The 250,435-nt window shown below is 43.8% G+C and overlaps 13 protein-coding genes, 1 long non-coding RNA gene and 2 pseudogenes across 28 annotated transcripts; 8 read left to right on the top strand and 8 right to left on the bottom strand.

Moving 5' to 3' along the window:
- Positions 1-7,251: 7,251 nt before the first annotated feature.
- Positions 7,252-13,835, bottom strand: LOC129812904 (protein TMED8-like). 3 transcript variants are annotated; one of them, XM_055864879.1, is made up of 6 exons: positions 12,675-13,835; positions 12,222-12,324; positions 11,905-12,001; positions 11,737-11,833; positions 11,206-11,517; positions 7,514-11,068 (listed from the first exon to the last, which is right to left on the bottom strand). In XM_055864879.1, exons 3-6 carry the CDS (start codon positions 11,947-11,949, stop codon positions 10,851-10,853), a joined length of 672 nt encoding a protein of 223 aa, XP_055720854.1. In that variant the 5' UTR covers positions 11,950-12,001; positions 12,222-12,324; positions 12,675-13,835; the 3' UTR covers positions 7,514-10,850. The 3 variants fall into 3 exon arrangements, with proteins under 3 accessions (XP_055720856.1, XP_055720854.1, XP_055720855.1); XM_055864881.1 differs by lacking the exons at positions 7,514-11,068; positions 12,675-13,835 and adding an exon at positions 7,252-7,323 and having other exon boundaries at positions 12,222-12,666; XM_055864880.1 differs by lacking the exon at positions 12,675-13,835 and having other exon boundaries at positions 11,206-11,499; positions 12,222-12,663.
- Positions 13,836-14,512: 677 nt separating this feature from the next.
- On the bottom strand, positions 14,513-35,858 carry LOC129812902 (autophagy-related protein 2 homolog B-like). Of its 3 annotated transcripts, none has more exons than XM_055864872.1 (43): positions 35,473-35,858; positions 34,430-34,838; positions 34,155-34,317; positions 33,846-33,998; positions 33,644-33,746; positions 33,336-33,498; positions 33,068-33,247; positions 32,855-32,951; positions 32,591-32,755; positions 32,304-32,455; positions 32,095-32,206; positions 31,758-32,001; positions 31,505-31,667; positions 31,242-31,334; positions 30,814-31,002; positions 30,410-30,683; positions 30,200-30,308; positions 29,885-30,092; positions 29,619-29,761; positions 29,275-29,438; positions 28,862-29,037; positions 28,590-28,740; positions 28,257-28,450; positions 28,024-28,104; positions 27,794-27,900; positions 25,216-25,308; positions 25,059-25,129; positions 24,879-24,955; positions 24,613-24,783; positions 24,187-24,319; positions 23,895-24,094; positions 23,561-23,790; positions 23,264-23,381; positions 22,975-23,166; positions 22,765-22,866; positions 22,514-22,592; positions 22,157-22,376; positions 20,842-20,911; positions 20,626-20,708; positions 20,333-20,454; positions 18,857-19,011; positions 18,572-18,721; positions 14,513-18,431 (listed from the first exon to the last, which is right to left on the bottom strand). In XM_055864872.1, the coding sequence occupies exons 2-43, from the start codon at positions 34,589-34,591 to the stop codon at positions 18,201-18,203; spliced, it is 6,243 nt and encodes a 2,080-aa protein (XP_055720847.1). In that variant the 5' UTR covers positions 34,592-34,838; positions 35,473-35,858; the 3' UTR covers positions 14,513-18,200. The 3 variants fall into 3 exon arrangements, with proteins under 3 accessions (XP_055720847.1, XP_055720846.1, XP_055720848.1); XM_055864871.1 differs by having other exon boundaries at positions 35,482-35,858; XM_055864873.1 differs by lacking the exon at positions 35,473-35,858 and adding an exon at positions 35,233-35,431.
- Positions 35,859-36,003: 145 nt separating this feature from the next.
- On the top strand, positions 36,004-41,239 carry LOC129812907 (GSK3-beta interaction protein-like; annotated as a pseudogene).
- A 141-nt stretch (positions 41,240-41,380) lies between these two features.
- On the bottom strand, positions 41,381-48,723 carry LOC129812908 (uncharacterized). 3 transcript variants are annotated; one of them, XR_008753088.1, is made up of 4 exons: positions 43,622-48,723; positions 43,379-43,521; positions 42,912-43,004; positions 41,381-42,681 (listed from the first exon to the last, which is right to left on the bottom strand). It is a non-coding gene; the product is annotated as an uncharacterized LOC129812908 (long non-coding RNA). The 3 variants fall into 3 exon arrangements; XR_008753089.1 differs by having other exon boundaries at positions 46,636-48,723; XR_008753087.1 differs by having other exon boundaries at positions 43,379-48,723.
- A 12,043-nt stretch (positions 48,724-60,766) lies between these two features.
- LOC129812905 (iron-sulfur cluster assembly 2 homolog, mitochondrial-like) lies at positions 60,767-66,347 on the top strand. The gene is made up of 4 exons (XM_055864882.1): positions 60,767-60,930; positions 63,995-64,169; positions 64,392-64,507; positions 65,737-66,347. Exons 1-4 carry the CDS (start codon positions 60,782-60,784, stop codon positions 65,921-65,923), a joined length of 627 nt encoding a protein of 208 aa, XP_055720857.1. The 5' UTR covers positions 60,767-60,781; the 3' UTR covers positions 65,924-66,347.
- A 5,969-nt stretch (positions 66,348-72,316) lies between these two features.
- LOC129812903 (echinoderm microtubule-associated protein-like 5) lies at positions 72,317-131,846 on the bottom strand. 4 transcript variants are annotated; one of them, XM_055864878.1, is made up of 44 exons: positions 131,331-131,846; positions 112,931-113,090; positions 109,993-110,091; positions 109,489-109,557; positions 102,983-103,168; positions 101,310-101,445; positions 100,464-100,665; positions 90,756-90,893; positions 90,284-90,540; positions 89,728-89,940; positions 89,465-89,632; positions 88,718-88,824; positions 88,456-88,574; positions 88,130-88,316; positions 87,761-87,866; positions 87,248-87,341; positions 85,462-85,562; positions 85,167-85,360; positions 84,782-84,893; positions 84,455-84,582; positions 83,491-83,632; positions 83,220-83,372; positions 82,568-82,699; positions 82,222-82,310; positions 81,679-81,855; positions 81,028-81,229; positions 80,729-80,855; positions 80,337-80,351; positions 79,840-79,848; positions 79,559-79,637; positions 79,079-79,208; positions 78,806-78,904; positions 78,352-78,372; positions 77,283-77,456; positions 76,919-77,127; positions 76,337-76,494; positions 76,028-76,142; positions 75,724-75,912; positions 75,399-75,571; positions 75,101-75,263; positions 74,889-74,992; positions 74,091-74,244; positions 73,490-73,590; positions 72,317-73,279 (listed from the first exon to the last, which is right to left on the bottom strand). In XM_055864878.1, the coding sequence occupies exons 1-44, from the start codon at positions 131,525-131,527 to the stop codon at positions 73,243-73,245; spliced, it is 5,925 nt and encodes a 1,974-aa protein (XP_055720853.1). In that variant the 5' UTR covers positions 131,528-131,846; the 3' UTR covers positions 72,317-73,242. The 4 variants fall into 4 exon arrangements, with proteins under 4 accessions (XP_055720853.1, XP_055720850.1, XP_055720851.1 ...); XM_055864875.1 differs by lacking the exons at positions 72,317-73,279; positions 73,490-73,590; positions 74,091-74,244; ... (9 more) ...; positions 78,806-78,904; positions 79,079-79,208 and having other exon boundaries at positions 79,840-79,965; XM_055864876.1 differs by lacking the exons at positions 72,317-73,279; positions 73,490-73,590; positions 74,091-74,244; ... (9 more) ...; positions 78,806-78,904; positions 79,079-79,208 and having other exon boundaries at positions 79,598-79,684; positions 79,840-79,965.
- A 680-nt stretch (positions 131,847-132,526) lies between these two features.
- On the top strand, positions 132,527-145,487 carry LOC129812898 (tetratricopeptide repeat protein 8-like). Its single transcript, XM_055864868.1, has 13 exons — positions 132,527-132,879; positions 133,494-133,614; positions 133,802-133,865; positions 134,055-134,304; positions 134,435-134,479; positions 134,701-134,786; positions 134,882-134,969; positions 135,685-135,795; positions 136,046-136,185; positions 136,361-136,535; positions 136,732-136,854; positions 137,149-137,232; positions 137,386-145,487. The coding sequence occupies exons 1-13, from the start codon at positions 132,766-132,768 to the stop codon at positions 137,500-137,502; spliced, it is 1,518 nt and encodes a 505-aa protein (XP_055720843.1). The 5' UTR covers positions 132,527-132,765; the 3' UTR covers positions 137,503-145,487.
- Positions 143,136-145,573, bottom strand: LOC129812901 (C-type lectin domain family 4 member K-like). Its single transcript, XM_055864870.1, has 6 exons — positions 145,307-145,573; positions 145,003-145,119; positions 144,638-144,901; positions 144,253-144,416; positions 143,613-143,752; positions 143,136-143,419 (listed from the first exon to the last, which is right to left on the bottom strand). Exons 1-6 carry the CDS (start codon positions 145,431-145,433, stop codon positions 143,236-143,238), a joined length of 996 nt encoding a protein of 331 aa, XP_055720845.1. The 5' UTR covers positions 145,434-145,573; the 3' UTR covers positions 143,136-143,235.
- Positions 145,574-145,679: 106 nt separating this feature from the next.
- Positions 145,680-147,834, bottom strand: LOC129812899 (asialoglycoprotein receptor 1-like). Its single transcript, XM_055864869.1, has 6 exons — positions 147,663-147,834; positions 147,210-147,326; positions 146,761-147,024; positions 146,513-146,676; positions 146,157-146,296; positions 145,680-145,963 (listed from the first exon to the last, which is right to left on the bottom strand). Exons 1-6 carry the CDS (start codon positions 147,817-147,819, stop codon positions 145,780-145,782), a joined length of 1,026 nt encoding a protein of 341 aa, XP_055720844.1. The 5' UTR covers positions 147,820-147,834; the 3' UTR covers positions 145,680-145,779.
- Positions 147,835-157,889: 10,055 nt separating this feature from the next.
- On the top strand, positions 157,890-166,321 carry LOC129813350 (serine/threonine-protein kinase Nek9-like; annotated as a pseudogene).
- Positions 166,322-166,988: 667 nt separating this feature from the next.
- Positions 166,989-170,099, bottom strand: zc2hc1c (zinc finger, C2HC-type containing 1C). 2 transcript variants are annotated; one of them, XM_055864861.1, is made up of 3 exons: positions 169,778-170,099; positions 167,998-169,601; positions 166,989-167,886 (listed from the first exon to the last, which is right to left on the bottom strand). In XM_055864861.1, exons 1-3 carry the CDS (start codon positions 169,830-169,832, stop codon positions 167,656-167,658), a joined length of 1,890 nt encoding a protein of 629 aa, XP_055720836.1. In that variant the 5' UTR covers positions 169,833-170,099; the 3' UTR covers positions 166,989-167,655. The 2 variants fall into 2 exon arrangements, with proteins under 2 accessions (XP_055720836.1, XP_055720835.1); XM_055864860.1 differs by having other exon boundaries at positions 167,998-170,099.
- acyp1 (acylphosphatase 1, erythrocyte (common) type) lies at positions 170,029-171,483 on the top strand. Of its 2 annotated transcripts, none has more exons than XM_055864866.1 (3): positions 170,029-170,117; positions 170,581-170,670; positions 171,046-171,483. In XM_055864866.1, exons 2-3 carry the CDS (start codon positions 170,590-170,592, stop codon positions 171,262-171,264), a joined length of 300 nt encoding a protein of 99 aa, XP_055720841.1. In that variant the 5' UTR covers positions 170,029-170,117; positions 170,581-170,589; the 3' UTR covers positions 171,265-171,483. The 2 variants fall into 2 exon arrangements, with proteins under 2 accessions (XP_055720841.1, XP_055720842.1); XM_055864867.1 differs by having other exon boundaries at positions 170,032-170,117; positions 170,585-170,670.
- Positions 171,484-171,638: 155 nt separating this feature from the next.
- Positions 171,639-189,920, top strand: mlh3 (mutL homolog 3 (E. coli)). 4 transcript variants are annotated; one of them, XM_055864856.1, is made up of 12 exons: positions 171,639-174,627; positions 174,815-174,916; positions 175,034-175,110; positions 175,289-175,393; positions 182,154-182,238; positions 182,328-182,384; positions 182,561-182,669; positions 182,874-183,033; positions 183,127-183,150; positions 183,272-183,350; positions 183,440-183,588; positions 184,007-189,920. In XM_055864856.1, the coding sequence occupies exons 1-12, from the start codon at positions 171,927-171,929 to the stop codon at positions 184,076-184,078; spliced, it is 3,720 nt and encodes a 1,239-aa protein (XP_055720831.1). In that variant the 5' UTR covers positions 171,639-171,926; the 3' UTR covers positions 184,079-189,920. The 4 variants fall into 4 exon arrangements, with proteins under 4 accessions (XP_055720831.1, XP_055720830.1, XP_055720832.1 ...); XM_055864855.1 differs by having other exon boundaries at positions 182,316-182,384; XM_055864857.1 differs by lacking the exon at positions 183,127-183,150 and having other exon boundaries at positions 182,316-182,384.
- Positions 183,798-198,260, bottom strand: LOC129812896 (transmembrane emp24 domain-containing protein 10-like). The gene is made up of 5 exons (XM_055864862.1): positions 197,995-198,260; positions 196,633-196,753; positions 188,115-188,188; positions 184,837-184,963; positions 183,798-184,640 (listed from the first exon to the last, which is right to left on the bottom strand). Exons 1-5 carry the CDS (start codon positions 198,169-198,171, stop codon positions 184,519-184,521), a joined length of 621 nt encoding a protein of 206 aa, XP_055720837.1. The 5' UTR covers positions 198,172-198,260; the 3' UTR covers positions 183,798-184,518.
- Positions 198,261-199,146: 886 nt separating this feature from the next.
- Positions 199,147-202,116, top strand: LOC129812890 (protein c-Fos-like). Its single transcript, XM_055864853.1, has 4 exons — positions 199,147-199,407; positions 200,126-200,353; positions 200,668-200,775; positions 200,888-202,116. The coding sequence occupies exons 1-4, from the start codon at positions 199,267-199,269 to the stop codon at positions 201,554-201,556; spliced, it is 1,146 nt and encodes a 381-aa protein (XP_055720828.1). The 5' UTR covers positions 199,147-199,266; the 3' UTR covers positions 201,557-202,116.
- An 84-nt stretch (positions 202,117-202,200) lies between these two features.
- Positions 202,201-227,253, top strand: jdp2a (Jun dimerization protein 2a). Its single transcript, XM_055864854.1, has 4 exons — positions 202,201-202,801; positions 213,111-213,328; positions 226,223-226,327; positions 226,413-227,253. Exons 1-4 carry the CDS (start codon positions 202,714-202,716, stop codon positions 226,593-226,595), a joined length of 594 nt encoding a protein of 197 aa, XP_055720829.1. The 5' UTR covers positions 202,201-202,713; the 3' UTR covers positions 226,596-227,253.
- Positions 227,254-250,435: the final 23,182 nt, after the last annotated feature.

The following is a 250,435-nucleotide window of genomic DNA, read 5'->3' as shown; positions in this document are numbered from 1 at the left end:
GCTCGTCTGGAGGTTAGTTAACACAGTATCCAAAGAAGAGCCAGATGTATACAGAATGGTGTCATCTGTGTAGAGGTGGATCAGAGAATCACCAGCAGCGAGAGCGACATCATTGATGTATACAGAGAAGAGAGTCGGCCCGAGAATTGAACCCTGTGGCACCCCCATAGAGACTGCAAGAGGTCCGGACAACAGTTCCTCCGATTTGACACACTCTGAGCTCTGTCTGAGAAGTAGTTGGTGAACTAGGTGAGGCACTCATTTGAGAAACCAAGGCTGTTGAGTCTGCCAATAAGAATGATAACAGTGGCTAAATTCCAGAGGTGATAAGCCATTAAGAGGAGTTACTATGAGTATGATGTAAGGAGGACAAATGTATAAGTAGCTTGTGCTAAGACTGGAAGGGAGTTACTTCATGATTTGACTCGGCTTTTGTTATATTGATTAATAAAAGTCTATTTGAACTCACATGCTCCGGTATTTGTGAAATATGATTGACCAAATATTTCCACAACAGGGTAAAGTGACTATGCATAGATAATAAACAGTGAGTAGCAGCAGTGTAAAAAAGGGGGTCAATGCAAACAGTCTGGGTAGCCATTTCATGAACTGTTAAGCAGTCTTATGACTTGGGGGTAGAAGCTGTTAAGGAGCCTTTTGGACCTAGACACTCCGGGGCCATACGCACTACCTTCTGTAGCGCCTTGCGGTCAGATGCTGAGCAGTTGCCATACCAAGCGGAGATGCAACCAGTCAGGATGCTCTCGATGGTGCAGCTGTAGAACTTTTTGAGGATCTGAAGATCCATGCCAAATCTTTTCCGTCTCCTGGGGGGGAATAAGCATTGTCGTGCCCTCTTCACGACTGTGTTGATGTGTTTGGACCATGATAGTTTGTTGGTGATGTGGACACCAAGGAACTTGAAGCTCTCAAACCCTTGATATCCGCTTGCTTTATAATGCTTTATAATCGTTCTTTAAAACTAATTTCCTCACAATCTTAAATAAGCATGCCCCTTTCAAAAAATGTAGAACTAAGAACAGATATAGCCCTTGGTTCACTCCAGACTTGACTGCCCTCGACCAGCACAAAAACATCCTGTGGCGGACTGCACTAACATCGAATAGCCCCCGCGATATGCAACTTTTCAGGGAAGTCAGGAACCAATCAAAGGCTAGCTTTTTCTAACAGAAATTTTCATCCTGTAGCTCTAACTCCAAAATGTTTTGGGACACTGTAGAGTCCATGGAGAATAAGAGCACCTCCTCCCAGCTGCCCACTGCACTGAGGCTAGGTAACACTGTCACCCCCGAAAAATCCACGATAATCGAGAATTTCAATAAGCATTTCTCTACGGCTGGCCATGCTTTCCTCCTGGCTACCCCAACCCCGTCCAACAGCTCCGCACCCCCCCGCAGCTACTTGCCCAAGCCTCCCAGCTTCTCCTTCACCCAAATCCAGATAGCAGGTGTTCTGAAAGAGCTGCAAAACCTGGACCCGTACAAATCTGCTGGGCTAGATAATCTGGACCCTCTCTTTCTAAAATTATCTGCCTCCATTGTTGCAACCCCTATTACCAGTCTGTTCAACCTCTCGTATCATCCAAGATCCCTAAAGATTGGAAAGCTGCCGCGGTCATCCCCCTCTTCAAAGAGGGTGACACTCTAGACCCAAACTGTTATAGACCTATATCCATCCTGCCCTGCCTTTCTAAAGTCTTTGGAAGCCAAGTTAATAAACAGATCACTGAACATTTCGAATCCCACCGCACCTTCTCCGCTGTGCAATCTGGTTTCCGAGCTGGTCACGGGTGCACCTCAGCCACACTCAAGGTCCTAAACGATATCATAACCACCATCGATAAAAGACAATACTGTGCAACCGTCTTCATCGGCCTGGCCAAGGCTTTCGACTCTGTCAATTACCGTATCCTTATCGGGAGACTCAACAGCCTTGGTTTCTCAAATGACTGCCTTGCCTGGTTCACCAACTACATCTCAGACAGAGCTCAGTGTGTCAAATCAGAGGGCCTGTTGTCCGGACCTCTAGCAGTCTCTATGGGGGTACCACAGGGTTCAATTCTCGGGCCAACTCTTTTCTCTATATATATCAACAATGTCGCTCTGGCTGCGGGTGATTCCCTGATCCACCTCTACGCAGGCAACACCATTCTGTATACATCTGGCCCTTCTTTGGACACTCTGTTAACTATCCTCCAAACGAGCTTCAATGCCATACAACACTCCTTCCCTGGCCTCCAACTGCTCTTAAACGCTAGTAAAACCAAATGCATGCTTTTCAACCGTCGCTGCCCGCACCCGCCCGCCTGACTAGCATCACTACTCTGGACTCATATTAAACATCTCCAATCCCAAATTAAATGTAGAATCGGCTTATTATTTTGCAACAAAGCCTCATTCACTTACACCGCCAAACATACCCTCGTAAAACTGACTATCCTACCGATCCTCGACTTTGGCGATGTCATTTACAAAATAGCCTCCAATACTCTACTCAGCAAACTGGATGCAGTCTTTCAGTGCCATCCGTTTTGTCACCAGAGCCCCTTATATAACCCCCCACTGCGACCTGTATGCTCTAGTCGGCTGGCCCTCACTACATATTCCTCACCAGACCCACTGGCTCCAGGTCATCTATAAGTCTATGCTAGGTAAAGCTCTGCCTTATCTCAGTTCACTGATCACAACAACAACAGCCACTCGTAGCACGTGCTCCAGCAGGTATATCTCACTGGTCATTCGAAAAGCCAACACCTACTTTGGCCGCCTTTCCTTACAGTTTTCTGTTGCCAATGACTGGAACGAATTGCAAAAATCGCTGAAGCTGGAGCCTTATATTTCCCTCACTTACTTTAAATATCAGCTATCTGAGCACTTTTCTGCTCTTTTGCACACCAGTATTTCTACTTGCACATCATCATCATCTGCTCATCTATCACTCCAGTGTTAATTTGCTAAACTGTAATTACTTTGCTACTATGGCCTTTTTATTGCCTTACCTCCTCACGCCATTTGCACACACTGTATATAGACTTTATTTTTTTCTATTGTGTTATTGACTGTACGCTTGTTTATTCCATGTGTAACTCTGTGTTGTTGTTTGTGTCGCACTGCTGTGCTTTATCTTGGCCAGGTCGCAGTTGTAAATGAGAACTTGTTCTCAACTAGCTTACCTGGTTAAATAAAGATGAAATAAAAAAAGAAAAAAATATTAGACAAAATTACATTGGATGACCAAGGATATTATTTCTATTCTACAAAACTACTAAATATATGCTTTCAGTTGAGGGTTATGTCGCACTCAGGTTAACACACCAATGTGTTCACATAGAGCCAGACATTAGTTTAATCAATATATATAGAACCAGTCAAAAGTTTGGACAAACTTACTCATTCCAGGGTTTTTCTTAATTTTTTTTACTATTTTCTACATTTTAGAACAATAGTGAAGATGTAACAGGGTTGGTTATGTTTCCACTTGCCTCTAAAGAAATGTGTTTTTAATGTTCAAGCAATTTTATTAGTTTAGTTCAACTCTGATGACAATAAGGTGTGATGTGATTGGCCCCGCTTGCAGATAGGGGGAGACCGCGAACATCAGGTCTTCCCAGTATGAAAATGTGATGCAAGTGGTAGGTCACGTTCTGAATACTGTTTTCTATTTTCTATTTTACAATGTGTACAAGTTTGCTGTACGTTACTGATTTATACATGTATGGGTATATGGTACCTGTTAGGGATTGAGTGGCTTTCTGGGATGTGCTTTGGCATATGATTGCTGTAAATAAGTGTGTTAGCTAGCATACACCGATGTCATGGTCACATAAGCCACTGCAAACACAGTTGTCTTCATGCTACAGATTTTGCCATCGACAGCCATCAATACTGTTAAGCCCTGCACAACTAACGTGCTGTTTCCCATTTAACAGAAATAAATGATGCTCAACTGGGACCACTGGCCAAAGTGATTTATTTTGAGAAAACACAACGCATGGAGAGTACATTATACATCTGTTACAAAGACATGACAACTATGAAACACATGGAATTGTGTAGTAACCAAAAAAAGTGTTAAACAAATCTAAATCTATTTTATATGAGATTCTTCAAATTAGCCACCCTTCACCTTGATAGCTTTGAACACTCTTGACATGCTCTCAATGTAACAGTCCTGACCTGTTTTATGTTGTTTTTTATGTGTTTATGGTCAGGGCATGTGTTTTGGGTGGGCAGTCTATGTTATCTGTTTCTATGTTGGTTATGGGTTGCCTGGTATGGCTCTTAATTAGAGGCAGGTGGTTTGCGTTTTCCTCTAATTAAGAGTCATATTTAGGTAGGGCATTCTCACTGTTTGTTGGTGGGTGATTGTCTCCTGTGATGTCTTCGTCGTTGTCGATGTGTTTTCACTTACGGGACTGTTTGGCTGTTCGTGTGTTTCGATGTAACGTTCCTGTCCGTGAGTTTACGTTTGTGATGTGAGTTTATGTTCAGGTTCCGTTCTACGTCGTTTTGTTATTTTGTAGTTTTGAAAGTGTTTTGTTTTGTTTCGTGGCTGTCAATTTATAATAAAGATGGCATATTTCCCTGAACCCGCATTTTGGTCAGAAGATCCTTCTCTCCTCACCTCATCTGAGGATGAGGAAAGCGACAGCCTTAACAGAATCACCCACCACGCTAAGACCAAGCGGTATGGGAATGCTCGACGGAGCAACAAGAACTTCTGGACTTGGGAGGAGATCCTGGACGGTAGAGGACCTTGGGCTCAACCAGGGGAATATCGCCGTCCAAAGGAGGAGTTGGAAGCAGCGAAGGCTGAGAGGCGCTGGTATGAGGAGGCAGCGCGACGACGCGGTTGGGAGCCCGTGAGTCAGACCAAAAAATTTCTTGGGGGGGGGCACACGAGGAGTGTGGCAAAGCCGGGTAGGATACCCGAGCCAACTCCCCGTGCTTACCGTGGAGGTAGAAGGCGTCGTACTGGTAAGACACCGTGTTATGCGGTAAAGCGCACGGTGTCCCCAGTACGCGTGCTTAGCCCAGTGCGGGCTATTCCACCTTGCCGCACTGGGAGGGCTAGGTTGGGCATCGAGCCGAGTGCCATGAAGCCGGCCCAACGTATCTGGTCTCCAGTACGTCTCCTCGGGCCGGTGTACATGGCACCAGCCTTACAGGTGGTGTCCCCGGTTCGCCTGCATAGCCCAGTGCGGGCTATTCCACCTCGCCGCACTGGCAGGGCTACGGGGTCCATTCAACCTGGTAGGGTTGGGGAGGCTCGGTGCTCAAGAGCACGTGTCCTCCTTCACGGTCCGGTAGACCCGGTGCCACCTCCATGTACCAGTCCTCCGGTGGCAGCCCCCCGTACCAGGCTGTCTCTCCGGGTTCTCTCTCCTGCTGTTTCCTCCTCTCCAGCGCAGCCAGTGCCTAGACCACGCACCAGGCTGTCTCTCCTTCTCCTCCCTACAGAGCCATCCGTCTCCCCAGCGCCATCTGAGCCATCCGTCTCCCCAGCGCCATCTGAGCCATCCGTCTCCCCAGCGCCATCTGAGCCATCCGTCTCCCCAGCGCCATCTGAGCCATCCGTCTCCCCAGCGCCATCTGAGCCATCCGTCTCCCCAGCGCCATCTGAGCCATCCGTCTCCCCAGCGCCATCTGAGCCATCCGTCTCCCCAGCGCCATCTGAGTCATCCGTCTGCCAGGAGCCTGCAAAGCCGCCCGTCTGCCATGAGCCTGCAAAGCCGCCCGTCTGCCATGAGCCTACAGAGCCATCCGCCAGACAGGAACCGCTAGAGCCGTCAGCCAGACAGGAGCCGCTAGAGCCGCCCGCCAGACAGGATCTGCCAGAGCCGCCCGCCAGACAGGATCTGCCAGAGCCGCCCGCCAGACAGGATCTGCCAGAGCCGCCAACCAGACAGGATCTGCCAGAGCCGCCAACCAGACAGGATCTGCCAGAGCCGCCAGCGAGCCATGAGCAGCCAGAGCCGTCAGAGAGCCATGAGCAGCCAGAGCCGTCAGAGAGCCATGAGCAGCCAGAGCCGTCAGAGAGCCATGAGCAGCCAGAGCCGTCAGAGAGCCATGAGAAGCCAGAGCCGTCAGAGAGCCATGAGCAGCCAGAGCCGTCAGAGAGCCATGAGCGTCGAGAGCCGTCAGCCTGCCATGAGCGTCGAGAGCCGTCAGTCTGCCATGAGCGTCGAGAGCCGTCAGCCTGCCATGAGCGTAGAGAGCCGTCAGCCTGTCATGAGCGTAGAGAGCCGTCAGTCTGCCATGAGCGTCGAGAGCCGTCAGCCTGCATGGACCTGCCAGAGCCGTCCAGTCAGGACCTGCCAGAGCCGTCCAAACAGGACCTGCCAGAGTCCTTCAGCCGGGATCTGCCCCTTGTCCCGGTGCTGCCCCTTGTCCCGGTGCTGCCCCTTGTCCCGGTGCTGCCCCTTGTCCCGGTGCTGCCCCTTGTCCCGGTGCTGCCCCTTGTCCCGGTGCTGCCCCTTGTCCCGGTGCTACCCCTTGTCCCGGTGCTGCCCCTTGTCCCGGTGCTGCCCCTTGTTCCGGTGCTGGCCGTTTATTTAGGGGAAGGTAGTGTTAGGGTGTTCATTAGAAGGGGTAGACAGAAGAGGGGAGTGACTATGGTGGTGTGGGGACAGCGTCCTGAGCCGGAACCACCACCGTGGTCAACTGCCCACCCGGACCCTCCCCTGGACTTTGTGCTGGTGCGCCCGGCGTTCGCACCTTGAGGGGGGGGTTCTGTAACAGTCCTGACCTGTTTTATGTTGTTTTTTATGTGTTTATGGTCAGGGCATGTGTTTTGGGTGGGCAGTCTATGTTATCTGTTTCTATGTTGGTTATGGGTTGCCTGGTATGGCTCTTAATTAGAGGCAGGTGGTTTGCGTTTTCCTCTAATTAAGAGTCATATTTAGGTAGGGCATTCTCACTGTTTGTTGGTGGGTGATTGTCTCCTGTGATGTCTTCGTCGTTGTCGATGTGTTTTCACTTACGGGACTGTTTGGCTGTTCGTGTGTTTCGATGTAACGTTCCTGTCCGTGAGTTTACGTTTGTGATGTGAGTTTATGTTCAGGTTCCGTTCTACGTCGTTTTGTTATTTTGTAGTTTTGAAAGTGTTTTGTTTTGTTTCGTGGCTGTCAATTTATAATAAAGATGGCATATTTCCCTGAACCCGCATTTTGGTCAGAAGATCCTTCTCTCCTCACCTCATCTGAGGATGAGGAAAGCGACAGCCTTAACACTCAACCAGTTTCACCAGTCTTGAAAGCGATCCCACATATGCTGAGCACTTGTTGGCTGCTTTTCCTTCACTCTGCAGTTAAAGAAAAACCCTTGAATGAGTAAGTGTGCCCAAACTTTTGACTAGTACTGTATATATGACCCAAAAATCCTTGATTGATCTTGAAAGATAATCATTGGCTGAGACCAAGCTCTCTATACTTTAACTACTTAATGGGAACATAAAGTAAATGAGCTGTAGAAAATATTTTTAAAAACCATCATGCAATGCAAATGAGAATCTTCTTTATTGTGATTTATTTTTAAAAGGAAAGCTTATAAGAAACAGAACTGAATGCAGTACAAAGCACAGCAATCATGGGACACTTATTTTCAGTTCCTTATATTTTAACAGCACAATTCATATGATACAGTACCTTTGGAAACATGCACAACACAGATGGATGAGGTACAAACATTATTTTTTGGAACCTCGTATGGGCGGCTATAATCAATTGAGAACATGATTAGGTGCATACAGAGCTACAACACAAAGACACACACAATATAAATGATCTTCTTTTACAGAGATCTGTGCATAAAATTGTACTTTAAAGGGACGATCCAAATCATACTTTTATACTTAACAAAAAATAAACTCAACATCTAACGTGTTGGTGCCATGTTTCATGAGCTGAAATAAAAGATTTCAGACATTTTCCATACTCACAAAAAGCTTATTTCTCTCAAATGTTGTGCACAAATTGGTTTACATCCCTGTTAGTGAGCATTTCTCCTTTGCCAAGATAATCCATCCACCTGACAGGTGTGGCATATCAAAGAAACTTATTAAACAGCATGATCATTACACAGGTGCACCTTGTGCTGGGGACAAGAATAGGCCACTAAAATTTGCAGTCACTCAACACAATGCCACAAACGTCTCAAGTTGAAGGAGCGTGCAATTAGCATGCTGACTGCAGGAATGTCCAAGAGAGCTGTTGCCAGATAATTTAATATTAATTTCTCTACCATAACCTGTCTCCAATGTCGCTTTAGAGAATTTGGCAGTACATCCAACCGGCCTCACAACCGCAGACCACATGTAACCACGCCCTCAGGCAGCTTCACCTATGGGATTGTCTGGGGGGGGGTCCTGAGGAGTATTTGTCTGTAATAAAGTCCTTTTATGTGTAATAACTCATTCTGAATGGCTGGGCCTGGCTCCCCATTGGGTGGACCTGGCTACCAAGTGGGTGGGCCTATGCCCTGCCCAGTTATGTGAAATCCATAGATTAGAGCCCAATTAATGTATTTCAACTGACTGATTTCCTTATATGAACTGTAACTTAGTAAAATCTTTTAAATTGTTGCATGTTGCGTTTATATTTTTGTTCAGTATGGAAATATATTGAATCTGTTAGTATTTACAATATTCTCATGCTATTGTCCACAAAGACCAACGCCTGACAACCAGCAAACTAAATAGGGACTTGGCAATGTAAATATTGAACCAATATTACATAAGAGCTTTTTGTGATAGGGGATGGCTTTTATTTGTGTCATAAAGACAGATGGTGACCATTTGCTTTATCATTGGACTCGGAGCAACATTCAATATTCTTTCATTGACAATCACTCATTCCAATCACAGTATGCAAAAAAAACTATTGAATTGTTGTGCAGAATATTTGTTCAACTGCATTTGGATTATCATACAATTCAAGTTAAAATAATAACAATTTAAAGGCAAAAAAGTGACATACATGAAGCAAATTATAAAACAAATGACAGTTCTTTGGAGCACCTCTCCTGATTAAGCTTTCCACCTAGCAATCATCTTTCTATCAGTGTTCCCTGATCGCTGCCACCAAAGAAATGTTGTGTCTGATTAATATACAGTACCAGTCAAAAGTTTGGACACACCTACTCATTCCATGGTTTTTCTTTATTTTTACTATTTCCAACATTATATAATAATAGTGAGGACATCAACACTATGAAATACCACATATGGAATAATGTAGTAACCCAAAAAGTGTTTAAAAAAAAACTAAATATATTTTAGATTTGAGATTCTTAAAAGTAGCCACCCTTTGCCTTGACAGCTTTGCACACTCTTGGCATTCTCTCAACCAGCTTCATGAGGTCTCCTGGAATGCATTTCAATTAACAGGTGCGCCTTGTTAAAAGTTCACTTGTAGAATGTATTTCCTTCTTCATGCGTTTGAGCCAATCAGTTGTGTTTTGACAAGGTAGGGGTGGTATACAGAAGATAGTCCTATTTGGTGAAAGACCAAGTCCATATTATGGCAAGACCAGCCCAAATAAGCAAAGAGAAACGACAGTCCATCATTACTTTAAGACATGAAGGTCAATCAATGCGAAATATTTCAAGAAATTTGAACGTTTCTTCAAGTGCAGTCGTAAAAACAAGGGCTATGATGAAACTGGCTCTCATGAGGACCACCACAAGAAAGGAAGACCCAGTTACCTCTGCTGCAGAGGATAATTTCTTTAGAGTTACTAGACTCAGAAATTGCAGCCTAAATAAATGCTTCACAGAGTTCAAGTAACAGACACATCTAAACATCAACTGTTCAGAGGAGACTGTGTAAATCAGGCCTTCATGGTCAAATTGCTGCAAAAAAACTACTACTAAAGGACACCAATAATAAGAAGAGACTTGCTTGGGCCAAGAAACACGAGCAATGGACATTAGACCAGTGGAAATCTGTCCATATTTGAGATTTTTGGTTCCAACCACCGTGTCTTTGTGAGACGCAGAGTAGGTGAACGGATGATCTCCGCATGTGTGATTCCCACCGTGAAACATGAGGAGCTGTGAGGGTGCTTTGCTGGTGACACTCTCAACGATTTATTTAGAATTCAAAGCACACTTAACCAGCATGGCTACCACAGCATTCTGCAGCGATACGCCATCCCATCTGGTTTACGCTTAGTGGGACAATCATTTGTTTTTCAACTGGACAATGACCCAACACACCTCCAGGCTGTGTAAGGGCTATTTGACCAAGGACAGTGATGGAGTGCTGCATCAGATGACCTAGCCTCCACAATCACCCAACCTCAACCCAATTGAGATCATTTGGAATGAGTTGGACCACAGAGGGAAGGAAAAGCAGCCAACAAGTGCTCAGCATATGTGGGAACTCCTTCAAGACTGTTGGAAAAGCATTCCAGGTGTAGAGTCTTTCTACAATGTAGAAAATTGTAAAAATAAAGAAAAACCCTTGAATGAGTAGGTGTGTCCAAACTTTTGACTGGTACTGTACATAAACTATATATAGAATATATATCTTTAAAATATGGTCAATTTGCCTTAACTCACTGCACATAACTTTTAAACAGAACATGGCACAAACACAAGGCTACGTCAAATCTTTCTCTATAATCACAGTAAAACATATGAGCAAAATGTCCCACTTCATAATTCTCTGGTCCTCTTAGATTTTAAGTGTAGACTAGGAGCGAGCAACATCTGCTGATTGTGATGAAAAATCTATGCACTTATAATTAACGATAACATGTTCTATGGAATCAAAAATGTAATTCTAGTAAGTCATACAGTCATATGCAATAGCTGACGGTTACAGTTCCTCAGGCACTGTAATACACTCTGTAGTACAGAGTCTTATTTCGCCATAGTGAGTATGAGTTATTAAACTTCAGAAGGTAAGTGCCTTCTCCTGGATACTCGTGACTGCCACCTTGCACTGCAATGTGACTGTCCAGACGATACACAGGTAAGATTTCCCCTATGTTGGAGTTGGCCAATGATTTAGAACCCTTCTCAACATCCCCTGTGTTGATAAGTCCTGCATGAGACAACACATATGGCCTTCAAGACAATTACAACCTCAACTAATTTAAAGAGAAGATATAAAATTGATTATTTCGTATTAAATTAGTTTGGAACAAAAATTTCAAACCAAAAGAGGAGGTACCTACTGACCTTCTAGCTGATTTTCCTCCTCTTCATCATCACTGGACTCACTGATGTGGACCGTGATGGCCTGGCTGGTGACAGGGGTCCAGTCAAAGTAGATTCCAAAGGCTATGTCATTGCTATCTGTGGCAAACTCCCAGCACACCTGCTTTCCCTCAGGAACGGTGGGCACATGCACTGTCATAATGTTTCCTCGTTTCACTGTCACCACACTGTCCTTCTCCAGTCGCAGCTTGGCCTTAAGCTCCTTCATCGCCATGGAGGTCCACGTGGAGGGAGGCTTCAGCGGTGGCATTTGGGCTAGAGCACAACCACAGACTATATGTGAGGACAACATGGGAACCAAACATGAGCAGTGTTCAAAAATGTGTGATATATTTACTCAATTTGAGATCCTTTGTCAAATAGACATTTTTCAGCATGCTCATTATTTTATTAATATGTTGCAATACAGACATCAGACTCCAGTACATGGATGAAAGCTATGAGTTATCTTTAGTGGCAGTGGGTGTTAAACCCTTGACTAAATTGTCTCACCTTTTCTCTCTCCAGGGTTCTGGCTATTCCCACTGCTGTTGCTCTCCTCAACATCTCCCCCCATGGCCTGCTGCCCGGCAGGAGACTGTTGTTTAACCTGAAAACACACAAGTGCTTGCAGTATTTTCATTTCATTGCCATGTACTTTTTATGTGGCATGCTATTTACCTCAGCTGGCTGTCTGGATCCCTCTGTGTCATTGGTTCCATCCATATCAGGGTGACTTATGGGGTGGTTGGAGTTAGAGAGGCCTCTGCTCTGGCGCCTGTACATAGACAGTATGACCATTCTAACTTCTAAACACAATTCAGCATACAATACAATTGTGCTATGTAAGGCATACATAAACCAGGCAATGCATTACAACTATACAAAATTGTTATGCATTATTTAAATTGTATTTAGTTATAGCATATTGCAGGAATTAAATACTGTAGCTATACAGCAAAATATCAAAGTAGGTCTAGCAAGAACAAGTGAGTAACCTGTCTAGCGGATTGGTCTCCGACGTTATCCAAGGGAAAGAGAACACCGATAACACTGTCAATCTTGATTGACTCTCCGAAGTAGACTCCAATTTATCTCTCTCTAAAATGAATGCATAAACACCGTTCAATCTCGCTCTAAATAGCGTACTGTATTAAGTCCCCCACCCCCTCTCTCTGTCCCTCCCCTTTACAAACACACACGCGCACGCACAAGCATGAATGCCGCGTTCAAAACAACTTGGAACTCGGAAATCTCCGACTACAGTGTATCCAAGACAACTGGAAATCATTGAAAAACGAGCTGGGGAAAATCGTTTTGAGCCGTCATCTAACTCGGAATTCCAACTCGGACCTCTTTCGAGCTTCGACCTGAAGATCAATGTCGTCATTATTTGACCTCGTATTTTTCACAGTTTCAAGTTCTTGAACACACCATAAAGCGCAGTTTACCATCATATTAGAAGACACTGTCAATCTGTCTGGAAGGCATTCAGATCCTGTATCATGAAAGAAAACGAATAGACACCAGAATACATTTTTACCAACGTAAAAACGATCAGACACCAGAATTTTTTTTTTTACCAACGTAAAACGTTTTTTTGGGGGGGCGGGGGTGTATTGTTGTTGAATTGATAGATATTGCTGCATTGTTGGAGCTAGAAACATAAGCATTTCGCTGCACCGTGGTGTTACGTCTGCATTGCTTATTGTTTGGGGTTTAGGCTGGGGTTCTGTATAGCACTTCGTGACATCTGCTGATGTAAATAGGGCTTGATAAATACATTCGATTGATTTTGCGTACGCAACCAATAAAATGATTTGATTTAGTCAGCGAACTTCAAAGTCCGATTGGTGCGCGCGCGGTTACAAAGTAACATTCCTAGATAGCCTCCAGGTGACAAAATTGCAATAGATTTGAAACCAATTTCATTGCTGCAGCTAGATGATAAAATGTAACAGCTCAAGATACATTGAGTTGGGACAGACTGCTACTAGCAAGCTGATGTCCCCGCTGAGCAATCACTGCACCCACTGGCCATTCTGAGCTGGACGTACGCTTGCTAACGTTAGCTATAGTTAGCTAGCCAGTTGAACTAGTCGTAAGATCCTCTGCCACTCTTGGAATCGATGCATCTCGACATAATCTTGTAACTCATCAACAAATTATAAATAAAATAAAAAACTACCAGAGATTATGATAAAGACACTCGCACATCTGAGCTATATTTTTTGCAGGTGCATGGTAATAGGTGAATAAGAATAGAAATAAGAAGAAACCCGCACACTGCTCTTTAATACGCCTTACGTATCGACCCCAAGGCTTTTGTGAGTAAAAAAGAAAAATTTGCACCCTTACGTAGACACCCACATCCGTTCAATGCATCGAATGGTGTTGGAGTCGAAGGAAAATAAGTAAGCGTTACCAAATATAACAATGTTCATTTCATAAATATTCTAATAAAGTGTGTATATAAAACGTATTAAACACGTATGTAAAACCACAATGAGGACATCGACCCATCAAGCAAGTTTTCATAAATCATTGGAAACGTCAGAGTAATCTGAAATGGGGGCATTATGTTCACATTTACAACATAACAATACATAGGCATTTCATCATTAAGACCTCAGCCACAGTCATCTATCAGACTCCCATCCAGAGCAACACACATAAGCAACCAGGGTCAACGCGACAGATCTCCCACAAGATCGAAAACGGGGACCGGAACCAGCGATCCATCAGCCACCGGCCCAAGCTCCCCCCCACAGTTCACCAAGAGCTGCCCCTCAATCATCCGAGACCCCCCCCAGAGAAAAAAAATATTCCATTCCCCACCCCCCAATGCACCAGCAACTGAACAAAAGAGAAAGACAAAGGAAACCAGAAAACTATGCAAAAAACAAAGATATCAATGACAACGAAAATAATAACAGCAAGGCCAACTGAATATGTTTGAGTGTATGTATGGCACTATTTACCTTTGTGCATGTGCATTTTATTGTGTGTGTATATGCACGAGTACAAACACCTGCAAGGCATCAGCCTCAGGCAAACGTATTAGATGTAAAAACACTGCCCCTCAGTGTCATTCAAACGTACTTTTTGTTATGTTTTATTTTTACTTTATTTTTTATACTTTTATCTTTGACCGTCATTCTATCCCCCGCCCTGTAACTCCACTCACATCCCAACCCTTTATCTTGTCAAAGGAGAAATGCTCATTAACAGAAATGTAAACAAATTTGTTCACAACATTTGAGAGAAATAAGATTTTTCTGCATATGGAAAATGTTTGGGATCTTTTATTTCAGCTCATGAAACCAACACTTCACATGTTGTGTTTATATTTTTGTTCAGTATAAATCCAATATTTTTTTCAAATTAGACATATACATATTGCCCCTTACAAAATGATCTGTAAGTTGGGTCGCAATAAACGTTTGGTCCATTCTACTCAGGAGCACTTCTATTTTCCAAATCCACAGAGTTTACACCCCAAGGAGTGTTACTGCTCAATTTGCACCCTTTAAAGAGTTTTTGATATTGGACATATACATATTGCACCGTACAAAATTATTTGTTTCCAAATCCACAGTGGTTACACTCAGGGGGGAGTGGCTGCCCATTTGACGGCCCTTATATAGAGCAGCCCATCAACTTAAATCCAATCGTTTTTGTCATATTGGACATACATATCGCGCCATACAAAATGATCTACTCACTAGAGTCCATTGCATTCAAAACAGATGAGTTTGAACGAAAAAGTTTGCGTGGGGCCCCTCGACACTGTATGGTACAAATATAGCACTGTAAGGGAAAAAACTATTGTGTCCATAAAACTACGGTCCAGTCTGCACTTTTGTACTGTCACTAACTCTCCGCTGACTGACTAATTCAGGAATATACCTGAACTATTTTAGCTTACTCTTTGTTTGCTTCCAGTGTGAAATAAAACGCCATTCCAAACCAGACTTGCCTTATAATGGAGATGCCAAATTCCGACTATTAGCAGGTGATTAGGTGAGAAACAATGTAATCAGTAGACGTATGTCACGAATTTCAAATGTGTCTATTTAATAAGCTGTGATAGTATTGGGCATGACAATGTACTATTGTAAGGTTACGTTGTATTAATATCTGCACAAGTACGGTATGTGAGTAGTACAACAAATGTACAAACTGGCGCTACACTTGTTTCCTATTTTTTATGCTCCATTCATGAACATTATTATAAAGGAGATAACGTTTGGCCACAAAATCTTTGGTTTTCTTCTCAAAAGGCAAAATATTTCAGTGGACATTAGTTTATTTCCCTTTTAAGAATATTTCATGCTTTAAATACAAATTGTGAAGATCAACTGTACACTTATGTACAATAAACAATATTCTCTATTATCACATGCATTACAATTCCCATTACAGTTAAACATTTTTGTTGTGAACTACTGTCCAAAACAACTCAGGGGTTCAGAGCAAATGTAAAGGCTGCAGTATCACATGAGCTATCCCCAAAATAAGCCAAAAACACTAGTCCAATATTTCAAACATGGGCATGATATTTAAGACCAGACAGCACAAGCCAACTTAGGCAAATGTATAGTGAAATAAAGTTTCACACTGACATTTGAATTTTTTTTAAATTGAGAAGCAGTCTACTTCGCACATTAAAGAACTTGCTACACAGGCAATTATACCATACGACTGCAGCCTGCAATTCTCTTATAAATGTATTTCGAAGACAACAGCCATAAAATCATGAAAAAGTCTAACACCCCCCATTGTACTGGTAACAAGTGACCTTCACATCACTTGTAATTAAAAGTGCAGATGATCTATACATTTTACCGCAACACATTCCACAATGCTGAGACTCTTTTAGGATGCTCTCTGCAAGAAATGTTACATAGAATGCTATAAAGCTCACACATACATATCCACATATGCTAAACCTTATAAAATGTTAGGGGGCATACACTTCAATAGCTTACAACATCTCTGGTCGAGATATAGTGTTATTTGACACCAAGTAGGATAAGATCATGTTGAATATGACAAACTACAGACTTGCTGTTTTGACGATTGTTAAAAAAAGATTCAATGAAATGCTGAGCTTCCAGACACCACTCCTTATCTCTGTCCCTTTTAAGGACATGGTATATTAATTTTCCTCACTGTTACCGTTATGGAAAGATTCTCAACATTCAAAACTATCCAGTCCTATCCTCAAAGCTAAGGTAATAAATTATGATCCACAGTAGGGAGGGACATAAGACAGTGACCTCTATGACTCTACATTAACTGCTCCTACGAGTCCCTCTATCTAACATATGGTATTACAACAGTATATTACCATGAAGGCACTGCGGGGGAAAATGTGCTAGGAAGTTAATACAAGCTGATTCACACGAGTTCAAACTGCAACAAGTCTACGAGATGAATTGTGTTTTATTTACACCAGCGCTGACTTTTCAGCGCCACTACATTTTGGCAATATACTCCATCCTGTATATAGCCATGTTATTTTCTACTCCCTATACAGTGTCTCTGGAACGTATTCAGACCACTTGACTTTTTCCACATTTTGTTACATTACAGCCTTATTCTAAAATGGATTAAATACATTTTTTTCCATCAGCAATCTACGCACAATACCCCATAATGACAAAGCGAAAACAGGTTGCTAGAGATTTTAGCAAATTTAGAATAAAAAAACAAACAGAAATACCTTATTTACATAAGTATTCAGACCCTTTGCTATGAGACTCAAAGATGAGTTCAGGTGCATCCTGTTTCCTTTATGGTAGAGTGGCCAGATGGAAGCCACTCTTCAGTAAAAGGCACATGACAGCCCGCTTAGAGTTTGCCAAAAGGCACCTAAAGGACTCTCAGACCGTGAGAAACAAGATTCCCTGGTCTGATGAAACCAAGATTGAATGCCAAGCGTCATGTCTGGAGGAAACCTGGCACCATCCCTACGGTGAAGCATGGGGGTGGCAGCATCATGCTGTGGGGATGTTTTTCAGCGGCTGGGACTGGGAGACTAGGCAGGATCGAAGGAAAGATGAACGGAGCAAAGTACAGAGAGATCATTGACGAAAACCTGCTCCACAGTACTCAGGACCTCAGACACAGCCAAGACAACACAGGAGCGGCTTCTGGACAAGTCTTTAAATGTCCTTGAGTGGCCCAGCCAGAGACTTGAACCCGATCGAACTTCTCTGGAGACCTGAAAATAGCTGTGCAGCAACGCTCCCCATCCAACCTGACAGAGTTTGAGAGGATCTGCAGAGAAGAATGCGAGAAACTCCCCAAATACAGGAGTGCGAAGCTTGTAGCGTCATACCCAAGACTCAATACTGTAATCACTGCCAAAGGTGCTTCAACAAAGTACTGAGTAAAGGGTCTGAATACTTATGTAAATGTGATATTTCCGGTTTTATATTTAATAAATTAGCAGACATTTCTAAAAACCTGTTTTTGCTTTGTCATTATGGGTTATTGTGCATAGATTGATGAGAAGGAAAAAAAACAATTTAATACATTTTAGAATAAGGCTGTAAAGTTAAAAAAAATTGGAAAAAGTCAAGGGTTCTGAATACTTTCTGAAGGCACTGTATATAGCCATGTTATTTTTACTCTTTATTTTTATTTGTTATTTACTGTGTATTTATTCCTCGCATCACTATTTCGATTTTATTTTTTATCTTATCTTTAACTCGGCATTGTTGGAAAAGTACCCGTAAGTAAGCATTTCACTGTTAGTCTACTATGCCGGTTGTCTATGAAGCATGTGACAAATAAAATGTGATTCGATTTTTTGCATCCAAAATTAAATCTGCAGAGTCAGTTTCTTCCAGCTTGTAAGACTCAAAAGGCCTTGCAACAGCTGAGACGGAGTGTGTTCTCTGAAAAAAAATACACCGCCCTCTGATTCCGCACAATCATCTCTTCAGTTATTGGACAGCAGTCGGCAATCACTCCTCCCCTTGCCGCCATTTCTGTGATTCCTCCTGGCGTGCGTCTGGGTGAATCTGGTTCCTCATGCCCCCCAGTACGTTGGAGGTGGCCTCGGTGGCCATGATGAGAGGCTTGACCACAGCTGGGGGGAGCTGTCTAAGGACCCCACCCACTGCCCCGGTCATCCCACGCTGCTCGTGCTCCCGTGTGGCCGTGTCATAGATGGTCAGAGCAGTGTCCGTGATTCCCTGTTGGGACACACACATTGAACATGATTTATAACAGACCTGATAAGTAACTTCATTCTGTACTCAATCTTGTAGTGTGTTACACTTTAAGCAGCACTACAAGTAGATGAGATGCAAATTGCTTGCATCTTGCAATTTACCTCTTTTACAACACTGTAAGCGTTGGCTACTCCTTCTCTTAGATCAACTGGCTGATGAGCAAATCGGTAATGAGAGAACCGTTTTATTCTCTTCATTTCCCTCTCATCGGATCCTGGAGATACCATGTCATAGGCAGTCTCTGCTGCTGCCTGAAGAGCAAAAATAAAACAAATTGTTTTGCATTACATTATGGAGCCTGACAAACTGGTAACACAGAAGTTGAGATGCAGGACAGTTACAACCTACATTGGAAATATTCTATCTGAACCAGGGTGTGTTTTTACCTGGATAGTCCGCACCATGCGGTTGGTAAGCTCCAGAGCAGCCATAGCTGTGGAGGTGCCAAAGGAAGCAGTACCCCGCTGCAATCCACGTACAACCCGACCATCCTTCCGGTACTGCTCTATCGGGAGCCACACCAGATCCCTAAATCCCTGGACTGAACAGGCGGAACATTTTATTTGGTCAATACAAAAAAGGCCCATAAGATCAGGATTTCTGACTTTAATTTAGTTTATTAATACATTAAAAATACATACTGAACAAAAATATAAACGCAAATGTAAAAGATTTTACACTTCAAGTGTTACAGTTCATATAAGGAAAATCAGTCAATTGAAAAAATTCATTAGGCCCTAATCTATGGATTTCACATGACTGGGAATGCAGATAGGCATCCCTTGGTCACAGATACCGTAAAAATAGTAGGAGAGTGGATCACAAAACCAGTTAGTATCTGGTGTGACCACTATTTGCATCATGCAGCGCGACATCTTCGCATAGAGTTGATCAGGCTGTTGATTGTGGTCTCTTGAATTGTGTACAGATCCTTGAGACATGGGACAGTGCATTATCCTGCTGAAACATGAGGTGATGGTGGTGGATGAATGGCATGACAATGGGCCTTAGGATCTAGTCACGGTATCTCTGTGCATTCAAATTGCCATTGACAAAATGCAACTGTGTTTGTTGTCCGTAGTAAATGCCTGCCCATACCATAACCCCACCACCCCAATGGGGCACTCTGTTCACACGTTGTCTGCGGTTGTGAGGCCGGTTGGACGTACTGCTAAATTTTCTAAAACGACGTTAGAGGCGGTTTATGGTAAAGAAATTAACATTCAATTCTCTGGCAACAGCTCTGGTGGACATTCCTGCAGTCAGCATGCCAATTTCATGCTCCCTCAACTTGAGACATCTGTGGCATTGTGTAGTGCAACAAAACTGCACATTTAAGAGTGGCCTTTTATTGTCCCCGCACTTGTGTAATGATCATGGTGTTTAAATCAGCTTCTCCTTCTATGCCACACCTATCAGGTGGATGGATTATCTTGGCAAAGGAGAAATGCTCACTAACAGGGGTATAAACAAATTTGTACACAACATTTGAGAGAAATAAGCTTTTTGTGCATATGGAACATTTCTGGGATTTTTTATTTCAGCTCATGAAACATGGGATCAACACTTTACATGTTGCATTTATATTTTTGTTCTGTGTAAGCATAACAATAGTATTTTTTATGTTGATCCAAAAGCTTACAGACTAATTTCCTGTGTGGCGCAATTGGCCAAAAGCATGACCTTTGTCACAGTATCTTGTGTGGTGCTGGAAGGCTTAGACAGAATCTTTTTACAAAGATCCAGTTAATCATTTAAGGAAGTCCTTGCAAATTAAACCACATGCAACATGCTGTCTGATTAATAGGTGAAGACATTAGTGCCTCAAAACCAGTTTATCAACATACACATGTCCTACTTACCCAACTGTACCAGCGAGTGGATAGGTCCCACTCCACCCAACAGTCCTGGCAGCTGGTTCTTCTTGATGTCGTTCAGCCACTCATTTATTGCATAGGAAAAGAGCTTATCCACTCCCAACAGTCTGGAAGAAAACCAATAATGTCCTCACAGTTACTGCATACTGTATTATTCATACTATACATAGAGTGCTTGTGTGTCATCATTTAACATAACGAATGACCCAATTAAGTGTTGGTAGGTCCAATCATAACGAATCATACTAATTTGAGGGGACTGTACTGATTAAACCTACCCTTGTCTGTAGCATAACCGCCTTAGTTTCAACTCAGAGCAATTCAGCTGTGTCAACCCAATCACAATACCAGCAAATGTTCCCTGTAACAGAGGAACAGCGTAGGAAACATGAGCAAAATGTGCTACTGTGAGGCCTGTCAACACTGGAATCACTTAACACAAAACTGAATGTGTTGGTATGCAATGTTTTTAAGAGACTGTTAAAACAACATACCTGCTCCATTGAAACATGTTTCCCATGGTAATCCAGACGAATGGGAACTTCAGAAGTAAACCGAAACTCTCTGAGGGAAATCAAACAAATGAAAACAAATATTTCATAATTTGCTAACAACATCAATAAACACAATGTGCACCTGCTCGTCTCATTCCAAAATCATGGGCATTAATATGGAATTGGTCTCCCCTTTGCTGCTATAAAAGCCTCCACTCTTCTGGGAAGGCTTTCCACTAGATGTTGGAACATTGCTGCGGGGACATGCTTCTATTAATTTCTTTATGCACCTTGCCTTGCTGAAACAGGAAAGGGCCTTCCCCAAACAGTTGCCACAAAGTTGGAAGCACAGAATCGTCTAGAATGTCATTGTATGCTGTAGCATTAAGATTTTCCTTCACTGGAACTAAAGAGCCTGAACCATGAAAAACATCCCCGGACCATTATTCCTCATCCACCAAACTTTACAGTTGGCACTATGCATTGGGGCAGGTAGCGTTCTCCACGCATCCGTGCTTCTACACCTGCATTGCTTGCTGTTTGGGGTTTTAGGCTGGGTTTCTGTACAGCACTTTGAGATATCAGCTGATGTACGAAGGGCTATATAAATACATTTGATTTGATTTGATCCGCCAAACCCAGATTGGTTCTGTCGGACAGCCAGATGGTGAAGCGTGATTCATCACTCCAGAGAACACGAGTCCAATGGCGGCGAGCTTTACACCACTCCAGCCGACGCTTGGCATTGCATATGGCGATCTTAGGCTTGTGTGTGGCTGCTGCTCATCCATGGAAACCCATTTCATGAAGCTCCCGACGAACAGTTCTTGTGCTGACGTTGCTTCCAGAGGCAGTTTGGAACTTGGTAGTGAGTGTTGCAACCGAAGACAGACGATTTATACGCGCTTCAGCACTCTGCGGTCCCGTTCGGGGAGCTTGTGTGGCCTACCACTTCGCCGCTGAGCCGTTGTTGCTCCTAGATGTTTCCACTTCACAATAACATACCTTACAGTTGACCGGGGCAGCTCTAGCAGGGCAGAAATTGAAGAACTGAAGAAGAAGAACTATGACTTTCAATGTGGCACCGTCATAGGATGCCTATGACGGTGCCACATTGAAAGTCACAGTTCTTCAGTAAGGCCAGTCTACTGCCAATGCTTGTCTATGGCAATTGCATGGCTGGGTGCTCGATTTTATACACCCGTCAGCAACGGATGTGGCTGAAATAGCTGAATCCACTAATTTGAAGGGCTGTCCACATACTTTTGTATATATAGTGTACCTGTCCACCTCTACACATAGTGTGGACACCTACCTGAAGAAGATGGGCTGGTCAGTGAAGGATGATGCAGTGGCAGCCTCAGCTTCCCCAGAGTCGCTGTTACTGGGCAGGGTGAGGCCGTTGAGACTGAGGCTGGAGCGGCTCTGGGCAGGCACAGAGATGATGGGGGCAGGGTCCTGGCTCCCACCTCCATTCTTAGTGAAGCTGCACGAGACCTCTGGGGCAGACGGCTTCTTCATTGAAACACACAGTGCTGCAGGCCAACAAATGCATCATTGAGGGTCAACATTTTGCTCAGCGACAAATCATGAAATAAAACACGTGATGAAAATGCTATTCAATAGGCTACATATTTCATACAATAGTAGCCTATAGCCAAGGATCTTTTACCTTCTTGATCAGGTGGAGAGAACATCTCAACTTCAGCAGCAAGGCTAGCAAAGAAGTCTTTCAAGAAAAACAATGCATCCTACATGAAAATAAAAAGCCTGTGTCATTTCAAAGGGATCAATATTAAAACTGAAACGTGTTAAATGAGAGCATGTGAATGCCTACCAATTTCCATGGCTTGAAATCTTTTGCAAACCTCAGAAGGATGTATGATTAACTAGAAAAAAACAGCACGTTTTTCTCTGGCTCACCTGATCGATGTTGAGGCGAAGGGGCATGAGTGAGACTCTCAGACAGCACTCCTGGGGTGCTTGACCCGTCTCTGGACACATGTGCAGAGCCCGAACTGTCAGCTGCAAGAAAACAAAAAACATTCAGCCTCAACATGCCTTATCCACTACCATGTCTTTGATGTGACCACAGTCACATGGACATTACTCTAGATGCCCAGTATCCCTCACCATGTTGGAGTGGGCCGTGCGGGGCATCTCCTTGCTGGAGTAGAGGTACAGGAACTTGTTCATCTGGGAGGTGGCCAGTCTGTCTCTGATCTCCAGGTCCTGGACGATGAGAACCTGCCGGGACACAGGCTGGTCCGCCGCCGACCCAGAGGCCACCGGGACCTGGGGGTATACCTCATGTTGGAACCGCACCTGAGAAAAGAGCAAGATGTCCTAAACTTTAGCTTCAGACTCATAGGCAACATGTTGTATAGTTACAGGAGAGGGGGGTTGTGTCATGTTCTCTTACTTTGCTGAGCTGGATCTCCATCAGGACGTCAGGGTTCCTGCCCCGCCCTCCCCCGGCCCGTCCTCCACCCCTGCCCTGTCTGACTGGGGTCTGGGAGGGGGAGCTGTGTGGGGTACACCTTCAACATAACCCAAACATTAACAGATGACACTTGATCATCTGTTGCACCTTTTGACCATTACATCCATTTCTTTCTCTAGCCATCCTGACATTTCACACAATCTCAGTTCAATCACATCTCCCAGTATTGTTGTTGTAATAAAGAACAGTTGAACAGTCCAAAGCACACACACTCACCCCCAACTTCTAGCTGGAGAGGAGGTGAATGTGGAGCTCCCAAAGTCCTTCCCCCCGTACAGGTGCCAGATGACAGAGATCTCCCTGATGAGGTAGCGCAGCTCTGGGACAGGGAAGTTCAGGGCTCCTCTGCTGGAGTCGCTGCTGTCCAGGGGCAGGCCAAAGTGGTCGTCTTTGATCTCAATGGAGTCTGGGATTAACTTGTTCACCACGGGCTCCTCGTCCCGATCCTGAGACAAACACACCCATCACACCAATGCAATGGAGTGACACTTAAAATGTACAAGTTATTCAACATGCTGAGTAAGTAAGTGTATGAGATGCATGCTCTTACGTCTGCTCTGGAGCCCGGGGTCTCTAGAATACAGAAGTCGTCGGTCTCTGGGACCAGGCTAGGGGCAGGGGTGATGAGGGGTGAGTGGAGCGTAGGGTAAGTGGGACTCAGCTCTTGTGGCAGATTTCCGCTCTCGTCCGGGAAAAGGAAGAGGTCAGAGCGAGGCTGGTCGAGGTCATGATTCTGCTCCTCATGAATTCCTGTGGGGGAGAGTAATGACAACGTAAAATCACACAGACAACTACTATGCATGTAGTAAATGTCAAGTCATTTTAGTTGTATGTAGTCTCACCATTGTGTTGCAAGGCCAGGCTGTGCTGGTTGTCTGTCTCTTCCATGGCCTCACTCATCAGGTCCTGCAGCATCTGCTGCTCAGCGTCGGGGAGCGGAGGAGCCTGGGAAGGGGGCCGGCTTGAAGCCTCCGACTGACCAAACAAGGACATGAACACCATTTTAACTCAGCAGACAGTCCATTGCCTCACAACAGTATTTACACCAGTATAAATTCTACACAGTCCAAACTGGTCTACTCTCAAGGCAATAGTTTGATATACTGTAATTGTAATGGCTATGTTGAGTCATAAATAAGCCTCCCAATTTACAAATACAACAAATTTTCCACTGCCCAGTCACTGCTCTTCACTCTCAAGGCAACAGCTTGATATAGCGTAATGGCTATGATAAATCATACATGTATCTGAGGGGTATAAATGCTGACCTTGGCTCTATGCTTGGAACAGGTGCTTTTGGCCTCCGGCCCAGGAGGGGTCACTAGGTCTCCATAGCTGGCCACATACTGGATGAGGTTCATCAGAGCAGCACAGGAGTCTGAACACGTTCTGATGTGGATGACGTCACTGGAGCAGCGCAGCTCAAATCTGGGCTCAGTCTGTCAAAAGACACAGTGAGAAGACTGGATCAACGGTGCCGTCTTGCTGTTGGAAAGACTTTTCTCATAGATCAACAGAGGTTGTCAGCTCTTACCAATTCTCCGTCCACTCCAGGTTTGACAGCAGTGATCCTCAGCTCTAATGTTCCCATGTCTACCACCTGCACATAGTCTGGGAGATAAAGCACATGGGTTACTGGTCCAATCAAATCTGTTTAAATGGAGAATACGTTAAAGCATCTTTGAATAACAAATTTTACCAGAGTTTGTCTCACCTCGCATTAGATTTACAGAGACGGCATTGCTCTTGTCAGAGAGGAACAAAGCTGCTTCATCCAAAATGATCCTAGAACCAGCACAAAATACATACTGAAACACAAACGTTCAACTTCTGATTTCCTGTCAATGACACGTCCAGTGCTGCAACTGTACCTGAGAGTGGAGGATGAGTGGTCTAAGGAGACACTGCTGGAGATGCTGAATGTCTCCACTACCAACAGAGACCTGAGTGGCAGGTACAGGGGTCTGCAGAGAGGATATACACCATGTTAAAATACAATCATCCAGATCAGGTATTCCTAAACTGGGGTATGCGCAATGCCGTCGGGGGTACGCCAAATACAAATGTGTTTCACATTTTGATTTTTTAAAATAAAATAACAAAAATCTTTTTTTCCCTTCACATTTTCAAACAGTACATTTATATTTTCCAACGGGGCTATAAAGTTGGGTGAGTTTTTCCCCCCCTCACCTGACTAGCCTCGATTCACTGCCAAAAATAAAATTACACCATCTTGTGTTCAGCAAAAAAACACAATGTTAAATACAGGTAGCCTAGTCAAATACTTAACATCCAATCACATTAACCGTTACTCTCTCGCGGGAAACCTTCACTCTTGCACAGACATTTAGAAACATGACAATTCAAAAAATAAGCCACAGGAGTTTTTTTGAGTGAGAATAAAGACTACTTTCAAGTAGTAAAACACGTATAAAAGCAACAGATACCATTAATAAGAAGGGCATTTTATATGGTGAGCTACAGAGTGGCTAGGACAGGCAAGCCCCATACTATTGTGGAGGACTTAATTCTTTCTGCAGCCGCAGATATGGCTGGAACAATGCTGGGGGAAAAGGCCCAAAAAACTAGACAGACAATGCTTTCATAAAACAACACTGTTTCACGACACATCAGTGAAATGGCAGGAGATGTTTTGAAACAATTACTACTTTGCATACAAGCCAGTGAATTATATGCATTACAGCTGGATGAGTCAACAGACGTGGCGGGCCTGGCACAGCTCCTGGTATATGTCCGTTACGTTTATGGGGGGTCAATTAAGGGAGACAACCTCTTCTGCAAACCACTGGAAACCAGAACAACATGAGAGGATATTTTTAAAGTACTGGACAGCTTTGTGACATCAAATGGACTTTGGTGGTCAAGATGTGTTGGTATCTGTACTGATGGTGCAAAAGACATGACAGGGAGACATAGTGGAGTGGTAACGCACATGCAAGCAGTTGCTCCCGACGCCACTTGGGTACACTGCAGCATCCACCGAGAGGCTCTTGCTGCCAAGGGAATGCCTGACAGCTTGAAAGATGTTTTGGACACTACAGTGAAAATGGTTAACTTGGTTAAAGCAAGGCCCCTGAACTATTGTGCATTTTCTGCATCATGCAATGATATGGGCAGCGACCATGTAACGCTTTTACAACATACAGAAGTGAGCTGGTTATCAAGGGGCAAAGTATTGACCCATTTTTTTTTTTTTTAATTGAGAGACGAGCTTAATGTTTTCTTTACTGACCATAATTTTCACTTGTCTGACTGCTTGCATGATGACGAGTTTCTCACATGACTGGTCTATCTGGATGATGTTTCTTCTCGCCTGAATGATCTGAATCTAGGATTACACTTTCCATCAGTGTATGATTTTTTTTGTGTGCAAATTAACTCAAGCTTACGGACAATATCAAATGTAATATAGCGAAGCACCTGAGTGAGCTGGGTGCATCATTACGAAGGTACTTCCCCGAAACGGATGACACAAACAACTGGATTCGTTATCCCTTTCATGCCCTGCCTCCAGCCAATTACCGATATATGAACAAGAGAGCATCATCGAAAATGCAACAAGCAGTTCTGTGAAAATGTTATTTAATCAGAAGCCACTGCCAGATTTCTGGATTGGGCAGCGCTCAGAGTTTCTTGCAATAGCAAATCAAGCTGTTAAGACACTGATGCCCTTTGCAATTTCGTACCTATGCGAGAGTGGATTCTCTGCCCTCACTAGCATGAAAACGAAATACAGGTACAGACTGTGTGGAAAATGATTTAAGACACAGATCTCTCCAATACAACCCAACATTGCAGAGTTATGTGCATCCTTTCAAGCACACCCTTCTCATTAACCTGTGGTGAGTTATTCACAATTGTTGATGAACAAATAAGGTTCTATATGTAAGATGGTTAAATAAAGAGCAAAATGATTGATTATTATTATATTGTGCCCTGGTCCTATAAAAGCTCTTTGTCACTTCCCACGAGCCGGGTTGTGACAAGAACTCACTCTTTCTTATGTTTAATAAATGTACCGTATAGTGTGTGTGTGGCAGGCTTACAATGATGGCAAAAAACATTTGAGAGTGCGCTGACCCTGGTGCTAGAGCGGTACGCAGCTGGAGATTTAATGTTTGAAGGGGTACGGGACTATAAAACGTTTGGGAACCACTGATCCAGATACACAGCCAAGTTAGGTTACAAACGTGACGCATCTACACTGTAGTGTAGTCCACTGTTTCCTCAACTCCAGTCCTCCAGTACCCCCAACAGAACACATTTTTATTGTAGCCCTGGACAAGCACAACTGATTCAACTTACCAACTAATCATCAAGCCCTAAATAAGTTGAATGAGTTATGTTAAGCTGGGGAAACAACAAAAACGTGTGCTTTGGGGGTACTCGAGGACTGGAGTTGGGAAACACTGGTCTAGTCAACAGCACCTGTAGTCCAATGAGCAGCTCCACAGGTGCAGATGAAGGGTGGTGACTGAGGCAGGTGGGATGTAACCCAACACAGGCTCATCAGACACATTCAGGAAGTCCACAATCTGTTACACACAACAAAGAAACACTGATCAGACAAGAGTATGGTTCATTCTATCCAAGGGATGCTTAATGTTGTGGCCTCAGACCGTACACAAACACCTTGGATAGATAGGTGTTGTGTTTACCTGGTCATACCAGCCCAGTTTTGGGGGAACCACTCGGTGCTGGAGTGTGGTCCCTCTCACTCCCACTGCAACCAGGAACTCCTGCAGAGGAAACGCATACTAACAGTGAGCACATATCTCCCCGTCTGTCAAAAATGACATGGCTTTTCTTTCTCAAGCAACAGACTAGTGTTTGAAACACTGGCACAAGTTAATGCACACCAATAGTAGAAATGTAAATGAGGTGTACCTACCTTGACATTGCGCTCCATGTTCTGGGAGGAGATCTTGACGGCGACAGACAGCATGCTGTGGTCCTCCAGGCCGATGCCCTCGGAAGGGGACGCCCTATCAGTCTCAGAGGGGTAGATGGCTGGCTCCAGCCAATGAGGACGCATCCTGCAGGGCAGCTTGATGTCGGACACTGGGGTGTCTCCTTCCACCAGACCTAGGTAGAGATATAAACCCATACAATGTAACAGACACAGTGGCATCCCCATGAACAATGGCATATTGACTCATTTGCAGAGGGGATCTATGAAGCTCCACCTCAAATGTGTGCCCAGGCTTAATGTCTCCAGTCTTACCTTGGTGATAGAGACAGATGTTGCTGGTGTGGAAGCAGATGTAGTGCCTGTCTTTGTAGCCTTCGTACTGTGTAACACTGAACAGGACCCCATTCTTCACCTCCAACCAGAACTCTCCATGTCGGTTATTTAAAATAGTCTTATCCTCCTGCTGGAAAATAAAAATACAAATTGGGGGACCAGTCAGTCAAACAGTCTCAGAGAATACCCAGCTGTTTAAATGCAATGTAACTGAGAAATGACAGATCATTGTAAATGTAACTCAGGGTTACCTTAGCGCTGGTCTGCAGAGCCACCAGGCCGTGGTTGACAGTGAGGATTACAGAGAACACGCTCTGTGAGGTCTTGCTCTGGGCCTTGGGCTTCTTCTTCCTGCGAGATCTGAAGCACTGCTCAGAGGCAGGGGAGTAGTGGTGCATGGTCTCCTCCTCTGATCCACTGTCCTCCTCTACAAGCACAGGACACCACAGTCATATGGGTTGGGAAAGTTGCAGTTCATTTGATATGAAGGAATAACATTTTAACCATTACATTTCAGTACTTTTTTTTACCTGGTACATTAGTACATCTCAATAATATTAATGCACAGAACAGAGTGCACTACAGACTTGCAGCAGCGTATGAAAACCATGAACGAGGTTGAGATGCAGCAGATGTTGGTTGAACTATGTAGGGAGAGTCTCACCCTCAGGGCCAGTGGAGCGGAACGGGCTGAAGCTGTCCTTGGTGTAGTGTGCAGCGTTGATCAGCTGGCTGGCAACAGACAGCCCTACTCCATACGGCATGTTCTCCACTGTCTCCACAGGCGAGGGAGCGTTGGGCTCCCATAACAGCAGGTCATTGTTTATCCTGCAAGAGAGGGGGAGTTGATTATAGACATAGTAAAATGATCATAATTATAGTGAATAGTAAATAGTCAAAGTAATAGCTGTGGTAGAAGCAGTGGAAGATGTAGTAGTTACTGTGATACTATAGTTTTCGCATTCCTAGAACATTTGATTCGTTTCCCCAGTTTTTTGTGCACAGTACCTGTTATGCAGTTTCTCATAAAAGGCCTTGTTGGGTAATGATAATTGCACATTTGGCAAGCACAACTCTAGGATAAAGCGGGAATTGCTCATGGTTTTCTCCTGGAACTCTGTCATTTCAGCCACATCACCAGGAATGACCATCTAAAGGAGAGGGGAAGAAATGTCAATAATTCAAGTTGCCTTAATTACCAGTCATAACTAAATGTTGATCAATCAGTCCTAATTATGTTCAAATTAGCGTTTCAATAATAAATGTGCTCCTACCTCCTCATTCTCATACATGACCCGGCGTGAGGAGAAGGGGGAGGGTTCAGGCTTCCCAAAATCACAGACATCCTTCAGTGAGTGGGCACCTCCCCCCTCCTCCTCCTCTTCCTCCTCTGGGGAGTGGCTTTCGGCCCCCTCGTCCTCCTCCGCAGTCACACGCTCCAGGATGGAGTGGACAGCGGTGGGGTTGACTTTCAGCACCACTCTGGAGGGGCAGGGGAGGGTTAGTAAGGAGAGTTTCACAACATCTAAGAGACAAGGTGTAGGTATGACATGAAGCAGTACAGTACTACACGGACTGGTGTACAGTACCTGGGCCAGTCAAACTTCCCACTGTCAGAGGTGGTCATGTCTCCATCCATGGTGTGGGAGACCCTGAGGAACCTGGCTGCAGGCTGGTCCTCCTGTTCCTGGAACTTCCCTGTGCGAATGGATGAAAAATGAATACAGAAATTATATATATCAAAAGTGGTTCTGGTTTTGAGGCTAACCTGTTCGTTAGCAGCTGGGTGACATACATACCGACTAGCTCTCTGAAGGTGAGCTCCATCTTGGTCTGCTCTGGGGAGCTGCCGCCTGTGAACTCTGTCTTCACCTCCAGGTCCTCCAGCTCCAGGTACAGAACCTCCTTCTGCAGTGACTTCTTAAACCAGGGGCCTCTCTCCTGGTCCGAACGCAGGTCTGGGATGGGGAAGCGCACCACCAGGCTCAACACAGGAGCATTGACTCTTATCGACACGTGGGTGTTGGCTGGAGTACGGCTGTCATCAAGGAAGACCTCTGTAAAGGCCTTGTGCTATGGGGTGGATGAAAAAATTTGAGGTGATTTACTTTTTCATAGTTATTGCAATAATAGGCAGCTTCCTTAAACACATGGTAAAATCGCTGCTATGACTGTGTAAAGATGGTATTAAGACGGTCCTCACCAAGCTGATGTGTTTATTATAGGACGTGTACATGTGAGAGGCCATCATCTCTGTGGTGACCAGTTTCTGTGGCTGTAGCAGAGAGTTGAGGCGGTCCACGATGCTGATGTCCAGTTCAGAGCGGACCGCCCCCAGCTCCACCTGGAAGTCAGCCTTCCTGGGCATGGTGCTCAGACGCACCTGTCCACCCTGGAGGAAAGCATGTAAGGGGGTACTGTATCAGGCACTGTGCAGGATTTGCTACGTACTGTACATTGTGGGCCGAATACTAACTTGAGATGCACACAAATCTCAGTTTGACATTAATGCATGACTGATGCAGAATTAAGTTGAAGTTACTTGAGAGTATGGCAAGTTGGGTTGCAGAACTGGGAATCTAATTACGGTGCATTCACTGCAGATTTGAACCTCCCTAAGATTGCTCTTACCTGCGGCCCTCTGCGTTCAGACAGTTTGTAGAGCAGGTGGAGGCAGGTGGCAGATGGTGCCTCAGTGGTGACAGGGGTATCAAATGTCAGGAGCTGAGGTGGGACAGACCGAGAAAACATCAACATCTCTACAAGCACATGCCATCTATGCCTAGATCCAAAAATAGAATTAAACATCTGTTATGTTATGATATCTGTTATGCCCATGTGTTGTGATCTGATTACTGGGACACTGTGGATGTTGTTGGTGGGGAGGCCTTTACCTCTGTGTACTGGACCCCTCTTAGGGACACACCCCTTTGGGCCTCAGAGGGGAAGAGACACTCCAGCAGCTCCATCTGGCCCAGGGACACGTCTGTGCTGAAGCTGTGCAGGCTGGAGCCCTGACAAAGCTCATATGTCACCTTCATCCCCTGAGCCACAAACCTGGAGAGATAGAGGACACATATGACATGGGATTGAGTCAGTCAGGTTACTAAGATGGCAGGGAAGTGCAAAATATGTCAATATGATCACCTGAGGTGGTCATAGGGGCAGGCATCGTCAAACGCTGTGCGTAACTGGATGAACCCTGCTGGGGGGAGCTGGTCGGAGCAGACAACCCTGAAAAAGTCAGCAGCCATGGGGGCCAGGGGGCTGGGGGCAGCATCTGGTGGGGGCAAGGGGTCGATGTGGAGAACACAAACAGCCAGGCTCCCCAGTGTCAGCCTGAAGACCAGCTCCGGCCTGGACTCATCACCATGGGCTTTGGTTGGGTGGGCTGAAACACAGTACAAAATGAGTGAATTACTGACTTGTAAACACTCTGCTCAGTTTATTCCAAATGGTAGTGACAGTGTATCCCGGTTCTTACAGGTCTGCCTCAGCAGCTTGTGTTGGAGTGGTGAGTCCCGCATCAGGAAAGGGCTTTCTTGGGTCTGTTTCTCCCTCTGTCTGGGCACATCAAGGTAATCGTCCCAGAGGTTCTTAGAGGACAAAGGAACAAAGCATTACACTATGTTACAATAACCATGTCATTAGATCAGGTTAAGATGCTTTTACTCTTAGTCCAGTGAGACGTACCGTGGCATTGCCAGAGGGAGACTCTCCTGGAGAGGGGGAGTAGTTACTGTTGAGTGACAGGTCCAGGTCCACAGTGGGCGGTTCCCCCAGTGGGGGGAGGGATGACAGACTGTGAGACATGTCCATGTCAGCCATGGAGAAGAAGACATCCTCTGCTCCAACAAGAAAGAAACTAGATCAAACAATTGTTCATGATATTTAGATATAAGCCTACAATAACTATCAAAAAGCTCAATACAAGTCATCAGGTTATTAAACATTGGTTGGAGGTAACAATTCATCTGAACCTCGGCTGGACACAGTTCTGGTGGTCTGGCTCTCGAAAAGGTCAGGGTCTTCCCCGGCCATCATTGAGTCCTTCTTCAGGCAGCGGTTTAGCTCCATGTGGAGCCGATACTCATCCTCCTGCTGCATGGGACGGTTCCTCTTGTCCTTCCCCCACTCCGGCCCACCTTCGGACACAAAAGCAGAGGCTTATAGTGTTTCACTCAACAACCTCTGAGGCAGCTCCTTTTAAGATATCATCATTAAATTGCAATCATTAAACCCACCTGAGCCTGAAAAAACTCCAAACATGTCCAGGAGTAGGTGAACTTGCCGTGGAGATAGCAGCACGATCATTGTACTGATCTGTCCATCAACATCCAACTGAAAAACAAAAATACCCTTTCAAAGACCAAGACAATAGACATTCTGTGCATTTCAGTATGTCCAAGTTTCACAGATACTGTGCCATTTCAATCATGTGAGAATGCTGACCCAACCTTTGCTCCAGGCATGGTTTGGTTCTGTTTCAGGACAAGCGACAGATCGATTCTGCCACTAAGGTGACCAATCTGCATGGGTTCAAAGGGTGTTGCAGAAGAAATAGGCTCTGTGAACTGGGGGTGTGGCTCACAGATTATTCTGGGGTTCCAGCTGGGGGATAGCTTGGCCTCTGTCTCCTAAGGGGGTGCAGAAAAGGGAAGAGCGAGTGAGTATCAGTTATCTGTGCTTAAAACTACACAGGAGATTATTTGGGTGTAGACTCACTGCTGGGATGGGTGAGGATTTGAAGCCAGCTCTGGCCGCCTCTGAAAACTCGTCCCAGAAGACGGTGACTCCCTCCAGTTGCAGGTTTTTATGTGCAAACGTGGTGGGCTGGTGCACATTCACACTGGAGCTCTCCTCGCCCGTCTCATCACAATAAACAATCCTGAACAACACAAAACAGATAAGGATTTAAGAGCTCATGTAAAGAGTGGAAAGCTCTGTAAACTGCTCAATAAAATCAGGAATACCTAAGTAAAAGTTATTGGACACTACTTCAATGTGCAAGTAGTTGTTATAACATAACTTACTTGTTGATTCGCATCTCAAGAGCGATTCCTGTTTTGGAATTTTCTGGAACATGTTCTATTCTGAGAACCGTGTCCAAAAAAGTCACCTTGACTCTTCTCAGAACTACAGAAATGAAAGTAGAAATCATAATCAACCCTATTGATTCCTGGGAAAAAAGCCCAATCAAGTGTTGACTTATTGTACAGTAATTTTGTACTGCACCTGTTTCTATGGTCTCTGCAAACTTCTCCAATCCCTCTAGTGGCTGAAAGCTTTCCCCCAAGTCATCCGTTAGTCTCTGGCTCAGACACTCTTTGGCAAGCTGCATGCTGCTCGTCATGAAGCTGGACCAGTACATGGGTTCCATACCTGATGCTAGGGGCACACAGGAAGAAACAGTCATGGTCAACATGATTTATTCAATTTGTAGTCGATGTGGAATCGTTAGCTAGTTAGCTGTGTGCGCACTAGTAGCAGGCAGCCATAGTACAATGATGCTGAAGAAACAAACAAATGGAGGTGTCCTCTTACCCATGCGTGGTCTGGGTCTGAACACCATCTCCAGTCCCTTGACCTCGAGGGCACAGTTCTCCTGCAGCAGGGACGCCCATGGTACGGTCAGAGAGATGGTCTGGATGAAGCCCTCTATTACCTCGAAGGGAGCATCCACTGACTCCAAGATCTCATTCAAAGACTGAAGGGGAAGAAATAGCGCTCAGGCAAAGGTATACTTAAAGTATTTATGTCAATACAAATCCAATTATGCCATTACTATTATTTGTTTACACAACAATGGTTGAACTTACCCACTTGTCCAACGGCACTTGTGCCAGGGATCCAGTGCCTTGATAGAGGTCTAAGCTAAGCTGATCTAAACTCAGTTTCTCTTGTAGGAAATTGCCCAAATACCGATGCAAAAGGTATCTGCATGCCCGCTTCTTTATAGACTCAGAAAATGGCCAAGGCATGTTGGTCTGATAATTGTGGTGGCTGCCAAATGGCTGTTGAATTCAGTATTCAACAAATATGGATAAAAAGGATGTTGGAGAACTATATATTAATCATATTTTTTTTTAAGCATTGGTAGTATCGGTCTTGTCATCCTGGCAATTTCAAATCAGGAAAATGTCAGCTTAAACATCCTATACATACAGGGAGAATTCTATGGTTTCTATGGAGATATGTGGCGATAATTCCAACTTCAGTTTGCTGTACCTATCAATGAAAAGGAACATAAGATTGAAACTCAACTTCACATTTGAACACCACACTAGATAACAAGTTAAGACTTCAGTACCAGTACCATAGCAATATTGTTTTCACTCCTAGGAAGAGAAGTAGACAGTATTACTGTTGGTAGCTGCATGTTAGTGACACCACCCTGACTTCCAAGCGTCGGGCTAATATCTATAAAGAATGGGTGACAATATCTATCTAGCATCACATCATTGTTTGCTCAAACCGGGTGTCTAACGTTACTCGCTTGATAATCCTGTCCATAACGTTAACTTAAAGGATCCGGCGAAATATGATAGGTTTTAATGGTTTGACAATACTGCTAGGTTATTTTAGTTTGATTACAAATATGTAGGTAGTATGACAAGCTTACCAGGGTATGTCGATAGCTATAAAATTAAATCCCCACATAATCGACTTGTTTTTCGTCTGGGGTTGTTAGCTAGCTAATGTTAGCACGACCAAGCTAGCATGAACCTCTTGAACATCTTGGACTAGAACTAGAGTTTGTCTGCCACGCTCTTTTGAATATAGCTCAACTGACATGGCACGACAGTATGTTATGTGTCATATAATGAGTTCTATATAGCAATTTGATGGCATAATAGCTTACGTTTCTCACCTTCTGCATTAATTGTTTACAAACACGTTCATGACACTGCACCATTGAGGGAGTTCGATAACGTGAACCGGTCTATGGCCCGTGATGTGACCGGGCAAAACCGGTGAGTGAGGGGCGAACTCTCAAATCGAACAGTAATCTGCGCCGCTCATCCATGTTGTCAACAAGGCAGCATGATGCATCGTTAACAAACACACATGTATTTTCCATAAAATATGTTCTAATTTTCAAACGAGATAAATAATTTTGATCAAAATCAATCACTTTTGTATTTGAAAACACATAATCCTACTATTACTCCACGTGATTAACCTACGTCACTTTTGTTTTGAGCAGTCTTCGCCGTCGGCCAGAACGAGGCACCTGGCTCCAAAACAGATGCAATCAAGGCTAACCTGCTTCACCCGGGGTATGTCCGGGGCATTAATATAACTCCCCCTTGACGCTTTCCACGCTACGCTGTACGTAAGAAGACAGGGCGACGTACACAACCGCACTCCACCCCTTCTGCGAAAATCTACTAAAAGTGTTTACTGCGCATATGCTCCCAGCAAAGCTTTTTCCTCCACAAGCCATTCCACTTGAACTTTTTCTTTTGACTTCTGATCTGAATATTGCCATGTTCAAAGTCAAGGTGTAGAAATAATTGCAAAGAAGTAATTATCAAAAATATTTTACAACAGTGGTGTTGACCAGAAGTCATTAAGGGCAAAAGATTTTGAGAACTGGAAATGTGAAATCTTCATGAACAAAACTCTTTGTTGATCACACGGAAGTACAGTATTAAAAAATAAAAAAAGACCCGCGGAGCGATGTGAGTAAGGCAGCTAGAATTATTTTCATTGTTTAAAAATATAAATTACATTTCCTGATAAGTTTAAGTATAATCATGATTGTTTATTGGAAATACAAATCTTTCTATAAAGAGAACCTATAGCCACATACATTGGCTGCTATTGGCGATAAGTTAGCTAGCAAGCTAACATGGTGATGGACTGCAGTGGGACTGTCTTGTCACAGAATGAGAAGTGGTACGGTAGTGATGGAAAACCGAGGCTTTCTGAAGAAGGCTTCGGCGCTTTCAACAAATTGTGCCGAAAACGGTGAATTACTCAGTTTCGTTATCTGTTCACAATGCATTAGTAACAACATATTTTCATAACTCCGTGGCGTAGCGATAAATCGTTGGCTTTGCTACCCTATAATCAGTTGGAATACCTGCGTCATACTTCCCTTTTTTGCCTTCCAAGTTTACTACACTGAACAAAAATATAAAACGCAACAAGATAATCCATCCATTTGACAGGTGTGGCATATCAAGATGATTAAACAGCATTATAATTACACAGGTGCACCTTGTGCTGGGGACAATAAAAGGACACTTTAAAATGTGCAGTTTTGTCGCAGAACACAATTTTTTGTGGGAGCGAGCAATTGGCATGCAGACTGCAGGAATGTCCGCGAGAGAATTGAATGTTAATTTCTCTTCCATAAACTGCTTCCAATGTCATTTTAGAGAATATTTGGCAGTATATCTAACCAGCCTCACAACTGCAGACCACGTGTAAACACCTCGGCCCAGAACCCCAAACTCAGCTTCTTCACCTGCGAGATTGTAACGGGGTGCTGAGGAGTAATTCTGTCTGTTTATAAAGTTATTTTGTGGGGAATAACTCATTCTGATTGGCTGGGCCTGACTGCCAAGCGGGCGGGCCGATGCCTTCCAAGGCCCACCCATGGCTGCACCCCTGCCCAGTCATGTGGAATTCACAGATTAGGGCCTAATGAATTAATTTCAATTGACTGATTTCCTTATATGAACTGTAACTCAGTAAAATCTGTGAAATCGTTGCATGTTGCGTTTTATATTTTTGTTCAGTGTGTATATATAAAAAAAATGAATCTATGGCATTTAAGATGCTTAAGACAAAAGCTTATACTAAATAAAACAAATGATTTAAACAGTGCAGAAAGTGTGGTTTCACATTTTAAAACATTTGAAAGTGTGTCTTCAGCCTCACCCTCACATCCCTGAATGTTCTCTGCTCCCTACCTGCTAAGCTATCAGTCAGGGTAACGCCTCGATCACACCGACAGCATCATTGCTTTTGGTACACCAGAAGTACATTTATTTCCAATGGAACGCTGCGTTTGCCTTGCAGCATGGCGTTGGAGAGGCAGGTGCCATGCGTTCTGTGTGGTGCATACATTGGATTTATCGAGCGTATGCGTCAAACTGTATGTGCAGAAGTTGAATGTTGTACTTTTGTTACACACAGAGATGCTGCATACCATTTTGCACAATAACGCCGAATGTGGGATCGAGGTGTAAACTACTTATTGGCAGACTACACTCATAAGGTGTATTGGCACAAACTACTGTACGAGGTAGTAAAAAAGGTTAAACCTTTATTATGAAATACTAACTATATTTGTAAGTACATTGTCCAGTAGAGGTCAGTGTTTGAAAGTAGTTTGGAATCGAAGAAAGCACCAGAACCACAGTGAAATCAGTGGGATCTCACATTTTGCAACACATGGTTGCAAACGCAGCATTCCGTTGGAAATGAATGTACTCCTGGTTTACCAAAACGCTGTCGGCGTGATCGAGGTGTTAGCTGCTTAGTGATTTTAACTCATGCTTCAGCTCCGATATCAAACGTAAAATCACTAGTAAACAGTAACTATGGTATGAGATGCTAGTCATACTCTGACTGGTTTCAGTAGTTATCACATGATTCATGAATGAATTCCAAACCATCACAACACACCATCCTTTAAATTAAATGTTATTTGTCACATGAGCCGAATACAACAGTGAAATGCTTACTTACAAGTCCTTAACCAACAATGCAGTTAAGAAAAATAAGTGTGGGGGGGGGGTAGTCCGGGTAGCCATTTGATTAGCTGTTCAGGAGTCTTATGGCTTGGGGGTAGAAGCTGTTAAGAAGCCTTTTGGACCTAGACTTGTCACTCCGGTACCATTTGCCGTGTGGTAGCAGAGAGAACAGTCTATGACTAGGGTGGCTGGAGTCTTTGGCAATTTCTAGGGCCTTTCTCTGACACCGCATGGTATAGAGGTCCTGGATGGCAGGAAGCTTGGCCCCAGTGATGTACTGGGCCGTACGCACTACCCTCTGTAGTTCCTTGCAGTCGGAGGCCAAGCAGTTGCCATACCAGGCGGTGATGCAACCAGTCAGGATGCTCTCGATGGTACAGGTGTAGAACTTTCTGAGGACCCATGCCAAAGCTCTACTGTAATATTGTTTACAGTCAGACTGGGTCCATCCACAAAAATATAAACCCTGGAGTTAGGTGCATTCCGATGTTTGGACCTTTGGACTTGCTTGTACCATGTACCTATCTTACATCTTAGTTTACAAACTCTCCTATGATAACAAAACACATTTATTATATGGTAAAACACTACTTTTTTCTTGTACTTAGCTTGCATTTACTATACTTAATTGTATTACTTATTGCACCTTTAACATATTTTGTATGTGTCTGGTGTAGAGGATGGAGATACACTACCAACTAGAGGACTCACCTGTTTCCTTGTTTGATGAAGACTGTATTAATCACATGAAAGACATGAGGTTGGAAGCAGAGGCGGTGGTCAATGATGTTCTATTCGCCGTGGCTAAAATGTACATGTCCCAAAATCTGGACAGCGTTTTGGATGTGGCCTACATAAACGTGGAAACTAGAGGGAAATCGTTATTGCCTTGAGCTCACTGAAGCCGGAATAAGGGTGAGGGATATTGACTTGATGCTGTGATTCAATTTGTGCTGTTATTCTGTGTAGGCCTATATGATGGACCGCTCTATATTTGACCTTACAGGTGGTTGGCTACGCCTTCGACGAGGTGGATGAGAGCTTGAGCACCCAGTACTATGAGACTGTTTATTCGCTGCTGGACACCCTCAGCCCAGGTTAGAGAAGCCTTTGGGAATGCCTTGCTACAGAGATTGGAGAGGCTGCAGCAAAATGGCCACTAGAAAACACACTGTAGCTAATGCTGTGGAAGTGAAACAAGGGTTGTTAGTACAATTGATGTCCCATCTGAATACAAACAGAAACCTTTCTGGTTAGGTCATGATTTATCGGACATCCATCTGGCTGCTACCACCACCAGGGAAGGCAGAATGATTTTATTCACATGGGGAGCAGGGGGGAAAGGTATTTCAAGGGAGTATGCGAGCACACTCGTTCGCCTAGTCGAACTGAAGCATGCTGCCGCTTTAACATGCTGACCACACCGCTCGCATCGCAAAAATAAATGTACACATACATGTTATCCAGTCATTGCATCCACACTGTGCAGCCAGGCGTTAAAATAGAACTTGGTTCTATTTGTGATGCTTGACAAGCTGCAAGTCCCGCCTCTCCCATCTCATTGGTTTTTAGGAGCATATACACACGTGGGTGACTGAAAGATGAACTGAGGTCCACACTCCAGTCGGTAGTGGTAATGCACCTTTTAAAGTTGGTTGCCAACCGCCATATAAAGTCCAAAGAAGAAGAAGCCTGAAGGGGGAGAGATTACTAGAAACAAACTCGGTTTACCCTTTTATCTGTGGAATTGTCGGAGTAGAGGACCTTGTGCATTTCAGGTAAAATAACAACCCAATGTTTATATCCCAGGACAAATTAGCTAGCAACAGCTAGCTAGCTAAATTGCCATAAATGTTTAATGCTTTTTCAACCAGTCCCCAAATGCATGTAGTTGGTTCAGAGTTCATTTTGATATTTCAACCTGCGTGTCTTGATCGCGTCTGGTGTGGGTGGACAAAATCAATATGTGCGCGGACTGGTCAGCATGCTAGCCCCTTCATCGGTGATTGGTCAACAGTACTACTTCCTAGCAGGAGTGGGAACATGAAGTGTTTGTCATTCAATGAGAGATGACTAGTTTTCAAGCATATTTTTTCATGGCATCAAAGATTTTAGCTAGATGTAAAATTGCGCAACTTAAGACCTGACAAATTTCTTGTTTTATCTTAGATTAATTAAGTCTGATGTTTTTGATTAAGTGTTTCTGTCTGTTGTTGCTACGGCGTCTCTATATGGACAAACAGTAATATCATCGCTTTTTTCTCGTTTCCAAGCAAAGGTCTTTAGGGAGTATGAGAGCACAGACATTGGCTTCGCCTAGCCAAGTTCTGCTCGGAGCAAACTGAACCCATGTATGTGGACGCCTTTAGGCAAACAATTAAAGCACCTGAAGATGACTTGAAGAGGATGGATCATTGATAAACGTAATTGTTTTGGATATGGAACAAACTGCATTTGGTTCCTCAGTAAAAAGCACAATATGAGTCTTTAACTACCGGTTCCTCCTCCTGAGAGTCAACATATTTGAATTATTTCAGATGTCAAAAGATGGAATCATATTCATTATTGTGAAGCTGCTTTAGGATGTTGGCCCATACATCTATGATTAGCCCCAAGTCCTTATCAGTTTCACAGTTCTGGTACTGTTTCAGTTTGTGTTGGGAATATATTCTCATCCCTTGTAAAGTCTAATTTTAAGTTAACTTTGTATCAAACCAGTTTATCCTGTATGTAAAATGTCTCTGGAATTCTTACTTTCATTCTTTATGCTGCTGACCAAGAAAATCTAGTTTCATTCTAGTCTGCAATTCTATTGCATGCACTTGTTGCTTTTCAAATGAGGGATGTCTGTGCATCAGTCTTACCTCGGTGAATGCGTAAAGCCAGTCATCCTATGTAATAAAATTGTATTATCTTAAATGCTGAGGCATGTGTTTGTTATTTGGTTATGCTTTTTAAAAGATAAATGAACCGCTCACAGCATTTTGTCAGACATTTGTTTTTCTGTAATGTTAATCAGATGTGAAAGCAAATTCCCAAGGTAAAACTTTAACACTTAACATGAATTAAATACTTTTATTAGATGAAACAATTTAGAAATCCTGATTTTATAAAATTACAAATCTAGCCATTACTGGTTGACAATACACATCAGTTTCTGGGATCTTTCATTTCTGCTTATGAAACATGGGACCAACACTTTTACATGTTGCATTTATATTTTAGTTCAGTATAGAAATGAATAGACAAATGTATAGATTGTGTCCGGTATATGGGACAAACAATACACAAACGTTTCCCTTTTATCAGACTTGCAGCCGTCTTCAATAGGAATGGGAATATGAGTGATCACCCCATGGACAATTGCTCTACTCGTCTGGCTCTCAACTGCTAAAACGAGAAGCAGGAAGGATGAAAAAGAATATAGGCAACATTTACTTTGAATTAAACCTTTACACTCATGGAAATTGGCCTATATGAATAGGGCTAAATTTAAACGCTTCTTACAGAAGAAATATGATGTGCATATGCATAAGCATGGTAGCAATTGAAAGGGAACAGTTTTGAGATTATGGGGAAATTATTAGACCAAAGTTGAGGATGCAACAGTTCACCAGACACAAGACTGAAACCAAACATTACACTTGATTTTATGTGCATTTTACATTTACTATACTTTCCACCACATTTGTAGGTAACAAATTCTGGAAATACTCATTCAGTAACATAAGAAGATTCCTAGGAAATGTGGGGTAGGTGCAACAAAATAAACTGACAAGGGTTTGAGTGAGAGGACTAACTTGTCTCCCATACGCACAAAAAGCTGGCAGAATGTTTTTTGTTGCACAAGTTACCCAATTAGCTGGAGGGTTGGGGCCAACTTCTTGTCATGTGCGGTGCTCAAGTTCAGAACGGCTGTCAGAAAACCCATACAGTGCTGTGAAGCGCAGAGTTTGAGCTCTGACATCATTTATAGCATGTTACTGTACAGCCACAGCATTCCAATAGCTGCTTATCAGTGCCCAAATCTGAAATGTTCAACCAGTATGGGTACGAATGTGAAGGGCTACAAAACAAATTGGTTGATGATATATATATATTTTGGGGAGGCAGGTAGCCTAGTGGTTAGAACGTTGGGCCAGTAACTGAAAAGTTGCTGGATCGAATCCCCTAACTGTCATTCTGCCCCTGAACAAGGCAGTTAACCCACTGTTCCCTGGTAAAAAAACAACAACAAAAAAACAACAGTATTTACCACTTGAATGTCACATTGACAGCATAGGCCTGTCCTTTATGGAGCTGGCATGGTTGTTTAGGACAAGGGTGGATGTCCACAATCACCACCGTACCAACAGCAGAGGCTGGAGAGAATAGAAAACAGATTGCATTGTCACTATTCGTTATTCTAGTAATGAAACCAAGCCAAAGAGCCACACCTTGTAACATATGTTATTTTGGTAACCTTCCCTTGTGGTAAATGAAAACAGCCTTGCAACAAAGAGGTCACACATCACATGACAAGATAAGACCAAAACATTCACTAAATGAAATAATTTGTCATCAAAATGCCAGCACATAAATCAAAACGTACCACAATCTGCAAATTTCACAGGTTCCGCGCAGGTGAGAGCAATCAGGGAGAACAGATGGAAGCTAAGTGGAAATCCATAGTTTCAATCTGGACCTGAAAGCGGTTACATACAGTGGAAGTCGGAAGTTTACATACACTTACATTGGAGTCATTAAAACTAGTTTTTCAACCACTCCACAAATTTCATGTTAAACTATAGTTTTGGCAAGTCGGTTAGGACATCTACTTTGTGCATGACACAAGTAATTTTTCCAACAATTGTTTACAGACCAGATTATTTCACTTATAATTCACTGTATCACAATTCCAGTGGGTCAGAAGTTTACATACACTAAGTTGACTGTGCCTTTAAACAGCTTGGAAAATTCCAGAAAATTATGTCATGGCTTTAGAAGCTTCTGTTAGGCTAATTTACATAATTTGAGTCAATTGTAGGTGTGTACCTGTGGATGTATTTCAAGGCCTACCTTCAAAATCAGTGCCTCTTTGCTTGACATCATGGGAAAATCAAAAGAAATCAGCCAAGACCTCAGAAAAGAAATTGTTGACCTCCACAAGTCTGATTCATCCTTGGGAGCAATTTCCAAACACCTGAAGGTACCACGATCATCTGTACAAACAATAGAACGCAAGTATAAACACCATGGGACCACGCAGCCGTCATACCGCTCAGGAAGGAGACGCATTCTGTCTCCTAGAGATGAACGTACTTTGGTATGAAAAGTGCAAGTCAATCCCAGAACAACAGCAAAGGAACTTTTGAAGATGCTGGAGGAAACAGGTCCAAAAGTATATATCCACAGTAAGACGAGTACTACATCGACATAACCTGAAAGGCTGCTCAGCAAGCAAGAAGCCACTGCTCCAAAACCGCCATAAAAAAGCCAGACTACGGTTTGCAACCACATGGGGACAAAGATCATACTTTTTGGAGAAATGTCCTCTGGTCTGATGAAACAAAAATAAAACTGGCCATAATAACCATTGTTATGTTTGGAGGAAAAAGGGGAATGCTTGCAAGCCGAAGAACACCATCCCAACCGTGAAGCACGGGGGTGGCAGCATCATGTTGTGGGGGTGCTTTGTTGCAGGAGGGACAGGTGCACTTCACAAAATATTTGCATCATGAGGTAGGAAAATTATGTGGATATATTTAAGCATCTCAAGACATCAGTCAGGAAGTTAAAGCTTGGTTGCAAATGGGTCTTCCAAATGGACAATGACCCCAAGCATACTTCCAAAGTTGTGGCAAAATGGCTTAAGGACAACAAAGTCAAGATATTGGAGTGCTCATCACAAAGCCCTGACCTCAATCCTATAGAAAATGTGTGGGCAGAACTGAAAAAGCGTGTGCGAGCAAGGAGGCCAACAAACCTGACTGTTACACCAGCTCTGTCAGGAGGAATGAGCCAAAATTCACCCAACTTGTTGTGGGAAGCTTGTGGAAGGCTACCCGAAACGTTTGACCCAAGTTTAACAATTTAAATGCAATGCTACCAAATACATCTTACACCCATAACACCGCACTCTACAGGTGGTGAGGGCTTCATTTTCCAGCAAAGCTGCATGTTCATCACAACAGCATGACAAAAGTCTTCACCAAGCCAAAGAGGCTGCAACCTACTTATCAAAACTACAGTAAACCCTCTGAAAGGGTGAAATCACTCGCCACACATTTCTGGGATATTGACTGAGCAAACAGTGGATTCTATGTTTATTCATAAGCGGTAACGTATTCATTTTGTTTTCCAACAACCGCGGAGAGGGCTGTTTAGGTTACTAGCATAGTATTGGGTCTGTTCTAGCCATCATACCTGGCGGTCCTCAATTACGTGAGATGGGGAGAACCGTGTTTCTCTTGGGAAGCCGCGGGGAGAGCGGGCTTCTCTGGGGAAGCAGTGGGGAGAGCGGGCTTCTCTGGGGAAGCCGTGGGGAGAGCGGGCTTCTCTGGGGAAGCCGTGGGGAGAGCGGGCTTCTCTTGGGAAGCCGTGGGGAGAGCGGGCTTCTCTGGGGAAGCAGTGGAGAGGGCGGGCTTCTCTGGGGAAGCAGTGGAGAGGGCGGGCTTCTCTGGGGAAGCAGTGGGGAGAGCGGGCTTCTCTGGGGAAGCCGTGGGGAGAGCGGGCTTCTCTGGGGAAGCCGTGGAGAGGGCGGGTTTCTCTTGGGAAGCCGTGGGGAGAGCGGGCTTCTCTGGGGAAGCAGTGGGGAGAGGGGGGTTCTCTGTGGTCTGTTACCCTGTTTGGTTTTTGTTTTCTGCTGCCAGACAAGTTTGATTTTAATTTGTACATGCTTAAGATGTTTTATTTTAAATGCTCTTGGATGTAAATGTCAGGAAACGATCTCGGGAATCAGTCAGATGTTAAGGCTGTGTCTCGTGGAACTTGAACGGTCTCACGCGCAAAAGGGGCATGATATTTAAGCGTTTGAAATCACTTGGTGCTGACATAATTTTCCTGCAAGAAATGCACATAAAAGCCACTGTGCAGCGGCATCTGAGATCCAACTGGATTTCTCAAGTTTATCAATCACCCAAAGCTAGAGGTGTCGCTATTCTCTTTCGTAAAAACATCCATTTCCAACTCTCCTCCATGTCTACAGACCCACACGGTAGGTATATCATTGTACCAGGGAACATTCATTATTTTCCTGTCAACCTATTGAACGTTTATGGCCCTAACATTGACAACCCACATTTCTTTCCTAATGTTTTTGATTTGCTCCCAGATCTTAGTACCACTAATCGAATAATTGGAAGCGATTTTAATTGTTACCTTGATCCGTATCTTGACAGACTGTCTACAGTCTACACATACTCCTTCTAATATCACTTCTGTCCAGATTCTAAATAATCATATCAAATCCAGGAATCTAGTGGACATCTGGAGACCACAACATCCCACAGACAAAAACAACTCATTCTACTCATGTTCACAAGTCTTATTCTAGAATCGACCACTTTCTAATAGATTCCAAACTGATAACCAATGTGCTTAATTCGAAACACCATAGCATCTTAATAAGTGACCACAGTCCAATTATGTTGTCCCTCAATCTTTCTTTACCAATACTTTATTACAGATGGCGTTTTAACCTCTCCTTGCTCACAGACCAAGCATTCATTGACAGCATGACAGCCAAGTTGATTGAGTTCCTCAAGACTAATGACACAGGAGTGGTATCTGATTCTACACCATGGGAAACTTTTAAAGTGGTTATGAGAGGTCATATTTCATATGAGTCTGCTATTAAAAAAAAGTGAATCGCAGTCGGTTGGAGGAGATAGAAAAAAAAAACTCCCAGCTTTGGAGGAGACATACAGAACTTCACTCTCGCAGGTTGACTACAACAATATTTTGAAATTAAAATATGAATACAATTCTATTCTTGGTTCACAGGTCAGTAACCTCCTACTAATGCTGAGACAAAAACAATTTGAACTAGGGGACAAACCAGAAAGGTTACTGGCTAGACAACTAAAGGGCTCACAGGCAAATAGAGCAATCCGTAACATCCGGTCTAAGGCGGACACTTTGCTGACATACCCTAAAAGGATAAACAACTGATTCAAATAATTTAACTCAGTTACATTAGACCAAAAGCATCTGGATGAATATATCCGCTTTCTTTGATTCCATCAGCCGGCCAAAACTTGATGATAGCGCCAAAAAAGAATTGAACTCAAATTTCACAACAGCGGAAATAATCGAGGCAATAAAAGCTTTCCCACCTGGAAAGGCTGCAGGCTCTCATGGTTTTGGCTGTGAATGTTATAAAACCTTCAGTGAAGCTCTCGCTCCCCTCTTACTCAGGATGATCACGGATTCAACAGAAAATAATATTTTGCCGAAATCATTGTATGAAGCCAATATTTGCCGTCTGTTAAAAAAAAGGCAGAGGCAACAGATCCTGCAAATTATAGACCGATAGCATTGCTTAATTTCGATTTTAAAAAAATGACAAGTGCTTGCTAATAGGTTGAACAAACATGTAACAACCATTATTCCTTGGATCAGACGGTATATCCCCGGCAAGTTCTGTTTTTCTAATGTGCGCAGGCTGCTGAACATTCTTTGTGCAAATCAGGGGAGGGGCTCCAAGGCGGCTGTTATATCGCTATATGCTCAAAAAGCGTTTGACCAAATAGAATGGTCATATGTTTGAAGCACTCACTATATTTGGCGACTCATTTATCACCTAGGTCAAAATGCTCTACGCCTGCCCAACATCCGCTATTCTGACCAACAGCGACACATCCAGTCCCTTTGAACTACATAGATCTGTCCTACAGGGGTACACACTCAGTTCTCTGCTCTTCGCTGTCGCCCTTGAACCCCTGGCGATACAAATAAGGGATCATCCTAATATCCAAGGTCTGAAAGTAGGAAACATAGAAAGCCGCATTTCGTTATATGCAGACGATGTACTTTTATACCTCTCCGACCCAGTAGCCTCTGTCCCTAAACAACTAGACTTAATCAATTAATTTCGCAAACTATCTGGCTATTCAATACATTGGGGAAAAGGGGATCTCATGTGTATCGCAGATAATTTGACAACAAGTGAGCTAGAGAGGATACTATTTAAAGTGCTGCATACCCACTTAACTTACCTGGGTCTAAAAATCCAAAGCTCATCTTCAAGCTAAACTACAGTGAACTGGTTGCAAAGTTAAAACAAAACATAGAGAGCTGGAGAATATTGCCTCTTTCTATGATGGGGCGCACAAATGCCATAGAAACGGTTTCTCCCCCCAGGTTCCTTTATCTATGCCAGAATCTCCCAATTTTTCTTACCTCATAATTTTTTAAGACTTTGGACTGGACAATCTTGTCATTTGTCTAAGGTTACAAAAAACACCGTATTCGTAAAGCCCACTTGCAAAAGCCCAAGGAAAGTGGCGACTTAGGCCTACCCATCTTTAAGCATTACTACTGGGCTGCAAACACCAGGGCATTACCGTACTGGCAACTGGGTTTCCCTGATAAATTGGACACTGTTGCCCCCCTGTGGCTAAATATGGAACTCAAGTCTATCACAAACTCCTCTCTTCCAGTCTTGCTTTTCTCCAAAGCAGAGTTCCATATTCCATACAAACTGACAGGCAACAACTTTGCTTTGAGATATTATTTTAGATCATACTACATGGTGTCAGAAGTAGTTTTAAAATTCACATAAACGTGAAGGACGTACCAAGTAAATCATACATTCAGGCTGTTTCAAAGCAGGGAGGGCACAGTGTTGGAGATAAAACAGCGCATATCATTATTTTGCTAGCTAACGATCAATGACTAAGTTACTGCTAAGCAACATGTTTGCAAGAGGAAGAAGCTGGCGGGATTTCAGGGTTTGCGACTCCAAGTTCAACGGACTCTGGCGCAAACACGGACAGGCCAGTGGCTAGTGCTGACGGATTTCGGGTTTGTATGCACATTCAAAACTGGCCGAAATGGCCCTTTGAAAGGTACAGTGTAGCATCAGGCTTAAACGTGAAAAACGAGGCATTTCAAGTTAATACACTGATCTACTCTATGGGTGATGAAGCTGAGGATATATTAAATGCTTCAACGTTGACCGAGGAAGAGAATCTTAACTACAGTGCCGTTAAAGACTGTTTTGAAACGTATTTTGTAGGGAGACACAACATTATTTTTGAGAGAACTAGGTTTAATATGCGCAAACAGGAGCAGGGTGAAACCACCAACAGTTTTATCACAGCTGTTCACAAACTAGCAGAACACTGTCAGTTTGGCGCGCTAAGGGAAGAGCTGATCCGAGATCGGATTGTAGTCGGAATAAGAAATATCACTTTCTGAAAAGTTACAGTTGAATTCCCAGCTTACCTTGTCCAAAGCGGTAAACCAGGTTAGGCAGAGTGAGACAGTAAAAAGACAGAAGACGATACTGCGCGACAGCAGCTCCTTGCAGAGCGAAGAGAGTGAGGAAATACATGCATTTTCATACAGAGCTAAAAAAAAACAAAAAACGTAGGGAAACACAGAACAGAGCCAGACGTGGAGAAAACAATCACAGACAGCACCAGTAGCTAGTTCAAGTGTTTGTCGCAAATGTGGGAAATCCCCTTTCCACAGATGGAAAGATTGCCCAGCAAAGGATGCGGAATGCAGGAAATGTCACAGGAGAGGACACTTTTCAGCTGTCTGTCGATTAAAGCAAATGCATGAGGTCTCAGAGGAGGTACAGCAGGACAGCATCTTTCTGGGAGACGTAAAGGAAAACAATGCTGGCTGGCATTCAGACATTAAACTCAATGGGGAGGTTGTGTCATTTAAACTAGACACTTGGGCAGCAGTGACAGCTATCCCAACTAGGCTGTATAGCTATAGCAGAGATGGCCCTTTGCTCTTGTTAGGGTTGCGAAAGTTCAACTGAGATAGGAACAATAGTACACCTGAACTTGGTTAAAATAATTGTTTAATTCAAAAGTTAATAAATGGCAAATACAATTTCCGTATATACGGGTTCAATGTTTCATCACGCAGGATAAGACAGAGAACTGATTTGTTTCTGACAAAGATATTATATTATACCCTGACAGAGGTTATTAATTATGCAGTCAGTAGTAGGGAGCCTCCCATAGTCTATACCCCTACCTGTACCAGTGTTACAGCTGTAATATCCCCCATATGCCTTAACCCCCAATGGTGTCCTCTGGGGAGGGACCCCCGGGAACACAAGACTCAGAGTTTTACACAGGGTTAAATTTGGCTTAAACTTTCCAATATACACATCCAACCTTCCCCATTACTTAGGGCAAATGGGTGAGCAGCCAGAATAGGTCTGGCATGTCCACATACGACACAGTCCTTTCTATTAAGTGTTTTGGCAGTGTATCTCTTATAGGCCAACCACATGTTCTCCCTACCCTCATAACCAGTTTCAGTCCCCAATTGGTCACTATCTGAGATGTCTTTCACATTTATTACCTGTACCAGATTGGAGAGCTTAGGTGGTGGTGTGGGACTTGGTCTTGAAGTGGTGGAGGAGGCCGGCTGAACCTGGTCTGTTGGAACTGGTGGTGGTTCTGGCAGTACTGTGATGGTAACATGCCCATCGTATCCTAATCAGACAGCTCAGGACTACAAGAAATCCTGTAAAGCCCCACCCTCTCCCAGAGAAAACATCATCAGCAAGAAGCCAGACACACTTTCACTTCTATGAACAAACACAGGGATGGAATGACGGGAAAAGGAAATCTTCATCCGAGAGATGGCCCCCAGAATTCTGTTAATTCCAGTTCTCCTCTCGGACACTGTGCTTGTTCGACAGTGTCAATGTGTCTTACCCTCCCGCAGTGTGATATGAATCCGGGTAGCTATTTCAGCTAGCTGTTACCAGGAGTCCTTGGTATGGTCCCCCCAACAGGCCTCAGGGACTGGATTGAGTGAGTTCACCTGTAATTCACCTGTAGTGCATAAAATCTTGGACATACAGGTTTGGTTAACAAACAGTTTGTCATTTGTTCTATCTGATTATATATTTAACTTCTATGCCTATTTATTAGCTAGATTCTTTTTTTATTATTAGTTTATTATCCAATAGGCCCCATCCTATCCTAGACCACAAAGTACCCCTCCCCCGTTTGATACCTGGCACTGGCCAGGTAACAACCTTACCTACTCTAAATAATGACTTAGGTAAGATTAGTAAAATATTATTATGTTCTACATTATTGAACTGTCAAGTGACCCATCTACTTTAAAATGTATCTGTGCTGTTTATATATGTTAAACCCTTTATATCCTATCTTTTTTCACAGCCTACCTTGCTCATTTCCTGGCCCCCCTCCCCACTCTGCTCTCAAACCTTCAAGGTCTCAACAGTGCGGGGTAGACCCATCTGTCTGCCTTTTTCTAATAATAGTTCCTTTATGTCTCACTGTTTTGACTTTATCATGGATTTAAAAATAACAACAACATGTCTTATAGTGTCAATCTCTAAAGTCCTTACATAACCTTAATAAACCTATCCCTATCCTATCAATAATTTTAATACTATTTAAATAAGCTCTCTCCCCTCAGGATCACTCCTCTAAGAACTGAAACCTATTACTTTCCTGCCCTATTGGCTTAAAATATATCCTGTTCAAACCTCAATGTATCATATCATCCCATATTTATTATCGATGACAAATGGGATTTTTTCTGTTGTAATACCAAATCAATAATAGCCAATTCAAAACCTTCATAGCCAATGTTTAAAAACAGAATCCTGACTCCTCAGTGGTTCAAACTACAATTATGTTCAAGAGCTATAAACTCCATTATATGATTTACCTCAAAATTAGTATTTCAAATGACCACAAATTCATTATTCTCACTACATCCCCCCGTGAGTGATCAAATCACAGGAAAATGCAATGAAAAACAGGTCAAAAGGTTACACCTACATTCGTGTTCCATACCATATCTAGACATATCAAAAGAACCCTTTATCTTAAAAAAGTCCCTTGTCTAAATAAAACTCAGAAAATAAAACTCCTAATATTATCTTGTCTCTCGGAACACGGAAAACCCCTTAACCCAAACGTTTACCACAAAAACAAAAACTAATAATTATGATAATACCCTCAAATCGTTCGTTTTAAATTTCCCCGATGTTTCATGTAACTCATTCACACAACTGTGATAAACGTGTACTGTCCCTTTAAAAACTCCCAGCCAGCCATACCAGTTTGCGGGCCGGTCATTGTTCACCATAATGAAAACAGATCACGTTTAGACTACGTTTACTTCTTGTTCGAAATCCTTGGTGTTACCTAAACAAAAACCAATAACTTTTAGCCACTTTTGAAAAGTGAAGCAAAGCTATAATGCACGCATTTTCCCTCTAAATGACACAAACAATTTTCTCTGGCATAATTTGATACGACCACACCCGGTGGGGAAAGTACAAATTGTATCCCGTTTCTCTGTAAATCACTGTTAACTAACTGCAACAGGCAATAGTACGGATTCGACAAACCAAACCCAATTTATCACAAAGGTTGGATCTTGAATAGAATATACAACGTCAATCAACATCTCTTAATCAAAATATACTGCAAGAAGTAAAGGAAATAGTGTACCAGAACAATGACCAAATCCATTCGAGTAACGTAATCGTGTATCCCCCTAGTGACGTTATTTTACGTCGTTACAAAACAAACCATCCTGTCTCCAGCAACATACACTGATTAGTAGCCAATACAATACCAAAACTAACTGTCTTATTCATGCCTCTAGGCAAAACATCTACTTACTCCAACTGAGTTTTGCATCAAAACTATCGTATAAGTAAATACCAAAACTAACTGTCTTATTTATGCCTCTAGGCAAAACATCTACTTACTCCAACTGAGTTTTGCATCAAAACTATCGTATAAGTAAAATCAACTTCTCAACTTTCTCTACTCCAAAGTGTAAACGTACCAAAATTGAACCTAAATAAGTTATTAACTGTATTCTCTCTACCCCGAATTGGTTTTAAGTTTTCTGTTATGTGACCAGCATTCAAACAGGCTCCCCGTCGACTGGGAGACCGTTGAGTGCTGCAATACTGCCATCTTCTGTCCATTCTCTGTACAGCTCTCCACCCAGTCTAGCCATATTAGTTTCTTATTATAACTTTTGTTTTATAATTTTTGTTTTTATCTGTTATTACCTAGTTAGACTAGAGTGTCCGTGAAATAATGTGAGATTATAGTATGTGGTTAATGTAACTTAAGTATATATGGTTATGTAATTTATATACATGTCCTCATTTTCCGTTATTATAGTAGCCTGACACAATACATACATAAAAGTTCAATCATAAAGCAAAACAATCATACAGTGTGACTTATCTTATTTCCAACACGTCTTATTTCAATCAGCGAACTTATCTTATATCCAAAAACACTGCCGTTCGGTCATATGCGCATAAAACCCAACTTATCTTATATCCAGCGTAATTGCCGTTCGCTTGTACAGGGAACATGTCTTATACAGTGAATTGCCGTCGAGGGCCCACCTAGACTTATCTTATCTCCAATTCTTCTGCCTTTCCCTGGACTATGTTGCCGTCCACTTTAACATTAAGCGACAATTTATCTTATATCCAACAAACCATGTAACACATAAAAATCTGTGAACCCGGTATATTGCCGTTCAATTATTAGAACTTATTTCCAATATTCCGCCACTCACGGTGGTTAATGTTGCCATTGTCCTCACTCACTTCCCTAATCGTATAGACATTTGAGACAACCCTAGCTTATATACATACACACACACACACAGGCTTTTAATATCACGTCATACACACAGTCATTCCATTGTCATTCTGTTGGCCAATTGAAAATGCATTCGCCATCAAGTAGTACGTAATTAAATAATACGTAGTTAGTTTTATCCTTACTTTCCTGTAGTGAACATATGGTTAAAAAATTTAGTAACTTACACCAGTTAGGTTTTCTCACAAAATAAATTTGGTTAAATCCAATATGTAGAATTTCAGTTTTGAAACAATAGGCTCTGCTTGCCTGTTTTTTAGTAGACCCGGGCTTTTTGTGAGAGGACCCCATCTGGCGACAGTCTAGGCCAAAGGCTGGATGGCTCAATGTCCAGCGAAGTTCCCTCAGTTCACGGTCGGGGTCACCATTTGTTAGGGTTGCGAAAGTTCAACTGAGATAGGAACAATAGTACACCTGAACTTGGTTAAAATAATTGTTTAATTCAAAAGTTAATAAATGGCAAATACAATTTCCGTATATACGGGTTCAATGTTTCATCACGCAGGATAAGACAGAGAACTGATTTGTTTCTGACAAAGATATTATATTATACCCTGACAGAGGTTAGTTCCCACTTCCGAGCCAGCCTGTCAGAGTAGAGACTGGGCGTGGTTTAGACTCACCCAGCCTATCGTTGATGTTGGCGCCTTAAGCAGGTCCTGGCCCCTTAGCGCATATGATGTCCCGACGCTGTTGCTGTGTAGATTACGCTCCTTCACCCCAAAGACTGGGGTCAGACAGTTTTATAACATTGTCTGAGATATCTGCACCTGTATATGTTGTCCACTGTTCTCGCTCAAGGCTAACTACAGCTTCCCAGCTTCTTATCTGAGCTAACTGTTACTTCCAGCACACACACACAGACATCCAGGCGCCCAGACAGTTTGTCAATATCAAATCACATTTGTTATAGTATTCAATCACATATAATATAGTTGCTGATCACGTTTATAGTATTGGGTTATAGTGCATAACTCAGAACCTCACATATGTTTTTCGTGTGTATAGTTGATCTGTTATTGTCTATTCAGCAGTCTCCTGATTCACCCCCCTCCTGTGTCTCTCTAAGATTAGCACAGCCCCGGCCACACAGTACAGCGCCCACACTACTGATACATTTGTTGCATACACACACATATTTCATACACACACACATTTCAGACTGCTTGTTCATGGTTAGGCCCTGAGCACTGGTAAAAGTGAGAACAATGGAAAATGCAGGTTCACAAGAGTCAGCAATTCAAACTTTAATGCATAAGAAGCCCTACTAGCTTATAGTTAGTTAAGCATGTCAAAAAACCTTATAAAAACCCCACACTCTCTACAAACAAAAAACTGTAAGGGCCCAGTAATAAGATTTTACCAGTGGTAGGGCACTTGGTGATTAAACTGGAGAGTAAAGACAAAAGTGCCATCCAGCCTGTCTTCGTCATTGACTCTCTAGCCAGACCGTTGCTGGGGCTGCCAGCAATTGAAGCATTGCAACTTATTGAGAGAGTGAGCGAACTGGAGGACCCAGGTGAGGTTTTCAAAAAGAAATTCCCAAAAGGGTTTTCTGGTCTAGGAAGGATAGAAGGTGACCACAAAATCTGCCTGAAAGAGATGCTGTCCCCTATGCCCTTACCACCCCCCGCCAGGTGCCTATCCCTTTATTGGCCAGAGTAAAGGAAGAGTTGGGGAGGATGGAAGAAATTGGGGCGGTGTCTAAAATAGAGAGTCCCACAGACTGGTGTGCAGGGATTTTATTTATTTCATTTATTTCACCTTTATTTAACCAGGTAGGCAAATTGAGAACACGTTCTCATTTACAATTGCGACCTGGCCAAGATAAAGCAAAGCAGTTCGGCACATACAACAACACATAGTTACACATGGAGTAAAACAAACATACAGTCCCAAAAGCCAATGGGGAAATAAGGATCTGTGTGGACATGACTAAATTGAATGAGGCACTCTGCAGATAGAGACACATCTTACCATCAGTGGAGCAGTCACTGGCTCAGTTGGATGGCTCACAAGTCTTCACAAAGCTGGATGCCCGCTCAGGTTTCTGGCAGATACCGCTGTCATCAGAGAGTAGGGCACTCACAACGTTTATAACACCGTTTGGCCGTTACTGTTTTAATGTTTTGCCATTTGGAACCGCTTCCGGTCCTGAGCATTTCCAAAGACGCATGTCCCAGCTATTGGATGGGCTGAGTGGCGTCATAGTCCACGCGGACGATGTGCTCGTGTGCGGAAGGGACAAAGCAGAACATGATGTAAGGCTCACAGCAGTTCTGACCCGACTCCAGGAGACTGGCCTGACACTCAATGAAAAATGCACTTTTGCACAATCAGAGGTCTTGTTCTTGGGACACAAAATCAGTGCAGCTGGAATTGAGCCGGACCCAGAGAAGATCAGCGCCATCACAGATATGCCCAGACCCCAGAATGTGGCTGAAGTCAGGACCTTCTTAGGCATGGCCACATATGTGGGTAAGTTCCTCCCACAGTTCTCAGATACAACCAAACCTCTGAGAGACTTACTAGCCAAAGAGAATGACTGGTCATGGGGTCACATGCAACAGGTAGCATTTGACAAAATCAAAGGAGATCTGGCCTCACAGAGAGTGCTGGCCCAGTACCGTCCCCACGCTAAGACAAAAGTATCAGCAGATGCATCATCCTTTGGGCTAGGGGCGGTCCTCACACAGATGCAGGACAACATGGAGTGGCGTCCAATAGCATACATCTCCCGAAGCTTATCCGACACAGAGCAAAGATATGCTCAAGTGGAGAAGGAGGCGTTTGCTATCACATGGGCATGTGAAAGGCTCAGCCAAAACCTTATTGGCCTGCAGTTTACGGCAGAGACTGACCACAAACCACTGTTGATTCTGTTAGGGACAAAAGCACTGGACGACTTGCCTCCCAGAGTTCTGCGCTTCCGCCTCAGATTACTGAGGTTCACCTACAAAATGGTGTATGTGCCAGGGAAGGCACTGATCACAGCGGATGCACTCTCCAGGGCCCCAATTAAACGTCCATTATCAGTGGAGGAGCAATGTCTAGAGGGTGAGGTTCAGGTGTCCATTAATGCAATAAGGGACAGTCTACCTGCATCTCAGACCAAACTGCAGCAGATTGCAGAGGAGCAACAACGAGACCACATCTGCCAACAGAGTGCAACAGTGCAAAAGGGGATGGCCCAGGCAGGAGGAACTGCCTCAGCTGCTGAAGCCCTATTGGGTGCACCAAAGTGACTTCCACTGTAATGGAGACCTTCTCATGAAAGGACAACGGATAGTTATCCCAGAGACTCTACAACCAGAAATGCTAGACAGAGTGCATGATGGACACATGGGGATAACCAAATGCAGACTGAGGGCTCAACAGTCAGTGTGGTGGCTTGGTCTGAGTACTCAGATTGCCAAGCTAGTAACCCAGTGTGAGGTCTGTACAAAATGTCAACCTTGTCATCCGTAGCCAATGATGGCAACGGAGCTGCCAAAACGGCCTCTGCAAAAGATAGGGGCAGATATGTTCTATTGGAAAAATAACACTTATCTGCTAGTGGTAGATTACTACTCAAGATACACTGAAATAGCAAAGACACGTATAACCACATCAGCTGGTGTTATCAATGGATTAAAGTCAATTTTTTCCAGGCAAGGGGTCGCTGAGGTCCTGGTTACAGATAACACTCCCCAGTTCTCTGCGAGCTCCTTTTGCAGCAGAATATGACTTCATACATGTGACCAGTAGCCCCTACCATGCACAGAGTAATGGTGAGGCAGAGAGAGCTGTGAAAACAGTCAAGGGACTGCTGAAAAAGAACAAGGATCCATACAGGGCTCTGTTAGCTTACAGAGTTACACCACTGCATCATGGGCCGTCGCCTGCCGAGCTCCTGATGGGCAGGAGGCTGCGTTCCCCATTGCCTGTCTCGCCGGCTCAGCTTAAACCCCGATGGCCTAACAGGAAGGCCTTCGCTGAGAGGGACAAACGGCTGAAACAAACGCAAACTGGAGACTTTAATCGAACACACCGTGCTAAGGAGAGGCCAGAGCTGACCGAAGGTCAATGTGTGTGGATTACAAACTCAAAGACACCAGCAATAGTGGTGAGGAAAGCGGATGCCCCACGCTCCTATGTGGTGGACACAGGCTCAGAAGAGGTACGAAGGAACAAAACACACCTCAGAGCTCTTCCAGATCTACCAGCCACACAGACTGAGGCCACAGAAAATGCACAAAAGAGGGTAAAGGAGAGAGAATGCTCACAGAGCATCCAACTACACAGAGGCCTCTACTAGCCATCTCAAGGAGACCTGGGGTAAAGAGTTAAATATTGCGATCTCAGATGATCTATGGGGAGAAGCCCTGTCAAGAATTCCCTCCTGTTCCATCAATGCCAGATATCATTTGATACAATACAAAGTCGTGCATAGACTTCATTACTCCAAAACCAAATGACATAGAATTTACCCCCAGGTCTCCCCACTGTGACAGGTGTAAAGCCTCAGAGGGTTCCTTAACTCATCTTTTTTGGCTCTGCCCCATACTCAATAATTATTGGAGGAACATCTTTGATTGGTACTCAAAGTTATATGAGAGGGCCTGACCCTGAAGCAGAACTCACTCTCTTTGGCTGTTCAGAGTCAGTTCTAAGATCGTCCTATGAGGAACCACAGGCTCTGATGTTCGGAATGGTGGCTGCTAAAAAAATAATCCCCACAGAATGGAAGTAACCCACACCCGTTGCTTCAGTAGATGGCTAGCAAAAATGATTAACACCATTAACTTGGAAAATATTTGTTTTTTTAGGACCAACTCCTCCAGCAGATATCTCAAGGTTTGGGTTCTGTTTCTGGACAAAGACTGACTGAAAACTGACTAGGATGACTTACTGTTGTTGTGACTCATTGTTGCTCTATTCTTGTCCCATGTCTTGCCTAAGCAATACCAGCAGCTGTATTTTTATTTTATTACTATTTTTTCCCGTGTGTGCTTTTGTTTTGTACAAAATTGCAAAAGAAAATCCTTTAAAATAAAATATATTAAATGTATAAAAAAAAAAGAAAAAAAAGAAGAATGATGGAGGCCACTATGTTCTTGGGTACCTACAATGCTGCAGACATTTTTTGGTACCCTTCTCCAGATCTGCGCCTCGACACAATCCCATCTCTGAGCTCTACGGACAATTCTTTCGACCTAATGGCTTGGTTTTTGCCCTGACATGCACTGCCTACTGTGGGACCTTATATAGACAAGTGTGTGCCTTTCCAAATCATGTCCAATCAATTGAATTTACCACTGGTGGATCCAATCAAGTTAGAGAAACATCAACAAGGATGATCAATGGAAAAAAGGATGCACCTGAGCTCAATTTCAAGTCTCTTAGCAAAGGGTCTGAATACTTATTTACATAAGGTATTTCTGTTTTTAAAAATGTATAAATTTGGCATTGTGTGTAGATTGATGAGCAACATTTTTTTATTTAATCAATGTTAGAATAAGGCTGCAACGTAACAAAATGTTTAAAAAGTCAAGTGGTCTGAATACTTTCCGAAAACACTTCAGAAAGTATTCATACATACAAGTATTCATTTTGTTACGTTACAGCCTTATTCTAACATTGATTAAATAAATAAAAATCCTCAATCTGTGTTACAGCCTGAATTCAAAATTGATTAAATAAAAAACACCCATCTACACCCAATACCTCATAATGACAAAGTGAAAACATGTTTTAGACATTTTTACAAATGTATTGATGTATTGAAAATAAGAATACAGAAATATCTCTGGGATGCTGGCCTTCTAGGCAGAGTTCCTCTGTCCAGTCTCTGTTCTTTTGCCCATCTTAATCTTGTCTTTTTATTGGCCATTCTGAGATATGTCTTTTTCTTTGCAACTCTGCCTAGAAAGCCAGCATCCCAGAGTCGCCTCTTCAATGTTGACATTGAGACCGGTGTTTTGCGGGTACTATTTAAGGAAGCTGCCAGTTGAGGACTTGTAAGGCGTCTGTTTCATAAACTAGACACTAATGTACTTGTCCTCCTGCTCAGTTGTGCACCGGGGCCTCCCACTCCTCTTTCTATTCTGGTTAGAGCCAGTTTGCGCTGTTCTGTGAAGGGAGTAGTACACAACGTTGTACGAGATATTCCGTTTCTTGGCAATTTCTCACCTCATTTCGCAGAACAAGAATAGACTGACGAGTTTCAGAAGAAAGTTCTTTGTTTCTGGCCATTTTGAGCCTGTAATCGAACCCACAAATGCTGAGGCTCCAGATACTCAACTAGTTTAAAGAAGGCCAGTTTTATTGCTTCTTTAATCAGCACAACAGTTTTCAGCTGTGCTAATATAAGTGTAAAAATGTTTTCTAATGATAAATTAGCCTTTTAAAATTATAAACTTGGATTAGCTAACACAACGTGCCATTGGAACACAAGAGTGATGGTTGCTGATAATGGGCCTCTGTACGCCTATGTAGATATTCCATTCAAAATCAGCCGTTTCCAGCTACAACAGTAATTTACAACATTAACAATGTCTACACTGTATTTCTGATCAATTTGATGTTATTTTAATGGACAGAAAATGTGACTCCAAACTTTTGAACGGTATATATATACAGTACCATTAAACGTGTGGACACACCTACTCATTCCAGGATTTTTCTCTATTTTTACTATTTTCTACTGTTAGAATGTTTTGCAATTGCCTGCCATAGCCCCCCCAAATGTAAACATTGGCTGGTTGGGGTCGCGAGAATTTTCAAATATCCAAATGGGGTCGTGTGGACGAAAAAAAAGTTTGGCAACCCCTGGTCTACAGTAACAAATCCATCAATCCAACATTCACTTGTTAACTACCGTTCTATCTTCGTTTGAATATACACCGATATAATAAGTTGTGAAAAATATATATTAGGCGAACAAAACAACTTTTTAATACATACCGCTTGCGTCCTTCAGGCACAGATAGAACAATAAGCCAGATATTTCACCGGATGTATTAATATGAAGCATTCCAGCCAGCATCAGGTTGGCGTTTCCACTCACTACCAAATATGGTGATGAGAGAAAGCCCTAGTTGCCGGCAGTGGGAGAAGATTGAGCGATATGGATTTTGGCCGAAATTCTGCACATTTTCTCATCGATGAAACAGTTTATCACCCCTACAGTTTCTTTGTTGCCAAAACTGGAATCTGTGTTTTGTAGACTACCCTTTGTCAACGTTTCTAAAAAGTGCGTTGTTTAGAAGGAGTGCAAGGGCGAATTTCGTTACTGCACACGCACACTGCGCAGAGTAGGTATTCCCTAACAGAAATATGCAAATAAATGCTAGAACGCGACAATAGGATCTCACTAGCTCGTTCTTGACTCTGCCCACCTCCTTGCTTGTTCTTCCAACGATAATTCATTTTCTCCCATTAGAAACGACAGGCTCTGGTCTATCTTGGGTTACTTATAAAAAAAATCTTTGCTTCAAGTGCAGGCCCACAGACACTCCTTGTCACAGGAAACTGTCGCGAATCTACAAGGTCCGCTGACTGGCGTTGAAAGTAACGAATCAGATATTTTACATATTGCACGGTAGGCGTTTCTTATGACGTCATGACCAAGGGTTTTTCGTCTCTTGATCTGACGCCACAGTTCTCCATGTTCGGGGTGGGCTTTCTAGCTACAGTGTTACGGAAGATGTCATTCGTTCTTCGAGGAGCTATGTTGAGTGCGACAAAGACAAGAGCATGGACCCTTGCTAGGTATACAATAAGCAATTCTATGGGTATTGAAATATAAGAGAATTGTTTAAGAAGGCATTTAAATAACTTAATTCTGTCCATTCCGCGCTCTTAATATTACAGCATTGGTTATCATTTTGGGCCAATCAAGCTTTCGTCATCTAACGTTAGCTACGTAAAAGTTTGATTGCTGTTAATAAAACATTGTCCTATCATCTAATCAGACAAATACTTTGTACTTAGTCAACGTTGTGTGTCTTGATCTAGCTACACATGGGTCGAGCCAGCTCTCATGATCCACTGAGCCTTTATGCATGACCCCAAGGCTGGACCCATCGCTATAGGCTTTGGGAAACAGGTTGGACTCCCAGAGTTGTGCATCGTTCTGGTGGGTGGCGATGGAGAAAAAAAACTTACCACAATACTAACCAACAGACAGGTTGTGTTCCAAAGCTAATGCCTCGATCACACCAACAGTGTTATCGCATTTTGGTACTCCGGAAATACATGAATTTCCAATGGAACGCTGCGTTTGCCTCGCAAGAGCAGTTGCAGTGTGTTCTGTGGTTCCTATGTTGGATGTATCCAAAGTATGTGTAGACGGCTTGACAGAAATGGTAGCAGAAGGTGAATGTTGAACTTCTGATGATGCTGCCTATTATTTTGCTCAAAACTCTATTGGTGTGATCAAGGGGTAACGCCTCGATCACACTGACAGTGTTTTCACATTTTGGTACACCAGAATTACATTAATTTCCAATAGAATGCTGTGTTTGCTTTGTAGTATTGCGTTCTATGTGGTACCTACATTGGATTTATCAACATTGAAAGAGATTTGCGTCATTTCAAATCTGGCATCAGGACAAAATGTGATTCATAGTCACCGAATATAGTTTAAGTATTTTAATTAAACTCAAACAATAAATGGCAAATGCAATTTTTGTATATACGGGTTCATTGGATCTCCGCGCAGGGTAGATCAGAGAACTGTGGAATGTACTCAAAATAGTAGTTTTATACTATGACAAGTTTATTCTCAACTCTTCCAGTTGGCCTATCATAGTAGAGATTTAGCATGGTTCATACTCTTGCTCCTCCTTTGTGGGCCCCCCAACTTGTCCAAGCCCCTTGGCGTTTTCCTTCTCCACATCTGGTTGTTGGGTAGAGCAGCTCCATCTTGTGTCCCCCTCGACCATTCACTGAAACAGTTCCTAATATGGTATTGTCCAGTATTCTAAACTCCTGGTTGGTCTAGAGAGATGCACCCCTCCCCTCTCCAGACTGTCCACAGCTTTTATGGCCTGTGGTGGTCAGTTTTTACATACCCCCTCTGCATTGTGTGTGTAACAAAACATCATTCACCTTCAACCAATCTGCTAACAGCCTATAGTGCATAAACATAAATTCTAACAACATATGCGTCAAACTGTAAGCGTAGAATTTTGCACAGACGCTCTTTTAATTATTTTTTTTAACCTTTATTTAACTAGGCAAGTCAGTTAAGAACATATTCTTATTTGCAATGACAGCCTACCAGGGAACAGTGGGTTAACTGCCTTGTTCAGGGGCAGAACAACAGATTTTTACCTTGTCAGCTCGGGCATTTGATCCAGCAACCTTCCAGTTACTGGCCCAACGCTCTAACCACTAGGCTACCTGCCACCCCTTCCCTGCAGCGAACGCCTCGATCACACCGATAGCGTCTTTGTGAAAAATGGTACGCAGCATCATCTGGATATGTGTGCAACAAAAGTTAAACATTCACCTTCTGCTACCATTTCTGTCATGCATACAGTTTGACGCATAAGGGTTCCATTGGAAATTAATGTACTTCTGGTGTGCCAAAATGCCATGACACTAACGGTGTGATCGAAGCATAAGTAGTAGTAACTAGTAGACTGCACTGCTGTCAGTCTAACGTTAGGCCTTATATGTCTGTAGTATAGGCATAGAGTTGCATTCATTTGTACTTAGTTGGTCAGCATTAACTAGTTGAATAGTTTTTATTTGGATGAAGAAATTGTAACTAACTACGCTATATAATGAGTGGATTTGAGCACATAGCCATGCAGTCTCCATAGACAGATATTGGCAGTAGAATGGCCTTACTGAAGAGCTCAGTGACTTTCAACGTGGTACCGTCATAGGATGCCACCTTTCCAACAAGTCAGTTCGTAAAAATGTTGCCCTGCTAGATCTGCCCAGGTCAACTGTAAGTGCTGTTATTCTGAAGTGGAAACGTCTAAGAGCAACAACAACGGAGCCGCGAAGTGGTAGGCCACACAAGCTCACAGAATGGGAACCCCGAGTGCTGTCCTCTGTTGCAACACTCACTACAGAGTTCCAAACTGCCCTGGAAGCAACATCAGCACAAGAAATGTTCGTCGGGAGCTTCATAAAATGAGCAGCCATGGAAGCGTCGGCTGGAGTGGTGTAAAGCTCACCGCAATTGTACTATGGAGCAGTGGAAACACGTTCTCTGAAGTGATGAATCACGCTTCACCATCTGGCAGTCCAATGGTCAAATCTGGGTTTGGCGGATGCCAGGAGAACGCCCCCTGCCCGAATGGATAATGCCAACTGTAAAGTTTGGTGGAAGAGGAATAATGGTCTCGGGCTGTTTTTCATGATTTGGACTAGGCCCCTTAGTTCCAGTGAAGGGAAATATTAACACTACAGCATACAGTGACATTCTAGATGATTATGTGCTTCCAACTTTATGGAAACAGTTTGGGGAAGGCCCTTTCCTGTCTCAGCATGACAATGCCCCCGTGCACAAAGCAAGGTCCATACAGAAATGGTTTGTCGAGATCGGTGTGGAAGAACTTGACTGGCCTGCACAGAGCCCTGACCGCAACCCTGCCAAACACCTTTGGGATAAATTGGAACCCTGACTGCGAGCCAACATCAGTGCCCGACCTCACTAATGCTCTTGTGACTGAATGGGCATGATTTTAGAATGAGATGTTTGACGAGCAGGTGTACACATACCTTTGGTCATGTGGTGTATATTCAAAGTGAGTGATGTGTATGTCTTGAGCATCTTTGGTACTCTGATTTGACTGAATAATTGTATTTATTTTAGGGGCTCTGCTCCCCTTGTCACCAATGTGGGCCAACCGATATTACTGAGATGTCCCCAAAGGTCACAACCCCTCTACACAGATTTCTATCGATTAAGCAGCACATCAGCCGAAGAGGAACCAGCAGAGTCCAGTCCAGTTGAAGAGAAAGTATACCTCAGTGCATCATGTGTTCAGGTTAGGGCAATTATTCACTCAAATTGCTTACACGTCATGTACAATATATATAATGTAACTTCTCATTTGAAATAATTCCCATATGTGTGGGCTGTAAAGTTCTACTGTTTTTCTCACTCACTTTCCCTTTCATCAACACTGTGGGGGATGATCAAGTGATACAAGGACACTCCACAATGTCAAGGACTGACATAATTACCCTCTTCTCTGTGTGTTGTTAAGAGGCTAGAAGAAATCATGGATAAGGGAGAGTACCTGAGAATACAGGTGGAAGGGGGAGGCTGCTCTGGGTTCCAGTACAAGTTTATCGTTGACAGTACTAGGAACGAGGATGACAGGTATTTGTCATTGATTGATTGTTCCTCTGTAATCATTCAAGAAGAACTCATTATGAATTAACTATTTAATGTGTTGAATGGCATGCAGCAGTAACACAATTATTTGTGCTAACACAATCATTATCTCAAATCAAATCAAATTGTATTGGTCACATACACATGGTTAGCAGATGTTATTGTGAGTGTAGCGAAATGCTTGTGCTTCTAGTTCCAACAGTGCAGCAATATCTAACATGTAATCTACATTTACATTTAAGTCATTTAGCAGACGCTCTTATCCAGAGCGACTTACAAATTGGTGCGTTCACCTTATGACATCCAGTGGAACAGCCACTTTACAATAGTGCATCTAAATCTTTTAAGGGGGGGGGGGGGGGTCAGAAGGATTACTTTATCCTATCCTAGGTATTCCTTAAAGAGGTGGGGTTTCAGGTGTTCCACAACAACTACCTAATTCACACAAGTCTAAGTGAAGGAATGGAATAAGAATATATACATATATGGATGGGCAATGACAGAGTGGCATAGGCAGGATGCAATAGATGGTATAAAATACAGTATATACATATGAGTGATGCAAGGTATGTCAACATTATTAAAGTAGAATTATTAAAGTGGCTAGTGATCCATTTATTAAAGTGGCCAATGATTTCAAGTCTGTATGTAGGCAGCAGCCTCTCTGTGTTAGCGATGGCTGTTTAACAGTCTGATGGCCTTGAAATAGAAGCTCTTTTTCAGTCTCTCGGTCCCAGCTTTGAGTCACCTGTTCTGACCTTGCCTTCTGGATGTTAGTGTGGTGAACAGGCAGGGGCTTGGGTGGTTGTTGTCCTTGATCTTTTTGCCATTCCTGTGACATCGGGTGCTGTTGGTGTCCTGGAAGGCAGATAGTTTGCCCCCGGTGATGCGTTGTGCAGACTGCACTACCCTCTGGAGAGCCTTGCGGTTGTGGGCGGTGCAGTTGCCGTACCAGGCGGTGATACAGCCTGACAGGATGCTCTCAATTGTGCATCTGTAAAAGTTTGTGAGGGTTTTAGGTGACAAGCCAAATTTCTTCAGCGTCCTGAGGTTGAAGAGAAGCTGTTGCGCTTTCTTCACCACACTGTCTGTGGGTTTGTATATCTGATCATTACACTGTGTTACGTGCTATCTCTCTGTCCTCAATCCCTTCGAATGCCCCTTTTTTAATCCATTCTAAACTCTTTCCACTGCACCCCATTTTTTTCTCTCAGGGTGTTTGAGCAGGGAGGGGTAGGGATCATTGTGGACCAAGATAGCCTGGAGTTTGTGAAAGGCTCTACACTGGACTATACTCAGGAGCTGATCCGCTCCTCCTTCCAGATGCTGAAGAACCCCCAGGCAGACCACGGCTGCTCCTGCGGAACCTCCTTCTCAGTCAAGTTAGGAGTCTCGGCCTGAGGCTTTCAGCTCTCAAACCCTCATCCCCTACATCCCTCACTAAGTCATCAAATTATATAGTCAGAGACCGTGTTCTCATGGTTGCATAAGTTATTACACAATTCACAGACGATCCTTGTAGCAACTCAGCAACTAAAAACATTGACAGACTGGTGTATCTTTAGGTACAGTATGCTTGGTTACAAATTAAAGTAAGTGGATGAGAATCTGAGATTTTCTTGGATACGAAGAGATGGATTGGTTTTCAAGTGTTACATTTCACTACAATATAAAAAACTGTCTTATTGATTCATTATACATTTATACTAAATGAAGACTATGCTTTGGAGTGGTTTGAATGCGCAAAAGTGTATCCTGTACCTAGATGTGTTTGTATATGTAAAGAATGGTTTCATATCTCTAACAATAAAACATGTTAAAAGAATGTTACATGGCTTTTTTATTTGGGATCAAATTTATGCTTGTGTATGTAAACTGGTCATAGAGTACCACAGTATGAGTCATAATATCCATAAAACCTAGCGGTCAAACAGGGAAATGGTTCCAATTGTTTTTCCACCATAAATTTTTCCCATAGGGGATTTTAGAAACACTTAAAATAAGGGCTGTGTTTCATGTAGGCTTACCCTCATGACGTTTTGATAACTGTAAATCCCACTAGGACAAGGTTATTTATGAATATATTTACCTGGATTAACTCCGCAAAAATTAAATGCAAATTAGCTGCTAATATGGTTATGATAAAGAACTACAAATGCCATGATCTGGACGAGACTGTCGAATCAAGGCAAAGGTAAGAATCTCTGGATTAACTATCTAATGTTAGTTAAATGTAATAATGAATAAATTGGCAAAATGTCTTTAAATTTACAATTTTGTGAACTATCTTGTGCTAGTTTTAAATTGACACAATACCTGTTAGCAAAAGTGTTAGCTAGAGATGACGTGCAGGACCTTGCAGGGATTTGTAGTTTTGCATGATGCAAATGGTATTCACACCAGATACTGACAGATTTTCTGATCCACACCCCACCTTTTTTTTAAGGTATCTAACCAACAGATTCATATCTATATTCCCTGTCGTGAAATCCATAGATTGGGGCCTAATGAATTCATTTGAATTGACTGATTTCCTTATATTAACTTTAACTCTGTAAATTCTTTGAAATTGTTTCATGTTGTGTTTATGTTTTTGTTTAGTGTATTTACCCATTGAATTGGGAGCTTTCTGATTATGTCATGATGATGATTGAGTAGCTAGGAAGTGTGGACAGTCAATCACAGATATGTCTATCAATCAGCACTAGGTAACTACAGTACAGGAGTTCAAGTTCTCCATCACTGCGACGGATTTCCATCATATGGATTTGTTTATAAATGTTTTCAATGTTTTTATATTAAAAATATTTAAAAAGTTATTGGTCAAACTCACAGGTTAATACATGTACAAAATGATCATCTTTCCCTAAAATCATGATGGTCATGACTTTTTACATGAAAGGGGAAGTTTACTTGGCCCCTCAAACAATCCATCTGAGATCGACAGTTTTAGTCATGGGATTTTGTTGTTGTTGCTTTAACCCCTGCAACTACCATTAGAGCATTGCCATTTTAAATACTCTTCTCTGTTTTGGAACATCAACATTTTTGTGAATGATAAGGGAATTATTTGTTCTGAACAAGCTATCATCTCAACAGTTTATTATTAGCTCACCAAACCGTCAAATGTACATAGCTTAGATCACTGGCTGTATGCAAATAGTTACTGGATTGATATACCTTTTTGGTTGAGTTAGTACCCTCTGCCTGATAAAGAACTTATGTTGTTGTCTATACATTTTCTTTATTAAAATGTGATTTAAGAAACATTTCACAAAAAATATACAAAATAAAATTTACAAACTATATTTACATTGATGTAATGTAAATCAAATATGCAGTAAACATGTCATCTATTTAACATAATTAAAACAAGAGGGAAAACATTCTGCACATTTCATATTTTCAATTTACTCTGTTAGTTATATCATATCTGGTTACAAGAAACATACACTTATATCCTTGTAAAAATAGCCACTCACTTTTAAACACAGTGCCTACAGAAAGTATTCAGACCCCTTAACTTATTCCACATTTTGTTGTGTTCCAGCCAGAATTAAAAATGTATTACATTTATTATTTTCTCACCCATCTACACATAATGACAAAGTGAAAACATGTTTTTAAATGTATTGAAAATTAAATACAGAAATATCTAATTGACATAAGTATTCACACCCCTGAGTCAATACTTTGTAGAAGCACCTTTGGTGGCGATTATATTTTTGAGTCGTCTTTGGTACGTCTGTATCAGCTTTGCACATCTAGATTTGTGGATTTTCTCCCATTCTTCTTTGCAGATTTTCCCAAGCTCTTAAATTAGATGGGGAGCGGCAGTGAACACCAATCTTCAAGTCTTTCCACAGATTTTCAATGGGATTCAAGTGTGGGTTTTGACTATGCCACAAGGACTTTCACATTCTTGTTCTGAAGCCATTCCAGCGTTGCTTTGGCTGTATGCTTGAGGTCATAGTCCTGTTGGAACATAAATCTCTAAGGTTGTTTGCACTCTGAAGCAGGTTCTCATCAAGGATTTGCCTGCATTTGGCTCCATTCATTGTTCCCTCTATCCTTACCAGTCTCCCAGTCGCTGCTACTGAAAAGCATTCCCATAGCATGATGCTGCCACCACTGTTCTTCACGGTAGGGATGGTGCTAGAAGGGTGTTGAGCTGTACCTGGTTTTCTCCAGACATAGTGATTTGCATTCAGACCTAAGAGTTACATTTTTGTATCATCAGACCACATAATATTTTGCCTTATGCTCTCAGTCTTTCACGTGCCTCTTTGTAAACTCCAGGCGCTTGGTCATGTGCCTTTTTTGGCTTCCATCTGGCCACTGTCATAAATCCCAGATTGGTGAAGTGCTGTAGAGACTGCTGTCCTTCTGATGGGTTCTCCCATCTCAGCCAAGGAACTCTGTAGTTCTGTCAGATTGATCATTGGGTTCTTGGTCAAATCAAATCAAAGTTTATTTGTCACGTGCGCTGAATACAACAGGTTACAGTGAAATGCTTACTTGTAAGTACAAGCCCTAACCAACAGTATAATTTTTAAACAAAAAAATAGGTTTAGGTTAACAATAGATAAGTAAATAAATACAAAATAAAAAAAACAGTAAAATGACAGTGAAAATAACAGTAGTGAGGCTATATACAGGTGGTACCGGTACAGAGTCAATGTGCGGGGGCACAAGTTAGTCGGGCTAATTGAGGTAATATGCACATGTAGATATAGTTAAAGTTACTATGCATAGATGATCAACAGAGAGTAGCAGCAGAGTAAAAGAAGGGGTTGGCGGTTGGGGGGGTGGCAGGACACAATGCAAATAGTCCGTATAGTTAATGTGCGGGGGCACCGGTTAGTCGGGCTAATTAATATGTACGTGAATGTATAGTTAAAGTGACTATGCATAGATGATAAACAAAGAGTAGCAGCAGCGTAAAGGGTTGGTGGGGGAAGGTAGCCATTTGATTACCTGTTCAGAAGTCTTATGGCGTGGGGGTAAAAGCTGTTGAGAAGCTTTTGGTCCTAGCAAGCGGCACTCCGATACCGCTTGCCATGTGATAGCAGAGAGAACAGTCTATGACTGGGGTCTTTGAACATTTATAGGGCCTTCCTCTGACACCGCCTGGTATAGAGGTCCTGGATGGCAGACAGCTTAGCCCCAGTGATGTACTGGGATGTACGCACTACCCTCTGTAGTGCCTTGCGGTCGGAGGCCGAGCAGTTGACGTACCAGGCAGTGATGCAACCAGTCAGGATGCTCTCAATGTTGCAGCTGTAGAAACTTTTGAGGATCTGAGGACCCATAACAAATCTTTTCAGTCTCCTGAGGGGGAATAGGTTTTGTCGTGCCCTCTTCGCAAATGTCTTGATGTGTTTGGACCATTCTAGTTTGTTGGTGATGTGGACACCAAGGAACTTGAAGCTCTCAACCTGCTCCACTACAGCCCCGTCGATGAGAATGGGGGCGTGCTCGGTCCTCCTTTTCCTGTAGTCCACAATCATCTTTGTCTTGATTACATTGAGGGATAGGTTGTTATTCTGGTAACACCCGGCCAGGTCTCTGACCTCCTCCTCATAGGCTGTCTTGTCATTGTCGGTAATCAGGCCTACCACTGTTGTGTCGTCTGGAAACTTGATGATGTTGGAGTCGTGCCTGGCCATGCAGTCGTGCCTGGACAGGGAGTATAGGAGGGGACTGAACATGCACCCCTGAGGGGCTCCAGTGTTGAGGATCAGCGTGGCAGATGTGTTGCTACCTACCCTCACCACCTGGGGGCGGCCCGTCAGGAAGTCCAGGATCCAGTTGCAGAGGGAGGTGTTTAGTCCCAGGATCCTTAGCTTAGTGATGAGCTTTGAGGGCACTATGGTGTTGAATGCTGAGCTGTAGTCAATGAATAACATTCTCAAGTAGGTGTTCCTTTTGTCGAGGTGAGAAGGGGCAGTGTGGAGTGTAATAGAGATTGCATCATCTGTTTATCTGTTAGAGCGGTATGCAAATTGAAGTGTGTCTAGGGTTTCTGGGATAATGGTATTAATGTGAGCCATTACCAGCCTTTCAAAGCACTTCATGGCTACGGATGTGAGTGCTATGGATCGGTAGTCATTTGGGCAGGTTACCTTAGTGCTCTTAAACTATAGTGGTCTGCTAGAAGCATGTTGGTATTACAGACTCAAATCAGGGACATGTTGAAAATGTCAGTGAAGACACCTGCCAGTTGATCAGCACAGGCCCGGAGCACACGTCCTGGTAATCCGTCTGGCCCAGCGCCCTTGTGAATGTTGACCTGTTTAATGGTCTTACGTCGGCTACGGACAGCGTGATCACACAGTCGTCCCGGAACAGCTGACGCTCTCGTGCATGTCACAGTGTTGCTTGCCTCGAAGCGAGCATAGAAGTGATTTAGCTCGTCTGGTAGGCTCGTGTCACTGGGCAGCTCGCTGCTGTGCTTCCCTTTGTAATCTGTAATAGTTTGCAGGCCCTGCCACATCCGATGAGCGTAGGAGCCGGTGTAGTACGATTCAATCTTAGTCCTGTATTGGCACTTTGCCTGTTTGATGGTTCGTCAGAGGGCATAGCAGGATTTCTTAAGCTTTTGGGTTAGAGTCCTGCACCTTGAAAGCGGCAGCTCTAACCTTTAGCTCAGTGCGAATGTTGCCTGTAATCTATGGCTTCTGGTTAGGGTATGTACGCACAGTCACTGTGGGGACGACATCCTCGATGCAATTATTGATAAAGCCAGTGACTGATGTGGTGTACTCCTCAATGCCATCGGAAGAATCCCAGAACATATTCCAGTCTGTGCTAGCAAAACAGTCCTGTAGTTCAGCATCTGCTTCATCTGACCACTTTGTTTTGACCGAGTCACTGGTGCTTCCTGCTTTAATTTTTGCTTGTAAGCAGGAATCAGGAGGATATAATTATGGTCAGATTTTTCAAATGGAGGGCGAGGGAGAGCTTTGTATGCGTCTCTGTGTGTGGAGTAAAGGTGGTCTAGAGTTTTTTCCCCCTCTGGTTGCACATGTGACATGCTGGTAGAAATGAGGTAAAACTGATTTAAGTTTCCCTGCATTAAAGTCCCTGACCAAGGTCCTTGGTCACCCCCCTGACCAAGGTCCTTCTTGCCCGGTTGCTCAGTTTGGTCGGACGGCAAGCTCTAAGCATAGTCTGGGTAGTTCCATATTTTTTTTATTTCCCAATGATGGAGACCACTGCGCTCTTGGAAACTTTCAACACCCTAGAAATGGTTTTATATCCTTTCCCAGTTATATGCCTCATCACAATTCTATCTCTGCGCTCTACGGGCAGTTCCTTGAACTTCATGGTAGTTTCTGCTGTGACATGCTCTGTCAACTATGGGACCTTATGTAGACATGTGTTTCTTTCCAAATCAGGTCCAAACAATGGAATTGGCCACAGGTGGAATCCAATCAAGTTGTAGTGACAGCTCAAAGGAATGATCAACGGAAATTGGATGCACCTGAGCTCAATTTGGAGTGTCATAGCAAAGGGGTGTGAATACTTATGTAAATTAGAGATTTCTGTATTACATTTTCAATACAATGCAAAACAAACATGTTTTCACCATCATTATGGGCTATTTTGTGTAGATGGGTGAGAAAAAACATCTATTTAATCAATTTTGAATTCAGATTACTGAAACAAAATGTGGAATAAGTCAAGGGGTAGGAATACTTTCTGAAGGCACTGTATATCAATATGTATGCTCTTAATAATGTAACATAGCAGCACACTGAAAAATGGTGAAAGGAAATATGCAACAGTGCATTGAAACATCCATTAGCCTTTTTTCTTTTCTGAGGAATTTGGTTGGACAGGGAATCAGGTATAGTCTTTCGATAAGCCATACACTCCCATTGCACACATACACAAAGCCTCAAACAAGTATACACACACATGGCATGTTATGAAGGGTTACAGCACAACCTAAAAGATCGCTACAACATGGTCACACACTGCTGGGGGTTTGAGGTTCAACCAGTGGACAACACGGTCACATACACAAATCATTAGGGTAACACAGTGACCAGGTCGGGTGTACAGTGCATAGTATGCTTTGGCATGCTCACATCCAGATTGTAACTGTGGATGTTACATTCAGGAGGAAGGCCACAGGAGTTTAAATCGTTGGTAAAAAAAATAATTTAAACATAAGAAAACAAACTAGAATTAGTCCAAAAAAACCCTCTGAAATTATATAAAACAAACATCAAACCACTCCAAACCTCATCAGTCACTCAAGTAGATTAAGGCTAAGGTAGTTTGTTACACGTCTTTAAAAATGGCATTTTCATCAGTCACATTTACTCGTACTAACTGGCAAAACTGCAATTCAGAACGTTGACACAGAAACACTCCACCAATCCACAATGACCATCAAAACCATGTGCAGGTGATATGAAAGGAAGTTTTACAACTGTGATGTGATGTTTTGGAGGGATATTTTGCAACGGTAGTGACTCAATGTCCTCTACCTCAGGGCTTATGAAAATGAGGCTCACGCAGACGATTGCACCTAGTGTTGAGGCAGTGAGTCATGTTTACTAGCTGCCAGGTGCGTTGTCCGTTTTGACATGCTTGCCCCACAGCGAAGCAGGTTCTTCTCTCTGAATAGCCATGCTGGGAAAAGCCCATGCAGCCCCCTGGACTGGGTTCAGTGGTGGATGGATGATGTGTCACTCCAGTTATGTATCTCAGTGTGGGGCATGGACGCACCTCCAGACAAACAGGCTGCAGAGGACACCAAAAAGGAAGACGCAAAACACACTTATTACTGTAACAGTTAGACAGCAGTCTAATACTAACCTACAGTATTTCATACACCATTACAATGTTTATTTAATTGTTAATTGCTGCAATGAACCAAAAACACTACTAATGACAATGTTGTAAATTGAGACTTTCAGAGGAATATTATACGAATAGAGACAGGGGTTCTACCTTCTATCATCCCCGCCAGCACTAATGACGAAGCGATCCCCACTTGTGAAGCGAATATTAGTCAAGTGGGCCGAGTGGCCCAGAAAGCGTTTATGTTTGGCCTGCAGGGAACAAGAAGTGTGTTAGCAAAATGGCTACCCCAAAATACCGGTAGCTGAGCTAAATTTAGACAATTTAGAATAGATGCATACTGTAGGTTAGGTGGCACTGTAATTATGTCATCCTGGTCAACCACAGGCACAATAACATCACACAGACACATGAATGGTACACATTGAAATAGTGGACGTTCACCAGCAAAATAAATAACTCCATTCAAATCAATGTCGAAAGCTACTATTTTATTTAAGTCAAAGTGAATAATGTAGACTACTGTACAACATGATACAATTAATGAGTAATCATTCAACAAGTATTAGCAGTTATAAAAAATGTGCAGTATTACATTTTTGTAAGTGACGTAAATAAAGAAATATATTCTATAACTGTAAATGTATACATTTCTGCCATCTTGGATTCATAAGGTACAATTCAACCAGAATTCAATATTTTATTTACACAGAGACACAAATCAGCATCATAGAATACAGATTATACTTACAAACTTTTCTGGACATGGAAAGTCAAACAGCTTTACCATTCCAAAGTCATCGCCTGTGACAATGTTCAGGCCAGAGTGGGACACACAGGCACAGGTGACATCTGCTTTGTCAGTGTTACGGGACCAGATCCCCACAACCTCGTCCCCCAGGACACTGACCAGACAGTGAAACATCACACGTTAGACAGGAAGTAACTCCAATGATCATGACGGGCCTTTTCTTAATTTTGAATTTACTCAACTACTGTGTCCTCTTTCCTCAGTCCTCTCTCGCCTCCTTATGAAAAAGGTCAAAGGTAATCGAGGAAAGGCGGCGAGGAGAAGGAACATGGACGAAAATGCGCTTGTATTAAATGAGACTCTACTCACACATCAACAGGCAAATGACGTTTACAGGGAAGGAATCCCAAAATAAATGCAAAGTGAGGATAAGTAGCATACCGTTTTTAAATGTTGCATGTTTTTCTCCTTCGAGAAAACAACTGCTTTAAACGGGGTGTGGCAGATATCAAAACTCTTCCACAAAGAACTCAGGTAGGATACACATGACTGTCCTCGATGAAAGGTGGCTAACGAGGAGGCGAGGACACACTTCCGTTAACCTACTAACCTACTAACTAATTGGCACTCTCTTTGACCACTTGACCAATTATCGGTTTCCAGGTCACAGAGGAGAGGACAAACTTTTGCCCAAATGAGAAAAGGCCAGGGTGTAACTCCTGTGTCCTTAGTATGGATTATTTCATATGGCCACGTCAGTAGTGTGATTACTATAGCCCTAACATAACACACACTCACCTTGTCCATGTGGCCCAGGTTATCCTGTCTATGACTGCCTGCTCTGTGGCCTGCTTCCCAGATGGTACCTCATACACCAGCCGCTTGTAAGCACCAGTAGATATCTGTTTGGGTAATAGCAAATAATAATACAGTCTGAATATTGTGAGAGTTTCATATTGGAGAGTTAGTACACATTTGCACAATCATAGATACACAGATCTTGTGCCTACCTGAACATAGCAGCTGTCTGCAGAGAAGTCCATCTGCATGACAAAGCTGGGGATGTCCCTGCAGCAGTTAATGCGGTTGAGTTGTGGTCCAAGCGTTAGATCGTAGAAGTCAACCGCACTCTCACTGGAGCCCACTGCCAAGTAGCGTGAATCTGGACTGAACCTGAGGAAGAAAGATGTTCAGTTGAAAATGTGTCCTCTGACACTTGTTCCAACACAGAGAAGAATACTCAGTAAACTTGGGACAGGTTTCCCCCATAATAAGCACTGAGTGATTTCTTTATAGGGATCCCCCCACCTGATATCTTGGATGGGGGAGCGGCGGTCCCTTTTCTTGCCCCAGATCTTGAGTGAGGTGACCAGCAGGATAATGAACTCTCCGTTCTTCATGCCGATGGCCACCATGTCCCCCTCAGGGCTGTAGGCCACCGTACGTGCTGGGTGGCCCAGGTTCACCTTGTTCAGCATCTTCTGTTACCCCCAAAAAGATTCAACACAGAGAAAGTCAACACACAAGGTTCTTATAGTGCCTCACTCACAACACATGAGTAGAATCAAGTACAATACATCTATAAGAAAGATTCCATCAAAAAGCTAACAGGACACACTGAGAGGCTCCTGACCTTCTCTGGGATGTCCCACAGCCTCACAGTGCCATCCTCTGCAGCAGACAGGAACACATCCCGAGTGGGATGGGTGCCCACACCCCAGATCGGTCCATCCATGTGGCCGTTCACCAGGATGTTGCATGCCGCGTTCTTCTCCCCCACCTCAATGATCTCAGCGTTCCTCGTTCCTACAAGGATTTTACCCTTCAACAGAAACAAGGGAAATGTGGATGAAAAATCCAGATGTGGACTTGATCCTTAACCAAAGCATGACCCATTACCCTATTCTTCATTCCCAGTGGATGGTGGAGAGCCTTACCTTTCCTCTGCATACGGAGCGCACACAGTCTATGATCTGTCCCGTCTCCAGGCGGAAGGCTCTGCAGCGCTTCAGCTCCTGGTCCCACAGCTTCAGAGCACCTCCTTCCTTTGACCTATAGGGAGCACCAAACACAACACCGTTGTGACTACTGTAAACCATTCAGGTTTCTTACAAAAACATGTTTAGGAATGAGAGTAAGAAAACTTATTAAAAAGCAGACAGATGAATTCATCCAAATCAGTTTATTGAGTTCAGAGGGCTAACAATAGTGGTAGCTGGTACAGTGAGGAGAGGAGCAGTACTCACGGTCTTTCCTTTCCTCCTGTAACGATGAGGCCATCTCTTAGTGTGGTGTACATGGTGAATACAGGCCCTGTGTGGGCTTTAGCCACTACTCTCACTAGAATGTGCTCCTTCCACACACACACATCCCCACTAATGGTACCTGTAAATGTCAAGTTATTCTGAAACAAAAAACAAAAACTGCACTAATCTAGTGATCTGAAAGAGCAGAGGATCATTGCACAGACAATCAAGCAGTACAAGAATCAATTACATTGTTATCAGTTGTTATTCGTATTATTGTTGTTAACCATAGCCAAGTATATTCAATAGGCTTTTATGTGCATGCAATTATTACTACATTTATCATATATGGTGTCATACTACACACCATTGTCATACCTTTGAAATGAAAGGTAGGTTATTTTCAAATGTTTTCAACATGAATTAGGAAATAAATTAAATAAGTATCGTATGTCTTAACAATAAGCAAAATGTCAAATATTAACGCTGATTATACATATTCCATAGGGGAAATTGCATATGCAGTAACTGTATTGTCCGATTGGGTATCATATGGCAATAGAGAGTGGGGAATGGACTTACAGCCCCAAATGCCACAGAGAGCATGGTCTGCATGCGGGCGTCCTCTATGTTACTCATCACGCCCTTCTTACTGAGCAGAGCCCGGCCAGCCAGCGTCCAGAACCTCACATGCTTGACACCCACAGACACAAACTGGGTGTCCGAGTCTGGACGGAACTCCGCCACAAAGATCCGCTGAATATGGCCTGACCGACTGGCCACGTTGGCACCTTGAGAATAATGATTTATTAGAACAAGCTCTGTAGGTGATACATCTGTTCTGTATTACCTCTATTACATCTACCTGTATTAATTCCAGCTGGGCACTAACAGGTGCACCGTGATGAGGTGAATAGCCTCTACTGAGTTAGTGTGAAGTGTTTACCCTCTTGCCACTTCCAGATGGTGATGGTGTGTTCTGGGTCCAGACCCACAGAGAGCAGCAGCTTCCCAGTGGCACTGAAGCTGACCGAGCAGACGCCCCGGGAGTGGAAACAGCGCAGGACAGACAGCGTCTGCTTGTTCATGGCGTCCCACACGTGAATGGAGGGCGACGTGGCTGAAGGAGGGAACAAGACAATTGTAGATTCAAGCTTCATGTATGCTGGCTGAGAAGAGGACAGAAACTTTTGGCCCAAACTAAATCCACAAATGAAATGATTATGTGACTTTTTGATTAAAAATAGTTGATCATGGATATTAAATATCAATGGTGCATTCATGTAAAAATGTGCCTTGAATAAAGTAGCCTACTAATGTAAGTGGGGGTCAAACAAGAGCTGCAAAGACTTCAAAGCAAGCAAGTTTGTGTGAGGTGCACATTTGACATTCCCATCTAACCCACTAGGTGGCAGTGTATCAATATAATACATTGTGGATGTAGTAGAACAGGGTTCCCCAACTGGCGGCCCGTGGGCCGAATTTGACCCACGGGTGGTTTGATTTGCCCCCCCCCCCCAAGTTTTCTGAGCAATAATTTTGAAAAAAAGTTCAATGTTGGACATAAGTCTGTAAAAACACCAGTTATTAGAATTGTTTTAATCTGTTCGCAAGTATTCCCACGCTTAATAGAGAGACACGTGATCGTATACAAATGTAAGCAAGGTTTGAAATGATCATGTTGTTGTCAAATATTATATCTGTTTGGGATTCGTGACGTCAAATTTCAGTCTACAAATGATTTGTAATTATGTTCCGGCTCCCTGACCATCCGCTCAATAAAAGAAAATCGCCCCGTGGCTGAATCTAGTTGAGGATACTTGTAGTAGAAGGTATCTGGATAGCTGTCAATCAATTAAACCATGCTCTGTATGAAGAAGATAAGGATATTCTCAATCTACCATAAGAAACACATCAACATATTTTCCATTTAGTTTATTGAAACCCTGTCCCTCAGAACAATATTCTCTGCTGTCTGGAACAAACCAAAACTATTGAAATGGCAAAGTTCTTACCTGACATATCACCAGTATCACCTGTAAGGAAGAAAAAAAATTGAGAAAAAATCTTTAAAAAATACTACTGAGATCAATGGCACCACTACAACTCTATGACACTATTTTACACAGTCCAAGTGTTACTAAGATTATTGTCAGCATACTGTATTGTAGTAGTTTTCCTCATTAAGAGCCAATAGGTACATGGGAAATGCACAAGGAGCTCCCACATGCAGCTTTTGATTCTCTTTCCAGACAAATAACAGTTGTTTACAGACCAAGTGTGTTTGATAGGTTTCTGTGGATTGCGAGGCACAGAGCATGCGTGACAATTATTATTTTATTCAACCGTGTGAATATTGCGATTATACAGGTTAGCTGCTTCAGAGCACAGATAAGAGAGGGGAGCACAGTAGTCCCCCAGCAGAACACACAGTTACAACACATAGGGAAAAACCTCTCACAAACATACCTACTTGGCCAGTTGCTACCACGTTGGGGAATTTGGGGTGTTGATTGATAGTCAGGCACAGAATGTCATCACTATGTTCTATATAGAAGCTTTGGCAGGCTGCAAGGAAGCGTACACACACACACACACACACACACACACACACACACACACACACAAAGATATATATGAATTATATGAAGAACAGCATTAAGACTCATTCAACAGTACTGTAAAACTCTGTTCAGATGAACACAACTCTGGCCATCCCATCTTTACTCTAACCCCGCCCACCTGTGGTTAGGTTGAGGACGATGCCAACAGAAGCTGTGTGGTAGATGATATCTGCCCCCTCATTCAGGTAGTGGACGTTGTTGCGGCAGTCATTGCCACGGTAACCAAAAACCAGATCCAGCACCAGGTCCTGTGGGAGAGTCATGAAAGGGCCAGGGTCAAAGGTAATCCCCATAGCTACAGAGGGCGAGACAACTTTCTTTTTTGTCAGTGCCAGGAATGGCAGAAGAGCAGGAGCATGTACTTCCTCAAGATGAAATTATGATTAAATCAGGGTCCCTGAAGAGGAGGTCTGGAGTGGACAAAGAAGAACACTTGATTCTAAAGGATTGCATTACCAAAACAATGACCAACCCATTTGCTGAATGACAAACGCTAATGTAAAGATCTCATTTGATGAAATAGGTGGGTTGCAATAGCCAACATCCATAAAACATTATTTGGATGTGTGTATTTGTCCTGAAGTAACACCAGTCTCACCTCGATGGGCCTCTTCTTCTTGCCCACGTTATTGGTCTGCAGCTTCTCAGGCTGTGGCAGCGCCCTGCTTACAGGAGGTCTGACACAGAATAAGAGGAGCTGCTGTGTATGATCCCATCGACCAATCTTTTTCAAGTCAAAGATCCAAAATACAAGTCAAGACATTCATGAAACATGTATTTCCAGAATACCTTTATTGAGCTGTAAGTGCTCAACAAGTGAAATTCGGGTCTGAAATATTTAATCAGAACTTAATATCGACCAGAGGAGATGTGTCTTACCTTGACCCTCTTCCATGGCAGCAATAACAAAGGGAAAGGGAACATTAGAAAAGGGGTTTTGACAGCATAGCGTTCACAGCTGCCCCACCGACACAGCAGCGTAACACAACACGGACACTGCAGCCACTGAGGACATAAAATACACCATATTCAGCGCCACGGAGTATCCATAACAACCAGCACCTTCAGGATCTCTATGACAACCACTAACCAGCACCCACAGATGCTGCATGGGTTGTCCAACCATAGACTGAAGCAGACATGATTTTTTTATTATAGCCGGAAACCAAAAACATTTCCAAAACCCAAATAAAGACCTTATGTACAGCTTATTTGGACAATAGGTTCTGTGAAATACATATATTAACATCCTTTATCAATCGATACTTGAGATATCTGAAACTGAGATACTGTATCTCAGGGTTTAAAGTATATTGTGCCTAGCAAGAGGTACTTTTCCCTAAAGTAATGGTGATGTCTTGTGTAAAGTCTCTTACCTGACTACCCCCTGCCTTCAAGTAGAATGAAAGAGGAGAGCAGGACAGACAGAGACAGATGGACAGACATTGAAGAGAGAAGAAGAGAGAGGTTATCCTCAAATGGGCAGTATGAATTCAAGTAAAGGTAAAAAAGAAACGTGATTGAGTAAATTTGAATTTACACAAATTGAGTTGGTGGACCGTTTGGTCTCACTTTGATACATTCACTATGAGTTCCCAATTGGCTGTGCTTTCACTACATCTCGTTTCAGTTTAAACTGATTAGCTCAAAGTATTTTGACTGTTCAAGATTTGTCCATCATGTGTCCAATAAAGAAAGCTCAAAAGAAAAAGAAAAGAAAAAGGATTTGATCCCTTGTGTATCTCTCCACAGTCCTGTGGTTTGTTACCTCTCGTCCACAGACGGCTCCTTCAGCTGCAGGTGGGGTTTGACCCCAGTCATGGGTCGCATGTTGGTGGATAAGGCCTTGATGGTGTAGTTGATCTCATTCTCCCTCGTCACATCACTGTCATAACCTGGCCAATGACAGAAAATATTAAGATACTAGATCAGAACACAGCCTTTTTACCATCTACGGGAGGCTACATAGATTTACATATTAGAGGGAGGCTAAATATATCAGTAGATAGTGACTCTGTGATGACTTCAGACTGAAGCCCCAGGTTAAGTTTGGGGTGTATTTCTCACCCCCATCATCCTCGCTCTCGATGTCCGACTCTTCACTGTCACAATGTCTGGCCTCCCGGTGCCCCTCTGCCTCGTGGGTCCAGATCATGAGGCACGTGTCACCCCCGCCGACCGTCACCAGGAGACCGTCATCATGCGTCCAACGCACGTTAGTCACATGGGTGCTATGGGCCACATAGCGCTTGAACTTTGCATACTTTCCCTGTGGGCAGAAGTAGCATTAACTTAAAATAACAAATAACATTAGCACAGAATTAACATTACATTAGTGTAAATGTTACAATTTAAAATTTAAATAAAAGAGTCATTTAGCAGACGCTCTTATCCAGAGCGACCTACAGTTAGTGCATTCATCTTAAAACAGCTAGCTGGGACAACCACATACAAGTATCTCAGTCATAGTAAGTACATTTTTCTTCAATAAAGTAACTATCCACAAAGTCAGTGCTAGTAGGAAAAAGTAAAGTGCGAGTCTTAGTTCACGAAAGGCAAGGGTGTTTATGTTTATGCTTTTTTAGAGGGGTAGGGTGGGGGGGGCTTGGGTGCTGTGTGATTATTTAAGATATTTAAGAGGGTTTATATTCCAGTAAGGGCAAGAGGACATTAAAATATAATATTTATTATAATAAAATATTATTAACAGTGTCTTACCTTGACAGGATACCTGAATAGCTTGACGTATCCCAGATCATCACCCGTTGCTAGCACCTTTCTGTCATTGCTAAGGCAGGCAGCAGTCACCTCGGTAACCTCACTGACCACAGGCCAGATCCCCTCACAGGACGTCCCGAGCACACAGGTCCATGTGCTCCAGTCTATCTTCTCCACCTGAAGAAGAGGAGGAGGAGCGAGGAGAAGTGGGAGAAGGGAGGAGAGGAGGACACCAGTGGTTCCTATGAGATTTGACACAGCACCAGCCTGACAGAATCTATCATCTCTAACCCCTATATCCTTAGTGCCCCCCACTCTCTGTGTCTCACAAGGTATCTGAATGTCACACAGTATAAGGCCCTAAAAACACTATCCCATTTAAATTGCCAGAATAAGAACGATGCTGGTAAAAAGTGGGCCGTGTTAACGCTTGAATGCCCTTCCCACGCCGTCCTGTGACATCCCGGGGGGGAAAGTAGGCCAGCCCCGCTATACCCACCACAACGCCATGAGCCATGGCAGCAGTGTCTGTGCTGTGCTTACCTCGGTAGCAGGAATGGTCTGCTTTTTCCCCCGTGGAGCTTCGAAAAATAACTGCTCTTTAGCACCAGTGTTTACTTGAAGTAGTTTTCCTGTGAACACAGTTAAGATTGAATCGGATTACAAATTAAACACTTTTGTGCTTTATAGTAGCATTATCATTCAGTTTTATACTTGGAATAACACAAAACAACTATTTATTTACCTAGGGGTTTAAAATGGATTTCAACACATTGTGAATGAGCCAACAGTAAGAATAGCCTGAAATACAATGGCTTTGGTCCAAGTCCACTGTCAGTTGCAAAGGTCACTGCCACAATCAGTGTACTGGTTAAACCAACATGTTTACCTCTCTTGTCCCAGTCCAGATGGGTGATGTAGATTAGGGACCCCTTGCACACCCCCACCCTCTTGCTGCTCATCACATTATAGATGTCCACAAAGCTGTCACCCGACGCCACCGCCAGGTACTTCCCTGCACCTGAATAAACACAGCAGCCATGTTTCAAAAGGGTTTTCTCATCTGTTTCACAAGACTGACAGACCTTCTGATCAGCAGCCAAGACAACAACACAAATAAAATAAACTCTGACTCCATATCTACAGTACGTGGTCACAATTCTTTATAACAAAAACAACTATCTTCGAACCCTTTTAAGTTACTATCGGTGATGTGTTGGGAAACTGGATCGAGTTTAGTTTCTAGCTCTCACTTTATCCTCCCCCACTACTCTCTTCCCACTCAGACAGACTTCGTCTCTCCCTGCCTGGCCTTGTTACATACAGTAGTGTATTTGGGTCAAGCCTGCAGCAATACCTCTTCTCCTCACAGCATGGGGAAATATGAATACCTGGCCACATCTCTGCTTATTTTTTATTTATTTTTAAGAAAGTTAACTTTTACACTCTGTCTTTCTTTCCTCAGGGAAGAATATCTGGATGGGGTTTATAGGGAGGGAGGGATGAAGAGAGGGAGAGATGGACGGAGGCGAGCATCTGACCTGGTGAGAAGCGTATGTCTGAGATGATGTCCTTGCGGTGGTGGAAGGACACTAGGTCCTCCAGGGTGTCTGCGTTGACGATGAGGAAGCTGCCGTCGTTCAGGCCCACCGCCAGGGCCTTGCCCTCAGGGGAGAAGCAGCAGCAGCGCCCCCCTATGGAGGACGTCAGTTAGTACTAATGCACCTAATAACTGTATGAATGCACCACAGAAAGGAAGGAGGTGAATGAATGTAGCATAGACTTCTCTATTTTGAGGGTTGAGTGACTCACCTTTCTTGAGCTTGCGTACAGCCAGCATACAGTGGCTGGGGGACAGGTCCCATATACGCAGGGTTTTGTCATCGCTGACAGTGGCACAGAGAGGGAGATGAGGATGAGTGGCCAGGCCCCACACCTCACCCTCCATGTGACCCTGTGTACCCATCAAATAGACAATATCATTGAATTCAGTGCAGCTCAGTTCAACCTAATCAAGGTCAGAGAGTAAGGAGTAAGGAACCACATTTTATAGGGTGAACCATCTTCTGACCCCTACATAAAATATTTTATATACTTAGTTAAATAAATACACGTCTAGCACAGCCTTGTATTTGGCAAGCACACATCCACAGATTTATTGATAGAATTATTAAGTGCATAATCAAAATCAATGGAGGAGCCGAGGAGCCATAGCTTCTGTTGCTTGGCTTCACCCATAAGAAATTGCTCATTTGCTCAAGAGCATTTAACAAAAGAAATCAATAACATTAGTTCTGGGTTTCCTATGGGTCAAAGGAGGCCTGGGGAGATAGTAGAAGCACTTATCTTTGTAAAATGAATTTACAAAATTAAAAGTCTGCAGTGCAAAACTGTCTTATAAACAGTTGCCTAACTTTTTCTGCAACATTATTCCAGGTAAAGGGAAGTGGGGATACCTAGTCAGTTGTACAACTGAATGCCTTCAACTGTAGTGTACAGTAGTTTTACAATGGTTTCCAAAGTGATGGGACAGTTCCCCTCACTGCCAGTCTGTTAGTACATTTGCAGGCTTTAAACCCCAAAATAATGTGCCCCCAGCTGACCCCTTCATTACTGACATCTCATTGGCTCCCACATAACCAAACTGCAAAAACCTGGGTGACACATCCCTGCTTGCCGGAGTTACAGCTGGAGCATGTCATGTGTGCTGGTCATTGTGGCATTTGTGACAGACAGTTGACTTTCTAATTGTATGTAACTCTGTGTAACCGCTCACCTGGACCAGCAAGGTAATAGGTCCACTCTTATCCACCTCCAGAATCTCGCCATTCTTTGTCCCCACCAGTATATAACCATGACCAAGAGATATGGCACGTATGGAAGGGTTGTCCTCCAACAGCAACCCTATAGAGTGAATTATAGGATAACGTCAAAGACCTTCACTTTAACCAGGGGCAGAGGAAGCAATCTTCATTAACGCTAAATGGATTGAGTGTTTAAATGGATTTACACTGAATGATTCCATTGGCGTTGGAGCTATGAGCCCAGTATGTAATGTGATTGGCTCCACGGCGGCGGTATGAGAGAAAGGTGATCTTTTTACCTTTGGAGCCTGGAGCGAGGACTGCTCTCTTGATGGCGTACGTCTTGAGGCATCTCTCAAAGGTGTTGTCCCACAGAGCCACTATGCCGTCCTTCCCTCCGGTCACAAATCCCTACAGAGTGGGACATCACGAGAGAACAGGAGATAGAGATTCTAATCTTCTTTAATCACTCACATAGCATCTTTGTATAAAACTGACAACTGAAATAATACAATCCTAGTACTCTCTTCATTGACAATACTACACCATCAGAATTGTAATGGCACAAACAAAGAGAGAAACAGAGATAGCGAGAGAGGAAGAAAGATAGAGATAGAAACAGAGAGAGACGTCTCTATTTGACATTTCAAATGACCAGTGTGTTAACCCCTTCCCATCCAGTACCTTCTCCAGGGCGTGCATACTGAAGACTGGGCCATCATGGGCTTTGACTGTCTTCACCAGGAGCATGTCTCTCCAGATACAGATGTCTCCTGTGCACGTCCCCGAGAACACCATCTCCTCTGTCCAGCCATACACAGCACACATCATCGTCTCGGTCTTCCCCATGTTGCCCTTACGCCCGATCAGACCACCACCTGAAAGAAAGGCTGTGTCAGTAACTCCCATAACAACACATCACACCGTCCCTTGAGACACTGCTGAGTCAACTCTCTTGTCTGACTTTGGGGTCTCTTACCTGTTTTATGCCAGAACTTCATATGCTTTATTCCTGCTGTGATGAGCTTGTCAGGACAGTATGGATTCACTTTGATGACGAAAATCTTATCCTTGCTTCCCCTGAAAAGTTATTACAAACACTGCATTAATTCCATTCACACAAAAATACTATGGATCTGAAAAGGAAGAGGAATACACTTAGAAGACAGTTAGTATACAGTGCATCTGCATAGCGTGGCTGCCACCCTCCCTAAGGGCTCTTGATCACTTCACATATGAACAATAAGGATCAGTGGCCTTTCCTGTCTGATCCAATGGAGCGTAGTGCACTCTGGGATGGCTCCCTAATCACTGGCCTGAGAGCTGCTGCATCACTACATGGCACTCACTGAGGCCAGAGCTGTACTGACACCTACTTCATCTCTTGATCCCTTTCAAGCCTTCTCACTCACTTCCATCCCTCTCTCTTCCTCCCCCTCTCTCTTTTTCCTCCCTCTACTCTCCCTCTTCCCCTCACCATGCTCCTCTCCCAGCTGAGGACTAGGCAGTGCAGTGCACAAGGCAGGCTCTGTCAGGCCCCATTTCCCTCTGTCCGCCTCACTGCACTGCCCACCAGGGCCTGCAAAGTAGATTAGTGCAGCTCCAAGCTGTCTGAGCTGCCACGGGAGCACAGTACACAACAGCTACGGCACGCACGCAGGAAGAGGAGCAGTCCTCCACTGCTCTAACAAGCCTGATGGAATTCCAATAGACTATATTATCACTATGAATATCAAGTGCAAAGCCATAGAGGAACAAGACCAGCAAAGACTCAGAGAAATGGGGGTGTCCATATAGATGGTAGATTACTATTTTGAAGTCCTGGATATTGGATATTTGCTCATTTTGAATTGCCATTTCGATTTTACATAATTGTCTATTTCTAAACGGGCACTTTCAATTTGAAATTAGCGCCCACAGTGAATCAGTCTGAACCCAGGTAAAATGGATCCAGGTTAAGATGGATCCAGGTTAAGATGGATCCAGGTTAAGATGGATCCAGGTTAAGATGGATCCAGGTTAAGATGGATCCAGATTAAGATGGATCCAGGTTAAGATGTAACCAGGTTAAGATGTAACCAGGTTAAGAAGGATGGGCAGGAGATCTGCACCAGCCATACACTTTAATCATTCAGCTGTGAGTTGGCAGGGCCTAGTGTTCTCTATTCAGAAAGGAACAGCTTTAAGAGTCTGCAGGGTGGTTCCCCTCCCTCCTCTCTTTATCAATCAACCAGTGAACCCTTCTATATAAATGTCCACATTTAAAGTGGAGGTGCTCAAGTTGTCTAGAGAATTAAAGGGAAGGTTTAGATCGAGAGCATTGATGTACTTGTTGTTATTCTCTCAGCTCTGGAGCCTGTACTGTACAATGGCCAGGGGATGTTTGAGATGCTCGACATTGCATGACTGGACACGTATCTGTGAATCAGTGGGGCTGGATGACTAATTTATCCTGCAGGGACTACTGACCGGGTTATAGCCTGTGGACAAAGATCGCACATTTCCATGTATACAACCAAACTGAATCTGCACCAAAACTAGTAGTATGAGATCAACATGTATAACACGAGCTAACTCACAGAAAAAATAGAAAACATTCTCTGTTCTTGTTTTTCATCAGTAAGAGTACAGTGTTCCTAAAGCATGTCAACCCCTTGGACTTATCTTGACCTTTGACCTCTCTAGTCTCTGCCTATCAAGGAGACGGCTGCTGAGATCTGAATGGCTCATCTGAGATGCCATAACAGCTACTGTACTGTACCAACCTGATGGCTGAGAGCTTCTCCCCCTTCCTCCAGTCCCAAAGGACAATGGTGTGGTTGTCATCCAGCCCCACCGAGGCCAGCCGCTTGCCATCCGCTGAGGAAGAACAACAAAACACAACTTAATTCAATACAAAATTCACAAGGAGGCTTCGTATTTACTCTTGTTTTGTGAGGAACAGTAAACTAGTCTGCTCCCTGGTATGATCCATGGCATGTAATGGCAGCTATGCCTCTGTCTGTGGCCAATTAGTGGGAGAGAGATGAGCGCCTTTTCCTTGATGTGCCAGCCTGCCAGAGTACACTATCTCTGTAACATGTTTGTTCAGAGCGATGCTCTTAAATTGGCACAGATTTTAACTCGCCCCTCCTGTGTGTAGGAAGAGTTATTTTTCTTCATGGCTGACTGAGAATGTCAGGTTGGATTAAAGGAAGAATTGGTCGTTGTTGTGTTCAATGTGTTACATTATCTGGAGAGTGTATGGAAAGCAGCTGTAAACAACTCTGGGGTATTACCTGAGAAGTCCAAGGCACACACTCCGAGTTGGTGGAATCCTTTCAACACAGACATGGGTTTCATAATCTCTGTATCCCATATGTGAATGGAAGAATCTCGCCCTACCTGGACAGACAGAAGAAACAATTAGCTTCCACATAATGCTTCCACTCATCCACAGCAACTTCAACACCCATTCATGACAATTCAATAGTTTTAGCACAGTCTTGGCAGTAGGAAATCATCTCTGGTTACTCAGCACCATAAGCATATGAGCCTCCAGCTCCCAAAGGCATCCTCAGAGGTCAGCCTCTCTACCCTTAGGCCCTGATAGGGGTTGCTACTCTATCCCTGTCTCTGAATAGTTCATTGTTAGCAGTGCTACCTACCTGGCCTGTTGCTACATAGTCCTTGAGGGGGTGGATGGCCAGGCACAGAATGTCGTCATCATGGCCCATGTAGAAGCGCTGGGTGTTCTGCTGTCGGTTGTACACCACCCCCACGGCCGCCACGTGGTACACTATCTCCCCTGTCTGGGTGTAGAACAGGTTGTTCCTGCAGTCGTAGCCTCTGTAGCTGGAGCACAACAACACAGGGAGCAATTATTGAGATCAATAATAATGAATGATTAATATCAGTCACAATCTATCTCTTGTTTGTGTGATGTTTGATGGTATGTGGTGCTGCCATAAATGATGGTATGAGGTGTCCTAACCCGTGGATGAAGTGTAGCTTCAACCCGCTCCCTGGTGCTCTCTCCCTCTTCTTCATGGCCACCGCACGGTGCTTCTCCTTGGACTGCTCTTTGAGCTGAGCTAGATCTTCTTTGTAAACCTGGACATGGAAATACAATATGAGGAATCTGTTAAGGTTTTTACTCAATGTAATATCAATTGTTTTTCATATGCAATGTTCATAAATGTGTCATATTCAAAGGAAAAGCCATCTGAGAGGAGAGCAGGTGTTGTGTCACTAACCTGCCGCCGATATGTGAGGTGAGTCTCCTGCTCGATCTCTGAGTCCATCTCAGGCACGTCCGACTGGTCCGAGTCCGACTCCTCACTGTTGGAGTCGCCCAACGTCTCTGCGGGAGAGAAGAAGAAGACTACATCATATCTATTCTAAAACCCAGCTGCTCCCACATCAGTCTGTTGAATAGGGTTAAACACACTAATCCAGAACTAGCAGACAACCAGTAGAGTACCATTTTAGCCAACACCAAAGTGGATCACAGAACAATTATTTTGCTGGGTGAATATGACATCTCATATTCATCAAGCAAGCCTTTTAAAAGTCTTAAGTGGTGGACTGCTTGCCCCGTTCCCACAGCCCTATTAAGCAGACAGACATAAAAATGCTGATGCAGAGAAAGTCGGTTGGCTGTGCCAAGACCAGGCAGTGAGTAGCCCTGGCACTGCTAGGCCGGTACTCGCTGGTCCATTAGGAAAATGAAATGGAAAGACAGTTAGTATGTGGTTTCATTTCACAAAGCGCAGCTCTGTCTGAGACCATTTAGTTGAGAAACATTACTTACAAACGAGGACAAGGTTGTAGGAGCTGTACACAAACACAAAAGTGCTCTTCTATGAGTTGATGTAGAAAGCTTTTAGCTGGGATAAGGAATATCATTCAAGGGGAAGGGTCACAGACTTCTCTGCACTTCAGAGTCATATTCACATTGAGCAGGAGTGATGTTATGGAATAGAAACGGGACAGCGATGTACCTTGAGGTGCTATGTGAAGAGCTTCTTTCGACTTTCTGTCTGTGACAAACTTCCACTGGAAAACTGAGTGGTCAGCACCACCAATGGTTATCACCCACTGGTAGTCATGTGACCACCTGGCATTGGTTATATGGGCAGAGTGACCTAAATACTTTTTAAACTTTGCACCTGGGATAGAGAGAAGAATAGTTCTAGGTTCATTTGTGAATGCATGAACTGACAACATCACATCAATGAATAGAGAAACCAATGGAAATCCTTACCTTTTCTTACACACGGGTACCGTAATAGCTTCACTAATCCATAATCATCTGCGGTTACTAAAACTTGATTATTAAAGTTGGCGTCAACAGAGTTGATGTCATTGATCTCGGAGTATTTGGGCCATATTCCGTTGACCTCGGGGCCCAACACACACGTCCACGAGGACCACTGCACCAGCTTCAGCTCTTCCCTGTTGGTGACCTCTTTACCACCTGTGTAGAAAGACAGTATTATCTCCATCACGTGCAACTAAAGCATCAAATGAGCAGCACATTAGTCATCATGACAATGTTGTCTCATGGCCATATGTAGGGCTGACACAATTGTCGTATAATTGTGGAACCGTCAATTATGGACAATGACCAAACTAAAAAGAATAAACATCATAATCGTCTTACTACATTCCTATTAGAAGGGGGAGGGGTTTCAAATGTATTTTCAAGTAGATATACAGTAGTTTACACAATAGCAGCTTAACATTTTTACATGAAGTTGGTGAAGGCTCTTCACAGTGTCCTTTATCTACATGCCGAGACGTCTAATCGTCAGACTTACTTGGCATCCTGTAGAAGAGCCTCTTTCCGTTGCCGTCATTGGTCTGCAGATACTTGCTGTCTGTGGACCAGTCCATGTGTGTGATGAAGCTAGTGGAGCCGACGCACTCTCCCACCTTCTTATACCTCTGCACCACGCCGTAGATGTCCACAGAGTTATCATTGGAGCCCACGGCCAGGTGAGCTCCATCAGGAGAGTACTTCAGCTCATGGATGGCCTCCTTCCTGTCCTTGATGTGGACCACCTCTGTCATGTCTCTGTGGAGAGGGAGGACGTTACAGGAAAGGTCATTCACTATATTCTTTAAATAAGAAACAACCATTCTCTAATCAAATTGAGTATCCAAGCATCCACTAACTTGTCATATTGTTCAACAGTAATGAAATTGCAAAAAAAGGAAGTTAACATGAAGTTCATACCAAGCTAATCAGAAAGAATCAGATGTGCCCTTTGACCTCTGCCCTGTACTCACCTGACCCGTAGGACGGTGAAGGAGCCGTCCTTCATGCCCAGCGCCAGGTGAATGCCGTCCGTGCTCACAGCTGCACAGCGGATAGGTTCCTCCATATTACAGCGAGCTATCAGCGCATGATCTATAAGGCTCCATATTCTACAGAGACAGAGACAGAGACAGAGGGAGAGACAGAGGGTGAGACAGAGGGTGAGACAGAGGGTGAGACAGAGGGTGAGACAGAGGGTGAGACAGAGGGAGAGAGAGAGAAAGATACAGAGGGAGAGACGGAGAAAGAGACAGAGACCGAGGGAGAGACCGAGGGAGAGACAGAGAAAGAGACAGAGACCGAGGGAGAGACCGAGGGAGAGACAGAGAAAGAGACAGAGACCGAGGGATGGACCGAGGGAGAGACAGAGAAAGAGACAGAGACCGAGGGAGAGACCGAGGGAGAGACAGAGAAAGAGACCGAGAAAGAGACAGAGAAAGAGACAGAGAAAGAGACAGAGAAAGAGACAGAGAAAGAGACAGAGAAAGAGACAGAGAAAGAGACAGAGAAAGAGACAGAGAAAGAGACAGAGAAAGAGACAGAGAAAGAGACAGAGAAAGAGACAGGGACCGAGGGAGAGAAGGAGAAAGAGACAGAGACCGAGGGAGAGACAGAGAAAGAGACAGAGAAAGAGACAGAGAAAGAGACAGAGAAAGAGACAGAGACAGAGACAGAGAAAGAGACAGAGACAGAGACAGAGAAAGAGACAGAGAAAGAGACAGAGACAGAGAAAGAGAAAGAGACAGAGACCGAGGGAGAGACAGAGGGAGAGACAGAGACAGAGGGAGAGACAGAGACCGAGGGAGAGACAGAGACCGAGGAAGAGACAGAGACCGAGGAAGAGACAGAGACCGAGGGAGAGACAGAGACCGAGGGAGAGACCGAGGGAGAGACCGAGGGAGAGACCGAGGGAGAGACCGAGGGAGAGACAGAGACCGGGGGAGAGACCGAGGGAGAGACCGAGGGAGAGACCGAGGGAGAGACCGAGGGAGACCGAGGGAGACCGAGGGAGAGACAGAGGGAGAGACAGAGGGAGAGACCGAGGGAGAGACAGAGACCGAGGGAGAGACAGAGAAAGAGACAGAGAAAGAGACAGAGAAAGAGACAGAGAAAGAGACAGAGAAAGAGACAGAGAAAGAGACAGAGAAAGAGACAGAGAAAGAGACAGAGGGAGAGACAGAAACAGAGGGAGAGACCGAGGGAGAGACCGAGGGAGAGACCGAGGGAGGGAGAGACAGAGGGAGAGACAGAGGGAGGGAGAGACAGAGGGAGAGAGAAACAGAGGGAGAGACAGAGGGAGAGAGAAACAGAGGGAGAGACAGAGGGAGAGAGAAACAGAGGGAGAGACAGAGGGAGAGAGAAACAGAGGGAGAGACAGAGGGAGAGACAGAGGAAGAGACAGAGGAAGAGACAGAGAAAGAGACAGAGAAAGAGACAGAGAAAGAGACAGAGAAAGAGACAGAGAAAGAGACAGAGAAAGAGACAGAGAAAGAGACAGAGAAAGAGACAGAGACAGAAACAGAGGGAGAGACCAAGGGAGAGACCGAGGGAGAGACAGAGGGAGAGACAGAAACAGAGGGAGAGACCGAGACAGAGACCGAGGGAGAGACAGAGACCGAGGGAGAGACAGAGACCGAGGGAGAGACAGAGACCGAGGGAGAGACAGAGAAAGAGACAGAGAAAGAGACAGAGAAAGAGACAGAGGGAGAGACAGAAACAGAGGGAGAGACCGAGGGAGAGACCGAGGGAGAGACCGAGGGAGAGACCGAGGGAGAGACCGAGGGAGAGACCGAGGGAGAGACCGAGGGAGAGACCGAGGGAGAGACCGAGGGAGAGACCGAGGGAGAGACCGAGGGAGAGACAGAGAAAGAGACAGAGAAAGAGACAGAGAAAGAGACCGAGGGAGAGACAGAGAAAGAGACCGAGGGAGAGACAGAGAAAGAGACAGAGGGAGAGACAGAGAAAGAGACAGAGGGAGAGACAGAGGGAGAGACAGAGGGAGAGACAGAGACCGAGGGAGAGACAGAGAAAGAGACAGAGAAAGAGAGAGAAAGAGACAGAGAAAGAGACCGAGGGAGAGACAGAGAAAGAGACAGAGAAAGAGACAGAGAAAGAGACAGAGAAAGAGACAGAGGGAGAGACCGAGGGAGAGACCGAGGGAGAGACCGAGGGAGAGACCGAGGGAGAGACCGAGGGAGAGACCGAGGGAGAGACAGAGGGAGAGACAGAGGGAGAGACAGAGACCGAGGGAGAGACCGAGGGAGAGACCGAGGGAGAGACCGAGGGAGAGACCGAGGGAGAGACAGAGAAAGAGACAGAGAAAGAGACAGAGAAAGAGACCGAGGGAGAGACAGAGAAAGAGACCGAGGGAGAGACAGAGAAAGAGACAGAGGGAGAGACAGAGAAAGAGACAGAGGGAGAGACAGAGGGAGAGACAGAGGGAGAGACAGAGACCGAGGGAGAGACAGAGAAAGAGACAGAGAAAGAGACAGAGAAAGAGACAGAGAAAGAGACAGAGAAAGAGACAGAGAAAGAGACCGATGGAGAGACAGAGAAAGAGACAGAGAAAGAGACAGAGAAAGAGACCGAGGGAGAGACCGAGGGAGAGACCGAGGGAGAGACCGAGGGAGAGACCGAGGGAGAGACCGAGGGAGAGACCGAGGGAGAGACCGAGGGAGGGAGAGACCGAGGGAGGGAGAGACCGAGGGAGGGAGAGACCGAGGGAGGGAGAGACCGAGGGAGGGAGAGACCGAGGGAGGGAGAGACCGAGGGAGGGAGAGACCGAGGGAGGGAGAGACCGAGGGAGGGAGAGACCGAGGGAGGGAGAGACAGAGGGAGAGACAGAGGGAGGGAGAGACAGAGGGAGGGAGAGACAGAGGGAGAGAGAAACAGAGGGAGAGACAGAGGGAGAGAGAAACAGAGGGAGAGAGAAACAGAGGGAGAGAGAAACAGAGGGAGAGACAGAGGGAGAGAGAAACAGAGGGAGAGACAGAGGGAGAGACAGAGGAAGAGACAGAGGAAGAGACAGAGAAAGAGACAGAGAAAGAGACAGAGACAGAGACAGAGACAGAGAAAGAGACAGAAACAGAGGGAGAGACCAAGGGAGAGACCGAGGGAGAGACAGAGGGAGAGACAGAAACAGAGGGAGAGACAGAGGGAGAGACAGAGGGAGAGACAGAAACAGAGGGAGAGACCGAGGGAGAGACAGAGGGAGAGACAGAGACAGAGACAGAGAAAGAGACAGAGAAAGAGACAGAAACAGAGGGAGAGACCAAGGGAGAGACCGAGGGAGAGACAGAGAAAGCGAGAGAAAGAGACAGAGAAAGCGAGAGAAAGAGACAGAGGGAGGGCCAGACAGAGAGAGACAGAGGGAGGGCCAGACAGAGAGAGACAGAGGGAGAGACAGAAACAGAGGGAGAGACCGAGGGAGAGACCGAGGGAGAGACCGAGGGAGAGACCGAGGGAGAGACCGAGGGAGAGACCGAGGGAGAGACCGAGGGAGAGACCGAGGGAGAGACAGAAACAGAGGGAGAGACAGAAACAGAGGGAGAGACAGAAACAGAGGGAGAGACAGAAACAGAGGGAGAGACCGAGGGAGAGACCGAGGGAGAGACCGAGGGAGAGACAGAAACAGAGGGAGAGACCGAGGGAGAGACCGAGGGAGAGACCGAGGGAGAGACCGAGGGAGAGACCGAGGGAGAGACCGAGGGAGAGACCGAGGGAGAGACCGAGGGAGAGACCGAGAAAGCGAGAGAAAGAGACAGAGAAAGCGAGAGAAAGAGACAGAGAAAGAGACAGAGAAAGAGACAGAGAAAGAGACAGAGACAGAGACAGAGACAGAGAAAGAGACAGAGAAAGAGACAGAGAAAGAGAAAGAGACAGAGAAAGAGACAGAGAAAGAGACAGAGACAGAGAAAGAGAAAGAGACAGAGAAAGAGACAGAGACAGAAAAAGAGACAGAGACAGAGACAGAGACAGAGACAGAGACAGAGACAAGAGAAAGAGACCGAGGGAGAGACCGAGGGAGAGACCGAGGGAGAGACCGAGGGAGAGACCGAGGGAGAGACCGAGGGAGAGACCGAGGGAGAGACCGAGGGAGAGACCGAGAAAGAGAGAGAAAGAGACAGAGAAAGAGAGAGAAAGAGACAGAGGGAGGGCCAGACAGAGAGAGACAGAGGGAGAGACAGAAACAGAGGGAGAGACCGAGGGAGAGACCGAGGGAGAGACCGAGGGGGAGACCGAGGGGGAGACCGAGGGAGAGACCGAGGGAGAGACCGAGGGAGAGACAGAAACAGAGGGAGAGACAGAAACAGAGGGAGAGACAGAAACAGAGGGAGAGACAGAAACAGAGGGAGAGACCGAGGGAGAGACAGAGACAGAGACAAGAGGGAGAGACCGAGGGAGAGACCGAGGGAGAGACCGAGGGAGAGACCGAGGGAGAGACCGAGGGAGAGACCGAGGGAGAGACCGAGGGAGAGACCGAGGGAGAGACAGAGGGAGAGACAGAGGGAGAGACAGAGACCGAGGGAGAGACCGAGGGAGAGACCGAAACAGAGGGAGAGACCGAAACAGAGGGAGAGACAGAAACAGAGGGAGAGACAGAAACAGAGGGAGAGACCGAGGGAGAGACAAGAGGGAGAGACAAGAGGGAGAGACAAGAGGGAGAGACAAGAGGGAGAGACCGAGGGAGAGACCGAGGGAGAGACCGAGGGAGAGACCGAGGGAGAGACCGAGGGAGAGACAGAGGGAGACACAGAGGGAGAGACAGAGACCGAGGGAGAGACAGAGAAAGAGACAGAGAAAGAGACAGAGACAGAGAAAGAGACAGAGAAAGAGACAGAGAAAGAGACAGAGAAAGAGACAGAGAAAGAGACAGAGAAAGAGACAGAGAAAGAGACAGAGGGAGAGACAGAAACAGAGGGAGAGACCGAGGGAGAGACCGAGGGAGAGACCGAGGGAGAGACCGAGGGAGGGAGAGAGAGGGAGAGACAGAGGGAGGGAGAGACAGAGGGAGAGAGAAACAGAGGGAGAGACAGAGGGAGAGAGAAACAGAGGGAGAGACAGAGGGAGAGAGAAACAGAGGGAGAGACAGAGGGAGAGAGAAACAGAGGGAGAGACAGAGGGAGAGACAGAGAAAGAGACAGAGAAAGAGACAGAGAAAGAGACAGAGAAAGAGACAGAGAAAGAGACAGAGAAAGAGACAGAGACAGAAACAGAGGGAGAGACCAAGGGAGAGACAGAAACAGAGGGAGAGACCGAGACAGAGACAGAGGGAGAGACAGAAACAGAGGGAGAGACAGAAACAGAGGGAGAGACAGAGGGAGAGACAGAAACAGAGGGAGAGACCGAGACAGAGACCGAGGGAGAGACAGAGACCGAGGGAGAGACAGAGACCGAGGGAGAGACAGAGAAAGAGACAGAGACAGAAACAGAGGGAGAGACCGAGGGAGAGACCGAGGGAGAGACCGAGGGAGAGACCGAGGGAGAGACCGAGGGAGAGACCGAGGGAGAGACCGAGGGAGAGACAGAGGGAGAGACAGAGACCGAGGGAGAGACCGAGGGAGAGACCGAGGGAGAGACCGAGGGAGAGACCGAGGGAGAGACAGAGAAAGAGACAGAGAAAGAGACCGAGGGAGAGACAGAGAAAGAGACCGAGGGAGAGACAGAGAAAGAGACAGAGGGAGAGACAGAGAAAGAGACAGAGAAAGAGACAGAGGGAGAGACAGAGGGAGAGACAGAGGGAGAGACAGAGACCGAGGGAGAGACAGAGAAAGAGACAGAGAAAGAGACCGAGGGAGAGACAGAGAAAGAGACAGAGAAAGAGACAGAGGGAGAGACCGAGGGAGAGACAGAGAAAGAGACAGAGAAAGAGACAGAGAAAGAGACAGAGAAAGAGACAGAGAAAGAGACAGAGAAAGAGACAGAGAAAGAGACAGAGAAAGAGACAGAGAAAGAGACAGAGAAAGAGACAGAGAAAGAGACAGAGGGAGAGACAGAAACAGAGGGAGAGACCGAGGGAGAGACAGAAACAGAGGGAGAGACAGAAACAGAGGGAGAGACAGAAACAGAGGGAGAGACAGAAACAGAGGGAGAGACCGAGGGAGAGACAGAGACAGAGACAAGAGGGAGAGACCGAGGGAGAGACCGAGGGAGAGACCGAGGGAGAGACCGAGGGAGAGACCGAGGGAGAGACCGAGGGAGAGACCGAAACAGAGGGAGAGACCGAAACAGAGGGAGAGACCGAAACAGAGGGAGAGACAGAAACAGAGGGAGAGACAGAAACAGAGGGAGAGACCGAGGGAGAGACCGAGGGAGAGACAAGAGGGAGAGACAAGAGGGAGAGACCGAGGGAGAGACCGAGGGAGAGACCGAGGGAGAGACCGAGGGAGAGACAGAGGGAGAGACAGAGGGAGAGACAGAGGGAGAGACAGAGACCGAGGGAGAGACAGAGAAAGAGACAGAGAAAGAGACAGAGAAAGAGACAGAGAAAGAGACAGAGAAAGAGACAGAGAAAGAGACAGAGAAAGAGACAGAGAAAGAGACAGAGAAAGAGACAGAGAAAGAGACAGAGAAAGAGACAGAGAAAGAGACAGAGAAAGAGACAGAGAAAGAGACAGAGAAAGAGACAGAGAAAGAGACAGAGGGAGAGACAGAAACAGAGGGAGAGACCGAGGGAGAGACCGAGGGAGAGACCGAGGGAGGGAGAGAGAGGGAGAGACAGAGGGAGGGAGAGACAGAGGGAGAGAGAAACAGAGGGAGAGACAGAGGGAGAGAGAAACAGAGGGAGAGACAGAGGGAGAGAGAAACAGAGGGAGAGACAGAGGGAGAGAGAAACAGAGGGAGAGACAGAGGGAGAGACAGAGGAAGAGACAGAGAAAGAGACAGAGAAAGAGACAGAGAAAGAGACAGAGACAGAAACAGAGGGAGAGACCAAGGGAGAGACCGAGGGAGAGACAGAGGGAGAGACAGAGGGAGAGAGAAACAGAGGGAGAGACAGAGGGAGAGAGAAACAGAGGGAGAGACAGAGGGAGAGAGAAACAGAGGGAGAGACAGAGGGAGAGAGAAACAGAGGGAGAGACAGAGGGAGAGACAGAGGAAGAGACAGAGAAAGAGACAGAGAAAGAGACAGAGAAAGAGACAGAGACAGAAACAGAGGGAGAGACCAAGGGAGAGACCGAGGGAGAGACAGAGACCGAGGGAGAGACAGAGACCGAGGGAGAGACAGAGACCGAGGGAGAGACAGAGAAAGAGACAGAGAAAGAGACAGAGAAAGAGACAGAGAAAGAGACAGAGAAAGAGACAGAGGGAGAGACAGAAACAGAGGGAGAGACCGAGGGAGAGACCGAGGGAGAGACCGAGGGAGAGACCGAGGGAGAGACCGAGGGAGAGACCGAGGGAGAGACCGAGGGAGAGACCGAGGGAGAGACAGAGGGAGAGACAGAGGGAGAGACAGAGACCGAGGGAGAGACCGAGGGAGAGACCGAGGGAGAGACCGAGGGAGAGACCGAGGGAGAGACAGAGAAAGAGACAGAGAAAGAGACCGAGGGAGAGACAGAGAAAGAGACCGAGGGAGAGACAGAGAAAGAGACAGAGGGAGAGACAGAGAAAGAGACAGAGAAAGAGACAGAGGGAGAGACAGAGGGAGAGACAGAGGGAGAGACAGAGACCGAGGGAGAGACAGAGAAAGAGACAGAGAAAGAGACCGAGGGAGAGACAGAGAAAGAGACAGAGAAAGAGACCGAGGGAGAGACCGAGGGAGAGACCGAGGGAGAGACCGAGAAAGAGAGAGAAAGAGACAGAGAAAGAGACAGAGAAAGAGACCGAGGGAGAGACCGAGGGAGAGACCGAGGGAGAGACCGAGGGAGAGACCGAGAAAGAGAGAGAAAGAGACAGAGAAAGAGAGAGAAAGAGACAGAGGGAGGGCCAGACAGAGAGAGACAGAGGGAGAGACAGAAACAGAGGGAGAGACCGAGGGAGAGACCGAGGGAGAGACCGAGGGAGAGACCGAGGGAGAGAACGAGGGAGAGACCGAGGGAGAGACCGAAACAGAGGGAGAGACAGAAACAGAGGGAGAGACAGAAACAGAGGGAGAGACAGAAACAGAGGGAGAGACAGAAACAGAGGGAGAGACCGAGGGAGAGACCGAGGGAGAGACCGAGGGAGAGACCGAGGGAGAGACAGAAACAGAGGGAGAGACAGAAACAGAGGGAGAGACAGAAACAGAGGGAGAGACCGAGGGAGAGACCGAGGGAGAGACAGAGACAAGAGGGAGAGACAAGAGGGAGAGACAAGAGGGAGAGACCGAGGGAGAGACCGAGGGAGAGACCGAGGGAGAGACCGAGGGAGAGACCGAGGGAGAGACCGAGGGAGAGACCGAGGGAGAGACCGAGGGAGAGACCGAGGGAGAGACCGAAACAGAGGGAGAGACAGAAACAGAGGGAGAGACAGAAACAGAGGGAGAGACAGAAACAGAGGGAGAGACAGAAACAGAGGGAGAGACAGAAACAGAGGGAGAGACAGAAACAGAGGGAGAGACAGAAACAGAGGGAGAGACAGAAACAGAGGGAGAGACAGAAACAGAGGGAGAGACAGAAACAGAGGGCGAGACCGAGGGAGAGACCGAAACAGAGGGAGAGACCGAAACAGAGGGAGAGACCGAAACAGAGGGAGAGACCGAAACAGAGGGAGAGACCGAAACAGAGGGAGAGACCGAAACAGAGGGAGAGACCGAAACAGAGGGAGAGACCGAAACAGAGGGAGAGACCGAGGGAGAGACCGAGGGAGAGACCGAGGGAGAGACAGAGGGAGAGACAGAGGGAGAGACAGAGGGAGAGACCGAGGGAGAGACCGAGACAGAGACCGAGACCGAGACCGAGACCGAGACAGAGACAGAGACAGAGACAGAGACAGAGACAGAGACAGAGACCGAGGGAGAGACCGAGGGAGAGACAGAGACAGAGACAGAGACAGAGACAGAGACAGAGACAGAGACAGAGGGAGAGACAGAGGGAGAGACAGAAACAGAGGGAGAGACCGAGGGAGAGACCGAGGGAGAGACCGAGGGAGAGACCGAGGGAGAGACCGAGGGAGAGACCGAGGGAGAGACCGAGGGAGAGACCGAGGGAGAGACCGAGGGAGAGACCGAAACAGAGGGAGAGACAGAAACAGAGGGAGAGACAGAAACAGAGGGAGAGACCGAGGGAGAGACCGAGGGAGAGACCGAGGGAGAGACCGAGGGAGAGACAGAAACAGAGGGAGAGACAGAAACAGAGGGAGAGACAGAAACAGAGGGAGAGACCGAGGGAGAGACCGAGGGAGAGACCGAGGGAGAGACCGAGGGAGAGACAGAGACAGAGGGAGAGACAGAAACAGAGGGAGAGACAGAAACAGAGGGAGAGACCGAGGGAGAGACCGAGGGAGAGACCGAGGGAGAGACAGAGAAAGAGAGAGAAAGAGACAGAGGGAGAGACAGAAACAGAGGGAGAGACAGAAGGAGAGACAGCTTTGTAAGTGCTCATGTGGGTCCAATTCCTTAATGAACCATAATAGTACCTGTATGTATACATTGCTTTGGACACACCAGATCATTGAGGATAACTGCATTTGTGGGAGGGATACTGTAGTTCTAATGAGCATAAACTAATCCTAGGGTTTGACAGTGGCTGTCCTTGGTCACCCACCTGACTGAACGGTCATCGCTGCCGGTCATGGCCAGGGGCTTGGTGGGGTGCACTGCCAGCGCCCACAGCTCCCCCTCACAGTGACCCTGCATGATGAGGAAGGGCTTGGTGCGATCGTGGACCACCACCTCAAAGATCTCACTGTCCTGGGTGCCCACCAAGATGTGATCTCCCCGCCAACACACGCTGCGCACTGACAACCCTGCCAACACACACATGCATGCACAAACAGTTAATAAATCAAAACATTCAGACAGACACCTACACAGAGTGGCTGTTAGAAACAGAACAAGACAGAAGGAATACAAGAGGACTACACAGTCTATTAGTTGTTATGGAGACAGTGTAGTTGGCTGTCTTTGGGGTAAGAAGGAATTGAGGTAGATATATACAGTATATTCATACATTGTATACATATTCATATACTGTACATACATAAATATGTATACAAATAATACAATAACACTTTGGGCTGAATAACAAACAAGGGGAATGGAACAATACATTACAGGGACGTCTATGCACATAAGGACAGAGGTAGTACTCTGATTGTCCAGTGCACTGCTCACTGTTACCCACCTCCGCTATTTTCACCTCTAGCTACTGTTAGGCCCAAGACCACAAATCAAACAAAAGAAAGAAGAAAGGAAACAACTATTAGTCCCTAGAATACATCCTCTAGATGTAATAGAAAGGGCTCTAGAGGTATACAAAAGGCCTGTACTATCAAACAGCATGAGAAGAACACACTGGTTCATTTAACGACTCAGTGCACATTGGCATCCTGTGGACTGACTCTGTGTGGGGGTAGAGAAGAGGAGAGTAGATGAGGGAGTTGCATGTCACCTTTATATCCCTGGTCTGTTTCCCTGAGATCGATAACAGTAATTGGTTTGAAGTTGAGATCCCATAGCCGGACGCAGCCGTCCCGGCCCCCCGTGGCAAAGCCCTCTTCACAGGCATTCATGCTGAAAATCCCGGACTGGAAGAAAAGACAGTCTGTCAGTGGGGATGCGCACCATAAATGAACAAGACAGACCAGCGGTACAGCAGCTAGAAACAGCCCTGCTGCAGCAGACACGTCTAACAAGGCTTTAACAATCAGAAACTAGCTGCTGCAGCAGCAGACACGTCTAACAAGGCTTTAACAATCAGAAACTAGCTGCTGCAGCAGCAGACACGTCTAACAAGGCTTTAACAATCAGAAACTAGCTGCTGCAGCAGCAGACACGTCTAACAAGGCTTTAACAATCAGAAACTAGCTGCTGCAGCAGCAGACACGTCTAACAAGGCTTTAACAATCAGAAACTAGCTGCTGCAGCAGCAGACACGTCTAACAAGGCTTTAACAATCAGAAACTAGCTGCTGCAGCAGCAGACACGTCTAACAAGGCTTTAACAATCAGAAACTAGCTGCTGCAGCAGACACGTCTAAAAAGGCTTTAACAATCAGAAACTAGCTGCTGCAGCAGCAGACACGTCTAACAAGGCTTTAACAATCAGAAACTAGCTGCTGCAGCAGCAGACACGTCTAACAAGGCTTTAACAATCAGAAACTAGCTGCTGCAGCAGCAGACACGTCTAACAAGGCTTTAACAATCAGAAACTAGCTGCTGCAGCAGCAGACACGTCTAACAAGGATTTAACAATCAGAAACTAGCTGCTGCAGCAGCAGACACGTCTAACAAGGCTTTAACAATCAGAAACTAGCTGCTGCAGCAGCAGACACGTCTAACAAGGCTTTGACAATCAGAAACTAGCTGCTGCAGCAGCAGACACGTCTAACAAGGCTTTAACAATCAGAAACGAGCTGCTGCAGGAAGTGATAACACAACGGTGCGTTACATAAAGCGCTTGAACCATTGTTTTTTCCCTAATTTATTGGCAGGCTCCGGGGGCCACCTGCTGTGCAACGCAGTGACTAAAGTAGACTGTTGAGTGTAGAGGACAGACATGGACCAACGTAGAGTGCCCTCCCCCACCCCTCCAGCCCTGCATCCAGCTGTTGAACTCACAGATATAATTTAATCCCGAGAAGTAAACGGCTGATTCTTTTCACTGAGGAAAATAAGAGAGCCAAAGAGGCTATATGACATGGTGTCACCCTGCTAAAGCGGTCCTCTTGTATGCTGGCATCAGGCTAAATAAACCAAGCTCTATGGACGGAGGAGTTGATCAGTCGCAGGTGGGTGAGTTGGACATGGATGATGACCTGTTAAATCATCCACTGGTCAGCACTAAGGTGGGTGTAGGCAGGCAGGCAGGCAGGCAATGCGATTGAGTGAGTTGTGGGTCTGAATGTGAAAGCAGGCCTGTGGCAGACATGTGGGGGCTGTAGCAGAATGCAAGCCTAAGCTGCATAGCATGACATCTCTTGATTTGAGAAGAGTCTGCTGCTTAGCATTCCCCAAACTACACCCCACTACTGACAGGGGTGACACATAAACAAGAAACACCACCAGGAAGTGAGGCAGAACTAAAGCTGATTTGAAGTTAGAACCAACAACCACACACACTTACTCCATGGGCTCCTTGGACTGTCCGGATCAGGTTGATGCCCTTCCAGACGTAGATGTCACCGTTCAAGGCACCTGAATATGTGACCTCATCTCTGGCACAGGCCAGGCAGAGGATGGTTTGGAGATCTCCCGTTTTGCCAAAAACTCCTCGCTTAGGGGTCAGGGCGTTGCCACATAAGCTCCAAAACTGAACCCAGAAACAAACAGGGGAGACAGGAGAGAAGACTGAGTTTAACGGGGTGGTTAATAAATAAATCAACCAACTCATCCTACCCTGAGTCATATATTAATGATATCATACCAAAACGTTATCTAGCATGGAAACAAGGCTGTGCCATTTTAACTTGTGTTTATTTTTAGAGTGAACATTATTTTAATTTTGTAAAGTACAAGGTCTGTACAAAATGACAAAGACAAACACTGGGATCACATTGTGCACGTAACTGCATGTAACATCTCAATTTGCATGCACACACACCCAGACACACACAAACACAGATCCATCTCCATATACAAACTAAAATTTAACCTTACACACAAAGGCTCAAATCTAAATCCCTCACCAAGTCCACAGTCGTGAACCCACGCTGGAGGTCAGAGCTGTAATCAGCTGATCGGCATGCAGACACACCCTGCCTCAGGGCAGGTATCACCATCACACACAGTCTCCACCACCACCGGTCACTATCAAGCCCAGACCCCCCCATAGTTCATGAACAAGGTCATTAGGATGCACGGGCACATTCCAGACCGCGGACAAATTCCATAAAGCGGAGAGCCGCTTTGTCTGCATGACGAGGAGATCAAAGGAAAGAGTTGAGTGTGTGTTGTGTTTCCTATGCCCAGACACTGGCACCGTGACACGTGTCAGAGCACACAGAGAGACACACTCGTCAAAGGGAGCAGCTGGAACATGACAGCCTTTTTCATTTCCTGCCTTAGGAGGATGTCTCTCATGTCAATATTTATCCCCCTAGCTTTAGCTAGAGCTTGGATCTCTGTTCAATTGTAAAATGTCTACAGGTGTAATCATGATGCATTATACATACAGGCTTTAAGTAAACCAACTTCCAAACAACCTTTGAGTTTGATGTAGATAGTAGCAATATCCCAACACTGAGGGTACTAAGTGCAGTATAGTGTGTCCTACGTATCAGACGAGAAGAGAGCTGTATGTCTGTAGAGCTAAGATAGGACCCAGGGATGAGCTCTGGTACCAGCCCAGCCGGTGAGAGCATCACTAACACTGTGCTGTTGAGGGAGAGAGTGCCAGTGTGTTAACAGGAGGGATTGATTATCACAGGCCAGCATCATCATCTCCACTACACAGCCCTAGTGTCCCAGACTGCTGAAAGTCTGAGGTCCTGGGACACCACAGGGTAGGATGTTCTTAATCCTGTTGGGTAGGTAAAGCCAGAAAGTAGTTTCCAGGAAAAGAGAGTGGGTGCTTGGCGTGAGGGCAGGTCGTGTTGAGTTGTGTGGTCGTAATGGTGACGCTCAGTGGAGCTCGGCAGGGCTTTGTGTCCCAGCCTCAGCCTGTTGTGGAGGCAGGCAGTGGGAATGGAGGCGGCGCGAGTGGGCGCCTGGCTGGCCCTGCCTGCCTAGGTCTGATAAGACAGGGACACGCAGGCTACGGCTAATCCCCTCACTGCTCTAAATTACTGCTGAGAGGAGACGAGAGGCTGGAGGGTTTATAATGAGACCAAAGGGAGAGAGAGCGAGAGAGACTGAGCTAGTGAGAGAGAGTGTGAGTGAGAGAGAGCCGCAGTGACAGCGGAGTGGAACACTTCAATTCTGCTAAAGAATAACAAGTAAAACCACTCTCTTTAAAAGCAGAGATAGCAGCAAGACCAGACGATCCTCCCCAGTAGGCTGGCCACAGTGAGTCATAAAGAAGATGAAGGGAAAAGAGAGGAGGAGGATGCTCTAGCTAACAGTGCCCAGCCCAGGATCTGCAGAATGTCAGTAATCAGTAACATGGCCACGTACACAACAGAACCTTCCTGCACCGCTTCTCCAGGGAAAACCTTTGTAATCAAAGTTGAGAGGGTGTAATTCATCAGCCAGGGCAGGCAGGCACCAACCCCCCCCTCACCACACCATTCCCCCTCTCTGCTTTCCACTCATAACCACCACAGTGACTCTCAATGTCATGGCATTGACGGCTTGACTGAGCATTATAGAACTGATTGACTGACTGGCTTATTATCCATTTTACAGCAATGACTGACTGACTCAGTGTAATGATACTTGCTGACTGGGTTGTGTCAGGGCAGTGGTGTAAAGTACTTAAGTAAAAATACTTTAAAGTACTACTTAAGTAGTTTTGGGGGGGTATCTGTACTTTACTATTCTATTTTTGACTACTTTTACTTTACTACATTCCTTAAGAAAACATTGTACTTTTTAACTCCATACATTTTCCGGACACCCAAAAGTACTAGTTACATTTTGAATGCTTAGCAGGACAGGAAAATAGTCCAATTCACGCAATTATCAACCGAACATCCCTGGTCATCCCTACTGCCTCTTTTCTGGCGGACTCACTAAACACACATGCTTTGTTTGGCTTTCTGTAAATTAAAAAAAACTAGAAAATGGTGCCATCTGGTTAGCTTAATATAAAAAATATATAAATTATTTATACTTTTACTTTTGATACTTAAGTATATTTTAAACCAAATACTTTTAGACTTTTACTCAAGTAGAATTTTACTGGGTGACTTTTACTTGAGTCATTTTCTATTAAGGTATCTTTACTTTTACTCAATTATGACAGTTGGTTACTTTTTCCACCACTGTGTCAGGGTCCTGCCGGAGGAGGCTTTGAAATCATCCCATCCTTCTGCTTAACATCCCTCTTCCCATGACTGCCTCTTGTCTGCCTGTCTATATCATTAACATTTCAAGTTCTCCTTCAATCAATCAATCAAATGTATTTATAAAGCCCTTTTTACATCATCCGATGCCAAAGTGCTATACAGAAACCCAGCCTAAACAATGCAGATGTAGAAGCACGGTGGCTAGGAAAAACTCCCTAGAAAGGCCGGAACCTAGGAAGAAACCTAGAGAGGAACCAGGCTCTGAGGGGTGGCAAGTCCTCTTCTGGCTGTACCGGGTGGAGATTATAACAGTACATGGCCAAGATGTTCAAATATTCATAGATGACCAGCATGGTCAAATAATAATAATCACAGTTGTTGTAGAGGGTGCAACGGGTCAGCTCCTTAACAGCTCAGCACAGAATGTGTGTGTTAGTGTGCTTGTGTGTATAGGAATGTGTGTATGTGCACATTGGATGCCACCCTCATGAAGGGAAAACAGAGTGCAAATGGTGAAAGACACGGCAGGATTTCCTTAAATCAGCAGTAAACATGTCGTCCCCCACAAATGTCAAAATCAGGCCAGTGGTGTCTGTAATATTGCGTGTGACTAGCATACGTACAGTTGATTACCACAGCACCCCCCTTTGGCCAATCAGTGTAATTGTGTCTATGACAAGATGCATCATTCACCCAAATTTTGTTTTAAAAAATCAGTCCAGCGGTGTCTGAGATATTGTGTTGGTTAGCTAGATTAATTTCCCTGAACATGTGTACCAAATTTTCACTCTGAGTCAAACAGATCAAGAGATATAAACATGTGTCCGTTATAGCACCACCGTGTTGTCAATATGAATGTTGTTGCATATGCTGAGTCTAGACAGTGTTTGCAACATGTATCCTTGACTGATTTATATGAATTTATGTGCCAGACCACACCCACATGAATGTTAATTGGTCAATAGCGTTTTAGGTACCTGTCTGAAAAATATTGCCTTCAGAGGCCTTTGTCCAGATGCCACATATCAAGATTTGTGCCAGAAAAATTCACAAAATTCTAAATAGCAGAAAGTCAATCATGGTGGACCTTATGGAAATGTGTTCTTTGTGAGGAGAGGGACCTATGTACCAAATTACTTTAGGTCAAATGGGGTGAGGAGCGTGATCTTTCAAGATATTTTAAATATATTGTTATAGCGCCACCTTATGGACAATCAGTATAATTGTGCAAAAATGCCGGATCTCTACAGCAAGACGCATCATTCACCCAAGTTTTGTCAAAATTGGGCCAGTGCTGTCTGTGACTAACGTACGAATGTACTAATGTACCAACGGACGGAGACAGATCCACAGTCCCCTCCCAGACTTCATTGTGGGGGACAACTAATCATATAACAGCCAGACGTGTGCATGTCTGCAAGTCCCAGGCACAGGGCTGCTAAGCAAATGTCACAGTGAAAGCCAAATCAAATGACCTTTTGATCGCAAAAGGAATTTAGCTAATGGTGGATCCTCTTGCTTCCCTCTTGTCTTTTGTGTTGAAGTGGGGGCAGCAGACAGTCCCAGAGACTGTGTTTTTCTGGGACTATAGTGAGGGGATTATTGGGGCTAAATCTGCTGGATGCATTGAGTGCTATAATCGCTGAGTGAGCACAGGGCTGGGGAGCAGATGTCACATGGTCCGCAGGGTAAAGGCTCGGGAATTATGTGGGACGATTGCTGGATTGCCTTGGCATCATGAGATAGGGAGAGAAAGACAAAGAGAGATAGACATGGACAGAGAAAGAGAGTGAGAGGGGGAAGGGAGAGAAAGAGCGCGCGAGAGAGAGAGGAGGGGATTGGTTTGCTGCACTGGGGTCCGTGCGTGGGGTTGTGGGAGAGTAGAGGTATTATCATGAGGGATGGGGGTGGGGGAGACACCAGGCAGGGCAAAGAGGATGGAGAGTCATCCTTGAGATCCATGTCTCATAAGAAATACTAAACATATGTCAAGGAGGATAGCACCTCCATATTACAGATAAGGTAGATCAATTCCTATCCCAATGATGAACACACAATCACACACAGAAGCACACTGAACTAAATTAAAAATATTTTATGAACGCAGAAGTTCCCTGTGATATGATACCTATCTCAAGACAACAATTTGGTCTAAATTTCATTTGGGGAGTAGTGTTTAATGACCATTCAAGGGGAACACCGTGAATCTAATACAAGGTGTTTGCAGAGATATGAGTGCTTCACTGAAGACAGTTGTTTGTATAGAGAAATGTAAAGCTGAATGTGGAGAACTGAAAGGGAAACATGTCCATACAGCTGAGTATCATAGCCACTGCTGAATTCTCCTTTAAAAATAAGAAATTGTTCCTCCTCTGCAGTCCACATTAATAGAGATGAACTTGAAAAGAGAGAATTCTATGAGTCATTGCCTGTCCTACTTACGTTATGGATTAATAGTCATAAACTCCAGAATAAAAGTAATTTGCATATATCACTTAGGGCTTTGATATGATCATGATACAGCAAAGAAGAGAGAAAAGGAGAGCATTACCGTTAAATTCTTTGCGGAACTTTTTGAAAACCTTATGCTAATAAGACATCATACCTTTTGAAAATCAGACTGGTTATGTACAACATACACGACCAAAAGTATGTGGACACCTGCTCGTCGAAAACATCTCATTCCAAAATCATGGACATTAATATGGAGTTGGTCTCCGCTTTGCTGCTATAACAGCCTCTACTCTTCTGGGAAGGCTTTCCACTAGATGTTTGAACATTGGTGCGGGGACTTGCTTCCATTCAGACACAAGAGCATTAGTGAGGTCGGGCACTGATGTTGGGCGATTAGGCCTGGCTCACAGTCGGCGTTCCAATTCATCCCAAAGGTGTTCGATGGGGTTGAGGTCAAGGCTCTGTGCAGGCCAGTCAAGTACTTCCACACCAATCGACAAACCATTTCTGTATGGACCTCGCTTTGTGCAGGGAGGCATTGTCATGCTGAAACAGGAAAGGGCCTTCCCCAAACTGTTGCCACAAAGAAGGAAGCATAGAATCGTCTAGAATGTCATTGTATGCTATAGTGTTAAGATTTCCTTTCAATGAAACTAAGGGGTCTAGCCCGAACCATGAAAAACAGCCCCAGACCATTATTCCTTATCCACCAAACATTACAGTTGGCACTACGCATTGGGGAAGGCAGCGTTCTCCTGGCATCCGCCAAACCCAGATTTGTCCGTCAGACTGCCAGATGGTGAAGCGTGATTTATCACTCGAAAGAACGTGTTTCCACTGCTTCAGAGTCCAATGGCGGCGACCTCTGCACTTACAGTTGACCAGGGCAGCTCTAACAGGGCAGAAATTTGATGAACTAACTTGTTGGAAAGGTGGCATCCTATGACAGTACCACGTTGAAAGTTACTGAGCTCTTCATTAAGGCCATTCTACAGACAATGTTTGTCTATGGAGATTGCGTGGTGGTGTGCTCGATTTTATACACCTGTCAGCAACGGGTGTGGCTGAAATAGCCGAATCCGCTCATTTGAAGGGGTGTCCACATACTTTCCTATATATAGTGTATCTGTGTGTGCTAAATATCCAACCAATTCTAGATCCAAACACACCTTGACAGCTGAGGGCCTTGAGTAAGCCAGTTTGTAAGGTATGAACTTGATTTAAACAGTACCTTGATATGTTTGACACCACAGCTAACAAGCTTGCTTGGCTGGTACAAGTCCCATGATATGTCAAATATCTGTGGGAAAGATCACATGGTAAGTTTAACTATGTACAATTAAATGCATAACATACCGTGCAACAAATTAGTTTACAACACTTTTGATGTCATCTTCAATTAAGTCATTGTACAAGGCTTCACACAAAAACTTAAGGTGTGGCAGTGTGTGTATGTCTTTGTCTGTGTGAGTCGTTGTGTGTATGTTAGTTGAGTAAAAAAATAACACAGCAGCATACATATCTTTTAAAAATTCTACTCCATTAGCTTAGCGTCTCTTCAGACAGAGTCTGGAATGCTAACGGTCAATCAGGCCTAACTTGTTCATGTGCGACTCCTTTGGGCTGCCACTCCTTCCTGCTCCATCCTGGCTGCATTTCTAACTACAGTAATTGAGGAGATTGATCTGGGCCTGGTGCCTGGGACAGAGAGGGGAGGATGGTGTAGTATAGTTACCCTGTCAGTGTGGCCAGGAGCCGCTGCCAGCACCTTGCCCCTCCTCCAGTCCCACACACAGATCGTGTTTTTGGAGTCCAGACCCACTGAGACCAAACACTGCAAAGGAAACAGCATTTTATGAAACAGAATGACTACAATAAAATAAAAGATAACATTGGCTGCATATAGTAAAAACACCAGTTTTCATGCCTCTGGCTCTGGCTGGGAGCCCATATGTATGAGTCTGCTGGAAGGGGCTCCTATAGCCTAGTGAGTAGGCAACACCCAGCTCTACTCTGCTGCACGTTGCTCTGTGTGGTGGTGAGAGGCCACTTCCATCTGCCATTGAATCAATGTCTGGGCATGGAGAGAATCCATGGGAGGGGAGGAGAACTACTTAACTGTGTTTGAGAAGAATGAAGGGTAAAGCACCACCCCATGATGAATCATTGTGAAACTGGGGGTATTCATTCAGCAAAGAATGCAGAGATTATCTGGATCGAAAAGTCTACATGAAGAAATGTACTGAAATGATTCAGAAGGTTTACGCATGTGGATTTAGGGCTCTAACTTCTGCCATTGAGGGGATTCGATTAAGCTGGGTCGGGTTGCACCGAGCTATGAGCCGCCACGGGACCGGGCGAAGCCGGTAAGGGAGGTGCGTCCTGCTCAAATCTAACCGTAATCTGCGGCGCTCTGTAATATTGTCAACAAGGCAGGAAGATGCATCATTCAGAAAGATACAACATCTCTTTTCCATAAAATACCCTCTGGGGAAAGGGTTCTACATGGGACCCAATAGGGTTCTACCGGGAACCAAAAAGTGTTCTTCAAAGGGTTCTTCCATGTGGACAGCTGAAGAACCCTTTTAGGTTCTACATAGCACCTTTTTTTCTAAGACTGTAGTTTTCATTGGGAACGTTGCTATTATTATCTGGGTGAATTGTTTTCTGCACATACTGGTGCTAGTCTGGTTGCAAGTCTTCAAAGCTAACATTTCACTCCTTTTATGGCACATGGTATATGACACAGAGTACAAGGAGTGGCATAAAAATACTGGCAAACAGACTACACTGGTGCAACCAAATCAAAATTCCAGGACGCACAGCAAAGATATTTAGTGGCATATGTGACCAACTGGTTGCAATTAAGAGCCCTATGTGGATATTAAGGCTACTATACAGAGTTAGAGCAATATTGTTTAGCCAATAAATGTCACATTTTTGGGATAAAACATGAATCAATTAGACATGGTTGCTTTATTTATTTTTCTGGAAGGGGCAACATAACACAGAATTCATCCACACAATGTTGACTTGAACATAGACATGACCAGATCAGTAGACGACAGAAAGAGATCAGGACCACAGAAGCATTCAGAGCCAGAGCCTGTAATGGTTTTACAACTGTCACATCCTATCTCAATCCCTAGATGACTCTATCCAACCAGGAAAATGTATGAGGTCATTTCCATGGTCTAGCTCTGTAAACAGCGGCGGTAGAACCACTCTGAGGGGCCCTATGGGAAACTCAGAGATAAAAACCGAGTGCTTGGGCCATGACATATAGATTTTTGAAATATGAGTACTCCAGCAAACACTAGACAACAAAACGACTGTACATAAACCCTAAGTATTACTCTGTGGAGAGTTGGCAAAGAAGCTAACATTTCAGTGGAAGGGTACACATGAAACTGTTATATTGCCTAATGCATATTTACAGTATAATGGTAATAAAGAGGAAACAATTACAGTTACATAAGTAACCTTTATTGAAATGCAATGGACTCGGGGGGGGACGGACTTAGACTTTAACACTAAGTACATGGACATGAACCGTAATAAACGTGATATTTAATAATTTGGTGCTTATATTTGTCCTATTTCACTCATTAATATGCATGTGAGAATTGGAAATGTGTTTTTTTCATTTCCCACTCTCCCTGAGATACCCTCGGAGAGTTGGGTCACGGTCAGGGTCTGCCATTATCAATGGTGACCCTGAAGCAATTAGGGTTAAGTGTCTTGCTCAAGGGCACATCGACATATGTTTCACCTTGTCAGCTCGGTGATTCAAACTAGCGACCTTTCGGTTACTGGCCTAATGCTCTAACCGCTAGCCTACCTGCCACCCCTTTAGTGTCATATTACAATATGTAGGTGTTGTGAAGGTCTTCAACTGTCTCAGAACACTCCCCCAAAAGACCTTTAGTCATTTATAAATTGGGGAACATGTGCATGAAGCTCTGCACTATTATAGCAAGAGTTTGCACAAAGAAACCAACCCCATACGTAACTACTGTAGTACAGGACTACCCCAGTCGTCAAAGCTCAGGGCCCTATACTGTTTGGTTGGCTCACCGTAACTTCACAACATCCTGTCAAACTGAGTCAGTGGATGAAAAAGATTTCCAGCTGACTCTTAAAGTTAAACCTCTCTCTTACACTCTCGGTATAGCTGTCCTGCTAATACCGCTGGAGTAATCCCAGATGTGTCATTAAGAAACACAAGCCAGCAGGCGTGCCGAGTGGGAGCGCTACTGCCACCCCACAGCAGAGGAGGAGACAACAGTCATGTAGCTGTTATATTCATCTCTTACTGAACTATTCATGTTCATCTACAACTGTCTGGAGGGTTTTCACTATATCTGTCACTTGATGTAGTACAATCAAATGGAAATCTAGCAAAGTCATTTGTACAACAGGAGGGATCGTTGGGATGTGGAAGGTTTACAGTGACTACTGCAGCTCAATATTGGATCCTACATTCTCTTTGAAAAATCCACATTTTACATAGAATTCACTCTGTCAATACTGATTCATGAGTAGCCATATGTGTCACTGTTTTTGTATGAGCACACGGCATGGTTACGCATATATGCGGAAGACACATTTCGGTTGAATGCATTCAGCTGTGCAACTGACTTGGTACCCCCTTCCCTTTCCCAGAACTGTACCTGTCCATCGAGGTCGAAGGCCAGGCAGGCGATGCCGTGTGTGTGAGTGTCCTTGAGGATGGACACGGTCTGTACGGTGTAGGAATCCCACACACAGATGTAAGGCTCCTTGCCCACCTGTCCCGTAGCTACCAGCACACGCTCCGGATGCAGAGCTAAACTGTAAGGAGAGAGAGAGAAAAGCAGAGTGACAGAGAGGGGGAAGAGAAAGAGAGAACTCAGAGAACCCAGCTGCACCCTCTAAAAAGAGACCAGTGAGATGATTCACAGTCTATAGGCCTAATGATCAGTGATTATCCCCCTCAGATAGCCTGGGTAAAAAAAAGAACGAAAAAAAGACAGAGCAGAGGAAGGCCTTGCGTTATCAGAGAGTGGAAGCTATTAGCCCGAGTTGCCACGTTGGATCTGTGATAGGCCAAGGCAGGAACATGGTGAATCAAAATGGCAGCTTTACGCCTCCTTTCGATATTATACACTCACACAGGGCACGGCAGGAAATAGCCTACCCACTGCCCTAATTCAGGATTTCTCATCCTCTAAGCTCTGCCCTTTGCCCCCTTTACCTTTACAACATCATCTAGGGCTCCCAAGCACAGATACTGTAGGCATCAGAAGCAGCCACTCTTTGCTCCCCCCTGCTCTCCCCCTCTTCCACCGGGGCACGCTCTACATCTGAGCAACAGCCTGCAGTCTGATGCATGTAGCATCCCCCTTCCAGCAGCTGCCAGTCACGTTCCAGGCACGTCTGAATGATTCACAGGGCAATTCTTTCCCTTGCGTTGACCTGTTATATATTTCATGCTGTGATGGAGCTCCCACCATTATAAATCAGGGCACCAGTTTGCCAACTGCACTCCACAACTTCTAATCCTGTATCTGTGTATTCAGAGAGCAGGCCAGAGATCAACCGCATCAGCATGTTGGGGGGTTTCTCTGGGAAACCAGCCTTCCCGGGGTCAGGAGTTTTTCATATTTTATTGTGACACTCAATTTGCATTTGAAATGCGCTTCAGAACTATTCTGCTCGCTCTGTCACAGCTCCGGAAATTGCTTTTTAGCCTGTTGGTGTAATTCCTCTATTCAGCCGTGGTGCTTTGTTAGCGATACAGATGTAGGATCTTAATCTGATCACTCTTTTGTTGCTGAGAATTTTCCTGCACTGCAGGAAATACAGATGAGCTTTGTGATTTACATAAATTCACTGAAAACCCACACTAACACACGGTGATATTGACAGTATTGCACTTTGGGTTATGGTAGTAGGTGTCAGGCGCACCAGTTTGAGTGTGTCAAGAACTGCATTGCTGGTGGGTTTTTCACGCTCAACTGTTTCCCGTGTGTATCAAGAATGGTCCACCATCCAAAGGACATCCAGCCAACTTGACACAACTGTGGGTAGCATTGAAGTCAATATGGGCTAGCATCCCTGTTGAACACTTGACACCTTGTCGAGTCAATGCCCCGACGAATTGAGGCTGTTCTGAGGGGAAAAGGGTTGTAAACGCAGTATTAGGAAGGTGTTCCTAATGTTTTGTACACTCAGTTTAAGTCTGAGATGGGCTAATAGGCTTGAGGAACAGGGCAGGGGCTATCACACCACATCTCCACGTCTCCTTCACTCACTCATGAGAGAGGTTTACTCTTTATCTCACCCCTCGCCCCCCCTGTCATCTCCCCTCCCCCCACGAACTTCTCATCACATCGTGTATGAATTACATAATCATATCAAAGCAGCTAAAAATAGTAGTCAGAGGAAGAGAATATGATTGGTGCTCTTTGGGATAGAGGAGATGAAAATGCTTTTCAAACTGTGTAATAGTCATCAGGTCAAGAGCACACTGATACCAATACCATACATTCAGCAGCTTTATTCAGTACACAGATGAAACAACGAGAAGGACATCGGATCAATGAACCTTTGTACGAACATTGCACTTTTCATTGCTGAGTACAAACTCTGTGCAGGTCAGAAACAAACAAAAACCATTGACTGACTCAGAATAAACTCTACATTTCCTACAGAGAGATTGCATTACTCTAGCCAAATAGCACTCTGAATTTCACTGTCTTTCTACACAAGACTTAGAGAACGCCAGCTGCAGGGACAGGGGACTTTCCTTTCTAAATCCGAGGGTAGAGAAACATCCTTATGAAGGAAATTCCAAGCGGAGGTCTGTGTTCTCCTCAGAGCAGCTGGAGTGTGTGGAGAGATGGGGGACCCGTCTACTTTTTCATTAACAGTGACAGTGAGGGTTGAGACAAGGGCATTAACCTCTCCTCCTCCCAACTCAAGCCTGTGAAGGCAGGGCTAAGCTGGGGCACACCACATCAATCAAGACTCAGCTCCTAGGGCCGCTGTAGTAGTTTATAAAGATAGTACATCTCTTGACTCATAGAGTCAGTTTTTTTACTTACTCGATGTCCAGTCAAACATCTCTTGGAGTTTTCCTTTTCCTGTACTGACATAATGTGACAAACAACTACACACAGTAAAATAGCAACACTCCTCCCAGTCCTTCCGTCACAATAACGTCACTGCTTCTATTACATTTCTATCAGCTAATGAGATTGGGAAATCTCTGGGCTGGGGGGGGTGCTGCAGTGCTCTGGTTTGATAAACGGCTGTTTGTTGTGGCTGGCTTCCACCTGCCAAGAGCACTCGGAGTCCTGGCAGGCAGGCAGGCGTGTTGGGATGGATAACTCTGCAGTCATGGAGGGTGGTGCTGGATGCCACTGCTATACAGATGTAGGATCTTCATTTTGTTGCTCAGAATTTTACTGCTAAGCAAGAAATGCAAAAGTGTAGTGTATTTAAGTTTTAAAAAGGCTTCTAAAGTTTGTAATTTCCACTTCAGACTTGATTTGCCCCCCCCCAAAAGAAAAAAACTATACCCCTACAAGAATTTTCATTAATTATAATCCACATTTCATGTTGATCAAATTAAGATCCTACATCTGTACTGTTGGGAAGAGGAAGTGAATAGGGAATGTTCAGATGAAGCATTGTAAAGCCCAGGGACAGGGACAGTGGATCAGGGACTTGGCATGGATTATGGCCCATCATCATGGTGACAGAGCCATGGCAGGAGAAACGTCATTCAGGGCCAGCCATGGAACCATTTAACTAAAGTGTTCGATCAATGGAGTCATTAGGAAAAAGGGTTTCACTGAAGCACGGTGTGCGTGCTTGCATGCGTGTGTGTTTATTTAGTTTCACAGTAAGTCTGCTAATTGTATAAATCTTAATTGATTCCTCTCAAACAAGAATTGTTGCAACTCAATTATATTGACATGGCTAATAAAGGAACAAATTATGCTCTCAAATCAGCAACTACATCAGCCTATCTTTCTTGAATCCAAGTCCCTACATTTGAAATGACTTCACTCAACAACAAAAAAATCAAATACGAACATATTTGTCTCTTGATTGATAGAGTAGAAAATGCATGTTAAAGGTCTATTAAAGGGAGATATGATGTTTCACAGCCAAACACACACACATACACTCACACACACACACCAGTTGTCACAACATGGCTAGCTTCCAATTCAGTTTTGATCCACACTAATGTAGCAGTCACCTTGTCTGCTCTTGTTCAGGATTATAAGGAAGTATAAGATTAGCACATTTTAAAAAGTATTTATCTTCCTTGGCTTTTAGAAAGCTTGTTTAATCTGTCCGCCAATATTACACCATGGCTGTGTTTACACAGGCAGCCCAATTCTAATATTTGTTCCCTTAATTGGTCTTTTGACCAATCAGATCAGCTCTGGAAAAGATCTGATGTGATTGGTCAAAAGACCAATTAGTAGAAAAAATATCAGATTTTGGCTGCCTGTGTAAACACAGCCAATGTACTGCACCTGTCTGTCTGTGGCGAGGCAGCTCCAAACTATAAATAGAAAAGTGTAAAAATTGAGTTTCCTATTAATTGAGATCACAGTTTGTTATGCTATTATCTGGAACTAAGACAACACCTCAAAATGCAGTTAATATGGATCCTTCTTTAATAAACCAACAACACGTTTTCTTATTTTTCTATTTCTAAAGCTTGGTGTAGTTTGGTGAAGATATTAATAAACAGTCCAGTATTCTGGAGGATCCTAATTGGACTAGACAGATATGATCTTTAGAGTGCACAACAGCATTATCCCACCAACCGGTCAATTCTCTTGTGCAGTCATGCATCAGTCGGATACTATGATGATCAGGATTTAATTGTGTGTGTGTGTGCGCGTGCGTGCATGTAGGGTAAGGGGGGTCAGGATGTGCTTGAAGAGGGATAGCAGTACGGGGGTTGAAAATATTTGAGCTTTGTAGCAGCACTAACCAAGATAAGCAGCTTTGGATAATGAATGAATGGATGACTGTAGTACTAGTGTACTCATTGGGATTTTGAACAGGAGGGCGCCAACCAGGATGCAGAAATGAATAGCCAAGCTGATGAGTGTGTGCTGGAAAACCATGAGCAAAAGGCTTGTCTCCATCTATTAGCATCACAGTAACAAGCTAAACCGTATGCATGACTTCACACTGACAACATGCATGTTCATGCCGTGCTTGACCGAGCAAAGGTTCAACACATATGTTACACACACACTATGCCCTGCAAACAAAAGGTATCAATAAGACGTCCCCGGAACGTCAGGAGATTGTGTCATGGTCCCCTGTTTCCTTGGATGTGTTGTTTATACACTGCTCAAAAAAATAAAGGGAACACTTAAACAACACAATGTAACTCAAAGTCAATCACACTTCTGTGAAATCAAATTGTCCACTTAGGAAGCAACACTGATTGACAATAAATTGCACATGCTGTTGTGCAAATGGAATAGACAAAAGGTGGAAATTATAGGCAATTAGCAAGACACCCCCAATAAAGGAGTGGTTCTGCAGGTGGTGACCACAGACCACTTTCCAGTTCCTATGCTTCCTGGCTGATGTTTTGGTCACTTTTGAATGCTGGCGGTGCTTTCACTCTAGTGGTAGCATGAGACGGAGTCTACAACCCACACAAGTGGCTCAGGTAGTGCAGATCATCCAGGATGGCACATCAATGCGAGCTGTGGCAAGAAGGTTTGCTGTGTCTGTCAGCGTAGTGTCCAGAGCATGGAGGCGCTACCAGGAGACAGGCCAGTACATCAGGAGACGTGGAGGAGGCCGTAGGAGGGCAACAACCCAGCAGCAGGACCGCTACCTCCGCCTTTGTGCAAGGAGGAGCACTGCCAGAGCCTTGCAAAATGACCTCCAGCAGGCCACAAATGTGCATGTGTCTGCTCAAACGGTCAGAAACAGACTCCATGAGGGTGGTATGAGGGCCCGACGTCCACAGGTGGGGGTTGTGCTTACAGCCCAACACCGTTTATTAGGGGTGTCTTGCTAATTGCCTATAATTTCCACCTTTTGTCTATTCCATTTGCACAACAGCATGTGAAATTTATTGTCAATCAGTGTTGCTTCCTAAGTGGACAGTTTGATTTCACAGAAGTGTGATTGACTTGGAGTTACATTGTGTTGTTTAAGTGTTCCCTTTATTTTTTTGAGCAGTGTGTGTGTGTGTGTGTGTGTGTGTGTGTGTGTGTGTGTGTGTGTGTGTGTGTGTGTGTGTGTGTGTGTGTGTGTGTGTGTGTGTGTGTGTATGTATATATAGCACACCCACCCTAATGAAGGAAGACACATTACATTTCTACTGCACAACTACATCTCTATAACCTAGATACAACACAGTGCACATTCATTACCAATGAAGACTTGGGACCTCATCTTAAAAGAGCACAGCAAGCAAATGTGTTAGAGTGCATGAAAACGAGTGTGGCTGGATCAACTGTCACTGTGTGTGCATACTTAAAATCTGCAACTCATCATATCAATAACAAGGACAACCCATCTGAAGTCAGAGAGAAGTGTTAGACAGATGTGTCAGACATTCCTGCTTTCAAGCTAACGCTTGCGTCAAAAGAGGGAACAGCCTCACGCAAAGTCCTGCTAATAAGATGAGGGATTCCAGAAGAGCTGAAATAGATCGTAGAGTTGGTGAAACAGAGAAATGAGGCAAAGGGGGAGTGAGTAGGTTGCTTAGAAAGACTATAAATACTACACATCCTCAGACAGACGCAAGCAGTCCTGCTGCACCCTCTCATTGATACTATTAGAATAAAGAACATCACGAATCAACACAGATTTGGTGTTACATGAGAAACTAGTGATAATATTCAACAAATATTCATGTTATATACAGTTGATGTCAGAAGTTTACATAGACTTAGGTTGGAGTCATTAAAACTCGTTTTTCAACCACTCCACAAATTTCTTGTTAACAAACTATAGTTTTGGCAAGTCGGTTCGGACATCTACTTTGTGCATGACACAAGTCATTTTTCCAACAATTGTTTACAGACAGATTATTTCACTGTATCACAATTCCAGTGGGGCAGAAGTTTACATACACTAAGTTGACTGTGCTTTTAAACAGCGTAGAAAAGTCCAGAAAATGATGTCATGGCTTTAGAAGCTTCTGATAGGCTAATTGACATCATTTGAGTCAATTTGAGGTGTACCTGTGGATGTATTTCAAGGCCTACCTTCAAAATCAGTGCCTCTTTGCTTGACATCATGGGAAAATCAAAAGAAATCAGCCAAGACCTCAGAAAATAAATTGTAGACCTCCACAAGTCTGGTTCATCCTTGGGAGCAATTTCCAAACGCCTGAAGGTACCATGTTCATCTGTACAAACAATAGAACGCAAGTATAAACACCATGGGACCACGCAGCCGTCAGACCGCTCAGGAAGGAGACGCATTCTGTCTCCTAGAGATGAACGTACTTTGGTATGAAAAGTGCAAGTCAATCCCAGAACAACAGCAAAGGAACTTTTGAAGATGCTGGAGGAAACAGGTACAAAAGTATCTATATCCACAGTAAAACGAGTCCTTTATCGACATAACCTGAAAGATCACTCAGCAAGGAAGAAGCCACTGCTCCAAAACCGACAGACTACGGTTTGCAACTGCACACTGGGACAAAGATCATACTTTTTGGAGAAATGTCCTCTGGTCTGATGAAACAAAAATAGAACTGTTTGGCCATAATGACCATCATATGTTTGGAGGAAAAGGGTAGGCTTGCAAACCGAAGAACACCATCCCAACCGTGAAGCACGGTGGTGGCAGCATAATGTTGTGGGGGTGGTTTGCTGCAGGAGGGACTGGTGCACTTCACAAAATAGATGGCATCATGAGGAGGAAAATGATGTGGATATATTGAAGCAACATCTCAAGACATCAGTCAGGAAGTTAAAGCTTGGTCGCAAATGGGTCTTCTAAATGTACAATGACCCCAAGCATACTTCCAAAGTTGTGGCAAAATGGCTTAAGAACAACAAAGTCAAGGTATTGGAGTGCTCATCACAAAGCCCTGACCTCAAACCTATAGACAATTTGTGGGCAGAACTGAAAAAGCGTGTTCGAGCAAGGAGACCTACAAACCGGACTCAGTTACACCAGCTGTCAGGAGGAATGGGACAAAATTCAACCAAATTATTGTGGGAAGCTTGTGGAAGGCTACCCGAAACGTTTGACCCAAGTTAAACAATTTAAAGGCAATGCTACCAAATACTAACTGAGTGTATGTACACTTCTGACCCACTAAGAATGTGATGAAAGAAATAAAAGCTGAAATAAATAATTCTCTGATATTATTCTGACATTTCACATTCTTAAAATAAAGTGGTGATCCTGTCTAACTTAAGACAGGGAATGCTTACTAGGATTAAATGTCAGGAATTGTGATAAGCTGAGTTTAAATGTATTTGGCGATGGTGTATTTTAACTTCCGACTTCAACTGTGTACACATCACATACCTGACTCCATTTTAAGGATATGCATATTATTGGTACCATTTGAAAGGAAACACTTTGAGGTTAGTGGAAATGTGAAAGGAATGTAGGAGAATATAACACAATAGATCTGGTAAAAGATAATACAAAAGAAAAAAACAACCGTTCTTTTGTCTTTTTTTGTACCATCATCTTTGAAATGCAAGAGAAAAGCCATAGTGTATTATTCCACCACAGCTGCAATTTAGATTCTGGCCACTAGATAGCAGCAGTGTATGTGCAAAGTTTTAGACTGATCCAGTGAACCATTGCATTTCGGTTCAAAATTTTGTTCCAAGACTACCCAAATGTGTCTAATTTGTTTATTAATAACTTTATGTTCAAAACTGTGCACTCTCCTCAAACAATAGCATGGTATTCTTTCACTGTAATAGCTACTGTAAATTGGACTATGCCGTTAGATTAACAAGAATTTAAGCTTTCTGCCAATATCAGATATGTCTAAGTCCTGGGAAATTTTCTTGTTACTTACTTACTCATGCTAATTGCATTAGCCTACGTTAGCTCAACCGTCCTTTGGACGGGACACCGATCCCGAAGATTAAGTTACAAGGCAATACTAATATTAACAAAGCATACTTATAGGCATATTCTGTAGATCCTAAGGTTTACTTACAAGGCAAAGTATGGACAACGACATGCCTATTAGACCAGAGAACTAGAAGTCTTGGAAATAAGAATTGATCGTACAACCTTCCTCCATGGACAGGATACAAGATTACGAGAGAGAACAACAGACCTTCATATCTGAAGGTGTAAAACCAACTACCATTGACCAATCAAACGATACCAAGTTTACAGTAACCTAATCACCCACACCCAATCTCCACAAGGTGTCACAGCATCTAAAGGCCTGTTTTGCGTGATTAGACCAATGTAAATAAGATAGAATCGCTGAGAGGACAACAAAACACCTTTGCATAGAGTCATTTCCCTTTGCAACCTCTCCCTCAACGTGATCAAGACAAAGGAGATGATCATAGACTACAGGTAAAGGAGGGTCGAACACGCCCCCATTCACATCGGCGGGGCTGTGGTGGAGCGGGTCGAGAATTTCAAGTTCCTTGGTGTTCACATCACCAACAAATGATCATGGTCCAAACACACTAAGACAGTCGTGAAGAGGGCACGACAAAGCCTATTCCCCCTCAGGAAACTAAAAAGATTTGGCATGGGTCCCCAGATCCTCAAAAGGTTCTACAGCTGCACCATCAAGAACATCCTGACCGGTTGCATCACCGCCTGGTATGGCAACTGCTCGGCATCTGACCGCAAGGCGCTACAGAAGGTAGTGCATACGGCCCAGTACATCACTGGGACCAAGCTTCCTGCCATCCAGGACCTATATACTAGGCAGTGTCAGAGGAAGGCCCCAAAAAAATTGGCAAAGACCCCAGTCACCCAAGTCATAGACTGTTCTCTCTGCTACCCCATGGCAAGCGGTACCGGAGCACCAAGTCTAGGTCCAAAAGGCTCCTTAAAAGCTTCTACCCCCAAGCCATAAGACTGCTGAACAATTAATCAAATGGCCACCTGGACTATTTACATTGACCCCACCCCCCTTTGTTTTTACACTGCTGCTACTCACTGTTTATTATCTATGCATAGTCACTTCACCCCACCTACATATACAAATTGCCTCGACTAACCTGTACCCGCGCACATTGACTCAGTACCGGTACCCCCTGTATATAGCCTCATTATTGTTGTTTTATTGTGCTATTTTTTTAACTTTAGTTTATTTAGTAAATGTTTTCTTAACTCTGTTTTCTTAAAACTGCATTGTTGGTTAAGGGCTTGTAAGTAAGAAATTCACGGTAAGATCTACACCTGTTGTATTCGGCGCATATGACAAACATAATTTAATATTTGAATTTAAAGTTCCCCTTGTACAGATACAATTTTCCACAGAGATACAAGTTACCATCAGAGTTCAACTCAGAGGACAATAATCAACAATAACACTAATATATATATATATATAAAACATCAATTACACAATACATGAATGGTAAACACAAAAATAGAAAAACACAATCATATGAAATGTCATGGAAATACTTCTTAAAAATATCTTTGACACCGGAGCTTGTAAATTGAATATAGACTTTATTACAAAGTAACAAGCTGAGCCTGTCCATGGAGCAACTGCTGGTCCCAGACTCAGAGATCACTTTATATACAGCTTCAGTTTGACAACATACATAGTCACTCCTCTTTATGTATAAGATCCACATATTTTGCTATTCTGCAACTTTTTGCAGAACTTTTCCTAATCTTACTTCTTGTCACGCCCTGACCTTAGAGAGCCTTTTTATTTCTCTATTTTGTTAGGTCAGGGTGTGATTTGGGTGGGCATTCTAGTTTTTATATTTCTTTGTTGGCCGGGTATGGTTCCCAATCAGAGGCAGCTGTCTATCGTTGTCTCTGATTGTGGATCATACTTAGGCAGCCTTTTTTCCACCTTTAGTTTGTGGGATCTTGTTTTTGTGTAGTGCCTGTGAGCACTCCAGTCATTACGTCTTGTTTCCTGTTTATTGTTTTTGTTGGCGAGTTTCATTTAAATAAACATGTGGAACTCTATGCACGCTGCGCCTTGGTCCGCTCATTTCAACGAATGTGACACTTCTAGTCTGTCTAGGACCATCTTTACTTGGTTTCTCTTCCCCTTCTTGGCACATACTTCAGGGCATAGATTATATTGGTGGCGTAACCATAGCAATGACACAAAAAATAATACAGACATTCATAGTGCAGGTGCATGTCCAAGGACACCCACAGGACTAGGCAAAGGCCTCCCTCAAGCCCACAATGGCCCAGTCACACACACACAATGGCCTCCCCCCAAGCTCACACTGACTGTGCTCACCACTCCGAGACGCACAACACATGCACCGGAAAATCCTCCATAGAAACAAACCCATTCTTCAGTAAAAAGGCCATCTAACATCCGCCTGAATTGCCCTAGAAGAATCTACTCCACCAACTTGAAAGAGTTTGAGATCATTCCACGAGGTACAAAACAAATAAAAGCAAATTTACCTAACTCGGTGGAGATTGAAGGCATCTCCAGGGTTAGCCATCCCTGAGTTTGGGTCTGGTAACTTACACATCTGAAGGTTAACAATGAGGTACGGTATGGCGGAAGTTTATGCAAGTGGGCTTATAGACAAATAATGCAATGCATCGATCTATGAGACTTCATGGAGGGCCAACCTACTTTCTGACATAAAATGCCTTGATGTGTACTGAACCCATCGCCCATAATAAAGCGCAATGCGTTGTGATAAACTGCATCCAATGGCTTCAATACAGAGGCAACTGCATTCAAATAGACCAGTGGTCCCCAACCCTTTCTGAGTCAAGATCACTTTCGCATTCAAAAAGCAAGCAAGCCGGGATCTACTGCTACAAAAAAAAAAAAAAATCATGACTTAAAAACATTAACCTAATAAAGAACAGTTCTGTAGGAATGATGTTTGCGCAGTAGGCCTAATACATTATCACAGCATATTGGCTATTTGACTGGCCTGCCAATATTGTTATTCTCAGCCCATATTAGCTTTGACAACAAAATAGATCAGTTGGTGTAGCACTTACAAGGCACAGCTGAGCATAAATTGAAATAATTAGCTTTTTTATTTGATTGGACTGATGGTACCTGCATATGATGGTAATGGTGTTTTCAAGACAACTGGAAACTCGGCAAAAACGAGTTCAAATCATGACGTCAGTGAACTTCAGTTCGGAAAGTCGGAGCTCTAGAAATATGCCCGAGTTTCCGAGTTGGATGACCGTTCAGAACAATTTTCCCCAATCTGATGTTGTTGTTTTTCTGAGTTCCCAGTTGTCTTGAATGCATTTAACTCCGAATTTTTGAGTTCCCAGTTGTTTTGAACACGGCATTAGTCTCAGCGGAGGAAGGGACAGAGCAGCACGCCTCTCACGGTCCCTGCTCTCTCATTTCTTTCCTCCGATGAGACTGACCAGAGAGAGGACAGTGTTCCACCTGATGGCGAAACTCGAGTCACACCGCATCTGCCTCATGCACAAATTCATGTTGTTCCTATGATCAGAAAACATGAATTAGCCATACTCTTCGATATTAAAATAGACACGACCAGTTGCTAATAATAATAAGAATGCTTGGCTACTCATTAATTGCAGCTGCAGCGCGAATGGAAGTAGAGAGAAGCGCATTTTGTATTTTGTAATAGCGTTGAATAAAAACAGTGTTGACAATATTGAATAAAACTTAAACATGAACTCACTCATAAAAACAGCAGTTATTTTCTATATTATCAATATAATATAAATGATCTATATCTGTATTATTGTTTCTGGTCATGGTTTTAAAAGTCATGAAATCTCACCTAGGTTAGTACCAAACATTGCTGTAGCCACCGTCGTGGAAGCTGTAAATAGGCACAGTGATTTGAGCTATCCAATTGGCCAGCACACTATAGTTAATAACCGGAATGAATGTTGAGTGAATGATTGTTTACTGCGGTTGACTGACGTCACGAAAATTATGCATGCGTATCGATGTGGCTGGAAGTGTTGCATTGTTATGATTCTGAACGGCCAGATAGCTAGTAACAATGACAAGAAGCTGCCATGTGGGGGGGATTGCCATGTGGGGAATTGTAGTTGGCTCGTTTCAGCTCATTGTATCTTGTTATGGATTCCATGTCTTGTTTTGAGGAGTTTTGACTGATGTCATGTCTATGCTAATATGTCCAAAAATGTGCTAGCTAGCTAACCAACAACTGTAATGATGTATTTCAAATCAAATGTTATTTGACACATGCTTCGTAAACAACAGGTGTAAACTAACAGTGAAATGCTTTCTTACTGGCCCTTCCCAACAAGGCAACAAGTCAAAAAGGTTAGTGAAAACTGGGGTCAATGAGGATAGTCCGGGCAGACCGTCCGATAGAAAACACTTATACTGTAGTTACTTTAGACTAGAGTACAGAAAACACTTTTACCTCTAGTTACTGCAGACAGAAAACACTTATACTGTAGTTACTTTAGACTAGAGTACAGAAAACACTTATACTGTAGTTACTGCAGACAGAAAACACTTATACTGTAGTTACTGCAGACAGAAAACACTTATATTGTAGTTACTTTAGACTAGAGTACAGAAAACACTTATACTGTAGTCACTGTAGACAGAAAACACTTATACTGTAGTTACTGCAGACAGAAAACACTTATACTGTAGTTACTTTAGACTAGAGTACAGAAAACACTTTTACCTCTAGTTACTGCAGACAGAAAACACTTATACTGTAGTTACTTTAGACTAGAGTACAGAAAACACTTATACTGTAGTTACTGCAGACAGAAAACACTTATACTGTAGTCTATTATTCATTTATTTAACCATTATGTAACTAGGAAAATCAGTTAAGAACAAATTCTTATTTATAATGACGGCCTACACCGGCCAAACCCGGACGACGCTGGGCCAATTGTGCGCTGTCCTATGGGACTTCCAATCACTGGGGGGTTGAGATATTAAAATTAACTTTCAAAGATACTTTACTTAGGACAGCTAATCAGCCGTACTAGTGATTGTCCGCGAGGTAGGTTCCTCGTTTCTACCTCGTGTTGAGATTCAGAGTGCAGACCACTTTAAACGTAACCTGCAGCTCTACGTCTCTCTGGTCTGATGTGTTTTTTTCTTAACCCATCATTTATAAAATTTGTTCAAAATTCAAAAATCTGACCTCAATCAGGGGCGTGACTTGTCACTGTGCAAAGCTTATGTAAAACAATTATCTCTTATAGCTTCAGAAATCACATCCCTCTCTTAACAAAAACACTGTACAACGCATAGGATGGACACTTCATACATGTGGAGAGGGAGAGCTGAATGAATACTTTCCAAGTTACAGCATTTCCTTTATAACATTTTTAATGACATCACAAAATAACAAAGAAAATGACATGAGTGTTCTATAGATCGCCTCTGACCATTCCCCACGTTCTCTGTTAGAAATATTGTTCCATTATTCGCTTTTGAACATGTTAGAGTTTCAGCGGGAAAAGGTCTGTCGAAACAATGGACATTCCTTGTGTCCTTGGGTGAACCTTGGAGAGGGAGAGCTGAATGTTTTCTCCTTGATGTGCAACAGGGCATGAGTTGTTAACCCCCACCAGTTCTTTCCTCCCCCCCTCTGCGGGTGAGAGGGGGTCTGAGTGAAGTTATTCATTGCAAACCTGATCTGACCTAATTGGATTCTCGTGGACAGTCATGACACTGTAGTGGAGTGGATAGACAAGACAGTACCACAAAGTACAATGCTGGGCACGACTCAGTGAGAATGAACAGGTCCTAGTCAGTCCAATGAAATGGCCTTTCATTCATGTTCCTAACCTGGCCATTAACTAGCTCTCCTCAGTCAGTCAGACAGTCAGAGGGTCAGTCAGTCAGTCAGACTGGAAGACTGGCAAACCCGAGAACGCCACAGGGCAAGATAACATCAGCAGGGTGATATGAGGAGAGGAATGAATTCATCCAGCACACAAAACACTAACAAATCTAAACATAGTTACAAGACAAACAAACTGAAGAACTGAATAAAGTCTGACTCTGACTGAATAAAACACAGACTGACTCTAAGAAATGAAAGTTAGACTCCATTCACTGTAGAGAGCTTTCTCTGTGGCTGTTTCTTCGTAGAAAATGTAATCACAGCACAGTGAGGAGGGAGATGACTGCACCTCCCACTGCTATTTGGAGGTGGTTGCATCTTTTTCACATGACTTCGTGCAACGTGAGCGAGAGCTGCCCGCCAAACAGCTGCAGTTCCGTCTTCTGTGTGTGCTCCGCACTGCTTCCCCTGAGCCCTACCTCTGAGGTAACCGAAACAGAAATCTGCGCACCACAAGAATGTATTAGCTCACCAAGCTAAAGTCTAAGCATGGAGAGCCAACACAAGTCCTCAGGTCTATGAGAAGGCCACTCATGGCATGAGCTTCACTGAACTACCTCCACTACACATATGCTTCTGATACTGTACCAGTCAAAAGTTTGGAAACACCTACTAATTCATGGGTTTTTTCTTATTTTTTTACAATGTAGAATAATAGTGAAATCCTCCAAGATATGAAATAACACATATGGAATCATGTAGTAACCAAAAAATTGTTAAACAAATCTAAATCAATTTTATATTTGAGATACTTCAAAGTAGCCAACCTTCACCTTGACTGCTTTGCACACTCTTGGCTTCATGAGGAATGATTTTGAAACAATCTTGAAGGAGTTCTCACATATGCTGAGCACTTGTTGGCTGCTTTTCCTTCACTCTGCGGTCCAACTCATCCCAAACCATCTCAATTGGGTTGAGGTCAGGTGATTGTGGAGGCCAGGTTATCTGATGCAGCACTCCATCACTGTTCTTGGTCAAATAGCCCTTACACAGCCTTGAGGTGTGTTTTGGGTCATTGTCCTGTTGAGAAACGAATGACTGTTCCACGAAGCGCAAACCAGATGGGGTGGCGTATCGCTGCAGAATACTGTGGTAGCCATACTGGTTAAGTGTGCCTGGAATTCTAAATAAATCACAGACAGTGTCACCAGTAAAGCACCCCCACACCATCACACCTCCTCCTCCATGCTTCATGGTGGGAATCACACATGCGGAGATCATCCGTTCACCTACTCTGCGTCTCACGAAGACACGGCGGTTGGAACCAAAAATCTCAAATTTGGACTCTTCAGACCAACGGACAGATTTCCGCCGGTCTAATGTCCATTGCTCGTGTTTCTTGGCCCAAAGCAAGTCTCTTCTTATTATTGGTGTCCTTTAGTAGTGGTTTCTTTGCAGCACTTCAACCATGAAGGCCTGATTCACGCAGTCTCCTCTGAACAGTTGATGTGTCTATTACTTGAACTCCGTGAACCATTTATTTGGGCTGCAATCTGAGGTGCAGGTAACTCCAATGAACTCATCCTCTGCAGCAGAGGAAACTTAGTGTCTTACTTTCCTGTGGCGGTCCAGTTTCATCATTGAGCTTGATGGTTTTTGTGACTGCACTTGAAACTTTCAAAGTTCTTGACGTTTTCTGAATTGATCTTCATGTCTTAAAGTAATGATGGACTGTTGTTTCTCTTTGCTTATTTGAGCTGTTCTTGCCATAATATGGACTTTTACCAAATAGGGCTATCTTCTGTATACCACCCCTTTATTTATTTGAACCTTTATTTAACTGGGCAAGTCAGTTAAGAACAAATTCTTATTTACAATGATGGCCTACCCCAGACGACGCTGGGCCATTTTGCGCGCCACCCTATGGGACTCCCAATCATGGCCGGTTGTGATAGAGCCTGGAGTCTAACCAGGGTCTATAGTGACGCCTCTAGCACTGAGATGCAGTGCCTTAGACCGCTGCCCCACTCGAGAGCCCTACCTTGTCACAACACAACTGATTGGCTCAAACGCATTAAGAAGGAAATAAATTCCACAAATTATCTTTTAACAAGACACACCTGTTAATTGAAATGCATTCCAGGTGACTATCTCACAAAGCTGGTTGAGAGAATGCCAAGTGTGCAAAGCTGTCATCAAAGCAAAGGGTGGCTACTTTGAAGAATCTCAAATATAAAATATACACTATCGTTCAAAAGTTTGGGGTCACTTAGAAATGTCCTTGTTTTTAAAAGAAAAGCAAATTTTTTGTCCATTAAAATAACATTGATCAGAAATACAGATTAGACATTGGTAATGTGGTAAATGACTAAAACTGGCCTTTAGACTAGTTGAGTATCTGGAGCATAGTAAAAACAAAAACTTGAATGTGTGTCCAAACTTTTGACTGGTACTGTATGTCTTGGAGATGGAAGCCCTTCACAGAAGTTAAGGCAATGCAAGGTCTGTCTCTCTTTTGACCAATTAATAATGGATCAACTGAACAGCTGACTAATAATATAAATCCAAGTAATTTCTAGTCTCGGCCAACAACACAGCCACTGAAGCAGTGGACACAGGTCATTCAGTACAATGCATCATTGTATGGCGCATGCTGCTGCAATTTGTCCCCTAGAAGTGAAAGAGGGGTAATCTCCACAGACCAAACATTGATGTGAATGATTGGAACAATCATATAAATGTGGGTCTCTGTGTCAATTCAAGTTTATCTGACCCACCACCAGAAATATCTCTGTGGGAATCACAGACTACAGCTTTTCAAATATTCCCTGAAGGTCCTGGAATGTTTCAAGTCCATTTATCCAGTTGGGCTCCCGAGTGGCGGAGCGGTCTAAGGCACTGCATCTCAGGGCTAGAGGCGTCACTACAGACCCTGGTTTGATTCCAGGCTGTATCACAACTGGTCGCGATTGGGAGTCCCATGGGGCGGCGCACAATTGGCCCAGCGTCATCCGGGTTAGGGTTTTGCCGGGGTAAGCTCTCATTATAAATAAGAATTTGTTCTTAACTGACTTGCCTAGTTAAATAAAGGTTAAATACATTTTAAAAAGATGGGTCACTGCAACCTGGTCTCAGAGCATTTCGTATTATTCTGTATGTAAATCCAGGACACTCCATTTAGTATGATATGTTACATTTCGTATTCTTACATTAGACAGATAGATGGTTATGACAGGTGGATGGGTGTTTGTATAACGTGAAAGTCTCGCAACCCAAAGGTTGTGAGTTCGAATCTCATCACGGACAACATTAGAATTTTAGCTAATTAGCAACTTTTCAACTACTTACTACTTTTGATCTACTTTGCAACTACTTAGCATGTTAGCTAACCCTTCCCCTAACTCTTTTAGCTAACCCTTCACCCTAACATTAAGCTTTTTAGCCAACTCCTAAACTAAACCTAACCCTTAGCCTAGCTAGAATTTGTAACATAGCATACGTTTTGTAAATTCGTAACATATCATATATTTAGCAAATTCGTAACATATTGTACATTTTGCAATATGTATCATATCATACTAAAGGAGTTTTGCAGATTTACGTACAGAATAATACGAAATGCTCTGGGACCAGGTTGGAATCCTGCTCAGAATCCTTTGATAAAATGTCTCACTTTATCCTCCTGAAAAAAACAACGGTATCAGAGATATGATAAAGCAACTGCATCCTTCCTTCAAGACAACTAACACGTTCAAATCATTACTCCCTCCCGAAAGCCTCTACTTTGATTAAAGTCGCTCAATAGGTGCTGAAACGAAATCTACTTTTAATGAAGTGGCTGTCCATCCAGTGGGTGCTAAAAGAGGTTAGTTGCTCACAAATTAGGACTCAGTCTGATATTTTCATAAACTATACAATTTTCACTCTTTGAAATTGTATAACGTAAGTCACATATTACAACTCATAACCTCGATTCAATAGATACTTAGGCAAAGTATCTCCTCGCCAGAAATATAAACCTGATCATTTTCGTGTGTTTTTTGTTGGCCATGTCGTCCCGTTTTATTTTTAATCTCGGTATATCTGTGAATGAATGAGTTTCTGCAAGTGGGATTACCTGATTATGTCATCGTTGTGTCCCAAGTAAAATTTTTGCTTGTGTTCCCGTGTGTTGTACACTACTCCCACACCGGCGACGAAGTAGACTATTTCCTTGGCCGCTGTGTAGTACAGGTTGTTGCGGCACTGATGTCCACGATACCCGTAAACCCACTCTAGTCGCAGGTGACAATTCGGAGCGGTCCTGTCAGCCATGTCCGTATTTCTTTTTTGTCGAGAGTTTTTTATATTTCTTCATTCACCAAGACGGATTTCATTCAATCCCGTATCCCTTAGTTCCACTGGAAATGCATCGTATCCGGTACAAGCGGTAACAGCGGGCATTCGAGTGCCATGTGCATAATAGTCTAACTGAATCTAGTTTTACTTCGAGATTATATGCTTTAATCAAAATGGTTAACTATGCCATCTTTTTCATACCATATATCTACCTCTACTTCAGCCTTAGGCTAGCTGCCCCTCTTGAGAGTCGAGGCAGGTCGAAGCTCTTGTCAAATCCTATAAAGATGGAGTTTTCGCGTTTATTTACAAGCACCGCCCCCAAATGTTATCTACATTGGTGATAGATCAACAATCTGTCCAATCACATCCCCAAATATCTATTTAGCGTTTGAAGGGATGTTCACGGACCAATAGCAATCATTATAATTGGACATGAACGTCCTCCCATAAAGAATGTGCTCTAACCATGGTATGAAGTCAATGACAGGAAGATTTTGACAGCTGTCAATCCAAGTATATGGCGTCACCGTTAAATATTTTACACCATTGCACATTTCTTCAACATTCTGCAGTAGTTTTTCTATCCATGCAAAGGCTCTATCCCACGGAAAGTAGGTCTACTTATATGTTTCAGAGACTATATCAATGCTGTTGAAGGTGACATTCAAAACATTAACTGTATCACTATAGCTAATACACCAACTGGATATTTTTTGAGAAAACACGCATTTAGGTTCACATTATGATACTTTTGACTCCTATCCTCCCAGCTTCTACTTTAAATAAAGTCGCTGTCTACTCAGTGGGTGCTGAAATAAAGGTCACACAATTTAGCGAATGAAACTTGAATACAAAAAAAGCGCTCGAAAGGTTTTGACGAAACCCATTGATCATGCTTCACTTCAGAGAATACTATTTGTTCTCGCGGTAAATACCCCCAAAAATCAAGGCACCGGGTGGGAAGAGTTCGTACTATAATGGATGTGATGGTTTTAAAAGCAGTGCCAGTGCACACCTCCATCCGCTCCGGCATGCTGAGCGAGCTCAATCAAGTGCACATACAAGAGGACCTCCCCTCCCCTCTCCTCCGTTGCTGGGAGTGACAGGACACTTGCTGCTCAAGCAACAAGTTTAGTGTTGATATCTAAGCTCTAATTTACCTACCTAGCTACCTCTTCATTTATTTTAGTACTACAAGCAATTAAGACACAATGGAGATACCTATGGATCCCTTGTTTCTTGCATGGAGCTACTTTAGAAGACGGAAGTTCCAACCATGTTCCAATATTTGTTCGAAGATATTGGAGGACAGTCCATACGACCAGGTAATTATAAGCTGAACATGCTAGCTAGCTAGTTATTTTAGCTCTGCTAGCCAGCTCCAAGCATTAATCCAATTTAGCTAGCAGTAGCAAGTTAATGTTGATAGCATGCTTGCAAAATCTGCCATTGCTTGCTTGCTGGCTAGCTAGCTGTTTTGCTAGCACATTGTTAGCTAGCTATGTAGTATTGGTTGCAAGAAAAAACATCTTGTTAACTAGTTAGCTAGCCCAGCTATCATGTATGGCAAATTTAGACCTTAGCTAGTGCCCCGCTGTCAATTTCATCTAACTTTTACTCAATCTAGCTCCTCTTAGCTTCCTTTTTCTTGAAATGTGCTTTCTATAATGTATGCATCAAATCTGTATTCATATCTTCTCTCATAATTTCACTCACTGCTGTATTAAAAGGAACCTGACTCCTCATCATATATCTCTGAGGTAACCTCTTCCTTGCCATGCTGATTCTAACCTGGCATGTTGAAATACAAATAGAATGGATAGCTAAATTAAGGAAATATCTGTACTGGAGTTCCATACCTTGTAACATCACATTGTAAAATAAAATCTGACTCACTGTAAATATGCCTTCTAAACACACTCTGTTACTTCTTTGACAGGCTGCATGGAGTCTGAAGACCCGTGCTCTGACAGAGATGGTGTACATTGATGAGGTGGAGGTGGACCAGGAGGGGATTGCTGAGATGTTGCTGGATGAGAGCTCCATCGCTCAGGTTGCTCGTAAGTCTGAACTCTGAACTGTCCCAGAGGGCCAAGAGTTTTTCCTGGTCAGGCCAAATGGTCAGTACAGCCTACTGAATCTCAAAGTCTGTCTCAATCACAAAAATATATTACCATTCTGATCTGGTAAAATCTGTCCAAAATGTTCTCAGCTCTTTGAATGTATTGTAATGAAGCTTTCTTTCAGGCCCTGGGACATCACTGAGGCTTCCAGGAACAAGCCATGGAGGTGGACCTACTCCAGCCATCAGGTATGTGACATTTTAGAATTCACAACTATCTTGTATGTGTTAGGTAAGTATCCCAAGGCATTTCCCCTACTAAAATTGTGCAATTACTGTAACAATGTTTCTGAAATTGAGTCGTGAGGAGCATTATGTTCCTTGAAAAGCATCAGATTAGTTCTGAATCTGAACTGAGCTTTTTTTTCCTGAATCTAGGCCCATGACCCAATCGGGACGTCCTATCACAGGGTTTGTGAGGCCCAGTACCCAGTCTGGCAGACCAGGGACGATGGAACAAGCCATCAGGACCCCTCGCACGGGACACACTGCCCGTCCTGTCACTAGTGCGTCTGGGAGATTTGTCCGGCTGGGAACAGCCTCCATGTTGACCAATCCTGAGGGACCATTTATTAACTTATCTAGACTCAACTTCGCTAAATATGCCCAGAAGCCCAATTTATCCAAGGTAAGAGTATTTTTATGAATGTAAGGCAATGAACATGGTCTCTCCAAAAATATTTTTGTCATTGTACTTGTATTTATTCGGGTTCAATACATGTTATGACAATTTCTTTGGGTTTTTTTTCTGCCCCCAGACCTTATTTGAGTACATCTTCCATCATGAAAATGATGTTAAAAATGTGAGTTACCAATACAGATATACACTGAGTTTACAAAACATTAGGAACATCTGCTCTTTCCATGACAGACTGACCAGGTGAATCAAGATGAAAGCTAGGATCACCTATTGATGTCACTTGTTAAATCCACTCAATATTAGTGTATGTCTTTGGCTTCCCATATTGTTTTTGTTTGTAAGTTTCACTCTAAAGCCATTTGTACCTTTTTTGTTTGTGTACAGGCTTTAGACCTGGCTGCTCTGGCCACTGAGAATGCTCAGTTCAAAGACTGGTGGTGGAAAGTCCAGCTGGGGAAATGCTACTACAGGTAAATCTTTAGATAATTACTTAGATCTCAAACAACTGTTATTATACTATACTACCACTACAATTCTACTACATTGTGACTGTTTTCATTGACAGACTTGGTTTACACCGGGAATCAGAAAAACAGTTCCGATCTGCTCTCAATCATCAGGAGGTGGTGGACACATACCTCTATCTGGCGAAGGTAACAACATTCAACCTACAATGTCCCTAACACTGTAAATACTGTGTAATTACAAGTGTAAAACCACTGTATACAGTATGGATTAACCATGACACAAGGCTTCTCCGTAGCAGATAGCACGTGGTGCGTCACTCAATGGCGAGTTGTTTCTATAAATCCAAATAGGTTTTAGTTTTTTATCAAATTTATTTATATAGCCCTTCTTATATCAGCTGATGTCACAAAGTGCTGTACAGAAACCCAGCCTAAAAGCCCAAACAGCAAGCAATGCAGGTGTAGAAGCACAGTGGCTAGGAAAAACTCCCTAGAAAGGCCAAAACCTAGGAAGAAACCTAGAGAGGAACCAGGCTATGAGGGGTGGCCAGTCTTCTTCTGGCTGTGCCGGGTGGAGGTTATAACAGAACATGGCCAAGATGTTCAAATGGTCATAAATGACCAGCAGGGTCAAATAATAATAATCACAGTAGTTGTCGAGGGTGCAACAGGTCAGCCTCAGGAGTAAATGTCAGTTGGCTTTTCATAGCCGATCATTGAAAGTATCTCTACCGCTCCTGCTGTCTCTAGAGAGTTGAAAACAGCAGGTCAGGTAGCACGTCCGGTGAACAGGTCAGGGTTCCATAGCCGCAGGTAGAACATCGATCTACAGCGATCTACTGCCCTATATTTGTCACAAATATATAAAAATACTTATTGTTCTGTTTTGCCACTAAAACAGGTGTATCAGCGGCTTGATCAGCCTATAACTGCACTGAACCTCTTCAAGCAAGGTCTGGACCACTTTCCTGGGGAGGTCACTCTCTTAACAGGAATTGCTCGCATTCACGAGGCACGTGACATGATTCCTTTTTTGTTGTTTGTGAAGCGTTCTCTTGCTTAAAGAAAGCACCGGTTGAAATCGGCATGTCAGATGTGTAATCTGAAAATATCAGCTGATTGCCCTGGAATTTGGAGCCTAATTGTTTTGCATCTCTAGTAGCTATTGAATAATTTTACTCTCAATTGAGAGAACAGATGCAGGTTGATCAGGAGGTCCAAAATCTGTCTTTAATAGTATCTGTTATCTGCGTCTCTCACAGGAGATGAATAACTTCACCTCAGCCACAGAGTACTACAAAGATGTCCTGAAGCAGGACAACACTCACGTTGAGGCTATCGCCTGCATAGGCAGCAATCACTTCTACACGGACCAGCCTGAGATCGCCCTGCGCTTTTACAGGTTTGTCACACACACACACACATACCACTCCCTTTAATTCCCTCATTTGACTCTGATTATTATGGCTATGCCAGTGTAATATTAAAGAATGTTGATCATGTCAGTGGATACACATGCCTTGTGTGGTTGCGTTGACTTTACAGTTGTTTTTCCCTCTAACCCTCCTTTCCTGTAGACGGCTGCTGCAGATGGGAGTATATAATTGCCAGCTGTACAACAACCTTGGACTGTGCTGCTTCTATGCCCAGCAGTATGACATGACCCTCTCCTCCTTTGAGAGGGCTCTGGCCCTTGTGGCTAACGATGAGGAGCAGGCTGACGTCTGGTACAACATTGGACACGTAGCTGTGGTGCGTTAGCGTTAGCTTAGCACACACAGATGTTATTGTTACTGCATGAAGTTACTCTACAGCACCCTCTTCTGTATGCCGACTGGTTTCTCTTGGACAGGTTCCGAACTCTGGCTGCGTGCTTTGAACATATAGCATGCTATCACTTCTTCACATTTCTGTTTATGTTACATGCATCTTATGTTTCTCCCCACAGGGAATAGGAGACCTGACTCTGGCATACCAGTGTTTTAAACTGGCCTTGGCCTTCAACAACGACCATGCTGAGGCCTATAATAACCTGGCTGTGCTGGAGCTACGCAAGGGACACATTGAGCAGGTGAGTGAACTGGGGTTTCTAGATCTTAAAATATATCATATTAATCAAATGTTAGTTTTGGTAAGAGAATTGAGAGAGTAAATCTGTTATAAATTACATACCTTCTTTCCAACTGGTGGAAGCTTCTTCCAGGCTTGCTCTTCTAAGGCATTATACCCAGTGGTTATTTTTCATATAGTACAACACATTATGTAAAAAGTCTTTAGGAGCATCTACAGTAGTCGACTGTTATGATGTTTTGGTATAGAGTCTAATTCAGAATGGTTGTTTTTGATTTCCTCCTTTTTCTCACAGTCCAAAGCTTTCCTCCAGACCGCTGCATCACTCGCCCCTCACATGTATGAACCACACTTTAACTACTCCACTCTGTCAGACAAGGTAACGAGACATCTCATCAGCACTTTTTCATCTATTTAACTATTGACATGCAGCCTGCACATTCATAGCACTGTTTTAAATTAAAAGGACAGACTGTTTTTAGTCATGAGGGATCATATTAATTGATGTGCTGTTGTCTTCTGCTGTGTCCAGACTGGAGATCTGCAGAGTAGCTATACTGCTGCCCAGAGGTCAGAGGATGCCTTCCCTGAGCATGTAGATACCCAAGAGATTTTGAAACACCTGCGCCAGCACTTTGCTGTGCTGTGAGCTACTGACCAACACACCTGACCTGAAAGTCCAGTCTGCCTGTGCGATAGCTCACTTATTCACTTGTCATAGAGTGGTGCTATTAAACAACAGTGACTGGCCTCCTCGTGTAATGGTTAGACGTCTTCACCATCTACAGACAAATCTTTTTCCTGCAGGGACACAACTGTTACTTGATGGTGACATTATACAGGCTAAATGATACCAAGGGCAATCTGGCTTGGCCAACTCACTGTACAGAAATGATTGTAAAACAGTAGTTTACAACTGCCTAGCCCAATGTAGGTCTTATTAGTTGTAATTTAAGTGTTTTATGTGCTTGTTTTTCTCTGCAATGGTTGGTTCACAGGCTTGTAGAATAGTGTAAGCTACTTTTAAGCACCGATTAGTAAATGTACATAGTAAAGTATGAACATGGAAGAAACAAATATTTATAGTAAATGTATTTATACTGCTATCTTTTTATAGTGTATTCAGATGTATTTTTGTACTACCATTCCTCTTGTCACAATTGTTACACGGAGTGGAACAGGGGAACCCAAGAGCAGACTCAGGTGAGGAGACTGGGATGAAGTAACCAAGGTATTTATTGAAACACGGGGAGATGGAGTGCAGTTCAGGGAAGCTCGGGCAGGTTGCTGGAAACCAAATGCTGGAGCGAGAGGGGTTGAGACAGGGTGAGCAAGTCCGGAGGGGAATCCAAGGGAGTAGTAGAGTGGGGAATCCAGGGACCAGAGTCAGAGCAGGCAGAATGAACAGAGATTATGATCTGGCAGTGAGGAAGCGGCAGGACTGAGTATTTGTAGAGGTCTTGATTATGTTTCCGCCCACACAAACACACACAGAGGGAGAGAGCACTGGGGGAGCGGTGGCAGGTCAAGGAGACACCGGATGAGCACTAGAGGGCGTGGCAGGAGCAGATGTGATAACAATTTGTAGTCTGTCTTGTTTGTTTTTGATTGATTACTCGTTATGATCAAAAAGATACAGAACTCATATTCATTTCTATGTGTTTAACTTTACAATATGACAATTTATTTCAACAGGTACAATCTTATGCTATGTACAACTTCAATTTACATTTGATTCCAATGCCTATTATTTTCAATGTATGTATTTACTTAATGAAATAATGGACATTTTACAGTAATTTATAAGCCTTCCTTGATTGCATTCCACTTGTACAAGTAGCATCATTCCAGAACTTCATGGGATTTATTTTGATGGCCGCAAAGTCCTCCATTCCATAGTGGTCATTGGGCTCTCCGTTTTCCCAGTACCTTTTAAACCAAGTTAAAGGTTACTTTCTAGACATTCTGGTATTATCCTGAATGATAATGGTACAGTTGAAACATTTAACCAAGAACTGCTTAACATGTTGGTCTATACAAATACACTGCTCAAAAAAATAAAGGGAACACTAAAATAACACATCCTAGATCTGAATGAATTAAATATTTTTATTAAATATTTTTTTCTTTGCATAGTTGAATGTGCTGACGACAAAATCACACAAAAATGATCAATGGAAATCAAATTTATCAACCCATAGAGGTCTGGATTTGAAGTCACACTCAAAATTAAAGTGGAAAACCACACTACAGGCTGATCCAACTTTGATGTAATGTCCTTAAAACAAGTCAAAATGAGGCTCAGTAGTGTGTGTGGCCTCCACGTGCCTGTATGACCTCCCTACAACGCCTGGGCATGCTCCTGATGAGATGGCGGATGGTCTCCTGAGGGAACTCCTCCCAGACCTGGACTAAAGCATCCGCCAACTCCTGGACAGTCTGTTGTGCAACGTGGCGTTGGTGGATGGAGCGAGACATGATGTCCCAGATGTGCTCAATTGGATTCAGGTCTGGGGAACGGGCGGGCCAGTCCATAGCATCAATGCCTTCCTCTTGCAGGAAATGCTGACACACTCCAGCCACATGAGGTCTAGCATTGTCTTGCATTAGGAGGAACCCAGGGCCAAACGCACCAGCATATGGTCTCACAAGGGGTCTGAGGATCTCATCTCAGTACCTAATGGCAGTCAGGCTACCTCTGGCGAGCACATGGAGGGCTGTGCGGCCCCCCAAAGAAATGCCACCCCACATCATGACTGAACCACCGCCAAACCGGTCATGCTGGAGGATGTTGCAGGCAGCAGAACGTTCTCCACGGCGTCTCCAGACTCTGTCACGTCTGTCACATGTGCTCAGTGTGAACCTGCTTTCATCTGTGAAGAGCACAGGGCGCCAGTGGCGAATTTGCCAATCTTGGTGTTCTCTGGCAAATGCCAAACGTCCTGCACGGTGTTGGGCTGTAAGCACAACCCCCACCTGTGGACGTCGGGCCCTCATACCACCCTCGTGGAGTCTGTTTCTGACCGTTTGAGCAGACACATGCACATTTGTGGCCTGCTGGAGGTCATTTTGCAGGGCTCTGGCAGTGCACCTCCTTGCACAAAGGCGGAGGTAGCGGTCCTGCTGCTGGGTTGTTGCCCTCCTACGGCCTCCTCCACGTCTCCTGATGTACTGGCCTTTCTCCTGGTAGCGCCTCCATGCTCTGGACACTACGCTGACAGACACAGCAAACCTTCTTGCCACACCTCGCATTGATGTGCCATCCTGGATGAGCTGCACTACCTGAGCCACTTGTGTGGGTTGTAGACTCCGTCTCATGCTACCACTAGAGTGAAAGCACCGCCAGCATTCAAAAGTGACCAAAACATCAGCCAGGAAGCATAGGAACTGAGAAGTGGTCTGTGGTCACCACCTGCAGAACCACTCCTTTATTGGGGGTGTCTTGCTAATTGTCTATAATTTCCACCTGTTGTCTATTCCATTTGCACAACAGCATGTGCAATTTATTGTCAATCAGTGTTGCTTCCTAAGTGGACAGTTTGATTTCACAGAAGTGTGATTGACTTGGAGTTACATTGTGTTGTTTAAGTGTTCCATTTATTTTTTTGAGCAGTGTAGATAGAAGACCATACATGATTAAACCCTCTATCCAGTCCAATGACTTGTGCAGCTCTTACCCCTGAGTCAGATCAGTCCCATCAAGCCATGTCCAGGTCCCCTCTGTATCCTCTTCCTCCTTCAGTCCTATCCAGAACCCTTTTATGTGCATGGGTTCGGAGTTAAACTGCACTGTGTGCATCAACTTATGAATGCCTGAGCAATCAAACACAACAAGGCAGGAAATAAGCTTATTTAATCAGTGGTAACTGAATTTTGGACATTCTTTCTCTTATAGTGCTCTCAAACCATTACAATGTAAAGGGGCCTACTCCATGGAGTAGGGCACTTACAGCATTCCACATAGAGACACATTACATAGAACTGATGGAAATGTTGGGGGAGGGGGTTCTATTAAGCTAACATATGTAATTGTTTTGACATGGTCATGGATCATTTAGCTATTTGATTTTGAATTTTAGGACCCCTGTAGTTATAAAAAATATTTATAAATGGAAAAACAAAGTCAAAGAATAAATGTAAAGGATGTAATGTAAAGGAGTAAGGTTTTGAAGTGTCTGTCCTATATCTAGGAGATATATACGAAAGCTCAGGAAATACTGTATATATTTTTTTGGGGACACATATTAAATATTTTTTTGTTGGCACAAAACTACTTCCATACTTTCATGAATTTGTTTAACCGGTGCTGGGTTACTTTCAGACAACACTTGTGGAGAAGACCCTCGTGAGAGTCCCCTTTCCGTAAGTGTGGTCATATTAGTTTGTAGGACAAACCATATCGTTCGAACGCTACAGTCGTTTTTTGAGAAGAACGATTTTTGGGATGTCTCCTGGTCTGGCAAACAACGCTGTAGATCTGCCATTTTCCATCGCAGGTGCGGAAGGCCGACATAGGCGTATGCGGTGGATTGAGACTCACCCCATACAAAAAAACATATCTAGCTTAAACAGACGAGTCAATCGACTCCTAAGAATTTACCGTCATCAATGTCTGTTCTACATACAACATTGCATAGCATACAAACGACTGAGTCCCAAAAGTCTCACCAACTTCAGTGACCCTGGACTGCAATGCCGCCACCTGTTCCTGAAGGCTTTCAACCTGCCTCTGTAACTCCATGCCAGTGTGTTTGGCACTCCCTAGCTGCCCGCTGGTTTTGTTCACCTTTTGGAGCTCTCGCAACCTGGACTCAGAGCATTTCGTATTCTGTACCTTAAACCGGGGCACTCCATTTAGTATGATATGGTAAATTTGGCATGGTTACATAAGACAGATGGTTACTTCAGGCAAAAACGAAAGGAGGATGGTTGATCGAGGTGGGTGGATAACGCGAACATCTAGCAAGCCATAAGTTGCAAGTTTGAATCTCATGACGGACAACTTTAGCCTTTTTGCTAATTAGCAACTTTGCTACTACTTAGCATGTTAGCTAACCCTTCCCCTAACCTTAACCCTTTTAGCTAACCCTTCCCCTTCAACCATAACCCCTAAACCCTAGCCTAGCTTACGTCTGGCCTTCACAAGAGAAGGGCACAGTTGTTTTATAGGGGTATCCTTCGTTTATTTGGTGTGGGCTATGGCCAAACAGTAGCCTGTATGAAGTTGGGTTAATAAACCGTATATTCTTAAACTCAATCCTCTGTCTGGACAATTGTTCCTTTATGATCTAGTTAGGTCATTGCAATACCATACGAAATGTAACATATCAAACTAAATGGGATGTCTCAGATTTACATACAGAATAGTATGAAATTCTCTGAGACCAGGTTGCAACCTCCTCTTTGGCATGGATCATATTGCTGTGGGTGGCTCTGAGTTGCTCCAGCTCACTACTGCTCTGTGTCAAGTTCTGATATAGTGGACTGTAATTCTCACTGACCTTGCTGTCTATGGGGACCAAAGAGAGACCTAACATCACTAGAGGAAGAGGACAGCAGATATTTCAATTAATTATTTAAAGCAGAGTGAAATGATTAAGGACACTACTCACATTGGACCCCCAGACCAATGTCAACGACCAGTAGAAGAGCACTGAGCATGCCCAGACTCACTGCAACCAATCAGTAGAATCGAGAACTCTGCCCATCTCTCACCATGAAGATGGACACTGGACAAGGGACAATTTTATCAAGTATTACCACAATAATATTTGGGTTAATCCACAGGATTTTTGTGACATACCTGTATTCAGAATTTCATTCTCAAATCTACAATCTGTCAAAAGCAGGATTGATATTTTATATGAGAGCAGTTCTTCTCTTGATTTTCCGAAAAGGTCACGTTTTCCTTACGGTACCTTGTTGGTCTTGTCTGTTATGGAGAGGATGTCCATCTGTGCTGAAATCATCCTGACATCAGCTCGTTGTATGTTCCCTTGAATCCCTTAAACCGATCTTCTGATATGTCAGAATTCTCCATTGACTTGTCTGTCTGCTGTCTGCCAATATTGAACTAAAACAACTGTCTACTCATTCTCTCTGCCTGTGGATGATTTGTTTAGTCATTGCCCTATGTCAATGTTTCATGTGAATACTGTGAAGCCATTGGTGGTTTGAGTGGAGGGAGGAGTGTTTGTTTGTGTGTGTGTGTGTGTGTGTGTGTGTGTGCGTGCGTGCGTGCGTGTGTGTGTGTGTGTGACAGAAAGATCCTCAAACAACCAGTGATGTATTATAATTGCCCAATTTTAATTTACTTTTGTTATAAACATTTTCTTTTAACATGTAGTGTCTTTGCATATGACAACACTCATGAGACAAATTATTACAACTTTAATTCCTGAACTTCCTTTGCTTTCATTTCACATATCCATTTCAGTGCATATCTACATGGGGCATCGTTCCAAGTCTTCATGGCATCCCAAGTCGTCTTGGGATGGTTTTTGGAGTAAATGGCTGCACAGTCCTCGTTATTCATATCGTCGTTAGGCTCCCCATCTGCCCAGTATCTTGAACAAAGGTCAAGGTTCATTTTTAGACAATTTGTCTATCCATACCATGCCACAGCAGATAGGTTAAACTTATGTTAATCAGAGTCTACATGGCTCTGATATTAATTAATAGGTAATAGGACAGTAGTAATAGTTAATGTTAATACTAGCTACTAAACGAACCAATTCCAATGACTTGTGCACCTCTTACCCCTGAGTCAGATCAGTCCCATCAAGCCATGCCCAGGTTCCCTCTTTATCCTCTTCCTCCTTCAGTCCAATCCAGAACCCTGTTAGGTGCCAGGATCCTGAGCTGTATCTTAATGCTTGTATTGCCTTATTGATAAACTCCTGAGCAGACACACGCACACACCACACACAGAGAGAGAGAAAGAGAGAGTGAGATAGTGGTCAAACCTTTACCAGGTAAAGGGGTCTATTCCATGGAGTGGGGCATTAACATAATTCCACTTAGAGAGACATTCCATAGAACTGATGAAAATGCTAGAATGTTCTACTCATTCTATGCTAACCTGGTATGTACTGTATATTTTATTTAACACATTTTGGAAGTTACACCATATTAAAAACTATATATATATATTTAACCTTTATTTAACTAGGCAAGTCAGTTAAGAACAAATTCTTATTTACAATGACGGCCTACCCCGGCCAAACCCAGACGACGCTGTGCCAATTGTGCGCCGCCCTACTGGACTCCCAATCACAGCTGGATGAGATGCAGCCTGGATTTGAATCAGGCACTGCAGTGACACGTCTTGCACTGAGATGCAGTGCCTTAGACTGCTGCGCCTCTCGGGAGAAATATGGAATATATCCAAATAACTTACCTGCTTCTCTTCACTATCTATTATTGCCAGGTCAGCTCCTTTTTTAATGCAGTTATCTCTGCTTCTGTCCCACGTTTTCAGAGGAATGGAGTTAGACAAGGGAAAGTAGTAACACACCGAGTTGAGCAATTTCCATCCTGGCAAACAACGGCCACAGATTTCCACTGTTATAAAATGAGATGGAAAACATTGAAACATTACTTTTGTAGTAACGTGAAAAATGAAGGCCCCCATATAAGCATGCGCTGCTGTTTCAGATCTCCAGATTGGGATATTATCAAAGCAATTATTTTGTTATGAACATCTACCAATAATAAATTAATCAATGTCTCTTCTAGATACAACATTGCATAGCATACAAAAGACTGAGTCCAAAAAGTCTCACCAACTTCAGTGACCCTGGACTGCAATGCCGCCACCTGTTCCTGAAGGCTTTCAACCTGCCTCTGTAACTCCATGCCAGTGTGTTTGGCACTCCCTAGCTGCCCGCTGGTTTTGTTCACCTTTTGGAGCTCTTTCTGCAACACTGTCAAGGCCTCCTCTTTAGCATGGATCATATTACTGTGGGTGGCTCTGAGTTGCTCCAGCTCACTGCTGATTTGTGTCAAGTTCTGATATAGTGGACCGTACTTCTCACTGACTTTGCTGTCTATGGGGACCAAAGAGAGACCTAACATCACTAGAGGAAGAGGACAGAATTATTCAATTAATTATTTAAAGCAGAGTGAAATGATTAAGGACACTACTCACATTGGACCCCCAGACCAATGTCAACAACCAGTAGAAGAGCAATGAGCATGCCCAGACTCACTGCAACCAATCGATAGAATCGAAAACTCTGCCCATCTCTCACCATGAAGATGGACACTGGACAAGGGACAATTTTATCAAGTATTACCGCAATAATATTTGGGTTAATCCACAGGATTTTTGTGACATACAGTACCTGTATTCAGAATTTCATTCTCAAATCTACAATCTGTCACCAAGCTCCTGGATTGATATTTATAGGAGAGCAGATATTCTCTTGATTTTCCGAAAAAGGTCACTGTACCTTGTTGTTGGTCTTGTCTGTTATGGAGAGGATGTCCATCTGTGCTGAAATCATCCTGACATATCAGCTCATTATATGTTCCCTTGAATCCTTTCAACACATTTTTTGATATGTCAGAATTCTCCATTGACTTGTCTGTCTGCTGTCTGCCAATATTGAATTAAAACAACTGTTTACTCATTCTCTCTGTCTGTGGATGATTTGTTTAGTCATTGCCCTATGTCAATGCTTCATGTGAATACTGTGAAGCCATTGGTGGTTTGAGTGGAGGGAGGAGTGTTTGTTTGTGTGTGTGTGTGTGTGTGTGCGTGCGTGCGTGCGTGCGTGCGTGTGTGTGTGTGTGTGTGTGACAGAAAGATCCTCAAACAACCAGTGATGTATTATAATTGCCCAATTTTAATTTACTTTTGTTATAAACATTTTCTTTTAACATGTAGTGTCTTTGCATATGACAACACTCATGAGACAAATTATTACAACTTTAATTCCTGAACTTCCTTTGCTTTCATTTCACATATCCATTTCAGTGCATATCTACATGGGGCATCGTTCCAAGTCTTCATGGCATCCCAAGTCGTCTTGGGATGGTTTTTGGAGTAAATGGCTGCACAGTCCTCGTTATTCATATCGTCGTTAGGCTCCCCATCTGCCCAGTATCTTGAACAAAGGTCAAGGTTCATTTTTAGACAATTTGTCTATCCATACCATGCCACAGCAGATAGGTTAAACTTATGTTAATCAGAGTCTACATGGCTCTGATATTAATTAATAGGTAATAGGACAGTAGTAATAGTTAATGTTAATACTAGCTACTAAACGAACCAATTCCAATAACTTGTGCACCTCTTACCCCTGAGTCAGTTCAGTCCCATCAAGCCATGCCCAGGTTCCCTCTTTATCCTCTTCCTCCTTCAGTCCAATCCAGAACCCTGTTAGGTGCCAGGATCCTGAGCTGTATCTTAATGCTTGTATTGCCTTATTGATAAAATCCTGAGCAGACACACACACACAAACAAACACAGAGAAAGAGAGAGAGTCATGCACAAACAAGCTGTTGAACTAGGTTGGTTAAATTATTAATAATGCCAAGTTTGGAACAGTACTCACTTTCCCACTACAATGCCCTCAGAGTCACACAAAATAGGATAATAAACATCACGCTCCCAGTTACAGGAGCAAGATCCGCACTGACGGTCCATGTCTTACCTGCTTCTCCCAGCTATCTACCACAACTAGGTCAGCTCCATAACTTAAACATTCTTTTCTGGCCTCTCCCCAGCTTCTAGACTCTTTGGCATCAGAAATGGCAAAGTAGTAACATGTTGAGTTTAGCAGATCCCATCCTGGCAAACATAGGCCACAGCTTAGCTCTGTAAAGACACATTGGATGTTTGTTTTTTTACTGGTCAGTAGATCAAATCCTAAATTGGGTGTCTCACAAAAAGTTATCTCACCAAGCGAAGATATTTGGGACTGCAGCTGCGTCTTGTCCTTGCGAAGGCTCTCAATCTGCGCCTGAAAGTTATCGCTGCTGGTCGTCTGTTGCTGTAATGCTATCTCTAGTTGGTGGAGGCTAGTGAGCTCTCTGTGTAACTTTCTCTGGGCCTCCTCTTTAGCATGAATCACATTGTTCTGGGAGGCTCTGAGTTGCTCCAGCTCACTGCTGATCTGTGTTAAATTCTGATATAGTGGAAGATGACTCTCACTGACTTTATTACCTTTGGGGATCAAAGAGGAACCCAATATCACTAGGGAGAAAAAACACCTTTCATGAACAAAGTAGTATGTTTACGTTTTTTCTATGTAAACAACAGGACATGCATGCTGCATTGACATGTACATTAAGAGTGAGAGATTACTATACTTAGTGTTGAGTCTTATCTTTGGACATGGTTATACTCACAGTATACTCCCAGGACAATGGCAACAACCAGTAGAAGAGCACCAAGTGGCCCCAAACATATTGTAACCAATCGGTAATGCGGAAAACTGGGCCCATCTCTTACCGTGAATGTGGATACTGAAAGGGATCATTTCCATCAGTATCAGAGTGTAGAGGTTATAAACAAGTTATAAACAGTCCACAAAATAGTAATGTTTTCACTGAACGATTTCAGTGAAACATTCTAGACAGCTTACTAAAATGTATGATTTGCACAAACTGGATCAGGGTTACACTTTGGGGGTGGGCAGTGTCAAAGGCCACATTGTCTCAAAGAGCTTTTCTAAAGCCAATTCAAAAACATACTATAACAAAAATGTACAGTCGCAATATGCTGAAGAAAAAGGTTAACACATTGACTTAATATCTAAATCCTATTAGTTTATACTAGAAAAATGTATTTGTTTACGGTACCTGGTTTCTGGTCTTGGCTATGATAGAAGGGAGCTTCATCTGTGTCGAACCCATTTTCGGTATATTTCTCGTAATTCTCCATTGAATTGTCTGCCTTGTTAAAAATGTTCCAGTCAGTGGGGATGGTCGTATCTCTCTGTTGAGTTTGTTCAAACATTGAACTGTGTCAATATAGTGTGTGTGCTTGTTTGTGTGTGTGTGTGTGTGTGTGCGTGTGCGTGTCTATTTGCGCAATGACAGGATTGACTTCAGAGATACAGTGATCGTAGAAAGGGGTTACTGTGATTTTGACAGTAAGGGATCATGGTGGCAAGGCAGCTCGGTGGCAAGTAAAATTCTATATTTCATATTAAAACACACCTACTGTAATATAAATACAGTATCAAAGCAAGTACTGTATAATGACACACAGTACAATACCGTACTGTAAAAAAAAAAGTAAACGCTACCGTAATCGAAATGGATGAATGAAATCCATTGATGGGAGAGGTTTGTATTCCACAGTATTTTATTGTAATTACAAGTGATTGTTGCAAGCAGGTTGGCTGCTAGGTCAAATGTTTACAAACATTAAAGCATATTAATGAATATTTGGTGTTTTATATCACTTGCACTTCTAGAGGCCATAACAAAGGCTTCCAAACTGGCAGTGAAAAACAGACCAAAAGGACATGGCAAAATGCTCAACCATTTTAGGTTTAAGACTTGCTGCCTCCAATCTGTCTCCTATACATTTTAAATTGATGGGGCACTATAACCACATAGGAGTTAAATAAGTACAGCATTTTCATTAATGGGTGCAACAAATATAACCTCTTACAAGGCACGACTCAAAATATGTCAATGAGCCAGAAACAACAATACCATGCACCCACTAGTGCTCCAAAGTTTTTGGGGCGCTTCAAAGGTACGGTATGGGAAAACATATCACATTGTATTTGTCACATACACATGGTTAGCAGATGTTAATGCGAGTGTAGCAAAATGCTCGTGCTTCTAGTTCCGACAGTGCAATAATATCTAACAGGTAATCTAATAATTCCCCAACAACTACCTAATACACACATATGTAAAGGGGTGAATGAAAATATGTACATGTATGTATATGGATGAGCGATGGCCGAGCGGCATAGGCAAGGTGCAATAGATGGTATAAAATATAGTATATACATGTGATATGAGTAATGTAAGATATGTAAACATTATTTAAGTGGCATTATTTAGAGTGGCATTGTATAAAGTGACTAGTGATCCATTTATTAAAGTGGCCAGTGATTGAGTCTCAATGTAGGCAGCAGCCTCTCTGAGTTAGTGATTGCCATTTAGCAGTCTGATGGCCTTGAGATAGAAGCTGTTTTTCAGTCTCTCGGTCCCAGCTTTGATGCACCTGTACTGACCTCGTCTTCTGGATGGTAGCGGTTTGAACAGCCAGTGGCTCAGGTGGTTGATGTCCTTGATGATCTTTTTGGCCTTTCTGTGACATCGGGTGCTGTAGGTGTCATGGAGGGCAGGTAGTTTGCCCCTGGTGATGCGTTGTGCAGACTGCACCACCCTCTGGAGAGCCTTGCGGTTGAGGGTGGTGCAGTTGCCGTACCAGGCTGTGATACAGTCTGACAGGATGCTCTCAATTGTGCATCTGTAAAAGTTTGTCAGGGTTTTGGGTGACAAGCCAAATGTCTTCAGCCTCCTAAGGTTGAAGAGGCGCTGTTGCGCCTTCTTCACCACACTGTCTGTGTGGGTGGACCATTTCAGTTTGTCTGTGATGTGTACACCGAGGAACTTAAAACGTTCCACCTTCTCCACTGATATCCCTTCATTATGGATAGGGGGGTCGCTCCCTCTGCTGTTTCCTGAAGTCCACGATCATCTCCTTTGTTTTGTTGACGTTGAGTGAGAGGTTGTTTTCCTGACACCACACTCCAGGTACCCTCACCTCCTCCCTGTAGGCTGTCTCATCGTTGTTGGTAATCAAGCCCACTACTGTTGTATCGTCTGCAAACTTGATGATTGAGTTGGAGGCGTGCATGGCCACGCAGTCGTGGGTGAACAGGGAGTACATGAGGGGGCTAAGCATGCACCCTTGTGGAGCCCCAGTGTTGAGGGTCAGTGAAGTGGAGATGTTGTTTCCTACCTTCACCACCTGGGAGCGGCCCGTCAGAAAGTCCAGGACCCAATTGCACAGGGTGGGGTTGAGACCCAGGGCCTCTAGCTTTATGATGAGCTTGAAGGGTACAATGGTGTTGAATGCTGAGCTGTAGTCAATGAACAGCATTCTTACATAGGTATTCCTTTTGTCCAGATGGGATAGGGCAGTGTGCAGTGTGATGGCGATTGCGTCGTCTGTGGACTTCTTGGGGCGGTATGCAAACTGAAGTGGGTCTACCTTGGCCGGTAAAGGGAAGGTGATATGATCCTTGACTAGTCTCTCAAAGCACTTCATGATGACAGAAGTGAGTGCTATGGGGCGGTAGTCATTTAGTTCAGTTATCTTTGCCTTCTTGGGTACAGCAACAATGGTAGCCATCTTGAAGCATCTGGGGACAATAGACTGGGATAGGGAGCGATTGAATATGTCTGTAAACACACCAGCCAGCTGGTCTGCGCATGCTCTGAGGACGCGGCTAGGGATGCCGTCTGGGCCAGCAGCCTTGCGAGGGTTAACACGTTTAAATGTTTTACTCACGTCAGCCACAAAGAAGGAGAGGGGGTGGGGCACAGTCCCTGTTAACGGGCCGTGACGGTGGCACTGTATTATCCTCAAAGCGGGAAAAGAAGGTGTTTAGTTTGTCTGGAAGCATGACGTTGGTGTCCGTGACGTGGCTGGTTTTCCTTTTGTAGTCCGTGATTTCCTGTAGACCCTGTGTAACGGATGTGAAATGGCTAGCTAGTTAGCGGGTACGCGCTAGTAGCATTTCAATCAGTTACGTCACTTGCTCTGAGACTTTAAGTAAGGTTGCCCCTTGCTCTGCAAGGGCCGCGGCTTTTGTGGAGCGATGGGTAACGCTGCTTCGTGGGTGACTGTTGTTGATGTGTGCAGAGGTTCCCTGGTTCGCGCCCGTGTCGGGGCGAGGGGACGACGTAAAGTTATACTGTTACATTGGTGCCGTGACCCGGATCACTGGTTGCTGCGGAAAAGAAGGAGGTTGAAAGGGGGGTGAGTGTAACGGATGTGAAATGGCTAGCTAGTTAGCGGGTACGCGCTAGTAGCAATTCAATCAGTTACGTCACTTGCTCTGAGACTTTAAGTAGGGTTGCCCCTTGCTCTGCAAGGGCCGCGGCTTTTGTGGAGCGATGGGTAACGCTGCTTCGTGGGTGACTGTTGTTGATGTGTGCAGAGGTTCCCTGGTTCGCGCCCGTGTCGGGGCGAGGGGACGACGTAAAGTTATACTGTTACACCTGCCACATACGTCTCGTGTCTGAGCTGTTGAATTGCGACTCCAACTTGTCCCTGTACTGGCATTTCGCTTGTTTGATTGCCTTGTGGAGGGAATAACTACATTGTTTATATTCAGCCATATCACCAGACCTCTTTCCATGGTTAAATGCGGTGGAGCGCTTTCAGTTTTGCGTGAATGCCGCCATCCATCCACGGTTTCTGGTTAGGGTAGGTTTAAATAGTCACAGTGGGTTCAACATCTCCAATGCACTTCTTTATAAACACACTCACCGAGTCAGCGTATAGGTCGATGTTGTTCTCTGAGGCTGACCGGAACATATTTGTTTGTTTGTTTGTCAATTAGGGTGTGCAGGGTGAATACGTGGTCTATCGTATGATAATTTGGTAAAAAGCCAATTTGACATTTGCTCAGTACATTGTTTTCACTTAGGAAATGTACAAGTTTGCTGTTAATGATAATGCAGAGGATTTTCCCGAGGTTGCTGTTGACACATATCCCACGGTAGTTGTTGGGGTCAAATTTTCTCCACTTTTGTGGATTGGGGTGATCAGTCCTTGGTTCTAAATGTTGGGGAATATGCCAGAGGTAAGGATGATGTTAAAGAGTTTTAGTATAACCAATTGGAATTTGTTGTCTGTATATTTTATCATTTCATTGAGGATACCATCAATACCACAGGCCTTTTTGGGTTGGAGGGTTTTTATTTTGTCCTGTAGTTCATTCAAGGTCATTGGAGAATCCAGTGGGTTCTGGTAGTCCTTAATAGTTGATTCTAAGATTTGTATTTGATCATGTATATGTTTTTGCTGTTTGTTCTTTGTTATAGAGCCAAAAAGATTGGAAAACTGGTTTGCCCATACATCTCCATTTTGGATAGATAATTCTTTGTGTTGTTTAGTGTTTTCCAATTTTTCCAAAAGTGGTTAGAGTCTATGGATTCTTCAATTACATTGAGCTGATTTCTGACGTGCTGTTCCTTCTTTTTCCGTAGTGTATTTCTGTATTGTTTTAGTGATTCACCACAGTGAAGGCATAGACTCAGGTTTTGTGGGTCCCTATGCTTTTGGTTGGGCAGGTTTTTCAATTTCTTTCTTAGGTTTTTGCATTCTTCATCAAACCATTTGTCATTGTTGTTCATTTTCTTCAGTTTTCTGTTTGATTTTTTGGGGATCTGATAGGGAAGCTGAGAGAATATACTGTTTAGGTTTTCTACTGACAGGTTTACACCTTCACTATTACAGTGAAACGCTTTGTCCAGGTAATTGTCTAGAAGGGATTGAATTTGTTGATGCCCAATTGTTTTTTCTTAATATTATTCAGCTCCTTTAGCTTTGATGCCTCAGAGCAAAGCTCTGTTCAAGTAGTGTGATTTTTCTGTGATTGGGTTGAGGTCAGTGATAAAGTAGTCTACAGTATTTCTGCCAAGAGATGAGCTGTATGTGTAGCTACCATAGGAGTTCCCTCGAAGCCTACCTTTGACTCTGTACATACCCAGCGTGCGACAGAGCTGCAGGAGTTGTGACTCGTTTTTGTTGGTTATGTTGTCATAGTTGGTCATCCCCAAAGCCAACACTTACTTTGGCCGCCTTTCCTTCCAGTTCTCTGCTGTCAATGACTGGAACGAATTGCAAACATCTCTGAGCTGGAGTCTTATATTTCCCTCTCTAACTTTAAGCATCAGCTGTCTGAGCAGCTTAAAGATCACTGTACCTGTACACAGCCAATTTGTAAATAGCACACACGACTACCTCATCCCCCATATTATTACTTACCCTCTTGCTCTTTTGCACCCTAGTATCTCTACTTGCACATCATCATCTGCACATCTGTCACTCCAGTATTAATGCTACATTTTCATTATTTTGTTTGTTTATGTGTAACTCTGTGTTGTTGTTTTTGTCGCACTGCTTTGCTTTATCTTGGCCAGGTCGCAGTTGTAAATGACAACTTGTTCTCAACTGGCCTACCCGGTTAAATAAAGGTTAAATAAAAATAAATAAATAGTTGTGCCTAGGGTGGCGAGAATGCTGGGGGAGAGAATGCTGTCCCCTCCAGGTAGGTTTTTGTCCCATTGTGTGCTAAGGGTGTCAGGTTCTTGTCCATTTATGACATTTAGGTTGCCACAGATTAGTGCATGCCCCTGACGGCTCTGGCGGCTCCTGACTGACGGACAGCTCAGATGGCGCTGGACAGACGGGCAGCTCAGACGGCGCTGCGCAGACGGGCAGCTCAGACGGCGCTGGGCAGGGCAGACGGGCAGCTCAGACGGCGCTGGGCAGATGGGCAGCTCAGACGGCGCTGGGCAGGGCAGACGGGCCGCTCAGACGGCGCTGGGCAGACGGGCAGCTCAGACGACGCTGGGCAGACGGGCAGCTCAGACGGCGCTGGGCAGACGGGCAGCTCAAACGGCGCAGGGCAGACGGGCAGCTCAGATGGCGCTGGGCAGACGGGCAGCTCAGACGGCGCTGGGCAGACCGGCAGTACGACGCCCTCTCACTCCACGGTAAGCACGGGGAGTTGGCTCAGGTCTCCTACCTGGCTTAGCCACACTCCCCAAATTTTTGGGGCTGACTCTCGGGCTTCCAACCGCGTCGCCGCGCTGCCTCCTCATACCGGCGCCTCTCTGCCTTCGCTGCCTCCAACTCTGCTTTGGGACGGCGATATTCCCCTGGCTGAGACCAGGGTCCCTTGCCGTCCAGAATCTCCAGAATCTTTGCACCCTAGTATCTCTACTTGCACATCATCATCTGCACATCTGTCACTCCAGTATTAATGCTACATTTTCATTATTTTGTTTGTTTATGTGTAACTCTGTGTTGTTGTTTTTGTCGCACTGCTTTGCTTTATCTTGGCCAGGTCGCAGTTGTAAATGACAACTTGTTCTCAACTGGCCTACCCGGTTAAATAAAGGTTAAATAAAAATAAATAAATAGTTGTGCCTAGGGTGGCATATGGGGGAGAGAATGCTGTCCCCTCCAGGTAGGTTTTTGTCCCATTGTGTGCTAAGGGTGTCAGGTTCTTGTCCATTTATGACATTTAGGTTGCCACAGATTAGTGCATGCCCCTGACGGCTCTGGCGGCTCCTGACTGACGGACAGCTCAGATGGCGCTGGACAGACGGGCAGCTCAGACGGCGCTGCGCAGACGGGCAGCTCAAACGGCGCTGGGCAGGGCAGACGGGCAGCTCAGACGGCGCTGGGCAGATGGGCAGCTCAGACGGCGCTGGGCAGGGCAGACGGGCCGCTCAGACGGCGCTGGGCAGACGGGCAGCTCAGACGGCGCTGGGCAGACGGGCAGCTCAGACGGCGCAGGGCAGACGGGCAGCTCAGATGGCGCTGGGCAGACGGGCAGCTCAGACGGCGCTGGGCAGACCGGCAGTACGACGCCCTCTCACTCCACGGTAAGCACGGGGAGTTGGCTCAGGTCTCCTACCTGGCTTAGCCACACTCCCCAAATTTTTGGGGCTGACTCTCGGGCTTCCAACCGCGTCGCCGCGCTGCCTCCTCATACCGGCGCCTCTCTGCCTTCGCTGCCTCCAACTCTGCTTTGGGACGGCGATATTCCCCTGGCTGAGACCAGGGTCCCTTGCCGTCCAGAATCTCCTCCCAAGTCCATGAGTCCTGTGCCTTCTGCCGCTGCTGCTGCTCTCCTTTACCACTCTGTTTGGTCCTTGGTTGGTGGGTGTTTCTGTAACGGCTGTCTATCTCTTCCTCCTCATCTGACGAGGAGAGGCGAGAAGGATCGGAAGACCAATACGCAGAGTGGTAAGTGTCCATGTTTTAATAATATAAACTGAACACTACACAAATAACAAAATAACAAATGTGAGCGAACCGAAACAGTACCGTGTGGCGACAAACACTGACACGGAAGACAAACACCCACAAACCAACAGTGAAAACAGGCAACCTAAATATGGCTCCCAATTAGAGACAATGCAAAACACCTGCCTCTGATTGAGAACCATATCAGGTTAAATGAACAAACCTAAACATATAAACAAATAACATAGACTGCCCACCCCAACTCACGCCCTGACCATACTAAATAAAGACAAAACAAGGGAAAATAAAGGTCAGAACGTGACAGTCTGCTCTATACCAAATTAGCATACCGCCTGAGTCTCTTCCCTGTTTCACACCTGGTAGTTCGGTGGATGGGGACTACCAGCTTCCTGTAGCCTAGATGGCAAACAGTGGGTCCGTCTTCTTTAAACCATGTATCTTGTAGGATGGCAATGTCTGTATTTCCAATTTCTTTGATGAAGTCTGTGTTCCTGCTCTTTAGGCCAAAGGCAGATGACCTCAGACCTTGTATATTCCAGGATGACATAGTAAAAGCTTTGTGTTCCATATTGTCTAGTGTTGTTTTTGTATGGTTTACTTCCAAAGATGTTATAACAAAATGTGGTGAGTAAGGGTTCACAAATTCTTTTGAGAACTTCCGGAATTGAATGGTGGAATGTGAACAATTGTAGACGACACCCCCCCTTCAACATGCATACTATAAACAGACCAAACTCATCTTGTCTTCTCTTATTATCTTTGGTTTCTGTGAGAAAATAAAGCATGGCTGCGTGCAGAAACTACCCATCTTTGGATTACTTTCGTTTTCTAGAAAGTGTTTTACTCAAATATTTCGATAAATGGTGAGCTCACCCATGACTGAAAGGTTGCAAGATTGAATCCTCGAGCTGACACGGTATAAATCTGTCGTTCTGGCCCTGAACAAGGCAGTTAACCCACTGTTCCTAGGCCGTCATTGAAAATAAGAATTTGTTCTTAACTGACTTGCCTAGTTAAATAAAGGTAAAATTAAATAAAAATAAATCTTTGAAATGCAAGAGAAAGGCCATAATATATTGCTCCACCCCAGGCATTTAGATTTTGGCCACTAGCTGGCAGCAGTGTATGGGCAACGTTTTAGACTGATCCAATGAACCATTGCATTTCTGTTCAAAATGTTGCATCAAGACTGCCCAAATGTGTTTAATTGGTTTATTAATACATTTTCATAACCGTGCACTCTGCACTGTCCAATTTACATTAGCTATTACAGTGAAAGAATACCATGCTATTGTTTGAATAGCATGGTATTCTTTCACTGTAATAGCTACTGTAAATTGGACAGTGCAGTTCGATTTTGTTGGGTATTAATGCGCCCTGAGATCTACAGAAACGCAGTCTAAATAAAGATTTATGAAGTTTGCTTCTGCTCACAGACTTTGCGCTGCGCCACCATTCAGATCTAAGAACTAGTAACTTGAGTGTTTCCGGGTCAGAAACGCAGTCTAAATAAAGATTTATGAAGTTTGCTTCTGCTCACAGACTTTGCGCCACCATTCAGATCTAAGCACTAGTAACTTGAGTGTTTCCGGGTCTTTAGTGAATGCATAGAAATGAAAAAGATGGACTCCTTGAGCGGTACTGTCAGCTTCCAAAATGTAAATTTTGTAAAGTGGGTATTTAAACTGGAGATAGTAGGTATCTTCTTTTCTGTATACATTACTATCAGAGATCAGGAGAGATGGTTATTGTATTACTGCGCATTAACAACGTCCAAAGGTTTCGAAAGACCAGGCCAAAATATTTGCAAGTAACTTGGTAACTAGCAAATCAACAACATTGTTGCACACTATTGCTGTGGGATAATTTTTTTGAAGCAGTCGTAACTATGATGATGTAAGGTTCTGTATGTATTTTCTTGGTCAACCTTGTGTTCTGTATTGTTGTGTTCTTGAACGTAGCCCTGTCTTTCATTTTTGTTCATTGATTTCACCTGAGTTAGTTACTCACCTGGTCTCATCAGCTCCTTATTTAGTTCAGATCATTCTGTTTGTGCCTTTGTGAGGTATTGTTCGTTTTGACTCTACTAAGCCTTTTCGTAGCGCGTTTGTGAGAACCAGGTATAGCCTTCAGTCCTAGTTTTGATTCACTCAGTGTTTGCCTACCTGTGTATGACCTTTGCCTGCCTGTGACCACGATTCCTGCATTCTGCGAAGGCGAAATAAACACCTGCCGCGCTCTGCTCGTGAATCTACACCTTTTTGTCCTTGAGTATTCATTACAGATCGCTTTTACTGATACAATGTATAGCAGTTCTCTGTACATTCTACTCTCTCAATGTTATTTTAAATGAATAGGAGTTTGTTTACGCAATTAATTTGTAAATAGTTCGCAATTATTAGGCCTACAGTTGTTTGCCGCTTATTATACTCAAAATGTCACTCAAAGACTATGAAAGTGTAATAAATACCATTTAAAATAACACAAGCATATTGCTATTACATTGTTATAACTAACTTCTTTCTAAACAGGGTTTCTCACAAACTTATAAACAGATACAGAGACCCACACACACACCCAAGGACAGAGGGCTGACGTAAACCTTTCATAAACACTGATAAGAAAAGGGTGCTTGGGTCCGCATTTCACGAGATAATAAGACACACACACACACACATACCCAAGGACAGAGGGCTGACTACGCACACACAAATCTTCTGCTTAGCTGAACATTTGGTAACAAAGAACTTTTGCTACAAGACTCAGAAGGATGACGCCCAGCTCATCAGGACCAATCTGAGAAGACAACAACCTGTCCAGAACCAACCAAAGGACCAGAACTTCCAGACTCAACCTACTTTCTGTGTTGTATAAAATGTCTATGCACTCTGTTATCTGGGCGCTCTGTCTGCAGGTTCCTTACGAGCTGAATGAACGAGTCCATGCATGCTTGTATCAGATATCTTTACCTCTGAATAAAACTGCTTTTTATTATACGAATATCCACCCTGAGTCTCCACTTCGTCTCAGTTCTCCAGTAAACTTGTGACATCAACAAAAGGCATTTCGCCTCACTAAATTCATATTCTGTCAGTGAATCTTTCGCCAGTGGGCGATTGACGTCAGTATACAGCGGCAAGGAAGAAAAGTTACATTTGGCGAAGCAGACAGAGGTAAGCAGGTCAAGCACTATTTCTATCATTCACGCACACACACACCTCTGTTCTGTCAGAGCAAAATGCATAAAAAATGTATTGACCTATTAGGCCTTTTTTATTAGTGATCTACAATAGCTTTTCCTGCATGATGTGTGAATCTCCCACCAAACCTGGCCAGTAGCCTCTGAGATGGCCAGTCTACTTTAGTTTTCATACCCCAGTAAGAAAGGCTTGCGAGAGAGCTGAAGATCCATTACATTCCCAAGCTGTTTTACAAAACTGCTATTATTCACGTTGCTCAAGAGTAATAGTGTAAGGGCATGGTTTGTATTTATTTGATCCCAGCAGGAAAACAACATTTTGTAAATGTCAAACCTTTGTTTACTTGCTGAAAGAACAGTTTGTTTGATTAGAGCCTACACCATGTATAGTAAATTATTAGGGATATACCCTATTATTACTCTATTAAATTTTATAATAGCAGAAGCACAATGGGGGGGGGGGAGAAAATGAATAACATAAACATTTTTGAGTAAGTAATTGAGTAAGTAATTGCAGTGAAGTCTTGTTGCCTGAGGTCTCTTGGGTGTTATTTGTTGTAGCCTTCAAAGTGAAAGTGTTTCTGATCTCATCCTGACCTCTCTTTGTCTGTCCCCTGTCAATCACTGTACAGGACAACTCTCTGGTGGTGTGGAAGGAGGCGGACTTGAACTGCCTTTCAGATAAAGAGCATAAAGATGTCACAGATGAGATCAGCATCCTCTCCATCCTACAGCACAACATCAACAGCCTACTTCAACCATTTCATGGACAAGGACACTCTGCTCATTGAGCTTGAATATTGTAATGGTGAGATATGGCATCATCTTATCACTTGAATGTGGTGTATTTGTATGAAATACACATGGGATATTAAAGCTGTGTTCTTATTAAACGTGATACTTTCTATGACGGGATAATGATATTGATTCAACTGAAATATGATTGTCCCAATTGTAATGGTCTGGCAGTTACAGTAGCAATAGAAAAGGTCCACTATCTTTTCAATTTCAGGAGGAAATCATTTTGATTAAATCAACCAACAGAAGGGGAAACGCTTCACTGAGGAGGTATGAAAGTGAAACACAACATGATGTAAGGGTGTATTGTACCTAGAGACACACAATGGCTCTGGCTTTGTTCTAGATAAGAACAATTGTGAACATTCAACTTCATCTTTCCCTGCCAGTTTTTAATATCTAAAACATCTTAAATTCCCCTAGGTTGTCATATGGTACCTGTACCAAGTTACCTCTGCAGTGGCTCACATTCATAAGGCTGGTATCCTGCACAGGTAAATTCCAGGGTTGGGTCCAAACTTTCCTCAATGATTGTGCTATGGGCTGCTTTGAATATTTGTATTGTATGTAAGTTGTGTTGGTTATGAATACCAAAGTCCTTATTCGGTCTGGTCACAATTTTATTTTTTCTGACCTATTTTATTCTTCTCTTGAAGGGATTTCAAGACACTGAATATCTTCCTAACTAAAACAAACCTTATAAAGTTGTGTAATAACATTTGAAGTATTAGCCTGGAGAGCTGTGCTTTTTTGGTGTTATGTTGGCCATGTAGATCTCAATTACGTAGTGCTGAATGAAGTTAACACACAGTCATTATAGTTGCTGCAGAGCTGATTACATTCAGTGAACAGATTTGGTGAGCAGACTGGATACTCAAACCAAATCAAGTCCAGAGAGCAGTGTGGTTGTTCTGTCCCTTTGTGGGCATAGTCTACATATCTCTCCCTGTGTGTACCTAAGCCTGCTGTATTTGTAGTCAGCTCCATCCATGGCTCTTCACTCTGCCACAGGGACATGGCTTCTGTTTGGAGGCAGGTGTGAAAAGTGGTAGCAGCGAGTGTACAGCTAATTGTGACCACGAGCAGTGCCATGTGTCTGACGGCCCGTATGGATAGCTAGAGTATACTGTATGACATAATGCAGATAGCCCGGTCAGCCAATGTGCGGGAGCACTGGTTGGTCAGCCCAATTGAGGTAGTATGTACATGAATGTATCGTTAAAGTGACTGCATATATGATAAACAGAGAGTAGCAGCAGTGTAAAAAGAGGGGTTGGAGGGGCACACAATGCAAATAGTCCAGGTAACCATTTGATTACCTGTTCAGGAGTCTTATGGCTTGGGGGTAAAAACTGTTGAGAAGCCTTTTTGTCCTAGACTTGGCACTCCGGTACCGCTTGCCATGCGGTAGCAGAGAACAGTTTATGACTGGGGTGGCTAGGGTCTTTGACAATTTTTAGGGCCTTGCTCTGACACTGCCTGGTGTAGAGGTCCTGGATGGCAGGCAGCTTAGCCCCAGTGATGTACTGGGCCGTACGCACTACCCTCTGTAGTGCCTTGAGGTCAGAGGCTGAGCAATTGCCGTACCAGGCAGTGATGCAACCAGTCAGGATGTTCTCGACGTTGCAACTGTAGAACCTTTTGAGGATCTCAGGACACATGCCAAATCTTTTTAGTTTCCTGAGAGGGAATAGGCTTTGTTGTGCCCTCTTCACGACTGTCTTGGTGTTTGGACCATTCTAGTTTGTTGTTGATGTGGACACCATGGAACTTGAAGCTCTCAACCTGCTCCACTACAGCCCCATCGATGAGAATGGGGGCGTGCTCGGTCCTCCTTTTCCTGTAGTCCACAATCATCTCCTTAGTCTTGGTTATGTTGAGGGATAGGTTGTTATTCTGGCACCACCCGGCTAGGTCTCTGACCTTCTCGCTATAGGCTGTCTCGTCATTGTTGGTGATCAGGCCTACCACTGTTGTCGTCTGTAAACTTAATGATGGTGTTGGAGTCGTGCCTGGCCATGCAGTCATGGATGAACAGGGAGTACAGGAGGGGACTGAGCACGCACCCCTGGGGAGCTCCAGTGTTGAGGATCAGCGTGGCAGATGTGTTTAAAGGTGAAAGCAGTGGCCAGCATGTGTGTGCAGGGGAGACCCACTGCTGTGGTTACCGTGGAGAAAGAGCTGCACACTTGGGCTGTGAGTACCATGTTCCTATAAGTCCAAAGCAGAATTTTTTTTTCCCGAGCACTTTAAAGTTTTTTTTGTTGAGCAAACATGTGCCCTTTTGATGTCGTGGTTTCATTTTAGTGTCCAAGATGGTGGGCCAGCTGGGCCATGGGGCCCAGGCCTCATACGGCAGCCACACAAGGTTGAGAGGCTGCAGGGAAAGGCCATCCGTCAGGTTGCTTGTGGAGCTGATTTCACTGCCTGTGTCACTGGTGAGTAGTCTGTCTGTGTGGAGCACAACTCCAGTAGAATAGGATGTTTACAGTGGGAGGGCTCTGTTTCTGTCTTTTTACAACACATATACAATTCAGACAGATTTGGTCTAGTTTGACAACATGCCGTTGCTGTTTCGTTTCAGATGAGGACTAGATGTACATGTTTGGTTCTGACTACTACGGCTGTATTGGAGTGGAGAACGAGCAGGGCATGTAGGTGCTAGAGCCAGTGCTGTTGGAATTCTTTGAGGAGTGGCCTGTCAGGCAGGTGTCCTGTGCAGACAACCAAGTGGTGGTGCTGACCCACAGGGGAGATATCTACTCCTGGGGCTGTGGAGAGCACGGTATGTACCAGAACAGCGTATACTGAGCTACACAGCAGTACTGTATGTCTACCACGATGCCTCCCTCAAGCTCCATATCCGTTGTCCCACCTTATCTTGCCAGTAGATGGAGCTATGATGATGAAGGACATAATTAATTTATGAAGTTGGCCTTTTCCTCAGTCTTGGCCTGGACTGTGAGGATGACTTTAACTCCCTCATGCAAGTAAGATCCTGCCCTCTAGTTTCCAGCAGAGAGCTTGAACATATAATTTAATTCTGCTCAATGACGTCTCAATTTTATCATCCAGACAAATGAATGAAAATGTGTTTGAATCCACCATTAAAATCGATAGGAAGCATAATGTTGTGTATCGTCTGGCTTTCACAGGTGGAGATACCCAAAGGAGCCATTATCTCCTCTGTGGCCTTGATGGAACCTTCTGACAGTCTGGCAAAGTCCTGGCCTTTGGGAACAACAATCAACCTTGGAGTCTCTGGCCTCAAACCTTCCTGGAGAGGTACAGCATCACATTAAACATACTAGGATCCACTCACAGGCTCTTCTCATTGCTTTAAAATAAGGAATAATGCAATTAATGGTGGAGAATTTAAGTTTTCTTCCTTCAATATCAGGCCTACCAGAGGATACCATACACCACTACACTCACTTTGGTCAAGCAGCTGGCCAGGTATAAGATCCAATTTCCGCTGGGAAGACCCACACTGCTGCCATCAACGGGACAGCTACCAGACTCCTCCTTTTTTTCTGATCCCAAATTGAAAGTATATAGAATTTTATATCAAGACATGGTTCTGACTGAACTCTGACCTTGCAGGCTGATGACCTTTGGCTGCAAAAATGATGGTCAGCTTGGTGTGAAGGACTTCAAGAAGAACCATGGCATCCAGCTCTTGTTGGGGTGGGGGGGGGGTCAGATGTTTTTTTTTGGGGGGGGGGGGTCAGATGGTTTCACCATCGCAGCCACGGAGGGTCAGAAAAACAACTAAACTTCAACATTCTCTGTTGCAGCATGTTGTTGAATATGCTGTTTAATGTGTATATGCAGCTTAGTTGTGGTGCTTGTTTTTTTCTTCACTTTATTCTGTTAGCAGGGAGTCCTGCTCTGACCTACAAAAGTAGGACTCAATCTAATGGAGAATACCGGTAGTACTGGTAGATTCCCTGTTTAGGTTCTGGAAGGATATAGGCTAATCTCTCATCCCTTCAGACCATCAGATCTTTGCCTGGGGAAAAGCAGGAAACGGATGCCTGGGAATGCTTTACCACAACCCATTTTAGGCTCCCTCCACCATGTGCCAGACCTCTTCTGTCGTGGCTGGCACACCATTCTCATCATGGGTTAGCCACTAACTTCTGTTTTAACACCAGCTAATAATTTATTGAAAAATACAGTTGAGATTGATTATGTTCCCTGTTTACAGAAAAGGTTCTCAACTCTAAAACTATCTGCTCAAACAGCAGTGGACTTTTAATTGGCAGTGGTAAGTAAGATGGCCATGGTCTCTCTGGTTACTTTATCATTACATTCACAATCTGAACAGGTCAATAGTTTTATACCAGTGTGGTACTGACCACATGGTGTGTCCTGGTGTTTATCGGTTCACACTAAGGCCTGTGCCAGGCCTCTACCTCCACTGTGGATCTGGAGAGTGAGCCAGGCTCAGACAGGGCTACATGAAGGGCGATTGGGGGGCACTAAGGAGGATGACACAGACAAGCGACACATCAAGACCTCCATAACGTCTCTGACGAACCAGACTGGCAACAGCTCTTGCCCCATCTGGCTGCGCCAGGTTTGTACTCAAAACAACAAGCATAATAAAAGCCTGAACAGAGAGGGTTATGGCCACTGAATGTTGGTGTCCCTCCCTAACAGGAGCTACAGGATGCAGAGTTCATCCCGATTCCAGAGGCTGCATACCTGGCCCTCTGGCTCCTTTCTCAGAGAGCGTCACACTGCTCTGTGATGAGCTGCAGGAGGTGAAGGCTGCTGCCGCCACTGAGAAAGGCCTCTCGGTTATGACAAACGCACCTGACTACATCCCCATGCTAATGTCTCAACCTAACCAAGTGTTATTTCTTTAGACCACTCGTATGGGCTGTGACGGGGTCAATGGGTTGGAGGAGGCAGGAGCCTGTAGAAGGGGAGGCACCAACTTGCTACAGAGCAAGCAATGAGGTAGCAGAGGTATGTGCAAGATAACCCCTTACACACATTGTTACAGCACAAGGCTAGTTGAGACAGTATTCTGGTGCAGTTGCTTGTTTGTTCTGTGTTTCTCTGTAGTTGTTGCCATTTTATTTTACAGTACAGGTAAGCATTACTCACTAAAGACTAGTGGTACCCGGGTCAGCTGTTTGTTCACCTGCCCCTGCTCACAATTGCAAATAATTTTTTTTATGGCCCCACACTTGATCCTAACCCACAAATATAAAAAATGCGCTGTAGGCTACAGTCAGAAGGTATAACGTTTTTTTTGACAGGGGGTGGAGGATTATTTTTTGCGTAAATTATGTTTCTTATCATTTCCGACATTTTAGTAGGCTATTTGTTAGTCAACTTGTCTATAATTAGATGCGTGCAGCTTCTCTTCTGCCATTATATGTTGCCCTAGAAGACTAAATAAACACTTGCTCACTAGAATCATGTCATAAATGGTAGAAGGAATGCTTCAATCTAGTTGACATCAGTAAAGTTTTCTGTCATCTCTGCTTCTTTTGCAGAGCAAACATGTTTCTGTTAAGATTTCAGTTTGGCTTGGATGTGTATTTTATGTGGTGGAAATACAATCAGCTTGTATGATTCTGATAAAGATAGATAGCACCTCTACAGATGGTATCTAACTGCACATTCACATTCCTTCAATATGATGAAATAAATAAATCGTATTTCTCCACTCCTGTTGAGTCAAAATGTACATTTGGTGTGTCAATTTGCTGCAAGAAATATTAAAACAGAGGTTACAGACCTACAGTCAGTTTCCATTTAACCCATCTGAACCGTAGGCTACATTTACATTACATTTAAGTCATTTAGCAGACGCTCTTATCCAGAGCGACTTCCCTTGATGTGCCATAGGCCTATTTGAAGTCCCGTCTTGTGACTGTCGAATTTGTGTAGCGCCTCACAATCATCACATATAACATAGGCACTGCTATCATTGTCTTAATTTTTGTTTTGTTTTTTTAACCAAGTAAGCTAGTTGAGAACAAGTTCTCATTTACAACTGCGACCTGGCCAAGATGAAGCAAAGCAGTGCGACACCAACAACACAGTTACACATGGAATAAACAAGCGTACAGTCAATTGTATTTTACCACTTCACCAAATCTTTCCCAAACAACTTCTGGCCCCTCCCTTCTATTTATTTTCAACACTCCATTTCACAGCTTATCTCTTTTTGAATTAAACTCTGACATTGGCCTTTTTCTCTCAGTGGATAGACATGAACTTTTTCTGCCCATTCCCAAAAGCTTTTGGCGATCAGTGTGCAGGCTATTTGGTGCACGTAAAGTTTGACCCTAAAGTTTAGGCTTGCGCACTAATGCCTGATAGAACCTCAATGTAGCCAATAGGCCTAGGTCACAGAAGGTTGGTGGCACCTTAATTGGGGAGAACGGGCTCTTGGTAATGGCTAGAGCGGAATTGCTGGAATGGTATCAAACACATGGTTTCCATGTGTTTGATGCCTATGGTATTGTTGTATGCCATTCCATTGACTCCGTTCCAGCCATTATTATGAGCTGTTCTCCCCTCAGCAGCCTCCACTGGCTTAGATATAAATGTAACATTCATTGATTTTGTTTCTGTATTTTCTCTGTATTCAACCCAGCACCTGTAGTGATCCCTGTAGGCAAAGTTGTGTAGTAACACTGAGTCGAGTCTCTATTCTAGACCGATCAACTCCATTGCTATGCAGACAAGTGTTATCAAGAGTTGTTCTCTTTCATAACAGTTAAGTGACCAGCTCAAAGAGAACGAGAGACTCTGGACAGCAATCAACCATCTGACCCTGCGCAAATCAGGAACTGAAAAGAACAGCAACCACCAATCCGATCACAGGCCTGTGGCAGGACAGGGAGGAGCCTCCAACCATGATCGGGACAGATCTGCTGGGGCAAATCCGTGAGCAAAAACTCTCCTATCCAATGAGTGGCGGTGACCCTGTGCAAAAACAGTATTATATTTGAGATTCTCCAAAGTAGCCACCCTTTGCCTTAATGACAGCTTTGCACACTTTATACACCTGTCAGCACTGGGTGTAGCTGAAATAGCCAAATCCACTAATTTGAAGGGGTGTATTTCAAGTACTTATTTTTTGCTAATTTCCTTTCGAAAGCCCTGAGCCCTGTTCTTCATATGTGATGCTGTAAAAAAAAAAAGCCTAAATACTATTTCAAATAGCCAAAGGTATACCAAATATATTGTCTCTCTTACTTCTAATTTACCAAATAAATATTTAGTGTTAACATTTAAGTATTTACAATCTTGTGTATTTCATATGATGATCAGCTTGCTATTCTGGATCTGGAAAAAATAGTGTATGAGGTTCACTTTTACATAACTCAAACTACTGATTCAATATAGACAATCACTTGTATTGCCTTAAGATAACCTTGAATTTGTTTAAACTAGTATTTAAGTGGAGGAAATGGTCATTTTATGGTTAATCTTCCTTCTGTAAAATAATGTCATGAGTAGTTCTCTTCCTAGAATGTAGAAAAGCTCGTTTTTGTAAAGTTAATGGTAATATTTTGTTTTTTCTATTAAATGTTTTCTCAACTGTTGCTTTTTCAGGTTTATATTGTCTTTGTGTTCCTCCTGTTTTTGAGTATTGATTCATCCTTTTGACACTATTTGTGAAAAGTGTAATATTCACATTGTGTATTTGTTTACTCGGTGGTGTGTGTACAGTATGTGTGTTTAAGTGTCCTTTACCAACAGCTTGCAACTCTTGGTTGGTGTGCAGTTAATTGATACAATACACAACACTGGTGGAATTTCCTTTATCAGTGCAAGAGAAAAGTGTCCTTATTCCTTAGTGCTTTTGCATACTCTTAAACCAAATTGTGTTGTGATGAATTGTGCACAAATAAAAAGAATAGGCTATGCTTTTTATACAGTTTGTTTAATGTTGAAATATTACACACATACTGTGTTCATTTTTGCAATATTTTTTTCTTCCAATGGCTTAGCTTACCCTATGCAACATTATAAAATAGAGTGGGTGTACCGTTACAGTGGCCTTACGTTCCACCATTCATAGAGGCACCTTTGATTTATGCTTCATGTAAAAAAAAAAACATTTTGGTCAGATGAATTCTGAAATGAACCAAACACTATAGACAAAGCAAAATCAGATTTGTATTTTTTTTTTTATTGTGCTTCAAAATCCACCAATCGTTGGTTTTCATTTTCTTTTAACCCTTTTGCAGACTGTGAATCTTGTTCAGCAGTATCTGATACAGTATTTACAATTTAGGCATGACATCTAAATAGTTTAGTTCCCCCCCCCACTTCAAAGGCAGTGTAAAAACTATACTCTACAATTCAAAATGTTATTTTAAACTAAATACTCTCATACTAAACCACAACGCCATACCTGTACATTTAGCTCTATAAAAATGTAAGTTAATGCAGAGGCTTTTAGGTAACAAACTACATAAATTTCATCAGGGCTTTAGTTTTAACATCTGAAACCCTACCTCAAAGTTCATTAAATAATCCCACAGCAGCCCCCCACCCCACATTTTTTACAATTTTATATACAAAATAATTGCCTTTTGTGAACTAACATTCGCTCTTGACTTTTTCCCCCCCTACTAGCAATGACTTTGCTGATAGATACTTTATTGAGGAAAAATGTACTTATTATAACTGAGATATATGGTTGTCCCACCTAGCTGTTTTAAGATGAATACACTAATTGTAGGTCGCTCTGGATAAGAGCGTCTGCTAAATGACTCAAATGTAAAATGTAGTTTTGAATGCTTTTTATAAACATTGCAAATTAGTTGGTTTCGTCAGCGGCGGTGGCGGGGAGGTGGAGGGCGACTCTTGATGTTCTGGCACTTGGGGATATGTCGCTCTGCTGGCCCAGGGGCAAATCGGCGGGCACAGTGAGGGCAGGTCACATAATCATCATTGTCTTGGATAGGTGGTTGGGGCTGCAAAGCACCTGTTGCTGGAACATGGGCTTGGCGCAGATTACGAATGAATGCCTCGTGTTTCTGCCTCCAGTTGCTCTTCTTTAGCTGTAAATCAAGCCAAAATCATATTAACCAGGGTTGAGAAATGGCATGAGAAACGAGATAATATAATACCATTATTTCCTCAAATTAAAGAAATTGGGGAAAAACTCTTACCTCAGGAGACTTGCTTCTTGAGTTGGTTTTCATGAACTCTTCCAGGTCAGTTCCCTTGGCCCTGTACTTGGAGGAGTCAAAGACTTTGCGGCTGGAGCGCTGCATCCTTTCACAGACCTGAAGGTGCTTCTCTAGTCTCTCTGCAGCAAATTTTCTGTGGCAAATTCTGCAAGGGATGAGCTGGAGGCAAGCATTGTCAGCACTCTCCACTGGGCTGAGTTCCACTTGCAGTAGCCGACTTGACTGGCGGTGAACTGAGGGTGATGTGTGGGAAGCTTCTCGAGATATTTTTCTACAATTGATGCTACTGCGGCTCCCTGGCACTGATCTATGTGAAGTTTTAAGCTGTCCCTCCTGATCCAGCCCTCTATGAAATATGTCACGCCTCTTATCATCAGCTGAAACATACCTCTCTCTAGAAGACCTTTCCCACTTATACTCCTTCTCCCAGTCTCTTTTCTTCTCAACCTCCCCATTTAGTTCTCTCTCTTTCACTTTCTCCCTCTCCCACCTATTCCTCTCAAATCTTTTCTCCCTCTCCCAATTTGTATCCTTTTCATTCTCCCTTTCTCTAGCCCTCCTGCTCCACTCTCCATTTTTCTCCCTCTGTTGCTCTAGGTCCTTCTCAGCCCTCCTGTCTCTACTCCACTCTGGCTTGTTCACAATTTCCCTTTCCATTCTTTCCAACCTCTCCCACTCTTCTGCAAGTGCCCTCTTCTTCTCTCTTCTCTCCCTATTGAACTCTTCTTTTTTCTCTCTCTGCCACTCAATATCCTCCCGGCTTTTATCCCTCATAATCAACCTCTCCCTCCTTTCCATCTCGTGAACTCTCTCCTTTTCCCTTCTCTGCTCAGCTGAGGACACCTTGCTCTCGATCCACTCCTTTTCTCTTTCCACTGGTCTCCTAATATGCCTCTCTGCCCTCTTAGTGTTATCACCTGAGACAGTTCTCTCCCTCTGCTGCATTTCTCTCACTTTTTCCTGAGTTTTCAACAGCTTCCCTTGAAGTATTAGTTTATCCATTTCAATTTTCGTTGCCATCCTCCGCTCATAATCCAGCCTCTGCTGCTCTCCCTTTGATCGTTTGTACCCAGAAACCCTTCTGCTGTTTGTGTTATCTTCCAATGATGGTGAAGAATCCTCAGCAGGCCTTCTTTGGCTTATTATGCCACTTCTTCTATCATACTCTGAATGATCATGTGGTGGTGAGGGAAAATATGGAGGGAGTCTTTGAAACTCATTAGGTTTACAATCTACCTCGTCATTACTCAACCTATCTATGATTAAAGTTCTTTTATGGTAAACAGGCTTCAGTGAAAATGCCTTGTCCACTCCATCTGCTTTCCTCCCAGACACAATATCACCTGGTTCTTCAGGGTAAACATACTTTCTCCTTGCTGAGTTATGTGTTCTGCTTTGGGAGGAATATTTGGATTGATGAAATGTCTCTTGGGAATACTGTTGCTGCCATTCATTCATGGCAGTCCTTTCCCTTGGTCTATGATCCTCAAACGGTTGCTCTCGAAGGCTGGTCTGATGTTTCAAAGGGTGATGCAAAGCTCTTGAGCGGTCCTTCACAGGTGGGAGTTTTTCCAATATCACTTCTTTATCCAATAAAAGAAAAGGGTCAGGGTGAGGATGCGGAGCCATTTGCAACCGATGCATAATTATACCCCCAAAGAAATGGTTGATTAGGGGTTGATTTTACTTGTTGAAAAGATAAGGCCTAGTTAGCTAACTATATGACTTAGCTAGCTAAACGTTACATAAATTGACTCACCAGCTGCTCTCCCTCTTGAATTGGCAGATTTCTCTTTGTGATTCTCTTTCAGCATTTCACTACTGCTTAGCAATGGCTACTCCAAGACATGACTAATTATCTTCTTTAAAATAGGTTGTGAATATCTCCAAAATGTGGAAAATGTTGACAGCAGTAGCAGCATGCACACACTTAGCACCTGTTTTGTTGGTATCAGTTGCCTAGAAACAAAGTATTTTGTTAACGTTTTCTGATTGGTGCAGTACTGTCATCCGGAAGCAATGACCGGATGTAACGAAAAATAGCTGTCTGAATGAAAATCTCCAAACTGCCAAACCATTTTGGAAAAAGCTGAGCTAAGGTATGATTTAGTAAACTAGCTATACAATGACAATGACAAACAATGACAATATTATGCGCTTGTTCTAATTGCACTGATAAGAGGCAAATGAAGATCACAGGTTAGCAAGCTAGTTAGTTAGCTACAGTAATGAAAGTGGAGGCTAAACTAGCTTTGGGACACAACATAGGGAGTCTGTACACAGTGTGTCCCAAAGCTATGGCTAAGCATGCTGTTTGAGTCAGTCTCTTGTTTTGGTGAAGCTGTAAGTAACCTAGTGACATCTGCAAAAAGCTAACTACAATAAATAGGTAGTCTCTAGGCAGACCGGCAATGTTCCCTAGGTGTGGGTTGTCTGAGATTAATAAATAGGTATAACAAAGTAAAACGGTTTGGCCAATCTAGCTATCTAGGTAGCTACTCGCATTTGTTTTGAATTGAACCCTTCAAAAATATTGATATATTTTTTTCGCTTTTCATTAAGACAGCTGGGATGTCTACTGAAGAGATGATTTCAGTAGATTATGAAATATTTGGGAGAGTTCAAGGTGTATTTTTTCGAAAATACACTCAGGTAAGAATACAATACAACAGTAGGACATAAGCCATTATTATTATTATTTGTCATTTGAAAGTCATGTTTCATACCTATGCTTAGTAACACATGGTCAATTAGCAGGCTGACTGTCAGTCAGTAGATTGGACATAAGCATACTTTCATAGCTACTCATTTATGTTTTCAGCTGTATGGTGTGCTTCATTTAATTTCTTTGTCACTCAGTCATGCTAGCAGGAGTAAGCAGCCCTGGCCTGGAGGTCCTGGCCGAGACACATCAGGGGTTGTAGTGCTGAGCTGGAATAAAAAATATGTATACCTTGTGGCTCTTCAAGGAAATACTCCTGAGTAATGATAACCTCTCCTTCTGCCATATTTGGTGGTGTTTTTCAGGCAGAGGGGAAAAAGCTAGGTTTGGTCGGCTGGGTGCGGAACACAGAGGCAGGAACTGTGCAGGGGCAGCTTCAAGGTCCAAGCAACAAGGTGAGACAGATGCAGGATTGGCTGAAGTCCACTGGGAGCCCCAAGTCACAAATCATCAAAGCAGAGTTCAAGAATGAGAAGAACGTTAAGAGTTTGGATCACTCAACATTCAAAATAGTTCGCCCTTGAATTTATTTTATACAGTATTACATTCCAAACTAACGTGTGAGATATTATTGTTATTTAAAATGAGGATTGTTTTGTTAGAGTTCCTGAAATGGAAAGCTTTAGAAATGTACTGTAAATAATTGAAACTTATTTCAATGTATGTTAGGCCTTAACTCTGAATTGTGTGTTAATGTGTAATATTTAAAATACAACTAAAATAAAATATTTAACACAATTTAATTGTATATTTCTTGCTTGATGATTTAAGACGTGTTTGATCTTGCTTCACACACTAAAATATTCAGTCCTCTAGGAACATGGTCTTTCATGCCTTAAGGGGGCAGTGTTTTCTCCTTAAACAGGGTAAGAAACCGGTGTGGTGCAAACTACCATAGACTTCACAATGTAAACAGTCGCTGCTGGAATGAACATGTTTAGTAAAAGTCGAGGATTTCGAGGCTTCCAAACGACTTAAAATCCAGACAGAGACTGCACACGTTGGTCGTATGTATCAATTTAAAACACCCACCTGCAGCCCGCACCTGTAACGTTAGCTAAATTGTCGGTTGGAAAGCACTGGTTTGAATCTTGGCTAGCTAACGTTAACAGGATAGCTAGCTAATGTTACACATCAGTGGCTCCTTGTTGCCCTTAGAAATTAGCCAAGGTCTAACGTTATAAATATGATTAAGTGTTTGTCAAAAGAAGTTCAAGGTAAGCTTCGGTCTGGAATAGCAATATTTTCATTACAGCAGTGTCTTGAAGAGCTTATTCTGAACAGTATTGATGCTAGTGCAACATGCGTGGGTGTGAGGGTGGACATCGAAGCCTTCAAAGTGCAGGTTATAGACAATGGCTCAGGGATGGACATAGAGGATATGGAGTCTGTAGGAAACAGATACTTCACAAGCAAATGCAGTTCTTTAGAGGACCTAGATCATCTCAAATTCTATGGATTCAGAGGAGAAGCTGTTGCCAGTATTGCTAATCTCGCCATGCTGGTGGAGATATCATCCAGGACCAAAATGTCTGTGAAGACTCATGTGAAAGTCTTCAAGGATGGTAAAGGCTTGGACGTGTTTGAGGCTGAGACTACCCGCCCATCTGCAGGGACAACTGTTGTTATTTGTAACTTCTTCCACAACATGCCAGTGAGGAGAAACAGGATGGATAGCGTGCTGGAGTTTGAACGGATCAGGCAGAGAGTGGAGGCCATTTCACTCATTCACCCCTCTGTCTCTTTCACGCTGAAGAATGACTGCACAGGGACCATGGTGGTGCAGCTCTCCAAAGCCCGAAACACTTACTACAGGTTTGTTCAGATCCATGGTTTAGGTAGGGCCCAAAAGCTTGGGGAAATCAACCACTCCCATGCACAGTTTGAAGTAAGTGGTTATGTAGGACGAGAAGGCCACTACAACAACACCTTACAGTTCCTCTATGTGAATGACAGGCTACTTCTCAAAACCCGCATCCACAAGCTGCTGAACCTTCTCCTACGCAAAGTAGGCAGTTTAAGTCGGCAGAATGACAGCCCTGGTACACCACCTGCCATTAGGAGCCCAAAGCAGAGAAGAGGAGCCGAGCTACATGCAATGTATGTCATCAATATCATGTGCCACTACTCTGAGTATGACATATGCCTTGAGCCCGCCAAGACCCTGATTGAATTCAAAGACTGGGAAAGTATTCTGTTCTGCATAGAAGAGGCGGTGAAAGCATTCCTGACAAGAGAGAACTTGGTGAGTGAAATCTCCCCAGAGGATATCCAGGACTACATTTGTAAGAATGTGTTTAGTGGCCAAACAGCTAGCACAGATGGAGTTAAGGACTCCATTGGCAAAGGTGTCCAAACACACATGGAGGGTGTTACCCTGGAATGTAATGTTGGAAGGACCCTTGCATCTGAACCTGTTCATCGACGGCAGACAGAAGACTCTGACAAGATGAAAAGTGTTTGTCAGACATGTGATGGAGTTGAATCAGAGCAGGGTGACAGAGTAGGAAAACCAAGGGACAAGGAGGTCCTTACGGGTTTTGAACAGGAACAAGAGCATAATACCACAAACCCACAATGTCGACCAAGCTCAGTAGATACAGACCAAGGTCTACAGTATGATTCAATTACAGATTCATCAGTTACGGATTCATCAGAGTCTTACAAGGAAGTTACGAAAGAGAATGAAAGCAATGCACATCTGAAATCTGCTATTTCTTGTCCTGAATCATCTCAGCATAGTCTTATCTTTAAGACAAAGGGAGAAAATCTGAAAATTAGTATAGAAGAAGGAACAGAGATGAAGGATAATAAAAGAGAGCATGTATCCCTCTCAAGATGCACTGTGAGAGCACCATGTTCTCTCACTCAGGGAATCCAGTCAGAGATGGGCTCTATCAAACAGACACTACCTCAACCACAGGACACAGAACTGAATCCAGGTGGACACAGAAAGATCTTTCTATCACATCCATACATTCATAGCAGTTTACCCTCTCAGAAATGTCTCTCCCACCAGAGTAGACAAGGGATAGCGTTAGAATCTCGAGATAAACTTGCAACAAAACGAAAATGGCCTATGGTGGAGGGCCCAGGCCATCTTCACGTTTACGACAGAGAAGGTAAGGACCTTCCCACTGGCATCCCTTCAAAGATTTCTACGTTCATGTCATGTCAAAAGCTTCCTTTATATAAAGAGGCTGGATCTCTGGACAGGTTCAGAAGAATATACGGGAAGCTTACCGAATCCAATCCAGTTCCTGTCGACGTTAATAGCAATTATTTAGCAATTGATGCCACAGCTTCCCAGACCAAACACTTGGTTATGAATGCCAAGGCTGTTTTGCCCTATCTTGAAGCAAATCAAGAAAGGGATGTCACAGAGTCACGTCTGGATCTGATGAAAGACCACAAAAGCCCATTAACACTCTCCATGTTCACCAAACTCAAATCTCTCTCTGCTCGGAGCAGTGAAATATCTTTGGCTGCCAAACTCTCTCAATTAAAACACCAAAGGACAGAGGTTGCAACCAGTGCATTTGTACATCCTCCAGAGACTACTTCAAATGAGGATATATGTCCCCAGGACACTGTAGAAAACAATGCTATTCTAGAAATCAATAATGGAGAACAACACAATAACACTGGCCAGAATCGTGACTTCATCCCGGGCTGCAGTACAAATCCTCTGCCAGATGAAAAGGAAGCGAACAATGTCACAGCATCATGTGATTGGCTGCATCACTATGACGATGCTGTGGGGAAGCTGGTCTACATCAACAAAGTGACAGGACTCAGTAAATATGAAGCACCCTCTGCTGAAGAGACGCAAGTGTCTTGCACGTCAGATGTCACCAACATGGCAATCAGTGTCATCTCCAAAAAAGGTAAGAACTTTTATCACGTGTTCATCATATCTGTCTAACGCCTACTTTTAAAGTTTAGACCATTATATTGTTTGGATCAAGTTTGACAGTAGCAAGCTATGTATGAAAAGTATATTTAAGGATGTATGTTTGACTATGAGTGCTTGTGTTAGTGTTTACTACCTAGCTTTCATTCCTTTCCCTGCAGGGATTGAGTACAGGTGTTACCCATTTCAAATGGATCTAGTCTTGCCCTTCCTTCCCAAATCCAAAGCAGGGAGAGTTCTTAGTTCAGGGCCTGACAATCGAGGTACAATGGAGGTTTCTAGCAAAAATGTAGATCAGAATGCTGCAGTAGACTAAGTGTGTGTATTATTAACCTATATTTTCTTTTCTTGTGTAATCTTATTTTTTATTTTATCCACAGATGACATTCAGGACTCTAATTCACTGTCCTCCCTGTACTCTGAGTGGACTAACCCTGTGTTTGCACGACCTCCTATGGTAAGCCAAATTCTCTCGTTTCACTCCAGAATGTGCAAATAGACTACCTGCCTCAGTCCAGAAATGAAATACAATTACATTATTTCGGGACTTTATTTTCACATGTAGAAATTGTGGGTTGTCTTGACTTCCCTTTAAAGCACATTATTGCTTATTTCAACAACCCATGACTTGCCAGGTTGGTGTGGACATATCAAGTGTGCAAGCTGAAGGACTGGCTGTGAAGATCCATAACATCCTCTTTCCATACCGCTTCTCCAAGGACATGATTCACTCAATGAAGGCAAATATCTCATTACCCTTTGATTCATATGATAGTGTGTTGAATCAGTGGCTTTATTTCCCACCATGAAGTGATTTCTCGTTCAAATATTTTTATTGAACACACACAGGAATGGTGTATAGGTATGAAAGGCAGGTATACAATTTTTAACTAAACATAAAAGAGCAGACAGAAATAAAAAGATCCAGAGTTCTGGGTACAAAACAATTATTACAAAACAAGACATACAAAACAAGGACAGGTAGAAAGAAAGAGGGTGGGTGTCACCCCCCCCTTATTCCCCCCTTTATCCCTCCCCCCCTTTATCCCTTCCCCTTATACCCCTCCCCGCTGCTCGGGTGGCGGTGCCAGCACGTGCCGCCCAGAGGTGGATTAAAATATTACAATGGAGAGTGCGTTAAAAAGTACAAATTCACAGCGCCGAATGGTCCAAGTAAGAGAGTAAAGGCTGCCAGATCTGATCAAATGTTAATAATTTATTGTTCAGAATATATCTAATCCTTTCTAAGTGTACAGTGTTTGCCAATTCGCTGAGCCATAATTTGGTAGTGGGCGCTTCCCTCTTTTTCCAGAACAACAAGATTAGTTTTTTTGCCGAAATGAGACTGTAAGAGATGAGTTGTTTTTGGGGGTTGGTTAGTCCGATTAGGGAATCAGACACTCCCAGGATTATCAGAAGCGGTTCTGGGTCAATTGAAGTCTCCAGAACTTCAGAGAGGATCCTAAAAATTCCACACCAGTAACCATGCAAGCTAGAGCATAGGGCAAAGCAGTGGAGAAGTGTACCCTGTGCAGCCTGACATTTATCACACAAAGGGGATGTATCAGGAAATATCCTATGCAGTTTGGTTTTGGAATAGTGTAATCTGTGTAATACCTTGAATTGTATGAGCCGATGTCTGGAGTTAATGGAGCAGGTGTGGATATACTCCAAGCTATCTTCCCAGTCTGCCATCGAAATGTCAGTCCCTAGTTCTTCCTCCCATTTTGCCTTAATGGCCTCTGTAGAGGGTGTGCTAACCGATTGAAAAGAGTCATATAAACGAGATATCAGTTTGTCTGAGGTGGGGGATGTTTTTATGCATCCGTCAAACATGGAAGGCTTAGCGTTCCCAAATGTTGGGAGGTGTTTCCTAACATAGTCTCTGATTTGTAGGTATCTGAAAAAGTTATTTCTGGGAAGATTATAAGTTTCCCTCAGCAACTCAAAGGAAGCAAAGGTCCCTTCTATATATAAATCCCCTATGGTACTTATCCCCAACTCTCCCCATTGCTCAAAGGTGTTATCAAGGTTGGAGGGGGCAAAGGAGGGGTTCCTGGCAACAGGGAGCATGAATGACATTGGTCTAAGCTCAAAGTGGGTTTTAATTTGCTTCCAGATTCGGACTGTGCTATGTATAATAGGATTGTTACGATAAAGTGACCTCTCCAGATTGACAGGCGACAAAATCACAGCACCAATAGAGAAGGGGTGACACTCCTCACGCTCCATACTAAGCCAGGTGGGTGACGGACGTGCGTCATCCAGCAAAAACGTAACCACACGGAGGTTAGCGGCCCAATAATAAAATATAAAATTTGGGAGAGACAATCCTCCTTCCATCTTGGATTTGCAGAGGTGTTTTTTACCTATCCTGTGTGTTTTATAATCCCAGATGAAAGGATTGATAATTGAGTCCAGTTGTTTATGAAAGGATTTAGGTATGAATACTGGGATGTTCTGGTATAGGTAGAGCAGTTGTGGGAGGAAGACCATTTTAATGGCATTAATTCTTCCGAGCAGAGAAATTGGGAGAGTTCTCCAAAATTGTATGTTTGTTTTTAGTTTTTGCATCAGCGAGGGGAAATTCTCTTTAAATAGTAAGGAATATTGTTTGGTAACTACAATTCCTAGATAAGTTATCTTCAGAAAAATTTACCTAAGTGGAAGATGTTCTAGCCAGGAGGTGTTTTGTAACCGTATGGGCATTAATTCACTCTTGTTCCAATTTATTCTGTATCCCGAGAAGGTACCAAACAAATTAATCACATCAAGAATAGCTGGAATACTAGCGTGGGGTTCTGTTACATAGAGGAGAATGTCATCTGCATATAGGGAAATCTTATTTAGAGTATCTTTAGTATTATAGCCGTGTATTGCTGCATCAGATCTAATCGTCTGAGCGAGAGGTTCAATGATTAGGGCGAAGAGCATCGGCGACAGCGCACAACCCTGCCTTGTCCCTCTGTAGAGGTTAAATCGGGGCGACAATGATTGGTTAGTGAGTATTCTCGCACAGGGGTTCCTATATAAAAGCTGGATCCAATTTATGAACCCATCTCCAATATTAAATTTATGTAGGACTTTGAATAGATAGGACCACTCAACTTGGTCAAAAGCCTTCTCGGCGTCAAGAGATATAACGGCAAGGTCCATGTTTGGTAACCTCTGAGAATACATAATGTTGAAGAGGCGCCTGAGATTGAAGAATGAGTTTCTGTTCGGGATAAAGCCGGTCTGGTCCGAATGGACCAGTTTGCCAATTAAAGTGCTAAGCCAGTTAGCCAGGGTTTTTGCTAAAATCTTTTGGTCTGTATTGAGGAGGGATATTGGTCTGTACGACTCTACCTCTTCCGGATCTTTACCCTTCTTATGTATAACTGTAATGAATGCTTCATCCAAAGTAGATGGGAGAGCTCCATCCTCTCTGGACTGAACCAACATTTTGTGCAGGTAGGGAGAGAGCATGTTGCTGAATGTTTTATAGAATTCACCCGGGTATCCATCTGGGCCCGGGGTCTTGCCACTCTTTAGAGTTTTGATTGTTTCTCGAATTTCTTCAAGAGATATTTCCTTATTCAGGAAGTTAGAATCTTCCTGGTTCAGGGCAGGAAGATTACAGTCATCCAAAAAGTTTTGCATAATTAAGGGGTTAGAATCGGCTTTAGATGTATATAGAGTCTCATAAAACTGACGGAATCTGTCATTGATGTCTTTGGGGGAAGAGAGTAATTCCCCAGATGCAGACTTAACTTTGTGAATCATTCGGTCACTCACAATTTTTCGAAGTTGTCTGGCGAGTAATTTGTGTGGTTTGTCACCAAACTCAAAATATTTTAGCTTGCGTAGAGAAAAGATTTAGCAATTTTAGCTGAGAGAGTCTGATTATATTCAAATTTTAAAGAGGTAATTTTTTTATGTTTCTCCATAGATGGATGTCTAGCATTCTCCCTATCCAGTAAGTGAATTTGTCCCTCCAGTTCTACCAATTTTCCCTTGTTTTGCCTACTCCTGGCAGTCTGATAGGAGATGATACAGCCTCTCAAATAAGCCTTAAGTGTTTCCCACAGTAATGCTGGGGAAGTCTCTGTGTTGTCGTTGGTGTCAAAGAAAAATGTTATTTGGTCTTTAAGATGTTCACAGAATGTTGGTTCTGTGAGGAGCTGAGGATTTAACCTCCAGACCCTCTCGTTTGGTACCATGTCACCCAATCTCAGGGAGAAGGTGAGTGGACTGTGGTCCGAGATTATAATATCATGATACTTCACATTACAGGTATAGGGGAGTAGTTTAGCATCAACCAAAAAGTAGTCAATTCGAGTATAAACATTGTGAACATGAGAGTGAAAGGAGTATTCCCTGCCCGTAGGGTTAGTGATCCTCCATATATCAAATAAGTTAGAATTCTTTATGTAGGTATTCAAGAATTCACTTGAATAGGAGGTGGGGGTTCGCCGGGTAGAGGATCTGTCCAAATATTGGTCTAGCACGCAGTTAAGGTCCCCTCCAATGATCAGGTTAGTATGGGAGATATCTGGAATCAGGGCAAGGACTCTTTTGAAAAAAGAGGGGTTATCAATGTTTGGCCCATAGATATTTAGTAGAGTTACAGAAGTAGAGTGGATCTCTCCTATTACGATCACATAACGACCCTCTTTATCCACAACAGTGGTTTTATGTAGAAAGGGAATTCCTTTCCGTACCAGAATCGCTGTGCCTCTCGTTTTGGCAGAGAAGTTAGTGATACACTTGCCCCACCCACCTACATTTAAGTCTGCTGTGAGCATTATTTTTCAGATGGGTTTCTTGCAAAAATATAATATCAGACGAGAGTGCTTTCAAGTGGGCTAGGACCTTGCCTCTCTTAATTGGTTCGTTTAAGCCCCTGACATTCCAGGAAGTGAATGTGAGCCCCGCCCCCCTCTCATTTGTAGTTCCTATGGTGGCCTGCATAACTTGTAACTCAATAAAAAGGTAAGAAAGCGCACCAAACCATCACGATCAGCATATGTAGCAGCTACACCCGAGCAGTATCCAACCAGCCCCTCCCCCCCTGCAAGCCCCTTTACTTCCCACCCTGTTCCCCTACTTTCCCCACTATTTACCCCCCCGCCCAACCCACCTTTAACAGGCATACACAAATAGGAGAGAAAATAAAATAAAAATAATAAACACATTGTCTGGCCGATGCCAAAAAAGCACGGCGCGACCTCGAACAAGAGGTGAAACAGAAATAAAATCCCAACTGTACGTTCATCTCTCACTATCCTAGAACTTCTACTAACATATGAACTGAGGAGGCTCCCACGAATAAAGTGTCCAATTAGCATCTAATAAACCTAAAGAGAATAAGTTTCAACCTAAACATATTGCGCACTTAAGCGTCATCTTGGGTCTATCTATCCCTGAGATAAGCAAGATATAGCATCACAAGATTATTTTGCTAAGCACTGCCGGTCTAAACATGAACCATCAGCAACCAACTTAGACAGCCGTAAATTTACATATTGTGGGTTAGATCGGAAACAAGAATTTTTCTAAATTAAACGTATCCCCCAGTCAGAAAATAAATAAATAAAAAGGTTATATACATGTATACATACACACACATAGTTACCCATATACATATATATATATATCTATATATATATACATATACATACATACATACATACATACATACATATACACACATATATATACATACACATACACACACACCCATACATACAAACACATACACACACACACACACATCCCCAAAAAATACATATAAAGGTATAAATTTAAAAATATACATATACACACACACACCCATACATATCTACATATGCGCATATACACATACATACCCATACATACAGAAACATTCATGCCCCAGAGTAATAATCTACACTAATTTAAAATATACACATACATAATAGTAACATGCTAAGAGAAAATAATTATAAAGTACAAATAATAATTATATGTACGCACACCTACCCAGACACTACAGAGGGCTGGTAGGGATCTAATCGGGAGAGCGGCCCTCGGCTATATCAAAGGCAGAACGGCACAAAACATCCACCTGCTATCCAGGTGTCTGTGTCTGCCCCTTCCCCACCATCACCCCCAGTCCCCTGCAAGCTCTAAATAAATGGTATTGTAATAACAATAAATGTAAGAATTAAAAAATAAATAACGAAACAAAAAAAAAATGGGGGGAATATACGTATATTCATCCGAAAGTGTCAATGATCAAACCTGGAAGGCATCCTAAATAGGCATCGCTCTGAATACAGCCAGAATGAAAGTGACTTTAATTGAGAGCCAAGACCGCCCTCCACAGCAACTTACATGTTCGGTAGCCCTTGTTGAGACCGTTCAATATGGTTTCACCCGTTATGGTTTAGTATGGATTCGATTCCATGAGCAGACCCTAACACACAATGACAAGGCACTCTAACCTGTACGGGGGATTGGCGTATGTTCCCGGATAAACTTCTCTGCGTCCAAAACCGAGGAGAGCCACATCTTCTCACCAGAGGGCGGGGTAATTCTTAGTCTTGCAGGGAAGAGCAAGGCTGGGCGAAGATGGAGTTTGTAGAGTTTGGCCATGACATCTCTGTAGCCGCCACGGTCCTTTGCCACATCGGGCGCATAATCATCATAGACACGGAAGGGGTGCCCTTTATGTAACAGGTTGCCCCTCATTCGGGCCTCGCGCAGGATAAGATCCTTGGTCTTGAAACTGTGACAACAGATGATTACTGGGCGAGGGCGTTGACCCGGTCCAGGCACTGGGACAGGGGCGCAATGTGCACGGTCCAGCTTGGGGTCCGAAGCCAAAACGTCCGATCCCATTGCATCCTTCAATAGCTTGGCGAAGAAGTCGGTGGGGCGAGAGCCCGCCTCTACCCCCTCTGCCAGACCAACAACGCGAAGGTTATTACGTCTGGAACGGCCCTCCAGGTCGACCACTTTCACAGAAAGCCTCTGCACAGTACCCTGTAGTGACGAGCACAGCTTCTCTAACTCGTCGATCCTACCAGCGCTGAATTCAGAAGCCCTCTCAAGGTCCACAATACTCTGGCCCTGCGAAGCGACCGCTCGAATGGTGCCCTCGATTTTGGTGTCCAGTTCAGCAATAGTAGCCTTAAGATCCTCAGCTAAAGCAACACGTAGTTCTCCCAAAGCCTGGGTAAGTTCTTTAAGTGTCACGTTGTTGCCTGTGCCTTCCGCCATGTCTGTCTCGTTGTTTGGTGTGGAGTAGGCCTCCGATGTGGATTTATTGTCCTTTGCTCGCTTATTACTCGGCATTTTTACACAGAAAGTTACGATGTTGTATTAGAAAGAAACGTTTGTTGTAAAAAGTATCATAAAGTAGGTTAAGTTAGATTATTTCGCAAAAAAGTTGCAGGAGCCTCTCACACGCAGCCGTTCACTCCAACATGCTAGCTCCGCCCCCTCATGAAGTGATTTCTAACACTAGCTAAATATTTCTCTCTTACCTTCTAGGTTATTCATCAAGTGGATAAGAAGTTTCTTGCATGTCTTATCAACACACAAGACCAAGAGCCTGCGGCCTGCAGTGAAACTGATGGTACAGAGAGAGATTGTCAGTTTTCCAGTTTTAAGTCATCCATTTTTCTTTAAGTGATCACACCTTTTGAATTTCAGGGAACCTTTTAGTGTTAGTGGATCAACACGCTGCGCATGAGAGAGTTCGTCTTGAGAATCTAGTTGCAGGTAAGACCACCCCACCCTGAAGTGGATGCTATGCAGTTAAAGACAATGGTTATATATTCTGTAACAACATGTTAATACAGTGTTGTTACTGTAGTAATTACAGCATTACCAAGTAGGAATACGAGCAATTGGTGTAAAGTGTAACCACCCATTCTGTTATGTATGCAATGATGCAGATTCGTACGAGGATGATCCAGAGGCACCGGGGGAGAGACGGCTATGCTCATCCACTGTAGCCCCACCACTGGAGGTCAGCGTGACAGAGGAGGAGCTGAGGCTGCTCAGGTCAGCGCTTAGCTGCCTCTAAGACAAGCGGTCAGAGGAACTCTGTTGACCATCCAAACGAGATGTAGTGAATGTGCGGTTGGTTTTCCCAGCTGTTAAGTGGAGACAATTGTCTCAACCACTGAATTAGGAGTGAGGGTCTATAGTGGTGGTGGCACAGCTTCTGCACTGATGATATGGATTAGGGGGTGTTCCTTTCGACAGGTCCTGCCAGCCATCCTTGAGGGGCCTGGGTCTGGAGATGCAGTTCTTGCAGATAGGAGATCCCCAGGTCCTGGTGGGGAAGGTGCCAATGTGTTTCACAGAGAAGGAGAGAAATGAACTCCGCCGGGGGAGGCGTTCTATCATCAAGCCCATAGTGGAGGTGAGAATTATACCACCTCTCCTCAGCAAAATTATTGTACCCTGTAATATTTCCTTATTGATTCAATTATTACCTCATGCAACTGCCCTCCAGGAGTACCTTCAAGAGCAGATTGAGGTGAGCATGAGTACTGTCTGTGTACTCTTCCAAAATCTTTAAAAGGAGAATAATTTTCCATGCTGTCTTGTTTGAAAGAACAATCAATAGGATAAATAATTTGTGTCTTCTTTCATTTCAGTTACTGCGTTCAACTGGCAGAGTGCGAGGGACATTGCCTCTTACGGTACTTAAAGTCCTCGCCTCCCTTGCATGTCATGGTGAGTGTTATTTTTAATTCAGTGGTCATACTGTACACGTTTCTCATTAGTGTCATGGTGAAGTATTATTGGTGTTATGGCCCAAACAGGTGCAATCAAATTCAATGACAGCCTCAGTAAGAAGGAGTGTTGCAGCCTGGTAGGCGCTCTATCTTCGTGCCAGTTGCCCTTCCAGTGTGCCCATGGCCGCCCATCCATCGCCCCGCTGGTAGACGTCCTTCACTTGAATGACCAAGAGGTACCACTATAGACATGCACTGATTAAGGACCAGCTTAAAAGGAAAGCTCCACCCAAAAAATGTGGGTATTTATGTCAGCAATCAAGTTTAAGACATAACTTAAAATAGGTGGTATGCCGTATTTTGAAAGTTAATCTTCAACTTAGTTGCTGACATGCAAAACATTTCAGGACTATAATCAATGGAGTAATGAAACATACCAAAATAGTTTTACTTTAAACTGTTTAATTTGTAATTAGGATCCCCATTAGCTAACGCTAGCTAATCTTCCTGGGGTCCAACACATTACAAAACAAGACTTCAAACATGTATTTTGTTAATATCTGTAGTGACAAATGAGTCTTGCTCCACAATCAGAATTTGCTCTATGCCAAGCTTAAATTTACTTGCTAAACAATATTTTCTTGTTTTTCACAGGAACCACCTAGACCAAACCTTAGAAAACTGAGAAGAATGTACAAAGCCTGGGAACTTTATGGAAATAGATAAGTGTGCCAACATTGTCAAAGGATAAAAGATGAATTTAAAAACAGGATCTCATTAAATGAGAAATTTATTGTAATTGCTCATCTTTTAATGCTGTATAGTCTTTATAGCTATATGGGACACCCAGAGTGAAAGCCTTCTTATTAAAAAACACAACCATGTACCTGACATACTGGGGACACTATTTTTGCATAACAATAGCTGAATGTGTGATGGGAGGCTTTGTTCACTCACAAAAAAATGTAGTGTGTTTATTGTCATGCAATATTGCATGAGTACATCTCAAACCAATGTATTTCTAATCAAAACAGTGCCTGAGATGAGGCTAGTAAAAAACTTAAGTCTGAAATAAATTAAAATTGTATACGGGGGCTACTACCCAACTTAATTTCTCACAAATTGCACACCATTTCCTCAACATGGTCCCCGCTTCGTAGATGGCTTTATTCGATCAGTTTCTTCGCCTTGAAGAAACGCCGTAGGTAGAAGACCTGCCATGTTGCCAGCCCAATTAGACAGCACATAGAGAAGATACTGAAGTACAAGACACGTATGTTGGTGGATTCTGCAATGTGAGGGAAAATCTATTTAACCGAGTAACGTGTCGGTTTAAATAAACTAAGGTTGTACTCTTCACAAGACAAGGCAAAAAAGATTGAGAAACATATGAAAGACGCTGAACATTTTCTGGTTGAGTGAAAACATGGACCGCAAATATGTTGCTTTGCACCTTTTTTTTTTTTTTTTCATATAGCACTTACCATTTGTGTCCCTCATTTCCTCTTCACGCTTCTTCATGTAGGCAAAGTCATTCACAATGGACTCCGACAAGTCTTCGAGGCGTCTTAGTTCAACTTCTAGGGGCTTCAGCTTCTCAACTTTTGCAATCTGAAAAGAGCAGAAGAATTAAAGTTGAGCGTACTGTGTCAAATGGACATGAGTATTCTCTCTTCCACCGAAACATTGCACCATACAGAATAAAGCCCCGATTGACCACTGGATGTCCTTAGTCACATTTAATAGTGTATAAAATGTTAGTGTATGACACTTGTATTGTGGAGTGGTAAAGAGCTGTGTGAGCATGCTTTCAGAAATGTAGTTGAGAGAAAGTTAGTCTTAGGTTGTCTTCACACTTGGTCCCCTTTCAGACAATTTTTGTTAAGGCAGTTCTTAATTTTTTGTGCAGTGTGAACACTCCAGATGAACTCAGAACCCTCAAGAGCCCCCAAACTGAAACCATCTCGAGAGGTGGTCTGGTTTGGTTCGCTTTAAGGCAATGTGAACAGAAGGCTCCCCAAGGTCGCTTGTCATTATTCCCGGACCATACACTAGACTACTGCAACAGTTTCCCCTGCCATAACCCCTCACACTAGACTACTGCAACACGGTTTCACCTGCCATAACCCCTCACACTAGACTACTGCAACACGGTTTCACCTGCCATAACCCCTCACACTAGACTACTGCAACAGTTTCCCCTGCCATAACCCCTCACACTAGACTACTGCAACACGGTTTCACCTGCCATAACCCCTCACACTAGACTACTGCAACACGGTTTCACCTGCCATAACCTCTCACACTAGACTACTGCAACACGGTTTCACCTGCCATAACCCCTCACACTAGACTACTGCAACACGGTTTCACCTGCCATAACCCCTCACACTAGACTACTGCAACAGTTTCCCCTGCCATAACCCCTCACACTAGACTACTGCAACAGTTTCCCCTGCCATAACCCCTCACACTAGACTACTGCAACACGGTTTCACCTGCCATAACCCCTCACACTAGACTACTGCAACACGGTTTCCCCTTCCATAACCTCTCACACTAGACTACTGCAACAGTTTCCCCTGCCATAACCCCTCACATTGGTGCCACAAAAGAGAGATGTTCAGATTCGTGGGGGGAAAAACATGCTGTTTTTGGATATTGATTAGCAGTTGTCAAGGATGCACAGACATTACAAAACATGTATCGAGTGTTGTACTGACACGATGTTCAGATTATATGTTTGCAATACGTGATCTATAGGCTAAGAGATTCATAAATTGTTTATTTGAAAGTGGGGCTTGAATAATGTGAGAAGACAACATATTCAGTGAATCAATGCTAGCTCTTAAGCGGCATTGGTGTACAATTTGCAGTTCTATTTATTCTGGTACCAATAATACTTACATGTTAAATTACAATTATAATCAGAAGATACAATCTTAGCATCAAATGTGAGTAGGTACAGTCCCAGTCAGAAGTTTGGACATCTACTCATTCCATGGTTTTTATTTATTTTTACTATTTTCTACATTCTAGAATAGTGAAGCCATCAAAACTATGAAATTATGTAGTAATCAAAATATATTTTAGATTCTTCAAAGTAGCCACCCTTTGCCTTGATGACAGCTTTGCACACTCTTGGCATTCTCTCAACCAGCTTCATGAGGAATGCTTTTCCAACAGTCTTGAAGGAGTTCCCAAATATGCTGAGCACTTGTTGGCTGCTTTTCCTTCACTCTGCGGTCCAACTCATCCCAAACCATCTCAATTGGGTTGGCGTCAGGTGATTGTGGAGGCCAGGTCATCTGATGCAGCACTCCATCACTCTCCTTCTTGGTCAAATAGCCCTTACACAGCTTGGAGGTGTGTTTTGGGTCATTGTCCTGTTGAAAAAATGGTAGTCCCACTAAGTGCAAACCAGATGAGATTGCGTATCGTTGCAGAATGCTGTGGTAGCCATGCTGGTTAAGTGTGCCTTGAATTATAAATACATCACTGACAGTGTCACCAGCAAAGCACCATCACCCCACCTCCATGGTTCACGTTGGGAACCACACATGTGGAGATCATCCGTTCACTTCCTCTGCGTCTCACAAAGACACAATTTGGACAGATTTCCACCGGTCTAATTGCTCATGTTTCTTGGCCCAAGCAAGTCTCCTCTTATTGGTTTCCTTTTGTAGCGATTTCTTTGCAGCAATTTGACCATGAAGGCATAATAATTCATGCAATCTCCTCTGAACAGTTGATGTTGTGTCTGTTACATGAATTTTGAAGTTTTTATGTGGGCTGCAATTTCTGAGGCTGGTAACTACTGAACTTATCCTCTGCAGCAGAGGTAACTCTGGGTCTTCCTTTCCTGTGGCGGTCCTCATGAGAGTTTCATCATAGCACTTGATGGTTTTGTAACTGCACTTTTTCAGAATTGACTGACCTTCATGTCTTAAAGTAATGATGGACTGTTGTTTCTCTTTGCTTGTTTGAGCTGCTCTTGGTATTTTACCAATAGGGCCATCTTCTGTATAATACCCCACCCTTGTCACAACACAACTGATTGACTCAAACGCATTAAGGTAAGAAAATCCACAAACTCACTAATGAAAAAGCACAGCTGTTAATTGAAATGCATTCCAGGTGACTACCTCATGAAGCTGGTTGAGAGAACGCCAAGCTGCAAAGAGTGGCTACTTTGTAGACTCAACATATATTTTGTTTTGTTGGTTACTGTACGATTCCTTTTGTTATTTCATAGTTGATGGCTTCACCATTATTCTAGAATGTGGAAAATAGTAAAAATAAATAAAAATCATGGAATGAGTAGGTGTGTCCAAACTTGAGACTGATACTGTGTATCTAGCTGTCCAATAACACGTTCTGATGGAATGGCTTATACTGCAGTTTGGGTTTTTACAGAGTGCATTTAGTAAATGTTCAAAGGTCTTGGTTCCTTAACATAGAAATGTGAATGCAAAGAGAACTCGGACCACAAAATAGAATAGGTGAAGTAAACTGGCAAAAGAGTTGAGTCCTCAAAGGCAAGGACAGTGTGAATACAAAGAACTGAGTTCTTTGGCTTTTTTTTATTTATTTTTTTAACTCCAGTGTTCACTTTAGAGGACAGATTTTAAAGAGAACTGTGAAAGGAACCTTAACCATCATTGACATTATACATATATATATTTTTTAATGTTGACTCATGGTCACACCAAATCTGATCCAGATGCACCTGGAGAAAGGCTGACGGGCAGTTGGTACTTACCTCTTCGTAATTCTTTGCCTCCACACCATGCTTCATGTCTAAATTGACCAGCTGGTCTGTGACCCTCCCAGTACCTAGACCCCAGAATGAAAAGACTTATTGTACAGGGGCCAAACATTCCAGGAAATGACTATTCCCTGCTTCTAAATCCTGCCCAGTCTGCTTTGGCTTAATCATATATACTCTTAACCCTTGAAGCAAGGCTTGACATGAACTTTTTTAGCCACTTGTCCAAAAGCTGAAATCACTTGTCTCCATCAAAATAAAATCAAAATAAAAGACTACTACACATTTGGCTCGCATGCTACGGGATGGATGAGAGGAATCATGATATTGACAAAAGATACTTAGAATATTCAAAAATATTTGTCTCCTATTTTGCGCTGTGGCACGAAAGATGTGTAGTGGCCTAGGCCTATCTGTGTGTGCCTAAGCGTGCAGATGGAGCGAGTGACAGTCAACGAGCTTAGCTGGCTGTGCGTCTTGTGATTGGTTGTAAATCATCATGGGCTGCAGAGCAACTCTGCTGTCGTCAGCAGAGGCGTAGGCCTGGGTGGGGGCAATCAGATTGAGCACTTGTTCCAAACTGGACATTGTCTTTTTACCTAAGCACAGTAGTCTACTTGCAAGAGCGCACCGGAATTGAGTACCGTCACTTCAAATGGTCTACTGCTGGAGTTGCTGCACCTATACAATATTAGCTCAAAAAATATATAGGAGTTCTTGCACCTAAATATAAAATGATACCGGGACCCAAAATGAGTACTGGCACCTATTTCAGTCAAGCACTGGCCTGAACATGTATACACCATCAGATGGAATTCCTAGCAAGCAGTAGGGAGGGAAAACTAAAGGGGAGGGAAAACTAAAGGGGTATTGATATTAATAATACATTATTTGGCAAATGCCTTTCAGGACACTCAAGGACGTTGTACATAAAATCAATTGTATTTAGGCCTATGTAATGAATTTGAATTATGCTTGATTATTTACTGGGGGGAAAAACTAAATGAAATGTTAATTATATTCAATTCAGTTCAATTTCTAAACAATGGGCAGGTTCTGGCACATCACTTCACACCGTGTGTAGGCTACCTACAGTTAGCTAGCTAAGACAAGTAAAATGGCCAAACTAAGCTCCCAGTAAAAACATTTTTTTTTTTTGAAGAGACCATGACCATGTTGGAGCATTTGCCAAGTTATTTGATATCAGTGATTTCCCCATGAAGGGCCTCCAGTCCCTCCTACTGATTGCATTGATCTAATCGAGGGACTTAGTGTCAGTACATTCAGAGACAATGATCAGCACTACAAAGCTGTTATTCAACACTGACTCGCACTCTACCTCCCTCCGCTGACACATCACCATCAGTCCAGTGAAATAACCGTGTTATTTAAAATAATGTTCCGATGTGCCTCGCAAGTAGGCTACAACAACTGACCTCTGACCAGTGTTATGTAGTTTTTAAATATAAGGCACCCCCGCAGTTTGGGGACCTAGACTATTGATCATTTAATTGATCACACAATACATTGTAGGTGCACTTGATCTCCCGCGCCCAGCAGATAATTGCATTTCGACTCAAGCGATGGACTAAGAAAAGATTGGTGACCACTATTCTAGTCTATCAATACCTATTGTGATTATTACTGTTATAACAGGCCATTTTGTTCTTGTCTCTTAATTATAAGCCTACAGTTTGTGTAGGTCTGTGTCACATGTTAAATTAATTTACATAGGCCTAAAGATTATTGCATTAATGTAAATAAGGTATCTTATTTTCAATAAATTTGTAAAAATGTAAACCTGTTTTCACATTGTCATTATGGGGTATTGTGTGTAGATTGAGGGAAAAATAAATGTAATCCATTTTAAAATAAGGCTAACATGAGATGGTTTGTTGTTTGCGATCAATTACATTAAGGTATTAGGTCAGCTTTTATGATGAGTGCCCCAAATTGTGTACCAGAATCTTTTGGGCTGGCCCTGCATTCAACAGATTTCTGCCTACACCACTGGTCCTCAGAACTGGATCATTATAAACTGATTTGCATCATTCTCTCTTATTAAGCCTAGGCTACTACAGTTGAAGTCGGAAGTTTACATACACTTTAGGTTGGAGTCATGAAAACTGGTTTTTCAACCACTCCACAAATTTCTTGTTAACTATAGTTTTGGCAAGTCAGTTTGGACATCTACTTTGTGCATGACACAAGTCAATTTTTCAAACAATTGTTTACAGACAGATTATTTCACTTATAATTCATTGTTACACAATTCCAGTGGGTCCGAGGTTTACATCCACACCTTTAAACGGCTTGGAAAATTCCATAAAATTATGTCATGGCTTTAGAAGCTTCTAATAGGCTAATTGACATCATTTGAGTCACATCCAAGTGTACCTGTGGATGTATTTCAAGGCCTACCTTAAAACTCAGTGCCTCTTTGCTTGACATTATGGGAAAATCAAAAGAAATCAGCCAGGACCTCAGAAAAATAAATTGTAGACCTCCACAAGTCTGGTTCATGGGAGCAATTTCCAAACGCCTGAAGGTACCATGTTCATCTGTACAAACAATAGTACGCAAGTATAAACACCATGGGACCACGCAGCCATCATGCCGCTCAGGAAGGAGACACATTCTGTCTCCTAGAGATGAACGTGCTTGGTGCGAAAAGTGCAAATCAATCCCAGAACAGCAAAGGACCTTGTGAAGATGCTAGAGAAAACGGGTACAAAATATCTATATCCACAGTAAATTGAGTCCTATATCGACATAACCCGAAAGGCCGCTCAGCAAGGAAGAAGCCACTGCTCCAGAACCGCCATGAAAAAGCCAGACTACGGTTTGCAACTACACATGGGGACAAAGATAGTACTTTTTGGAGAACTGTCCTCTGGTCTGATGAAACAAAAATAGAACTGTTTGTCCATAATGACCATCGTTATGTTGAGAAAAAAGGGGGAAGCTTGCAAGCCGAAGAACACCATCCCAACCGTGAAGTATGGCGGTGGCAACATCATGTTGTGGGGGTGCTTTGCAGCAGGAGGGACTGGTGTACTTCACAAAATAGATGGCATCATGAGAAGGACGATTATGTGGATATATTGAAGCAAGATCTCAAGACATCAGTCAGGAAGTTAAAGCTTGGTCGCAAATGGGTCTTCCAAATGGACAATGACCCCAAGCATACTTCCAAAGTTGTGGCAAAATGGCTTAAAGTCAAGGTATTGGAGTGGCAATCACAAAGCCCTGACATCAAACCTATAGACAATTTGTGGGCAGAACTGAGAAAGTGTGTGCGTGCAAGGAGGCCTACAAACCTGACTCAGTTACACCAGCTCTGTCAGGAGGAATGGGCCAAAATTCACCCAACTTATTGTGGGAAGCTTGTGGAAGGCTACCCGAAACATTTGACCCAAGTTAAACAATTTAAAGGCAATGCTACCAAATACTAATTGAGTACATATAAACTTCTGACCCACTGGGAATGTGATGAAAGAAATTAATCATTCTCTCTACTATTATTCTGACATTTAACATTAAAATAAAGTGGTGATCCTAACTGACCTAAGACAGGGAATTTTTACTCTGATTAAATGTCAGGAATTGTGAAAAACTGAGTTGAAATGCATTTGGCTATGGTGTATGTAAACTTCCGACTTCAACTGTATTTGCATTGTAGGTAGGTTGCACAATGCTAGAATAATATGGAAATAGGTCAAGGCCAACTACGCATAATTTCTTTCATAAGCTTTCCTCAGCTCATTCTATTTTTCCATCTTTGTATTGTTTGCTCAATTTCACTTCGTGGCCTAAAATATTTCTCATAAAAAATACATCTGAATGAGAATAGCATAGATTCCGACTTTCATAATTATTCCAATTTAAAAGCGGCAACTTTAGGACATTAAACACTATTGGATTAGTTTGAAAAATACACTTAATAACTTTCATTTGTCTTATATTTCAGTTAGTAGGATTAACCTTTTGGGTGTTTGGTTCGCAACGTCAAGAAGGGATTTTCCCCCCCGGTCTCGCATGCATCATTCCTGTCTTACAATGCTTTTCTCAACTAAGGTTTGTTGAAATTTCTCATTAGATTTTTATAACTTGCTATTGTTGTGCAAAGAAAAAGCCATATTTCAGACTCTTTTTTTGGCCAGTCTGAGATAAGGCTTTTTCTTTGCAACTCTGCCTAGAAGGCCAGCATCCCGGAGTAGCCTCTTCACTGTTGACATTGAGACTGGTGTTTTGCGGGTATTATTTAATTAAGTTGTCAGTTGAGGACTTGTGATGCATCCGTTTCTCAAACTAGACACGAATGTACTTGTCGTCTTGCTCGGTTGTGCACCGGGGCCTCCCACTCTTTCTATTCTGGTTAGAGACAGTTTGTGCTGTTCTGTGAAGGGAGTAGGTCACTGCATTGTACGAGATCTTCAGTTTCTTGGCAATTTCTCACATGGAATAGCCTTCATTTCTCAGAACAGGAATAGACAGACGAGTTTCATTAGAAAGTCATTTGTTTCTGGCCATTTTGAGCCTTTAATCGAACTCACAAATGCTGATGCTCCTGATACTCAACTAGTCTAAAGAAGGCCAGTTTTATTGGTTCTTTAAATCAGTACAACAGTTTTCAGCTGTGCTAACAATTGCAAAAGGGTTTTCTAATGATCAATTACTATTTTAAAATGAGAAACTTGGGATTAGCTAACACAATGTGCCATTGGAACACAAGAGTGGTGGTTGCTGATAATGGGCCTCTGTACGCCTTTGTAGATATTCCATTCAAAATCAGCCGTTTCCATCTACAATAGTCATTAACAATGTCTACACTGTACAGTCGTGGCCAAAAGTTGAGAACTACACAAATATAAATGTTCAAAGTCTGCTGCCTCAGTTTGTATGATGGCAATTTGCATATACTCCAGAATGTTATGAAGAGTGATCAGATGAATTGCAAAGTCCCTCTTTGCCATGCAAATGAACTGAATCCCAAAAAATAATTTCCACTGCATTTCAGCCCTGCCACAAAAGGACCAGCTGACATCATGTCAGTGATTCTCTCGTTAACACAGGTGTGAGTGTTGACGAGGACAAGGCTGGAGATCACTGTCATGCTGATTGAGTTCGAATAACAGACTGGAAGCTTCAAAAGGAGGGTGTTGCTTGGAATCATTGTTCTTCAAAAAGGGCTTCACAGGCAAGGATATTGCTGCCAGTAAGATTGCACCTAAATCAACCATTTATCGGATCATCAAGAACTTCAAGGAGAGCGGCTCAATTGTTGTGAAGGCTTCAGGGTGCCCAAGAAAGTCCAGCAAGCGCCAGGACTGTCTCCTAAAGTTGATTTAGCTGCGGGATCGGGGCACCACCAGTACAGAGCTTGCTCAGGAATGGCAGCAGGCAGGTGTGAGTGCATCCGCACGCACAGTGAGGCAAAGACTTTGAGGATGGCCTGGTGTCAAGAAGGGCAGCAAAGAAGCTACTTCTCTCCAGGAAAAACATCAGGGACAGACTAATATTCTGCAAAAGTTACAGGGATTGGACTGCTGAGGATTGGGGTAAAGTCATTTTCTCTGATGAATCACCTTTCCGATTGTTTGAAGCATCCAACAAACAAGCTTGTCCGTTGAAGACAAGGTTGAGCGCTACCATCAGTCCTGTGTCATGCCAACAGTAAAGCATCCTGAGACCATTCATGTGTGGGGTTGCTTCTCAGCCAAGGGAGTGGGATCACTCGCAATTTTGCCTAAGAACACAGCCATGAATAAAGAATGGTACCAACACATCCTCCGAGACCAACTTCTCCCAATCATCCAGGAACAGTTTGGCGAACAATGCCTTTTCCAGCATGATGGAGCACCTTGCCATAAGGCAAAGGTGATAAAGTGGCCGGGGAACAAAACATCAATATTTGAGGTCCATGGCCAGGAAACTCCCCAGACCTTAATCCCATTGAGAACTTGTGGTCAATCCTCAAGAGGCGGGTGGATAAGCAAAAACCCACAAATTCTGACAAACTCCAAGCATTGATTATGCAAGAATGGGCTGCCATCAGTCAGGATGTGGTCCAGAAGTTAATTGACAGCATGCCAGGGCGGATTGCAGAGGTCTTGAAAAAGAATGGTCAACACTGCAAATATTGACTCTTTGCATCAACTTCATGTAATTGTCAATAAAAGCCTTTGACACTTATGAAATGCTTGTAATTATACTTCAGTATTCCATAGTAACAAAAATATCTAAAAACACTGAAGCAGCAAACTTTGTGTCAATCTCAACTTTTGGCCACGACTGTATTTCTGATCAATTTTATGTTATTTTAAATGGACAGAAAATGTGTTTTTCTGTCAAAAACAAGGACATTTGTAAGTGACCTCAAACTTTTGAACGGTAGTGTGTGTGTGTACATAAATATATATATATATATATATATATATATATATATATATATATATATATATATATATATATATATATATATATATATATATATATATATATATATATATATATATATATAATGACCGGATATTTTGCGCTGCTTTTGTCAGACTCTGTAACGGCTGTCGCTCTCCTCATCCTCGGATGAGGTGAGGAGAGAAGGATCTTCAGACCAAAAAGCAGCTTCAGGGAAATAAGCCATCTTTATTATAAATACGACGGCAACACGAAACAAAACAAAACACTTTCAAAACTACAAAAACAAGAAAACGACGTAGACGACAAAACCTGAACATGAACTTACTTAACTGAAACGTAAAACTCACGGACAGGAAACAGACTACATCGAAACGAAACAAACCGAAACCAGTCCCGTGTGGCGCAACGACATACACAAACACAGGAGACAATCACCCACAAACAAACAGTGAGAATGCCCTACCTAAATATGACTCTTAATTAGAGGAAAACGCAAACCACCTGCCTCTAATCAAGAGCCATACCAGGCAAACCAAAACCAACATAGAAACAGATAACATAGACTGCCCACCCAAAACTAACGCCCTGACCAATTACACATACAAAAACAACATAAAACTGGTCAGGACCGTTACAGACTCTTAGCTCTGTTCTCTGTGTAAATAACATATTTATTGAAATAGGCTATAGGCAATTTACTCCATGTCAACAATGTACTGCTGAGCGCTCCCTGGTTCAATTCTGATCTGAGTAATTGTTTTATAGTGATTTTTTTACTTGTCAATTCAGACAACTGAAATCTACAATGAAAAAAAATATATGAAACACAACATGTTAAGTGAAAGTCCCATGTTTCATGACCTGAAATAAAAGATAGCAGAAATGTTCCATACGTCAAAAAGCTTCTCTCAAATTGCACACACATTTGTTTACATCCCTGTTAGTGAGCACTTCTCATTTGCCAACTTAATCCATCCACCTGACAGGTGTGGCATATCAAGAATCTGATTAAACAGCACGATCATTACACAGGTGCACCTTGTGCTAGGGACAATAAAAGGCCACTCTAAAATGTGCAGTTTCGTCACACAACGCCACAGATGTCAAGTTCAGGGAGTATGCAATTGGCATGCTGACTGTAGGAATGACCACAAGAGCAGTTGCCAGAGAATTTCATGTTAATTTCTCCACCATAAACTGCCTCTAACGTTGTTTTAGAGAATTTGGAAGTAAGTTCAACTGGCCTCACAACCGTAGACCATGTGTATAGCGTTGTGTGGGTGAGTGGTTCACTGATGTCAACGTTGTGAACAGAATTCCCCATAGTGGGGTTATGGTATGGGCAGGCATAAGCTACGGACAACGAACACACTTGCATCTTATAAATGGCAATTTGAATGCACAGAGACACCGTAACAAAATCCTGAGGCTGATTGTCGTGCCATTCATCCGCTGCCATCACCTCATGTTTCAGCATGATAATGCACAGCTCCACGCCACAAGGATCTGTACACAATTCATGGAAGCTGAAGGTCCCAGTTCTTCCATGGCCTGCATACTCAGACATATGTCACCCATTGACCATGTTTGGGATGCCCTGATTCGACGTGTGCGACAGCGTGTTCCAGTTCACACTAATATCCAGCAACTTCGCACAGCCATTGAAGACGATTAGGACAACATGCCACAGGCCACAATCAACAGCCTGATCAACTCTATGCGAAGGAAATGTGTTGCGCTGCAGGAGGCAAATGGTAACACCAGATACTGACTGGTTTTCTGATCCACGCCCCTACTTTTTTAAAAGGTATTCCCAGGAGGGAAATCCATAGATTAGGGCCTAATGAATTTATTTCAATTGACTGACTTCCTTATTTATGAACTGTAACTCAGTAAAATCTTTGAAATTGTTGCATGTTGCACTCATGTTTTTATTCAGTATATATTCTGGGTTGTCTGTTTAAGATGTTTTACTTGCCCTGTACAAAGCGAACAAGCCTTAAGGTCGAACCCTGCTGGCTTTACACTTAAACGACCCATGCCCATTGCTATGTTAGAATATATCTGTGACATGGTTAAACACACTCACCTAGGGGGGATTTGCTTTCGAAGCAAACCTCAAACATATCATAGTCCTCTGTTGTAAAGGCAAACTTCCCCTTTGAAGCATCCTCCTTGGAGTACAAGATGTGACCTGATGTATCTGTAATCTGAAATGGAAAATAATTAAAACACACGGTTGGTACTTTTTTGACCCAGATACACTAGACATGCATGAATCAAAATAAACTAGCTAGCTACTTGTTAATTTTTATAACATACACTACATGACCAAAAGTATGTAGACACCTGCTTGTCGAACATCTCATTCCAAAATCACGGGCATTAATATGCTGCTATAATAGCCTCCCCTCTTCTGGGAAGGTTTTCCACTAGATGTTGGAACAATACTGCAGGGACTTGCTTCCATTCAGCCACAAGAGCATTAGTGAGGTCAGGCACTGATGTTGGGCGATTAGGCCTGGCTCGCAGTCGGCGTTCCAATTCATCCCAAATGTGTTTCATGGGGTTGAGGTCAGGGCTCTGTGCAGGCAAGTCAGTTCTTCCACACTGATCTCGAACCAAACCATTTCTGTATGGACCTTACTTTGTATACGGGGGCATTGTCATGCCGCAACAGGAAAGGGCCTTCCCCAAACTGTTGTAAGAACAGAAGAATGTAATTGTATGCTGTAGCGTTAATATTTCCCGTCACTGGAACTAAGGGGCCTAGCACGAACCATGAAAAACAGCGTCAGACCATTATTCCTCCTTCTCCACTAAACTTTACAGTTGGCACGATGCAGTCGGGCAGGTAGAGTTCTCCTGGCATCCGCCGAACCCAGATTTGTCCGTCGAACTGCCAGATGGTGAAGCGTGATCCATCACTCCAGAGAACACGTTTCCACTGGTCCGTAGTCCAATGGTGGCGAGCTTTACACCACTCCAGGTGAAAGTCACTGAGCTCTTCAGTAAGGCCATTATACTGCCAATGTTTGTCTATGGAGATTGCATGGCTATGTGCTCGATGTTATACACCTGTCCGCTCGTAGCTACATGATTAATACTATACTTTAATTGATATCCTATTCAAGTCTTTTGCCGTACTCTGTTGAACCAAAATGACAGCATTTTATTTAGCTAGCTAGCTACATTAGCCAGCTGTACAAGTTCGATAGTCCATACATCGTATAGGTTAGCTAGATAACTTTTGCTATCTGGTCAGGTGGCCAGCTAATGCAAACAAACCTGCACAGAGACATTTTTTTATATTGGCATTGATTGTATTGATAGTAGCCAAATGATGCACATATTCAAGGCTTCCATGTCAAATAGTAACGCTAACACCAACTTGATTCCAAGGATTTGATACAGTCTAGCTAGCTAGTTCAGACCTAGCTAGCTATGTTACCTTGAGATTGGTTTTCGCATTTGGTTGTTCGCTAACTTCGTATTCGCCTGTGACCAGCACGTCTTTGTGGATCTCTTCCCGCAAACATTTTCTAAGATTTACCGGTAGATAGAACGTAATAGAAAAGGTAAAATCAAAAAGAACAGTAAAGGTAAGTAATAGAAAAAATCTAGACATACTGTATGTAGCTGGCTGTACGCTACAGTCAGTCGCCACCAAGCTCTCTCGATAATAAAAATATAGATACTGCTCAGTTCCGGGTTAAGTCACGTGATTTCTTCGCTTCCCAGTACTTTTTGCTAGTGCAACGCGCGCGTGGTCATAATGATTTAAATAAATCTCCATACAGTTTCTACTTTGTATCCATATTATTTTCACTGACATGTATTGCATCGTTTTCTTTTAGTAATAATAAGTACTAAATACGTAAATGCAAATCATGTTCTTCAATGGTTACTGGTAGATCGAGCCGTAATAAGGTTTTTGTTTAAAAAAATAATTTGAAGAAAATATTTGATTTCCAGGACATCAGTGTCCTTATATAGAATGCATCCTTTGCGAGATTTGCGTATAATAACTGTCGTTATATTAATGGCGTAGGCTAATATTATACTCTTATTCTATTATGTAATTAAAATTAAAATAAAAATTGCTTTAGAACTAACACAACCAGATTTATCAGTTCTTGTGTGTAGATAACTTCAGTTGTAGTGGCCTATAATTATCCTACTGCCTGATAAAACGTATATAACATTTACAATAATTCTAAGCAGTAACCATTGTGTATATTTCCAATGTCATATAGTGCGCTGTAAACCAATTCATTCAGATTGAGACAACTGCATTATATGGCCATTAAAATGTGCTGTTATTTTCACAAAATCAATAGAGTCCGTGTGCCTGAATTTATGAATGGACATGCCACACGCTACACACTTCTCTCTGATATTTGTTGTATAAATGCATTTGGAAAAATTACATTATATTTAACTGGGGGGAAATTACAAATTTTAGCAACTCAGTCAAATGACATTGAGCATTTGGCAGATGTAAAAAAAAATATGCTAAATGTGTGTTTCTTTGTCCTGTGGCTCCCCTCCATAGAGATGGTATAGCCTCCGTTCATTCATAAAAGTCTGGCAGACTATAAAAGGAGGGGCTTGCACACGAGTCTATCAGTTACCAGGTATAAACCTGAAATAGAAGCAACTGAAGAAAAACAATATTTGACGAGCAGGCTGATTATTCTTTTAGCTGAGGATATTTTAAGACATGTTTCTTAACTCTGAATTAGATTCAATGTCTCGCTGCAGCACAGAATCTCCTGTCGGGGACACCCTGATGTACGATCAAAAGACGCAAGATTACTCTTTCTCCTGGTCCTCAGCTTCGCCGTCAGAGAGCAGTGCACAGGTATGAATGAATCAAGTGATGATGTCTGTGATGCAATGACAATAATATTCACACACAACGATGTCAACGACTATTAATTAAAATGTGGTTGACTTTCATCATTTATCATTGTTAATCAATACTCTATTAACATGAATGTGTGTGAAATCAATAATCGGAAATCATTGATTTATTTATCGAGATTGTCAGCATATGGGTGGGTAAGTGGGGTACATGATTTTACCATATTATTCACATTTATGTTATGAATACCTATTTCCTATTCCAAAATCCAAGGGTGAAATATTGAAAATGCAATAACACGCCTGTGGATGAAAATTGTGTGTATTATCATTGTCAAGTCCTCAGACCAAATATGTAGCGTGTCCATGCAGCGGTTCATTGAGAAAATAAATCCATTCCGGAGATTTCACAGCATCTCTGCGTCAGTGTTGACGTCAGTAGCAATGATAAAGTAAAATATTGGTTCGTGGGGTGACTATTTATAGGTGGCTAGATATATTTTAAGAAAACCCATACATAGTTCATACATGCCATGACAATAGAGCATAAAGTCACAGACATCCCCAATACAAATGGGGTAATTCCCTTATGTCTCTGTCATTAGAATAGCATGTGTTTAGAATGACTGACTTGTGCAGTAAAATAATTAAGGAAATTGTGATAAAAATCATTAGTGGTAAATTATTAATAACTGTGATAATATATAACTTTGCAGGATCTCTGCCCAGACATGGATATACCAGCCACTTCATTTGTTCCAACAGTGACTGCAATTTCCACTACCCCAGATTTGCAGTGGATGGTCCAGCCGACTATTATAACATCTGTCTCCCCATCTCTGGGTAGCAAGCAAGCCAATGAAGTGCAGAGCTCTCACCAGGCAACACCCAAAGTGGGCGGGAGCAGGGGAAAAAACACTGGCAGAAAGGGGAAAATCGAACAGGTTGGTTAGCGCTTTTCAGATTGCAAATAAAATGAAACACATTCACTTGTGTGAACATCTAAATCAATCTTAATTTCCAACAGTGCAGCATCGCATGCTCCCCAAGAGCAGTGTATTTGGCTGTGTGCCGACCTCAGGCAGTCCATTTATATTCAGGTCACAGTGAGTCTGCAACAACGGTCTATTTTTAGACGCATTGCAGAGAAAGATGCTTTTGCTACTCTAGAAAGGGGAACTGGCAATGGAAGTCTGAGATTAGGAGATTAAATGTCCAGATTATTCAAGGTGCAAGTGTTTTTCTCTGAATCTCACAGCTCTCTCCAGAGGAAGAAGAGAAGAAGAGGGTGAGGAGAGAGAGGAATAAAATGGCTGCAGCCAAGTGTCGCAACAGACGGAGGGAACTCACTGATACACTGCAAGCTGTAAATTAACCCTCGGACATCATGCTAATCACAGTACCATCATTTTAAACAGTAATCTATAGTTATGATTGTTTACATTTCCTGTGTTCCTCTTTCTTTTTTTTTTTCAAAGGAGACTGATCAGCTGGAGGAAGACAAAGCAGCTCTGCAGATTGAGATAGCCAATCTCCTCAAAGAGAAAGAGAGGCTCGAAATTGTCCTCGCTACTCATAGCTCTGTGTGCCAAATTGCAGAAGACCTAGACTCCATCTTCTTGGAGCCCAGTGGGTCTCCCGAGCTGCCCCCCAGCCCAGAGGGGAGTAAGCTCCATGAGGACAGTGGCCAGGAAGCTCCCTCGCTCCAGGACATGGACATTCCCAGTGACCCGTCCACAGCCATCTCTGGGAACTCCAACATCCTACTCTGTGCCAGTGCTGAAGTAAACATCTGCGACCTTGAGCCCTCTTTGGATATGAAGGAGGGGCTCCTGGACAATCTGCTGCCCAGCATGGAGGAGAAAGTCCCTACAGAGACTGCCCGCTCTGTACCAGACATTGACCTGAGCGGTTCCCTTGGGGTTACGGACTGGGAAACCCTGTACAAATCTGTGTCTAACGACCTAGAGCCTCTGAGCACTCCTGTTGTGACCTCGACCCCCACCTGTAGCAGCTACCTGACCATTTTCACATTCTCCTGTCCCGAGCTCGACTCCCTTGGAGAGGGGTTTGACGGTCGCAAAAGTGGAGTGGGCAAGGCTGAATCTGTTGATATCCTCAAGTCTCCAACCCTGTTGGCCTTATAAATGTAAGCAGAGGGAGTTGATTGGTGGATCACTGCAGTTGGTATCCCCAATTGTAATAAGATATCAGAGACTTGCTGTGGTGTCAGCACTTCAGTTTGAGGATTACATCAATGAAATGTGTTACTTGACTAAGCAAGTATAAACTTCTTCCAGATACAATTGATGTAGCTAAAAGCATGGCTATACATTTTACAGATGGGGATGAAGTATGTTCTGTTTAACGCATGCCGAGGAATTCCAAATAATGTTCATATATGTTTGATCTGATAAACTGTGTTGTGGAATTGACTGTATGGTTTTGTGCTTCAAATGGGAATAGTATATCAATAGCAATGAATATTGTGTTAAAGTAAACATCCATGTTCAGTACTTACATACCTCAATGTCATCCACTGTGATTTGACCTCATTGTTACAATGTTTAGAGTTTTCCATGAAAACATCCAGTGCTATATCTATCCAGATGTAATTTATGATGATTTATTTTTTTACCTCAGATTTGGACTTGTTTGTCAAATAAAAAAAGTTAATGAGCATTGATTGCTTATAGATAAATATTAATTCAAAGTGATGTTGGATGCTTTTTTGATTGTAAAACATCACACATACCAGCTAGTGTTGCTCCATCGAGTTTCACAATTAATGCATTTCATAATTAGATAAAACAATACATTCTATGGTCACCTGAATATCTAGAAACAACCGCATTGAATTTGATCTGGATGCTCCCCTTGTTTGTAGTTTCTCTTAATTGTTGTAGAAAATATCTCTCCCTCTCGATCTCTTTCTCTCGCTCGCTCGCTATCTCTCTCTCTCTCTCTCTCTCTGTGTGTTTCTGTCTCTGGAAAAGAAGGTGAGAGTATTGGTATTGTAAATTATTCAAACAAAAATGGCGTTTATAGGCATTAACGGCAGGTGTAAATTACACACGGAATCCCAATTGAGGTGCGTGGGCAGACGACAGGGTCTGTCCTGCTCTGCACTGGGTCAGTGGAGGGGTTTGTTTTCTGGTTTCTAGGGGAGGGGCGGATAGGACTTCCCCACTTCTTGCTCCCACTTTTAGCTGTGCTTTTTACATCCCAGTTTACGTCTAGTTGGCATAACTCATTTCCGCATTCCCAAATCCTCCCAGATAGGGATCACTATTTAAACGGGCTGATGCAACGGTTTCCACTTTTTAAAATATACTCTCGACCTTCAGCTGACAAGAAGAAAGGACAACTGTTGCACTCGGGATCAAAGTCAGGTAATACATTTTCGTAGTCGAGAAACATTTATTATACTGGGGCGCCACACTTGAGTTGCGAATGTGTGCAATTCATGAGTTTTTCAGTGGACAATTGTGCACAGTCGTGCAATTGTGCAATCCCGTTCTTTCGTTCTCTTTGAATTGGGCAGCAATAGCCTAATTTAAGCATTTATGGAGATTAAAAACGTTCTTCATGAGACAACTTTACACTCAATGGTTTTCTTCTGTTTAGTATGCACGCTTGCAGACCTACACGTTTATTCATCCCAATAAAGTGTTTCTCTGCAACTTAATTTTTCCTGAACGAACAAGTATAATTGGTTTAACGTTTCATCACAGCAAAAGTCAGTTACATAACATGCATGCTATACTGAATAATAACTTCTGCTTTGAAATGAGTCATGACTCAAGTGTATCATTATTAACCGAGGTTTACTTTTCTTGTTGCTGTGTAAACACGGGCTTTCAGGAGTTTTACAAAAACGTGTTGGAATAATGACAATGTATCAATTTAGTAGGTAGCCTACTATTTACAGTGGACGCTGGATCTATTTTTTCTGTTAAATAAAATAGGCTTCTGGTAATAATGTTCATTTCGCAACTAATTCAGCTCTCTGTTAAAGTTTTTTTTATTTTTTCACTTTCTGTTTTAGTATTGAAACTTTCACTGTTGCATACCCAAATCATTGAGTAATGAACACATTTGTATCGTACTTATTCTTATAATACATATTTTATTTTAATTAAGTGTTCTAATCTGCCTTTATTGGGACATAGATTATTGGTATGAATGGTGAGGTTGCAGGTACACAGTCCTCAATTGAAAACATCCAAAGGCGTCTATCAAAGCTAGACGTGAGGAACCATTTTGGACCAGATTGACATGAGACATTGGATTGCTCATAAATCCTGCCTTATTGTTCACCATTCATTCCTTCCTTTCACCGGGAGGGAGAAAACATGTTTCTTTGTGAATGCAATGTAACCGCGCTTTACAGGACCGGGCATTACATTAAGATATACATTTTGTTCATTTGGCAGATGCACTTATCCAGAGCAATTTAGTCAGGGCATTAACATAAATTACCAAGATGTATTTGTCTCTAATGCAAGGACAACAATACATCTATTAGATAATTTTCTTAGATATCTGCAATGACTGTGTAACTGCAGTTAGCCTGCACATAAACTGTGCTATGGCGATATTTGTATTGTTAATTAAAATTGTCTGCACATTCTTATGGCTCTGTTTGTAGATACACATTAGTTGTTGCATAAAAAAAAACATTACGGAGACCTGGTTGTTGAAGTATGTGACTACTGCATAGGCTACTAAAGCTGCCACAAAGGTAATTGTCATCATGTAGCATTGCAACTAACATCATAACAGTACTAGTTTTAACAATACCAGAGGAGTTCCACATATTATTTCCAGGTTTTTGGGCTTGGTACTTTTCTTTTGAGGAACTTTAGAACTGAAACTAATTATATGCTATGACAAAATGATGGACATTTGCTTGTATTTTCTTGATTTAAAAATTGGTTTCAGTCCAGTACAACCAAATGTGCACCACATAGCAAAAATTGAATCACGTTCTGTGTAACAGTATAACTTTAAACCGTCCCCTCGCCCCGACACGGGCGCGAACCAGGGACCCTCTGCACACATCAACAACAGTCGCCCACGAAGCAGCGTTACCCATCGCTCCACGGCTCTTGCAAGGCAAGGGGCAACACTACTTAAGTCTCAGAGCAAGTGACGTAACTGATTGAAATGCTACTAGCGCGCACCCGCTAACTAGCTAGCCATTTCACATCCGTTACACTCACCCCCTTTCAACCTCCTCCTTTTCCGCAGCAACCAGTGATCCGGGTCAACAGCATCAATGTAACAGTTGTAACTTTACTACGTCCCCTCGCCCCGACCTCGGGCGCGAACCAGGGACCCTCTGCACACATCAACAACAGTCACCCACGAAGCATCGTTACCCATCGCTCCACAAAGGCCGCGGCTCTTGCAAAGCAAGGGGCAACACTACTTAAGTCTCAGAGCAAGTGACGTAACTGATTGAAATGCTACTAGCGCGCACCCGCTAACTAGCTAGCCATTTCACATCCGTTACATCTGCACATAAGGTGAAGCAGGCTAAGCAAAACCTGTCTAAGACATACCAATATCTATTCTGTTAGTTAGCTCTCTCTATCTATCCAGGCAAAAGTTTGGACACACTTACTCATTCCAGGGTTTTTCTTTATTTTTACTATTTTCTCCGTTGTAGAATAATAGTGAAGACATAACTATGAAATAACACATGAAATCATGTAGTAACCTTCAAAGTAGCCACCCTTTGCCTTGATGACAGCTTTGCACTCTTGGCATTCTCTCAACCAGCTTCATGAGGAATGCTTTTCCAACAGTATTGAAGGAGTTCCCACTTATGCTGAGCACTTGTTGGCTGCTTTACCTTCACTCTGCGGTCCAACTCATCCCAAATCATCTCAATTGGGTTGAGGTCGGGTGATTGTGGAGGCCAGGTCATCTTATGCAGCACTCCATCACTCTCCTTCTTGGTCAAATAGCCCTTACACAACTGTTCTGCCTGCGGCTATAGAACCCTGACCTGTTCACCGGACGTGCTACCTGTCCCAGACCTGCTGTTTTCAACTCTCTAGAGACAGCAGGAGCGGTAGAGATACTCTCAATGATCGGCTATGAAAAGCCAACTGACATTTACCCCTGAGGTTCTGACTTGTTGCACCCTCGACAACTGTGATTATTATTTGACCATACTGGTCATTTATGAACATTTGAACATCTTGGCCATGTTCTGTTATAATCTCTACCCGGCACAGCCAGAAGAGGACTGGCCACCCCTCATAGCCTGGTTCCTCTCTAGGTTTCTTCCTAGGTTTTGGCCTTTTTTGGGAGTTTTTCATAGCCACCGTGCTTCTACACCTGCATTGCTTGCTGTTTGGGGTTTTAGGCTGGGTTTCTGTACAGCCCTTTGAGATATCAGCTGATGTAAGGGCAAAATAAATAAATTTGATTTGTCCTGTTGAAAAACAAAATGATAGTCCCACTAAGCGCAAACCAGATGGGATGGTGCATCACTGCAGAATGCTGTGGTAGCCATGCTGGTTTTAAGTGTGCCTTGATTTCTAAATAAATCACTGACAGCGTCACCAGCAAAGCACCCCCACACCATCACTCCACCTCCTCCATGCTTCACGGGGGGAACCACACATGTGGAGATCATCCGTTCACCTACTCTATCGAAGATACGACGGTTGGAACCAAAAATCAGACCAAAGGACAGATTTCCACCGGTCTAATGTCCATTGCTCGTGTTTCTTGGCCCAAGCAAGTCTCTTCTTATTGGTGTCCTTTAGTAGTGGTTTCTTGCAGCAATTCGACCATGAAGGCCTGATTCACAGTCTCCTCTGAACAGTTGATGTTGAGATGTCCGTTACTTGAACTCTGTAGGATTTATTTGGGCTGCAATCTAAGGCTGGTAACTAATGAACTTACCCTCTGCAGCAGAGGTAACTGAGCCTTTCTTTTCCTGTGGTGGTCCTCATGAGAGCCTGTTTCATCATAGCACTTGATGTTTTTTGTGACTGCACTTGAAGAAACTTTCAAAGTTCTTGACATTTTCCAAATTGACTGACCATGTCTTAAAGTAATGATGGACTATCATTTCTCCTTGCTTATTTGAGCAGTTCATGCCGTAATATGGACTTGGTCTTTTACCAAATAGGGCTATCTTCTGTATACCACCCATACCTTGTCACAACACAACTGATTAGCTCAAATGCATTAAGGAAAGAAATTCCACAAATTAACTTTTAAAATGGCACAGCTGTTAATTGAAATGCATTCCAGGTAACTAACTACCTCATGAAGCTGGTTGAGAGAATACCAAGAGTGTGCAAAGCTGTCAAGGCAAAGGGTGGGTACTTTGAAGAATCTAAAATATTTTGATTTAACACTTTTGGTTACTACATGATTCCATATGTTATTTCATAGTTTTGATGTCTTCACTATTATTCTACAACATAGAAAATAGTACAAATAAAAATCCTGGAATGAGTAGGTGTGTCCAAACATTTGACTGGTACTGTGTGTGAGATATATATTCTGACAATTACCAGATTTTCATCCGTAAAGCCAAAATGGGTTGTAGCTGTGCAATGGTAATATTTTAGTAAATTATTTACTTAGTTGAACAGAATTTGCTGTAAAAGGAGGGCAAATGGAAGCGGTTGGTAGATTTAATGTTGCACATTAGTTAGGCAGTTAGGTGGAGGGAGGGGGCAGGTAGAAAGGGGTAGCGTATTCTTGAGTGAAAAAGGCTACACTTGCATGCAAATACACCAAAACCTCGAATTACTTAGCTTGGTACCTTGCCCAGAGTGAGGTTATTGGCTTACTTTGCTTGGATCCCATTAATTGCAACTCAACGTTGTACGACTAAACGGCAAAGGCCCAGGCTGTATAGACATTGAAGGAAACCTTCAGTACTTTCTATTATTTGGGTAGAATCAGAGGTCTGTGTAGGACATTCTGTATCAATGTATCCTGGGTTTGAGTTGGTGTCTGGATTACTGTACACTCTTTTACTAGTTTGAATTTTTATTAGCCGTATGTACGGGATACACATTGTATTCACCATCCAACAAAATGCTTACTTGCTGGTTCCTTCACAACAAGAATAATCAGTAATAAAATATAAAAAATACAGACAAAGTAAATGGATCAGTACAACAGAATATACATTTTAGCATAAGTATAATACAGGAAGGCACAATGTTTAGTCCAATATTAACACGTTTTGGGGAAGGGGGGTTGGGAGGCAAGTGTTTAAGTTCTGCAGCATTTAGCAATCATAATAAGAGTTTGGTAGCAGCAGGTGTGTGTGTGTGTTGTGGAGAGTCTAGTAGCAGCAGGTGTGTACATTATGTGCTATGTTGCGGAGGGGTTTGGTAGCAGCAGGTGAGTACATTATGTGCTAAGTTGCGGAGAGTCTGGTAGCAGCAGGTGAGTACATTATGTGCTAAGTTGCGGAGAGTCTGGTAGCAGCAGGTGAGTACATTATGTGTTAAGTTGCGGAGAGTCTGTGCAGGTGGTCAGTCCAGTTAGTTTCTATCTACAAGCCATCAGACTGAACACTGTCTCTGAGCCTGTTGGTATCAGACCTCAAGCTCCGATACCGACTGCCTGATGGTAAGAGAGTGAACAGCTTGTGGCTGGGGTGTGTGGGGTCCTTAATGATGCTGCGGGCCTTCCTCGGGCACCGTTCTGAGTAGATGTCCTGGATGGGTGGGAGCACGGTACCAGTGATGTACTGGGCCAACTTCATTACAAGCTGGAGGGCCTTGCGGTCGTGGATGGAGCAATTTTCCTACCAGGTCGCGTTGCAACCAGTCAGGGCGCTCTCGATGGTGCGGCAGTAGTATATGGAGACGACCCGGGTGGCATGCAAATTTCTTCAGCTGCCTTAGGAAGTAAAGATGCTGTTGCACCCTCTTGGCAAGAGTGGTGGTGTTGTTGGTCAATGTCATGTCCTCAGTGATGTGGACGCGGAGGTACTTAACTGCTGACTCTACTGCAGTCCCGTTCATTTGAGTCAGGTCATGTTCCCTCTGCTTCCTGAAGTCAACAATCAACTCTTTTGTTTTGCTGATGTTGAGGGAGAGGTTGCAAGTTCACTTACCTCCTCCCTATAGGCTGACTTGATGTTAGTTATCAGGCCTATAATTGTGGTGTCATCAGCAAACTTGATGGAATTAGTGTCATGCAAAGCCATGCAGTCATAGGTGTATAGGAAGTACAGCAGAGGGTCGAGGAAACATTCCTAGGGGGCCCTTTTAAGAGTCAGTGTAGAGGAGATGTTGCCAATCCTCACAGCCTGTGCTCTGCCTGTCAGGAAGTCCAGGGTCCAGTTGCAGAGGGTGGTGTCAAGACCCAGAGCTTGGTGTTGAGCTTGGAGGGAACAATAGTGTTGAATGCTGTACTGTAGTCAATGAACATTATACTCACATAGGTGGTCATGTTGTCCAGATGTGTTATATATATATATATATATAACACATCACAACACATATCAAAGTGCTGTACAGAAACCCAGCCTAAAACCCCAAACAGCAAGCAATGCAGGTGTAGAAGCACGGTGTCTAGGAAAAACTCCCTAGAAAGGCCAAAGCCTAGGAAGAAACCTAGAGAGGAACCAGGCTATGAGGGGTGGCCAGTTCTCTTCTGGCTGTGCAGGGTGGAGATAACAGAACATGGCCAAGATGTTCATAAATGACCAGCATGGTCAAATAATAAATCACAGTGAACAGGTCAGGGTTTCATAGCCGCAGACAGAACAGTTAACTGGAGCAGCAGCACGGCCAGGTCGACTGGGGACTACAAGGAGTCATCATGCCATGTAGTCCTATCAGGTCCTCCAAGAAAGAGAGAATTAGAGAGAGCATACTAAAATCCACACAGGACACCGGATAAGTATAAGAGAAATACTCCAGATATAACAGAATGACCCTAGCCCCCAACACAAACTACTGCAGCATAAATACTGGAGGCTGAGACAGGAGGGGTCAGGAGACACTGTGGCCCCATCCGATGATACCCCCAGACAGGGCCAAACAGGCAGGATATAACCACACCCACTTTGCCAAAGCACAGTCCCCACACCATTAAGACACTAACAGCGTACAGACGGTAGGCAATTAAGGTCACAGTTATGAAAACTTAGGACACTAAAGAGGCCTTTCTACTGACTCTGAAAAACACAAAGATGCCTAGGGTCCCTGCTCATCTGCATGAACGTGCCTTAGGCATACTGCAAGGAGGCATGAGGACTGCAGATGTGCATTGTCCGTACTGTGAGACGCCTAAGACAGCGCTATATGTAGACAGGATGGACAGCTGATCGTCCTTGCAGTGGTAGACCACGTGTAACAAGACCTGCACAGGATCGGTACATCCGAACATCACACCTGCAGGACAGGTACAGGATGGCAACTGCCCGAGTTACAGAAACACACAATCGCTCCATCAGTGCTCAGACTGTCCACAATAGGCTGAGAGAGGCTGGAATGAGGGCTTGTAGGTCTGTTGTAAGGCAGGTCCTCACCAGACATCACCGGCAACAACGTCGCCTATGGGCACAAACCCACTGTCGCTGAACCAGACATGACTGGCAAAAAGTGCTCTTCACTGACGTGTCACGGTTTTGTTTCACCAGGGGTGATGGGCGGATTTGCGTTTATCGTCGAAGGAATGAGCGTTACACTGAGGCCTGTACTCTGGAGTGGGATCGATTTGGAGATGGAGGGTCCATCATGGTCTGGGGCGGTGTGTCACAGCATCATCGGACTGAGCTTGTTGTCATTGCAGATAATCTCAACGCTGTGCGTTACAGGGAAGACATCCTCCTCCCTCATGTGGTACCCTTCCTGCAGGCTCATCCTGACATGACCCTCCAGCATGACAATGCCACCAGCCATACTGCTCGTTCTGTGTGTGATTTCCTGCAAGACTTTAGTGTCAGTGTTCTGCCATGGCCAGCGACGAACCCGGATCTCAATCCCATTGAGCACGCCTGGGACCTGTTGGATGGGACGATGAGGGCTAGGACCCTTCCCCTCAGAAATGTCTGGGAACTTGCAGGTGCCTTGGTGGAAGACTGGGGTAACATCTCACAGCAAGAACTGGCAAATCTGGTGCAGTCCATGAGGAGATTCATTGCAGTACTTAATGCAGCTGGTGGCCACACCAGATATTGACTTACTTTTGACCCTCCCCTTTGGTCAGGGACACATTATTCCATGTCTGTGGAACTTGTTCAGTTTGTCTCAGTTGTTGAATCTTGTTATGTTCATACAAATATTTACAAATGTTAAGTTTTCTGAAAATAAACGCAGTTGACAGTGAGGACTTATTTTGCTGAGTTTATATACTATACCCTATCTGTCATCCGACCAAATTAATTACTTGCTACTCACCTGGGAATAGAGGCAGATTTCCTTGCAAAACTTAGCGCATTCGGAAAGTATTCAGACTCCTAGACTCTTTCCAAATTTTGTTACGTTTCAGCCTTATTCTAAAACTGATTAAGTAGTTTTTTCCCCTCATCAATCTACACACAATTACCACATAACAAAGCAAAAACAGGTTTAGACATTTGTAAATGTATTGAAAAGATGTGATAAGTATTCAGACCCTTTACTCAGTACTTTGAAGCACCTTTGGCAGCGATTACAGCCTCAAGTCTTCTTTGGTATGACGCTACAAGCTTGGCACACCTGTATTTGGGGAGTTTCTCCCATTCTTCACTGCAGATCCTCAAGCTATGTCAGATTGGATGGGGAGATTCAGGTCTCCAGTCCTGGCTCTGTCTGGGCCACTCTAGGACATTCAGAGACTTGTCCCGAAGCCACTCCTGTGTTGTCTTGGCTGTGTGCTTAGGGTCATTGTCCTGTTGGAAGGTAAACTGTCGCCCCCAGTTTGAGGTCCTGAGCACTCTGGAGCAGGTTTTCATCAAGGATCTCTCTGTACTTTGCTCCGTTCATCTTTCCCTTGATCCTGACTAGTCTCCCAGTCCATGCTGCTGAAAAACATCCCCACCGCATGATGCTGCCACCATGTTTCACCTTAGGGATGTTGCCAGGTTTCCTCCAGATGTGAGACTTGGCATTCAGGCCAAATAGTTCAATCATGGTTTCATCAGACCAGAGAATCTTGTTTCTAATGGTCTGAGAGTCTGTTAGGTGCCTTTTGGCAAATTCCAAGCGGACTGTCATGTGTCCTTTACTGAGGGAGTGGCTTCCGTCTGAGCACTCTGCCATAAAGGCCTGGTTGGTGGAGTGCTGCAGAGATGGTTGTCCTTCTGGAAGGTTCTCCCATCTACACAGAGTAACTCTGGAGCTCTGTCAGAGTGATCATCGGGTTCTTGGTCACCTCCCTGACCAAGGCCCTTCTCCCCCGATCGCTCAGTTTGGCCGGGCAGCCAGTTCTAGGGAGTCTGGGTGGTTACAAACTTCTTCCATTTAAGAATGATGGAGGCCACTGTGTTCTTGGGGACCTTCAATGCTGCGGAAATGTGTTGGAACCCTTCCCTCAGTGTCGAGGCACAATCATGTCTCGGAGCTCTACGGACAATTCCTTCGACCTCATGGCTTGGTTTTTGCACTGTCAACTCTGGGACCTTATCATGTCCAGTCAATTGAATTTACCACAGGTGGACTCCAAGTTGTAAACATCTCAAGGATGATCAATGGAAACAGCATGCACCGGAGCTCAATTTCAAATCTCATAGCAAAGGGTCTCAATACCTATGTAAATAAGGTATTTCTGTTTTATATTTGTAATACATTTGCAGAAATGTCTAAATCTGTTTTCGCTTTGGCATTATAGGGTATGTGTGTTGATTTAATGATTTTTTAAAAATGTATTTAATCCATTTTAGATTAAGCCTGTAACGTAACAAAATGTGGAAAAAGTGAAGGTGTCTGAATACTTTCCGAATGCACTGTATATCCCTACAGTTATAAATAAAACAGATTTACAGGCAAGACGCTGATGAACAAGTGTGACACCATAGCTCTTGGATAGTGTCAGTTTAGTCAGACAAAATAGGAGAAGGGATAGAGGAAGGGGCTTTATCAGAGGACCAGGGTTGGCCACATTGTCCTGAGATCCTCCAGCCACATTCCACCTCCCTGACATGGAGAAAAGGCTCATATGGAGGAAAACATGGGAAATGGGTGTTTGTTGGCAATGGCAGTCTGTAGCTCTCCGTGGGATAAAGTGGAACGTGTCTGAGTCTACTTTTGTGCAGGGTTGTGTGCCTCTTGGCCTCCTTGGGAATAAAAAAAACACAGATCCTTGCCAAGACCTCTGTAAATGGGAGTATACATACATTCCAGAAAAAAGAAATGAATGATGAAATAATAAAATGGCCTAATGGTAGACAGCCTCGGCCTCCTGCTCTGCAACAGGCCAACATTTCATTAGAGAAGGCTGCCAGGGAGACCAGGTGCACTTGTGGAAATGACACCTTTAAGCCCTTGAGCAGACTGAAATGAAAGTAAACCAATTATCTGTCAACTACACCAAAACTAGAAGCAGGTTTGAAATGTGAATATTTTGGGTAAAATGTATTCAGATCTTTTACTCTGGTACAGCTGCAAAATGTTGTGAAATATTCAGAACATGGGGACAAAGTGGTGAATTGTACATCTCAATCCACGTCTTTCATTTTCTTAATGCATTTTCCTGCCCTTTTGTCCCTGTTCCTATCAGCTGTGGTCACGGCTGGGTCTTATATGATGCCGGGACCAATCCCAGATCCTCGGATGACAGCCGGCTCATTGCCCAGCCTGGGTCCCCTGGCAGGGATCCCCTACACCACACTGACTGACCAGCTCAAATACGCCAACCTCCGGGAACTGGGGGCCATGCTTTCTCCACTGCACTTCCTGGGCAAGCTAGGGAAGAGGCCCCTAACCATCAAAACAGAGGTGAGAATTAAAGTTTTGCTTTCGTTCTTGAAGATGTTGTGAGAAGTTAATTCAGATATCTTTCATGTAATTTTACTGTTTAAGACGTTCGTTTTTTCAAACTTTTCTAACCATCAATGTTTAGTTCCCAGACCTCAGAGGGACTTAAGTATCTACTTAAAGGTCCAATGCAGTTGTTTTTCTCAATATCAAATCATTTCTAGATAACAATTAAGTACCTTACTGTGATTGTTTTCAATAAAAAATGGCCAAAAAGAAACAAATAGCCTCTTTTAGCAAAGAGCAATTTATCAAGCAAGAATTTTGCAAGGACTGTCTGTGTGGTCTGATTGGGGTGGTGAAAACTCTGATATTTGCGTAGAGGTTTGGAAATATTTTTCTTATTGGTCTATTAACAAATTTACCGCCTGGTGAATCCACCAGGCAGTAGTGATGGGTAACCAATGCCTTTGGGGCTTTCACTCAGTTGTGCCGAAAAACTGTTACTCTGAACTTTTAACACAGTGCACATTAGAGACATCTACTGGTCAGGAATACATATCAGCATGGGTGCTGTTTATATAAACCTGTTTTCCCATTGCCTCTCAAAATGTTGTGGGGCAATGGATAGGCGTGAGCGTTGGTAAACAAATATGTTAGAATGTTGGGTTCACATTCTACTTGCAGTACCCTTTTTGCCCTGTTTATTTATACTTTTTTTTACTGTGCATCCATGGTTAGTGCTAAGTGATTTAACCAAATTGTCGGTTATTTTTCGGGTTTTAAACAACTTAGTGACTGACTTCGGTTCAATTTTGAATTCCATTTAGTTATTTTTTTCTTCTTTGAACTCCATGTACACATTGCTCTAGAAATAAATCCAATCCAGATGGAACTGTACGATGTAGTAAGGAGTTGTAGTTTCCAACAGGCCAATATTCTACATAGTTTAGTGTATTAAACTGTGGTAATTAACAACAATGACCATAATCCATAGCGCATCTACTTGGTCTGTGTATCATTTACGACGGCTATGGAAGAGACAGGAATTCGCAATCGTGAGGAGATCGAGAAGCATCAGCTGCTCTAGGTATCTTTACCTTAAAATACATGATCAAAGTGATTGATAGTTGGTATTCAGCCGTCATAAAAGTATGAATTATTTACTTTGAAGAACTACAAAATAGTGATTTGTCAGACAGCACAGGCTCTACAGAGATGAGATGATGACTTGCTTGGAATGAAATAATAGTAATCAAATAAAATTCACAACTGAAATATTTTATTAAAGTGAATAAATTATAGTTAGTATGTGATAAGCAGTAATGGGCAATCATGGAACTTTTATTAATAATTTTATTCTGTTACAGCATTTAACCAAAATAATCGAAACCGAAAACAGTAATTATTTTTTAAGTTATGTCACGTTCCTGACCGGTTTTCTGTTATGTTGTATGTGTTTGACGGTCAGGGCGTGAGTTTGGGTGGGTAGTCTATGTTGTGTGTTTCTATGTTTGTTAAGGGTGACCTGATATGGCTCTCAATTAGTGGCAAGTGGTTTTCATTTCCTCTGATTGAGAGCCATATTAAGGTAGGTGTTTTCACACTGTTTGTGGGTGGTTGTCTCCTGTGTCAGTCCCGTGTGGCGCGACAAACACTGTCTCGGTTTATGTAGTCTGTTCCTGTTCGTGAGTTCTTCGTGTATTTATGTAAGTTCCATGTCCAGGTCTGTCTACTCCGTTTTGTTATTTTGTTAATTATTCAAGTGTATTTCGTTTCGTGTTTTTTCGTCTTGTTCATTAAAATCATGTCATTTCACAACGCTGCGTTTTGGTCGAATCCCTGCTCCTCTTCGGATGAAGAGGAGGAGGAAAGCCGTTACAGAACCACCCACCACAATACGACCAAGCGGCGTGGGAGAGCGCAACTAAAGAACCAGGACTCGTGGACATGGGAGGAAATATTGGACGGAAAGGGACCCTGGGCGCAAACTGGAGAATATCGCCGCTCTCGTGAGTGGAGGGAGGCAGCCACAGCCCAGGAGCGGTGGTATGAGGCGGCAGCAATGAGACGTGGCTGGAAGCCAGAGAATCAAGCTCAAGACCGGAGATATGAAGGTACGCGGCTAGCACGGAAGCCCGTGAAGAAACCCCAAAAATTTCTTGGGGGGGGGGGCTAAGAGGTGGTGGGCCAAGGGCAGGTAGGAGACCTGCGCCTACTTCCCAGGCTAACCGTGGAGAGCGGGAGTACTGGCAGACACCGTGTTATGCAGTAGAGCGCACGGTGTCTCCTGTACGTGTGCATAGCCCGGTGCGGGTTATTCCACCTCCCCGCACTGGTAGACCTAGATTGAGCATTGAGCCGGATGTCATGAAGCCGGCCTTACATATCTGGCCACCAGTACGTCTCCTCGGGCCGGCATACATGGCACCAGCCTTACGCATGGTGTCCCCGGTTCGCCTACATAGCCCGGTGCGGGTTATTCCACCTCCCCGCACTGGTCGGGCGACAGGGAGCATTCAGCCAGGTAAGGTTGGGCAGGCTCAGTGCTCAAGGGAGCCAATACGCCTGCACGGTCCGGTATTTCCGGCGCCACCTCCCCGCCCCAGCCCAGTACCACCAGTGCCTACACCACGCACCAGGCTTCCAGTGCGTTTCCAGAGCCCTGTTCCTCCTCCACGCACTCTCCCTATGGTGCGTGTTTTCAGCCTAGTGCCTCCAGTTCTGGCACCACGCACTAAGCCACCTGTGCGTCTCCAGAGCCCTGTACGCACTCGCCCTGATGTGCGTGCCCTCAGCCCGGTACCTCCAGTTCCGGTACCACGCACCAGGCCTATAGTGCGCATTGAGAGTCCAGTGTGCCCTGTTGCTGTTCCCCGCACTAGCCTGAAGGTGCGTGTCCTTAGCCCGGTACCTCTAGTTCCGGTACCACGCACCAGGCCTACAGTGCGTCTCATCCGGCCAGAGCCATCCGTCGGCCCAGTGCCGTCTGAGCCGTCCGTCGGCCCAGTGCCGTCTGAGCCGTCCGTCGGCCCAGTGCCGCCCGAGCCGCCCGTCGGCCCAGTGCCGCCCGAGCCGCCCGTCGGCCCAGTGCCGCCCGAGCCGCCCGTCGGCCCAGTGCCGCCCGAGCCGCCCGTCGGCCCAGTGCCGCCCGAGCCGCCCGTCGGCCCAGTGCCGCCCGAGCCGCCCGTCGGCCCAGTGCCGCCCGAGCCGCCCGTCGGCCCAGTGCCGCCCGAGCCGCCCGTCGGCCCAGTGCCGCCCGAGCCGCCCGTCGGCCCAGTGCCGCCCGAGCCGCCCGTCGGCCCAGTGCCGCCCGAGCCGCCCGTCGGCCCAGTGCCGCCCGAGCCGCCCGTCGGCCCAGTGCCGCCCGTCGGCCCAGTGCCGCCCGAGCCGCCCGTCGGCCCAGTGCCGCCCGAGCCGCCCGTCGGCCCAGTGCCGCCCGAGCCGCCCGTCGGCCCAGTGCCGCCCGAGCCGCCCGTCGGCCCAGTGCCGCCCGTCCGTCCCGAGCCGCCAGCCAGCCATGAGCGTCCCGAGCCGCCAGCCAGCCATGAGCGTCCCGAGCCGCCAGCCAGCCATGAGCGTCCCGAGCCGCCAGCCAGCCATGAGCGTCCCGAGCCGCCAGCCAGCCATGAGCGTCCAGAGCCGCCAGCCAGCCATGAGCGTCCAGAGCCGCCAGCCAGTCATGAGCTGCCCCTCAGCCCAGAGCGGCTATTTATCCAGAACTGCCCTTCAGTCCGGAGTTGCCCCTCTGTCCTGAGCTATCCCTCTGTCCTGAGCTATCCCTCTGTCCTGAGCTATCCCTCTGTCCTGAGCTATCCCTCTGTCCTGAGCTATCCCTCTGTCCTGAGCTATCCCTCTGTCCTGAGCTATCCCTCTGTCCTGAGCTATCCCTCTGTCCTGAGCTATCCCTCTGTCCTGAGCTATCCCTCTGTCCTGAGCTATCCCTCTGTCCTGAGCTATCCCTCTGTCCTGAGCTATCCCTCTGTCCTGAGCTACCTCGTCCCGGAGCTGTCCTTTATCTTGGTGTTGCCCCTTAACCTAAGTGGGTGTATAATGAGGGTGGTCATTCTAAGGGGGAGACGTAAGCTGGGATTGACTATGGTGGGGTGGGGACCTCGCCCAGAGCCTGAGCCACCACCGTGGTCAGATGCCCACCCAGACCCTCCCCTAGACTTTTGGTGGTGCGTTCGGAGTACGCACCTTGAGGGGGGGGTTTATGTCACGTTCCTGACCGGTTTTCTGTTATGTTGTATGTGTTTGACGGTCAGGGCGTGAGTTTGGGTGGGTAGTCTATGTTGTGTGTTTCTATGTTTGTTAAGGGTGACCTGATATGGCTCTCAATTAGAGGCAGGTGGTTTTCATTTCCTCTGAGAGCCATATTAAGGTAGGTGTTTTCAAAATGTTTGTTTGTGGGTGGTTGTCTCCTGTGTCAGTGTTCGTCGCGCCACACAGGACTGTCTCGGTTTATGTAGTCTGTTCCTGTTCGTGAGTTCTTCGTGTATTTATGTAAGTTCCATGTCCAGGTCTGTCTACTCCGTTTTGTTGTTTTGTTGATTATTCAAGTGTATTTCATTTCGTGTTTTTTCGTCTTGTTCATTAAAATCATGTCATTTCACAATGCTGCGTTTTGGTCGAATCCCTGCTCCTCCTCTTCGGATGAAGAGGAGGAGGAAAGCCGTTACAAGTTATTTTATCAAAACACCAGCATCCTGAAGTCGCCTCTTCACTTGACGTTGAGACTGGTGTTTTGCGGGTACCATTTAATGAAGCTGCCAGTTGAGGACTTGTGAGGTGTCTTTCTCAAACTAGACACTAATGTACTTGTCCTCTTTCTCAGTTGTTCACCGGGGCCTCCCACTTCTTTCTATTCTGGTTAGACAGTTTGTGCTGTTCTGTGAAGGGGTAGGCCATTTCGACACTAATCGACACGTTTTCTGATCAATTTTATGTTATTTTAATGGACGAAAAATGTGCTTTTCTTTCAAAAACAATGACATTTCTAAGTATCCCCAAACTATTGAACGGGTATGTAATATATACACTGCTCAAAAAAATAGAGGGAACACTTAAACAACACAATGTAACTCCAAGTCAATCACACTTCTCTGAAATCAAACGTTCCACTTAGGAAGCAACACTGATTGACAATAAATTTCACATGCTGTTGTGCAAATGGAATAGACAACAGGTGGAAATTATAGGCAATTAGCAAGACACCCCCAATAAAGGAGTGGTTCTGCAGGTGGTGACCACAGACCACTTCTCAGTTCCTATGCTTCCTGGCTGATGTTTTGGTCACTTTTGAATGCTGGCAGTGCTCTCACTAGTGGTAGCATGAGACGGAGTCTACAACCCACACAAGTGGCTCAGGTAGTGCAGCTCATCCAGGATGGCACATCAATGCGAGCTGTGGCAAAAAGGTTTGCTGTGTCTGTCAGCGTAGTGTCCAGAGCATGGAGGCGCTACCAGAAGACAGGCCAGTACATCAGGAGATGTGGAGGAGGCCGTAGGAGGGCAACAACCCAGCAGCAGGACCGCTACCTCCGCCTTTGTGCAAGGAGGAGCACTGCCAGAGCCTTGCAAAATGACCTCCAGCAGGCCACAAATGTGCATGTGGTCTCAAGGGCTCTGAGGATCTCATCTCGGTACCTAATGGCAGTCAGTCTACCTCTGGCGAGCACATGGAGGGCTGTGCAGCCCCACAAAGAAATGCCACCCCACACCATGACTGACCCACCGCCAAACCGGTCATGCTGGAGGATGTTGCAGGCAGCAGAACGTTCTCCACGGCATCTCCAGACTCTGTCACGTCTGTCACATGTGCTCAGTGTGAACCTGCTTTCATCTGTGAAGAGCACAGGGCGCCAGTGGCGAATTTGCCAATCTTGGTGTTCTCTGTCAAATGCCAAACGTCCTGCACGGTGTTGGGCTGTAAGCACAACCCCCACCTGTGGACGTCGGGCCCTCATACCACCCTCATGGTCTGTTTCTGACCGTTTGACCAGACACATGCACATTTGTGGCCTGCTGGAGGTCATTTTGCAGGGCGCTGGCAGTGCTCCTCCTTGCACAAAGGCGGAGGTAGCGGTCCTGCTGCTGGGTTGTTGCCCTCCTACGGCCTCCTCCACGTCTCCTGATGTACTGGCCTGTCTCCTGGTAGCGCCTCCATGCTCTGGACACTACGCTGACAGACACAGCAAACCTTCTTGCCACAGCTCGCATTGATGTGCCATCCTTGATGAGCTGCACTACCTGAGCCACTTGTGTGGGTTGTAGACTCCGTCTCATGCTACCACTAGAGTGAGAGCACCGCCAGCATTCAAAAGTGACCAAAATATCAGCCAGGAAGCATAGGAACTGTCACGTTCCTTACCTGTTTTCTGTTTATTTTGTATGTGTTTAGTTGGTCAGGGCGTGAGTTGGGGTGGGCATTCTATGTTTTGTGTTTCTATGTTTAGGTCACTTGTAATTAGCCTTATATGGTTCTCAATCAGGGACAGGTGTTTGACGTTTTCCTCTGAGAACCATATAAAGGTTGGCTGTTCACAATGTTTGTTTGTGGGTGATTGTCTTCCGTGTCTGTGTATGTTGCACCACACAGGACTGTTTCGGTTTGTTGGTTCATGTAGTTAGTCTGTTTCCTGTTTGTGCGTTCTTCGTCTATTGTATGTTCTAAGTTCAGGTCTGTCTACATCGTTTATTTGTTTTGTAGTTTATTCAAGTGTTTTTTCGTGTTTCGTTTTCGTCTGTAAATAAATCATTATGGATTCCGCATACGCTGCGTTTTGGTCCTCCGATCCTTCTCTCCTCTCCTCGTCCGAGGAGGAGGAAGAACCAGACACCCGTTACAGAATCACCCACCAACCAAAGACCAAGCGGCGTGGGAGAGCGCAACAAAGAAACCAGGACTCGTGGACATGGGAGGAGATATTGAATGGAGAAGGACCTTGGGCTAAGGCAGGAGAGAATCACCGCTCTCAGGAAGAGAGGGAGGCAGCTAAAGCCCAGGAGCGGTGGTATGAGGAGGCAGCAAGGAGACATGGCTGGAAGCCTGTGAGTAAACCCCAAAAATTTCTTGGGGGGGCTAGAAGGGTGAATGGCGAAGTCAGGTAGGAGACCTGCGCCCAATCCCTGTACTTACCGTGGAGAGCGAGAGTACGGGCAGACACCATGTTACGCAGTAGAGCGCATGGTGTCTCCTGTACGTGTGCACAGCCCAGTGCGGTACATACCAGCTCCTCGTATCGGCCGGGCTAGATTGAGTATTGAGCCGGATGTCATGAAGCCGGCCCTACATATCTGGCCACCAGTACGTCTCCTCGGGCCTGCTTACATGGCACCAGCCTTACGCATGGTGTCCCCGGTTCGCCTACATAGCCCGGTGCGGGTTATTCCACCTCCCCGCACTGGTCAGGCGACGAGGAGCATACAACCAGGTAAGGTTGGGCAGGCTCAGTGCTCAAGGGAGCCAATACGCCTGCACGGTCCGGTATTTCCGGCGCCACCTCCCCGCTCCAACCCAGTACCACCAGTGCCTACACCACGCACCAGGTTTCCAGTGCGTCTCCAGAGCCCTGTTCCTCCTCCACGCACTCTCCCTGTGGTGGCGAGCACATGTGGTGGCGATCTTCCAGTTCCGGCACCACGCACCAAGCCTCATGTGCGTCTCCAGAGCCCTGTACGCACTGTTCCTTCTCCCTGTACTCGCCCTGATGTGCGTGCCCTCAGCCCGGTACCACCAGTTCTGGTACCACGCACCAGGCCTATAGTACGCTTTGAGAGTCCAGTGTGCCCTGTTGTTGTTCCCCGCACTAGCCTGAAGGTGCGTAGCTTTAGCCCGGTACCTCCAGTTCCGGCACCACGCACCAGGCCTACAGTGCGTCTCAGCCGGCCAGAGTCTGCCGTCTGCCCAACGGCGCCTGAACTGCCCGTCTGCCCAACGGCGCCTGAACTGCCCGTCTGCCCAACGGCGCCTGAACTGCCCGTCTGCCCAACGGCGCCTGAACTGCCCGTCTGCCCAACGGCGCCTGAACTGCCCGTCTGCCCAACGGCGCCTGAACTGCCCGTCTGCCCAACGCCGTCTGAACTGTCCGTCTGCCCAACGCCGTCTGAACTGTCCGTCTGCCAAGCGCCGCATGAACTGCCCGTCTGTACTGAGCCTTCAAAGCCGCCCGTCTGCCATGAGCCGTCCGCTAGAGCCGTCCGCCAGCCATGACCAGCCAGAGCCGTCATCCAGCCATGACCAGCCAGAGCCGTCATCCAGCCATGACCAGCCAGAGCCGTCATCCAGCCAGGACCAGCCAGAGCCGTCATCCAGCCAGGACCAGCCAGAGCCGTCATCCAGCCAGGACCAGCCAGAGCCGTCATCCAGCCAGGACCAGCCAGAGCCGTCATCCAGCCAGGACCAGCCAGAGCCGTCATCCAGCCAGGACCAGCCAGAGCCGTCATCCAGCCAGGACCAGCCAGAGCCGTCATCCAGCCAGAGCCGTCATCCAGCCAGGATCCGCCAGAGCCAGCCAGCCAGGATCCGCCAGTCATTCTGGTGTTGCCCCTCAGTCCGGTGCTGCTCCTTATCCTGGTGATGCCCCTTAATTTAGGTGGGGTTATTTGGAGGGTGGTCATTGTGAGGGGGATAAGAAAACGGGGATTTATTATGGTGGGATGGGAACCACGCCCAGAGCCTGAGCCGCCACCGTGGACAGATGCCCACCCAGACCCTCCCCTAGACTTTTGGTGGTGCGTCCGGAGTTCGCACCTTGAGGGGGGGGGGGGGGGGTTCTGTCACGTTCCTGACCTGTTTTCTGTTTATTTTGTATGTGTTTAGTTGGTCAGGGCGTGAGTTGGGGTGGGCATTCTATGTTTTGTGTTTCTATGTTTAGGTCACTTGTAATTAGCCTTATATGGTTCTCAATCAGGGACAGGTGTTTGACGTTTTCCTCTGAGAACCATATAAAGGTTGGCTGTTCACAATGTTTGTTTGTGGGTGATTGTCTTCCGTGTCTATGTATGTTGCACCACACGGGACTGTTCCGGTTTGTTCGTTCATGTAGTTAGTCTGTTTCCTGTTCGTGCGTTCTTCGTCTATTGTAAGTTCTCAAGTCAGGTCTGTCTACATCGTTTATTTGTTTTGTAGTTTATTCAAGTGTTTCGTTTTCGTCTGTAAATAAATTATGGATTCCACATACGCTGCGTTTTGGTCCTCCGATCCTTCTCTCCTCTCCTCGTCCGAGGAGGAAGAACTAGACACCCGTTACAGGAACTGAGAAGTGGTCTGTGGTCACCACCTGCAGAATCACTCCTTTATTGGGGGTGTCTTGCTAATTGCCTATAATTTCCACCTTTTGTCTATTCCATTTGCACAACAGCATGTGAAATTTATTGTCAATCAGTGTTGCTTCCTAAGTGGACAGTTTGATTTCACTGAAGTGTGATTGACTTGGAGTTACATTGTTGTTTAAGTGTTCCCTTTATTTGTTTGAGCAGTGTATATGTATTTTTTTACAATGGAGCCACAGTCCTTTGTATGATTTTGGATGTTAAATAAAAATCAGAACAGCCTATGCTTATCAAAACACTTGATTTAAGTTAGAAATACAATGTAACCAGTGTTTCAAAGAAAATAGAAGAAAAAAAGAACATCCTAACAGGGATTCGTTCCTGTGCATCAAGGCCACAGACTCAGTTGCTGCTGCTGTACAGGCAGAACCACCTGTCATGGGAGAACTGGAGAAGAATGTTTATATTAACCCTGTAAATAGTGCCCAGCAGAGCTCAATGTTTTGGAAGCCACAGCGGAATCCACTGAGGGAGGGATCAAACTAAGCTTTGTACGTAATTTATTACGTGGTAACTGCTTGTCAACATTGCTTTGGGATTGAATTAAACTTTTTCAACTAACTTTTCTAAATTAAAAAAAACTTTGGAACCATAATTTGATAACACCAATAACAACTACAAGAGCTGTTTAATTTACAAACACTGAGAGACAATTCTAAATAGGAACTCAAGATTCAATGGTGTGCTACAATTTCAGAATCGATTCTTCTACCTAACGGCGCTACGCCCTGAGCTACAGTAGCTTTACACCTGCTAAGGTGAAATGTCTAGATAAAAACAAAAAGCTGCTAGCAGTGATCGGCTCTCTGTTACGACACCTGCCAGATGCTAGTGTGATCGGCTCTCTGTTACGACACCTGCCAGATGCTAGTGTGATCGGCTCTCTGTTACGACACCTGCCAGATGCTAGTTTGATCGGCTCTCTGTTACGACACCTGCCAGATGCTAGTGTGATCGGCTCTCTGTTACGACACCTGTCAGATGCTAGTGTGATCGGCTCTCTGTTACGACACCTGCCAGATGCTAGTGTGACCACCAATGCGTCCAATGTCATCATCACATGATATTGTTACTTTGATACAAGCATCGATATGTTGGCGACTCAGTAGTGCTATCATCCACCACTACCAGGCAGGCAAAAACTCAAACCCATCAAAGCAGGCTGAAATGGATTTTCAAACAGCTCTTATACTTAAAAATTGCATTTTCAGAATTTCACAATATTATTCCAACCTCGTAGTGTGGAAATGCATACCAGTGGTTGTTAGTGCTGTTTATGATGAGGGAAGACACCTTTTTTTTTTTTTTTATGAGCATGGCCTAATATCTATTACAGAATATTGGATGACTGTCGTTCATATTCCGTTCACCCAGTTCAGGCTACTACATGATAGTCAAATGTTCCCTATAGCCATCAGGAGTTTGCTAAAACTTGGCATATGAATGGAAGTTTACAATGTAGGTGCATACAGGTTGAGAGAAATTTGAGGTGACAGTGACACATGGACAGTGACACATTCAATACTGCCTTGCACACTCTTGCCTGCATCTAGCTTATCTAGGGTGTAATTAGTCCAACAGTTCCAAACGAGTTTCTATTGGACAAATTCAGGTACTTTTATCCCCGTTGTTTGCTTCCGTTTTAAGATATGTTTTTCAACAGAATTGGAGTGAATACACCCCATATCATGCGTAAACACCATGTTGTATTCCTTCTCGCCTCTATGCACTCTTCTCACCTTTTTCCCTTCCTTTGTGGACTTCAATGCACAACACATCAGCTGTATGTGACCAGGCTAAAAAACCTCCTACAATCATGCAGTAACATTAATGTTTAGTCAGTAGGCAGTTACACCAACGGGCCCTGGTGGCAATAAATTAATAAAACCAAAAGCTTACCTTGTTTTTAATTTATTTTAATGAAGTTCACTGAGGAGGATGGTCCTCCCCTTCCTCCTCTGAGGAGCCTCCGCTGACATGTATGCATACAGTACCAGTCAAATGTTTGGACACACCTACTCATTCCAGGGTTTTTCTTTATTTTTTATTATTTTCTACATTGTAGAATAATAGTGAAGACATCAAAACTATGAAATGACACATATGGAATCATGTAGTAACCAAAAAAGTTTTCAACAAATCAAAATATATGAGATTCTTCAAAGTAGCCACCCTTTGCCTTGATCACAGCTTTGCACACTCTTGGCATTCTCTCAACCAGCTTCATGAGGTAGTCAATTGGAATGCATTTCAAATTCAAGTGAATTTGTGGAATATCTTACCTTAATACATTTCAGCCAATCATTTGTGTTGTGACAAGGTAGGGGTGTTAGCCCTATTTGGTAAAAGACCAAGTCCATATTATGGCAAGAACAGCTCAAATAAGAAAAGACTAAGGTCAGTCAATCCGTAAAATTTCAAGAACTTTCAAAATTTCTTCTAGTGCAGTCGCAAAAACCATCAAGCGCTATGATGAAACTGGCTCTCATGAGGACCACCACATGAAAGGAAGATCCAGAGTTACCTCTGCTGCAGAGGATAAGTTCATTGGTTACCAGACTCAGAATTTGGCAGTTAACTGCACCTCAGATTGCAGCCCAAATAAATGCTTCAGAGTTCAAGTAACACACTTCTCAACATGAACTGTTCAGAGGAGACTGCGCGAATCAGACCTTCATGGTTGAATTGCTGCAAAGAAACCACTACTACTGGACACCAATAATAAGAGGCTTGCTTGGGCCAAGAATCACGAGCAATGGACATTAGACCAGTGGAAATCTGACCTTTGGTCTGATCAGTCCAAATTTTAGATTTTTGGTATGTGTGGTTCCAACCGTGAAGCGTGAAGGAGGAGGTGTGGGGGTGCTTTGCTGGTGACACTGTCAGTGATTTATTTAGAATTCAAGGCACACTTAACCAGCATGGCTACCACAGCATTCAGCAGCGATACACCAGCCCATCTGGTTTGCACTTAGTCCCACTCATTTGTTTTTCAACAGGACAATGACCCAACACACCTCCAGACTGTGTAAGGGCTATTTGACCAAGAAGGAGAGTGATGGAGTGCTGCATCAGATGACCTGGCCTCCACAATCACCCGACCTCAACCAAATTGAGATTGTTTGGGATGAGTTGGACCGCAGAGTGAAGGAAAAGCAGCCAACAAGTGCTCAGCATGTGGGAACTCCTTCAAGATTGGAAAAGCATTCCTCAGGAAGCTGGTTGAGAGAATGCCAAGGGTGTCCAAAGCTGTCAAGGCAAAGGGTGGATACTTTGAAGAATCTCACATCTATTTTGATTTGTTTTAGACTTGTTTGCTTACTACATGATTCCATGTGTTATTTCATAGTTTTGATGTCTTTACTATTATTCTACAATGTTTGGGTGTGTGTCACAGAATATCATGTTTTTGATTGCAATGGGCCTTTAATGTTGACGAATAGCATCACCTATTGGACAGAACTATCATTAAAACAACTAACCCCTTTTAGATTGTTTCCTGCAGTTGAAACATAATTGCAGGGTCCATTTTCCACCTTGTTCAGTTTTAAAATATGTTTGCATTTCCCTTTAATGTAGAGAGATGAGGAAGAAGACAGGAGGAAACGAAGGAGAGAGAAAAACAAAGTAGCAGCAGCACGCTGTAGAAACAAAAAAAAGGAGAGGACAGACTATCTACAAAGGGTGAGAGGTTTTCTTTAATGAAATGTGAAATAATTCTCCAGTTTTCTAGGAATAAGTAATGATCTTCCTGCCCCCTCTGTCTCAGGAATCGGAGAGACTAGAGGTGATGAACTCTGAACTCAAAGCTCAGGTTGAGGAGCTGAAGCATGAGCGGCAGCAGCTGATCATCATGTTGAATCACCACCGCCCAACGTGCATAGTCAGAACGGACAGCGTCAAGACCCCTGAGAGTGAAGCCAACCCCCTGCTGGAGCAACTGGAGGGCTAGTGATGTCTCAGGACTCAGAGCTGAAGAGCAGGGTGTTGTTACAGTTTACAGTGAAGACCCACTCCGGCCAACTAGCAGCACTTCGGTATCTCTGGGTTCCTGGCTTAGAGGCAAACCAGCTAAGCACACCTGCCTGGGGCCAGAGAGCCTTAAAACACAAACGTGACCCAATGTGATTGGACTTTGTGCTGGCACATTTATTTTGATGTTTTGTTATTGTTTCCATTCATGTCCCCATAGCCTCAGCCACTATCACTGTAAATAAATAAATACATACATGGCTAAATGCAGCTTGGTGAGAAATACTCCCACTCCTGGGCAACGTGACAGATCTCTCAGGCCCCTAGGCACAGTCAAAACTTGTCCTATGTTTGTTTTTACTTATGTGTACTGGTTATGAACTAGTAGGGTGTTTGAATATCATTTTTTTCTCTATTACAGTATGTCCTGATGGCAGACCGGTTGAAACGTCTTATTTTTGTTGGCGCAGGCGTCATATATGCACATAGCCTATGTATGGACTGTTTACATTGTAGTTGGTCTGCTATTACTTCCAAATATGGTTCTTATTTTTAAACTTACTGTATATTACATCATATAAGCGATCACAAAAGGTGATACATTTTGTATTTCTGTTAAATAAATAGTTTATTTTCTCCTTGGCTTTTGTTATGGTTTAGAACAGTGAACGTCTATTCAAATGGTCATTTAATCCGTGATATGAATAATGCCATTACACAAATCCTAATTGTAAACGATATCATACCCTGGCACCACTACAAAATTACTATAAGTCCATGTAAATACAGCTGATGATTTGTCTATAAGGTTATTTAAATCAGCTGCTTGATTTGATCACTCTTCTCATTCATTTGTTTACAGGGTAGATTTTGTGTGACACTGCCATCTGATGGCAGATATTCATATAGGTGCAGAGGTTTTGGCATGGGAGGCTATATGGACCATAGAGTAGATGTTAAAACCAGGTATGGATATGCCTGGTGCCCAAATTGATTACCTATTATTAAAATATATATATATATTCACCTTTATTTAACGAGGTAGGCTAAATGATAACAAGTTCTCATTTACAACTGCGACCTGGCCAAGATAAAGCAAAGCAGTGCGAAACAAACAACACAGAGTTACACATGGAATAAACAAAACATAGTCAATAACACAATAGAAAGAAAGTCTATATACAGTGTGTGAAAATGAGGTAAGATAAGGGAGGTAAGGCAATAAATAGGCCATAGTGGCGAAATAATTACAATGTAGCAATTGAACACTGGAGTGATAGATGAGCAGAAGATGAATGTGCAAGTAGAGATACTGGGCTGCAAAGAAGCTAAAAAAAAAACAGTATGGGGATGAGGTTGTTGGATGAGCTATGTACAGGTGCAGTGATCTGTGAGCTGCTCTGACAGCTGGTGCTTAAAGTTAGTGAGGGAGATATGAGTCTCCAGCTTCAGTGATTTTTGCAATACGTTCCAGTCATTGGCAGCAGAGAACTGGAAGGAAAGGCGGCCAAAGGCTTTGGGGTGACCAGTGAAATATACCTGCTGGAGCGTGTGCTACGGGTGGGTGCTGCTGTGGTGACCAGTGAGCTGAGATAAGGTGGCTCTTTACCTAGCAAAGACTTATAGATGACCTGGAGCCAGTGGGTTTGGCGATGAATATGAAGCGAGGGCCAGCCAACGAGAGCATACAGGTCGCAGTGGTGGGTAGTATATGGAGCTTTGATAGACTGCATCCAATTTGTTGAATAGAGTGTTGGAGGCTATTTTGTAAATGACATCGCCGAAGTCAAGGATCGGTAGGATAGTCAGTTTAACAAGGGTATGTTTGGCAGCATGACTGAAGGATGCTTTGTTGCGAAATAGGAAGCCAATTCTAGATTTAATTTTGGATTGGAGATGTGAGTCTGGAAGGAGAGAGTTTACAGTCTAACCAGACACCTAGGTATTTGTAGATGTCCACATATTCTAAGTCAGAACTGTCCAGAGTAGTGATGCTGGGCGGGCGAGCAGGTGCAGGCAGCGATTGGTTGAAGAGCATGCATTTAGTTTTACTTGCATTTAAGAGCAGTTGGAGGCCACGGAAGGAGAGTTGTATGGCATTGAAGCTCGTCTGGAGGTTAGTTAACACAGTGTCCAACGAAGGGCCAGAAGTATACAGAATGGTATCGTCTGTGTAGAGGTGGATCAGAGAATCACCAGCAGCAAAAGCAACATCATTTATGTATACGGAGAAAAGAGTCGGCCCGAAAATTGAACCCTGTGGCACTGCCAGAGGTCCAGACAACAGGCCCTCCGATTTGACACACTCAACTCTGTCTGAGAAGTAGTTGGTAAACCAGGCAATGCAGTCATTTTAGAAACAAAGGCTGTTGAATCTGCCGATAAGAATGTGGTGATTGACAGAGTTGAAAGCCTTGGCCAGGTCTATGAATACAGCTGCACAGTATTGTCTCTTATCGATGGAGGTTATGATATCGTTTAGGACCTTGAGCGTGGCTGAGGTGCACCCATGACCAGCTCAGAAACCAGATTGCATATCAGAGAAGGTACCTTGGGATTCAAAATGGTCGGTGATCTGTTTGTTAACTTGGCTTTCGGAGACCTTAGAAAGGCAGGGTAGGATAGATATAGGTCTGTGGCATTTTGGGTCTAGTGTCTCCCCCTTTGAAGAGGGGGATAACCGCGGCAGCTTTCCGATCTTTGGGGATCTCAGACGATACGAAAGAGAGGTTGAACAGGCTAGTAATAGAGGTTGCAACAATTTCAGCTGATAATTTTAGAAAGAAAGGGTCCAGATTCTCTAGTTCTGCTGATTTGTAGGTGTCCAGATTTTGCAGCTCTTTCAGAACATCAGCTATCTGGATTTGGGTGAAGGAGAAATGGGGAGGCTTGGGCAAGTTGATGTGTGGTTGCAGGGCTGTTGACCAGGGTAGGGGTGGCCAGGTGGAAAGCATGGCCAGCCGTAGAAAAATGCTTATTGAAATTCTCAATTATCGTGGATTTATCGTGGTGACAGTGTTTCCTAGTCTCAGTGCAGTGGGCAGCTGGGAGGAGGTGTTCTTATTCCTCATGGACTTTACAGTGTCCCAGAACCTTTTGGAGTTTGTGCTGCAGAATGCAAATTTCTGTTTGAAAAAGATAGCCTTTGCTTTCCTAACTACCTGCGTATATTGGTTCCTAACTTCCCTGAAAGTTGCATATATTCGATTCTAATGCAGTACGCCACAGGATGTTTTTGTGCTGGTCAAGGGCAGTCAGCTCTGGAGTGAACCATGGGCTATATCTGTTCCTAGTTCTACATTTTTTGAATGGGGCATGCTTATTTAAGATTGTGAGGAAAGCACTTTTAAAGAATAACCAGGCGTCTTCTACTGATGGAATGAGGTCAATATTCTTCCAGGATACCCGGGCCAGGTTGATTAGAAAGGCCTGCTCACTGAAGTGTTTTAGGAAGCGTTTGACATCGATGAGGGGTGGTCGTTTGACCGTAGACCAATTACGGACGCAAGCAATGAGGCAGTGATCGCTGAGATCCTGGTTGAAGACAGCAGAGTTGTATTTGGAGGGCAGGTTGGTTATGATGATATCTATGAAGGTGCCTGTGTTTACGGATTTGGGGTTGTACCTGGTAGGTTCATTGATCATTTGTGTGAGATTGAGGGCATCAAGCTTAGATTGCAGGATGGCCGGGGTGTTAAGCATGTCCCAGTTTAGGTCACCTCACAGCATGAGCTCAGAAGATAGATGGGGGGCAATCAATTCACATATGGTGTCCAGGGCACAGCTGGGGGCAGAAGGTGGTCTATAGCAAGAGGCAACGGTGAGAGACTTGTTTCTGGAAAGGTGGATTTTTAAAAGTAGAAGCTCAAATTGTTTGGGCACAGACCTGGATAGTAATGTCGCGCAGCTGAGAGTGGAGTGGAGACGACTGCATTGAGAAATAGACACATCTCTAATAATATCCGACTGGTATTGCATATCATAGATCACTCAGATTTGGTCTCTGATGAGAGTTTTATACTCTTTTGGGATTTTTATAAAGCCTTTCATACAGTGCAACATTACTTTATTTTTCATGCCCTTAGAAAGGTTGTCTTTGGAGATTTATGTTGTAAAACTATTAAACTCTGTATACAAATGGTAATAGCTCTATCAAATTGAAAGCAGGTACTTATCCAAGGTTTGAATTCATGTGGGGTATCAGACACGGGTGTCCAATTTCACCTTATCTATTCCTATTAGCCACACAGTTTCTTACTTCTCATATTAAGACAAGTGTTTTAAAGGGTATTTCTATTGCAGACAGGGAGATCATTATTAGTCAGTTAGAGGATGACACCAACCTCTTTTTAAATTATTCCTCTCAGATTCCAATTGCACTTAATGTGATTCTTTCATTCATTCTGTAAAACCCTCAAACTCAACTCTGGACTTCAACCAGTTCCAATGCGTTCTTTCATTGTTCCCCTCTAATCAGGGACTGATTTAGACCTGGGACACCAGGTGGGTGCAATTAATTATCTGGCATAACAGAAAACCACCGGGCTCCGGACCTCGTAGCGGAAGAGTTAAATACCCCTGCTCTAAAACATCTGGTCTTGAGTTGAATGTACATAAAATGCAGTAAAAAACTGATATGCCCTCAATCTAAGGATACAACCACTTATCTGGGAATTACGATAACTAAGAATCAAAAGCTACATGTTTTCTGAACTTTAACGACATCGTAGAGACAACTCAAAAGAAACATAATCATTGGTTACAAAGGCTTTTATTATTATTTATTTATTAATTGAACCTTTATTTAACTAGGCAAGTCAGTTAAGAAGAAATTCTTATTTACAATGACGGCCTACACTGGCCACCCTATGGGACTCATATGGCCGGTTGTGATACAGCATGGATTGAAACCAGGGTGTCTGTAGTGACGCCTCTAGCACTGAGATGTCGTGCCTTAGACCGCTGTGCCACTCGGGAGCCCCCAAAATTGCTGAAGAGTAGAATATTACTCACAAAGGCTGAGGTTATTTACATGCTCACTTACAGTGCATTCGGAAAGTATTCAGACCCCTGCGCTTTTTCCACATTGTGTTACGTTTCAGCCTTTTTCTAAAATGGATGAAATAAAACAAAATCCTCATCAATCTACACACAATACCCAATAATGACAAGGCGAAAACCGGTTTATGAAAAATAAAAAACACCTTATTTACATAAGTATTCAGTCCCTTCCCTATGAGACTAGAAATTGAGCTCAGGTGCATCCTGTTTCCATTGATCATCCTTGAGATGTTTTTACAACTTGATTGGAGTCCACCTGGAAAGGCAAACACCTGTCTATATAAAGGTCCCACAGTTGACAGTGCATGTCAGAGCAAAAACCAAGCCATGAGGTCGAAAGAATTGTCTGTAGAGCTCAGAGACAGGATTGTGTCGAGAGCACAGATTTGGGGAAGGGTACCAAAACATTTCTGCAGCATTGAAGGTTCCCAAGAACACAGTGTGCTTCATCATTCTTATATGGAAGAAGTTTGTAACCACCAAGACTCTTCCTAGAGTTGGCCGCCCGGCCAAACTGAGCAATCAGGGGAGTGCTGACCAAGAATGCGATGGTCACTCCGACAGAGCTCCAGAGTTCCTCTGTGGAGATGGGAGAACCTTCTAGAAGGACAACCATCGGTGCAGCACTCCACCAAGCCACTCCTCAGTAAAAAGAACATGACATCCCGCTTAGAGTTTGCCAAAAGACACCTAAAGGACTCTCAGACTATTAGAAACAAGATTCTCTGGTCTGATGAAACCATGATTGAACTATTTGGCCTAAATGCCAAGTGTCACGTCTGGAGGAAACCTAGCACCATCCCTACTGTGAGGCATTGTGGTGGCAGCATCATGCGGTGGGGATGTTTTTCAGCAGCAGGGACTGGGAGAGTAGTCAGGATTGAGGGAAAGATGAACGGAGCAAAGTACAGAGATCCTTGATGAAAACCTGCTCCAGAGCGCTCAGGACCTCAGATTGGGGTGATGTTCACCTTCCAACAGGACAACGACCCTGAGCACACAGCCAAGACAATGCAGGGGTGGCTTCGGGCGAGTCTCTGAGAGCCTGGACTTGAACCCGATCAAACATCTCTGGAGAGACCTGAAAATAGCTGTGCAGCAACGCTCCCCATCCAAACTGACAGAGCTTGAGAGGATCTGCAGAGAAGAATGGGAGAAACTCCCCAACTCCCCATACAGGTGTGCCAAGCTTGTAGCGTCATACCCAAGAAGACGCGAGGCTGTAATCGCTGCCAAAGGTGCTTCAAGAAAGTGCTGAGTCAATGGTCTGAATACTTATGTAAATGCAATATTTCAGTTTTTGATTTTGATAAATGTGTTACAATTTCTAAAAACCTATTTTTGCTTTGTCATTATGGGGTATTGCGTGTATATTGATTAGGGGGGGAAACGATTTAATCAATTTTAGAATGAGGCTGTAACGTAACAAAATCAGAGTACTTTCCGAATGCACTGTATGCTGCTTTATCATTACATGTCGAATATATTTTTTTTTAATTAAGCTGAACATAACAAAAAAGCAATCAAAACTTTGAATGTTTGTAATTTTTACAAGGTCTTTATAAATGTATTGTCTGCATTCCCCTGACTGTTGTTTGTTATGTTTGTATAGCCTAATCCATTGTATACTATTTTTTGTTTTTTTCTATATTGTATATTTTGAATTGCTTTGCAATAAAAAAACACAATTACAAAGAAAAGAAAGATAATAAAAAGATAAAAAGAAAAAAAAGAGGCGAATGGATTTGGTTCAGTCAGTTTATTGTCCTGATGATGAGCACTTCCCAGCTAGCTAGTTCATGCTGGCAACAACAGCAAAATGGCACTAGTTAAAACTTGTAAAATAAGGTGATGTCAAAGATTATGGATAGACTGACAAGATACATGTCTCTCTTCCCCAACAATGGGAGTCGTTGTCCACAAAACAGCACAGCGGGCTGTACAGGATAGCTCCCGCCTATCCTTTCTTTGGATTGGTGGATACATCTCATTATTGTAATCCTTTCTTGATGTCAATTGCCTGTATTCAATGGAGAGAAATGTTATGTTACTAGCCATCTACCATGAATATGCATATCCCTCTCGACTGCAATATAAAGTGTTTTTTCTCAAAGTTGCCGGGATGTCACTTGTCCTACTTATATTAGTACACTCGTAACAACTTAAGCATTACAAAACTTCCATTAGATCAAATAAACCACACATAGCAAATAAGCCATACATTTTTTGTTGTTGACCAAATTCCACACTCTCAATTGACTTCCATACAAAAATGTGTTGCTTGGTTGGCAAAACAACAAAACAACGCCACATGCTGGAGTGAGACAGATTTCCAGCCAAGTTGGACCTCTCTGTACCTCTTCCTCTCTGGTAATGTTTATTTTGATGGTGTGAGGGAGAAGTAATGACAAGTTCAAAACAATTGCGAACTTGGGAAAAACGACCTCAGTCTGGGATTATATATATATATTTTTTACATCATCCAAACTTCTTAATTCCAACTCTGGAACTCGGGGCTCTTTCTAGAGGTCCAACTTTCTGACCTGAAGATCACTGATGTCACAGGAGGTTGGTGGCACCTTAATTGGGGAGGATGGGCTCGTGGTAATGGTTGTAGCAAATGAGTGCAATGGTATCAAATACATCACGCACATGGTTTCCATGTGTTTAATGCCATTCCATTCACTCCGTTCCAGTTATTATTATGAGCTGTCCTCCACTCAGCAGCCTCCACCGACTGACGTCATGATTTGACCTCATATTTTTCTGAGTTCCAAGTTGTCTTGAAAGCACCATGACTTATAGCATTGGTTACCATCTGGATGTCACCGTGACATGCCAGTTAGCTAACGCAATGACACACCGGTGTGAATGACCAGTGTAACGGATGGTGTTGTATCAAGGTGCTTCCCAGTTCCCACTGTTGCTTCCCACTGGGCAACAGTTGCTTCACCGGGCAGCTTTGTCACATGTTGCTGGCAGTAGCTATGTGGACAATTTGTTCCATCCCACTTAATTTTGTTTCGAGTAGGATAGCAACCTACAAGATAAATAACTTGTAGGATTAACGCCGCGTTCACGTCCTAGTCGGAACTAGGAAACTTACATTTTAGACTCGCTAACTGGTTGTAATTATAACTGTGCCGCCTTCAACCAGTTAGCAAGTCTGAAGTTTCAGAGTTTGCTAGTTCCGACCAGTACGTGAACGCGGCATGATATTGGTATTTGGTAGGGTAGTGTTGTGAAGCTGTGGGACAGCTTGTAAGGGAGGACGTCACTAAATCATGAACTAATTGCTCGCACCAGTGTCTGCTTGCAAGCACCTGCCCGGAACTCTGAGAGACATACTGTATATATGGCAGAGCCGAGAGTGCAGTCAAGTCTTGGTGTGGGAGCTGTGCTTTTGATGAACATTGGACTTATAGCAGTGGAGGCTCCTCAGAGGAGGAAGGGGAGGACCATCCTCCTCAGTGAATTTCATACAAATAAAAATAGTGAAAGATAAGAAAGTTATCCTTTTTAGATAAAACTATACTAAATGTATTCACAACAAATCAGCTGTCAAATCAGCTGAAAAAACCTTTCCAAGCCAAACCTTCATATCATAACCACTAAACGCTACTCAGAGCCTACATCGTTGTCACCATATTCACTAACGCCAGTCAACAATAACTACTAGAACTAACACATTATTAAACCCGCTATAATCATCAAATCAAATGTATTTATATAGCCCTTCTTACATCAGCTGATATCTCAAAGTGCTGTACAGAAACCCAGCCTAAAACCCCAAACAGCAAGCAATGCAGGTGTAGAAGCACGGTGGCTAGGAAAAACTCCCTAGAACATAATCATGCAGTACAGTCAGCAAGTAGTTTAGGAGTTACACTGGCGGGCCCCGGTGATAATAAATTAACAAAACCGAAAGCTTACTTTGACTTCGAAGAGTTCCAGTGTTGGATAGACATAGCCAGCTAGCTAACATAGCATGTCTCTCTGTTTGAGTCAGGTGTTTGAGTAGGCTAAACTAACTAGTGAAAGTGGAAAAAAATACTACGAAATATAGCTAGCTCTCTCTCTCTCTCTCTCTTAGTTCTCCTTCATTTTTAAATAAATACATTTGTTCAAAACTGTTACACTACTGTCTTTCTCTGTTTTTTAGTCAACTACTCACCACATTTTATGTACTACTACAGTACTAGCTAGCTGTAGCTTATGCTTCCAGTACTAGATTCATTCTCTGATCCTTTGGTTGGGTGGAGAACATGTCAGTTCATGATGCATGTGCTCTGATAGGTTGGAGAATGTCCTCCGGAAGTTGTAATAATTACTGTGTAAGTGAATGGAAGGGGGCAAGAAGCATGAGCCTCCTAGGTTTTGTATTGAAGTCAATGTACCCAGAGGAGGACAGAAACTTTTTAATGTTTCACAATTAACAGTTTTATGAAATTCACTGGGGAGGAAGGTCCTCCCCTTCTTCCTCTGAGGAGACTCCACTGGTTCCAACTGTGGTCAACTGTTCCAATGTTTTTGCATGGGTGTTTCTAGGATATCAAGACATTTAGGGCCTAGCCCAAAGCCAGTAGCGAGGTCCAGGGGCTTTCTCCCCCGGAAAAGAAACAAAACGAATTTCATCAGCTAAAATGCATGAATTTGGTGCACTTTGAGATGAACATTGAGAGATTAGATATTTTGCAGGTAACTTGCACCTTCCCAGTTGCCACAGCAGACACTGCCAGTACTCAATAACAGTTGCTACTGTTGGTCTCTCTACTCTGGAACACATACACTACATGATCAAAAGTATGTGGTGTGCTCATCCAACATCTCATTTCAAAATCATGGGCATTAACTTTCAGTGATACCCATCCCGGATCCGGGAGCATCCTCATCAAAAAAGCTGACTAGCATAGCCTAGCCTAACGGGACAGGGATATCATATAATATAATTTTCATGAAATCACAAGTCCAATACAGCAAATGAAAGATAAACATCTTGTGAATCCAGCCATCATTTCCGATTTTTAAAATGTTTTACAGCGAAAACACAATATGTATTTCTATTAGCTAACCACAATAGCCAAAGACTCAACCGCATATTTTCACCATGTTTCTACCGCATAGGTAGCTATCACAAAACTGACCAAATAGAGATATAATTAGTCACTAACCAAGAAACAACTTCATCAGATGACAGTCTTATAACATGTTATACAATACATTTATGTTTTGTTCGAAAAATGTGCATATTTGAGGTATAAATCATAGTTTTACATTGCAGCTACCATCACAAATAGCATCGAAGCAGCCAGAATAATTACAGAGAGCAACGTGAAATACCTAAATACTCATCATAAAACATTTATGAAAAATACATGGTGTACAGCTAATGAAAGATAAACATCTTGTGAATCCAGACAATATTTCCGATTTTTTAAGGGTTTTACAGCGAAAACACAATATATATTTCTATTAGCTCACTACAGTAGCCAAACACACAACGCAATTTACTCCCCGTAAAAATAGCTTGCACAAAACCGACAAAATAGAGATAGAATTAATCCCTAACCTTGAACAAATTCATCAGATGACAGTCTTATAACATCAGGTTATACAATACACTTATGTTTTGTTCAAAAATGTGCATATTTAGAGCTACAAATCCTGATTATACATTGTGAATACGTAGCATCGATTCACCAGAATCTCCAGAGATATTTTGGACACTCACCTAATCTGACCAAAGAACTCATCATAAACTTTACATAAAAATACTTGTTGTATGGCAAATGAAAGATACACTGGTTCTTAATGCAACCGCCGTGTTAGATTTTTAAAAAGAACTTTACCATAACAAACAGCTTGCGTTATTGCGAGACAGCGCTCGCCAAAACGGCAGAGAATAGGAATCAACATTTTCCACAGAAATACGAAATAACATCATAAATTGTTCTTACTTTTGCTGAGCTTCCATCAGAATCTTGTACAAGGAGTCCTTGGTCCAGAATAAATTGTTGTTTGGTTTTAGAATGTCCTTTTCTTCTGTCGAATTCGCGCCACAATGCTAGCCAAGCTTGATAGCGTTCCCATCTTCTCTCTACGCAAAGAATGGAAAACTCCAAAAGTCCCAATAAACGTTGAATAATCTGATAAAACTCGGTTGAAAAAACATACTTTACGATGTTATTATCACATGTATCAAATAAAATCACAGCCGGAGATATTCGCCGTGTAAACCGAACGCTTATCAGAAGACAATATCGAGGTGCTTCGCGCGCCTAGGTAGAGAAAGGAAATTCCTGACCTGCCACTCCAAAAGCTCTTGTTCGACCTCAGATCAAGCTAGACACCCCATTCCACCTTCCACTGCCTGTTGACATCTAGTGGAAGGCATATGAAGTGCATGTATATCGATAAATATAAGTCAGTTGAATAGGCAGGCCCTGAAACAGAGCCCCATTTTCAGAATTTTCACTTCCTGTCTGGAAGTTTGCTGCCAAATGACTTCTGTTTTACTCACAGATATAATTCCAACAGTTTTAGATACTTGAGAGTGTTTTCTATCCAATAGTAATAATAATATGCATAATGTATGATCTAGAATAGAGTACGAGGCCGTTTAAATTGGGCACGATTTTTTCCAAAGTGAAAATAGCGCCCCACTATTGACAAGAAGTTTTAATATGGAGTTGGTCCCCCCTTTGCTGCTACAAAAGCCTCTGCTCACTTGGGAACGCTTTAAATAGATGTTGGAACATTGCTGTGGGGACTTGCTTGCTTTCAGCCACAAAAGCATTAGTGAGGTTAGGCATTGATGTTGGGCTAATAGGCCTGGCCCGCCGTCGACGTTCCAATTCATCTCAAAGGTGTTCGATGGGGTTGAGGTCAGAGCTCTGGCCAGTTCTCCTGGCATCCGCCAAACCCAGATTCGTCCATTAGACTGCCAGATGGTGAAGTGTGATTCATCACTCCAGAGAACACGTTTCCACTGCTCGAGTTCAATGGTAGTGAGCTTTACACAACTCCAGCCGACACTTGGAATTGTGCATTGTGATCTTATACTTGTGTGCGGCTGCTCGGCCATTGAAACCCATTTCATGAAGCTCCCAACAAACAGTTATTGTGCTGACAATGCTTCAAGAGGCAGTTTGGAATTCGTGAGTGAGTATTGCAACCGAGGACAGACGATTTTTACGCACTACACACTTCAGCACTCGGCGATCCCGTTCTGTGAGCTTGTGTGGCATATCACTTTGCGGCTGAGCCGTTGTTGCTCCTAGATGTTTCCACTTCACAATAACAGCACTTACAGTTGACCAGGGCAGCTCAAGCAGGGCAGAAATTTTACGAACTGACTGGTTGGAAAGGTGGCTTCCGGCGCCGAAAGAGATGGCCGCCTCGCTTCGTGTTCCTAGGAAACTATGCAGTATTTGTCACGCCCTGGCCATAGAGAGGTTTTTATTCTATATTTTGGTTAGGCCAGGGTGTGACTAGGGTGGGCAGTCTAGTTTCTTTATTTCTATGTTGGTGTGGTTCCCAATCAGCTGTCTATCGTTGTCTCTGATTGGGGATCATATATAAGTTGGCCTTTTTCGTTTGGGCTTTGTGGGTAGTTGTTTTCTGTTTAGTGTCTGCACCTGACATGACTGTTTCGGTTTTCCCTCTTTGTTATATTGTTCGAGTGTTTTGAGTAATACATTTATCATGAACATTTACCACGCTGCGTTTTGGTCCACTCCTTCATACGACGATCGTTACAGTATTTAGTTATTTTATGTGTTATTTCTTACTTTGTTATCCCAGGTAATCTTAGGTTTAATTACATACAGTCGGGATGAACTATTGGATATAAGAGCAACGACAACTCACCAACATTACGACCAGGAAACGACTTTCCCGAAGCAGATCCTCTGTTTTGCCCACCACCCAGGACAATGGATCGGATCCCAGCCGGCGACCCAAAACAACGACTCCGTAGAAGGGGCAGACGGAGCGGTCTTCTGGTCAGGCTCCATAGACGGGCACATCGCGCACCGCTCCCGAGCATACTACTCGCCAGTGTCCAGTCTTTTGACAACAAGGTAGATGAAATCCGTGCAAGGGTAGCCTTCCAGAGAGACATCAGAGACTAACGTTCTTTGTTTAACGGAAACATGGCTCACTCGAGACACGCTATCGGAGTCGGTACAGCCGGCTGGTGTCTTCACGCATCGCGCCGACAGAAACAAGCATCTTTCTGGTAAGAAGAAGGGCGGGGGTGTATGCCTTATGATAAACGAGACGTGGTGTGATCATAACAACATACAGGAACTCAGGTCTTTCTGTTCACCTGAATTCCTCACAATCAAATGCCGACCACATTATCAATCTAGAGAATTCTCTTCGATTATAGTCACAGCCGCATATATCCCCCCCAAGCAGACACATCGATGGCCCAGAACGAACTTCATTTGACTCTATGTAAACTGGAAACCACATATCCTGAGAATGCATTTATTGTAGCTGGGGATTTTAACAAGGCTAATCTGAAAACAAGGCTCCCTAAGTTCTATCAGCATATCGATTGTGCTACCAGGGCTGGCAAAAACCCTAGATCATTACTATTCTAACTTCCGCGATGCATATAAGGCCCTCCCCCACCCTCCTTTCGGAAAAGCTGACCACGACTCCATTTTGTTGCTTCCAGCCTATAGACAGAAACTAAAACAGGAAGCTCCCGCGCTCAGGTCTGTTCAACGCTGGTCCGACCAATCTGATTCCACGCTTCAAGATTGCTTCGATCACGTGGACTGAGATATGTTCCGCATTGCGGCGAACAACAACATTGACGAATACGCTGAGTCGGTGAGCGGGTTTATTAGCAAGTGCATCGGCGATGTCGTACCCACAGCGTCTATTAAAGCATTCCCAAACCAGAAACCGTGGAATGATGGCAGCATTCGCGTAAAACTGAAAGCGCGAACCACTGCTTTTATTTAGGGCAAGGTGACCGGAAACATGACCGGAAACATGACCGAATACAAACAGTGTAGCTATTCCCTCCGTAAGGCAATCAAACAAGCTAAGCATCAGTATAGAGACAAAATAGAGTCGCAATTCAACGGCTCAGACACGAGAGGTATGTGGCAGGGTTTACAGTCAATCACGGACTATAAAAAGAAAACCAGCCCCGTCGCGGACCAGGATGTCTTGCTCCCAGACAGACTAACCAACTTCTTTGCTCGCTTTGAGGACAATACAGTGCTACTGACACAGCACGCTACAAAACCTGCGGACTCTCCTTCACTGCAGCCAACGTGAGCAAAACATTGAAACGTGTCAACCCTCGCAAGGCTACAGGCCCAGACGGCATCGCCAGCCACGTCCTCCGAGCATGCGCAGACCAGCTGGCTGGTGTGTTTACGGACATATTCAATCGCTCCTTATACCAGTCTGCTGTCCCCACATGCTTCAAGAGGGCCACCATTGTTCCTATTCCCAAGAAAGCTAAGGTAACTGAGCTAAATGACTACCGCCCCGTAGCACTCACTTCCGTCATCATGAAGTGCTTTGAGAGACTAGTCAAGGACCATATCACCTCCACCCTACCTGACAACCTTGACCCACTCCAATTTGCTTACCGCCCCAATAGGTCCACAGACGACGCAATCGCAATCTCACTGCACACTGCCCTAACCCATCTGGACAAGAGGTATACCTATGTGAGAATGCTGTTCATCGACTACAGCTCAGCATTTAACACCATTGTAACCTTCAAACTCGTCATCAAGCTCGAGACCCTGGGTCTCGACCCCGCCCTGTGCAACTGGGTCCTGGACTTCCTGACGGGCCGCCCCCAGGTGGTGAGGGTAGGTAACAACATCTCCACCCCGCTGATCCTCAACACTGGGGCCCCACAAGGGTGCGTTCTCAGCCTTCTCCTGTACTCCCTGTTCACCCACGACTGCGTGGCCATGCACGCCTCTCACTCAATCATCAAGTTTGCAGACGACACTACAGTGGTAGGATTGATTACCAACAACGACGAGACGGCCTACAGGGAGGAGGTGAGGGCCCTCGGAATGTGGTGTCAGGAAAATAACCTCACACTCAACGTCAACAAAACAAAGGAGATGATCGTGGACTTCAGCAAACAGCAGAGGGAGCACCCCCCTATCCACATCGAAGGAACAGTAGTGGAGAGGGTAGAAAGTTTTAAGTTCCTCGGCGTACACATCACGGACAAACTGAAATGGTCCAACCACACAGACAGCGTGGTGAAGAAGGCGCAGCAGCGCCTCTTCAACCTCAGTAGGCTGAAGAAATTTGGCTTGGCACCAAAATCACTCACAAACGTTTACAGATGCACATTCGAGAGCATCCTATCGGGCTGTATCACAGCCTGGTACGGCAACTGCTCCGCCCATAACCGTAAGGCTCTCCAGATGGTAGTGAGTTCTGCACAACATATCATCGGGTGCAAACTACCTGCCCTCCAGGACACCTACACCACCCGATGTCACAGAAAGGCCATAAAGATCATCAAGGACAACAACCACTCGAGCCACTGTCTGTTCACCTCGCTACCATCCAGAAGGCGAGGTCAGTACAGGTGCATCAAAGCAGGGACCGAGAGACTGAAAAACAGCTTCTATCTCAAGGCCATCAGACTGTTAAACAGCCACCACTAACATTTAGCGGCCGCTGCCAACAAACTGACTCAGCTCCAGCCACCTTAAAAAATGGGAATTGATGGAAATTATGTAAAAATGTACCACCAGCCACTTTAAACAATGCCACCTAATATAATGTTTACATACCCTACATTACACATCTCTTATGTATATGTATATACTGTACTCTATATCATCTACTGCATCTTGCCATCTTTATGTAATACATGTACCACTAGCCACTTTAAACTATGCCACTTTATGTTTACATACCCTACAGTACTCATCTCATAGGTATATACCGTACTCTATACCATCTACTGCACCTTGCCTATGCCGTCTGTACCATCACTCATTCATATATCTTTATGTACATATTAGTAGTTGCGGAATTGTTAGGTTAGATTACTTGTTGTTATTACTGCATTGTCGGAACCAGAAGCACAAGCATTTCGCTACACTCGCATTAACATCTGCTAACCATGTGTATGTGACTAATAAATTTGATTTGATTTTGATTTGAAAACATCAGCCAGGAAGCATAGGAACTGAGAAGTGGTCTGTGGTCACCACCTGCAGAACCACTCCTTTATTGTGTCTTGCTAATTGCATATAATTTCCAACTGTTGTCTATTCCATTTGCACAACAGCATGTGACATTTATTGTCAATCAGTGTTGCTTCCTAAGTGGACAGTTTGATTTCACAGAAGTGTGATTGACTTGGAGTTACATTGTGTTGTTTAAGTGTTCCCTTTATTTTTTTGAGCAGTGTATATACTGTATAGAACATTTTGATAATTTATTAAAAAATAAACAACTGAAATATGACATTTGCTTAAGTATTCAGACCCTTTACTCAGTACTTTGTTGAAGCCCCTTTGACAGCGATACAGCATTGAGTCTTCTTGGGTATGGCGCTACAACCTTGGCACACCTGTATTTGGGAAGTTTCTCCCATTATTCTCTGCAGATGCTCTCAAGCTCTGTCAGGTTAGATAGGGAGCGTTACTGCACAGCTATTTTCAGGTCTATCCAGAGATGTTCGATCGGGTTCAAGTCTGGGCTCGTGCTGGGCCACTCAAGGACATTCAGAGACTTGTCCCGAAGCTACTCCTGTGTTGTCTTGGCTGTGTGCTTACAGTCGTTGTCCTGTTGGAAGGTGAACCTTCACCCCAGTCTGAAGTCCTGAGCACTCTGGAGCAGATTTTCATCAAGGATCTCTCTGTACTTTGCTCCGTTCATTTTCCTCAAGCAAATCAAATCAAATTATATTTGTCAAATGCGCCGAATTAAACAGGTGTAGACCTTACCGTGAAATGCTTAGTTACAAGCCCTTAACCAACATTGCAGTTCAAGAAATAGAATTAAGAAAATATTTACTAAATAAACTGAAGTAAAAAAAAAAAAAAAAAAGTTAAACAATAAAAAAAACAATGACGAGGCTATATACAGGGGGTACCGGTACCGAGTCAATGTGAGGGGGTACAGTCGAGGTAATATGTACATGTACTGTAGGTAAGGGTAAAGTGACTATGCATTGATAATAAACAGCGAGTTGCAGCAGTGTAGCAGGGGGGGGGGGGTCAATGTAAACAATCCGGTGTGCCATTTGATTCATTGTTCAGCAGTCTTATGCCTTGGGGGTAGAAGCTGTTAAGGAGCGTTTTGGATCTAGACTTGGCGCTCCCGTACCTCTTGCCATGCGGTAGCAGAGAGAACAGTCTATGAATTGGGTGACTGGAGTATTTGACCATTTTTGGGCCTTCCTCTGACACCTAGTATATATGTCCTAGATGGCAGGAAAATTGGCCCCAGTGATGCTTGACCCTCTGCAGCGCCTTCTGGTCAGATGCCGAACAGTTGCCATACCAGGTGGTGATGGAACCGGTCAGGATGCTCTCAATGGTGCAGCTATATAACTTTTTGAGGATTTAGGGACCCATGCCAAATCTTTTCAGTCTCCTGAGGGGGGAAATGTGTTGTCGTGCCCTCTTCCCGACTGTCTTGGTGTGTTTGGACCATGATAGTTCATTGGTGATGTGGACACCAAAGAACTTGAAACTCTCGACCCGCTCCACTACAGCCCCGTCGATGTTAATGGGGGCCTGTTCAGCCCTCCTTTTCCTGTAGTCCACGATCATCTCCTTTGTCTTGCTCACAATGAGGGAGAGGTTGTTGTCCTGACACCACACTGCCAGGTCTCTGACCTGCTCCCTATAGGCTCTCTCATCGTTGTCGGTGATCAGGCCTACCACTATTGTGTCGTCAGCAAACTTAATGATGGTGTTGGAGTCATGTTTGGCCATGCAGTCGTTAGTGAACAGGGAGTACAGGAGGGGCGTAGCACGCACCGCTGAGCGGCCCCGCTGTTGAGGATCAGCGTGGCATATGTGTTCTTGCCTACCCTTACCACCTGTGGCGGCCTGTCAGGTAGTACAGGATCCAGTTGCAGAAGGAGGTGTTTAGTCCCAGGGTCCTTAGCTTAGTGATGAGCTTTGTGGGCACTATGGTGGTGAACGCTGAGCTGTAGTCACTGAACAGCATTCTCACAAAGGTTTTCCTTTTGTCCAGGTGGGAAAGGGCAGTGCGGAGTGCGATTGAAATTGCATCATCTGTGGATCTGTTGGGGCGGTATGCGAATTGGAGTGGGTCTAGGGTATCCGGGATGATGGTGTTGATGTGAGCCATGACCAGCCTTTCAAAGCGCTTCATGGCTACTGACAAGAGTGCTATGGGGCGGTAATCATTTGTGCAGGTTACCTTCGCTTTCTTGGGTACAGGGCTATGTGGTCTGCTTGAAACATGTTGGTTTTACAGACTCTGTCAGGGAGAGGTTAAAAATGTCAGTGAAGACACTTGCCAGTTGGTCTGCGCACACTTTGAGTACATGTCCTGGTAATCAGTCTGGCCCTGTGGATTTGTGATTGTTGAGCTGTTTAAAGGTCTTGCACACACCGGCTACGGAGAGCGTGATCACCCAGTCGTCCGCAACAGTTGGTGCTCTCATGCATGCTTCAGTGTTGTTTGCCTCGAAGCAAGCATAAAAGGCATTTAGCTCGTCTGGTAGGCTCGCATCACTGGGCAGCTCACGGCTGGGTTTCCCTTTGTAGTCCGTAATAGTTTTCAAGCCCTGCTCCATCCGACGAGCATCAGAGCCGGTGTAGTAGGATTCAATCTTACACCTGTATTGATGTTTTCCATGTTTGATGGTTTGTCTGAGGATGTAGCGGGATTTCTTATAAGCATCCGGATTAGTGTCCTGCTCCTTGAAAGTGGCATCTCTAGCCTTTAGCTCGGTGCGGATGTGGCCTGTAATCCATGGCTTCTGGTTGGGATATGTATGTACGATCACCGTGGTGACGGCTTCGTCGAGGCACTTATTGATGAAGCTGGTGTAAGAAATTGTAATAGAGACTGGAAACTAGTAATAACAACATTTCAACATAAGTCATCTTTTATACAAAATACACATACTCCTCATTTCTCTTGGACATATGCTGGACTTATTAAGACACCAACTACAGACACACATAATTCCCCTCCCCCATGATAACCACAGACACACACAACTCAGGGTTGGAGCTCAAGACAAAGAACTATCTCAGGAACCAATGGAACGTGGACACCAGGCCTGTTCAGGACTACCCAAGACCCAGATCAACCAATCGGAAGGCCAGACTTCCAGATCAACCTACTTTGCTTGTTGTCTATATAAAACTGTACAACTGTTGAAACTACCTCTTTCCGGACGATTTCATACAAATCAGACAGAAAGAGCCGTGCCGCACGCTTTGCCTAATATTTTTACACTTGAATAAATCTGCCTTATTATAAAATTATACACCTTGTCATATGTCTCCTCTTGTTCTCCTGTCTCCAGTAAAACGAATTATCAACAGAAACTTGGTAAGCAGAGGATGGTCAAGACATCTTTGAATTCGGCCCAATAGAAAATTGATCGGACAGGAGACGAGAGGGAGAAAGATTCCAGAGGAGAGGTGACCTTTTCGAGGAAAATTGCGATTCAACGCACCCAGGAAACTGATCAGAGAGCTCGAAACTAAAAGGTGAGCAGATGCCTGTTTAATCAAAATCTGTATATTGTATTAAAGCCAATATCTAAATTATGATCAGGAGTACTTGGGTGAGTGTGAATTGTGTTAAATTTATGTGTAGAATCTAAGGCATTGTGTAAAGATATTTGCGAAGTTTAAAATCAAGTTGTATTAGTAATCTGGAACTAGTTGAATTGTTCTTCAACTAGGAGTATCGGGGATAAATCTAAGCTTGATGAAGTGTTGAAATGTAATGTGATCTTGATGAAGTGTTGAAATGTAATGTGATCTGTTCAAGTCGTATTAGTAATCTGGGGCTAGTGGAAATGGCACCCCACTAGGAGCATCGGTGATAAATCTAAGCTTGGCGTTTTGAGATTCAAGTCGCATTAGTAATCTGGGACTAGTTGAAACATTTTTCAACTAGGAGCATCGGTGATAAATCTAAGCTTGAACTAGGAGCAAGGGTATTAAACCTGAAACTCTCCAAATTAATGTGCGTGATTGAGCGTTCCACGAGATCTATTGCTACTAATTAGCTATATGCTAAGTTCAGGCTGCGTTTATAGTGACCGCCGAGTCAGAATCTGTGTGCCGCGGTGAAGCAGCCATTTACGGTTGATGAGTTGACCTGGTTTTTCCCTCTTGTGCTGTTGGTAAATCCTTAAGGGTTAGAATTAATTTGACAATTATTTTAGAAGCGCTTGAATTACTAGTATATTGTTCCCAAAGGAAATTTCTGAAATGTTTTGGCAAAGTATTTAATTAATCGAAAAAAAGTTCAAATTAATCGAAAAAGTTAAAAGCAATAATATCTTTCGAATAAAAGATCTTATAATTGCCATTCCAATTATATCAGGAGCGCTTGAATTCATTAGTATATTGTTCCCAAAGGAAACTTCTGAAATATTTTGCCAAAGTATTTAATTAATTGAATAAGCGAAAAGCAATAATATTTTTTTAATATAAGTACCTAAAATTGTCATTCCAATTATATCAGGAGCGCGTGAATATATTCGTATATTGTTTCAAAAAGATACAGCTGAAATATTGTTGGAAAACGAAAATAATTCATCGAATACACGGTAAAAAAATTCTTTGTGCACGCGGGTCGGACACTGTTAGAGCAAAAAATACATCGCTGGTTTCGATCAGTGACGGGCTAAAGTATACAAAGATATTAATAGACCCAGACATAGCTTAACGACAAAATGACCACGACTATCGTCCCCAAACACAAATTCAATGAATACTTGGATCAGAGAATGCAGGACAGAAGAGGGGGAGGGGTCCGTCCCATGATGTATCAACCACGTGCGGCCCTTCAACCCGCATACAATCACCCCAATCCAGACCCGAATCAGCAATCACCTCCCCCTTTCCAGGGCATGTCTGACGAATATGCCCCATGGCGCTGAAGCTGCTCACCACTAACCTACACTCATCATTGACCTGGACTACTGAAGCATCAAAGGCTTTTGCACTCTTGAAAACAGATCTCTCAGTGGCAGCAGCCTTAACAGCACCTGACTACAAAAACAAGTTCCATCTGGATATTTCTGAAAGGGAAGGATTTACATCCTCCATCCTTTTCCAGAACTAAGAGGGGGAGAGTAGAGTGTTGATGTATCACTCCTCCAAACTGGACCACATTGAAGAAGGACAAACCACATGCTCCAGGTATGTGGCTGAAGTGGCAAAAGCTATTGGAAAAACAGCCCACATGATAATGTGCCATACATTGGAAATCCACACCCACCATGGGGTTGCAGCATATCTGATGAGCAAAGAATTCACGTTCAGCGCTGAAAGAAAAGAAAAAATCCAGAATAAATGCACACAATCACACATCACTTTTGTCAACACTGACAAAAACATGGCAGTCGCACTCAATGCTAAAGAAGGTCTACCCCACTCCTGTGCAGAAAGAGCTGCACAAGAACTGAAACTGAGATCTGACCTGGGGAACGAACCACTCACCAACCCTGACCTATGGTTATACACAGATGGATGCTGTTACAGAGGAGAAGAAGGGAACATAGCAGCATACACAGTGGTGCAGCAGCTTCCGAATGGATCACACGTGACTTTGGAATCTGCTACCATCACACAACCTGCATCAGCCCAATTAGCTGAAATCATAGGTTTGACACAAGCACTGGAAAGAGCTGAAGGGAAGACTGTGAACATCTACACCGACTCAGCTTATGCTCATGGAGCAGTCCATACGAATGGATCACAATGGCTGAGACGCAACTTCACCACCACAGGGAACCTTCCAATCAAACACAAGACACAGATGGGAAAAAAAAACGGATTAAATCGGTCGCACTACCTGAGAAGGTGGCCATCATGAAGTGTAAAGGACACCAACAACTGAAAAACAGAGTCGGCGAGGGAAATGATGCAGCTGATAAAGCAGCCAAGAAAGCTGGCGGATACACCCCGAGACAAATGGTACTACGGACTCAACCAGCTCGGACTGAGCTCACAAAGCAACACATAAAAGAACTCCAGTTCACAGCAGGACCCTATGAACACTCAGTATGGGGACAGAAAGGGGCCACCAAGGGACCTGATGAACTGTGGAGATGCCATGATGGCAGACTAGTGGCCCCAGCAAACCTATGTCCAGAACTAATACGAGAAGCTCTTGGGCACACACACGAAGGCAAACTAAAGACTTTACAGAAGGTGTCCCACATCTGGTGGCACCCACACATGAAAGACATGACAGATTTGTTTTGTGACGAGTGTAGCATTTGTGGTAGCCACAATCCAAAGAAACCATACCAAACGCCCATGGGCTCATACCCAGTCCCAAATGCTTGTTTTCAGGACATCAGCATAGATTACACAGATATGGGGCAAGACAATGTGACAAATGGAAAAAGGTACCTGTTGGTTATGGTAGACAGGTTCTCTAAATGGGTTGAGGCAATACCAACAGCAAGGGAGGATGCAAAATAGGTCATTAAGTGGCTGCAAACCGAACTCATACCAAGGTATGAGGCTAGGGATATCTGGCCCCTTATTTGTGATATTCCTACTGATATTTGGGGTGTCCCTGGGCACTTTCACATGGTTAATAGAATAACTATAACCGGATCCCCATGGATGTATGTCACGGACACTCTAGTCTAACTAGGTAATAATAGATAAAAAAATAAAAAAATTAAAATTTAGAAAACAATAGTTAAAATAAGAAACTAATATGGCTCAAATTGAGAAGGTTGAATAAGAGTGGGTGGAGAGCTGTGCAGAGAATGGACAGAAGATGGCAGTATTGCAGCACCCAATGGTCTCCCAGCCGACGGGGAGCCTGGTTGAATGCTGGTGACATAATTTTGTTTTTTGGAGTAAACATTAAGGTTAAGGGTTTCCGTGTTCCCAGAGATAAGATATCTTAAAAGAATACACTCATATGGGAATAGGAGTTTTACTTTCTGAGTTTTATTTAGGCAAGGGACTTTGAGAAGATAAAGGGTTCTTTTGGTATGTCTAGATATGGAACACGAATGTAGGTGTAACCTTTTGACCTGTTTTCTGTTTTCGTTGCATTTTTCCGGTGACTTGATCACTCACGGGGAAAATGTAGTGAGAATAATGAAGTTGTGTCATTTGGGATACTAGTTTTGAGGTAAATTGATTATAATAGAGTTTATAACTCTTGACCATAAGGTAAGCATTTGTATTGGCCATTAGAAGATAGAGATAGGTTTATTAAGGTTATGTAAGGACTTTAGAGATTGACACTATAAGACATGTTGTTATTTTTAAATCCATGCAGATAAAGTCAAAACAGTGAGACACTTAGTTAATATTGCAAAGGAACACATAGTTGTTATTGACTATTATTAGAAAGAGGCAGACAGAGGGGTCTACCCCGCACTGTTGAGACCTTGAAGGTTTGAGAGCAGAGTGGGGAGGGTGGACCAGGAAATGAGAAAGGTAGGCTGTGAAATAAGATAGGAGAGAAAGGGGTTAACATATATAAGCAGCACAGATACATTTCAAAGTAGATAAGTCACTTGACAGAGAATTGGAAAAG

Source organism: Salvelinus fontinalis, chromosome 16 (genome assembly GCF_029448725.1).
Source record: "Salvelinus fontinalis isolate EN_2023a chromosome 16, ASM2944872v1, whole genome shotgun sequence".
NCBI classification, from domain to species: Eukaryota; Metazoa; Chordata; class Actinopteri; order Salmoniformes; family Salmonidae; genus Salvelinus; species Salvelinus fontinalis.
Note: the sequence above shows the minus strand (reverse complement) of the source record. Positions and strands in the feature narration are given on the sequence as shown.

Coding starts and splice junctions, on each gene's coding strand:
- LOC129812904 (XM_055864879.1), bottom strand. CDS start 11,949: ATGGATGGAACCAATGACACAGAGGGATCCAGACAGCCAGCTGAG. Junction 11,834..11,904: donor GATCCAGACAGCCAGCTGAG/GTAAATAGCATG, acceptor GTGTGTTTTCAG/GTTAAACAACAGTCTCCTGC. Junction 11,069..11,205: donor GGAGGAAAATCAGCTAGAAG/GTCAGTAGGTAC, acceptor TGTCTCATGCAG/GACTTATCAACACAGGGGAT.
- LOC129812896 (XM_055864862.1), bottom strand. CDS start 198,171: ATGTCTAGATTTTTTCTATTACTTACCTTTACTGTTCTTTTTGATTTT. Junction 184,964..188,114: donor AGGCAAAGAATTACGAAGAG/GTAAGTACCAAC, acceptor TGCTCTTTTCAG/ATTGCAAAAGTTGAGAAGCT. Junction 184,641..184,836: donor GGAAATGAGGGACACAAATG/GTAAGTGCTATA, acceptor CTCACATTGCAG/AATCCACCAACATACGTGTC.
- LOC129812902 (XM_055864872.1), bottom strand. CDS start 34,591: ATGCCTTGGCCATTTTCTGAGTCTATAAAGAAGCGGGCATGCAGATAC. Junction 32,002..32,094: donor CAAGCTGCTGAGGCAGACCT/GTAAGAACCGGG, acceptor ACTGTGTTTCAG/CCCACCCAACCAAAGCCCAT. Junction 31,335..31,504: donor GAGGGGTCCAGTACACAGAG/GTAAAGGCCTCC, acceptor GTCCCACCTCAG/CTCCTGACATTTGATACCCC.
- acyp1 (XM_055864866.1), top strand. CDS start 170,590: ATGTCTACTGAAGAGATGATTTCAGTAGATTATGAAATATTTGGGAGA. Junction 170,671..171,045: donor TTTTTCGAAAATACACTCAG/GTAAGAATACAA, acceptor GGTGTTTTTCAG/GCAGAGGGGAAAAAGCTAGG.
- LOC129812890 (XM_055864853.1), top strand. CDS start 199,267: ATGTTTCTTAACTCTGAATTAGATTCAATGTCTCGCTGCAGCACAGAA. Junction 199,408..200,125: donor CGTCAGAGAGCAGTGCACAG/GTATGAATGAAT, acceptor ATAACTTTGCAG/GATCTCTGCCCAGACATGGA. Junction 200,776..200,887: donor TCACTGATACACTGCAAGCT/GTAAATTAACCC, acceptor TTTTTTTCAAAG/GAGACTGATCAGCTGGAGGA.
- jdp2a (XM_055864854.1), top strand. CDS start 202,714: ATGCAACGGTTTCCACTTTTTAAAATATACTCTCGACCTTCAGCTGAC. Junction 213,329..226,222: donor CCCTAACCATCAAAACAGAG/GTGAGAATTAAA, acceptor CCTTTAATGTAG/AGAGATGAGGAAGAAGACAG. Junction 226,328..226,412: donor GGACAGACTATCTACAAAGG/GTGAGAGGTTTT, acceptor CCTCTGTCTCAG/GAATCGGAGAGACTAGAGGT.
- LOC129812905 (XM_055864882.1), top strand. CDS start 60,782: ATGACCAAGGGTTTTTCGTCTCTTGATCTGACGCCACAGTTCTCCATG. Junction 60,931..63,994: donor AGAGCATGGACCCTTGCTAG/GTATACAATAAG, acceptor TATTTATTTTAG/GGGCTCTGCTCCCCTTGTCA. Junction 64,170..64,391: donor TCAGTGCATCATGTGTTCAG/GTTAGGGCAATT, acceptor TGTGTTGTTAAG/AGGCTAGAAGAAATCATGGA.
- LOC129812901 (XM_055864870.1), bottom strand. CDS start 145,433: ATGGAGAATTCTGACATATCAAAAAATGTGTTGAAAGGATTCAAGGGA. Junction 145,120..145,306: donor CAGACAAGACCAACAACAAG/GTACAGTGACCT, acceptor TCCCTTGTCCAG/TGTCCATCTTCATGGTGAGA. Junction 143,420..143,612: donor GGGACTGATCTGACTCAGGG/GTAAGAGGTGCA, acceptor CCTTTGTTCAAG/ATACTGGGCAGATGGGGAGC.
- LOC129812903 (XM_055864878.1), bottom strand. CDS start 131,527: ATGGCTGACAGGACCGCTCCGAATTGTCACCTGCGACTAGAGTGGGTT. Junction 83,633..84,454: donor CTATTACCTTGCTGGTCCAG/GTGAGCGGTTAC, acceptor ATGGGTACACAG/GGTCACATGGAGGGTGAGGT. Junction 82,700..83,219: donor AGACATACGCTTCTCACCAG/GTCAGATGCTCG, acceptor GTGTTTATTCAG/GTGCAGGGAAGTACCTGGCG.
- zc2hc1c (XM_055864860.1), bottom strand. CDS start 169,662: ATGCATCGGTTGCAAATGGCTCCGCATCCTCACCCTGACCCTTTTCTT. Junction 167,887..167,997: donor CAAGAAGCAAGTCTCCTGAG/GTAAGAGTTTTT, acceptor CTTGATTTACAG/CTAAAGAAGAGCAACTGGAG.
- mlh3 (XM_055864855.1), top strand. CDS start 171,927: ATGATTAAGTGTTTGTCAAAAGAAGTTCAAGGTAAGCTTCGGTCTGGA. Junction 182,239..182,315: donor GGCCTGCAGTGAAACTGATG/GTACAGAGAGAG, acceptor TTTGAATTTCAG/GGAACCTTTTAGTGTTAGTG. Junction 182,385..182,560: donor TCTTGAGAATCTAGTTGCAG/GTAAGACCACCC, acceptor GCAATGATGCAG/ATTCGTACGAGGATGATCCA.
- LOC129812899 (XM_055864869.1), bottom strand. CDS start 147,819: ATGTTTGAACAAACTCAACAGAGAGATACGACCATCCCCACTGACTGG. Junction 147,327..147,662: donor TAGCCAAGACCAGAAACCAG/GTACCGTAAACA, acceptor GATCCCTTTCAG/TATCCACATTCACGGTAAGA. Junction 147,025..147,209: donor CATTGTCCTGGGAGTATACT/GTGAGTATAACC, acceptor TGATCCCCAAAG/GTAATAAAGTCAGTGAGAGT.
- LOC129812898 (XM_055864868.1), top strand. CDS start 132,766: ATGGAGATACCTATGGATCCCTTGTTTCTTGCATGGAGCTACTTTAGA. Junction 134,305..134,434: donor AGAAGCCCAATTTATCCAAG/GTAAGAGTATTT, acceptor TTCTGCCCCCAG/ACCTTATTTGAGTACATCTT. Junction 134,970..135,684: donor CATACCTCTATCTGGCGAAG/GTAACAACATTC, acceptor CCACTAAAACAG/GTGTATCAGCGGCTTGATCA.